At 46.4% G+C, this 260,588-nt stretch overlaps 1 protein-coding gene and 1 pseudogene across 1 annotated transcript; both read right to left on the bottom strand.

Moving 5' to 3' along the window:
• Positions 1-31,448: 31,448 nt before the first annotated feature.
• Positions 31,449-31,548, bottom strand: LOC143670090 (U6 spliceosomal RNA; annotated as a pseudogene).
• Positions 31,549-53,502: 21,954 nt separating this feature from the next.
• SH3RF1 (SH3 domain containing ring finger 1) lies at positions 53,503-258,633 on the bottom strand. Its single transcript, XM_077144597.1, has 12 exons — positions 258,534-258,633; positions 256,542-257,028; positions 140,526-140,801; positions 139,665-139,760; positions 115,966-116,268; positions 110,203-110,313; positions 95,530-95,678; positions 93,686-93,856; positions 89,498-89,757; positions 88,225-88,580; positions 77,488-77,819; positions 53,503-53,736 (listed from the first exon to the last, which is right to left on the bottom strand). The coding sequence occupies exons 2-12, from the start codon at positions 256,932-256,934 to the stop codon at positions 53,568-53,570; spliced, it is 2,616 nt and encodes an 871-aa protein (XP_077000712.1). The 5' UTR covers positions 256,935-257,028; positions 258,534-258,633; the 3' UTR covers positions 53,503-53,567.
• Positions 258,634-260,588: the final 1,955 nt, after the last annotated feature.

Here is a 260,588-nt window from a genome sequence, read left to right as displayed (position 1 = left end):
AATACAAATTAAGTCATGCTGTAAGAGTCAGTTCAGTACCGGAGAAGAGATGCATGCATAAGTGATTCGGTGTTTCCCAGGTGGCCCAAACTACAAAGGAAACATAATTATTTACAAGTAGTCATTTTATATGAAATAAACATACTGCTTGTATAGAAGAGGCATCTGAGAGAAACTTCCTGCACGGATCTCATAAAGGGCAAACTGAGCATTACAGTAGGAAATGCTCTTCGTGGAAAAGTATTGTATGCCTAGTTTTATTGTATCTATTACCGTAAGCAGAGACCGCACCACCTAGCAAACTTTATGGAATGCAAATACCATATGAAGTTAAACACCGTAAGCAAACACTCAGACAAAAGAATGAGTTCTTTAGTATCCCTGAAACAATGAGTAAACAAGCCTGATTACAGCAGTTATAGCAGGCTTTAAAGCCAAATGCAGGAAGACACTGACCCCAGAGCCAAGGTAAGAGCTGCATTTCAGAACAGTCTAACAGTGATAACACAATGGGTTGGAACAGATTTTTCTCGAGCTCTCTTCCCCCGCAAACCCCAGTGAGGTCTTGGAAAGGAGCAGCTGCTTTAGACAAGTCACCAATGCACAGGTCAGTCTAAACGCCAGCTGCAGTCCTGGCAACTAGCACTGCAGGGCAAACTGCAGCGAGTCAATCTTTGTGGACAGTACCATCAATCAGAAAGCGAAGGGGCTACGTATTTTTCCTATGCACTGTTATTTCAAGGAAAGGTACGATTTTTTATATTTATTCCAGCTATCAAAAAGATCATTGGGAATAGGAAGTGACATTAAAAATTCTCAAACCCTTCGCACTTTCCTCATTTTGTATGCGTAGTAAATGCCATGATTATGACTTCATATTTCTTCTGAGTCCTCTTGACACAGTGTACTGCGGCAAGCACTTCCAGCATAGTGGGTCGTTAAGTGAACCCTGATTCTCTAGGGAGATGTGTCACCCACAGGCCCCACGTGGTGTGCAGCCAGGCCGGCCTCTCAGTGCAGCCAGGCCCTAACTTCACGAGGAGAGTAGGGAGCTACCCCATGCTTGCTGCAAGGATACAGCTTTTTTGCGATTAAAAAGAAATGGTGTTCTGGGATCAAAATGCCATCCTGACCAAAAGGGTGAAAAGAAGTGTAATTAATGACGTATCAGTGGCAGAGAGAGTTCAAATAGAGTCGAGAGGCTACTCTGGAGGTTGCTGTAATGCAAGCTGCAGGCAGACCTTGCTACCCATCACCGTGTTTTTCGCTCGTGCCTACGTCAAAGACACCTATGTCTCATCTTGGATTTCAATTCCACAGTTATGTAGAGTGGAAAATTTGGGCCTATCAGACCTCAAAAATACTTCAATTAAAATAGTCCCCCAGTTAGGATTAATGGGACTCTTCCCTACTACAACCAAGTTTCTCTACTACCATACCATCACTGCTACGATGTAGGCCAAACTGGGAAGAGAAATGTTACCATGAAAACCATTCCAGAGCCAAAGCATGAAGACTGTGGCTTTGTCTCCCTTTTGCATCCCTGCAGACGTCCTGACTCCTCTAACTCTGTCTACTGTCTTCTTGCCAAAGCTTACCATCAGAGGGGACTTTGAAATTCAATCCCTCTGGTTGTAAAAAATATATATAACAGCATGAAATGTGCATTCACCTGGTGACGCATGAACTTAACAGGAAACCAAGTGGCAAGCTAAAGGAATGGCAATCTAACAGTGAAGTATCATCTAACATCTACATATCCACCCACAGAAATCAATTATGAGCTCAGGAATATCCCTACTACCAGACATAAAGCTCTGGGGATAAAAGAGCAAAGAAGACAAGGACCTCAATTATGGAACTCACATTAATTGAGAGAAAAAGACACATACATAGATTACAGTGTGATGAAGGTAATAACAGAAGTGTGAACAGAGTGCTAGAGGAACACACAGCTTTTTACTCAGGCCACATGCACACACACCTAATATTCTATTTGAGAGGGGTTGTATAAACCTACGTGTGCCACTGACTCACACTAGAAATATGAATGAGTTTTCATAAGAATTACTTCAAAGATTTGATTCTTGTATAAAGAGCATTTAAGTCCAGATACACGGGGAAAACTGCTATTGCGTGCTATGAGCTATGTTCAAAAGGAAACCATCAGCACTACCACAGCAACAGCAGAGGTAAATAATGGGGGGAGGGACAAGAGTTAAGAGGAGGTTTAGATTTCCTATTTGGCGAGGGTGTGTTTATTGATTTTCTGTCTCTTGGGAACAATGAAATTATCTAAAATTGAGAATGTTGATGGACTATGGACTTGAGACCTTCTACATGATGCCCAATGAATGCAGGTGGCTGAAAGATGCACTGACGGAGAAGTAGATTGGTGAACGATGGTATACCCTTATGAATGAAGGCGGTGCAGCTACAAAAGGAACACTGTCATGAGGCATGCAATGATGCGAATGAACATGTGGGACATTTGGTGAGACAAATAAGCCAGAAACTAAAGAAGCACAACGGTATGGTCACCTTTAGAAAATACTTATAAGAAAAACAGGGGCCTAGATTGTAAGCTTTCAGAGCAGACACATTAACTCCGAAGTGGTGATTAATATTTCTGGATTCTGAGAGGCTGTTTTATGTATATAACCTGAGATTTAGAGATAAGAATGAAGCCGAACAGGTTGGGGTTAAAGTAATTCAGAACATAGGGGTAAGGAAGACAGGGTCTATATTTTAGAACCACACATATTCTTTGAGACCAATGGAAGAAAGGTTCATTTGATCTGAAACTGAAATTTTCTGTAATGCATAACCTAATTCAGCCTTTCTGTATAGCTTATTTGAACAACTGAAACACAGGAAGCACAGCATAAGAAAGAGATCCTTTAATTCTGTGTAGATTATTGTAATGCCTGGATACATCCTGGAGTATATTAAGCAGATAATAAAAAAGTACTGGCAAAGTCCCCTGAGGGAAGGGAGAAGGATTATGGAACTATTAAACCTTACCATCAGGGAATTCCCTGACACTGTGTCAAACTTTAGGGAACACCGAAATCAATAGATCATGCCCTTGACTATGAGGCTTACTCTTGTGAAGCTTATGTAAGCAGCAGAGAAGCTTAGCCTACCTATAGACATGCCTAAGTGTTACTCTGGAGGACCTCTGTTGTTGCTCAGATGTGGCCTCGCCTCTCTAAGCCCAACTCTGCAAGTGAAACCGTTGCCCTCTTCCCTATGCGGGACATGACATCCTGGGTGAAAGTCTCCCTGGTGAGATGGGAGATGACTCCCAGGGATGAATCCAGATCTGGCACCATGGGATCAACAATTCCATCCTGGCCAAAAAGGGGAAAAGAAGTGTAATTAATAAAGTATCAGTGGCAGAGAGAGTTCAAATAGAGTCAAGAGGCTACTTTGGAGGTTGCTCTTACACAAGCTTCAGTTAGTCCTTGCTACCAATCATAGCCTGCCAACCCCCAACCAGGACCATTCCAGCCAATCCTAAAGAACACCTAGGGCAACAGATAAGATTCCACAAGGGTTCCAGCCACTAGAGTAACTTTCCAGAAACCTACAACCTCCAGATGGGTCCCTGGTCCAGATAAGTCATGAAACCTAGCCCAGACTCTCCAGAACATCAGATGGTTCCATCTCCCTACCCCATATTAGTGACAGACCCTGCCAATATGAAAAATTTAGACCTGCCATAGCCCAAACAACCCCAAAGAGAGGGATGGAAAGAACAAAGATGATGGTGGAGTTATACATAGAAGATAGGACTTAAAAATGAATATGAATGCTGAATCATTAAATTGATATCTCTTTTAGTCTCCAGTATTTTAGAGCAGCTAGAAGTAAAAACCTAAAAGTGTGAAATTGTAACCCATGTTAAAGTCTGAAATACGTTCTACAACTAATTGTGGTGCTGTGCTTTGAAATTTATAGCTTTATTGTATATATGTTATTGTTCACAATTTAAAAAGAAAAAAAGTCTAACATGATGATAAAAATATATGTATTCCTCTAGCCTTCTATATTCTGGATCAGCTAGAATGAAAAAAATTGGAGAGGATCGTATGGTAGCCCATGGAAAACCCTGGATCTGTCATGTAACCACCTGTTGAAGAGTGCTTTGAAAACTATTGCTTTTTTATTTCTTTGCTTTGTATGTATGTTATACTATACAATAAAAAAAGTTAAAAAAAAAAAAAGCTTGGTTTAATAAACATTTACCCCACCCCTTCAAATATAAAATCAGCCACAATTAAGAAAAGAGGAGCAGAAAGCTCTGTTCCTCTGGATTGATGGCTGGCTCCACCTGATTGGAGAATCATCCTCTTCTCCCAACTGCTGCTCCTTGAGAAGGCCCTGCCCAGGGCTGAAACCCGCGGGCGCCTCCGGCCCGCAGCCACTGCTGACCCGTCCAGGTGCCAGGCAGGGAGACCTGAGCAGAGGGACAGTCCACGCGTCGCTGTGGGCCTCCTGGCACGGGCTGAGGTCCCCACGCGAGCCCAGCACCTCCTTCCACACACTTAGCTCACCATCTGTTCTAGTCTGCTAGCTGCTAGAATGCACTATACTAGAAACAGAGTGGCTTTTAAAAGGGGGAATTTATTAAGTTGCAGGTTTTCATGTTCTTAAGCTATAGAAATGTCCAATCTAAGGCATCCAGGGAAAGACACTTTGGTTCCAGAAGGCCGATGAAGCTCAGGGTTTCACTCTCAACTGGAGAGGTGCGTGGCGAACGTGGCTGCATCTGCTAGTTTTCTCTCCAGGCTTCTTGTTTCATGATGCTCTCCTGGGGGCATTTTCTTTCTTCCACTCCAAAGGTCTCTGGTGGGGTGGGCTCTGGCTCTTTTCGTTTTCGTGGCTCTATAAAGGGACTCTCCAAAATGCTTCCTCTTTTAAAGGATTCCAGTCGAGGCCCACCTGGAATGGGGGAGTCACATCTACCTCTAATCAAAAGTTAATACCCACAATCGGGTGGGTCACATCTCCATGGGAACAATTAAAAAGCTCCCACACAGCAATACTGAATGAGGATTAAAGGACATGGCTTTTCTTGGGTCCACCACAGATTCAAACGGGCTCACCATCCATTGCCAAAACTGTTCCATCACCCAAATAGGGACTCTGTGCCGACTGAGTACTAACGTCCATCCCCTACTCCACCCTTCCCTCGAAACATGGATTCTTGTTTCTCATTCTTTGGCTCTCCTTATTCTAATTATTTCATATCAGTAAGATCATACAATACTTATTCTTTTGTGTCTGACTTATTCCACGCAACATTATGCTTGTTTATATTTTTTCACTGAGAACTCTTCACCCACATACAGTTCATACATGGTATACACTCAGTGGCTCACAATATCATCACATAGTTGGGTATTCATCACCATGATCATTTGCATCACTCCATAAAAAGAAATAAAAAGAAAAAAACTCATTATCCCTTATCCCTCCTTTGCATCGTCCACCAGTATTTCAATCTATCCAATTTTTTACCCTTTATCCCCCCATTATTTATTTTCATCCTTATTTTTTTACTCAGACATGATGTTTTGATATTCATTTATCTCTATTAAAAAGTTCATGTTGGCAAGGATGCAGATGAGCGGGGCCCACCCACGCTGCTTGTAAGAAGGTGAAATGGCACCGTCGCTCTGGTACATCATTTGGCAGTTTCTTCTAAAAGTAACCAGGCACTTCCCATTGAATCTAGCAGTCATACTCCCAGACATGTATACAGAAAAATGAAAACTTATGTTCACCAAAAAAAACCTGGACTGTTTATTTGTAATGACAAAACCTAGAAATAAGCCAGGTTTCTTGAACAGGTGAATGGTAAGACAAACTCTGGTATGTCCATGTGCCAGTTTGAAGCTGTTGTGGACCCCAGGAAAGCCAAGTTCTTTAATCCTCATTTAATATTGCTGGTGGGAGCTTTTGGATCATTTCCATGGAGATGCGAGCCACCCAATTGTGGATGGTAACTTTTGGTTAGGTGGTTTCCATGGAGATGTGTCTCCACCCATTCAAGGTGGGGCTGTTTACTGGAGCCCTATTAAGGGTTTTCCAAAACCTTCAGAGCCACAAGAGCCCACACAGCCAGAGACCTCTGGAGAGGCAGAAGGAAAATGCCCCTGGGGAAGCCATTGAAGAAACCTGGAAAGAAAGCTAGTAGATGTCACCATATTTGTGTGCCTGCCCAGCTGAGAGAGAAACCCCAAATGTCATCAGTTTTCTTGAACCAAGGTATCTTTTCCTAGATGCCTTAATTTGAATATTTACAGCCTTAGAACTGTAAACGTGCAACTTAATAAATTCACCTTTTTAAAAGCTATTCCTTTTCTGGTATATTGCCTTCCAGAAGCTAAACAAACTAAAACAGTCTGTATAGTGGAATATGACTCGGCAATGAAAAAAAAACAAGGAACGCTGTTGGTACATGAAATCACTTGATGGATCTCGAGGGCATTACTGTGTCTACTGAGAAAAAGCCAATCTAAGAAGGTTCCATTTGTACAGCATTCTCTAACGAGAAGCTTACAGGATCACAGACTGGTGGCTGCCAGCAGAGACAGGAAGAGGGCAGAGTGTACGGATAGATGATAGAACACCTGTGCGATGATGAACAGTTCTGTATTTTGACTGTGGTATTTACATGAACCTGTTTACAGAATCCATTTGCATAGAATTACACATACACACACACGTGTAAGGAGAAATTGGATGAACTTGTTCAGAGAAGCCAGTTGCACAGAATTACACACACATGCACACACGTGCATGAAGAAATCGGATGAATCTGTTCAGAGAAGCCCAGCACACAGAATTACACACGTGCTGTAGAGCGTGGTGGAAGCTGACAAGGTCTGTAGACAGTGCACACCCCAGGGCCAGCCCCTCCTAAAGGGCCTAACAAACCCGCAGAGCCAAGGACAGGGGTCAGGGTGCACAATGCCCAGAGGGAAGGTGGCCATTGCGGTGCCAGCACCCTGGTGTCTGAGCTTAAATGCCAACCTTCGCAGCACAGCAGGGCTCAGGGCCCTTTGGGGACTGCCCCAGAGGCCCGGGGGCCTCCTGCTCTGCAAAGTGTTTTGTCACCCTCCCTTCACCACACCTTGTGGGTTCCGGGAACCTCTCCTGTCCCCCACCCCCACCCCTGTGGTTCCATCCTGCAACCCCATCCCCAACCCCCTGCACTCTGCACGAGCTCAGGGAGCCCCCACAAGTAGTTAGCAGTGCTGTACCCATGCCACCTCCCCAGCTGGACGTTGTACTGTGATCAGGAGAGCTGCCACCACTGGGGGAAGGGGGTGGGGATGGGATGGGGGGCCAGAGGAGGGCACGTGAGCTCTGGGTGCTGTGTTTGCAATGTCCTGCATCCAAATCATTTTGAAAGAAAATATTGTGTATATATATTTTTAAGTCGCCCCTAATAATGAGAAAGAAGAGATCGCTGACTCTCCAGAAGATGTTATCTGAATGGAATTTGTGATCATTTTCCTTAAAATTTTTCATACACTTTTTAAAGTTTGATAGATGTTTTGCTTCATTAAAGTTAATGTGACATAACTATAGAAAGAGAAGAAGGTAGGGGGAGAAAGGCAGTACAACGCTTATCCTTTGGACTTGGAGATGAATGGTAAGGAAACAAAAAAATATTTTCACTAATGTTATTTAATTTCAAGAGTTGTTCAGCCTCATAAGCAATGGGTCAAAAAGTAAGGTAAATAGAAACACAACACTGATGTGGGTGTTTGTCAGTGCCCTTGTTTGGGGAGACTTAAGGTGCAATTACCCATATCGGGTCAAAGAAAGACTCCCCGTAACCCACTGCTTGTGATTTTTTTCACCTCTCTTGGGAAAAAAAAAAGATGCAATTAACAAATTGCGACTATCACGTGAGTTCTGCAAAGCTGTCCGCACCGTTCCCAGAAAGCTGAGTTACACATATTCACGCATGGGACCCAAATGCCCACAGGCTTCTCACTCAAACCCCCTGGGGGTAAGGAGAGGCCGTGCCCAGCGCCCGGCGCCCGGGGAGGCATGGGTCACGCCTGAAGGCTGCTGGGCCGCTCTCATTCCTGTCCACACGAAAAATGGTCATAAAAGGGGTCAGAAAGAGTTTCCCTCTCGGAGCAGTCCCTGGTTCCCGTGAAAAGCTGCACATTGGAGGCAGAACATCAAGAGCAAGAAAAATCAGGGGGTCCCACTTGCTGGTGCACCTGTAAAATGACTCGCAAATTGCCAAGCAGCGGTGGGGGGCGGGGGGAGTCTCGCATAGGGGACAGAGGACACGGCAGGACGCTCAGCCAGCCCCCTGCTGTCCGGAAACCTCAGCCTCACTGCTTACCAGAAAGAACTCAAGTCACCGGCAGAGAAGGGATGGGCCCTGATCCGGACAAAACTCCAGCCTGTCTGTGAACCGTCCCATTTTTAGTGGCTTCTAATAGTCTGCAAGCATGTGGGGCCATGGAAAATATTCCAGAAGCACTTACTGGAGTACAGAAGTTGAAAAATCACAGCTTTCCCCTCGCGAAGCATGGTTCAAGCAGTGGCATGCTCGCATTAAATCATGCCAAATATCTGCTGTTGAGTGAACGAGCGAGTAAAAGAAATCTGACATCAACTTCTAATGTCCACTTTCATATAAAAATATGATTTGGGGATTACAATATCATCAAATTCAAATTTCAAGGCGAATTGTCAGAGAATTTAGGAAACAAAATGTGAAATGTTAGACGTACCATTGCAATTACTTGAAATTAATTGTTAGGATTAAACTTTTTCAAAGAAAGAGAGCCATTTTTTCGGGGGGGGGGGCATTGTTTGTTTGGGGTCACATCTGCAGAAGAACTGCATTTTTAAAAAAAGCCAAATTACTAACAATTTAAAGCCCTAGCTATCTAACTATTAGGAGGGAGAGGATGGGGTGGGGGTGGGGGTGGTGACCATCACTCCCGTGGTGCATGCTGGCCAACTCCTCTAACAGTGGCCACAGAAAATGTCAAAGCTCACTGTTCCCCTCTTCTGACACGTTCCTATATTGCCGTGTCTGGCTGACCTGGAAGGCTTTCTAGGATATCAATTCCCAGGACTCAATTTTCTCTATCAGATTGTTGCATATAAATCTCGTTTTACATCTCAGCTTATAACCACAGTGAAAAGGCTTCGCTGTGTCTCTGCCTCCTACTGCATGTGTAATGCTCCAGCTGAGGACTTGACTGTCCCTCCCAGAAACACAGGAAATTGTCCACCCCAAACATCCAGCGGCCACTCACTGTGGCGCAAAAGTCGTAAATCACCAGCATGACTGTCCAGATACAGCCGGTTGACTGGCTTCATGGGGCAGGCAGTGGGTGCTGGAGGAGACGGAAGACATTTCAACAAGACAACTCGCATGAAAGTCTAATTTAACCTTCACAACATATTTAATTTTTCTGGGAAGTTATTAGAAGCAAAAATGTCCTTCTGAAGATGCCACACCGCTTAACTCTTTGGAGTCACCTCCTTAATAGTCAGCAGACACAAACAAAATCCATCAAATATCTGGAAATACAAGCTAGTAAACCCATCCACATACCTTATTTCTGGTAGTTCTGTGGCATTTGAGGTTGAAAATGCTCCCCCTGAAAGGACAGAAGTTCCAAGTTCTCAGCAGACTCAGCACCTGCCCTTCTCTCTTCTCCTGACAAGGAAATGGCCTGCACCTGCCCTTTCTGATCCCCAGCTCCTATCCCCATTAAATATCCCCAGCCCCCTGAGTGCCGCATCTCTGGGGGCTGTGTTCAGGCTCGGGACAAAGCGAAGGCCTTCCCAGAGGATTTTGGGGTGCAGTGGTTTCCGCAGCCCCCCCCCCCCCCCGAGGGCATGTGGAAAGCAAGCCCTGTGAAGGTGTGCAGCCCTTATGCCTGATTCTCAAGGCACAGCAGCTCCGTATTGCCCTATTTCCGAGCTCAGTTTCCATTAGGGCTAAATGGGAACAAGCTGAAATCACAAATACTTCTTAGTTCTTTCTTGACATTTGGTAGAGATGTTTCCACCTGCTGCGTTTTCATCAGCCAGGTCAGAGCTGAGGCCTGCTGTGGGGCTCCCTCAGGCTTCCTCTCCCGTACAGTCCCTCACCCTCTCCTCCTCCTCCGTCCTACCTCTCACCCTTTCTTCTTTTCCTCTTCCTTCCTTTTTCCTCCCTTTCTCCGTCTCACCGAGACCAGGCCTGCTCTCTGACTGCGGGCGGCTGCGCGCCCGAAGCAGGTGTTTCACCCGAATCGTCTTAGCAGCGCGCTGACACTTAGGCGCGGGGGTCTGCCGTGCGCTGGGGCGAGGAGGGGTCCTGCCCCTGCAGGCTGCCTCGGGGGAGCCCAGGCCGGCGGCTCCTGGACGCGGGCCTGGGGGCTGGAGGGGAGCCCCTGCGCCTGGGCGGGGCCGGGGGGCTCGCGGCTCCGGCTGAGAAGCGCCAGGCAGCCCAGCCCCGGGAGTCAGGCCTCCGAGCCCCTGATTTACCCGTCACTGCTGCCTTCGGGCGCCGCTCTCCACCCAGGTGGCCTGTGGCGGCGGGGGTCCCGGGGCTCAGCCGCCCGCCGCGGGCCCCCGCCCTCCCCCCGGGACGCCTGGCCTAGGCCCCCGGGCTGCCGCCCACAGGGGCTCCAACCGCGCGCGCTCACGGCCTCGGAGCCCCGGAGCCGGGGCCTGCCGTCAGGGCTGCAGGGCCATGTCCCCCGCACGGCAGGGCCCCCGCCCACAGCGGCTGTCTTCTCTCCCTGTCGCGGTGGCCACCTCTCCCCCTCTCATAGGGCGTCACCCCACGGGGCCCAGGGCCCGGCTCCCCTGTAAGGGCGCACCCGGAGGTGCTGGGACCGCGCCGCCGCCGCGCACACGCCCGGAGCGCAAGCGTGCCGGTCCCCCTCGGCCACGCGGACGCTGGAGGATGAGCGCGCCTGTGCCCAGGAGGCCTCTCCCTGCAGTCGTGTGAGGGCCCGTTTGAGCACTCGTCTACTTCCAGGCAGTCGGGCTGCTCCCAAGTCCCTGCGACTACGAGTCTGCTCTACACCAGGCCCCCTGGTGCCCCAGGGCGCAGGCCCGCGCGGGAAGGGGCGCGCGTTTAAAGCGTGCGTCTACCCCGCACAGCGCCCTCCGCAAGGCGGCCCGAGGTGGCCTCAGGCACGGATCCCGCTTGTGGTGGCCGGGCCGGGGTGGGCAGCAGTCATCCTCGACCTCGCCCTACTCTGTGGCCCGGACAGCAGTTGGGCCTGCCCGTGTCACCCCTTGGGCCTCCACACCTGCTGCCCGCGGTCCCCCCCGCGGGCCGTCACTTTCCATCGGAACGACAAAAATGCCCTTCCCGTGTAACGCCCTGTCAGCGCAGCGCCGTGCCCAAGCCGCCTGGGGGGCGACCTTCGCAGCACAGCTCTCAGCCCCGGAGGCCCCTCCTCTCCCACCTGCTGCCTCCCGTCCCCTCAGGTTGCAGGTGCCGCCCCCCCTCCAGGAGACTCCTCTCGGTGGCTAAGGGCGCCCGGCCCCTCCCACGCAGGCCAGCACCTGCAAACGGCCTCCCTGACGCCCCACCCCGCCCTCCTGTCCCACACCTCTGCCCGCGGCCAGGAGGGAGCTGTCCCCCCCACCCGCCCCCTCATCCCAGAGCCAGAATTAACTCCCCATCGGATGGGCAGCCCCCCACCCTGCAGGACCCCTCCAAGCCCTCTGGGCAGGGAAGGGGAGAGAGCTGCCCCCCTGCCCACCCTGCTCTCTGCGAACCCCTGGCCACTGTCCCCCTGCCAAGGCCCCCCACCCCCCACCTGCAGGCTCCGCCCTGGCCTCGGTCCACGGCCACGCTGCCCTCAAAGCGACATTGGTACCGGGCAAGCGCAGGTCCTCCCTCCCGCACCTGCTTCAGGAAGCGCAGCCCTGGGCTTGCCCTCTGCCTGTAGGAGAAGGAACTTTTCTTCTTCAGTGACAGAAACACCCGGGAGGGTTACATCTGTGATAGGATCCTGAAAATGCAATGTCTTCCAAGAATCCAATTACTCAGGCTCTCTATGACTCAAGATGTTTCATCCTCAAGGATTTGGGTTTAGCCCAGTGGGGCAAGCGTCCAAAAAATGAGAGGCTGGAAGGAGTGAAGAGTCCCCTGAGGGACAGCACACCTGTTACATCCGAGTCCCCAGAGCTACAAGGCTGTCCTCTGGCTATCTGCGCACTAATTGTTCCAAGGCCCCTGGGGTTGTCTACATAATCAGTTTCTGCAGAGATCTCATTCCCTTGGTGAGACTAGCCTTTTCCTTTAAATTTTTTTCCTCTGGTGAGCTTAACCCATTTAATTCTGCCCCATTCTTTAAAGAGGCTCTGCTTTCTGTATAGAGCCGCATATTTTTCCAAACTTTCTTTATTGTATGGTATAACATATATACAAAACAAAGAAATAAAAAAACATAGTTTTCAAAGCACTCTTCAACAAGTGGTCACAGGATAGACCCCAGAGTTTGTCATGGGCTACCATACGATCCTCTCCGATTTTTCCTACTAGCTGCTCCAGAATATAGGAGGCTAGAAGGACTGCATATTTTTTATCATCACATTAGACTGTTTTTTCTTTTTTGTAAACAATAACATATGCACAATAAAGCTATAAATTTCAAAGCACCACAATTAGTTGTAGAACATATTTCAGCCTTTGACATGGGTTACAATTTCACACTTTCAGGTTTTTACTGCTACCTGCTCTAAGATACTGGAGACTAAAAGAGATATCAGTTTAATGATTCAGCATTCATATTCATTTGTTAAGTCCTATCTTCTCTGTATAACTCTACCATCATCTTTGATCTTTCCATCTCTCTCTTTAGGGGTGTTTGGGCTGGGCTAGGTGTCAGGACTTAGCGGGACCAGGGATCCATCTGGAGGTTGTAGGTTTCTGGAAAGTTACTCTAGTGGCTGGAACCCTTGTGGAATCTTATATATTGCCCTAGGTGTTCTTTAGGATTGGCTGGAATGGTCCTGGCTTGGGTTGGCAGGTTGTGATAGGTAGCAAGGACTAACTGAAGCTTGCGTTAAGAGCAACCTCCAGAGTAGCCTCTCGACTCTATTTGAACTCTCTCTGCCACTGATATTTTATTAGTTACACTTCTTTTCCCCCTTTTGGTCAGGATGGAATTATTGATCCCATGGTGCCAGGTCTGGATTCATCCCTGGGAGTCATTTCCCATGTCACCAGGGAGACTTTCACCCCTGGATGTCATGTCCCATGCAGGGGGGAGGGCAATGGTTTTACTTGCAGAGTTGGGCTTAGAGAGAGTGATGGAGCCACATATTTTTAAACATATTGTTCCTTCCTTGAGCATTGACAGGATTACCCATTCATTGATTATCTGGTTTGCTTAAGGTGGGCAGTCCCTACACAATGTCAAACAAAAAGAAAGAAGGAAAGAAAGGGGGAAAGAAAGGAAGAAAGAAAGAGGAGGGAAGGAAGGAAGGAAGGAGGAAACCCCAAACAAAATCAGTGAATTGATTTGATCCATCCACTGGACAATTAAACCGATCGCTTTATTGACTTAGCTAACAATTTAGTCACTGTGACTAGTTAATTCCCTTAAAACTGTCAAGCCATAGAGATGACCAAATTCCAGCAACCCTTCCAAATAAACTGTTCTCTCTTTCTTAAGAAGTAAGCAGAAATAAAGCCTGTCCGAATTTAGGGGGTGAGGTGGACTCTGCCCACTCCTGAGGACGCCATCTGGCTGAGAGTCATGCAGTACAGCGGACCCTGCCATCTGGAACCCAGAAGCTCTTCTATAGTAATATTGCACTAAAGAACCTCTGGAAATAAAATAAATATCTGGACTCCTCAGGAATTTTTAGTCTATCTTGTTGGGAATTCTCCAGTTCCAGACTCATATCTATGAATTTCAAATGGATTCAAATTTTTTTTTTAAATGGCAAAGGGTAACGTATTGATTTCTCTGCGTAGCCTTTAGAGGGCCCTCCCAGAGGCCCACAGCGCGACCACTGAATGAAAAGGTAATTACACACTGCCATCCTGGGCAGCAGTTGGACTCAGATGGGGCTCCCATATCAGCTAGTTGCAGGGATTTTTTTTTTTAAATCCTAAAATATTTTAACCCAAAGGTGCGTTGATGTGGCAGAGCTGTGATTTAGGTGGGTTTTCACCAGCCCCCCCACCCCCCAGCTCTGATCTTGGGCTCTCCCAAACCCCTAGTTAACCTGCGGCGACTTCAGAGAGGGGCAGTTATGCCAGCATGTGTTTTGCATTTCTCACCCAATTCTTCAAAACACAACCTAAAATGTCCCACCCTCTTCCCATCTTTCCATTCTTACTATTGCCTGAGCCCTAACCCAAGACATGCTCAGACTTCAGTGTGGGCCCATTCACACACACACAGCACATTATTTTAAGAAGTTGGCAGGTTATGAAAGTAAAAGCTCACCCTTTTCTTCATAGCCGTTTGTTAATTTCTCCCTTTTAATGGCTTTTCAATCACAATTATCAGAACAGCTGAGTAGAAGACAGACTCAAAAACCTGTCGGCTATAATGTAATATCCACCTTTGGAGATCCTGCAAATAATGAAGGCATCCATCTCTCTGTGCCTCAGTTTACCCCACCAAAAAACTGAGGGCGACTGTACAGCCAGTGGTTTGTAAAGGACGAAGAGGATCAGGTTTTCAAAGCCTTTATGAGCTTCTCTGTACAATGGTGCCAGCAAAGAAAAAAGTAATGTTTTCCTTAGGGCAAATTAAAGCAAATTCCCACCAGACCCTTCTCTGTGCTTGGCTCTCAGATTGATTGGGCAGTGATTTTTAAGAACAGAGCAGCTCTGTGTCATTTGTTTATAATTGCTTGTCATTGTTATAGTGGGGCATTTATACACGCTGCCATCGGCTCTGGGGAACTGTTCACATTCATTAAGGAAAGGAAATAAGCCATTTGATTGCTGCAGCAATGGGGCGGTGACGGCTGCAGGGACAGGAGGCTAGCCTTCCTCCATGTCAGACAGGGATGCTGCTTCTGCCAGGGGCTGTGCCTGACAGACAGACATGGACCCCACGTGACAGGGGCACGGGCTGGGGACACAAGGCCGGAGCCCCCTCCAGGCTCACCTTTCTGCAAGTGGGCAGAGCTGAGAACATCAGGTGCAGGCGCAGAGGCGGGGCTACCTGGGGCTACCTGAGGCAGGGGGCACTCACCTGCTCCCACATAGGGTGCAGAGGCCAGGCTCCTTGGGGCGTGGATTATTTCTACATTCAACATGGTATTGGAGGGTGCACAGGGGTTCAGTGCCCACCATGTGGGAGACCCGGGTTTGAGCCCTGGCTCACGTACCCCAGAAAAATAAGAAAAGAAGTGAATGAGAGCATTAACCATGGGAACCTAACAAGCTTTTAGAATTTTAATTTTTATCTTCAGAGGCTACATCGGACGCTAATTGGGGTGGACATAATTCAGGAGGGTTTAGTAGTTTAACTATGACATAACTAATGCGTGCCGTACTGGCAATGGGAGAAGTAGTTTCCGGCTTCGGTTTAATGGACGGCGGGTGCCTCCCGGTTCTGCTCCCGCGCGGAGCTCGGCTCTGCACAGGGCGCTGGGGGGCTCCTGCCCAGTCGGCCCCGCCCGCTGCGCCCCGTTCCCTCCTTCGGCCGCAGCCTCGCCCTTTGCGCTGCTCCTGTGAGCGCAGAGGCTGGTGTTTTCCTAGCCCCCTGTGCGATGCGTGTCCCAGGCAGACCTTTTCTCCACTCTTGCCTTTCACGGAATATTCACCGTCTTTTCCCGCTTATCCGTCCTTCTTGCCAAGCCTTATAAAGTTAACAGCTGCAGGCGAGGCGGGACCCTGCGGCAGGAGGCGCCCCGTGCAGGAGCACCAGCTAAGAGCAGCGCGGCCGTGCAGAGGCCACGGCCAGGACGGCGGGCCAGCTCCTGGGGACGCTTCGGCGCGGGCGTCAGAAGTCGGCTCTTCATTCTAGGGAAGTTCTGCTGGAGGGTAAGGACTTGAACTTGCTCCTCTCCGACAATCCGCAGGGAACTCTTCTATTAGAAAAGAGCCAGCCGGGGCCGGCGTGGTTTTGAGCGCGTCTTCTGTCGTGCAGGACGCGCGCGGCCGCCCCTCCCGTTCCCAGTCCGTGCGGGGCCTTTCTGGGGCGGCTGCGCTGGGGTCTCCGTGACCGGTCCCCGCGGGGAGGTGGCCCCACACCCGCCCACGCCTTCCCTCCGGTCCCGTGGACAGCGGCCTGCCTGGGGGGCTGCAGACAGGTGTTAGGTTATGTTGGCTGAGACTCATTGGTGGCAAGTTACAGAGCAGCCAGACTTCCTTAAGCACAAAGGGGGATCTGGCTTAGGATACATGGTGCACCGATGGCCCAAGGGCAGGAGAGCAGCAGACCATGGAAAGGGCTGGAATCACGAGCCCAAAGGCCTCGTGGTGGTGAGGTGCCTGTGCTCTCCGTCCAACTCCCGTCCGCTGTTCTCGAGCCCCTGCCTTCATCTCTGGTCCTGGAGTCCAGCTCCCTCCGCTTCCCCTCGACAAGGCTGACGGGCTGACCTGCGGCCACGGAGCTCACCAGTGACTCTTCCAGCATGGCCCAGCCTGGCCCACTGGCCTCTCTCCTCCCCTCCTCCTGGGAGATGGCATCTATTGACCCCTGGGTTAGACGGGCTTCTCGAGAGAAACAGGCCCACAGGAGAGAGCTGTAAACGTGAGATGTGAAGGGTGTCGTACACAACCGTGGGAATGGAAGAGTCCAGAACCCGCAGGGCACGCTGTGAAGCTGGCAGCTCTGGTGAAGGGTCTGGACCAGTTCCCCAGGAGAGGCTCGCCGGCAGGAGAAGCAGTGGGAGCGTCTCTTCTCTTTTACAAACTTCAGCCAGTGGATCAGCCCTCTGTGGGAGATGTGCCTTCGCCTTCGTTGCTGCAGATGTGATCAGCCACAGAGCAGTCGGTGTATTGATGATTTAACCCACCAGCCTTCCCGTTGATCAACCAGCTACAAAGTATCCTTCCAGTAAGGTCAGGCCAGTGCTGGCCTGAGCGGACAGCTGGGCACACCTCCGGGCCAGGCTGACCCCAGCCCCTCCCCAGCACAGCCCCCTTGGGCCACCTTTTCCTCTTATGCTATCATCTGAGGCTGGAGACATGAGTCACAAGCAGGGCAGGGTCTCCACTGGCCCAGCAATGCTGACCAGGGCCCTTCCAGAGAAGGTGGACTGGTTTGAAAGCTGGAATGTTGGGTTTTGGTAAAGGTATCCCCCAAAGTTTCTCCAGGGAGCCCACCGAGTTCCAGAAAGATGTAAATGCCTAGTAAATGGTTTACCTAATCGATAAATGGTATTAGACGTTGAAAAGACTATTATCTCTGTTTCCAGATTTGGTGGTGTGGTGTCCCACAAGGGACGGACCTGCGGCCTTGGGAGGGAAGGAGGGACGGGCACATGTCCAGGCTGCCGCCACTAGCCCAGCCTCCATCTCTCTGAGCTAATCATTCATCAATGCCCTGTGGATCATATAAATCAGAGGCATGCATAATGAAGAGATAATTACCTCAGCTCTCTAATTGCAACCACATATCCTCTAGTTACAGAGACTATTTTGCAGGCCAATTAGCAGCATTCATTACCACCCCCTCAAATGCCACAAGAATGATGTGCTAAACCCTAAAGAATCCAAATCCTGGCGTTCTGGTTTGGAAGAAAAGGAGCCCAAGGCCAGGGGATGACAGGGGGCCTGTAGGGTTGTTGCAGTGCAGCCGGAGGGGCATTAATTAAGGATTCCGGTTTGGGGTAACTATAGGCCACGACAGGCTGCACATTTACACTATCGGGGCGACACCACCAGGCATCTTTGGCTTCTCCTCCAAACATCATAAATCTAGACCCAGGCGACTCTTCCTCGGTGGCCTGGAAGGTCTCAGCGGCAGCCCTGAGGTCCACACAGCCAAGTGGAGACCCACCAGCTCTGGGCCAAAGCACGTCCCAGCGTGCTCAGCCTGCAGCCCCTTGCTCCCAGCCGCTCCCTGCAGAGGCCACAGCTGCCGGCGTCCTCTCCCCTCTGCGGTCCGTCCTCCTGCATGTGGTCCTCTAGAAAATGTACATCGTGTCCCGCCACGGCCCTGGGTGTGACCGTCTCGCGGCTGACTCTGCACTTGGGCTGCCCCCCATGGCCCAGAGAGCCCCGTGGCCTGCCAGGGCGCTGTGTCCCCCTGTCCCTGCTCCTCTGATTCCCACCTGCAAAGCCTGCTGTGGACTCAGGGCCCTCGCACGGGCCGCCCGGCTTGAACCATGGCGCCCCAGAGCCGGATGCGGCTGCAGCACCTCAGACTAGCCCTCCCGGGAGACCCCAGAGGACTGCCCCACTCCCCCTCCCACCACCACCCCCAGCTATCCCCCACTCCCCACCCCCTGCCCCAACACTCTTTTGCTCCCAGACCTGAAGCTTGAGCAGGCTGGGCAGGGGCAGCCCCCTGGGCCCCGGTGTGCCCAGCTGGGTGGGTGCTGCGACCAAGGTTTGCCCACCCACTCGGCTGCAGCCGCGCCAGACCAACCTGAGGTCCTGGGCATGTCTCTCTTTGCAGTCCGCCATGAGGCCCCAACTTCAAGAGATCGGATCTTCCATGTCTGCTAAGGGCTCCCAAGGTGTGGAGAGAGACACAGAGGGGGAGAGAAGCTGACATCTTCTCTGAGCTACCCGCACATCAGCTTTGCTGTGTCCCATTTGTCAGAGGGAACTTCCTAAAGCTGTCTTATCATCAACGGGAGAGGGTTTAGCAATTGTGGGTATGTTTTGTTTTGTTTCTTTTTAATTGATAAACCTTCACACACATACAGTCTACACGTGGCGTACAAGCAATGGCTCACAATATCATCACATAGTTGTGTATTCATCACCATGATCATTTTCAGAGCATTTGCATCACTCCAGAAAAAGAAATTAAAAAACAAAACAAAACTCATACACCCATACCCCTTACCCCTCCCTCTCATTGACCACTAGTGTTTCCATCAACCCAATATATTTTATCCTTATACCCCTATTATTTATTTATTTTTCCTTATTTTTGTACTCATGTATCCACACCCTGGATAAAAGAGGCATCAGACAGAAGGTTTTCACAGCACACAGTCATACTGTAAAAGCTGTATCATTATACAATCATCAAGAATCAAGGCTACTGGAACACAGCTCAACAGTTGCAGGTACTTCCCTCTAGCCACTCTAATACACCATAAACTAAAAGGGATATCTATATGATGCATAAGAATAACCTCCAGGATAACCTCTTAACTCTGTTTGAGATCTCTCAGCCACTGAAACTTTATTTTTATCTAATTTCTCTCTTTCTCCTTTTGGTCAAGAATGCTTTCTCGATAGTAGATATGTTTTAAAACCACCAGAAGAAATTTGCTTTTCTTGTATAAAAAGAAATACACAGATTAATACCCCAAGGCTCGACAGTGCCACCAAGAATGCAGGCTTGTTCTACATCTCTCCTCAGCAGCCCCGGAGTCTCAACTCAGCAGTTTATGGTCATATAATAACTGCTGTAGCTCCAGGCATCACATCTGTATTCTTAGCAGAGCACAGGCACGATGCCATGCGTCCCTCTGGGCAAGAAAGTAGAAACTTTCTTCTAAACTAAGCAACCGACTTTCTCTTAGATCTAATTACCAAAATCATGCTCCATAGCTCCCAGGATTTGTAAGGGAGGCTGAGAAATTGAGAATTTTCTTTCCCAACTCTGTAATAAAGGAGACAGGTCAGAGGTGGTTGAGAATGCCTGTGGAGCGAGCAGATCAAGCCACAAAATTCCCAGGAAGGACACTTAGTTTTGTTACAGATGTTGGATGTTTGATTATTTAGCTATGAATTTTGGAAATTTTATGTAACATATGTAATAGCAATCAAGTAGGGGAGAGAGAGAAAAAGGTGAGTTTGGAGAAAGGAAACTCAGGAACCACATGGGAAGGAGGAGATGAGCACAAGAGGACTTGCCCAGGACCAGGGTGGGGAGGCCTGGGCTGGAGTCTCTCGGTGCCGAGACCCTCTGGCCTTGGCCTCCGGGCCCCCTGGGGCGCCAGGCACCCTGAGCCCCAGCCTTTCTCCCACACACCCTGCCTTGCCCACTGGTTTGGTGTGTTTTTGGGGGCAGTGGCAGAATAATGCCCTTGTCAGACTCAAAGATCTACAACCCCAAACGATTCTTGTAGTTTCCAGACTCCTCCTAGAGCAGAAGCTTGGAAAACAGCACCGCTTGGCGCCGCATATTTACTTACCCCCCCACCCCCGTTAGGCTTTCAGCAGCTGTAGGATCATGCTCATGTCAAAAAATTTTTTTCCTCCTGCTCCATTCACTTCTTTAACATTTAATTTTTATTGCCAAAGTCAGAGATGAATTAGCAATTGCCTGGCGGCCAATTAAAATTCACAGCGAGCTGTTCTCTGACCCATGGGTCAGAAACAAATTTCCTCCGAACCTTAGGAGAGGATCCCCCCTGGGTTTCTCGGGGTGAGAAGAATTCACATCCTGCTCAGCCCTCGGCACCGGGATGGTGACCCGCCTGCTCCCGGATGCTGTCTGTGAAACCTGGAGTCAGCTCTGAGCTCCCTACGGGGCGATGTCTCTGCGCTGCGGACAGAAAGGCTGCTGGGCAGCTGCCGGCCAGTGGCCTCAGCTCAGGTGCTGCGTGGGCTGGGGGTGAAGGCGAAGTAGGGAGAAGGCGCCCAGGCCACCCGTCCCCCGCCACATGGGCTGTGGCCGCCGCACAGGCCGGGGCAGACAGAGGGCGGGAGCGGCTTGGAGCCAGGTGGTCGTCGGGGGCGTGACGCAGGCGTCCTTCCCGGGCGCAGGGACACGCTGCTGCGGATCTGTGCATGACCCGCTGTGGGCGGAAAAGTCTATTTTCACAGCGTTTACAACCTCCCATTCCAGCAGAGTTGGAAAACTCTCCGATTCCTAGTGGTTGACAAAGCTGTTTGCTGATGGTCATTTCACTGAGAAAGAAAAGATCTTTGACCGTAAGTCATTACAGGGATTGGACACATGCAAGTATCTGTCTCTATATTTAAATAAAAAGAAACTATGTCCAGCAGAGAGCATCTGTGAAGATGATATGCCGTGCCTGATGCCGGGCTTTCAAAGGGACTGGAAAGGAAGATTTGCATCAAAAGAAAGGCAAACAGAGCTAACTAAGCTAACTAAGAGGGGAGACACATGTTTTCCTGATCTTCAGCTGCTAAAAAACTAACAGAGGAAATATGAATTTAACTGGCTGCCAAGCAACTATTTATTCCCGTGTGACACAAGAAGAAAGGACAAGGTTGACTGCCAGCTTTAAGCAGAGAGGCTGTGCGCTCGGGGACAGAGGCTCCTCTGGCCCGCCCCACCTCCACCGTCGCATCTTTTCTTTTTTCATGGCACCATTCTCCCTGGGTGACACTGGTCCTTTTTACAAGCAGCTATTCAGGACTCTTTTTCTCCTCTCTTTTTTTAAATGCAATTTTATTGAGCTATTTTCATATATCATGTAACCATCCAGAGTATAAACCATCCATGGTTCACAGTATCATCATACCAATTGTGCATTCACCACCACAATCAATTTAATATTCTTATTACTCAAAAAGACACACTTAAGAATAAAAATAGAAATGAAAAAGAACACTCAAAGCATCCAATGCCCCTCTCTCCCTGTTCTAGTTTGCTAGCTGGTGGACTGTGATATACCAGGAGTGGAACAATTTTTAAAAAGGGGAATTTAATAAGTTGGAAGTTTATAGTTCTAAAGCTGTGAAATTGTCCAAATTAAAGCAAGGCTATGAAAGTTCCAATCTAAGGCATCCAGGGAAAGATGCCTTGGTTCAAGGAGGCCAATGAGGTTCAGGGTTTCTCTCTCAACTGGAAAGGCGCATGGCAAACATGGTGATGTCTGCTAGCTTTCTGTCCAGGCTTCTTGTTTCATGAAGCTCCCTGGGGGTGTTTTCCCTCCTCATCTCCAAACGTCTCTGGCTGCGTGGGCTCTTGTTGCTTTCTTGTGGCTCTGCTGCTCTCTCCAAAATGCTTCCTCTTTTAAAGGATTCCAGTAAACTAATCAAGACCCATCTTGAATAGGTGGAGACACATCTCCATGGAAACCATCTAATCAAAAGTTACCACTCACAATTGGGTGGGTTACATCTCCACGGAAACAATCAAAAAGCTCCCATCCAGCAATACTAAATGAGAATTAAATAACTTGGCTTTTCTGGGGTTCTCAACAGAGTCAAACCTCCCTATTCAAACATCCCCCTATTATTTATTTACTTATTGTCCTTTTTTTTTTTTACTCATCTGTCCATACACTGGATAAAGTGTTAGCTACAAGGTTTTCATAATCACATGATCACACTGTCAAAGCTATATAGTCACACAATTGTCTGTAAGAATTCAGGCTACTGGAACACACCTCAACAGTTTCAGGCACTTCCCTCCAGCTACTCCAAATACACCATAAACTAAAAAGGGGATATGTATATACTGTATAAGAATAACCTCCAGGATAAACTCTCGGTTCTATTTGAAATCTCTCAGCCACCAAGACTTTATTTTGTCTCATTTCTCTCTTCCCTCTTTTGGACTCTCTGACTCCCATGATATCAGGTCCCATCTCATTCCAGAGTCCTGGCCCACACTGCCAGGCAGATTTACACCCCTAGGAGTCACGTCCCACCTAAGAAGGAGGGCAGTGGGTTCACCTGCAGAGCTGGCTTAGAGAGGCCACATCTGAGCAACAAAAGAGGCTCTCTGGGGGCGACTCTTAGGCACAGTTATAACTAGGCTTAGCCTCTCCTTTGCAGGAATGAGCTTCTTAAGGCAAATCCTGAGATCAAGGGCTTGGCCTATTAAACTGGTATGGACTCTTCTTCTTGAGTCACATAACTGGGATTCTTTGGTGACATGCTTTTTCCACTCGCTGGTCTGGTGTTTATTCAATTCAAGTCGATGTAACCAGAAATACTGGGTACTAGAACCGGTGTCCTGTTTTGGGTTTTCAAATATGATTGGAAAATGCTATCCACTTACCAGCATGCCGACTGCAGTCAGACACGCCCGGAAAGCCCTCGGAAGCCTGGGAAGCGTGACACGTGTTGATTCATTCCAGGGGTATTTACGGAGTGCCCCCCCTGTGCCGGGCACTGGGCCCTCGGTGGACAGGCTGGACAAGGTGCTGCTCCCCCAAGGAGCTCACTCTACTGGGGTAAGGGTAAGAAGGAGCAACCAAACCAAGACGATGCTGAGGATGAAGAGGCTGTGAGCGGGAGCGTGGAGGTGGTCAGAAGGACCTCTCTGAGAAGATACATGGACTGGGCTGTGACAAGGCCGAGCTGAGCAAGCAGAGCTCAGGTGGGAAGGTGGCGGGCTCAGGCGGTGACCAGTGCTTGGGAAACAGGAGGGCGTGGCTGAGGCCGCAGGAGAAGCGGATCCCAGCAGAGGCTAATCACAGGGCCTTGTGGGTGCGCACAAGGAGATGAGCTGTGTTCTCGCTGCGACAGGAGGCCGCTGGGGGTGCAGGAGCAGGAGAAAGCGCCTCGGCAGCCGCATGAGCACGGACTCTGCCGGTCAGGCTGAGGCTGTGGCTGTGGCTGGCCCAGCGCGGACTGGGTGCCCGGAGGCGTGACCGACAGCAGAGAGAGCCCGTGAAGTGGCGCTGACCCGGCCTCAGCGGGCCCCGAGCCGGCAGCCTCCGTGTTGGGGGAGCGGCTGAGGCCAGGGGCCGGGGGCCGCAGAGCTCGCGGCCACAGCGGGCCTCTGCTCCCCGCCTGCCGAGGGGCCTCCAGGGCGCCGGCGCGGAGGCAGCACGTAAGGCAGGTTTGCCGACAGCATCGCGGTGAGGCAGGGGACGCGCCCCCGACTCTGCTCCCCGCAGCTGCCGCCTGCGCGCAGCCCTCCGCCCTCCTCCCGCGTCCAGGGCCTGGGACGGGCCCCACCCTGCGCCCAGCGGCCGCTTCCCCGCCCCCCTACGCCTAGACGGGGGCTTCCTGCGGGAGCAATCAAACCTCAATCACTGTATTTCTCAGAGTAAACTCAGCGCCGAGGAAAGGTTCTGGAACGGCGGCCCGGCCCGAAGCCTATCTGGAAACGTGAATAACGTGAGCTGCGCCCTTCCGTGGGCCGCGCCAGGCCTGTTACGAGATCGCCCTTTCCGAAAACTCGCTGCCAAGTGCCCATGGGGTCACCGGAAAGTTGTACGTTAAGTGAAAACTGCACAGATTTGCATCGCGGCAGCTAGTGGCGCGGTGAGGGAGGTGGAAATGCACCGAGCCGGCTCCTGGCTTCGCGAAGTGGGGTGGGGTATTTGTGGTTCAGCCTATGGAGTCATTGCAGCCTATTGAAACGAGGCAAAGAAGCAATTGGTATTCACACCTGCGGGCATTTATTGAGTGACTGCTGTGTGCCCGCGGCCCCCAGGCGCTGGGCAGAGGTCGTGAGCAGCGCTTACCTCACCAGCACAGGGCAGCGTTTCGGGGCGTGGGAAGAGGGCCCATAAGGGCGAAATAAAAATGGTGTCGAGTCAACGTGTGACTTTAGTTGTGTTCGTGGTACTGACCCACTGAGTCGCGGGAAGAAACCCCCGGAGCATCTTGCATCATTACAGTTTGACCAAACGGATGCACCGCCCTATTATGTGAGGATGTTCTGGAACAGTGCTCACTGTTGGAAAACGGCTGGAACAGTAAGATAAGATGTGGCATGCCTGTGCTTCCTCATCCGTCCCCTCCTCAGCCTGAGGACTTGAGCCAGAGACACCTGGCAGAAGCCCTGGCTCACAAGTGCCCCTGGCGGTGGGGACAGGCTCCGAGGCGGCCAGGTGCGCTGGGCCGAGCAGTGGGATCAGGTGACACGCACACGTGGTCAGGAGATCGCACCTGGGATCAGGGGCTAAAAACGATCTATCGCCAAGGAAAACTGTCAGTGCGGGGTCATCTTCCTAGGGCTGGGGGATCGCCAACATTCCTTCCCAAAGAATCACTGGGAGAGTCTGTGACAGAGCGACTCCAGGCTCCTTCCCAGAACCATGGGCTAGAAGCTGGGAGGGGCCAGGGACCGCCCGTCAGTGGCTGCTCCCCGTTCCAGGAGGCAGGGGACAAAGGCCTCCAGCTCCTCCCCCCACAGGACACCCCGCTAGGAGGTCCTCACAAAGGAGGGACAACGGCTGGAATAGTTTCCAGTCTCCTTCACACACTGGAGTGCGTTCCTTTCCCTCGCACATTTAGCAAATGTTGTTTAGCAACTACAAGGGCCCAGGGTCAGTCCTGTCCATTCGTCCACCGTTGGAGGATGCTAGCGGGGAGCAGGCCCCAGCACCGCCTCCTGCGGCAGTATCTGGACTGGCCTGGGCTGGCCTCACACTCCGCCCCACTAGCTGCTTCTAAAACATGCTCCCATTTCGTCTTCCAGGCTTCACTTACTCCGTTCCCACAAGTCTCTCGTGACTCATCTCCTTGGCAGCAAACTCTTGCCAGACTCCAGACAGGAATTTTCTCAGGGAAGCAGGGGAAAGGAACAACTAATGCCAGGAAAGGAGATTCTAGGCAAAGTGGACAGACATGAGGGGACGCTGGCAAACCGGCCTGCGTCCCCAAACAGGAGGCACCTCAGTTCATGTCAAACCAGGCAGGAGGAGGGTACGATGGTGGTTCAGTGGGAGAATTCTCACCTGTCATGAGGGAGACCTGGGTTCGATTCCCAGTCCATGCTCTTCCCAAAAACAAACAAGCAAAAATTCAACAAATGATACTGCAATAATGGGATACTCACATGGAAAAACAATGAGATGTGATCCCGCCATATAGTATACAAAAAAAAAAACAAAAACAAAAACAAACAGGCAGGAGCAGGAGGTAATGTCACCATGGCAACAGAATACATCCCCTGAAGAAGCTCTCAGAGGCCCCGTCCCCGACTTGTTCTGTGCGCTTGGGAGTCAACAAGGCTGCGTGGCCGTGTCCCTCCCCACATGGACCCAAAGGCCGGCAGGTGCCTCACAGTGGCCAGCTCACACCCCACACACAGCAGGGTGCAGGAACCCATGTCTGCAGGGGCCCTGTGGGGAGCACAAGCCACTGGGGGAGAGGCCACAATAGAGAGGCCAGTAAGAACTGCCATGTCCTCCTTGATCCAGCTTCAGTCGGCTGGAAGGCAATCAAACATTTTTGAAGTAATCCACCATTCTGGGCTGGCCACATTTGGCTTCCCAGAGCAGGATATGCTAAGGAAGAAACCCAAGGCAGAAAACCTCACAGAAAAAAAGGTTGGGAGGGTGGGCCATGGTGGCTTAGCTGGCAGAGTTCTCACCTGCCAAGCCAGAGACCTGGGTTTGCTTCCTGGTGTCTGCCCATGCAAAAAAAAAAAAAAAAAAAAGGGTGTGTGTATGGGGGGAGAGGTTAGACTGAACTGCCGTAAGACAGGATGGGTCCCAGAACTGATAGTGTAAGGAAAATGGGGCACTGAGTGAGGGAGAGAATTTAGACATATCATAGGAGCCGAGCAGAGAAGCTGCCACAAGAGCAGATAGGACAGATCAAGATTCCCAGAGAAGCAACAGCGGAAAAGAAGCTTTCTCCTTGGGGTGAAATAATTGCATAAAAACAAGCTTAAAAACTATACCCTTAAAAACTAAACTTATCCAGGGCAAGAATCAGCCAATTAATAAAACCCTAGACAAGAGGGAGGAATAGATGTTAATGTTAACTCATCAAGGAAATCAGATGCCAAGACATCAGGAAAAAAAAATTACAAGCCATACCAAGATACAGGAAGAGATGGCTTAGCTAAGAGAACAAACTAAAACTTCAGAGGAGATTCAGAAGTTGGAACAACTAATCAAAGCTGTTCAAACAAATCTCCTAAATCAACTGAAGGAGAGGAAGGAAAATATGCCTAAAGAGATAAAGGATATTAAGAAGACAATATGTGGGCATAAAAAAGAATCTGAAAGTATAAAAAGAAACATAATAGAAATTAAGGAGATGAAAGGTACAACAGTAGAGAATAAAAACACACTAGTGGCACACAATAGCAGATGTGAACAGGTAGAAGAAAGAATCAGTGAACTAGAAGACAGAACAACTGAAATCATATAGTCAGAAGAGCAAACTGATTAAAGAATAGAAAAAGCTGAGTGACAGCATGAACCACACAAACATGTGCTGTGGGTATTCCAGAAGAGAAGGAAAAGGGGTCAAGAAGAATATTTGAGGAAATAATGGCTCCAAACTTCCCACCGCTTGTGAAAGACATAAATACACATACCTAAGAAGCTCAGTGCACTCCATACAGAATAGATCTGAAGAGACCTACTCCGAGACACCTACTAATCTGAGTGTCAAATAACAAAGGTAAAGAGAGAATTTTGAAAGTAGCAAGAGAAACAGTGATTTGTCACATACAAGGGATCCTCAATAAGCTAAGTGCCAGTTACGCATCAGAAACCACAGCAGTGAGAAGGCAGTGGTATGCTATATTTAGGGTACTGAAAAAGTGCCAGCCCCAAATTCTCTATCTGGCAAGACTGCCCTTCAAAAATGAGGGGGACTCTCGGCATGGGACATGACTCCCAGGGGTGTGGACCTTCCTGGCAACGTGGGACAGAGATCCTGGAATGAGCTGAGACTCAGCATCAAGGGACTAAGAAAAACACTGGAATGAGCTGAGAATTAACATCAAGGGATTGAGAGAACCTTCTCGACCAAAAGGGGGAAGAGTAAAATGAGACTAAGTGTCAATGGCTGAGAGATTCCAAACAGAGTTGAGAGGTTATCCTGGAGGTTATTCTTATGCATTAAGTAGATATCACCTTGTTGTTTAAGATGTAGCAGAGAGGCTGGAGGGAACTGCCTGAAAATGTAGAGCTGTGTTCCAGTAGCCATGTTTCTTGATGATGACTGAACAATGATAGAGCTTTCACAATGAGACTCTGTGAATGTGAAAACCTTGTGTCTGATGCTCCTTTTAGCTACTATATCAACAGAAGAGTAGAACATATGGAATAAAAATAAATAATAGGGGGAACAAATGTTTAAATAAATTTAGTTTGAAATGCTAGTGGTAAATGAAAGTGAGGGATAAGGGGTATGGTATGTATAATCTTTTTTTTTCTCTGTTATCGTTTTATTTCTCTTGTCTTTTTATTTCTTTTTCTAAATCGATGCAAATGTTCTAAGAAATGATGAATATGCAACTATGTGATGATATTAAGAATTACTGATTGTATATGTAGAATGGAATGATATCTTAATGTTTTGTTAAATTTTTTTTAATTAATAAAAAAAGTTAAAAAAAAATGAGGGGGAGTTTTAAATATTCATAGATAACATGAAACTGAGAAAATGTGTCAAGAAAAGACCTGCCCAACAAAATTAGTAAATGGAGTCCTGCAGGTTGAAAAGAAAAGACAGTAAAGGGGAGCTTGGATAGTATGGAGAAATGAAAATCATCAGTAAGGTTATAACGAAAAGGGTAAATGCAAAACCCAACAGCACTGAATGGTCAATACACACTTTAATTCATGTAAGAATCAGAATACAAATGAACAAGAAAAAGACATTTTTCCTGATAGCAGATGTATAAAATATAAAGTAGTCAAGTGGGACCAAAACAACATAAAGAGTGGAGACAGAGGGATTGGGGAGTAGAGAACATGAGTACTAATGAGGCTGAGCTGGAATCTTTTTAAGTAAGTAGACTGCGATGTAGGCTGTGTGATATAAATGCCAGGTGTCCACAAAGAAAGTATTTAAAATATATACAGAAACAGAAATGAGAAACGGATCAGTCAGATACATCACAGATTATCTACACAAGAAAGGAGGTTGCAATAAAGGAAAAGAGAGGCCAATAAATAAAAAAATAAATAATACAACATATAAAACCAAAGGACAGCCTGGCTGACAAAGTATTGCCTTTATCGTAATAACACTAAATGTCAATGGATTCAACTCCCCAGTCGAAAGACCCAGGTTGGCAGAATGGATAACAAAGCCAAATTACCAACTACAGGTTGTTTATAAGAGACTCACCTTAGAGCCAAAGACAAAGAGGTTGAAAGTGAAAGGATGGAAAAAGATACTCCACGCAAGCAATAACCAAAAAAGAGCTGAGGTAGCTACAGTAATATCACACAAAGTAGACTTTAAATGCAAAACTATGTGAGAGACAAGGAAGGACACTATATATTAATAAAAGAGCAATCCACCGAGAAAAATAACAGCAATCATCAATATTTAGGCACCTAACCCGGGCGCCCCAAGCAGGTGGCAGACGCTGCAGGGAGAAGCCACTTCTCTCTTGGACTGCCTTCCTGTGTCACTGGGGGTCAGAGCAGAGCCATTCAGCACCCCGGGCCTGACCTGCGGCCCATCCTTCCCTCCCTCAGCCCCGTTCTGTCCCGCAGCTCCGGGACTCTCTCCCTCTACGACCCTGCATGTCCTGCCCCCACCCATCCTGAACCAAACACCCCCCCCTCGGGGAGACTCCCTGACACCCCCCCCCCAATCTTCCCACTGCCCTCCCTGCTTCACGCTGACCCCTCCACATCCTCCTGCTTTTGTCTCCTTCTGACCCTTCTCTCCTGCCAGCAGGCAAGTTCAATAAGGCAGGGACTTTCATCCGTTCTCTGCTCGGCCCCAGGGCCTGGCAGGCAGCAGACTTTCAGTGCTAATTATTTGGGTGAGTTAATTAAAGAATAAACCAACGAGTCCATGCAATTTCACCCGACCGTGCACTCGCCATCTCCCTCTCCTGCTTAGTTTTCCCCGTAGAGCTGGCCGTCCTCTAGTATACTCTAGCCTTCACATGTTTGTTTAATTTACTGTCTACTTTTTCCTCGTTAGATTGCGAGTGCCACAAGAGCAGGGATTTCTGTCGGGTGTGTTCACAGCTGTGTCTTTACCACCAAGAAGAGTGCCTGGCTCTTGTGCTTAATAAGTGTTAACTGCACAAGTGATGAACTCTGTACGTGAGAGCACTTTACAGGTGAGGAGAGTGGCTGTTAGAAGACAGGGCGGACGTGCGAGCTGCAGCCACACACCTGCGTAAGGCGGGTCAGAGACCAGGGCTGCGCAACTCAGGGCCCCTGCTCTCAGCACACCACCTGCCTGGGCATGAGGCATTTGAGCTGGGTTTTAAAGGGTGGGCAGCAGTCAAGCTGTTCCCCGCCCCTTCTCCCTGTCCTTCCCCACCGCAGTCACAGAGGAGCCATCGGGATCTGGGTGTCCCCTCCTCCGGGAAGTCTGCCCTGCACCCCCGTGCCTGGGTGCCCTTGTGTTTCCAGGCCAGAGCCCGGCCGGACATCCCAGTTTCCTACTAGTCTTTTGTTGTCTCCACCAGCGACAAGGTCTATTGGCAGGGTCACCGGGCGGCTCCTCTCCTGCCGCCTGGGGTGTCACAGGCTCACTGAGGGGTCATGTTAGGTGCTGGAGGAGGGTGGCTGCTCTGATGGTGGGGGGAGGGCTCGGGCAGAGGAAGTGACCTGGCCTGGGTGCGGACCAGCAGCAGACACTGTGTGGCTGGCAGATACTTGGGTATTTATCACATTATTTTCTGTACTCTTCCATATGTTTGAAATACCTTATTTCATAATTTAACAACTTTCGGAGAAACAAACATGCAGGACTGAGCGAAGATGGAGCTCCATGGCGTGGGCTGCCTAGGGAGCTGGCCTGCAGCGGTGGGGGCCCCGGGGGAGCTGGCCCGCAGCGGTGGGGGCCCCGGGGGAGCTGGCCCGCAGCGGTGGGGGTCCCGGGGGAGCTGGCCTGCAGCGGTGGGGGCCCCGGGGGAGCTGGCCTGCAGTGGTGCGGGCCCCGGGGGAGCTGGCCTGCAGTGGTGGGGGCCCTGTCCAGCACTCCTCCCTCTGTGGAAGCTAAAGGCCTCGGGGGCGGCCAGGGGGCAGCCAGGTCCTCAGCCTGGCTCCTGGGGCCATGGGAGGAGCACCCTGGCTCCTGGGAACTGTGGAAGTTTCCAGCATTCTGCTCTCAGCCTCCTCCTGCAGGCTGATGACTGTCCTCTAAGGCTTGTGCTTTGGAACATTTGGCATTTCACGAAGCTGACACATCTTTCCTAAGTTCCTTCTCGTTCAGGCCCGTGTTGGAAAGCGTCCATATAAACAGCCACCGCGCAGGGGACTCGATGTGGTGACAGCTACTCTGCAGCGCATCGGCTTCTCAGACACAATCCGCCGGTCATCCCAGCTGACGGAAGCGTGTACAGGGGATGACCTGAGAGCCACAGACTTCGGCAAGGAGAAAAAGCTGATGGGGAGAAAGTGGGTGTTTCTGATGCGGAGAAAGTGGGTGTTTCTTCTAAGCCACAACCTAAATGGAAGTCCTCCCAGGTGAAGCATCTTCCAGCGTGTGACACAGGCCTGCCTCTGAATTTTCTTTTTTAAATATGGAACGCTTCATGAATTTGCATGTCATCCTTGCACAGGGGCCATGCTAATCTTCTCCGTATCTTTCGGTACATGTGCTGCCAAAGCGAGCACCTGCCTCTAACTTTTGAGCTTCGCAGCAGCTAGCACCGAGCTCACAGCTCGTCCCTCGGGCACCGAGAAGCCCCCTGCGCTGCCCGCCCCCCTGTGCCCACCCAGTTCCTGGATGGGAGAAACCAAGTCCGCCATCCCGAGCCCTGGCCTCTTCCTCATCTGGGCTCCTGCAGGTTGCTACCATCTCTGCAGAGCGCGCTTAGCCTCTGCTGCCCCTGCTCATCTCCCCATCCTGCGCCAGCGCGCCAAGCTGCGAGAGAGCGCATGTGCACCTCCTGTCCCTCCCCGCAGTTAGTGACAGTTTCCGCATCCTCGGCTTCCCCTCTTGTGCCTGTCACCCTTGCCCGGGCACCCGGGCAGCGCGGGCACCTGGTGCCTGTCCAGCACACTATACCAAGCCACTGGGACTTGCTGGAACAGATGAAGTTCAACACTCAGTCCTCGGAGCAGCCCTGAAAGCAGAACTCCTTAAGCCGGCTTCCTTCTCGTGGAAGCCTGCAGGGCTGCAGTCTCGTCCTGGGGGATGAGTGATAAAGCTCTTCGCTGCACAGCTGGGGTTTCAGGGATGATGATGGTGGCTGAATCGTCAGACGGATACTCCCTCTTACTTGCTGGCGTACTGGAGTAGACAGGGGGAAGTGCCTGACGTCTCTGAATGGTAAGCCAGCTGCCTTGGTCCCTGATAATGGCCGTAAGCCCTTCTCCTCTCCCCGTGATTGTAAAAGCCGTGACGACCTTCATCTGGACCCAGCTATCCAGTTTTGACTTGAGGGTCTTGTACTCACTGAAGGCAGCCCCTGGTGTTTCTAATAAAGGGTCTTGGGTCTGCCTGGAACTAACCCACCCATGTCCAAGGTCATCTTGATGACTGAGACTGGACCCAGCCAGAGCGGGCCCGCCCGGCGCGCAGCAGCGTAGACTCTGACCTGGAAGCCACCCACGCCCCGCGCCACCGTCGCTGACATGTGCTCCGTGGCTGCGCAGGTGTGACAACCACATCGCCGCCGACCGTACGCCGGGCGCGCCGGGCCCACCCCAGACCCTGCTGGCTCCTGATGGGACGAAACTGCAGCCCGGGCAGCGGCGCCAGGCCACCTGCTCCCCGGCTTCGCCCGTGGCAGTGGACGCTTTCCCTCTGTGAAGCCCGGAGTCTCGGGAGCGGGTCGTGTGGGCGTCGGGCAGACTCTGGTGGCAGGAGTCCTCCTGCCTGCGTCCCTCCGGCGTAGCTCTCGGGAGCGGGGCGTCACTGCGGCTCCCCGGAGGCCCCGGAGGCCCCCGGCGCGCCCACCCACCCCCCTTCCTGCACTTCCTCCAGGGTGTCCTGTAGGCGCGCTCTGCTCTCTCCGACCCTGTGGCCAGGCTGCTCCCAGCCCAGCAGGCAGAGTGGGCTGGAACCTCATCCCTGTGGCAAGGACGATGACAATCAAACGGCGCAACGCTGCTGTGGAGAGGACAGAGGCAGCCTTCTCGGGGTGTCGCTGCTCCTCGGGACAGGGGCAGAGCCCAGGGCACGCCCGGCTCAACACTGAGCTGAGAGGAGACACGCTGCCCCCGAGAAGTGCCCAGCAGCCCCCCTGGGTCAGGAGTGTGTGGAACTACCACCCGCAGCTGCCCGCTTGCAGAGAAGAGCACAAAACTCAAAAGACGTGTTTACTGGCCAGACCAAAGCATTGGAACCTTTTGGCTTGCAGGATGAAAAATAGGTCATGTCATCATGTCATTTATTACTTGGTACTGGGTGAGGTTTGCTGGGCCAGGTACACAAACACCAGAGTTAGAGGCCAAAGGGGACGTGTCAGAGAATAACATAATCAGGTCTGACCATTCAGTTCACCTCCTATCCCAATTATATGTGTTTTTGGTAAATGGCATTTGAAGGTCAAAAAGACGATGTTGCATCTAATTAATTTTAGAGCAAATTTATATAAAAAAAAAAAAGCAACCACAGGTGAAATGCCCAAAGGTTATTATTTACAGATGCCTCATATTCTCACCCAGCTCAGCATCTCTTTCAGAGAGCCCGCGCAGCACATTAAAACACGCTGGTTAAATTTCCAAGTGTCACGGGGCTTGTAAACGGCATGATTTGTTTAGTATCAAATAAAAACCGCAGTCTTTCTAAATTAAACTAACCCTCTTTTCCCGAGCTTTATCTGGCTTATATGGGGCACAGAGATCTGTCCTCTTTCAGCAGGACCCCGGCCCAGGCCAGTGGACGTCTCAGTACATAAGACACGTGCAGGAGCTGCAGTGGGGGCTGCCCATGTGCCCCCTGCCTCCCTGCCAGGCTCATGGCCGGAAACCACCCCCGCCCCTCCCCCCCCCAGCTCTGCACGACGCGCATCCACCAGAGCGATTTGGAGCAAAGGGCAAAAAGGGAGGGGGCAGATTATTCCGTTCTCAGCAACTAGCGTTGCTTTTGTAGTAATTCCACTGCTGCTGCAATTCTGACGCGGTGGGGTGGGAAGGGGGTTTGTGGAGCAGGCGGGGCAGGCACGGTGCTCCCCGTGGACACGCTGTCCCGTCTGGCCCCGGTGGGGAGATGGGGACATCTCGCCGAGGACATCCTCCCCTGGGGGACCGGCCCGGTGCTGCTCCCGCCTTGGCCCCGAGCGGTGGCAGAGCAGGTGGCCCTGCAGGACCACCGTCCCCACGGGCCCGCTGCAGGGCTGCCCTCCCTGTGGCCACGGCGGGGCACGGCCACTACCCCAGGCGGACACCAGTTGGAGTGACAGCCGTGACCCTCAGCTCCCGGCGGCCTCCAGAGCCTCAGGCCAGTGCCCCTTCCTGAACTTACAGAGAGGTGCAGGGCTTTTTCTCTGGAGGGTCGCGGGGGCAGCGGAGGACATGACGGGGTGAAGACAACGAGCAGGACGTCACATCCGCTTGATGTCTAAAGACTCCCGTTGGCAGGGGCACCGCTGACACATCCTGAGGTGCGTGGTGGGGGGGCCCACAGGGCAAGGGCTCAGCAGCACAGAGACCCCACCCACCTGTCTGCCCCTCGAGGACCCCTGCAGGAAGGCACCGTCCCAGGTTCCCGCACTCGGGGCTGCTCCTCCCAAGACTCTGCTCCTCTCCCCATGTCTTCGTGGACGGGCCTCCGCGACACCCGCGGCCTAAGCCAGGACCCAGCAGGCCCCAAGTGCGGCCCCGTGAGGCCCAGGTCATCACTGGTCACCCTGACGTGGGGGCGGCTTCAGGAGCTCCCAAGGCCAGTGGGTCCCCTGAGGGTGCACGGATGGCCTTGGCATCCGCAGGTCGCATGGGGACGGGCTGGGGGCAGGCGGGGGTAGGCGGGAGACAGCAGTGGCAGGTGGGGGTAACAGGGGACAGGTAGGGGCAGGCAGGGGGGCAGGTGGGGGGCAGCACAGGCAGTAGGCGGCCCCTGCAGGGACAATGCCACAGCCGCCCGCCCAGTGTCCCCCGCTCCCTTGCCATGTGCAGGGTCTGGAGACCTCCAGGGACCCATCGACAGGGCAGCTGTGATGTGAGCTCTTGACAAGAATCTGCCCACCCGGCTGCTGCATACTCACCCCCATGGGCAGGGTGTGGGCTGGGCCTCGGGTCAGGCCCCGCGGAGGTGGCAGCCCTGGGCCCCCCGGTTGACCCCACCCACCTCCCAGGGCCCTCAGCCACCCGTGACTCACTCCCTGCTGAGGGCACCTCCCAGCAGATCGCAGAGGCCGTCAGCCATGCAGTGTCCGCAGGGGAACACTCAGGCCAGGGCCTGCTTGACCGGACGCATGGACACCCCCTGCCAAGCGTCACAGAGAATGACCTGAGAGGGAGCCCCAAGGCCCTGGGCTGCAGTGGCTACCCCTAAGGGCGGGTGGGGGACAGGAGCAGGGGAGGCTCAGACCCAGTGCCATGCAGGAGGCTGCGCCCAGCCAGGGAGCATGGCCTGACTGGGCACGTCCCCAAGAGGCCAGAAGACCTGCTGGGCCAGGGGGCTGTCACCCTAAAGGGCCAACGCCCGGATTTCCACCCCCGCAATCCGTTTCTGGGCCATTCTCTTTTGCACATCTGAGACCTCACCATGCCCTTGAACCCCACCATGAGCATCCGAAATTCCCTCCCTGATCCCCTAAGCACTGAAATGTTTCCAATCCCGGGCCCCCGGCGCCGGAGGGTCTGCCTGCGTTTACATGTGGTCAGCGGGACTGGGCCGGCAGGAGTGACACTGCACTGAGCCTCCAGGAGCCTGACGTGGGGAAGCCCCCGGCACAGCGCCCCGGCGGCGTGACCCCTGCTGGCCCCACGTCTGCTGAGTAACCCCAGTTAGCAACGCGGTATAACCGAGGTCAGGGTTTAAGGGATGACTTCGGTTACGGAATCGCTGTACAGATACTCCTTTTTGCTTCCTGCCACATTGGAATGGACAGAGGGAAATTCCTGACGCCTCTACTGGTAACCCAGCCGCCCTGAGCGCTGGCGATGACTGCTCCGCTTCTGCCCGTGATGGTAAAACCTCCTCGTGACGGACCTCCACCCGCGCCCACTCCTCCGGTCTTGCGGCTCCGGCGTCTCGTGGGCACAGAAGACAGACCTTCGTGCTTATTAGTGGAGGGTCGTGAGTCAGCCGGGAGTGAACCCACCCCAAGGTCAAAGCCACCTTGATAACCAAAGCCTGACACACGCAGTAGCTTAGACGTGACCCTAGAAGCCCCCGGCCCTCGCAGAGCATTCCCTTACACACCTGTGACTATGCGTGTGACCAACCTGCGCACGCAGCTATCAGCGTGGCTCTACTCACATCGCCTGGGGCCACCACGCTCAGTTTCCCAAGACCCGCCCAGCCCTTTCTCTGATAAAACAGTCTCAAATTACTGCAGTGTGGGGAGACAGATTTTGGGCCATGAGGCCATGTGCTCTCCTACTATGCGCCTAGTAATAAACGCCTCCTCTCTCTGAAAGTGCGGGTGTCAGGAATGGGCCATTTGAGTGCATCGGGCACGGCTCTCCCGCTTCTGTCCGGTCACAATGACATCTAAGCGAGGACAACGTAACAAGTTGTCATAACGTAACCAGTTGGGGCAGCATCATGTTTCCCTCTGTATCTCCCCTTCCAGCTGACCAGTACAGCGCAAGCCGAGCGCTGTGACCTGCAGGGACTGTGGGGTCCCCTAAGTGGCCACGGTGGCTGGGAAACCTGCCGACCCAGCCGGGCCTGGCCCAGCGACCCCGGGACTCCCCCTCCCCTGTCGGGCCTGGGCATCGCCTCCTGCGGCGAGGGGAGGGGCTCAGACCCGGGCACCTGGGCGCCCCGCGGCCAAACGCCCCGGGTTCGCCTTCTCTGGGGTGTCGCGTCCGCGGCCCCCCCCCAGCCCCCCGACTGCCACGACTCACGCACAGCTAACGGAGCAGCGTTTTCGTCCTGCCCAGCGGAGAGCGGACACGGGGTGCCGGCCCGCGGGGGGCAGCCCCACTCAGTCCAGAACCTTCCCCAAGGGGATTCGGGTGGGCGGAGACTTGCGCCGGCCACGGGGCCGCCAGACCCGCCCCGCTGCTGCTCGGGCTTTGGCGCTTCCTGTATACACTTCCAAAACAATCTTTGTCCACCCGAGGTCTTTCAGGAAACATTTTTAAGCACGTCTTATGTTAAAAACATTTTTAAATGTTCACATGCTCACCATGGCAGGTTATCTATTTTCATATCTTTCCAATTTGCGTTGGTAAATCCTACCCCTCCGCGTGCGGCCCGGGTGCGTGGTGCCCGTTGGGTGCCCCCTCCTCAGCCCCCCGCCCCCTCGCCGCTCTGCACCTACCGCCGGCCTCAGCCTGCGGGGCGCCCCGTGAACCGGGCTGTCCCCTAGCTGGCCCGGCGTCTGCAGCGGTCCCTCCGGCGCTGGGCGCGGCACGTGGTGCCTTGAGCCAACTGCAGGTGTCATTAGCGCTAGATGAGTTTCACGTGCTGGTGATTTAACAGCGCTGGGCACCACCACCTGGCCAAGCCAACATCTGAACCCCACCACCCTCCATCGGGGCACCCCACTGAGCCTGACCCCTCCATCGGGGCACACCACCGAGCCTGACCCCTCCATCGGGGCACACCACCGAGCCTGACCCCTCCATCGGGGCACCCCACTGAGCCGACCCCTCCATCGGGGGCACCCCACCGAGCCTGACCCCTCCATCGGGGCACCCCACCAAGCCTGACCCCTCCATTGGGGCACCCCACTGAGCCTGACCCCTCCATCGGGGCGCCCCACTGAGCCGACCTGTCCATGGGGGGCACCCCACTGAGCTGACTCCTCCATCAGGGACACCCACTGAGCTGAGCCCTCCATCAGGGGCACCCCACTGAACCTGACCCCTCCATCGGGGACCCCATTGAGCCTGACCCGGGAGCTAGTGATGCAAAGGAGAGGGACTTCACAGACCCCTCTGGCAGCAAGGGGGTCTTTTATATCCTTTTGGGGGCAGGAGAGTCCACGGCGTCAATGGCGCAAGCGGTGGGGTTTGCGCCCAGAGCTGACAGCTGTCATGTCCTCACAAGACCAGTGCTGTGATTTCTGGGTGTGGTTCTGATTCGTGGCCGCCAAGCCAATTTACCAAGTCCTTCTGGACAGTCTATGATGTGTCCTATATCCTTGAATAAATCCCTTTTCTTCTTTTTAAAAAAAGTAGTTTTATTGACAAATCTTCACAAACACACACAGTCCATCCATGCTGTGCAGTCAGTGGCTCACAACGTCATCACACAGTTGTGTACTCATCACCATGATCACTTCTAGGACATCTGCGTCACTCCAGGAAAAGAGAAAACACCCGTACATCCCATACCCCTCACCCCTCCCTCTCATCGACCCCTAGTGTTTCCATCAGCCCCACCTAGTTTACCCCTTAGCCTCCCTATTATTATTTTGTATCCGTATTTTTTTTACTCATCGGTCCACACCCCGGATGAAAGGAGCATCGAACACAAGGTTTTACAATCACACAGTCACACTGTAAATGTTGTATCTTTACACAATCGCCTTCAAGAATCACCCTTTCCTTCTTAAAGTAAGGGGGGCTGGGTGCCTGTGGCCGAGAACCGTGGCTGACAGCTGCTGCCCCGCCTTGTCCCGCGGCACCCACGCACCATCACATCCCTTCCCGAGGGAACGGCGGCCGTGTTGGCCTCATGTTTACCAGTCACACAATCCTCTCAAAAGAGGAGGTGCAACGCACTGAGTTAGGGTTCAGTGTTTGGGAAACGAGACAGGTCATTAAAAATGGGGCTGGAGGTGACAAGGGGAACATGTCCAAGAAAGAAAGAGAATGAGAAATGTGAGAGACAGAGTAGTGAGGCAGGGCGTGCTTGGGGAACAATTCTATCCAGTGGGCTGCAAACACCTCTAAAACTGTTCGTACCCCCACAATGCCTGCAAAACTATCCATCTGAACTCGAAACTGCACCGAGGGAGTGAGGAACGGAAGCTGAGAGAGAGGAGGGAGACAGGGTTCTCCAGAGAAAAAGAACTGATGGGATATACACATATATCTGTGGAATTGTTACAAGATTTATTATTATGGGAATTGGCTCATAAGACCACAGGGATTGGCAAGTCTATATTCCAAAAGGCAAGCCACACGCTGGGACCTTGATGGTGATGATGAATTCTCCAGAAGAGGCCATGAGTTTGGAACTCTGATTAAGGTGCCCATGAACTTCCGAAGCTGGCTGGCTGAAGGAGAGAGGGAGTAGAGAGAGAAATTCTTCTCTCCGCCTGCTGAAACCCTCAGTTCTCCCTTGAAGGTCTCCAACTAATTGGATGTGAAGTCTCTTCTGTTGATAGTAGATGTAATCAATGGTAGATGCAATCAACTGACTAATAATTAAAATCTACAAAATTTTTTTGTGTGTGTGGATTTTTATTTTTTTATCCATTATAAATCCAATAATAACGGATTATTACCCTCCTGGTAATAATCAGGCCAGTGCTTGCTTGACCAAACAATGAGACAGCATCACCTAGCCAAACTGACACTTCAAATTAAGCATCCCAGAAGGAGAGACAGACAAGAGTGATCTACATGAGCCATCCACTGATGACTCGTAGAATCGTACCAGATGCTGGATCCGTAGTCAGAGAGAACTTGCCCCAGGGCTCAAGGCTTACATTTTGTGCAGATGGGGTGAAGGACAGGTCAGCTCCCTCTCAGCTCTGGCTCCTCTGAGGGCAGCTGCATGGAAAGTAACCATCACCAGGATAACTTCAGGTGGCCGGACACGCCAGTGTGGCAGGTCGCCTTTCTAAAGCAGTGCCCTGCCAGAAATGAACTTCGTATTTTTTCATCTCTTGATGACAGTGAAAGAGGAGAGTTTCCCTTGAGAGGGTAAGAGTGGGTCAAGGACTCCACTGTCCTGAAACTCACAAGGCATTCTGTACTTAAAGGTGTAGAAGGAAACCTGCCCCATCCCCAGGAGAGCAGATCCCAAAGCACAGGGCACGGAGTTGGCCCATGTCGGGAGCTGGAAATAATCCAGCTCAGGACTCCTCAGGAAGCATTATTCACACAGAAGACCAAGGAATGGTGTTTTCAACAGTTGTATAAAGCCGAGTCCCAACCCCTGGAGCTAGTTCATGCCCCTGGGGTGGGTGTGCTTATGAGGACAGAGTTGCTCACTAAAAGCTGTAGCATTCCTGCCTTGGGCTTGTAGGGAGTGAGGTCCCCACAACCAAGCCTGCTTTGGGGGAGTCACTGTTTCCAGAACTCCTACAGAAGGGTTTCGCTCCAGCCTCGATGGTGCCACAGGGACATTCAGGGGCAGATTCAACCTCTACCCCAGGCCCTTGGACTCTGGGGCCCGACCACTCGGAGCTCCTTGCTGCTGGTGCCCACCACTCCTCTGCCACCCTCTACCCGTGAGCTGACAAGGAACCAAAGGGGTTGACTCAAAACCCATACGCCAGTTTGGCTGAGACCCCTGTTCACTGAGATGAAGGTAAGGGGAACGGTCTTTAAGCTGAAGCCCGTGGCCAGTTAGAAATGGTGGTACAAATTCCGAGATCAATTTCTGCAGGGGAACACTGTCTCTCTCCCAAATACCCTTGGCCTCTGCACGAGCTGGGGGCTCTGAACATGACTTGCCACCACCAGGTCCTTTTTGGCCATCAGCACCACTCCACTCTCATCCCATATTGAGGCAGAACCAAGCCCACCCATATCCTCTTTCCTGCTCAAGCCACCAGGGAACTTCCAGACGCAGGGGGGATTACAGCATCTCAGGAAGGCCGACATCCGGACTCCTGCCACTGCCGGAGGAGGGCACTGAACACTTGCTTGCATGCTACCCCTCTAGGAAACCTTTAGGCCAAAGGATAAGGACTTGGGGTGCAAACAAGCACCCCTCATCCTCACCCTTATCAGTAAGATGTCAAAGAAAACGACAATAAATCTGAACACTTTCCCTCTCCCAAAGGTTTGCACACCATTCTAATAGAATACATTTAATTCCCATTGCCAGATGCACATAAACCTCTTTTTAAGAATAAACAAAATCATGGCTGAAAAAAATTACCAGATGAAGAAAAACACTGAGCAGCAGTGCAAGGACGATCCATCTGAGGCCTCACAGCTACTGCCTCCTGTCAAAGAATACTGTAAGCGACAGGAAAATGCTCAAAACATATTTATTTCCCATTCTAACTGGGTAATTATGAAGAGGTTTCCCGGTGGCCTTGCCCGGCAGCTCTGGCCCCACCGGGCTGGACTAGGGAGCGCCTGAGTTTGTGGCAAGGCCCTGTGCTGTGGAGCTGCACCCCGAGCCATCTAACAGGGCACGGGCCGGCGCCCTGCGACCTCCCCGGTGTTCCCTTCTATTCCAGAGCTCGGTGTGACGACCAGCAGTCCCAGGCAGAACTAACAGGGTGGACCGTCCAAGCTCAGGACCTGGGAGGGCCTGGCAGCGTGTTGACGGGAATGTCTCGCGAGGCCTCGGAGCCCAGTGACACCAGACCCGCGAGGGCAGCTGGTCACCCGATGGCCGCAGAGGGCAGCATGCCCTGAGGTCCGAGCCGCCAATCCCACCATTTGGAGGCTCAGCAGACGCAGGGCTCCAGAAAAGAGGTTTCCTTTCACCAAGGCAGAAACACAAGCAGTTCTGGGCACCTCTCTCCATTTTGTCCTGGCAGGAAAGAAACACTTTTGAAAGTCGCCCCGTGTTCTGGATCTTGAGGAATCATGAGCAGAGTTAAAAGACACCCTAAGCAGTGCAGAATCAACAACAATGTGCGTTTCTTTCCTGTCCATGGCCACATGCCCAGAGTGAGAGAAGTAATCTAAGAAGCAAAGAAAATGATTAGAGATGGAAAAAATCACACAAAGGGAACAACCGGCCAAGATGTAAATCCAAACAGCAATGGAGATGCTTGGAAGTGTTTGCCGCCGCAAGCACTCGCCGAAATTGCTGCATGTCCCAGGGACACGCATTCTCCGCACACGATTATGTGAGCGCACAGCCGGCAAGGGCGTGTGTGAATGCTCTTATAAATGATCTGCTCTTATTCTGCACAAGAAAAATCAACGTGAGGAAAACACTGTCACACATACTGCAAATATCATGCTGTGTTCAATGAGCTTCTCAAGACATCCTTTTATACGACCATCTCCATAAGATTTGCACAATTACATTACAGCAAGAACACGGATGTTTTATTTCCACTCTTGCTGGGTCTACAAGATCTTCGCATTCTCAGGCTGAAAAGGAATAGCAATGTGTTTTTTTTTTCTTTTTACAGAGGTGGGAAAGGAGGGCGGCTGACAAGAACTTCGTGGTTTGGTTCCAAATCACTTAAGAGCAGGATCTCAGCGTCTCAAATGTGATGCCCATTCTGGGAGCCGGGTGGCTCGTCCGTGCTGGGAGAGGAGATGGGGACGCGGGTGGCTCCGAGTCAGCTCCTCACGGCGCTGCAGTAGGACATCGTGTACCGCCGACCTGCGCTCCCCTAATCTGCCCTCATCGGGCTTCGGTGCTCCCTGGCGGCCACGACTCTCCTCCTGCCTTCGTAAGCAAAAGCTGTGTTCTCTGATGCTCTCTTCTTCCACTTATCTCCTTCTGCACGTTTCCAAAATGCACCCTTTGGTCCTTGGCTTGTGCCCCTACACATACCCTTTTTCCTTTAAGGAGTTAAATATCCTCCAACTGATCTCTCTCCCACGGTCAGCCCACAGGAAGTTCAATTTCATGTTTTCAAATTCCGACCAGATTGTACAAACTACTGCCGTCATTTCAAACTCAGCGTTTCCAAAATAAAACTTCCTATCTGTACTTGGAAATGAATTTCCCTACATCTGCCCCCGCTTCGAAGGCTCCCCCGGTGTCACAGTCACCTCGACATACATAGGGGTTCTTTTCCCTTTTCTCCTTCATTTCCCATATGCATTCAGCCATCAGTTCCTGTTGGCTGTTTTTCCAGAAGCCTCTCTCGCAGCTTTCCTCTCTCCTTCTGCCCTCTGGCTCCACGTGGGCAGCTCACTTCCGGCCCGGACCCTGCCAGCTCCTCACCGCAGCCCTGACCTTACTGGACCGTGGCTCCGACCTGTCCCCACGTCGCTGCTGTCCTGGGAAATCTTCAGCAGCGTCTGAGACACACTTGTTTGCTCGCATCTGGTCCAGAGCTACCCACAGAACAGTCTCAGAGCAGCCGCGCGAGGTTTCTTTTTTTTCATTTTCAACACCCTGCAATATTGACATTCCTTCATCTTCTTCATGCAGAAACATTTTTTAATTTGCACATTTAGTCCTATCCTTGCATGCTCTAGGCATTCCTAGATCATACCCTCGCCGTCTTCACTGTCTGTCTGTCCTTATGGTTTCATGTGTGCCCCCAGCCCTCATCCAGAAACCCCAGTGCTGGGTCTCTGCCCCCCAGGAACATGCTGGTGGCTGCACCCGGAGACTCGGTGCCCCCCAGCCCTCCCCGGCTTGGTCTCACGTGACCCAGTGTCCCACTGGGCCTGGCCCATCCCCATGGCCGCCAGGACAGCACGGCCAGGCTGTGCCCCTCTGCTCCCAGCACAGGCGGGACCTGTCGTCTCTCCGCGAGTTTTCATCACGACCCACTCTCTTCCAGCGTTTCTTTTCATTTCCAGTGTGCCTTTCCTGCCAGCCAAACCATAATCTCCTTGAGGGGAGTCTTTGACCTCTTCCTAATTTCTTTTCCTCTTGGCACCTGTTCATTTTCCCATGTTACCTAATTTTATTTTTCCCCTTTTTAGTATGCATGGTCTTGTAAGTCATCCGCAATCCTTCTGAGGAATGAAATGGTCTTCCTTCTGTATTTTTCACAGTATCTATCATTGTGTTCGCTACACGCCTATTTCCAAATTCCATTGCCCACCACCTGGGCTGAGGAACACGGATGGGGCAGGGACACAGGAGGGTGGGGCAGAGACGCTGAGACTGGGATAGAAAGAAATGGGGGAAATAATCCCAAACATGGGAGCTTTTTAAGAAAAGAAATAAAAAAAACATTCTCCGGCATAAGGCATGGGTCAGGATGACAGGCTAAGGTTCTCATTTCAAGAGCCTCAACTCCACTTTCCTCATGCCTAAACCACAGGGTGAGTTCAGTGACGGGAGGGATGATTGCAGCTCTGTCCATGAGACATGGCTTTTGCGATGCCCCCTCCTTGAAGACGTCACTGACTTCAGCTTTATTACAGGGGCCGACAGACAAGATGCCAACCCCACACGTCCGTCTCAGCGGGCAAGTAAATCACAGGCAAGAAACAGTTCAGCTTCAAGGGTGGAGATTCAAGCTGGGCTTTGATCCTGCCACCATCGCCACATCACAGGAACCCCGCAATTGCTGCCCCGGAGAACAGGCAGGGCTGGCTGCGGACAGAGGCTGCCCCTCGCGGGGGTGCAGAGAGGGGCCGGGCAGCCTGTCACCCCGCTTGTTCCCGGGAGCCCCTGCTGCCAGGCCGGCGGAGGGAAGCCTTCTCCCTGTTTACCTCGGAGGCGCGCGCCCTGGCACCTTCTCTCATTTTGGGTGGCTGGTGGCCTCGGCCTTCTGAGCACCGCGTCTCACCATCCTCCGGTGTCCCTGTTCGCCCGGTGTGCCCAGGGCCGGCCCCTCGGGCCCCCGCTGAAGCCAGCGGCTGGCTCACATGAAAGACCCCAGGCTCTGGCGGTGCCGTCATCTGGTACCTTCCAAAACACGAAAAAGATCTTAACCACAGAATTCCCCCGGGAACCAGGACTCTCCACCACAATCAGTTCGTAACAGAAGTTCCGCCTCAACCAGGTCAGAAAGGAAATCCGAAGGAGGAGTTAAAATTAGGACGGCAGGGAGGGGCTCAGTTAGCTGGGAGAGTGAGCTGGGGGCAGCGCATCGGTTTTACTTTGGTTTTGCCCTCAGGGAGTTCCCTGAATGTGCTTTTGTGATATAATTGATAAGGAAATGGGTTTTACTGAAAAGGATGCTTCAGTTTGGTCTGAAGCACCCTTGAGTGCTAAAAAAAAAAAAAGGGAGAAGGTAATTCCATGAAGCTTTCAGTGCTCACTGGCAAAAGAAATGAACGACTGGAAAGATACGGCGCTGGGCTCTGCTTGAACTGACCTTGCCAGGGCTGGAGGACAAGAAGGGTGGCTTCAGTTCCACAAGCATCGCTTCATGTTCTAATTAGAGGGCGAGGCTTGTCTTTTTTTCTGTAAATCCCAACCTCAATCTGCTGAGAAAATGTTCATAATTAAGTTCAGGGCGGACGGGTCATTTGCTCACCGTCCTTGGGTCGCGTGCGCCCGGCAGTGGTCCCCGCAGCACTGGACACAAGGGGGTAGGCTCGGGGCGCACGGAGAAGGCAGGTCTGCGCCGGGAGGGATGAGCCCCCTTCGCACAGAAGTCAGCGGCTTCCAGCCCCAGGGCACTTCAGTAGGCTCCCCCAGTTCTCTTCTTGAATCTGATCTCTCAGTCCAGCTATTTTGGGGATGGGGGAGAAAAGACTCAAAATTAAAGAAATCATCTCTATCGTTCAAAGTGAAGATGCTTTTTCCTGTCTGGGAGGGCTTCTAACACAGGGATCCAAGTCTGGCTCTTCACTGAAGCTGGGGCCGCCCCTGAGAAGCTGCACGCAGTTCAGCAACGCGATGGTCTTGGTCTCCTTTCTCCCCTTTTCAGGTGGTCATTTACAGACAGCTCCCTAGGCAGTGGCTCGTACAGGGAAATAAAGGCCTTTTCGGTGGTGTCCATTGTGTCACAGAACAAGTCAGCACGTCTCAATTCTCAGAGTCACGGAGGAGCCGTGGCGTGGGAGAAGGTTCTCCCCGCCCCTCCCCCGAACAATGACTGTTCTGTTGGCTCCGGAAGCCAGCAGTGAAATGATTACATGGGTGGCTCCTGCCTTCTAATTTAATTTCAAAGACCTCATATTTCTAAAAATCATTTTCTAAATGTCTGTCTCCTCCTTTTCTTAGTCCCTCCCTTCCAAACACATGACTTCCAGAGCAGGGCAGGGGGCAGGGCAGGGGGCTTTAATTTACCGCCTCTTCCTGATGAGTGACCCACTTTCGTCAAGGTCAGCATTAGGTCCCACCTTCACCGGGGAAGCAAACACCCCTCCAGGCTCTCTTGTCTCCTGCAGATCCTGTATTCAGATTCAAGTCGGCAAGTGTTATGCATGTTCTCTCCCTTCCCGTTACCAAATGGCAGCATGCCCTGTCTTAACTCTTTTGTTAAACTCTATCTCAGAGACAATTTCATATCTACTTATAAAGCGCTTCTGAAACAGTAATTTAAAAAATATAAAATTAAAACCGTAAGCAAGGTGGAAATTGTAATAGCAGCCTTTAAATGTGACCTTGGGAGCTGGAAGCAGGCTGGGATGAGCTCGTAGTTTCCCAAAGGAGCTGTATGTAAATGTGAGGTCTGCGCCCAGAGCTGAATAAGGCTTTCCTGGCTTCCAGGTGCCACAGAGGGTGTAAATCCTGAAGGAAATGGAGGTAACTGAAATTCTCCAGACCTCTCCTACCTGTTAACTAAGATGGTTATTTCTGTCTCAGATGGGTATAAAAGCCAATTGATAAAATCACTTTCAGGGGACAGATTTGGGGAAAACTTCCCAGTGCTCCCATCGGCATAAGCAAACCCTTTTTCCTCCCCAGCCCCGTTTAGGGTGACTTTTGTTGGCCAGGCCGAGTGGGGAAGCCAGCCTTGGGGGTGCTCCTCCCACAGGCCCCCACTCTTTTCTATGGTGACGTGGTACTCCACTGCGCAGCTCTACAGTGATTTTACCAGTCCTTCGGTGGTGCCTCTAGCTTGTTGCCAAAAGTTTCTATTTCTACAACACCGCACTTAATACGTTAATGTGATTTTACACTTGATAAATAGATGTAGAAGATAAAAAGGAAAATTACGATTCCGGTATTTCTAGATGGCTCTCTCCCTAGAAGTTTTACCAAATTACATTTTCACCAGCAAGATACCGTGACACTCATTTTTCCAATACAGTGATTTCAAACTTTTTGAATTTTTCCAATCTCATAGATAAAAAAAAATAGCATCTCATTACTTTTTAAACTTTTTCAATTGTAAACTATAACATAAATGCAAACAAAGAAAAAAGCAGTACTTTTTTTTTCAAAGCACACTTCAACAAGTACTCACAGAACAGATCCCAGAGTTTGTCATGGGCTACCATTTCACCATCTCAGATTTTCCCTTCTAGCTGCCCCAAAACACTGGAGGCTAGAAGGAACATAAATATGGTGATTCAGAAGCCTTACCTGTTGGTTAAATCCCATTTTGTGGTATACCTCTGCCTTCTCCTTTAATTCTCCTCCCAATCTAAAGGAATCTTTTGGCAATGCTTGTTCTGACTTTTTCATGTTGAGAAGGGGTGTGATTAATTGACAATAGAGGGATGTGACTGACAGTCTTGGAAAGGCCGGTCTCTCTGGATTTATCTGACCTAAGAACCTTCCAGGAAGTATAGGTCCCAGGAAGGGAAACCTAGCGCATGAAACCTTTAGAGTCTCAGCTCAAGCCTAGGGGTTCTTAAGAGTTCAGAGGAGTGAGGCTGTTTGGGGTTTAGCAAACCATGGCAATCAGCACTCTCTAACTGAAGCTTGCTTATGAGCAGCCTCCAGAACCGCCTCTAGACTCCATTTACTCTCTCTTGGCCACTGATGTCTTATTTTATTACATTTCCCCCCTCTGGCCGGGCAGGTGCTGTGTCTATCCCATGGGGCCAGGGCCCCATGGGAATCATCCCCGGGAATCACGTCCAATGTTGTCAGGAGGCCTTCACCCCTGAACATCACGTCCCATGTAGAGGAGAGGGTAATGATTCTCCTTGCAGAGTTGGGCTTAGAGTATCTCACTGTTTTTTTAATGGGTATTTTTCCCATTAGGAATGAGGTGAAACATCTTCTAGTATGCTAATTTTTTTCGATGAACTGCTAGTTTACGTCCAGAACAGGCAGATGGGTTGTGTGGAAGAGATCTGACTACAGTGGCTTCAACTCAAAGAATTTATTCTCACACGTCATTCCTGGAGATGAATGTTTTGGGTTGGCACAAAGCCTTCAAGTTCTTCAGGGTCTCAGGTCCTTCTCTCCCATCACATTACATGACATCCGCCATGCAGGTGGGAATGCTGGAGCACCAGACATCACATCCACGCTGCAGCCTGGAAAGTGGTAAGGCGTGTGCTTCCTTCCTCTCAGGAAGCCCTTCCAGAAGTTCCCTTTGACACTTTCGAGTCTATCTAATCAAGAACTTAGTAGCATGGCTACACCAAACCATGAGGGAGGCTGGAAAATGTTGCTTTTTAATTGAGCACAATGCCCCAAATCAGTTATTAAGGGAGAAGTGGAGGCAGTGAATAAGCAAGGCAATTGGCAGTTTCAGCCACGAAACTTGGCCAAATTTACTTTTGGGTGTTTTTTTTATTCTTACTGATTTGCAGAGGCTCCTTATATAAAGGAAACTATCTTTGCTACAAGAGCTACAAATAATTTTTTATATTGACTGTGATTATGGTGTATGTAGGTATTTTAATTTCTCTGTGGCTGAATTTGTCAATGCTTTCTTTTCCATGGCTTGTGTTCTGCGTCATATTTAGGAATGCCTTCTCATCCTGAAATCTTTTGTGGTTTCCTCTAGTACTCTTAAGAGGACACAGACCTTGAAAGATTCTGCTCCAAGGTGAAAGATCTCTTGGAACCAAATTTCTTATCTAAGTTGAAAGTAATAGCAGTGGCAGCTGGCTGGCTGATTACTAGCTGGCTGATTCTATTATCTTTGGGGACTTAGTACCATTAAAGTGGTTTGATCCATAATAATGGTATTGAATGAAGGCTCAGAGATTGATGCTAATTGCAGGGCCCTTCAATACTTACAGGGAGTCTGGATCATTGCAGAAAAAAGAACTTGCATTAAGACAGATCCAGGGCATGTGTCTGAAGTGGAAATCTAAAGTGCAAAGTCAGAGAGTCATGAATAGGACACACAAAAGAAGTCAAAGAAGTGTTCATTTGTAAACCAGAGAGGGCACTTTGAAAGGAATGTTCACACTGGCTGGTCACACCATGCTAGCTCCTTCCACCTCTGGTGCTAACTGCTCACACCCAACACACTCCATCGGTGCCTGGGGCACACACTGAATAGTGAAGCGAGGTTACTGCCCTTGCTAAACCTGGCTGTTGGCTAATCTCTTTTGCAAATATTTGCTTGTGTAATCTGGTAGGTTGCCACATTTTTTTTTCTTGGAAAGGAATAATTTCTATAGGATATTACCTTGATGAGGACACAGTTTGGATCAAAACACATAAAATGTCATATGTATACACACAATAAGCTGTACAATTTAGTCTGACATCTATTAAAAGCATTTTCCAAATATGAATTCTGATGTCGATTATATTTCTGGATTGAAATGGTCACCTGAATTTCAGGAGGTATGAAAATACTGTTCTAGTATCACAGATAGAAATGTAAGTGCAAAGCAGTTGGATCAATCACCTTCATCCAGTTAGACCCAGAAAAGGGATTCTGCACATATACCCAACTAGGCGAGATGAAGTATTTGCGATTGGAGGTGAAAATAATGCCATACACTAAAACAGCCCTTTCAGGACAGCGGCGCTCCTCCTGTGACCCTCACATTCACCCGGGGAAGACAGGGCAGCAGCGGGAGGACACCAAGTACTGACTGACTGATTTAGGGATGACCAAGGAAGTTTTGGGAAGAACTAAGCCAAAACCTAGAACCCCTGAGTTTTAGTTACAAGTAATTTGATAGTAAGCAAAATTTAAATTGGGAAAAATATTTTTAACATGACATACAAGGTTCTTTTTAGAGCTATAACTTGTTGCCATTTCAAGGAAGTATTAGAAATCATGGTGTATAGGAAATATTTAACTTCCCCGTTTGGAGAATTTCTGATATTCTTGAAGCAGTGGGGATAGCCAAATCAATAGGCTGAGCCCTCAATCTTGGGGTTCACCCCTATTAAATTTATCCCTGCAAAGGAGAAGCTAAGCCTGCTGGTAATCAGGCCGAAGAGTCACCCCCAGAGAACCTCTTATGTTGGTCAGATGTGGTCTCTCTAAGCCAACTTGGCAGGTGAACTCACTGCCCTCCCCCCTACATGGGACAGGACTCCCAGGGATATAAATCACCCTGGCAATGTGGGACAGAAATGCCGGGATGAGCCAGAACCCAGCATCAAAAGATTGAGAAAGCCTTCTTGACAAAAAGGGAGAAGAGAGAAATTAGACAAAATAAAGTTTCAGCGGCTGAAAGATTTCAAATAGAGTTGAGAAGTTATCCTGGAGGTTATTTGTACGTATTACACAGATATCCCTTTTCAGTTTATGGTAGATTGGAGTGGCTGGAGGGAAGGACCTGAAAGTGCTTGGATGTGTTCCAGGAGCCTTGATTCTTGAAGATGATTGTATAACAATATAGCTTTTACAATGGGATTGTGAAAACCTTGTGTCTGATGCTCCTTTTCATCCAGGGTATGGACGGATGGGTAAAAAAGTATGGATACAAAATAAATAATGGGGGGATAAGGGGTAAAATAAATGGTGTAGATCGAAATACCGCTGCTCAATGAAAGGGAGGGGTAAGGGATATGGTATGTATGAGTATTTTCTTTTTATTCCTTTTTCTGGAGTTATGCAAATGTTCTGAAAATGATAATGGTGATGAATACACAACTACATGATGATACTGTGAGCCACTGATCATACACCATGTATGTGCATGTATGAAGATCTGTCAATGAAAGAAGAAGAAATCACGGGCACCCAAAGGTTATGCTGTCCAGGCCAGGCTGAGACCTAAGCTTCACCAATGGTGCCTTCCAGGTCTGACCGTCCCCTGCGGCTGAGCTGCAATGTGCGCGGTCACCAGGCTTTGCGCTAAGCCTGGAGGGGCAGCGGGGAGCACACCTGTTCCACAGGAACTTTCACACTCCACAAACTCTTATAAGAAAACTTAAAAAGCTTCTTGGGAAACTAGGCAAATAAGCATTGTTTGTTAGGGAGGTAAAGCGTATTCTCTCTGCCCAAGAGATTCTGGCGGCTTCCTCTACTTGTGGTACATACAAAGAAATCCTTTTCAGAAACAAATGCTATAACAAAGTAGAATTAAACCAAACGTATCCCAGGTTAAAAAAGAAAAACAAAAACAAAAATCAGAATTTTAAAGATTGACACGAGAGACGCATGAAGGCTGCACATCAAATTTTAATCTCGAATCTTTTATCCAGTCCTCAAATTAACATGAAAAGACAAGATAAACTGCAATTTTACCATTACCGTATCACCATGTAACAAGCCCTTGTTACAAAATCTCCATCTACTATCTCCCCAAACCAACAGAAAACCCAAACATTATATTACCTAATGATCTATAAACAGATGAAATTTAACCTACTTTACACCAGGAAACTAATAACAGAGGTACTTCAATCACATAGCTTAGAATATGGAGAAAAGACAGGTAAAAAAAATTATCTTAACCTGTAGTAGTCTTTTTACTTTTTTTATTTTTATAAAATACACTAATTTCCCAAAATAAAGAATATTATGACACATCAGTGTCAACACAGATGAAAACTGATGCCAGTTTTTATTCTAACTAAAGCTCTTTTCACCAAACTTTATATATTACATGAATATCCAAGTAAAGTATTTTTTAAAAATTCAACACACAGGAACATAATGTACAGTGTTTCATAAAAAAGAGAAGTTAATCTAGGAATGATTCCATTTTCAGCAACATAATCTTTTATATTTCTTGCTGCTGCAAGAAGACTTTTCAGTTTACATTTCTGTTTCCCAGGTGAGTTCTTAAAAGCAAAAGAAGTGAAGGCTGTTGGTTTGTTCTTTCATGAGAAAACCGTGGCGGTGCACCCCTCGCCCAGGCCACCTCCTACCTTCCATGCTCGGGACTGACTGGTCGGCCCAGGCAGCACTGCGGTGCAGGTGCAGAGGGCAGTGCCACAGGAGCAGATGGGGCGGTGCAGAGGGCAATACCACAGGAGCAGATAGGGGCGGTGCAGAGGGCAGTGCCACAAGAGCAGATGGGGTGGTGCAGAGGGCAATGCCACAGGAGCAGATAGGGGCGGTGCAGAGGGCAGTGCCACAGGAGCAGATGGGGCGGTACAGAGGGCAGTGCCACAGGAGCAGATAGGGGCGGTGCAGAGGGCAGTGCCATAGGAGCAGATAGGGGTGGTGCAGAGGGCAGTGCCACAGGAGCAGATGGGGCGGTGCAGAGGGCAGTGCCATAGGAGCAGATGGGGCGGTGCAGAGGGCAGTGCCATAGGAGCAGATAGGGGTGGTGCAGAGGGCAGTGCCACAGGAGCAGATGGGGCGGTGTAGAGGGCAGTGCCACAGGAGTGGGACAGGGGTGGGATGGGGTGGTGCAGAGGGCAGTGCCACAGGAGCGGGGCAGGGGTGATGCAAAGGGCAGTGCCACGGGAGCTGGGCAGAGGCGGGCGTGGGTCTGGCAGCTGGGAGACGTGGTACGCTCATGCACACTCATGAGCATGCACGTGCACCGCTCACGGCTGCAGTGGATAGGCACAGCTCCTGGACAGAGCAGCTGCACCCCTGGGGAGGGCCTGTGAGAGCCTGTCCCTGGACCTCGAGGGTTCCCGAGTGCTGGCTAACGGGGCGGGGTCACGCAGTCGGGCTGCAAGGGCGGGTATACACGAGTGGAGGCTGGGCGCATATGCGCAACACGTGCGGGGGGGTGGCTCTCAGGAGAGAGGAGGGGAGGGAGTCTGCTGCGCCCCCGCGCCTTGCCCCGGAAAGGGCGCCTCGGGCCCTCTCAGACCCGAGCACAGCTGCGTGCTCCCCAAGCGCGCGCCGCGGCCCAGCGGTTTCTGTTACAAAACTAAATACACTCCTAGTGCCTGTATCCAAGGGTTGTGCTTTAGTCTCCATCGCGTTACCGACTCCCCGGGAACATCAGCCACGCACAGCGAGGACGGGGTCGTCCGGACCGGCGACTCTGGACCAAGTCCGAAGCGCAGGCAGCTGCTGCCTTCTCCGGGCGAGGACCCCGTCTCCCCACCCGCGACCCCGATGCCGCTGCAGGCGCCTGTTCTGGGTCCCCAACAACGCTCATCTCCGAGGTTTATGGTTAGAGAGCCGGCATTTCTGTCTCAAGAAGCAAAACGAGAGGCCGGGCAGGGAGGGAGGCGCATTCGCGTCGGAGCCTCTGGCTTTCAACAGGAAAGAATCCAGCTTCTCCTCAGCTATCATTTCATAAATTAATAATTTTTAAAAATCATACTCCAAAGAATTCATTTGTTACAAGCAAAGTTCAAGTTTAAAAAAGAAAATAAATTAGTTAAGCCTTGTAAACAATTGCCCATTCTCGTTATATATCTTTAGAAACAAGGTTGCTCTGTATGGTGATTCCGCCGGGACAAGGCACACCTGACACGCGTGCACGCACAGAGCCACGCGCGCCGCAGCTCACCTGGCCGGCCGAGTGCGCACCGCCTCCGCGCCCGCCGTGGCCGTTTCCGGGGCAGCGGGTTGGGCCGTCCCGGCGCCGCGTCCTCAGATGTTCTCCACGAAGCTGCCGGGGAAGAGGCCGGTCTTCCCGGTGCGCTGCAGCGTGCCCTTGAACCAGCCGTCCTCGCGCTTGCGGTGAACCAGCACGATGTCGCCCTCTCTCAGCTCCAGCTCCGCCTCGCTCTGCGGGGGGTAGGAGACCACCACGCGGTGCCTGCGGGGACACACGGTCACGAGGGCTCGGCAAGGGGTCGCCACGGCCGGGGACACACACGGCCCCGAGGGCTCAGCAAGGCACGGCCACGGCCGGGGACACACACGGCCGCGGGGGCTCAGCAAGGGGTGGCCACGGCTGCACGCTCGTGGGCACCAGCCTTCTCCACCAGGAGAGAAAGCAGGCTGCTCACAAGGTTTGTAATATAGCTCAAAACACAACTACCCCGAGGTGGGTGGACCCTGCATGGGCAAAGGTGGAGTCCAGAAATGCACCATGTCCCCTAGGGAAGACCCAGACTGGCTCACGTGAGTGACCTTCACATGGACAGCCAGTCTCGTACCCTCCCAGTGCCTGCACCTTGGTCAAGAGAAGGAAGTTTCTGCCCCTTTCCCAGGAGGGGCACCGTCTCCATAGCCCCCTCCTCCAGGAAGAAGGGGTGGCTTACTCGGTGGGCGAGGCCTGGAGAAGCAGCCGAGTGGGTGGGTTCAGCTCCCACAGGCTGGGTGGGCTCCGCCACGCTGGGAACCCAGAGCTGGGGGCTGGGGTGTGACTGCCCACTTGGGGGAGGGGATCTGGAAGCCCAGCTCTGTGTCTCTACATCGGGCGCCACACGCGTGAGCTGCCCTTCTGGGGACGAGTTCTCTCCTCCACATGCAGACTCCTTCATGCACGGTGGGGGAGGGCTGGGCCACAAATTCAAGCCACTGCCACAGTGACAAGGCTGACCTGGAACCCTCAGGGTCACAGCCTCACGGCCTCTGCTGCCTCTCAGTTAGGTATCAGTAGAAAAAGAGGTGATTAATTACTGCACTGAAGTCCCAGAAACCATGCTGGCTCTTGCATTATGAGATGTGAGAATGAACATGCAGCTAACTTGTTTTGTGCTCCATATCCTTAGATCCTTTTATCCTTCTCTGTTTTTCCACTGTTACTACCCTCTTTAATCCTCTTTGCTTTTCCAAAAGGTGAGAACAGAGGTGGTGTGGAGCCCAAGCTGGCCCCGATAACCGCTGTCTCCTGGCCTCCACACTCCTCTGCTGTGCACAGGGACGGCCTGTGGAACACACACAATGCTGTAAAAATGACTGTGGGGTTTCTGAGGCCAGGTCATAAGGACTATCCATCGTGGCTTCCACCTGGCTTTTCCGGGGCTCGCCTGCTCTGCGGGAACCAGCCGCCACGCTGTGAAGGCACCGGAGCTTCCCTGCGGAGAGGACCGCTGGCTGAGAAGGCCTCTTTCCAAAAGCAGATGTCTTGTCAACAGTGACCTGAGTGGGCTGCCTTGGTAGGGGACCCTGTAGCTCCAGCAAAGCCGTTCAGGTAACTACACTTAAGCAAATGACTTGACTGCAACCTCAAGAAATAACCTGAGCAGAACCACCCCCATAAGCCACGCCAAACTGCTGACCCACAGAAAGTGTGGGAAAATAACTGCTTATTGTAGCCTTAAGTCACTAAGCTTCAGGGGTATTTGTTCCATGGTAATAAGTAACTAAACAACTAATGAATGCAGATATACATCTTTCATTATTTGATGCTAAGCACTGGGTATTCAGATGTAAAGGTGATTTTGAGTTTCTACGTACATTTGCTTCTTAAAGTCTAAGCATGAGTTTATAGGACCACAGATGACTGAAGGTGAAAAAAGTTTTTAAAGCTTCAAAAAATGATAGCCAGAACAAATTTTATAAATTGCTCCAATACCTCTGAAATGTCAATAACAGTATAGCTAAGATTAGAGCCTAATCTTTTCAGAAGATTGCCATTCTCCATTCCATAATATCCAGAGTCAACTCACTTTAAGAAGGACCACAGCAAGAGTCTGAGACTGCCACACTATGAAAAAAGCATCTCTGTGGAAGGCCAAGAGGCTGGCCAAACAATGCCTGCACTTCTTACGGCAGGGACCAAATCACCATGCAAGATATGCAGCGGAAGCAAGCACAGAGGCTGGTTTATCATTTGCAGGAAAGGTTCAGCCAAGGCAACCATGAGTATTTAGAGGCCTCAGGGCGTGGGGTTCAATCACCCTGGAAGGCGGGAAGAGGCATGGCACTGCATCAGCGTCGGGACTACCGACGGGCACGGCCTCTGCAGTCACTGACAGCGTCAACACTCTGCAATATCGCTGCAACCCAACCCTGCAGCAGAGCACCCAGAAGAGCCAAAGGCCTAGAAATAAATTTCACCAAGGAAGCAAAGAATGTGTCCATGGAAGAATACAAAACAGTGCTCAAAGAAACCAAGAAGACTCAAAGGGGAGGACATTGTGTGTTCATGGACTGGAAGACTACATTTGGTTAAGATGTCAATTCTGCCCAAGGTGACTTACAGACTCAGTGCAATCCCAAACAAAATTCCAGCAGCCTACTTTGCAGAAGACAACTACATAATGGGAGAAAATAATTGGGAACCACATTCCAATAAGGGTTTAACATTCAGAATATATAGAGAAATCCTACAACTCAACAACAAAAGACAAACATCCAATTAAAAAATGGGCTTAAGATTAGAGTAGACATTTCTCCAAACAAGATACACAAAAGGTTAAAAAGCACATGAAAAGCTGCTCAGCAGCATTAGCCAATAGGGAAATGCAAGTAAAAAACCACGAGATATCATTTCACACCTACTAGAATAGCTACTAATAATAATACTTTTAAAAAAGAAAATAACAAGTATTGGCTATCCATTGTTGGTGGGAAAGTAATATGTTGCTGTTGTTGTGGAAAACAGCTTGGCAGTTCCTCAGAAAGTGAACTACAGAATTTTCTTATGCTCTGGCAATCCTGCTTCTGAAACAGGGACTCAAATAGATAACTGGTACACTGATGTTCTCTGCAGTATTATTCACAATTGCCAAGAGACAGAAGCAACCCAAGTGCCCATCAACTGATGAATGGGTAAACAAAATGTGGTGATGCACACAATGAAATATTATTCAGCTGTAAGAAGGAATGAAGTCCTGACACCTGCTACAACATGGATGAAACCTGAAGACATCATGTTGAGCGAAATAAGCCAGACACAGAAGGATAATTATTGTATGGTCTCACATATAGGAAATAAGTAGAGTATGCAAATTAATAGTCAGAAATTAGAATACACATTAGGGAATGGGAAGTTAATGCTTAACTGGTACAGAGTTTCTGTTTGAAGTGATGGAAAAGTTTTGCTATTAGATGGTGGTGAGGGTAGCATATTATTGTAAGTGTTATAAATAGCACTGAATTGCATATTTGAACATGGTTAAAATGAGAAAATTTAGGTTGTATGTAAGATACAGAAATAAAAATAAAAATAAAAAACCATGAAACTATACAGCACAAGCAGGGAGCCCTAATGTAAAGTATGGACTATAGTTAGTAGAATAATTATAATAACATTGTTTCATCAGTTGTCACACAGTTACCCCAATGATGCAGCGCTCATAACAGGGAAAACAGTGCTGTGGGAGGGCACTTAAAGGAAACATGTACTTTCTGCATGATTTTTCCTCCAACTTCCCTAGTAATAATTAAAACAAACAAAAAAACTCACAGCATGGGGTGTGAGGGTAGTTCAGTGGTAGAATTCTCAACTGCCACGTACGTGGGAGACCCGTGTTCAATTCCTGGTCCATGCACTTCCCCAAAAACAAACATACAAGCAAAAAAAAAACAAACATAAAACCAAATAAACAAAATTCAACAAATGGTGCTGCAATAATGGGATACTCACATGGAAAAATAATGAAACGTGACCCTGCCATACAGCGTACAAAAAAACAAAAAACAAAAAGAAACGACTCGCAGCAGCATCATTAGACAAACCCCTGTGGCGCTGTCAAATAAGAGGAAAGAGGACACAGGGCTTTGGCTCTACAAGAAAGATCAGCAGGCAACAGTAAGGAAGAAAGTGAGGGAGGGGCTGACAGCTGCCCTCCCCTCTGCCCTGTCTCCACAGGTGCAGCTCCCACAAGGAGCCTCAGCATTTAGAGATGATTTTCTCCACTTCACTAAAATTAAGTGTCTGTGAAAATTTTGCAGAGGGCCAACATATTCTAGCCACATCCTTATATGTCAGCATAGTGTAACAGCCATTCCTGGTTTCAAAAACACAATAACATCAGAATTAGAGACTAACAGATATTTAACATGTGGAAAGGAAGGCCTAAAGGTCAATTTCTAATAAAATCCAAAATGCTAAAATAAAGGAATAACAAAATAAAACAACAAAAAAATGATTTATATAAAATTAGTGGAAAAAAAATAACAGTGACCTTTTTTTTCTTATAATTTTCTACTCTTTCCAAATCCTTCAGAAAGGACCTGGTCCTTTATAATTGGGAAAAAATGTAAGCTATGTCCAGAAACAAACATTAATTTGACTTACTTAAAATACATAATAAATTGTGTTTTCCAGTTATTTTATTAAAGTTTTCTATATTCAATGCTGAAAACGTGGGAAACAGGAAAAGCACAAAATACAAATTAAAACTTGCCCATAGGGACTTACAGGAATATTGCAGACTAGAGTGGCTTGAGCTTAGCCATGCTCCACGGAAAAGTTAGAGAAGGGACAGGAGGGCGACGGAGGCGGCAACTCGGGAGTGCAGCTGCCCTGGGACAGCTCCTGCCCCACACGTGGCAGCCCTGGTTGCAGAGGCTGAGGAACTGGGGGGCAGAAAGTGGGGGGCCTGGGGAAGGGGCATGGAGCCCATGGGAGTGCACGGACGGGAGCCCGGGACTAGGAAGTGAGCCAGGCCGCGTTCCTGGGGCGCTACCCTCACCAGCGCAGCCCCGTGACCAGGGACTCACCCCACCCCTACACCCCTGAACCCCGTTCACCTGCTCCCATTCCCCACACTCCCGGCGCACGTCCCTGCCCCACCCCCCACCCCAAGTGCAGCCCAGCCCACCTCTCCTGCACCCTCCCGAGCACTGCCTCCCCTCTGTTCCCTGCAGGATGTTGCCAGCACATAAAGGCTGTGGGCTCTGAACTCCATCCCTAGGCTACCCCCGCCCCCGCCACAGTGTCCCACAGCCTCACCCCGCCCTCCCCGAGCTCAGCGCATCCGTTTACCGCACTCCCAGGCCCACGCATGCGCACAGCCCTCAGCCTCACTTCCCAGCTCGGAAAAAGTGCCGACCTGCGCAGCCGGGTCACAACTGCCCCTAGTGCACAAAGATGTAACACTGACCTGCTGCCACAGCTCTGCACATGCGCACAAAGGGCCCCGTGCCCTAGACCAGCACACACCAGGGTTACAGCCCCCCAGACCGGTGTACCTGCCCAGCTATGTCCTCCCTGGACACTGGGCACCCATGTTCACAAGCATCAGTGTAACATCCCGAACCTGCACCCACACCTGCCCTGAGTGCCCCACCCTGTGCCCTGCTCCCTGCTGTACAACCATCCTGCAAACACGGGCCTTAGACTCCTGAAACAAATCAACTCCCGAAACAAATCAACTCCCAAAGTAAATCAATCAAGATATTTACATGCCAGGAAGACAGCAGAAGATCACTAAGCATATCACAATGCAGACAGATATAGCCCTGCCTGATGACCAAATTAAAACACCAGAGGAGACACAGATGTTGGAACAACTAATCAAAGATGTTCGTACAACTCCACTTAATAAAGTGAGTGGGATAGCAATGATATAAAGGAGATCAAGAAGATAGGAGAAGAGCACGAAAAGGAATTTAAAGAGTGAATAGAAAAATAGTTGAAATTACAGAGATTAAAGACTCTGTTGACCAAATAAAAAACATACCAGAAATAGGGGGAACAGATGTTAAAATAAATTTAGTTTGAAATGCCAGTGATCAATGAAAGGGAGGGGTAAGGGGTATGGTTGTGAAAAATTTTTTTCTGTTGTCTTTTTATTTCTTTTACTAAATTGATGCAAATGTTCTAAGAAATGATCATGTGATGAATATACAACTATGTGATGATATTGTGAATTACTGATTATGTATGTGGAATGGAATGAGCATATATTAAGTAAAAAAAAAAAACATACTAGAGGCACACAACACCTTATCTGAAGAGACAGAAGAAAGAATAAGTGATATAGAGGACAGAATAAGTGATATTTGAAGACCCAAAAGGCAAAAAAAGATGGAAAAAATTGAATGAACTCAGGAAAATAATAGGCAAAATAAGCACACAAATGTAAGATAAGCACACAAATGTAAGAATCACTGGTGTCTCAGAAGGAGAAGAGAGGAGTAAAGGGCTAGGAAGATTAGTTGAGGATATAATGGGGGAAAACTTCCCAACCCTCATAAATGATTTAAACATACAAGTCAAAGAAACCCAAAGAACTCCAAACAGAATAAATTCAAATAGAACTTCCCCAAGACACATACTAATCAGTTTGCCAAATGTTGAAGAGAAGCAGAAAATCCTGAAAGGGGCAAGAGAAAAACAATCTACTACATACAAGGGAAATCAAATAAGACTGAGTTCAGATTACTCAACTAGCAACCTGGAGGTGAGAAGGCAGTGGTATGATATATTCAAGATCCTGGAAGAGAAAGACTTCCAGCCAAATATTCTGTACCAACCAAACTGTCCTTCAAAACGAGGGAGATCCCAGGTATGCAAGGATGGTTCAACATAAGAAAATCAATTAATGTAATACACCATATCAACAAATCAAAGCAGAAAAATCACATGATCATCTCAATTGATGCAGAGAAGGCATTCGACAAGATTCAACATCCTTTCCTGTTGAAAACACTTCAAAAGATAGGAATACAAGAGAACTTCCTTAAAATGATAGAGGGAATATATGAAAAACCCACAGCTAATATCATCCTCAATGGGGAAAAATTGAAAACTTTCCCCCTAAGATCAGGAACAAGACAAGGATGTCCACTATCACCACTATTATTCAACATTGTGTTGGAGGTTCTAGCCAGAGCAATTAGACAAGAAAAAGAAATACAAGGCATCAAAATTGGAAAGGAAGAAGTAAAACTATCACTGTTTGCAGACGATATGATACTATACGTCGAAAACCCGGAAAAATCCACAACAAAACTACTAGAGCTAATAAATGAGTACAGCAAAGTAGCAGGTTACAAGATCAACATTCAAAAATCTGTAGCATTTCTATACACTAGTAATGAACAAGTTGAGGGGGAAATCAAGAAACGAATCCCATTTACAATTGCAACTAAAAGAATAAAATACCTAGGAATAAATTTAACTAAAGAGACAAAAAACCTATATAAAGAAAACTACAAAAAACTGCTAAAAGAAATCACAGAAGACCTAAATAGATGGAAGGGCATACCGTGTTCATGGATTGGAAGACTAAATATAGTTAAGATGTCAATCCTACCTAAATTGATTTACAGATTCAATGCAATACCAATCAAAATCCCAACAACTTATTTTTCAGAAATAGAAAAACCAATAAGCAAATTTATCTGGAAGGGCAGGGTGCCCCGAATTGCTAAAAACATCTTGAGGAAAAAAAACGAAGCTGGAGGTCTCGCGCTGCCTGACTTTAAGGCATATTATGAAGCCACAGTGGTCAAAACAGCATGGTATTGGCATAAAGATAGATATATCGACCAATGGAATCGAATAGAGTGCTCAGATATAGACCCTCTCATCTATGGACATTTGATCTTTGATAAGGCAGTCAAGCCAGCTCACCTGGGACAGAGCAGCCTCTTCAATAAATGGTGCCTAAAGAACTGGATATCCATATGCAAAAGAATGAAAGAAGACCCATCTCTCACACCCTATACAAAAGTTAACTCAAAATGGATCAAAGATCTAAACATTAGGTCTAAGACCATAAAACAGTTAGAGGAAAATGTTGGGAGATATCTTATGGATCTTACAACTGGAGGCGGTTTTATGGACCTTAAACCTAAAGCAAGAGCACTGAAGAAGGAAATAAATAAATGGGAACTCCTCAAAATTAAACACTTTTGTGCATCAAAGAACTTCATCAAGAAAGTAGAAAGACAGCCTTCACAATGGGAGACAATATTTGGAAATGATATATCAGATAAAGGTCTAGTATCCAGAATTTATAAAGAGATTGTTCAACTCAACAACAAAAAGACAGCCAACCCAATTACAAAATGGGAAAAAGACTTGAACAGACACCTCTCAGAAGAGGAAATACGGATGGCCAAGAGGCACATGAAGAGATGCTCAATGTCCCTGGCCATTAGAGAAATGCAAATCAAAACCACAATGAGATATCATCTCACACCCACCAGAATGGCCATTATCAACAAAACAGAAAATGACAAGTGCTGGAGAGGATGCGGAGAAAGAGGCACACTTATCCACTGTTGGTGGGAATGTCAAAGGGTGCAACCACTGTGGAAAGCAGTTTGGCGGTTCCTCAAAAAGCTGAATATAGAATTGCCATACGACCCAGCAATACCATTGCTAGGTATCTACTCAAAGGACTTAAGGGCAAAGACACAAACGGACATTTGCACACCAATGTTTATAGCAGCATTATTTACAATTGCAAAGAGATGGAAACAGCCAAAATCTCCATCAACAGAAGAGTGGCTAAACAAACTGTGGTATATACATACAATGGAATATTATGCAGCTTTAAGACAAGATAAACTTATGAACCATGTAATAACATGGATGGACCTAGAGAATATTATGCTGAGTGAATCCAGCCAAAAACTAAAGGACAAATACTGTATGGTCCCACTGATGTGAACGGACATTCGAGAATAAACTTGAAATATGTCATTGGTAACAGAGTTCAGCAGGAGTTAGAAACAGGGTAAGACAATGGGTAATTGAAGCTGAAGGGATACAGACTGTACAACAGGACTAGATACAAAAACTCAAAAATGGACAGCACAATAATACCTAATTGTAAAGTAATCATGTTAAAACACTGAATGAAGCTGCATCTGAGCTATAGGTTTTTGTTTTGTTTTGATTTTACTATTATTACTTTTATTTTTTTCTCTATATTAACATTCTATATCTTTTTCTGTTGTGTTGCTAGTTCTTCTAAACCAATGCAAATGTACTAAGAAATGATGATCATGCATCTATGTGATGATGTTAAGAATTAATGATTGCATATGTAGAATGGTATGATCTCTAAATGTTGGGTTAATTTCTTTTTTTCCGTTAATTAAAAAAAAAAAAAAAGAGAAGGGATAATTGGAGCTGAAGGGATACAGACTGTACAACGGGACTGGATATAAAAACTCCGAAATTGACAGCACAATACTACCCAATTGTAATGCAATTATGTTAAAACACTGAATGAAGCTGCATGTGAGGTATAGGTTTTTTGTTTTTGTTTTTTTTGTTTTTTTTTCTTTCTATTATTGTTTTAATTCTTATTCTGTTGTCTTTTTATTTCTTTTTCTAAATTGATGCAAATGTACTAAGAAATGATGAATATGCAACTATGTGATGTTATTAAGAATTACTGATTGTACATGCAGATTGGAATGATTTCTAATTGTTTTGTTAATTCTTTTTTTAATTAATAAAAAAAAAAAAAAAACGAGGGAGAGATTAAAGTTTTCACAGAGTAGTCTTGAAAGAATTTGTCAACAAGGGACCGACCCTACAAGAAATACTAAAAGGAATTCTGATGGCTGAAAAAAAACAAACAAACAAGAGAGGGAGGTCTGGAGAAGGGCACAGAATTGAAGAGTACCACTAAGGGTAATTTAAAGAATACAAAGAGAAAGAGGGAACAGAATATATAGATCTGACAAATAAAATTAAAAAGGTAAGATGGTGGATTCAAGAAACGCCTTTTCAGTAATAACTTTGAATGTTAATGGACTAAACTCACCAATTAAAAGATACAGATTGGCAGAATGGATTAAGAAATATAATCCAGTTATATGTTGCTTACAAGAGACTCACCTTAGACACAAGGATACAAATAGATTGAAAGTTAAAGGATGGAAAAAGATCTTCCATGCAAGTTGTAACCAAAAGAAAGCAGGAGTAGCTATGCTAATATCAAAGACATCATAAGAGACAAAGAAGGACACTACATACTAATTAAAGGGTCAATTTACCATGAAGTTATAACAATTATAAGCATTTATGCTCCCAATCAAGGGGCTCCAAAGTACCTGAGACGGACATTGGCAAAACTGAAGGGAATGATGGATATTTCAACAATAGTACTGGGAGACTTCAATACACCACTCTCCTCTATAGATAGAACAACCGGACAGAAGATGAACAAGGAAATAGAGAAATTAAATAACTTGATAATTGAGTTAGACCTAACAGACATATATAGGTCATTGCACCCTAAAAGACAAGGTTACACATTCTTCTCTAGTGCTCATGGAACATTCTCCAGGATAGATCACATGCTGGGGCACAAAACAAGTCTTTATCAATTTAAAAACACTGGAATTATTCAAAGCACTTTCTCTGATCACAAGGGGATGAAGCTGGATCTCAATAACCACCAGAGAATGAGAACATTCACAAATACATGGAGATTGAAAAACATACTCTTAAACAAGTAGGTCAAAGAAATTGCTAGAGAAATCAGTAGCTATCTGGAGATGAATGAAAAAGAATACAACCCATCAGAACTTATGGGATGTGACAAAGGCTGTGCTGAGAGGGAAATTTATTGCCCTAAATGCCTACATTAAAAAACAAGAAAAAGCAAAACTCGAGGACTTAGCACACCTGGAGGAACGTGGGAAAGAACAGCAAACTAATCCCAAAGCAAATCGCAGAAGAGAAATAACAAAGATGAAAGCAGAGATAAATGAATGGGAGAACAAAAGAACAATAGAAGGAATCAATGAAACCAAAAGTTGGTTCTTTGAGAATATCAATAAAATTGATGGGCCACTATAAGACTGACAAAGAAAAAAAGAGAGAGAATGCAAATAAACAAAATCAGAAATGAAAAGGGGTACATTATCACAGACCCTAAAGAAATCATAAGAGGATACTATGAACAACTATATGCCAACAAACTAAACAACTTAGATGAAATGGACAAATTCCTGAAAACACACAAAGAAGCTATACTGTTTAGGAAGAAACAAAAGATCTCAATAAACCAATCAAAAGGAAAGAGATTCTATCAATCATTCAAAATCTTCCTACAAAAAAAAAAGTCCAGGGCTAGATGGCTTCACAGGGGAGTTTTATCAAACATTCCAAAAAGAAATAACACCAATCCTGCTCTAACTTTTTTTAAAAATTGAGGAAAAAGGAACTCTACCTAACTCATTTTATGAAGCTTAAATCATTTTTTTGAAGCTAATATAATTTTAATACCAAAATCATGTAAAGATGCTATAACAAAGGAAAACTACAGGTCAGTCTCCCTAATGAACAAAGATGCAGAAATTCTCAATAAAATATTAGCAAATCGAATACAACAGCACATTAAAAGAATTATACACCATGAGCAAGTGGGGTTTATACCAGGAATACAAGGATGGTTCAACACAAGAAAATCAATTAACACAATATAGCACATCAAAATTCAAAAGGGAAAAAAATCACATGATCATCTTGACTGATACTGAAAAAGCATTTGACAAAATTCAGCATCCTTTTCTGATAAAAACACTCCAAAAGATAGGAATCAAAGGTAACTACCTCAATATGATAAAGGGAATAAATGAAAAACTGATAGCCAGCATTGTACTCAATGGAGAGAGACTGAAAGTCTTCCACCTAGATCAAGAACAAGACAAGGATGCCGACTGTCACCACTATTATTCAACATTGTGCTAGATGTTCTAGCTAAAGTAATCAGGCAGGACAAAGAAATAAAAGGCATCAAATTAGAAAGGAAGAAGTAAAACCCTCATTATTTGCAGATGATTTGACACTATACTTGGAAGATCCTGAGAAATCTACACCAAAGTTACCTGAGCTAATAAACAAATTCAGCAAGGTGGCAGGATATAAAATTAATGTGCAAAAACCAGTAACATTTCTACACACAAGCAGTGACATAGCTGAGGAGTCATTTAAGAAAAAAATTCCATTCAAAATAGCAACTAAAGGATCAAGTATTTAGGAATGAACTTAATTAGGGATGTAAAGGACTTCTATACAGAAAACTACATAACTTTGCTAAAAGAAATCAAAGATTTAAATAGGTGGAAAGACATTCCCTGCTCATGGATAGGAAGGCTAAATATAACTAAGATGTCAATTCTCCCAAATTGATCTACAGATTCAACACAGTACCAATCAAAATTCCAACAACCTACTTTGAAAATTTAGAAAAGCTAACTACCAAATTCATCTGGAAGGGAAAGAGACCCTGAATAGCTAAACACATCCTAAAAAAGAAAAAAGTGGGAGGATTAACACTCCCTGACTTTAAAACCTATTATAAAGCCACAGTGGTCAAAACAGCATGGTCCTGGTACAAAGACAGAAGCACTGACCAATGGAATTGAATGAAGAGTGAAGAAACAGACCACCAAATCTATGGTCAAGTGATTTTTGACAAGGTCCCCAAACCCACTGAACTGGGACAAAACAGTCTTTTCAATACGGAAACTCCTCAATTTCAAATGCTTCTGCACTTCAAAAGACTTTCTCAAAAAGGTGAAGAGGCAGCCAACTCAATGGGAGAAAATATTTGGAAATCACATATTGGACAAAGGTTTAATTTCCCATATATACAAAGAAATCATACAACTCAACAACAAAAGAAGAAACAACCCAATTATAAAATGGGCTAAATTTATGAGTAGGCATTTTTCTGAAGAGCAAATACAGATGGCTCAAAAGCACATGAAGAGATGCTCATTTTCACTGGCTATAAATACAAGAGACAATACAAGGGAAATGCAGCTCAAGACTACAATGAGATAACACCTCATACCCATAAGAACAGCTGCTATTAAACAAACAGGAAACTATAAATGTTGGAGGATGTGGAGAAACTGGGACACTTGTGCACTGCTGGTGGGAATGTAGAATGGTGCAGCCCACTATGGAAGACAGTTTGGCAGTTCCTTAGGAAATGAAATATCAAGTTGCTCTATGACCCAGCAATAGCACTACTTGGTGCATACCCAGAAGAGCTGAATGCAACGTCACAAACAGACATTTGCACACCGATGTTCATAGCAGCATTATTCACAATCACCAAAAGATGGAAACAAACCAAATGCCCATCAACAGACGAGCGAATCAACAAAATGTGGTATATACATACAATGGAATATTATGCAGCAGTAAGACAAAATGACATCCTGAAGCACATGACAAGATGGATGAGCCTTGAGGACATAATGCTGAGTGAAGTTAGCCAGACACAAAAGGGTAGATACTATATGACTCCATTTTTATGACAGCATAAAGGTATAATCAGAGGCTTATAATACAGAATATAGGGGACTTAGAGACACACAGAAGCTAGAGATGGGTGAACCGTTAACTAAGGAGGTTGAACTCCAGTGTAAGGGAATAGATAGGAGCGAAGGTGATTCTCTAGTGGGTCTAGAAGCAACATTACCATATTGAAGATGAACAAGATTGAAGGGGTTGCATAGACCTATGTGTCCCACTGATGAACACTAGAAATATGAATACGTTCTCGCAAGAATTACTTCAAAGATATGATTCTTGTACAAAGAATGTTTAAGTCCAGGGTACAAGCGGAAAACTGCTATTGCATGCTATGAGCTATGTTCATAAGGAAACCATCAGCACTACCACAGCAACAGCAGAAGTAAATGATGGCGGGAGGGACAAGAGTTAAGAGGAGGTTTAGATTTCCTATTTGGCGAGGGTGTGTTTATTGGTTTTCTGTCTCTTGGGAAAATGAAATCATCTACAATTGAGAATGCTGATGGACTGTGGACTTTGGGCATTACACATGATGCCTGATGAATGCAGGTGGCTGAAGGATGCACTGACGGAGAGGTAGATTGGTGAACGATGGTGTGTACTCATGAATGAAGGTTGTGCTACTACAAAAGGGAACAAAGTCGTGAGGCATGCAACGATGTGAATGAACATGTGGGAAATTTGGTGAGACAAAATAAGCCAGAAACAAAAGAAGAAAAATGGTATGGTCACCTTTAGAAAATGCTCATACGAAAACAGGGGCCTAGATCGTAACTTTTAGGGCAGACACATTAGGTCTGGAATGGTAACTATTATTTCTGGATTTTAAGAGTCTGTTTTATATAAATAACCTGAGATTTAGAGATAAGAATGAAGCCAAACAGGCTGGGGTTAAAGTAATTCAGAACATAGGAGTAAGGAAGACAGGGTCTATATTTTAGAACCACACATATTCTTTCAGACTAATAGAAGAAAGGTTTATTTGGTCTGGAACTGAAATTTTCTGTAATGCATAACCTAATTCAACCTATCTGTATAGCTCATTTGAACAACTGAAACACAGGAAGCACAGCATAAGAAAGAGATCCTTTAATCCTGTGTAGATTATTGTAATGCCTAGAAACATCCTAAAGTATATTAAGCAGATAATAAAAAAGTACTGGCAAAGTCCCCTGAGGGAAGGGAGAAGGAATATGGAACTACTAAACCTTACCATCAGGGAATCCCCTGACACTGTGCCAAACTTTAGGGACACCCTAATCAATATGCCATGCCCTCGATCAGGAGGCTTACTCTTGTGAAGCTTATGTAGGTAGCGGAGAAGCTTAGACTACCCATAGGCATGCCTAAGTGTTACTTCTGGAGGACCTCTGTTGTTGCTCAGATGTGGCCTCAGTCTCTCTAAGCACAACTCTGCAAGTGAAATCATTGCCCTCCCCCCTACATGGGACATGACATCCAGGGTAAAAGTCTCCCTGGCGACATGGGAGACGACTCCCAGGGATGAATCCAGACCTGGCACCATGGGATCAACAGTTACATCCTGACCAAATGGGGGGAAAGAAGTGTAATTAATAAAGTATCAGTGGCAGAGAGAGTTCAAATAGAGTCGAGAGGCTACTCTGGAGGTTGCTCTTACTCAAGCTTCAGGTAGACCTTGCTACCTATCATACCCTGCCAACCCCCAGCCAACACCATTCCAGTCAATCCTAAAGAACACCTAGGGCAACAGATAAGATTCCACAAGGGTTCCAGCCACTAGAGTAACTTTCCAGAAACCTACAACCTCCAGATGGGTCCCTGGTCCAGGTAAGTCCTGACACCTAGCCCAGCCTCTCCAGAACATCAGATAGATAGTTGCACCTCCATACCCCACATTACGGACAGACCCTTCCAATATGAAAAATTTAGAATTGCCACAGCCCAAATACCCCTAAAGAGAGAGATGGAAAGATCAAAGGGGATGGTGGAGTTATACAGAGAAGATAGGACTTAACAAATAAATATAAATGTTGTATCATTAAACTGATATCTTTTTTAGTCTCCAGTATTTTAGAGCAGCTAGAAGTAAAAATCTAAAATTGTGGAAATGTAACCCATGTCAAACTCTGAAGTAAGTTCTAGAACTAATTGTCATTCTGTGCTTTGAAATTTATAGCTTTTTTGTATATAGGTTATTTTTCACAAAAGAAGAAGGAAAAAAGTTGACTGTGGTGATAAAAAAATATTTACGCCTCTAGTCTCCCATATTCTGGAGTAGCTAGAAGGAAAAATATGAGAGGAGCATATGGGTAGCCCATGCCAACTCTGGGATCTCTCCTGTAACTACCTGTTGAAGAGTGCTCTGAAAACTATTGCTGTTTTATTTCTGTGCTTTGTATATATGTTATTCTATACAATAAAAAAGTTAAAAAAAGATCACCCATAATCTCATTACTATTAATATTTGGTGTGGAACATTTAGTATTTATTTCCTCTGCAGATGCATTCTTGTTGCATAGCATTCTATTGTAAAGATCACTTTTATAATATACTTTCCCAAACAGCAAAACATTGTTACCATTTTCCAAATTCTGACTTATTTTAGACAATATAAAAATAAAATGGTTTACTATAAAGGAAATTCACATCCCTTATGGCAGCTATCTTTTTCTCATAAACGTTCCTTAGTATGCTCTAAAAGGCAAGCATACAAAAAGCTTCTGTTCACTAAAACACAGGATGTCACAGATGAGGAGGAGTGAATCTGAGGCCAGTCAGGGTGGTGAAACCATGCGATTCAGGGACCAGGGCTCATGATGCAGCCTCTGCCTGGGCCACCTCCCCACAGGCCCGCCTTGGGCTCCCTGCCGCAGAGGGCAGGCCGGAGCCGAGCTGAGCGCCCTGCATGCTGCGTGACCCCCACACAGTCCATACCCCATCGGGTCGGATGAAGAGGCAGGAGCAGGGGCTGGGGGTCTGGGGGCTGGGGTCTGGGGTCTGTGGGTCTGTGGGTCTGGGGACTGGCGCTTGCAGTGGCAAGGCTGGGGCTAGGCAGGGGCTGGCCACCTCTGCCCATGACCTGATTCAAGCAGAACTAAAGGATTTCATGCCAATGAGACCTGACAAACCTTCATACGAGACAGCAGGGGCTCTCCGTGGGCACCTTTAAATGCGGAACAAATAATTACATCACGGACTCATCAAAAGGAGATTTTTGAAGTGGTTTCTAGTCTAATGCCAATGTCCTAAAATTCAGGTAAAAAGCAAGGGTTTGGTCACGTTTTGGGGTAGTTAAACATCTGCTCAAAGCTTTGCCTCTCTGGGAAAAAGTGTACAAATGACTCCAACTATATACTCGGAGGAGATCCCTCATGAGATATATTCCCCACAGGTCCCCTGAGGTGCTCTTAAAGTTGAAATGGAACAAAAAGCATTCCTGAAAAATGTGATGTGGATTAGATTCATAACAGCATTTTGTAAAATGTACTAAACCAATTTTGTCAAATCTTCTGAACTAGAACTGCTGCCGGGCTGAGAGCACAGCCTTCCTGCCAGGGCCCCAGCGGGAGCACATCTTCACTGCTGAGTCGGAAGCCCGCGGGGGGTGGAGTCACCGAAACCGTGGCACAGCCTTGCCGGCGTGGACTGCTGGGGGCTGTCACCCCTCAGCCGGCTCGGGGGGCCCCGCCTCCAGCCTCGTGGCTCACCCACGGACTTCTAACCCGGACTCACTCCTAAAACCGCATTCCAGGCATGTGCTCGCCATCAGGCCTGAGAGCCTGGGCCACGCCCAGTGTCTCCAGCAGCTGTGAGGGCAACGCCGGGCCTCCCCGTCAGTGCCACCCCCGCATCCCTCAGCTGTACCAGAACAGAGCTTTCTGGAAGTCCGGAACCACAAAGTGAAAGCTCACTCCTCTGTGCCTTCCAGGGACACGGCCTATCTCCCTTTTCTTCACTGTCATTGCCACGTCCTGGGTGGTCACCTGGTCAGATAAAGTGCCCAGCTTCCGTGCCTCAATCCCTTCCCATCCCTAGTCCACTCGACACAGGGTGACATGCTAGTATTCTTAAGTGACAACTCTATTTCTCTATCTAAAGCTCAAAAGTCATTAATGGCTTCTCAGGTCGTGAGTAAAACGGATCCCTAGCTGGGCACACAAAGCCCTCCCATGGTGAGCTGGACTTAACCTCTCTCTATAGCTGTAAATACTTTATCTCCATGAAATACACCAAAGAGTTCCTAAACCCGAAAATGTCCCTCAAGCATGTCCACTCCACAGCCATGCATAGCACAGCATCTTCCACTGGGGGTCCCTGCACCACGTCTCTGCTCATTCCACTCTACCAACCTCTTAATCCTGTGTCCGGGTGCCCTGCGAAATCTTCCTCTGGGCCCACGGCTGGAAGTAATTTCATGCTGGACTACATCCCAGAGGCGTCCACACAGCTCTCATGTCTACACTGTGTAACACCACCTGTGTCCCCGTCTCATTTACTCTGCCAGACCACAGGCTGCGTGAGGGCTGGGAGGACGTGTTCACTCTATCTGCCCAGCATGCTCAGCATAGTACATGCGATCACGCAGAACAAGTATCTCAGATGGTGAAAAGAAACAGCCTAACACCTCCAGCGCTCACTGCAAACCCGGCTGCTGAACTTCCCTTGGGGGATGTGCTGGTTTGGAAGGATTTATATACCCTAGAAAAGCCATGTTCTAATCCTAATCAGTCTTGTAAGAACAACTGTTTCTTCCAAATCCCTATTTAGTACTATAGTTTGGAAACTTGATTAGGTTATTTACACGGAGATGTGACTCACCCAACTGTAGGTATAGAGGGAGATGCGACTACACTCATCCCAGGTGGGTCCCGATTACTGGACTCCTTTAAAAGAAGCAGCATTCTGGAGAAAACTTGAGAACGAGGAGAGCAGCACAGGCATGAAAACTACAGAGTCCACCAGCTACTGACCTTCTGAGATGAAGGAAAACGCCCCTGGGGAAGCTCCATGAAGCGAGAAGCCTGGAGAGGAAGCTAGCAGATGTCGCCAAGTTCACCATGCGCCTTTCCAGTTGAGAGAGGAACGCTGAACGTCATCGGCCTTTCTTGAATGAAGGTAACCTTTTGTTGGTGACTTAATTTGGACATTTCTATAGATTTGCTTTCATTGGGACACTCTCAGCCTTAGAACTGTAAACTTGCAACTTTAATACATTCCCCTTTTTAAAAGACTTTCCGTTTCTGCTATATCGCATTCCAGCAGCTGGCAAACTAGGACACAAGCATTGTGGCTACTTCTAGACTCAGCCCTGAACTGCGTCCTCACGGTTGAGTGGCCTCAGCTGAGCCCTTGGTTATGGTCACCGGGTGGGATTCCAGGGGCAAAGGGTCTCCCCACCTTCAGACGCTCCGCCACCAGCCACCGCCAACCTTCCTGGGCTGGATTCACATCAAAACAGGCAGCTGAAATCTTTCCTTATTGTAAATTCTCTCTTTCAGGCCTGCTGTTCTCTGTAATTCATACATTTTCAGTTCTAGTCTCCCCAATTACAGCCCCAAATGGACTCCCTGTGGCTCAGAGGGCTGCCCATCACACAGGCTGGTGGGCAACTGCCCCCTGCTTTCTGCCAGCTGCACAGCAATCTAATATCCAATTAAAACTTCACTGGCAAAGCCATACTTGCTTGCTTTGTAGCTTGCTTGAAGTCTGAGTAAATTATGTCCATTGCTTTACCCAGTGGGTTCATTGTCACCGATGCAAAGAAATTAATCCTGCTGGTTAAGCCTGACAGCTTTTCTGTAAATCTATCTCAATCCAATTTGCATGTTTCTAAGTGCTCTAACATAATCCCTGTTCAAATATCAGCTTCCCTTCCAAATAAGTATATGGGCTTAAAGGTATGTGGTTATCAGTTTAATTCCTGAATTTAAAAACACACAGATAGAGATGACTTGCTCCCTCCATAAGCCATTTACCTGTAGGTTTTTTTTTTAAAGAAGAAAATATAAACCTGTCACACGTGATTTGTCACCCCTTCTGAAATATTTTATTTCCCCTTTCTCTTTGCAATTTCCAAATTATATTTTCTTAAGCCCTCTAAAATAGAGCCTAAAATATTTGTCTACTATTTGTGCTGTCATCAATTATGAATTTTCTGCCTCCAAGATATACTGCTGTTTCCTGATTGTTTTCTTTGGTCTTTCACAAAAGAATCCTTTTGTTCCTCAGCGAATTTGCTCAGCTGACACCAAGACCTGTCAACACACTCGGAGGCTCACCCTTCCTCTCTTATAATGAGCCTGCTGACATCTCCACACCCCGTGGACACTCCTCCCACAGCTCGGGGGCTCAGCCACATCCTGTTCTTCAGATTTATGGGACATGGTTATGGTTTGAGAGGAAGTTTTAGGTTTGTTCTCATTATAATCTGTAGTTGAAACCCATCTCGTATCATCCCAATACTAAACACAGGAAATATATTTCTATGGAAAAAAGTTTGACAAAAAGAATTCCAGGCTTCTGTATTTGCCAGTGTAAGAGTTGTCAATGTTTATATTGTAAATCAAGGGATCATAAGATCCTAAAACACTTTCTGAATCATACTGATGTAAAAGTTAATTTTTCTTCTTCAGTATTAAGTACTTTTTCTTGTGTTGCATTTTTGAATTATTGAAACAGCTAATCCCCAAATGATACAGCTGGTAGCTTTCAATTAACTAAAAAATTTCATTTCCTGGTGTATAACCGATTCCCTCTAGTACTTGTTTCTACTCATTTTTTGTTGTTTTTATAGACAGGCGGAACTAAGAATCCAAACAAAATACTATTACCATTACTGCATGAAAACAAGACGGCTTGTGAAAAGGTGGTCAGACTGGGTGTTCTATTTAACATTCCACTGAACACACGGTTTGTAAAAATGCAAAATTGGGCTGAAATTTTCTCCAAAGACCCCTTTCCCTCTTGTAAAAGTTGACCTGATTATATAAAACCCTGCCAGAGAATTCTAGAGGGGCTGTATCCATCCAGAGGGCTTCTGTCCATCCAGAGGGCCTGCACGTCCATCCAGAGGACCTCTGTCCATCCAGAGGGCCTGTGTGTCCATCCAGAGGGCCTCTGCGTCCATCCAGAGGGCCTGCGCGTCCATCCAGAGGGCCTCTGTCCATCCAGAGGGCCTGCGCGTCCATCCAGAGGGCCTCTGCGTCCATCCAGAGGGCCTGCGCGTCCATCCAGAGGGCCTCTGTCCATCCAGAGGGCCTGCGCGTCCATCCAGAGGGCCTCTGCGTCCATCCAGAGGGCCTCTGTCCATCCAGAGGGCCTGTGTGTCCATCCAGAGGGCCTCTGTCCATCCAGAGGGCCTGCGCGTCCATCCAGAGGGCCTGCGTGTCCATCTAGAGGGCCTCTGCGTCCATCCAGAGGGCCTGCGCGTCCATCCAGAGGGCCTCTGTCCATCCAGAGGGCCTGCGCGTCCATCCAGAGGGCCTCTGCGTCCATCCAGAGGGCCTGCGCGTCCATCCAGAGGGCCTCTGCGTCCATCCAGAGGGCCTGCGCGTCCATCCAGAGGGCCTCTGTCCATCCAGAGGGCCTGTGCGTCCATCCAGAGGGCCTGCGTGTCCATCCAGAGGGCCTCTGTCCATCCAGAGGGCCTGCGCGTCCATCCAGAGGGCCTCTGTCCATCCAGAGGGCCTGCGCGTCCATCCAGAGGGCCTCTGTCCATCCAGAGGGCCTGCGCGTCCATCCAGAGGTCCTGCGCGTCCATCCAGAGGGCCTGCGTGTCCATCCAGAGGGCCTCTGTCCATCCAGAGGGCCTGTGCGTCCATCCAGAGGGCCTGCGTGTCCATCCAGAGGGCCTCTGTCCATCCAGAGGGCCTGCGCGTCCATCCAGAGGGCCTCTGTCCATCCAGAGGGCCTGCGCGTCCATCCAGAGGGCCTCTGCGTCCATCCAGAGGGCCTGCGCGTCCATCCAGAGGGCCTGTGCGTCCATCCAGAGGGCCTGCGCGTCCATCCAGAGGGCCTCTGTCCATCCAGAGGGCCTGCGCGTCCATCCAGAGGGCCTGTGCGTCCATCCAGAGGGCCTGCGCGTCCATCCAGAGGGCCTCTGTCCATCCAGAGGGCCTGCGCATCCATCCAGAGGGCCTCTGTCCATCCAGAGGGCCTGCGTGTCCATCCAGAGGGCCTGCGCGTCCATCCAGAGGGCCTGCGCGTCCATCCAGAGGGCCTGCGCGTCCATCCAGAGGGCCTGCGCGTCCATCCAGAGGGCCTGCGCGTCCATCCAGAGGGCCTCTGTCCATCCAGAGGGCCTCTGCGTCCATCCAGAGGGCCTGCGTGTCCATCCAAAGAGGGCCTCTGTCCATCCAGAGGGCCTCTGTCCAACCAGAGGGCCTGCGCGTCCATCCAGAGGGCCTGTGCGTCCATCCAGAGGGCCTCTGTCCATCCAGAGGGCCTCTGTCCATCCAGAGGGCCTGTGCGTCCATCCAGAGGGCCTGCGTGTCCATCCAGAGAGCCTCTGTCCATCCAGAGGGCCTGCGCGTCCATCCAGAGGGCCTGCGTGTCCATCCAGAGAGCCTCTGTCCATCCAGAGGGCCTGCATGTCCATCCAGAGGGCCTGCGCGTCCATCCAGAGGGCCTGCGTGTCCATCCAGAGGGCCTCTGTCCATCCAGAGGGCCTGCGCGTCCATCCAGAGGGCCTGTGCGTCCATCCAGAGGGCCTGCGTGTCCATCCAGAGAGCCTCTGTCCATCCAGAGGGCCTGCGCGTCCATCCAGAGGGCCTGCGTGTCCATCCAGAGGGCCTCTGTCCATCCAGAGGGCCTGCGCGTCCATCCAGAGGGCCTGTGCGTCCATCCAGAGGGCCTCTGTCCATCCAGAGGGCCTCTGTCCATCCAGAGGGCCTGCGCGTCCATCCAGAGGGCCTGCGTGTCCATCCAGAGAGCCTCTGTCCATCCAGAGGGCCTGCGCGTCCATCCAGAGGGCCTGCGTGTCCATCCAGAGGGCCTCTGTCCATCCAGAGGGCCTGCGCCCATCTGCCCCATCACCAAGTCCTCCGAGCTGCCCATCTCATGAGGCCCCTCTCTCCCTGAGAAGCCATCCTGGCCGTGTTAGAGATTTTCCTTCTCACGTGCTTCAGCAGCAGAAATGGGCTCCTCTAAGAGGAAGGGGCTGGAATACAGAAGCCACGGGGAGGGGACCTGTGGCCACTGGAAAGGAATGTGTCATGGGGAGGTGCTGGGTGGAGCCACGGGAGAGTGCAGACAAAGTGAATTCCCTGGAATGTCACACAAACACACGGGCAACAGAGAAAAGGGCGTGAAAGGAAAACTGCAGACCAGCGCCAGAGGGGCTCGGGGGGCAGGGGAGGGAAAGCCTGTGTGATCAAAGAGAGTTAAGATGTAACAGGACCAACGCCCTGGAAGCAGAGTCACGCTGCGGGACAGTGGGGTCTCTCAGACGCAAGGACTAAGTGGATTCAGGACAAAATTTCAAACTGTTACTAAGACCACAACAGAAAAGATTTCAAATCAGCGACAGGAAAAGCCACCAAAAAGGCAACAACCTGCAAGCGAGGACACTGCCCCGTGCATGAGACACAGGTAAGAGATCGGAAGCAGCTCGCAGAGGCCACACAGCAGATGGCACTGCAAACACCTCTGTACTCGCACGCACTGTGCCAGCACAGTCCACTCCTTATCCGCCATGCCTGCAGACAACAGCATCTCATCTTTAGTCCAGGTAGTCCTGGTGGGCGCCCATGTTAGCAGAGGCGTTTTCTCTCGTAACGCTCCCGGGGCCGGGGCCATGGGAAGAGACCTGCCGCTGCGCACGGTCCCTCCCACTCCCGGCCGGGCGCGCGGGCCAGGGCTCGGGGCGCTGCGCGTGGCAGGGCCGACGGGCTGAGCCGCACCCTTCGGGCGCACGGAGAGCGAAAAGGGGCTTCCCGTAGCTGACACAACGCTCGGGCCTCTTCACAGCCAAGGGGCTGCCGTGAGCCGTCCAGCACAAGGCAAAGGGATAAAGCACGGGAGCGACTGCCGGCGACCGGAGGGAGGCGGGAAGAAAAGGTGGCCGACGTGACCACGCTCCCGGCGACGCGCGCTTCCCTGCGGACCACTGCGGGCGCCTCTCCGCAAATGAGGGGCGAGGAACCGAGGCCCGGAGGGCGCGGGGGTGGAGGCGGGCGGGGAGGCGGGGAGGCGGCGGGCGGGGAGGAGGCCCGCGGCAGCCCAGGGTGGAGACGGAGGCACGGGGGCGCGGGGGGATGGAGGCGGGCGGCAGCCCAGGGTGGAGACGGAGGCACGGGGGGCGCGGGCGCAGGCGCGGGGTGCGGGGGGATGGAGGCGGGCGGCAGCGCGGGGTGGAGACGGCCAGCGCGGCCGGGCTGCCGCGAATTCAGCTCCGGCGTGAGCAGCGCGCACTCGCTCCCGCGGCCCGGCGCGCTCGGGACTCACCTCTCGCAGACAGCCGGCCTGGCCTCGTGGCCGCCGGGCCCCAGGGAAGAGCAGGGCTGGCGCGGCGGCGCGGCGGGGGCAGCGGGCTCCAGGGAGCTGGCCTTGCGGTGGAGGGCGTCGGCGGCCTGCGCCCCTGCGACGGCCCCGTCCCCCGGGCAGGGGCCCGCTCGGCCGTGGCTGCCCGCTGGTGGCTCAGCACCCACGGCTCCCTGCAGGGGCGACTCGCCAGCGCCCAGTTCCACGTCCTGGGTGGGGGACGCCGGAGGGGACGCTCGGGGCTTACGCTTGGTGGACGCTCCAGAAAGCAGCTTCAGCAAGCCCTTTTTTTCTTTCTAGAAAAACAAATCAGCAGAGATGGACGTTACTGCCGCGGTTGTGATCTACAAGCTTCTACCATCCCCATTTCCGATTTGATCTTTTAAAATGATTCCTCTGGATACCTGGCCATCCCTTAAACAGCTACCGACATTTTTTTTGCATGCTGTTGGCCAACGTTTCGCTTCTCTCCCTTCTTCCCTTCTGTTGCACGTTTTTGTTTAGCACATTCTGTTCTAACCTCATTGACGAGGTTAACAAAAAAGATGCCCCAAGTTCACGTCTCAGGTTTGGTGAAATCAGGGGGAGACATTTTAGTCAAGTGAAGACTTCAGATGGTGAATTTTATTTCCTAAATTTCTGCCTGCCCCATCTCTAAGGACTGTCTGAGAGCGAACTGCAGGCTGATTGCAACCTGGGCCGACCAGCCCTTCACTCCACACCTACCATCTGCACAGCCAGGGTCAAGGGTCAAGGCTAAACCAGGGTCAAGGCTAAACTATTTCTAACACGTCAACACCCAGAGTGAATTTAACAAGCCAGTAATAACAAAAATCAAATCATTTCCATTGTGCAAGTACCCCTTGATTAGAGAGCCAAAAACAACTCCACAAAGTTTTTAAGGGAAGTTTTGGCCTATCCATTAACATTTTAATGTCTCTTTTTAGCAAGGAAATGTCTCAGGTTGCCCTCCGGCTCTTAACTCGCTTTCTCTCTTTGCTCTGCCAGGAAAGCCAAATGCACAGCCGCCCCCCAAGCCTCAGTGCTCTTTCTGATGACAAAACAGGCAACAGTTATACCTGAACTGGCTTTACTCCGATGTCAACCACACCGTGAAATGCTCCGAGCATCGTTTGAAAATAAAATGTCAAATACAGAAATAGTTCTATGGAAGACTCGACAGGCACACAGACCACAAGGAGACATAATACTGAGGAACTTTCTTGGGAATATGAGTTAAATCAACTTAGTAAAAATCGCTTGATGAACATAATCTGAATCTATAATAATGCAGCTCCACTAGAAACAGAATGGTAAAACAAGGAGGGAAGAAGTCATTTATTAGATAATGAACAAGAACCTAAGCAAAGTTACCCCACAGGCGCTTTTCACCTGGTGCTGCGCTGAGCACCAGTTACCAGGGCCAGACCCTCCTGGGGGTGGGGGCAGGCTTGGGGGCTGGGAAGGAGCACGGGGGCCAGAGGGAGCAAGGGGGCAGCCATGGGGGCTGTGGAGAGCTTGGGGGTTGGGGGGAGCATGGAGGCTGGGGGAGTACAGGGGCTGGAGGGAGCACGGGGGCTGGGGGGAGCACAGGGTCAGGCTCAGGGCTGGAGGGAGCACGAGGGCTGGGGGGAGCACAGGGTCAGGCTCAGGGCTGGAGGGAGCACAAGGGCTGGAGGGAGCGCAGGGGTAGGCTCAGGGGCTGGGGGAACACAGGGGCTAGAGGGAGCACCAGAGCTGGAGGGAGCACAGGGGCTGGGGGAGTACAGGGGCTGGAGGGAGCACGGGGGCTGGAGGGAGCACGGGGTCAGGCTCAGGGCTGGAGGGAGCACGAGGGCTGGAGGGAGCACAGGGGTAGGCACAGGGGCTGGGGGAGCATGGGGGCTGGAGGGAGCACAGGGGTAGGCTCAGGGGCTGGTGGAGCACGGGGGCAGACTCAACCAGGAATGCCGCAAGCAGAGGCAGCACTTCCAGCACTCGCCGGCTGGAAGACCCCCACATGTCTCTGCAGGGCCCCATCTGCTCACCTGATTTCTGTTCCCTCATCACCCTCATGTTCCTGAGGGACTATGGGGCACCCCACGGATGGCCACCCGGCCCTGGACGCTCTGCTGGAGGGTGGTGGCTGCGCCCCCTCACCTCGGCATCGGACCCGGTGTGGCTGGGTGCCAACACAGCACTGGCTGGGAGGGAGAAGTTCAGCTGGCCCAGGACTAAGGAAACAGGATATCTTGGATTCCCCAAGCCCGTGGGAAGGAAGCTCTTCAGTACACAAAGGCCAGCAAAGCAACCTGACTAAATACCTGCCGAAGGGGCTGCCACACTTCTTTTAGGGAGCCTGGGATCTGGGGGGCCAGAACCTGCACCAAGAAAGGATGACACCCCCCAGCTTAGCCCTAGCAGGCAGCGGTCAGACGCAACCCCCAGCAATTTCCGCCACGGCTTAAGTACGCGACTCCGACGCCACGGCCCGCAGACCCCTCAGTGCTGCAAAACTCGCCCCCGTGCACACAGCCACGCGCACAGCCACGCTCACAGTCGTGCGCACAGCCACGCTCACAGTCGTGCGCACAGCCACGAGCACAGTCGTGATCACAGTCGCTGAGCACAGCTGCGCGCACAGCCACGCTCACAGTCGTGAGCACAGTCGCGCGCACAGCCACGAGCACAGTCGCGCGCATAGCCACGCTCACAGTCGCGTGCACAGCCACGCTCAGTCGTGAGCACAGCCATGCGCACAGCCGTGAGCACAGTCACGCGCACAGTCGTGAGCACAGCCACGCGCACAGTCGTGAGCACAGTCGTGCGCACAGCCACACTCAGTCGTGAGCACAGCCACGAGCACAGTCGCGCACACAGCCACGCTCACAGTCGCGTGCACAGCCACGCTCAGTCGTGAGCACAGCCATGCGCACAGCCATGAGCACAGTCACGCGCAGTCGTGAGCACAGCCACGCGCACAGCCACGAGCACAGTCGTGATCACAGTCGCGAGCACAGTCGTGCGCACAGCCATGCTCACAGTCGTGAGCACAGTCGCGTGCACAGCCACGAGCACAGTCGTGAGCACAGCTGTGCGCACACAGCCACGCTAACAGTTGTGAGCACAGCCGCGCGCACAGCCACGCTCACAGTCGAGCGCACAGCCACGCTCACAGTCGTGCGCACAGCCACGAGCACAGTCGCGCGCAGAGCCACGCTCAGTCGTGAGCACAGCCATGCGCACAGCCATGAGTACAGTCACGCGCACAGTCGTGAGCACAGCCACGCGCAGTCGTGAGCACAGCCACGCGCACAGCCACAGTCGTGAGCACAGCCACGCGCACAGTCGTGAGCACAGTCGCGCGCACAGCCACGCTCACAGTCGCGAGCACAGCCACGAGCACAGTTGCACGCACAGCCACGCTCACAGTCACGTGCACAGCCACGCTCAGTCGTGAGCACAGCCATGCGCACAGCCATGAGCAGTCACGTGCAGTCGTGAGCACAGCCACGCGCACAGTCGTGAGCACAGTTGCGCGCACAGCCACACTCACAGTCGCGAGCACAGCCACGAGCACAGTTGCACGCACAGCCACGCTCACAGTCGCGCGCACAGCTACGAGCACAATCGCGCGCACAGCCACGCTCACAGTCGCGTGCACAGCCATGAGCACAGTCGCGCACACAGCCACGCTGTTGTGAGCACAGCCACGCTCACAGTTGTGAGCACAGCCATGCGCACAGCCACGAGAACAGTCGCGCGCACAGCCACGCTCACAGTCGCGCGCACAGCCACAAGCACAGTCGCGCACACAGCCACGCTCAGTCGTGAGCACAGCCACGCTCACAGTTGTGAGCACAGCCATGCGCACAGCCATGAGCACAGTCGCGCGCACAGCCACGCTCACAGTCACGAGCACAGCCACGAGCACAGTCGTGCGCAGAGCCACGCTCACAGTCGCGTGCACAGCCATGCTCAGTCGTGAGCACAGCCATGCGCACAGCCATGAGTACAGTCACGCGCACAGTCGTGAGCACAGCCATGCGCACAGTCGTGAGCACAGCCATGCGCACAACCACAAGCAGTCGTGAGCACAGCCACGCGCACAGTCGTGAGCAGTCGCGCGCACAGCCACACTCACAGTCGCGAGCACAGCCACGAGCACAGTTGCACGCACAGCCACGCTCACAGTCGCGTGCACAGCCACGCTCAGTCGTGAGCACAGCCATGCGCACAGCCATGAGCACAGTCACGCACAGTCGCGCGCACAGCCACGAGCACAGTCGCGCACACAGCCACGCGCGCCTTCGCACTCAGTTCTGGCCTCTCAGAGAAGCGCCACCAGCCAATGGCGCGCAAGCAACAGCCTGCACAGTCATCACGGAGGAGGAACTGGCTCATCCAAGAAGATGGCGCGCAGTAAGTACAGGCTGTTGTAAGGCCTGCTAAGGGGTGAGTGACCACTATTAGCCTAAGGGGACAGTGCGCAGCACGGGGTGCACTGGCTGGGGTGGAGGCGAGGGTGGGATTTTAACACCGATGAGACGCCACTTTGCTGCAAGGGGCTGTGCTGTTATTATCATCTTCTGATGTTTCTGAACAATGTGCCACTTGAGAGAGATAATTTTGCAAACTCAGACACTTGTGATCTAAGGGCACCTTTTTTCTTTTTTGAAATCCAACAGTGGGAAGAAAACTAAAGATGAATTAACAGAGGCTACTTTTCAGAAGAGCAGATTTTAAAATGTAACAGTAACATAAATGAAAAAGGGGCATCTCTTTTAACAGAAACCTTGACTATTCTCCTTTGGGTTTTCCAAGAAATTATTCTTAGATGAAATCATGCTTTTACAGTCATAATTTTCTCTTCCAAAGATTTAATAATTTAAAGCAGCATCTCACATAAGAAAAAGACTATTTGAGTTGGAAATGGTAATGAGAGAGAGTAATTTCTATGTATAAAAATATAACAGAGGACAGGTACAGTGTGGGAACCATCAAATCAGAGCCCTTCCCAAGCAAAAATATATTTTATTTGAGCATCTCACAATTAACAACATACTCCCCATTAAGTCTTACTCTTTTTTCCTCCCTTTGACCTCGGATGTATAGAGAAGGTGGCAAAAGATAATAGTATTCCTGGTTCACAGGTACTCAATAATCTACGAGGGGCCCCTGTACTCAAAGTCCTTGTTGGTAGGTAAGGAATCACAGACACTTAATTCATGTGACTGCCCAATAATAACCACTCACTCTTTCAACTGAGATTTATTAAGTGTCTGATAAGAGCCAGGCAACTTGCTAAGCTCTGAGAACACAGCAGTGAACGTGACAACAAAAGGTCCACATACTGTAGCAGAGACACCGACACGGCCGCACAGCGTGAGCCCTGCAGGGAAGCAGAGAAGGGAAGAGGGGTGAGCAGGGGTGCTGCTGCACAGGGGCTCTGGGCAGGCGGCCTCCAGGAAGTGCAGGGGTGGGAAGGCCACGTGAGGGCCGAGGGAGAGGGTTCGTTCGGTGCACTGACTGCCCACACCACACCGATAAGGTAGGAACTGGTATTCTTCTCGTGGTCAGAACATCCCTCATCTTTTTTTTTTTTTTTCATTTTAATTGAGACGTCTTCACACAAACATTCTATACATGGAGCCACAATCAGTGGCTCACAATATCATCACATAGTTGTGTATTCATCACCATGATCAATTTTAGAACATTTACATCACTCCAGAAAAATAAAAAGAATAAAACTAATATATACCTTATACCTCACCCCTCCCTTTCACTGACCACTAGTGTTTCCATCTACCCAATTTATTTTATCCTTTGGCCCCCTACTTACTTATTATCCATAGTTTTTACTCTTCTGTCCATACCCTGGATAAAAGGAGCATCAGACACAAGGTTTTCACAATCACACAGTCACACTGTGAAAGCTGTATCATTATACAATCGTCCTCAGGAATCAAGGCTACTGGAACACGGCTCTACATCTTCAGGCACTTCCCTCCATCCAGTCCAGCGCACCATTAACTAAAAAAGGGTGTCTATACAATGCGTAAGAACAACCTCCAGGATGACCTCCCGACTCCGCTTGGAATCCCTCAGCCACTGAGACTTTACTTTGTTCATTTCTCTCCAGAGCGTCCCTCGCGCTGACGCACGTCACGAAGCTCCCTAAGGGAGGACGTGGGACGTGAGCCGAGCCCATGCTCTTCTCTCCAGCCTCTGCGCACAGCCCGCTCCGAGGACCGTCCACCCATGGGGAGGTGGGAGCAGGCGCATCTGCCCGGGGCCCGCAGGGGCTCACCCGCTGAGCTCGGTGCCAGGCCCCACTTCACAGCAACGATGGAATTTCCTTAAGATAATCAAAGGGCAAAGCCCACCAACTCTGGAGCAGACAGTAAAGTAAGAGCTGGAAAGTTAGGAAAATCACGTAGGCACAGAAACCGCTCAGCGGGGACTGAAACTGGACAAGAGCTCAGAACGGAAGAAAATGGAAGCGGCTGGGACCTTCTGCTTGCGGAAATCAAGAGTAACAACGAAGGTCCTCAAATATCCGCTTACTGAAGAAAGCCTCTGGGTGGCTCCTCCAGGGACAGTCGTCAGGGTGCTGGGGTCCGAGGCACCGACGCTGAGAAGCAGAGCCCACCCCGGCGGCCGGGAAACCAGAGGCAGGAAAGGGAAGTGCCTGGGGTAGAAAGGGGCACGCGAGGCGGTTTCTTCTCCACTTTGGAAGCGTGTTAGAACTCGGAGAATTTAAGAACTGCCAATTACATAACTGGTGCTGAAGACAAACATTTTGCTTTCTGGATGAAAGTTTAATATCCTAAAATAAATTTTGGTGTATAGAGAAAGAATGATATATGTACCATAATATCAAAAGAAGTTTTCTCTGAAATCTTCTGCCATGTTTATGTTTCCTGTTTGGATGTCTGGATTTTCCATAACTACTAAATAAACAGGGAACCGTTAAACATTTTTGAAATAAAAAAGCACAACGAAAATACAGACACATGTATCTGAATACCACTTAAGGGCCACGTGTTTCCTGGGGACTAGTTGATCCGAAACAACAGGCTTTCAACTGAGTGTGAAGCCAGACAAATGTCAGGCAAAACTGTTCAACGGACGACTGCAGGAGACACAGGAGGGGTGGATTACAGAAAGGCCAGGATCCTAAATGAGAACTAACGGAGATGTACGGACGCACACCACAGTCTCGGCTGTCTGTTTATCAAAGCACGGTGCACATGCCAAGTCATCCAGTGTGGTCAGCCTAGAGGGAACACAGCCTCTGCAGCTCACTGCGGCCGTGTGAGAGGACTTGCCACCAAAGCGCTGAGAGAAGGAAGAGCCCGACGGGAGAAGAGCTCTACCTGTGCCGTGGGTCCTCTGAAAAGTCACCACCTCTGCGGACACGGGGCCAGCTGGAGCGCACCAGCGGGAAAAGGAGAGGGCACTGGACACCCATCATGAGGCTGCACGGGCTGAAGCAAATGGACGATGTCAAGCACACGAGGCAAGCGAGGCAGAAGCAGTCAGGATGCGGCACCCACCTACGTACCTGCAGGAGGTTTCTACTAAAACCAGAACCTGTGCATTACCTTTCCCCCGACTTGCTGACAATGTAATCCACAGCAAGGTAAGCAAAACTACTTCGGAGTTAATTCTCATCAGCCAGGAGGAAGGCAGTGACAGGATAAGGAGTGGTGGACTCGGAAGAACGCACCCGAAGAGAAGCGGGCTGCAGTCAGATTTGATCTCTAGAGTTTAAAAGAACTGATTTTAGAAGTTTGAAGTAAATATGTGCATGGCCTGAAACTCAAAAGGAAAGACTGCTTCAAGAGGAACGGGAGGGACCTAAAAAAGGAAATTCTAACCACACAATTGCATGATCCCGGCAGATGAAAAAGTGGGGCATCTGGAGGCAGTGAAGTGACCAGGGAGCAACCTACCGGGCTCAAGTTCTGAAGCTCGAGAGAAGGGCCCACAACAGGTTGGCATGACCCATAACAATTCAGGACACCTAAAGATCAGAATAAGCTTAAATGTGCAAAAATGCAGACGACCAAAAGGGCCATTCTGAACTATGTTTGAAGCCAGAAGGACAAGAGAGACACAGAGCTGCTGCGCGGTGTAGATGGTGGCTCACAAAGGGCAAGAAGAGAGAGAAGAGTCACTTTTTAGAACTGATCGGTAGAAAAAACTCGGTAAGAGGAAAAGGGGTGAAGAGATGGGATTTGGAGATCAAATGACTGTCCTGACAGGTTGAACGCATCCCAGGTACAAACAGAACAAACAGCCAAAATGCAACAAATGGTCTCTGAGGGATTCCGGTGAATCTGGGGTGAGTGTCAACTCAACAGGCCAAAGAAGGGCACATGCGGTCCCAATTTTAAACAAAGACCACAATCCACTTTGCAGGCAGTGTGGGAAACATAAGCGCACGTTTATAAACACTTAAGAAAGGAAATGAGACTCCAAGGAGGAGCGCCCGCCTGAGATGCTTGCTAAGAATAATAGCCAAAATGCGGAAACGGTTTGGATGGGAGAATGTGGAAGATATTTAGATTTCAACACGGCATTCTTAAGTTCTCCCCCAGTATCTCTGTGGAAATGAGAAATGTGGGGTAAAAGAAACTGCAGTCATGAGGATTCATGATTGTGTAACTGATGATAATGATGGAATTAATGCGCTCACATCAAAGAGGCAGTATCTGTAATGGACTCGGAACATTAAATGAGGAAGTAGATTTAGGAAGGGAAAAATAAAACCTGTGATATGAAGGGGAACAGGTGAAAAAACTTCAAGGGTACAGTCATAAAGACAGTGGGGGACCACTCTGCAAATACTCCAAGAAGTACCACAGAGGATGGACATTTTCTAGGTAGTCCCCCAAATAAGGAAGGGTTGGGAAGTAGAGAGAGACAGATATTGCTCAATGAACTAAGGAGTTGCGAGTTGTCCGAAGACGATATGGGGTCCTCAGAAGGGATGGCACCTGGAGGCCCAAGCAGAGGCCAGTGGCTGGCGAGTGTACGCGGGATGGACCTGAAGTCCTGGGTCCATCTCCTGTTTACAGCCATAACAAATCGCCACAAACAGCAAGCCCTACAATCAAGGAGTCGGCAGGGCTGCAGCCCTTCGCAGGCAGATACCAGAGGCTGCCCACGTTCCCTCCGCCACGGCCCCTTCCTCGCAGCACTCCAACCCCTTCTGCCGACATCGCGTCACCTTCTCTGATGCTTACCCTCCTGCCTTCCTCTATCAGGCCCCTGTGATTAGACTGGGCCCACCTACCTAATCCCCCAAATCTCCACATCTCCAAACCCTTAACATAATCCCTCTGCACAGCTGCTTCTGCCATGGAAGGGAGCGATTCACAGGTCCCGGGACTGGACATGCTGGAGGGAAGGAGGATGGCACGACTTGGTCCAGAACAGAGCGCCAAAGAATCCTGCCCGGGGAGGGCCAGGGTTGAAGAGCTGTGACCCATCAGCAGCAAGGTTCCCGGGATACACTGACCCCAAGCTTAAACTCTAAACTATGAAAATAATTCTTTCAAAAATATTAACAAAGTTGAAAGTGTCAGCTTGGTTACAAGCTTAATATAGTTAATTATAAACACTGAACAGATACCAATCTTTTACAAAAACTCTCATGCAGTCCCAGCAATTAAAGATTAACTTTTTACTAGGCCGTAAAGTTTATTTCCTCATACAACTCCTGTGGAGAAGCTTACCTAACCATTTAAATCGAGCAGGTATATTACCCCTGACCCAGGGGGGCAAGGGTTTCCAGTCCCTGTGGCACGTCCAGAACTGGGCTATAGCTTTCAGGGAAATGCATGAAATACTGAGGAAAAAGTCATGATCGTAACACAGGTATCCACCTCTTGTTATCCTCACTTCCCTTTCTGTTCACGATAAATTACTACCAATTTCCTTTGCTACCTACCTACCCCCCAAAAGTAACCACAGGCTAGTCTTTCCAACCTCACTTTCCAGTTATGTTTTCTTAGAAACTCAACCCCAAATTTTAGAGATTAAAAATATAGATATATCTGGTAATCTCTTGACTTGTAATATAGGAAATCTCTCAAGAATCCATGCTGATTATGGTCAGATATACTGAAGCAAAAAATAAATCCACAAATACATTTTTGTTCAACCTCCTCATATATTAGTTCTTTTCTTTTTCCATGGTTAATTGGCTTATTTATTTTATTATTTTTTTAATTCAGTTTTATTGAGATACACTCACACACCATACCAACCATCTGAAGTACACAATCACTGGCTCAGAGAATCATCATATAGTTGTGCATACAACTTTGGGACAATTTTGGAACATTTTCATTACTCCAGAAAGGAAATAAAAATAAAAAAACTAAAACCCAAATTCTCCCATTATTAATTCTTTTTAATGCAACTGCTAACAAAGGACCCAAACTAACTGAACACAAAGTATTAAAGACAACATAATGTGGAACGAATACGTAACTGAAGGGGAGAGGAAATTCCCCCAGATGTTAAGCTGCACCAGGGCAGGTGACGATTTCCCAAAGGCCCAGCCCCAGGCCAGGTCACACAGTGGCAACCGCTCCCCACCCTGCTGCCACACCTGTGCAGACTCACCCAGGTGCTGGCCGGTGCGTCACTGATTCACTACAACTGCAAAACGTGCACAGGCAGAGAAACAGGAAGTTGTCTTACCTTACCATCCTTATCCGGCTTGGTTGCTGAACTATTCCCACAAGCCAAGGAAGCACTGTCAGGAGAGGTGGCCAGTGCAGGGAGAATGGTCACTGAGCGGCCAGTGGGCTCGGCGTCCAGAGGGGCAGTGGTGGTGCTTGGGGAGGCGAGTGTGGCCACGGGAGCGCAGGCCAGGGGAGCGCTGGCTCGGCTGACCCCGACAGCAGCAGCGTGGACGGCCGAGCCTGGCCCGGGAGGCTGAGTGGGCTGGGAGGTCCCGGAGAGCTGGGCCGGGCCCACGGACACGGGGCCGAGGCAGGGGGCACTCTGCACCTGGATGGGCACCACTGCGGCTGTGGGGCGCTCCTGGCTGTGCACTGCGACCAGCAGAGGCGGGAGGGAGAAAAGCAGACGCTCATTTTCTAATAAGCACCACTCATCCCAACATGAGTCATTTCACTGCACAGGACCGTAAGAAAAGGTTGCTACTGCACTTATTACAATAAAGAACAGATGTAAGGTATTTTAGGACACCTAATCTCAGCTTTCACTTCAGCTGATAGCTGAACTTTCCAGGCACACAACAGACTCAAGTCTGATGTGAAATGGAAGTGAGCTTAAGTAGCAAGCTGAATTCAGTAACTGTGTTCAGTAACCTAAGCCCACTTTCATGTCAGCTCTGCCTCTGGTTGTGCTGAGTGCTGAGTGCCTGAAGAGCTCAGCTATAAGCCAAGCCCTGTCAGAGGCAAGGAGAAAGCCTTCCCGTGGCGTTAGAGACACAGGGCCAGTTTCTGTTGGGGCCCTGCAGCATCTCCAAACCAGATGGACCTCCAGCCCATTTTAAAAATTATACTCCCTTTTCTTATTTACCATTTTCCTTCTTTTTCTTTCCCTGCTAAAACTCCTAAACCTTTACTTTACCTCACCTTGGTAGGTTTTACATGCTGCAGAAACAAGAAAGCTATTTAAGATCCCATTGGGTCTAAAATAGCCTTGTGACTTAAGCACATCAAAAATAATTGGAACAAGGTTATTACAGTGTCACACAGTGGCCGTGCAGCTAGGAGCGGAGAGAGTTGAGAGCATGTGCTCCTGACCCCAGAGGTCCCATCTCCCGGTACTACTGACATTCTCAGGACTGGCCTCGTCTGTCAGGCCTCGATCTGCAGCAGGGCAGGCTCAGCACAGGTGAGTAGGTACAAAGTGCCAACCACCCAGCTGTCTGCTCCACGTCTGTCATGCAGGCTCTGACATCCGGCAGGCGAGACTGTCCAGACACGCCCAGCCTCCTCACCTGTCCTCGCAGCACTGCGGGCCTGGCTGACGGTCATCTGCCCGGTCACGTGCAGGAGGACCTTGGCCTGGGGACTGGTCTGAATGTGAGCTGCTGACACCACGGCTGTGGGGATGAGGCCAGGACTTGTGGCCACGCCATTTCCCTGGGGCTTCTGGGCAGTGCCCGCCGCAGCAGAAGGACTGACCATCGTCACCCCCCGGTTTGCCTGACCAGCTGTAGATGCAGGGACTTTAGCTTGGGAAGGATTCGTCACCGCCCTGCCAAGGCAGAAATACAGAAGAGCCCGTCCATCAGCAAAACGGGAGACACAACGAGATGCAAAAATGACTCAGCGTTCTAAAGAGGGAACATTTAAAAAATGAATGGAATCATTTGTGCTAGCTTTAAGAACAGCTAATACAAGGTAGCGACACCCCTGAGGCACAGAAAGGTCTTGAAATGCATTCTGAGTCACCAAAACGCACGTCATCCTAGAAGCACCTGCGCCCTGCTGCGTCAGCTGCCAGGGCAGCCAGGCCTGCCACCTGACATGCCACACCCCTGCACTTCGTCAAGGATCCTGCCCTCCTCCAAGAGTCCCCAGAGCCCATCACGTGAGCGCCCTGTGCACACATACACGTACTCACACTCACATAACCCATTCTCTCTCTCTCAGAGCCCATCACATGAGCGCCCTGTGCACACATACATGTACTCACACTCACATAACCCATTCTCTCTCTCAGAGCCCATCACGTGGGCGCCCTGTGCACACATACATGTACTCACACTCACATAACCCATTCTCTCTCTCAGAGCCCATCACGTGAGCGCTCTGTGCACACATACATGTACTCACACTCACATAACCCATTCTCTCTCTCTCAGAGCCCATCACGTGGGCGCCCTGTGCACACATACACGTACTCACACTCACATAACCCATTCTCTCTCTCTCAGAGCCCATCACGTGGGCGCCCTGTGCACACATACATGTACTCACACTCACATAACCCATTCTCTCTCAGAGCCCATCACGTGAGCGCCCTGTGCACACATACACGTACTCACACTCACATAACCCATTCTCTCTCTCTCAGAGCCCATCACGTGGGCGCCCTGTGCACACATACACGTACTCACACTCACATAACCCATTCTCTCTCTCTCTCAGAGCCCATCACGTGAGCGCTCTGTGCACACATACATGTACTCACACTCACATAACCCATTCTCTCTCTCTCAGAGCCCATCACATGAGCACCCTGTGCACACATACATGTACTCACACTCACATAACCCATTCTCTCTCAGAGCCCATCACGTGAGCGCCCTGTGCACACATACACGTACTCACACTCACATAACCCATTCTCTCTCTCTCAGAGCCCATCACGTGAGCGTCCTGTGCACACATACATGTACTCACACTCACATAACCCATTCTCTCTCAGAGCCCATCACGTCAGTGCCCTGTGCACACATACACGTACTCACACTCACATAACCCATTCTCTCTCAGAGCCCATCACGTGAGCGCCCTGTGCACACATACATGTACTCACACTCACATAACCCATTCTCTCTCTCTCTCAGAGCCCATCAAGTGAGCGTCCTGTGCACACATACACGTACTCACACTCACATAACCCATTCTCTCTCTCTCAGAGCCCATCACATGAGCACCCTGTGCACACATACATGTACTCACACTCACATAACCCATTCTCTCTCTCAGAGCCCATCACGTGAGCGCTCTGTGCACACATACATGTACTCACACTCACATAACCCATTCTCTCTCTCAGAGCCCATCACGTGAGCGCCCTGTGCACACATACATGTACTCACACTCACATAACCCATTCTCTCTCAGAGCCCATCACGTGAGCGCCCTGTGCACACATACATGTACTCACACTCACATAACCCATTCTCTCTCTCTCAGAGCCCATCACATGAGCGCCCTGTGCACACATACATGTACTCACACTCACATAACCCATTCTCTCTCTCAGAGCCCATCACGTGAGCGCCCTGTGCACACATACATGTACTCACACTCACATAACCCATTCTCTCTCTCAGAGCCCATCACGTGAGCGCCCTGTGCACACATACATGTACTCACACTCACATAACCCATTCTCTCTCTCTCAGAGCCCATCACGTGAGCGCTCTGTGCACACATACATGTACTCACACTCACATAACCCATTCTCTCTCTCTCTCAGAGCCCATCACGTGAGCGCCCTGTGCACACATACATGTACTCACACTCACATAACCCATTCTCTCTCAGAGCCCATCACGTGAGCGCCCTGCGCACACATACACGTACTCACACTCACATAACCCATTCTCTCTCTCAGAGCCCATCACGTGAGCGCCCTGTGCACACATACATGTACTCACACTCACATAACCCATTCTCTCTCTCTCTCTTGGAATGCCCTTTCCAGGTTCTCTTGACCTATCTTAACCTCATTTATGTTTTAAGACTGAGCCCAAAACCCACTATTTCAAGAAGCCTCGTCTCAGGCTCAATCTTTAGACCTTAGGATTCTACTGTTTCATGTTGACGCCTGTCTTCCTTCTATACTCCAAATACTGCTTATGCTTTGGCCCTGAATCACAAAGTGTGATGTATTGTTTTTTTTTGATGTATTATTTTAAAATAAATTCCTACTGAAATACTGCTGACTCCAAAAATGCCTAACTTCCCTGAAGGCCTGGCCAGTGTAAAAATGCTCTTTTCTACTCCTCTACTACTTGTAGTTACAGCGTGTGGGCAGTGCCAAGCAAATATTATGGCTGAATTTAATTAAATCAGGTTTAGTGTATTTCTGGGTAATATATTTGTTACTATAGTTCAAACATCCTTATTCTTTACCATGTAAATGAATAGAGAATTTATGCTAAATAAGCATATCTCCAGAGATAAACAAGCAGCGAGGCTTTTAATCATTTGTTTTTGAATCTCATGAAAATATTTTCCTTCATCATCTTCATTTTTTTGATATTTGGTCTGTTTTATTTCTCCTGATTCCTCATCCCCACCTCTCAGCAAGGACGATCCGTCTGGTTTTGGACAGGCTGGCTCCTCAACACAGATCGCGGTACATACAGAAAAGTGGTTTATACGGAGTAAAAAGCCGCAACTCAAATTACAGCCAACATTTTGTCACCGTCTGCAACAACAGTGATTTTAATTTGATTAGGCCGCTGGCCAGCTATTAAATCAAGGCCAGTGGCTGAAAACATGCCCATTCATTAAGTCATTTCTTTAAAATCAAGGGGTCTGAGGGGTGAGTAAACAAAATTAACCCTGAATCATTTATTGAGAGCCCAGTGGTCAAAAACTGGGGCTTCCTCAAAACTGATGCTGTTATAGTTATTTCATTCTATTTCCTAGGCTACTTCCTTAGCCACCAGAAGACGAGGAGGCTCTGTACTATAGACCACGAACTCCGACCATATTAATCAATTAACTGCCAAAATTCAGAGGTAATCGCCAACTCATATGGAATAAATAAAACAGAGAGCCAGGCCACCTGAGTTTGAACACTTCTGCACTGTGTGATATCAGGCAAGTTATTTAATTTCCCTGCACCTTAATTTCCTCACCTATCAGAGGGATAATCATGGCACCTACATCAGTGAGTTGTCTGAGGACCAGCAGTTAATATGTGCAATTTATTTAGAAACTGGCCCGCCTGACAGATAGTAAGCATTACATAAACAGAATCTTTATGACACAACTTTCATTTATTTTAAAAACTGTGCTCGGGTGCACAGGTGGTCCAGTGGTAGAATGCTCACCTTCCATGCGGGAGACCCGGGTTCGATTCCCGGACCATGCACCCCCCCCCCGCCCCCCCAAAAAAATTAAATTAAAAAAAAAAACCTGCTATTTATTTTCTGTAAAAAATGTTGTAGTTGAGTCTTCTCACATAAACTAAAGCAAGTAGCTTATAACCTGGTACATTTATTGGCAAAACGCAAGAAGGTCACAAATATCTATGTTGAAAAGTAAGCTAAGAACTTTGAGTTCAAAGTTCAGCAGAAAGAGACATGGATTTAAAAACCCAAGACGTGTAACAAAGGCAATCACAGTGTGAGAAGGACTCTGACTAGGCTGAAAACATGGAAAAGAACAAAGCTTCTCTGTTTAGGACTTAGTCAACCGTTTACGGAAAACCGCACCTGGTGACTGGTGCCACGTAATTGCCAGGGAAAACCCCAATCTTGCTGGTGTGCATCGAGGTCCCTTTGAACCAGCCATCCTGGCAACGCTCAAACACCAAAAACATCTCCCCCTTTCTTAGCTCCAGTTCATCCTCTTTCCGGGGGGTATAAGGATATATGGCAACATACCTAGAAGAGAAAAGAATTTTTAATTTTAGGTTGAATAACAGACAAACCCCCAAATGCTCACAATCGTTCCATGGCACAAGGTCTTTAATATTTTACGTACAAAGGTAAACGCCAGTAATTGCACTGACTAGCACCATAATTCTCCCCTGGAAGAGGCTGTCTGCATCTGGGCGGGATGCCTTCCTGCTGAAGGAATGGAGACCTCTCCTCCCAGGGGACAGTGATTGTCCTCCCTCCTGGCATCTGAGCGGGGGCCTTCCTGCTGAAGGAGTGGAGACCTCTCCTCCCAGGGGACAGTGATTGTCCTCCCTCCTGGCATCTGAGCAGGATGCCTTCCTGCTGAAGGAATGGAGACCTCTCCTCCCGGGGGACAGTCACTGTCCCCCCTCCTGGCATCTGGGCGGGGGCCTTCCTGCTGAAGGAGTGGAGACCTCTCCTCCCAGGGGACAGTGATTGTCCTCCCTCCTGGCATCTGAGCAGGATGCCCTCCTGCTGAAGGAATGGAGACCTCTCCTCCCAGGGGACAGTGATTGTCCTCCCTCCTGGCATCTGAGCAGGATGCCTTCCTGCTGAAGGAATGGAGACCTCTCCTCCCGGGGGACAGTCACTGTCCCCCCTCCTGGCATCTGGGCGGGGGCCTTCCTGCTGAAGGAGTGGAGACCTCTCCTCCCAGGGGACAGTGATTGTCCTCCCTCCTGGCATCTGAGCGGGATGCCTTCCTGCTGAAGGAATGGAGACCTCTCCTCCCGGGGGACAGTCACTGTCCCCCCTCCTGGCATCTGGGCGGGGGTCTTCCTGCTGAAGGAGTGGAGACCTCTCCTCCCAGGGGACAGTGATTGTCCTCCCTCCTGGCATCTGTCTGGTGCAGCCCCCCAGGGGGCCTCACTTGCTGCTGGGGATTCGAGCTCTTCCAACAGCCCTTGTGAGGTTGGGCAGTGGCCCCTGAGGATACAGGTATGAGACCCCCTGGGAAGCGCGACATGCTGCGTCCACACACAAGACAAAGTCAGAGGCTGGGACCGCACCTGCTGTGTGTGTGCTCGGCCAGGAAGGACACGGAGCTGGAAAAAGTCAAAGGAAAGGTGGTCCAGATGAAGGAGAGGGAAAAACGACCCCACAGTACACAGCCACATGGGAGCAGGCAGACAACACTAGGCTGCAGCTTTTACCAGGGCTGGACAGTGTTAGGGGCATACATTCCCACAGCACAGAAGCCACAGAAATCGAGCTATATCCTGCCATTTGTGAAGTCTGGGCAAGATAAATGGACTTTTCTGGCTACTTTTTGCTGAGGACTTGACAGCTCGCACATGCATATCGCACCTACAAGTTGATCTGTGCGGGAGACCTTCCTGCTTCTTAGTATCCTAACATAAGGAACGAAAATGAAGACAAAAAGCTCAAACAGGAGTCATACAGAGAGGCAGGCTGCACACCCGTCCCATGAGGAGGACGCGAGCAGCTGCGTTTCCTGCAGCTATGGGGGGGTCCTCTCAGCTCCTGGCCAGCTGTGCAGAGCCCACTGGGTGCTGGCCGTTCCCTAAGCACAGTCTCGGCCAGGTGCAGGTGTACAGAACACAGGCCACTGGAGAGCCAGGGGCCGGCACCAGCCTCAGGCAGAGGCGTGTCCACACCGGGAGAGGGACGCTGGGCAGCGGTGACAGGTCACGTACACTCCGGGGCGCGCCTGAGGCCGGGGATGCGTGGGGTGCTCCGTGGGTCCGGCTGCTGGCCTCGGTCCCGGTCCAGAAGCAGTGGCTCCGGGGGGCGTGCACGCGACAACTGCTAGCAGCGGCGGGGGTGGGACGGGAGGGTGCAGTGCCTGGTGGGGGAGGGGACAGAGGGGAGAAAAGAGAAGAGTCTTTATTTACAACGTCCATGGGAGGTAGGGGGGAAAGGGGCCAGAAATCCACGGAGAAACGCTTAACAGTTCCGCAGAGCTGAACCAGCAGGCTACGTCACATGGAAAAAAGTCTCCTTTTTAAAGTCATCTCTTGTTCTTCTTTTAAGATCTTAAAGTCATAGCCACCTTTTCAGCAGGAGAGGGAAAAAATGAAACGACCGCATGAATTTTAAGATTAATAATACTTTTAAACTATCGACTTGGACGAAAACCCAAACGCCTTTCAAAGGGGTGACAATGCTTGCCAGGCATTCATGAGGGCCTGCTCTGTAACCCCCAAACTCAAACACGACACCCAATAACTGAGCTGCGCCACACTGCAAACCATTCTCCAGAAGGAAATTCCTTTGATGCCGGGTCTCTGAAAAGCCCAGAGGATAGGACGCCACAGTCACAGGGCTATTGTGGCTCCTCCTGGTATTCTCTCCTTACCTCTGCAGCTTCTGAAATTGAGTCTTATCGAGATGGTCATCTCCAGCAGGCACAGCAGTAGAAAGCTGCTGGGCTCTGCCTCCTGCCTACGGAATTCCACGCCTTTTGAAACTCAAGGGAGTAATTGTTACCCTCTCAGTTGTATGCCCCAGATACTTCTTAGGGTCTGTACACTGAAACTCCTGGGAAAACAGGCGCACAACCCCCAAACCCTGGAACCACTGCATGTAAAAACCAAGTCAAAGGAGAAACAAGGAGAATAAAGAATATACCTAGGAAAGTATTAGCGACTTCTATACACTTATCAACATATTGATAAAAATAACTTGATGATTTCTAAACATACTTCCTAACAGTCTTTTATCTCTATTTTTTAGAATAAAAATTTGAGTTTTATCAATATTTACTTCAACTTTCTGTGAACATAGCTCCAAAAACATAATAAATGGAATGGAAAAAAATAAAATCTCTAGACATACACTGCAATCATTTCACACATTATATTTAATTTCTTACTAAAGTGACTTTCAATAAGCACTTTGCCCACACGGCAGCCGCAGCTGTTGTGGAGCATTTAATGCAGAAGTCAGCCAGGCGCTGGGCTCCTCACCAGGTGCTATGTGCAGGGCGGAGGTAGAGCACAGAGCCCGAGCCCGCGGGAAAAGGCGCACACGCTCCACGCACGGGGCGAAGGTCAGAGCACAGAGCCCGAGCCCGCGGGAAAAGGCGCACACGCTCCACGCGCGGGGCGAGGTCAGTGCACAGAACCCGAGCCCGCGGGAAAAGGCGCACACGCTCCACGCGCGGGGCGGAGGTCGTGCACAGAGCCCGAGCCCGCGGGAAAAGGCGCACACGCTCCACGCGCGGGGCGGAGGTCAGAGCACAGAGCCCGAGCCCGCGGGAAAAGGCGCACACGCTCCACGAGCGGGGCGGAGGTCAGAGCACAGAGCCCGAGCCCGCGAGAAAAGGCGCACACGCTCCACGCGCGGGGCGGAGGTCGTGCACAGAGCCCGAGCCCGCGGGAAAAGGCGCACACGCTCCACGCGCGGGCCGGAGGTCAGAGCACAGAGCCCGAGCCCGCGAGAAAAGGCGCACACGCTCCACGCGCGGGGCGGAGGTCGTGCACAGAGCCCGAGCCCGCGGGAAAAGGCGCACACGCTCCACGCGCGGGGCGAGGTCAGTGCACAGAGCCCGAGCCCGCTGGAAAAGGCGCACACGCTCCACGCACGGCCCGGCAGCGTGAAGGTTTGCTACAGCTCTGGACTTTGCATGCAGTGGGGGGCCCAGTCCTTCCAAAACCTTTAACCAGGAGAAGGTCAAGCCTTCGTGGCATTTGTCTCCTCCCAGGGACAAAGCAGAAAGAAATAAAGAAAACCCAGGTAAGGACTCGGCCAGCGGCTGTGCCCGGTGCTGACTCCGCGGCTGGGTGGGTGAGGGACGGGTCTCGAAGGTACAAAGTAACATACGAGAAACAGCAAAACGACCACCTCACGGACCTGCATTTAAATCTCCTGCAAAGCCCAGATCTCTCCACAGCACGACTGGGGGAAGGCAGAGCCAACGGCTCATGCTCAAAAAGGAGCCCATAATCACTCCTAGAAATTATTAAAATAGGATTTAATGCACGGAATCAAAAAGCCCCATTTCACACTCAAAGGAAAACTCTATTTTCAAGAGGAAAGGAAATTAAACTTGTCTGTTATATCTCAACTTTATTAAAACAGAGGCTGTTCTAAATTACCTCTGAGCAGAAAAAGGGAATGTCCTTTCCGCATGTAAAGAAAGGCCACTTCTTCGTTTATGCAGTAAACAATTGCTTTTTGTTCATCACTTCTGCAGACGGTAAATTAGTGGACATTTGAGATGTGGCATAAAGAGGATAATCTCAAAGATCCCAAAGGTTGTGCCTGAGAGAGAACAGTCATAGTTTTCTGTTTTGAGTTGAAACATGGATCAACTTAATAAAACTGGACAGATTGTTTCCAAATGCCGGGTTAAGGATCTTTTGGGACACGTGCCTACACGCATGCGTGTGTGCACAGGAGCTCGAGTATCGATAAGCACACAGATGGAGACCATGAAAGAAAGGCGGATTAAAGTCAGGTTTCTAAATGCTGCTTGGCCTTGTGGGGCTAGTAAAACGACAGGGCTCTGGTGAGTCCAGAGCTGTCACAGACTAGGAAGTACTGTGGGTTGTTTTATAAACAATCTAAGTTTAAATAATCTAGCAATGGGAAAGTTCAAAAGGCAATCCACCGCGTGTTGTGTTCTGGGCAACTTGCATCCTGTATGACCTGAAATGTCTACAGAGCAAACCACAGCCTTTCCTCATTCTCCCCAAGCCAACCTGGAGACCTGCCTGTTATTCCACAGCCTGGGCAAGCTCAGGCACTAGGGACCACGGTGCCCACTCCACCGGCCACAGAGAACATCTACGGATAGGACAGAATCACTCATCACATTCTGTTAATGATATTTCATTAACTTAATATTGTTTAGAACTGCCCCACCTGGGGAATTCCTAATATTCTCACAAGCATTGGAGACTACCAATACAATAGGCTGAGCCCTCAACCTTGGGGTTTGCCCATATAAAAATTATTCCTGCAAAGGAGAGGCTAAGCCTACTCATAATTAGGTCTAAGAGTCACCCCCCAGAGAACCTCTTTTGTGGCTCAGATGTGGCCTCTCTCTCTAAACCAACTCAGCAAGTGAACTCATGCCCTCCCTCGCTACATGGAACATGACTCCCAGGGGGGTAAACCTCCCTGGCAATGTAGGATTGGGAAAGCCTTGACCAAACGGGGAAGAGAGTAATGAGACAAAACAAGGTTCCAGCAGCTGAGAGATTTCAAACAGAGTCGAGAGGTTATCCTGGAGGCTATTCTTATGCATTATATAGATGCCCCTCTTTAGTTTTAGTATATTAGAATAGCTCAAAGCAAGTACCTGAAACTGCAGAACTGTAATCCAACAGCCTTGATTCTTGAAGATGACTGTGTAACTACAGAGCTTTTACAGTGTGACTGTGTGACTGTGAGAACTTTATGGCTGGCACTCCCTTTATCCAGGGTATGGACAGATGAGTGAAAAAATAAGGTCAATGCAAATGTTCTAAAAATGATCATGACGAAGACTACACAAATATGTGATGATATAGTGAGGCACTGATAGTACAACATGTATGGACTGCATGTATGTAAAGATCTGTCAATAAAAATATTAAAAAAAAAAGAGACCCCACACATGAAAAAAGAATAGACATATTTCCCATACCTGGAAGTATTTCAGGATCAGTTCTAGATGGCCTCAATAAAGTGAATATCTCAAAAAGGCATTGAGCCATATCCTTATAGTTTGTGTACTTTTCTGTATGCACACTCTACCAATAAAAATGAAAAAAAAATTAAATTAAATTAAAAAATAATAGCAGGGGATAAGGGGTATGGGATATTTTGGGTGTATGGGTATTTTGGGTGTTCTTAAATTTTTTCTTTTATTTTTGGAGTAATGAAAATATTCAAAAATTGACTGTGGTGATGAATGCACAACTATATGATGACACTGTGAACCACTGACTGCACACTTCAGATGATTATATGGTATGTGAGTAAATCTCAATAAAATTGCATTTAAAAAAATAAAAATATGGCTTAGAGCTAAGCTAAATGCCATTTTCACTAGAAATTGCATGCTAAATTAACAGGGGCCTGAAAAGAATTTATCACTTATAGTTTTAGCTTTTGGGAAATGCAGCAAGACTGCATTATATCCAAGTCTAATGGCTTTGTCTTTAGCTCAGACCAGGACACAGAAATACTGATGTAGCAAAGTGGATGCTATTCTGATATCCATTAAAACTGTTCTTCCTACTTGTGTGTCCCAAGATCCAGACCAGTGTGAGGTAATTGTCTGAGACAGGAATGGCTATGTGTAAATAATACCTGGCTTAAAGACAGGACTTAGGAATGGCCTGCTCAGGGAAATGATGCTATTTTGCCATGTCCAGGTTTTCTTATCTTGAAATAAGAGGCAACTTTGCATTGGAGAAGAAGCACGGACTAGGGTTAGAAAAACATGGATTCCAGTCCTGGCTCAGTCCTCAACTTTGCGTGGACATCTGGTGACCGCCCAAGGAGGAAGTGTCTTCTCAGTGGACTGGACGCAACAATAGCTGGTGGGCGCTGTGAGTGAGAAGGCTGCGTACCTGGGTGTGAAACCTCCTCTCTGCCTTACTGTCTTGGCCTCTTCCCTATCAGGCAAGCTGCCTAGACCGCGGTTACGCCTGGATTTGGCTAAGGATCGGGAAAAAGACCCTCTAGGCCTCAAGTCTGGGATAACGCTGTAGGCTAGATCACCAAAGTGCTTGGCTCTGGAGTTCTGGGCACAAGTCAACTCACAATAAAGGATACCTGTCCTCTCCAACTGTCCCTTGTGTGTGTGTCTCCCTCACAAATCCCATGGGGAAGAAAAGTGACCGGTGGGGTTGGCATTGGGCCTTTCTGGGTTGTTAGGGCAAATATCATTTAATATCCCCCAATCCTATCACTGTTTCTTTGTAAGCATCTAATTTTCATCCCCATCAAACTATTAACACTACACATCAGTATCTCTAAATAGTCCTTTTATTTACAAGCACACCTCACTTTATTGTACTTCAGTTTATTACACCTCATAGACACTGTGTTTTTTTTTTTTTACAGATTGAACATCTGTGACAACCCTGTGTCGACCAAGTCTATGGACACCATTTTTCCAACTGTATGCACTCGCTTTGTGTGTCCGTGTCACATTTTGGTAATTCTCACAATATTTCAAACTTTTTCATTATTGTTATATGGTTATGGTGATCTGTGAGCAGTGATCTCTGATGTTCTATCATAATTGTTTGGGGCACTTCAGGCCACACCCATATGAGACGTGAGCTTAATAAATGTGTGTGCTTCAATGCTCCACCGATCGTCACTCCCATCCCCTCCCTCTCTCCCAGCCTCCCCATTTGCTGAGACACAACAAAACGATCAACCGACCTTACAGTGGTCTCTAGGTGTTTCATATGAAAGGAGAGTCACATGTCTCTCGCTTTACATCATTAAGTGATTAAGCTATTGAAGAAGGCTCATCAAAAGCCAAGATGGGTCGAAATCAAGGCCTCTTGTGCCAAACAGCTAAGCTGTGAATGCAAAGGAAAAACTCTTGAAAGAGGTTCAAAGCGCTGCTCTAGTGAATCCATGCACAACAGGAAAGTAAGACAGCCTTACTGCTGACATGGAGAGTTTCAGTGGTCTGGATAGAAGATCAAACCAGCCACAACACTCTCTTATGTCAAAGCCTAGTCCAGACAAGGCCCTGACTCTCCTCAGCTCTGGGAAGGCTGAGGGAGGTGAGGAAGGTGCAGAAGAAATGCTTGAAGCTAGCAGAGGCTGGTTTGTGGAGTTTAAGGAAAGAAGCTGTCTTCATAACATTAAAGTGCAAGGCGAGCAGCACTTGACCTCGCAGAAGCTGCAGCAAGTTTTCCAGATCTAGCTAACAGAACAATAAAGGTGGCAGCACTAAACAGATTTTCAATGAGACAAAACAGCCCTCTATTGGAAAAAGATGCATCTAGGACTCTCACAGCTAGAGAGAAGTCAATGCCTGGCTTCAAAACTTTAGAGACAGGCTGATGCTCTTTAGCGGCTAATGTAGCTGGCAACTTTAAGTTGAAGCCAGTGCTTACTGACCATCCTGAAAATTCTAGGGTCCTTAAGAATTATGCTAAATCTACTCTTCCTGTACTCTATAATGGAACTACAAAGCCTGGATGGGATGGCAGCACATCAGTTTACAAGATGGTTTACTGAATATTTTAAGTCCACTGTCAAGACTTATTGCTCAGAAAAAGAGATTTCTTTCAAAAGATTACTGCTCACTGACAATGCACCTGGGCACTCCAGCTCAGCTGGAGATAAATTCCACTTTTGAAAGAGATTCTTCTGTGGGTCAAATGCTGTCAAACAGCATCGCACAATACAGAGAACTCTTTTGTGAAAGGAAGAGTCAATCCACGCAGCCCTTTATAGCTGCCTCATTTTAAAAAACGGCCACCCCAGCCTTCAGCACCCACCACCTGGATTAGTCAACAGCCATCAACATTGAGGCAGGATCCTCCACCAGCAAAAAAGACTGCAACTCACTGCAAGTTCAGAAGATGGGGCATTTTTAAGCAATAAAGTACTTTAAATTAAGATACGTACATTTTTTTTTTTAAGACAATGCTACCTGACACTTCACAGACTACAGTGTAGTGTAAACATAACTTTTATACACCCTGGGAAACCAAAACATTTACATGACCTGCTTTATTGTGATATCCGCTATCTGTGGCTGTCTGGAACTAAACCCACACTTTCTGAGGTGTGCTTGTGCTGAACTCAGATACAGGTGCAGTGGTGGGGGAGGGACAGCTCACGCTGCTGCATCGTGACATCCCCTGGAGGCAATGGCATTACCAGTTTCACAGCATTACCATCTGGGTATAGCAGTGTTTATGCATTTATTTGAGTATTTTGCTCTTTTGCCTTATTTTTTATAACAATGAGTGGGAGGTAAAAAATAGAAGTGTTGATACTGGTGCAAAAAAATTATAAAACTTGGGCATCACTACAATAAAATTATGCTTATTGGAATTAAACCAGTCAATTATGGATACAGCTGTGAAGAGAAATTGAAAAAATAATATATATATAAAATGCTAGAAATAGATGTTCAGAAGATTATGTCTAAAGGGTAGATGTAACTAAGGATTTGGTAATTTAAAAAACTTCTCTCGGAATGAATCTTCACTTATAAATGGTAGATTTATTGTTCTATATTTGGTCTGTAAGGGAAGCAGAGAGATACCTATACTACTTAATTAAACCTGTGCAAATTACATAAAATCTTCATGCCTCACTATACAAACCTGTACAATGGGGTTTATATTTAGAAATAATCCATGTAAGCTGCCTTTCCCAGTGTCCCAGAGCCTGGCAGAAGCTCAGCAAGTGGGAGCAACTGTTGTTATTTATGGGTTCGTGAAGTCAGAGACTACCTTCACTCATCTCGGTGCTGCTGGCACCTAGCTTTGCAGCCCAAAGGAAACAGGTCCTCAGTAGATGTTGTTTTAATCAAATGAATAAGCAAACATTCTGTACTTTTCCACCTCCCTCTAAGAACAGGGTATGGGTCCAGAGGTCCCATTCCAGGGATGCTCGAGTCTTTCTCTGTCTCTGCCCTAGTTCAATCCTTACCTCGATTTTCACAATTACAGGGGCTCTATCTCTACTTTTCAGTCTCCAAGGCTGGTGGTTCATCCCCACGTCTCCAGAGCCTACACCCCGCCCCACCCACAGCAGTCAGCTCAGCTTCGCTTCCACCACAGGCTACAAGCGACTAAACCTATTGGCTATTCGGGGGAACTGACATCATTTAACTTTATTTCTTTAAACGCACACAAACTAAATGTGCACCTGTAAGTCAGTTGTCAGTTTTTTTTTCATTATTAAAAGTCCAAACAAACAGAGTTACAAGTTTTTGGAATACAACTGGTTCAAAAGTTGGCTAAGAGCTGTATTTGGCTTTCACTAACTCTGCTACTTATGACACCTTCAGCCAAACACCTCTCAGCTGCTACAGAAGGTGCAGTATTATGAAGTATCCATAAGACCTCCTGCCACCGTGCCAAACACACGCGGCTAAGATCTTCATTCTCCGCCCCATACAAAACTAGTCAAAAGAAAACATGACTATTAATAGTCGATGTTGAATTAGATAGAAATAATATCAGTGTTGTTCATCATGTTTCATATTTTAACTGATAAAACCTCAATCTGCATAAAAGATTTAGAAGTCTCAGTTCATGATAAGCGTATTAGAAATAATTTTCGTTCTCAGGTCTACTGATGGCATTTATTACCTATGAAGCCACAAGACGAAAAGCAAGGTTTCCTCCCTGCAAAGCTGCATTCTGTCGCTGTGACAATGCTCAGAGTCTTGGAAAACATTTGACATTTTAAAAAGAATACTTCCACAATTACTGTGAGATGCAGAGACACATGGCACTGAGATTTTCGCTTCTATGTCTAACATTAAACACAAAACATTCCTGCCAACCGACCACAGGCTCGGAGACAGAGACATCTCATGGGACAGCAGATGGGTCTGTTGATAAGTTTTTCATCAAATGGAACTGGCACGGAGGACGTACTGCTTAATTATAAACCTTTCTCTTGCTAAATATGCAGGCTTTCTCATATAATCCTTGGATAAAGGTTGAATGTAAATTAATTTTTGTACATTCATGCTCTCGAGGCCTGTCCCAACAGTCTGCCCTGGAGGGAGCCCACAGTTAAGTGCAAATGACCATTTACTACATCAAAAATTCTTCAGCCTGCAAGGTCTGAAACTCAGCCAGCCTAATGTCTTTTCCGTTAATTAATCTTTCTAAGATCAGGAAAGTCAGTCTTTTTTTCCCCCTAAGAAATCAAGTTAGAATTTTCTAGGCAAGGTAGTCACCTGGAAATGGGAATGCCAACTGGTGGTGTGTGGGGGGTGGGGTGGGGTGGGGTGGGGTGGGAAGGGAGGAGAGGAGAGGAGACGGCAGGATGGTTATGGAATCTGGCTCTGCTGGAAACACCCGGGGTGACCAGACACTCACAGAAAGCACATTTCAGTAAGACTTTACTGAACAGCATTTCCTCCCCAGAGGAAACAAGGCACAGCTTCTCCTCCTTCACCAAATAGCTGCCCCATGTACATACAAAAAATTTTAACCTCTAACTAGAACATTAACTTCCATTTAATACAAGAGCATATTTAATGCTATAAAAAGTAATCAAAAGTCTCACTAAGTCAAACTAGGTAATAACTGCATTTATTTATGTCCCACCTTATTTCAAACTCAGTTTTCAATTTACGAAATACATCAAGACAAAATAAATATAAAATAAGAAAATTGAAGCAAAAGGAAATAAAGATATTAAAACTAGATGGTGCCAACATTAAGTTGTGAGGTCCTTGCTGGAAGGCGCTAAAAGTTTGGGTTTAACAGTTCCAACAGAAGGAAATATAAATTTTACAACATATATAAAATCCACAACCCAAAATCAGCCCAGCTGCTCAGAAGCCCCACCACTGCTGGGACAGAGTGCCGAGAAAACCACAAGGCATTAGAATGACAGGGGTGGCACAGTCACAGGCCCCCAATGCCATGCTCCCCAGCACCCTCATTTTATGGCGGGGGGGGGGTGGGGGCGGGATCCAAGGCTTCGTGAGGCCGAGTAACTTTTTCATGGTCAGATAACCAGAAAGCGGCTGGGCTGAACTTCAAACCCAGGACGGTGTCCCCATCACTCGGCCACACTGTTTCTCTGAGGGCATCACAACCAGGTAAGACTCTGTAAAGCAGCTTACAGGGCCTGGGTGGGGTGCTGCAGTGGGGTCCAGGTACCAGGGTGTTCTGATTGAATGATCGGTTTTATCCGCATCTGACCAATGCTGGAGGACAGTTTAAGAGAGTCAGCCAAGGCACTGGCCTGGATGAGAGATGCCTCTAGTGCTGACTCCGTGGAATCGTATTGCCTACAATTCCACTGTCGGGCTATCTAAGGATGCATTCACTTATTTCTTCCCCTTTACTTTTCTATCCATAGTGGTTGTGCTGGTTTGAAAGTGTTGTGTACCCTAGAAAAGCCATGTCCTTTATTTCTGGTCAATGCTGAAGGGTGGACGTCTTTGATTAGATTGTTTCCATGGAGACTGATCTGATTAGATTACTCCATGGAGATGTGTCTCCCCCAATTGTGGGTGTGACCTTTTGATTAGATGGAGGCGTGACTCCACCCATTCCAGGTGGGGCTTGATTAGTTTACTGCAGTCCTTTAAAGGGGAGACATTTTGGGGAAAATGCCATTGCTTCAGAGCCACAGAGATGCAGAAAGAAAATTCACCCAGGGAAGCTGTTTGAAACCAGAAGCCAAAGGGCCATCAGATGCCAGCTATGTGCCATCCCACTTCAGTCTTTTTTGAGCAATGTGTTTGTTCTAGTTTGCTAGCTGCCACAATGCAATATACCAGAAATAGAATGGCTTTTTAGAAGGGGAAATTTAATCAGATGCTAGTTTACAGTTCCAAGGCTGAGAAAATCTCCCAGTTAAAACAAGTCTAAAGAAATGTCCAATCTAAGGCATCCAGGGAAAGATACCTTGGTTCAAGAAGGCCAATGAAGTTTAGGGTTTCTCTATCAAGTGAGAAGGCACATGGCGAACACAGTCAGGGTTCCTCTCTCATCTGGAAGGGCACATGGCAAACACGGCGTCATCTGCTAGCTTCTTCTCCTGGCTTCCTGTTTCATGAAGAACCCCAGAAGGCATTTTCCTTCTTCATCTCCAAAGCTTGCTGGCTGGTGGACTCTGCTTCTTGTGGCGATGTCATTCTGCTCTGCTCTCTCTGAATCTCTTTCATTCTCCAAAATCTTTCCTATTCTAAAGGACTCCAGAAACTTATCAAGACCCACCCAAATGCATGGACACATATCATCACCTAATCCAGCTTAACAACCACACTTGACTAAATCACATCTCCGGGGAGATAATCTAATTACAGGTTCAAGCACAGAGTATTGAATAGGGATTATTCTGCCTTTATGAAATGGGATTTAGATTAAAGCATGGCTTTTCTAGGGGACATACATCCTTTCAAACCAGCACATTCCACCCTTGGACCCTAAAAAACACGTTTTCCCTGTATACAAAATACATTCATTCCATAACAATATCAGAGAACTTTAAACCATTCCAGTAACATTTCAAATACAAGATTAATACATGATTAAAATCAGTACAAAGTCTCAAAGTTAGTTACAAGCACGGTCTGTCCTAAGGCAAAATTCTCCTCTGGCTTTGGACCTTTGAAAACTCATAACAAGTTATTTGCTGCCAACATACAAAGGAGGAGCAGTCGCAGGATACAAATACAAGTTTCCATAGGAAGGAAGGGTCACCGGACCCATGCAGTTTCGAAAACCTGCAGGGCAAAGTCTATTAGATTTCAAAGTCACTTATCTTCGGGGCTTTAGAAAGTGGCAGTCCCACCCTTTCCTAGGAGCCTTTAAAGAGGCCTGCCTCTCTCCGAACGCAACCTTAGGGGACATTGGGGAGACCAGTTTTTTCTCAGCTACACCCTCTCCAAGCTTCAGGGCTGCACCCGGGCTCTCTGCCATCTCTGGGGCACACGCTCAACTCCTCCATGTGGTGGCAGCCAGGCTCTCCCCAAACCCCAAGGAATGTGCTTCACTCCAAGGCCTGAGGCAGCATGACTTTTCCACCACAACAAGGTGGAAGGCCCGTCCTCTGCCTTCGGGGCAAACTCACCCTCTCCACGGGCTGCGGTGGGTCCACTCTCCTGACCCAAGGCTTCTTGACTTCAGACCTCAGCCTCCATGGTTTTGCCTCTGAAGTTATTTTTCCTCCAATGTGTCCCTTCTCTGAACCCCTCAGTCCAGCCTGGCAGCAGCTCTGTTTATACAGGTCCCACAGCACTCTCGTCGGCTTTCTATGCAGTAGCTTTGGATCATGCCCATCAGACATAAGGAGCTTCCACAAAATCCTTCCTGGATAACTCCAAGTCCAATCCTGGCTTTCTCTGAAATGGCTGACTGGTTCCACATTTGGCCAAAACCTCATGTGGGGCACTATTCTCTGGGGTCTCCCTTCCTGGAAGCCCAGAATTTTCCAGGACATCAATTTCTGGTTTCTCTGTACCCAAGAATTGGGTTCTCAGCTTCTGTCTCTCCTGTCGCATTTCACTATAAGCTGCGAGGAGAAACCAAGCTGCACTTTTGACATTTAATTTGGAGATCTCCTCTGCTAAATATCCAAGTTCATAGCTTTTACAATCTGCCTTCCAGCCAAAGCCACTAGTCAACTTTGCCAGATTATCTGCGATTTTAAAACAAGGCTCACTTTCCTTCCAGTCTGTAATAACACATGACTCATCTCTGTCTAAAGCCTGGTCAGAGGTATCTTTAGAGTCCACATTTCTACCAACAGTCTCTTCAAAGCATTTTAGGTCTCCATTGTCAAGCTTCTCACAACTCCTACAGAATCTTTCCCTTATCCATTTAAAAAGCCTTTCCAACATGTTTGGTATCTGCAAGCCGCAGCAGCCGCACCCGACTCTCAGGTACCAAAATCTGTTCTAGTTTGCTAGCTGCCAGAATGCAATATACCAGAAATAGAATGGCTTTTTAAAAAGGGGAATTTAATCAGATGCTAGTTTACAGTTCCAAGGCTGAGAAAATCTCCCAATTAAAACAAGTCTATAGAAATGTCCTATCTAAGGCATCCAGGAAAGATACCTTGGTTCACAAAGGCCGATGAAGTTCAGGGTTTCTCTCTCAAGTAAGAAGGCACGTGGCAAACACAGTCAGGGTTCCTCTCTCATCTGGAAGGGTACATGGCAAACACAGTGTCATCCGCCAGCTTCTTCTCCTGGCTTCCTGTTTCATGAAGATCCCCGGGAGGCATTTTCCTTCTTCATCTCCAAAGGTCACTGGCTGTTGGACTCTGCTTCTCATGGCTGTGTCATTCTGCTCTGCTCTCTCTGAATCTCTTTCATACTCCAAAATGTTTCCTCTTTTACAGGACTCCAGAAACTTATCAAGACCCACCCAAATGGGTGGAGACATGTCATCACCTAATCCAGCTTAACAACCACTCTTGATTAAATCACATCACCAGGGAGATGATCTGATTACAGTTTCAAACATGCAGTACTGAATAGGGATTATTCTACCTTTACGAAATGGGATTTTGAGTTAAACATGGCTTTTCTAGGGGGCATATATCCTTTCAAACCAGCACAGTGCCCTTCTCTGGATGACTTAGTTTGGACATTTTTATAGCCTTAGAACGGTAAACTTGCAACATAACGAATCCCCTTTATAAAAGCTGATCCATTTTTTTGTATATGGCATTCCAGCAGCTTTAGGAAACCAAAACAGTGATACGGTATCTATCTATTTTGACTACCCTAATTGTCCCTACTAATTTCACGTTAGGATGTTGTAAATCAATTAGAGGATGCTATGTTTTCAGAAGGACAATTATCACAACAATTTGACAGAGTCTTCCAATGGGGCAGGGATCACTGGGCAGCTGTGGGCACAGCAGTAAAAGACAAGAAAGCAAAAAGTGAATCAGCAGTGTGAAGATCTGGGGTGGTGGGTTCAATGATCTACCCTGGTTTGGGCATGTGCTTGGGTCTTGGTGTTCCCTCTGGTGTGTGTGGAACCACCGTAAATAAGATCTCTCCAAAATGTTACTATGTGGCCCAACTGGACCAAGTGGGGCTTTAATACAGGTTACTGGAGTCCTTTGTAAACAGAGTGAAAAATAAAAAAGAGAGAGGCCACAGGGAGAAGCAAGAACCGGGAAGGACCAGAACCTGGAAGAGAAAAGAGATGCCGCCATGTACACTGCATGTGATGGAAAAATCAAGGAACCCACAGACTGCTGGCCAACCAGAAGCTACTGATGACAGAGGAAGCACGTCTTCTAAACTATGAATCCATGACCAATGCATTTCTGTTGTTAATCCAATCCACTGCATGGTATTTGTTAGGGAACCAAGAAACTAAAACAGGACCCCAATTTCCCCATTATTTCTACAAATGTGTCTCTGTAAGAAATAAGAGCCTAGAAACTGAAAAGAAATAAAGGTTAAGCTTTCAGGAAATCAGGCTGAACTTAACGAAAACCCAGAGTATTTTCAGATCTCTTCTAATAATTTCAGGCCAATGAGCCTCACTATTAAAATTCTGCCTGCAGGCAAGAGGCTTTCTAATTTTTTGCAAGATTAACAGAGATTAATAGATGAAAGAAAGAGTTCCACCCCATGTAGCACGTTTCAACAATAAATACTCGAGGTGGAACAGCCAGATCCGCATGCCTGAAAGCCTAAGAGAAATGCAGACAGAAGAAAGGGTACTCACTCCAAGGGCCGTGTGGTAGGGGGCATCCGACGGGAAAATGAACGAGGGGCCAGTTGTCACCGGGCTGCTTGGGGGTGGGGTCACAATTAACCCGGTGGTACTGATGTGAACCTGCCAAGACAAAAGTTATTAGAAGGACTATAATTAATACAACAGATTATATTGGCTAAGCCTTGGGAAGGCAAGTCACAATTTTAAGTTTTTTAAAATCTGCAGCTTCTATTATGCTCTTCGTTTATTCAACCCAAACTTACTGATTATCTGATAGGTATCAGGCATTTTGCATGAGAAATATTGATAAACAGCGGTCACTACAACATTGTATATTCAGAATTTGACTGCTGTTGGCTTTTGTAATGGAGACATGGTGTCGTTTTGGAGGCTCCCATGAGCCAACGTGACCTCTCAGATGTGAGCGCAGCGTTCCACTAGCCTGCTGTTTCCCTGAAGATCCTATTACAGTGGTTTGTGGCCCAACACTCACCTACTATCAAAATGTAAAGCCTGTGCTAAATTCTTAAGGTATTTTGCTATTTTCAGGATCATTTTTCATGATTTCAGTGGGGACACACAATCAAAATGCAGCTGCCCAGATATACCTAAAACAGACAATTATTTGTGTAGCCTTGAAAGGAACAGTGTCAAGCCAGAGAAGCCATTTACAGAAGCATCTTGTTCGTGATAGGAACCAAGATTAATTCACTAGAAAGAAATCGAGTTGGTCAGTTCATCGCTTATTTTGGTATTTGATCAAGTTCCCGGGCCACATGCTGTGCCCAACTGCAGGACGCAGCTCCACGGGTCCCTGCTAAGTGCAGGATGCAGCACCAATGGGCGCTGCTCAAGATGCCGGGGTCAGTTCCTGCACAAATGCGATGGTTTTTTGCCTCAATTTTTGAAGAAATGTGGTTGGTTGGTACTTCTTCCAAAAGGAAATAATGATAAGCCAAAAATGCTGGCCTTTCTGTAAGAGAATCTTTATCTCAAATATCATTTCCTCAAATCCATAAATTAAGAAAACAAGATTATCAAGACAAAGGAAAGTGCAAAGATTAGTTTCCAGAGGGCGTGGAAGAAGCTTTGCGTTTCCCGCCGGATTAAAGCACAGCCAAGGCTGGGGATAATCAGAAGCACAGCACACAATTTCACAGACGCACCCGGTGTGATAAATGGAACACACATGCTTTCAAAATATGTCTGTCCCCGTTAGTCCATACATTGAGTGAACCTAAGTAAACCCAAAGGATGCCACTAAGAGCTTCTCACTCAACCTTCATTTTCTGTTTCTCCTGTGAACTGGGCTATTTCCGATGACAAGCACACTGGTTTCTATTCTAGGGTATAGAACAAAAGCCCTTAGCTACTGTACCCAATCGATTTATTTATGTACACAAACCCAAAGTCATCTGCAAGTTGGCACCACACAAAACACTCAGCCTTTCTCAGAAGATGTAGTAATAAGCTCACCTCAAAGGGGTTACAATTTTGAAGGAAGCTTTGAGACAGAAAAACAAACAAACAAAAAAAGCAAACAAAAAACATAGCTGTGGAGACCTAACCCCACAAATAACTGAGAAAGATCTCCTTACTAACTGATTTATCTCTGAGAAGGACACCTGGGGCACTGGAAAGGGCCCCACTGAGGACCGAGTCAGGGTAACTGACTGCCAGTGGCCCGGGGTCTTGGATAAGTCACTCCATGTCTCTGGACCCAGTGCGGAGAGGGCCCAGTGGCTCTCGAAGGGCTCTGCTGTCAGAAGCAGGCGTGAAGCACCAAGCACAGAGAATTCTACCAGACCCCAGTTCCACTGGGGCCGGCCCTGGTACTGGAGCAAAGGGGACAGAAGTCACCAAAGCAAGAGACACAGAACCAGAAGCCAACCGGCCGAGGGAAGTGATGTCCAGAGTAAATGACCTTCAAAAGGGACAATCTGAGTTCCTCCTGCGCTCACTCCTTTTCTCATGGAACTGCAAATTAGTTAGGTCTTCTCTATATGAACAGGCTTCATGGCGAGGAAGGAGCTGGGGAATGCAAACCAGAGTGGGCGAGTGGGCTGTCTCACTTCCTGAGGCCAATGGCAATACTAAAATTCCACAGAAACACTTAACATTCTTAATCATCCCTTCAACAGACAAACCCTTGGTTACCTGAACCACCGTGTGCTTTCCCAGACAACAATCATGGACATCTGCACATCTGCTCTGGTGACCCAACTAGCCAACACAGCCTATAGATAACCATCCAATGCATGCATCTGAAAGTTCCGCCATCCTCAGTAGTCACCGAATACCCTAGCAGGCAAGCCCAGAAAAATGTGCCCCTTTCTGAAATATTTAAAGTAAGTGCCAATGGGAAGTAAGAGGCACCAAAATAAAGTGGAGACTCCTCATCTGTGGGGAGTCAAGTAACAAGCATCCCATGAATTCTAGTTGAGGGCACTAACCTGGAAGGTGAATCTAAATGACAGCTTTGCTGCTCTAAGTGGGGATGTTTCAGATGCTTCCTGACCTCACTGAACACATTTACTACTTGCACCCATCTAGTATCATTATCGTGATTGCTGATATGGCAGACTTATTCCTATCACCCACTTAACCTCAGGATAGCCCGCAACTCCCCTAGGAGTGAGGTTACAGATGTAACAGCACTGCTTCTTGATAATATCTGTATATATATATTGATGCTCCATTTTGGAACAGAAAAGATCATTACTGATCAGTATCTAGTCAGGACGGCAGCCTTTGAAATCACACGAGCCCAAGGTTTGAATCACATCTTGGGTAAGTGATTCATTCTCTGAATTTCAGATGTCATTGCCTTTAAGACACGTTTAAAACTCTAACCTGGGGATAGAATTCTGACAAAGAGGAAATGAAGACTTAAGGAAAGCCTGACGTTGCCACAAACTAGGTCAACGTTGCATAGAACATGGGACGTGGGGCATTTTCAGAGGGACTTGGAGAGACCTTCTGATAACTGGTTCCAGATGGGGCTGGGGGGGCTGGGGTAAAAAACCCTCCAGAAAAGAACAGAAGAGACTGTGTCAAAGGTGCTACTCTGCCCCAATATCTACTCTCCCCTTGTTCCTTAAAGTGGAACCGCTGGCTCTGGCTTATCCCATGGCCAGCTAGAGGAAGACTGCGCATTTGCCAACCTCCTCTGCAGCCAGGGCTGGCAGGGGGTAAAACTGTAGGCAATGACGTGTTACAGAAGGATGGCGGCAGGCTGCTGCCTGGAATCTGGATGTGATGGTGGCATCTCTAATTCCCATACACAAACATGAGGACCACAACCTGCCCAAAAGGCGTGGCGTGCCAGAGTCGTGAGCTGGAAGGGCTGGCCGAGAATAATGCTGTGAGGCAATCACACCAGGTCTGGAACACTTACATCTAGATTTCATTTCGTTGAGGGGGAGAAAAGAACACGATCTTCTAGGCCTCTTACTCTGGATTTTCTAATAAACGCAAACAAACCTAATTCTAAGTAGTGAAAAGGAGGCGGGGGGGAAGGTCAGCAGGAGTGAGGGAAAGGGCTCAGGTGGAGAGCAGGAGACATGGGGCAACGGGCCGCAGTCCAACCCAGGGCTGGTGCTTGGCTGGGTGGGGCAGAGGACAGCCACTGTCCATACAAACTCCCCCGCAGTGGGAGACTGACTGGCCACCACATATGCCACATGTCCTCAAAGCTCTGTTGTGGGCTGCGGGTCCCCCGGGGCACAATGCACGCCAGCCCGGCTGGAGACAGCAGGCAGCACTTCGAACACCTCCCAGCTTTTCCAGAAATAACTTTTCCCTGGGGCAACGCCCCACCCTGAAACCCTACGGGAGGAGGGGTGGAGTGGCTGAAGGGAACACTGCTTAATGGAACACAGAGAGAGCCTTGTTTCGGGTGCTGCTCCCACCTAAAGAAAGCGCAGCACTGTTACAGCCCGCAGAGGCAGCTCGGAACCAGCTCGGACCAGCTGGCACCTGACTGCGGCTGAGCTCTCTACAGGACAGAAAAGCTGGGCGTGTCTCCCTCTCTCTATGAACTTGCGTCTCCTGCCAAAGATGACTGCCCATTCTTAGAAAGCTGTTTCCCTTCTGAGTTGCCACTGTTCCTAGCAGAAATTTATCATTTATTTAAAAAACAAAAAATTATTGTGCAGATGCTGCTGGATCACGAAAGAAGAAATGCAGAGCACAATGCTTTCATTCTCTAACTGGGAACGCTGCCTTTAGCCCTGCCTGCGCCTCCGAACCTCACCCAACTACGTTCAGTTCCGCCTTTTTCCAAACTGCCCTCACTGCGCACTATTACTGTGACCACTGGGCACTATTACTGTGATTGTCACCTGTGCCTGCTTTCCACATGGGTCTAGTTAGTTTCACATAGAGTAACATGGCTCCTCTCCGCCTGCTTGTCAGAGCTCGGTCACTTAATAAATATTGACTGAGCGCTGACCGTGCAGTCGACTCTTGGCATCCATCAGGGAACAGAACTCAGACCCTGCCCGCCTCGCTGGGGCGCCCTGGGGGTGGGGGCAGGGCACCCGGGGTGGGCTGCCTTGGGGGTGGGGTGGGATACCGCAGTGGGGGGTGATGGGGGGATGCCATGGGGTGGGGGTGGGAGTGCCAGGGGCAGGGGTGGGGGTGGCTGCCACGCTGGTGGGGAAGGGCAGGGGGCCTTGTCCCCCTCGAGTCAAAAGCTTCAGGACCCCGGCACCCGCCATGCGGCCCTCCAGTGCAGAAAGGGAGGTCCGAGCTCACCGCGGCCAGCAGGATCTACAGGAGCAGGGCAAACACACTGAGACAGAAAACATAATTCTTAATAAACCGGAAAGGAACACCAACACTTTCCGTATTGTAAATGTTAATTTTGTGCCCTAAAACAGACACTTACACTGCAAATTTCTTGAGGGCCAGGACCATGTTTTCGTTTATGGGAATTTATTTTTATATTAAAAAAAAAAACAGCTAAATTATATGGAGCAGAATGTAAAACCTGCACGAATTTTTAAAATGAAACGGAAGCCTGGAAAGCCGTTTCTCGCTCTCCTGGCGGCCGCGCTGCGGACCCTGGACGGAGGGAAGCGCGGCCTCACGGAATGGACAGTCCGAGCACGCTGGCCCCGGGAGTGAAGGACGTCTGGCCTCGGCAGTCCCTGCGGCCCACGCCTTACTCATCTTGGCGGACGCGCGTGCCTGGGACGGTTTAATGACACGAGGCGGTCAATGCACGTTCGCCAAATGAACGAAGGTTCTAATCCCGCGTGCACTTTTACTGACACAAAGAACAGCTATTTACGAGAGTCCAAGGTCTTGATGAATTAATGAGCTTAAAAAACTATGAGGCCAATTTCTAAAGTAAACCTTTCTTTCTCTGTAGCTGACTGAGAAGCCCAAGTATCAAGGTAAGTTAGGTGCAGGCAGCTGCAAACTTTATGAATTTTGATCCTAGCAACTTAAGTTTGGATGGAGACGGAGCTTTACTTGGCACGCTCCCCAGAGTGGCATGTGAGAAGGCTCCGTAACACTGGGCGGCACATGGCAAAACTGGACAACTTCACTGGACTCGGTTTTTGGTTTTTGACCTTTCCTTTGCAAATGGAAAGCAGCTCTGGCTTAATAAGCCCAGGTCCACCTACAAAGCGAAGAAAGGCTCTGGCCTCCCAGGAGAGCTACTGTCTTCTGAAGGCTGAAATGGACAGTCATGTGGCTAGTGACCAGGACAGGTCTGTGAGTAAGGTGGCCGCCCTCTCTCTGTGCCTTTCCAGGCCTTACCTGAGAAGGGGCACTGCAGGAAAGTCCAGACAGCTCACCGATCCGCGCGGCGGCTGTGGGGTTGCTGGAGCTGATGAGGACAGGGGGGCTGATCTCCACGGAGTGGCGGTTCTGGGGCGTCTGGGCGGACTTGGGGGCCATGGTGAGGGAAGTGAAGGAGTGCCGCTTTCTGGTGTTCTTCTTGGCATCACAGTGCTTCGGAGCAGCGCTGCCCGGGGCCGCTGCTGAGGTGGCCTCTCCTGCGCCAGTTCCCGGGGCGGGAGGCTTATCCCACTCTATCAGCTGCTTAGCCGCCGAGTTAAACTGCAAGGCAAGCAAGAGACGGACACAGGAAGTTCGGACAATGCTCAAGGATTTCCTGGGGTTTACTTTCAACATCTCGTTATATTCTCCTCTATGTAAAATTTAAAGTCATCACTGTAAGGTTCACAGATTGTACTAGTTAGAAACTGTTTTTGTGCCCCCAAAAGTCATGTTCTTTAATCCTGATTCAATAATGCCGGGTGGAATCTTTTTGATTGTTTCCATGGAGATGTGACCCACCCAACTGTGGGTGGGAACATTTGATTAGGTGGTTTCCATGGAGATGTGTCTCTACCCCCTCAAGGTGGGGACCATTTTGGAAAAAGCTTCAGTGCCAACAGAACCCTCCGTGGCCAGAGATCTTTGGGGAGGAAGAAAGAAAACGCCCCCAGGGAAGATGTTTGAAAGGAGAAGCCAGAGACCCCAGCAGACATCAGCCATGCGCCTTCCCAGCGGACAGAGGTGTTCCAGACCATCTACCTCTCTTGAATCAAGGTATCTTTCCCTGGACGCCTTAGTTCGTACATTTTTATAGCCCTAGTACTGTAAACCTGCTATTAATAAATTCCCTTTTTAAAAGCCATTCCATTACCGGTATATTGCATTCCAGCAGCTTTACAAACTAAAACACAGGTGCACCTATACATTTTTTCTATGTGAGATGTCTTTTCTGTCAATTCTGGGATTTCATTCTATGTTACAGAAAGATACAAATTTAAGAACAAACAATTCCAATGCAAGACTAGATTAACAAGGTTAAAAAAAACAATTTTGGGGGGAATTTTCAAGAGGTCTAATTTTATTTATTTATTTATTATTATTATTATTATTTTTTGCATGGGTGGGCACAAGGAAATGAACCCAGGTCTCCGGCACGGCAGGTGGGAACTGTGCCTGCTGAGCCACCGTGGCCTGCCCTCAAGCAGTCTAATTTTAAAAATTGCCATTAACAAATAAGGATTTATTTTAGTCCATTGATGAAATTTAGAGAAGAGCAGAGATTGGGTTATCAAAAGGGTATTATTTGTACTGCCCAGTAATGGCCGAGTATTTGCTTAAAGCATAACTGATCATTGAGGGAGCAACCTTTGTGTTTGGAAAAAGTCATCAAGGAGACAAAGAATTAAACCTTGAAATAACCTCCTACTCCATATATTTTAAAAGACCCTCACAAAAAAGTTGTTATTGATTCTTGGTATGCTTTTGTCATATCACTGTCCCACTTACTTTCATGTATGCTCAAACTTTAAATCATAACAGGATAAGACATGAAATTTAAGTCCTGGTGGTTAAATTCACTTAGTCTTTTGAAAAGTTGTTTTAGTGTAAAGTAAAAGCACAAGTGGTCAAAAGCTATGCACTGGGATGATAACATCAGCAAAGAAAGAAAGAATATAGGGTTTCTGCGTTGCATGAGGTAAAATAAAGCATTTCCAGAAAGCTGCAATGATAACAAGCTGCATACAACTTAACTACATATTACAATAACGGAAAAGCATTGAACACATATTTTAAACTCTCATAAGAACAAAATTAAGATGCAAATGATAAACATTTCAAGTAATATCAGGAATCTGTCTTTCATAATAAAATAAGATTTTTCCATTTCAGCATTCTAGTTTAACACTTCATAAATGCCTTTTTGTAAAATACCATCATCAAATGTGATTTTTTGCTCACCTAAGTGGTGAGGACTACCTCTTCCTGCCTTGCTGATGAGAATGCTCTCCAGAAGAACGAAAACCCTGACAGGCACACTGAATGGAATGAGCTTGCTCTGGCACAGCTGGCTTCTCACAAAGCTGTGTTAGCTGCGCTCAGTGGCCAGTACCTCCCCAGGTGATCGCACACTGGATAGTAACTAGTTCATGAGGCTTCCCAGGAGCTGGAATTCATCTGACCTAGCTGATCTGTAAGTAGGAGGGAACATCTTTTTCCAAAATGAACATGCCTCTTCTTTAGACGTCAAGGATTTAACCAGGTGATAAACTTTCAAGAGAAATAGGCAGAAATGCCACAGTAACACCTTTCAATGCCTGGCAGGGACAAGAAGCACACGTACTTCTTGTGGTATGTACTTAGGGGCGATGGACTGAGGAACTATTAAAGGGCAACCTTATTACAGTATAATAATATTTAGCCAGGAGATCCTGAATTTATAAATCTAGCCATCTCACCTCCTGGGAGGTCCTCATCAGAATTAAATGGCCAAAGGAAGCAAAATAATATTTTATTATTATGGTGAGGGTAGAAACTTCAGCATAGAGTTCAAATAAATGGGCATGAACCATGTAGGAACCTCTTTCCCACAAAGGTTGGACCTGAGTAGCCTGGAATCAAAGCAGACAGAAGAGCTAGTTCATTGCCTCCATCCCAAACTTAAAATGCCAATGACCAGAGGGCTGCATGCCCAGCAATGCCACCGTTGCCTTCTTCTACCACAGTAAGTTCACTTCGATCTCAAGGCTCCCATCCTCAGAAGCAGGGCCAGTAACCTGGTCCATCGACTCAGACTCCTGTTTCACTGAGTAAGAAGGAGGGGAAGGAGGTAAGAGGACGACTTCCTCCCCAAGGAGGCCAAAAAGATGAACAGAGGGAGTTATCACACCTACGGGAGATCATGGCTGGATTCATTTCGGAGTCAAGCCACAGGCTCCATCACCTGTGTCTCTTTTCACATATTTTACAGCCTGGTCATGCTGATACCAAACCAAGTGTCAACTATAGGTTTTATTACGTTACTATCTCAGATTTGTATATTCTGTGTTCAGGGATAAAAGCATGTAAGAATTAAAGTATGGATCCCTACATTTTCTGTTTTTATAATTAGAAATTACTGGCTGCTTCCTCATCTTTCATCATGCCATGTATCTCCATTTCAGTAACTATATATTGAGCACCTACTATGTCCTGTATGATGTACTAGAGATCTACAGATGCAAAGAAATGGCCCCTGTCCTTTAAGAACTTGAAAAGAGATGTAGGGATTTGAATTTTATGGAATCATGAATAGGGTGTGAGATCCTGTTGGCTTGTACAGATTAGTGTGATGCCCCAATACTCCCAGAGTTATCTGAGCAGGGAATAAAAAAGTATTTACAAATTCCCCTTAGGGGACGGGGGAGAGAGGAGGAAATATTCAACCTCCCCATCTGGGGAATTTCTGATATTCTCACAAGCAGTGGAGACAATCAAATCAATGGGTTAGCCCTGAATCTTGAGGCTCAGCCCTGTGAAGCTTATTTCTGCAAACGAGAAGCTAAGGCTTCTGATAATTATGTTTAAGTGTCACCCCCTGGAGAACCTCTTGTGTTGCTCAGACATGGCCTCTTGAAACCAAATCAGCCAGTGAACTCACTGCCCTTCCCTCTATGTGGGACATGACTCCCAGGGGTGTAAATCTCCCTGGCAATTGGGGCAGAAATCCTGGGATGAGCTGGGACCTGGCCATCAAGGGACTGAGAAAGCCTTCTTGATCCGAAGGGGAATAAGAGAAATGAGACAAAATAAAGTTTCAGGAGCCGAGAGATTTCAAACAGACCTGAGAGGTTGTTCTGGAGGTTATTCTTACTCATGATACAGATATCCCCTTTTTAGTTCATGGTGTATTGGAGTAACTGGAGGGAAGTCCCTGAAAATGTTGAGCTGTGTTCCAGTAGCCTTGAGTCTTGAAGACTACTGTAATAACTACACAGCTTTTACAAGTGACCATGTGACTCTGAAAACCTTGTGTCTGATGATCCTTTTATCTAGGTTATGGACAGATGAGTGAAAAAATAAAGATAAAATTTAAATAAGTAATGGGGGGGGATAAGGGTAAAAAATTGTGTAGATTGAAATACTGTGAGTCAGTGAGAGTGAGAGGTAAGGGGTAGGGGATGTAAGGGTTTTTTCTCTTTATTTCTTTTTCTGGAGTGATGCAAATGTTCTAAAAATGATCGTGGTGATGAACACACAACTATGAGCCACTGATTGTATAATATGGTTGGACTGCATGTGTGTGAAGATTTCTCAATAAAAGTATTAAAAAAAATTTTTTTTTAAACCAGACATGCAAATACACAAACGTTTCCCATAATGTCTTGTGTCTGGCTTCTTTCACTCAACAATGTTTTTTTTGAGATTTATTTATATTACTCCAAGAATTGGTAGCTCCTTCCTCCTAATCTGCTGTGTAACATTCCATTGTGTAAATATGCCAAAACATATTTGTCCAGTATTGTTGGCTGACGTTTGGGGTCTCCTCCCTCCCTTCAACTGTGGCTATTAAGAATAACAGTGCTATGAATTATCCAGGTCGTGTCTATTTATCGACACTGGCATGTATCTGAGTATTTGGTACACGTGCAGGAGTGGAACTGCTGGCTAAAGGATAGGCGTTTGTTTAGAAAAATGGAACCTATGCAGAAGCATACACAGGCAAGGAGACACACACGGCGCTGTGGAATCCGGTGACTCGGCAGGCAACAGACCCAGCTCTAATCCTAGCACAACCATCAACTAACTATGTGACCCTGAAGGAACCATTTTACTGCTTGGGATGGTGGCTTTCTCAGCTACAAAATGAGGAAACTGAAGCCAAAGATCTTTATGTCCTTTTCTGCCCTCAAAATGAATAATGTGTAATATTACTTTAAAAGGACATGGCTCATTTTTCTATTGCATTTCTTTCATTTCTATTCCTCTAAATAGCTTCATATATTTTTTTCTGCCTTTCATTTTTGCAAATGGACAGCACGACTTGTTAGCAACATGTTGTCTTTCTTTAAAATTGTTATAGACTTTTTTTGATATAGCAGAGGTCAGCATTAAAAAAAAAACACTATATGCTTCCTTTGAAGGTATCACAGAAAATCATAAAGTTAGGACTATTTGGTAGAGGCCTTAAGTAAATAAGGTGACACCTAAAGAGGCTTTTTGGGTGGGTGTGACAACCTTCAGTTACAACAGGAAAGCAAGGATGAGACTGGGTTTTCTGTGTGCATGGTCCGAGAGTCGGACATGTCCGAGAGTCGGACATGCAAGGCGCGTGTTCTACCGCTGAGTCACCCGTGCACCCAGGGTGCGAGTGCTCCTAATGGCTCTTGGATAAAACTCTTACCTGAGTGTCTGTTTGAGCTCAGAAGTGTGGGGCTCTCACGACATTTATCCACCAGGACCACTATGTTGGTAAGAGACACGTGCTATGACTCGGGTAAAATAAAAGACAAAATTTAGCAGACTGGATCAAAAAGCAGGGGCTAAAGGGACTCATCGATTTTTAAAATTCTTACGTTGCTTTTTGGGAAAAGACTACAATACTGACAAAATAACAACAGCAGCAACAGGGTACTTCAGAAGCACCAAAATGAAAAACAATTTTAAAAAATTTAACAAAAAAAAAGAAATACCAAAATAACTTCTTGTCATGTCTGCCCTCAATGCTAAAGTCAACATGGCTTTTTCGAAAAAGATGGAACTTAACATTATTTAAAGGAGAAGATTTTTCTTAATGAGGAGTAACTTAAATATTTTATATAATGATTTATATAAAGTTCATAGAGGAAAGTTTACAGAGGAGTAAGACTCTGTCTTTGAGCCCCAGAAAATACAAATACGAGGCCTCAGGAGAGACAGCCCTAATTCACAAGCCATGAGGGCGCCTAAATACAGTAGTTTTTTGATAAAAGGCAAAGACTTTTAAAATTTATTATAAATGTAACATTCATTATTTTCAAAAAGGAATAAATAGAATAGAATATTATGAAGTAAAAAATGCAAAGCCTCAATCAGTTCCCCATACGCACTCTCCACCCCAGTTGCTAGCTGCATCTACCCTGAACAGTTTTGAACATCTTCTGCCATGCATTTTCTATATTGCTGTTGTTAAATATGCATCTACTTTTTACAATTTTAACTCGGAATCAAGTAATGCATGCTGGGCCCTCCCTTGATATCTCACGGACATTTTTTCTGTGTCAACAGAGACAGTTGATCACATGGTATTTCATTGTCTAGAGATGTCATAATTTAATATATCTTGGCATGACAGTGCAAGCATATTTGTAAACTACTAAAAGCAAAATTGATAGATCAAATAGTAAGCTGAAACATTTTTTTCTGTTGGATATTACCAAAAGGTACTCGGAAAAGGTGACAATTTTCATCACCTCCGGTAGTATACAAAAGTCTCTCTTTCCCCACATCTTTAACAATATTCCATGTTATTGATCTATTTTGTAAAAGAGCTATCAGATGGAGACATATGCTATTTAAATTTGTATTTCTCTATTTATGAGAGTACCTATTTTCTTTTCTGGGGATTTCATTATTTCCACACTTAATCCATTTTTCTCTTGGGTTTTCAGTCTTTTTCTCATAAATTTCTAAGTGCTTTACAGATTATATAAAGTACTCTATATAATATATACATTTATACCTACATTAGCCCATCAAATTAGAAATAGTGTTCTAATTTATTTTTTAGCTTGATATGTTTGTTGTATATAAATTTTATTTTATGCACCCCAACTTATCAATATTTTTCTTTTATGGTGTATCAATTCACATCATGCTTTTAAAATCTTCTCATTGCATAACTATTTTTAAAAAGACATCTACTTTTTCCCTAGTATTTTTGTGGTTTGCTTCCCCCACTTCCTTCTATATCTCAATCTCTGAGCCAAGTGAAGATCTGGTTTTGCGTAAAGAATGAGGCAGAGAGGTAGAAGCCTCTAGGTTGCACCTGGCTCAGCAGTTGTCCTTTCACCACGCATCACACAGCCCATCTTTTCCCCACCGGAGGCACCTCCCCTTTATAAACGCGTGTTTTAAATGCAGCACTTCAACACTAAGCTGCTCAGCTAAATCTAATGTTTCTTCCCCACACTGACATCTGGGAGAAAACCAGCGAATGCTATGGGTAGAAATCCTTAGCCACTTTACACCCTCCTGGCTGAAATGAAAAATTCTGGTCACATGACAGTCCAGTGCAAAGTGTTTTTGACATCATGGCAACGAGGACTCTGCAATCCCATTAGTCTTTCATTCTGCCCTGCAATTTAGGTAACAAGGTTTTTGTTTTTTGGACAACCCAAATTCAAAAGCAAGTTCCATCTTCATTTATAATACAAGACGGGCGCACAGAAGAGGAACGATTAGCGAGCCCGGAGGGCTTTCTCAGGAGCCTTTTTAAATTTTGACACAAAAGCTTCCCTCAGGTAGCAGCTTCATTTAAGCCTCTATAAATATGTGCTGAATGAATAAAAATGTTTGTCTCTTAGAACTATCACGGGAACCATCAAGGACTGCCTCTAAACCAGCACTGTCCAACTGAAGTATAATGTCAATCACATCTGCAATTTAAACCTTTCTGGTAGCCACGTTAAGATAAGGCGAAACAGGTCAAATTAATTTTAATAATGTGCTTTATTTAACCCACTATGTCCCAATTATTATCAGTCAGACATATAGTCACTGGAGACACAAGCTGAGGCATTTCACACTCTGTTCCCCACGCTGCACAGCAGTGTGGGTTTCCCTGTTCCCCTGTGAGCCCGCCACACGCGGGGGCGCGGGAGCTGTGGCCTGGGTCCCGAGTGGGGCAGCGCTCGGCCCCCAGTTGCCACGCGGCAAAGCCAAGGCTCTGGGTGGGCGGCCTCCTGCGGCTCATCGGGCACGCGGAACCTCTACTACAGGCAGACGTCCTCAGCCACTCACATCCTCCTGCCCACCCGGCTGGGCCACCAGGCTGCGGGGACTCAGGGGCAGCGGGCACGAGGGCTGCCCACCGAGGTAGTGGGCATGAGGACTGCCCACCGAGGCAGCGGGCACGAGGACTGCCCACCAAGGCAGCGGGCATGAGGGCTGCCCACCGAGGCAGCGGGCACGAGGGCTGCCCACCGAGGCAGCAGGCAGTGGAGACCAGCCTCCCAGGCGACAAGCCTCGCGGCATCCTGCCGAGGGGAGGGACGTTCAGCCACTGCTCCACTGAACTAAATGATGCCACCAAAGTTCCTGGAGAAGGGAAGGCCTGGGTCAAGGAAGCACTGGAAAGCAGAAGAAATGCTCAGCCCAGGGATGAGACAGGAGGACGCACAGAACGGGCAAGGTGTAGAAAGGTTTAAAGACAAAGACAAAAGCTCTATCCTGAAAGTGAAGGCTGAACACGCACCTATGACCCCAAAGCTCTGGGGCAAGAGATCTACAGTCTAACCACAGTACTGGGGAGACAGGCTAACGGGTAATTCAAAAACTGACTTCCGTTCTGCTCACTGGGTTTACTGAATTTGACAATACCTAGATTTTGCGTGTTTCTTTTATTTCATGCTCACTAACCAAATACACACCACAAATTAAAAATGCGTATTCACCAAAAGGATACATTCTAATGACACATTTCACCCAAGAAGAACCTTATCATCACATGCAGGGATATTATAGAGGAAATATACATATCTCAGGAGGTCACGAATATGGAATTGTTAAATTCTAATGAAAAAATCGCTGCTGTATAATAATGCATTGACCAAAATTCCACAGTGATGTGTACACACTTAATAAATCCGTGAACAGAATATTTCCCTTGCACTGGGTACCAGAGTGTGTGCGAGGATGAGTGTGTGGACATGCGTGGGCCTGCACGGTGGAAGGAGGGTAATGACACGAAGGAAACGGGCACGGAAAGAGAATCCAGAGGAGAATTCTCTTTGGCATTATGACTTTGTCTAAGATCTCCCTTCTCAGCACACAATTCTCTCCCCTGCACAAATGTAAAACTTCATTAATAGGTACGTTGCCACGAACCTCTATTATAAATGCCACATTTCACAAGATTTAGAAAAATTTTTCTTGAAACACATTCTATTTCATGATAGAAAAGCTTGGTTCCCCATTGATTTAACAACTGGGATCCTTGCACTCCTGCCACTTGCATACCACATATGCACACAAATACCCAGACCAGTATGCAACATTTATTCTGTCTTCTTTGTACAATACTAGGCATGACTTGACACTAGATTATTTAAAATGAACTTACTTGGCTTCTTAAAACATTAGATACTGCAAAATTTAGAAAGTATACAGCAACATAATAATTTCTAAAAAAAAATAATAAAATTGAAACTAACAAGTTAATTTAAAAACATCATCTTTTAAAGTTGTTTCAATTTTATTATATTTAAAAGATGATGTTTTTTAATTAACTTGTTATTTTCCTTTCTAAAAAGCAAATTTAGATATTTGAAATTATTGAGCAATGGCTCATTCCTGAAAATTAGCTGTTGGGGTGCTAGAATTTGAGAAGTCTTAATTTTTAAATTACGTTTCTTTTATTTTTGCATGGGCAGAAACTGAGACTCAAACCCGGTTCTCTGCCTGCTGAGCCACTGTCTCACTACCCTTAATTTTTAAAAAATATTTTACTGAGAAATCTTCACACACACAGTGCACCCAGAGTATACAATCAACGGCTCACATCATCACATAGTTGTGTGGAAAGTCTTAAATACTTCTGATGAAAAGTGAAAATTCCTCTACATATCCAGACAAAGCTGGAAGACAGAAAGGATTCTGCATCCACATTCAGCCCGAGGCTGGCGCACGGGGAGCCGAAGAGGCAGTGAAACTGCAGAATGGAAACCACGACTTGCCCCTCAGTTACTGGTTGAGTGTCCCTAAACAAGACACTCAGCTTGTCTAAAAAACAGGGAAAATAATTAAATTATGGTTGAGCTGCCAGAGTGTTTATTACGTAGTCACAAAAAAGTGGTGCTTAGTAAGTACCACAACAGCAGGCAAAGTCATGCGCGCCGTATCACTACGGCATAAGGAAAAAGAACGGAAGGATTTTCACCCACACTATATGTGATAGGACTGATTACTATTTCCTCCTAAATGTTCTGGAATGTGATCCTATTATAGAAGGAGACCGACTGAGCATATTCTTTATGCAGGACGGGGCCCTGAACATGAAATCATGCACACATGCAACCCACTCTTGGCATGTACCTGGCCTGTAAGAATGGCATGAACTGCGGAGTTTCGAAGGGAGGAGAGGGTTGTGTTTCGTTTCTGCACAGGAGCATCAGGAAACACGGGCTTATGGAAACGATAGTACGCATTTGGGTCCTCAAGCAGCGATGAGCCTTCTGCAGAGACAAGGGCACAGAGAGACCCCTGGTGAAGGAAACGGCACGAGCAACACTGTAGGGTCTGCTCTCCAGGGAGATGAGCAGGGCAGGTCAGCTAGGACCCCGGGCAGGCACAGGGGAAGGTGGTCGGGCTAAAGACCCCGGAGCTTCTCTGGGGAGTCACTGCGGATGTTAAACCCCATTTGGTCATTATCCTCAGGCGCTGCAGAGATCTGTACTTTCATGTTCTATAAAACTACTCAAACTACCTGAAATGGTCTATTCATGCAGTGAAAACTCGAGAAACATGAACTGATCTGTAGAATCTCAGCTCCCTGAATGTTTTCCTCATGGAAGACTAAAGAAACTCTTAAATTAGAAAGAGGGTGCTTAAAACAGATGGAGCATAAACTGAGCTAAATAAAGGTCCTTACCTCATCTAAACCACACCTTCACGCTGAATCTAGCGAACATGCCTCTGGCCGTACGTACTGACAGTTGACCCTGGAGCTCAAGGGGACACCTGCCCCTGCCCTTAGAACCCCAGAAGCCAGTGCTCGTTTTTCCCTCCGTCACTGCCACAGAACAGAAGGCAACGATTACTTGTATTAAACTGATAACATTGAGAAGATAATGAAAACCTGTACCATGGAACAGAGCCTACAATGCTGGGGGAAAAATGTTATTCTAAAGCACATATGATGTGTCCATTCAATAGGAGCTAAAGTGAAAGGATGCTGCAAGGAAGTAATTCTCTCTTACAGAATTCTCAACAATATCTCTCTAAATTTCCAGTATAAATTATTAATTCAGAGATCAGTCCAAGATAGCAGCTTAGCGAGGGATGGGATTTAGTTTGTCCTGCAGAGCAGCTAGTAAATAGCCAGGAACAGGACAGAACAGCTCCTGGGGCCATGTCAATGACCCGACACACAGTGTACCCCAGTCTGGACCAGCTGGACCGGCTGTGAGCTCCACCCCGAACTGTGAGTCCCCCAAGCCCGGAGGTCAGTGCCCCTCCCCTAAAGGCTGCTTCCCAGAGGGGAAGGAAAGGGACTTTAGCAGCAGCAGGGGCTGAGCACAACCAAGCTCCAGTTGTGGAATTCATTAACAAATTCTGACTACTAAAAATAGGCCCCCAGCTCAGCTGAACCCCAGGTAAAAGCTGAGGTTGCTGGTTTTTGCCCTGGCACAGAGGGGGCAGGGTTGATGGAAAAAGAAAAAAAAAACAGAGGTATTTTGCATCAGGCAGCACATAATACCTGAAAGGGTCTGGGCCCTGAAGGAAAGCAGGGGGCACATACGACCTGGAGACACCCAGAGCAATGTACCAACTTAGGCACTTGACTGGCAAACCCAAAGAACGGGGGTCCTGCTCTGAAAAGGATTTTTCTTTTTCTTTTTTGTGGTTGTGTTTCTACGGCTTGACTGTTCTTTGGATGGAGCAGCACGAGTTCTCAGGCTCCAACTGCCCCAGGCAAGGGCAGAATTAAGTTTGTCTGAGAGCTTGTCTGGAGCCCGTGCCTTCTGCAGGAGAGGGGTGGAGCCCAGACAGGCGGATTCCCTCCCTCAAGGAGTTCAGACCCCAGGGTCTGGAAAACTGCAGCAATTGAAGTCAGCCTACAAGCTCTCCTCTGTCTCCACCACACCCCAGCCAGGAGAGTCTGCTGAAGTTAAAGGTGCCTCCTCACCTTATGCTGGGGGGACCTGCAGGCAGACAAGCACCACGCACTGGGCAGGACAGGAAAATCACAGAGTCCGGAGACTTCACAGGAAAGTCTTTCAACCTGCTGGGTCTCAACCTCAGCAAAACTGATGCAGGAGACTCTTTCCTTCTGAGAGGAGGCCAGTCTGGTCTGGGAAAATCTGACTGAGGTCTATATTACCTAAGTAGACCCTCCTGGGGTAGGGATGTTGGGAGAGAAGGCACCATACAGGCAGGGCAAGAAACAAGAAACCATGAACAGAAAATTCTGATCTGTTAAACAGAATCTAAGCTAGCAGTCTAGAATAAACTGAACTGAATGTCAAAGAACAGATAGACAACAAGTTTTCCAGCAAGAAAATCCTAGGTAGAAGTGAAAACAATCTCCAGAATAAAATAATAAAGGAAATTAAATATCTAGACACCAGCAAAAAACAACAAACCATACTAGGAAAACTGAAGATATGGCCAAGTCAAAGGAACAAACCAACAATTCAAATGCAATACAGGGGTTGAAACAATTAATTTAGGATGCTCGAACAGACATGGAAAACCTCATCAAAAATCAAATCAATGATATATATATCGACCAATGGAATCGAATAGAGTGCTCAGATATAGACCCTCTCATCTATGGACATTTGATCTTTGATAAGGCAGTCAAGCCAACTCACCGGGGACAGAACAGTCTCTTCAATAAATGGTGCCTAGAGAACTGGATATCCATATGCAAAAGAATGAAAGAGGACCCGTATCTCACACCCTATACAAAAGTTAACTCAAAATGGATCAAAGATCTAAACATTAGGTCTAAGACCATAAAACAGTTAGAGGAAAATGTAGGGAGATATCTTATGAATCTTACAATTGGAGGTGGTTTTATGGACCTTAAACCTAAAGCAAGAGCACTGAAGAAAGAAAGAAATAAATGGGAGCTCCTCAAAATTAAACACTTTTGTGCATCAAAGAGCTTCATCAAGAAAGTAGAAAGACAGCCTACACAATGGGAGACAATATTTGGAAATGACATATCAGATAAAGGTCTAGTATCCAGAATTTATAAAGAGATTGTTCAACTCAACAACAAAAAGACAGCCAACCCAATTACAAAATGGGAAAAAGACTTGAACAGACACCTCTCAGAAGAGGAAATACAAATGGCCAAAAGGCACATGAAGAGATGCTCAATGTCCCTGGCCATTAGAGAAATGCAAATCAAAACCACAATGAGATATCATCTCACACACACCAGAATGGCCATTATCAACAAAACAGAAAATGACAAGTGCTGGAGAGGATGTGGAGAAAGAGGCACATTTATCCACTGTTGGTGGGAATGTCAAATGGTGCAACCACTGTGGAAGGCAGTTTGGCGGTTTCTCAAAAAGCTGAATATAGAATTGCCATATGACCCAGCAATACCATCGCTAGGTATCTACTCAGAGGACTTAAGGGCAAAGACATAAACGGACATTTGCACACCAATGTTTATAGCAGCATTATTTACAATTGCAAGGAGATGGAAACAGCCAAAATGTCCATCAACAGACGAGTGGCTAAACAAACTGTGGTATATACATACGATGGAATATTATGCAGCTTTAAGACAGGATAAACTTATGAACCATGTAATAACATGGATGGACCTAGAGAACATCATGCTGAGTGAGACTAGCCAAAAACTAAAGGACAAACACTGTATGGTCCCACTGATGTGAACCGACATTAGAGAATAAACTTGGAATATGTCATTGGTAACAGAGACCATCAGGAGTTAGAAACAGGGTAAGATAATGGGTAATTGGAGCTGAAGGGATACAGACTGTGCAACAGGACTAGATACAAAAACTCAAAAATGGACAACACAATAATACCTAATTGTAATGTAATTACGTTAAAACACTGAATGAAGCTGCATCTGAGGTATAGTTTTTTTTTAATTATTATTTTTTATGTTTTATTTAATTTTTTTCTATTATCATTTTATTTCTTTTTCTGTTGTCTTTGTATTTCTTTTTCTAAATTGATGCAAATGTACTAAGAAATGATGAATATGCATCTATGTGATGATATTAAGAATTACTGATTGTATATGCAGAATGGAATGATTTCTAAATGTTGTGTTAATTAATTTTTTTTTAATTAATAATAAAAAAAAAATTTAGAATTGTCATAGCCCAAACATCCCTAAAGAGAAGAATGGAAAGATCAAAAAACAACAACAACAACAACAACAAAAAAAAATCAAATCAATGAATTGAGGGATGATATAAAGAAGGCAAGGGATGAACAAAAAGAAGAAATCAAAAGTCTGAAAAAAGAAATCATAGAACTTACAGGAATGAAAGGCACAGTAGAAGAGATGACAAAAACAAGGGAAACCTACAATGCTAAATTTCAAGAGGCAGAAGATAGGATTAGTGAACTGGAAAACGGAACATCTGAAATCCAACGAGCAAAAGAACAGGGAAAAAAGAATGAAAAAATATAAACAGGGACTTAGGGAACTGAATGACAACATGAAGTGCACGAATATACGTGTTGTGGGTGTCCCAGAAGGAGAAGAGAAGGGAAAAGGAAGAGAAAAGCTAATGCAGGAAATTATCTGAAAATTTCCCAACTCTTACGAAAGACTTAAAATTACAGATCCAAGAAGTGCAGCGTACCCCAAACAGAATAGATCCAAATAGACATACTCCAAGACACTTAATAATCAGAATGTCAGATGTCAAAGAGAAAGAGAGAACTTTGGAAGCAGCAAGAGAAAAGCAACCCATCGCATACAAGAGAAGCCCAATAAGACTACGCATAGATTTCTCAGCTGAAAACATGGAGGTAAGAAGACAGTGGTATGATATATTTAAAATACTAAAAGAGAAAATATGCCAACCAAGAATTCTATATCCAGCAAAACTGTGCTTCAAAAATGAGGGGGAAATTAAAACATTTTCAGATAAAAAATCACTGAGAAAATTTGTGTCCAAGAGACTGGCTCTGCAAGAAATACTAAATGGAGCACTAGAGACAGATAGGAAAAGACAGCAGAGAGAGGTGTGGAGAAGAGTGTAGAAATGAAGACTATCAGTAAAGGTAATAAGATTAAAAGTTAGATATTACATATAGACTCCAAAAGGCAAAATGGTAGAAGAAAGTACCGCCCTTACAGTAATAACACTAAATGTTAATGGATTAAACTGTCCAATCAAAAGACATACACCAGCAGAATGGATTTAAAAACAGGACCCATCTATACGCTGTCTACAGGAGACACATTTTAGACCTAAGCATAAACACAGGCTGAAAGTGAAAGGTTGGAAAAAGATATTTCATGCAAACAAAAATCAGAAAAGAGCAGGAGTAGCTATACTAATATCCAACAAATTAGATGTCAAATGTGAAACAATTAAAAGAGGCAAAGTAGGACACTGTGTATTAATAAAAGGAACAATTCAACAAGAAAACATTACAATCATAAATATTTATGGATTGAGCCAGAGTACTCCAAAATACATGAATTGAACACTGAAAGCATTGAAAGAAGAAATAGACACATCTACCATAATAGTTGGAGACTCCCATTCCCTGCTCTCATCAATGGATAGAACATCTAGACAGAGGATCAATAAAGAAACAGAGAAGATGAATAATACAATAAATGAACTAGACTACACAGACATTCATAGAACATTACGCCTCACAACAGGAGGATACACCTTTTTCTCAAGTGCTCATGGATCATTCTCAAAGATAGTCCATATGCTGGGTCACAAAGCAAGTCTCAAGAAATTTTAAAAGATTGAAATCATACAGAACATTTTCTCAGATCATAAAGGAATGAAGTTGGAAATCAATAATAGGCAGAGTGCCAGAAAATTCACAAATATGTGGAGGCTCAACAACACACTCTTAAGCAACCAATGGGTCAAGGAAGAGATTTCAACAGAAATCAGTAAGGCAAATGAAAATGAAAACACAACATATCAAAATGTATGGGATGCAGCAAAGGCAGTGCTAAGAGGGAAATTTATTCCCCTAAAATGCCTGTATCAAAAAAAAAAAAAGAAACAGCAAAAATTGAGGAACTAACTGGTCACTTGGAAAAACTAGAGAAAGAACAGCAAAGTAATCCCAAAGCAAACAAAAGGAAAAAAATAATAAAGATTAGAGCAGAAATAAATGAAATTGAGAACATGAAAAGAATTGAGAAAATCAACAAAACCAGAAGTTGGCTCTATGAGAAAATCAGTAAGATTGAAAGACCCTTAGTGAGGCTGACAAAAAGAAGAGAGAGGATGCAAATAAGTAAAATCAGAAATGGAGGAGGAGACATAACCACTGGCCAAGCAGAAATAAAGGAGGTAATGAGATGGTACTATAAACAACTTTATGCTAATAAACTATGTTCTAGTTTGCCAGCTGCCAGAATGCAATATACCAGAAACAGAATGGCTTTTAACAAGGGGAATTTTGTAAGTTGCTAGTTTACAGTTCTAAGGCTGAGAAAACGTCCCAATTACAACAAGTCTATAGAAATGTCCAATTTAAGGCATCCAGGGAAAGATACAACAAGTGCTGGAGAGGATGTGGAGAAAGAGGCACACTTATCCACCGCTGGTGGGAATGTCAAATGGTGCAACCGCTGTGGAGGGCAGTTTGGCAGTTCCTCAGGAAGCTAAGTATAGAATTACCATATGACCCGGCAATACCACTGCGAGGTATCTACTCAGAGGACGTGTGGGCAAGGACACAAACAGACATTTGAACACCAATGTTTATAGCAGCATTATTTACAATTGCCAAGAAACAGAAACAGCCCAAATGTCCATCAGCAGACAAGTGGCTAAACAAGCTGTGGTATACATATACAATGCAATATTATGCAGCTGTAAGACAGAATAAAGTTATGAAGTATTAACAACATGGATGTACCCTGAGGACATTATGCTGAGTGAGATTAGCCAGAAACAAAAGGACAAATACTGTATGGTTTCACTGATATGAACTAACATTAATAATTGAACTTGGAGAATTTCATTTAACAATAGAGGCCATCGGGAGATTGAAATAGAGTAGACTTTGGGTAACTGGAGCTGAAGGGGTACAGGTTGTACAACAGGACTAAATGTAAAAATTCAGAAATGGACAGCACAGTAAGGTTAGTACACTCAATGAAGTGACTGTAGCATAATAATGTAAGTACATTCAATGAAGCTGCATCTGAGAATGATAGAGGGAGGAGGGCTGGGGGCACAAATGAAACCAGAAGGAAAGACAGATGATTGATTTGAACACTGAATAAAAATGTATTTGCAAAGTCCTTTCAGGGGAATGGCAAGAAAGAGGGAAAATTCAACTTCCCTATTTGGAGAATTCCTGATATTCTCACAAGCAGTGGGGACAACCAAATCAATAGGTTGAGCCCTCAGTCTTGGGGTTTGTTCATATGAAACTTATCTCTGCAAAGGACAGACTAAGCCTACTTAAAATGAGGCCTAAAAGTAACCCCCAGAGAACCTCTTTTGTTGCTTAGATGTAGCGTATCTCTCTCTCAGCCAACATGGCAAGCAAACTCATTGCCCTCCTCCTCTCTACGTAGGACATGACTCCCAGGGGTGTGGACCTCCCTAGAAATGTGGGACAGAAATCCTAGAATGAGCTGGGATTCAGCATTAAGGGATTGAGAAAATCTTCATGACCAAAAGGGGGAAGAGAGTAATGAGACAAAATAAAGTGTCAATGGCTGAGAGATTTCAGAGTCGAGAAGTTATTCTGGAGGCTTTTCTTACGCATTTTATAGATACCTTCTTTTTAGTTTAAGGAGTATTAGAGAGGCTAGAGGGAAGTGCCTGAAACTGTAGAGCTGTGTTCCAATATCCATGTTTCTTGAAGATGACTGTATACTGATAGAGCTTTCTCAATGTGACCACGTGAGTGTGAAAACCTTGTGTCTGATACTCCTTTTATCTACAATACTGACAGATGAGTAAGAAAAATATGGATTAAAAATAAATAATAGGAGGAACAAAGGTTAAAATAAATTGAGTAGATTGAAATACTAGCAAACAATGAAAGGGAGTGGTAAAAGGCATAGGAAAAAAACGGGGAACAAAGGTTAAAATGTATTGAGTAGGTGGAAATACTAGTGGTCAATGAGAGGGTGGGGTAAGGGGTATGGTATGTATGAGTGTTTTCTTTTAATCTCTTTTTCTGGAGTGATGCAAACATTCTAAAAAATGCAAATATTCATAGTAGATGAATATACTACTATGTGATGATATTGTGAGCCACTGATTGTACACCATACACGGAATGTTTGTATGTTAAGAATGTTCATGTTTGTACGTTGATTTGGTTTGATAATAAAAAATAGATTAAAAAAATTAATTCATTTCAGAGTTGAAGGAGAAAGTTAGTGGGCTAGGCAACACAGTTATTTTGTGGTTCTGAATGCCCAACAATTTCTTTTATAAGTTTACTTCAGAATTGAAGGGAAAAGTTACTATGTTGAACAATATAGTAATTCTCTTTTTCCAACTTCTTAAAAACTTCTCCAAATTTCTTTTATAAAAGTTAAGTGACTTCAATCAGTTGAGCACTCCACTTTCTAATTCTGAAGGAAAAGACGGCATGTAAAAAATAAAAGATAGAATATCTTTTTACATAGTTCAATCAACTCTTTGATTGCCTGTGACTTTGGCCTTCTACTCACATTATTATTCTCTTTTCAAGGTAAGAAAAAAAGTTGGCACAGCTCTTCTTAGTCCTGCCACAGGTCACCTTGACAACTTCCAACCAAGAACCTAAACCTCCACTTTTCATTTCTTAGAGCACAGATGATAACCCCAGCTCCCCACCCTGATGAAGAGGGGGCGCTACCACTCGTAGGCAACCTGTGCCCTGAGACCTGCACACCTGACTTCTCAGTGTTCCCCAACTACAGGAACGCCTCCCCCAGTCTGCATATAGATTGATTCTACAAGTTGAAAACAAACAAGGAGCATCTCATCAAACTGTATACTCTAACCACGTGAAGTTGATTGCAGGTCATTTATAACAACAATTATTTAAAAACTGAAGATCCCTGAAAATAAAGTCAACTTATCTCTGCTCAAAGTGATTCAAAGGAAAAATCTCAGGCAGGTTAAAATTAATCTCAGAAAGTACTGGGGAGAGTGTCTTCTCTATTTTAACCAAATAGTCAATCCAGGCGCCAAGATCTAAAGAGTTTCGCCACCATCATTGTAGCGTGGAAAAATTCTCAAGTAGAAATAACCAAATACTCACCCAGCCTGGTTTAAAATAACAGTAATTCTCATTAAAGTTATCTAGACCCTCCAGCTTTAAGGGATGTAATTCTGATATATCCACCAAGATAAACCGACGATAAAATGTACACCTGGAGAGTGAATGATAGGTGCATAGCTGAAAAAATGCAAAAGTTGGACCACATGTAAAAAAATAGCTATTTGGGGGTTCAGAGTTTATGGTTTTCAAGGTTCATTCATTTATTCAACCAACATTTACTGGCAGCCTACTAGAGCAGCGGCCTGTGAGAGCCTAAGGGTGCCGAGGCAAATCAGAAAGACAGGGTGTTGGTCCACACGAGCTCACACCCTAACAGGGGTGGTGAGAGCTTAACAACCACTCGATACACATAAAGTAACTCAAAATAACCACAGAGAGCAAAAGTTCTATGAGGGGCTAATGATAAAGACGGCGATGCACTCACAGCTGTCTGCAGAGCGCTCAGTACATGCCAGGCACTGCTGTCAAGGATCCCCGGCATTGTCCCTCCCTCTGCTATGTTCACAGGAGGGACAGAGTCCGAGCCATTCAGGAAAGCAGTGTCAGAGGCAGGGCTTGACCATCTGCCTCACGGCCCCAGAGTGCAAACTTCTCATTGCACCATCACGTGCGTGAGGTGAAGCAACCGAAGAGGAATTACGTGAGGTGAGGTGGTGAGAGAAAGTCTCCCAGGAGTGACGTGGGAGCCAAGATCTGTGGGACCGATCCTGCCACCTGCTTTAGGGCTGCAAACAGAGTGAGAGTGCTGGTCCGCTACCTGACCTCATCCAGGGCACGCACACAGTAAGGAACGCTCACTGCTATACATACATACAGCAGAAGAGCAAACTGCAAAACTACTTATTTTGTTGAGAAAAATGGGTACGTAGAATTATAAATTAATAAATACCAAAATAAAATGAGAAACAATAAAAATGTATAGTTTGTTATAAGCCTACCATACATAATAATGTTTAGAAAACTTCCAAAATCCTACATTTAGCACTTCATTCCAATTTTTTTTTTTTCACATGGGCAGGTACCAGGAACCGAACCCAGGTCCTCGGGCATGGCAGGCAAGCACTCTTACCTGCTAAGCCACCGTAGCCTGCCCACTTCATTCAAATTTTTTTGCTTGTTCAGAGAAGCAAATTCTTATCCAAATGACTGCTAAACCTGATGATTCAGCTCTGAATTAATGAGACTGTTAAAATGTTCCACTCAATTCTACAGAAAACTGGTATTTTTTCACAAAGAAAGAAAATGGCTACTAATTTCTTTTCTTAACCGCATTCAGTCCTTAACATCTAAGCTGTCTGTATAACAGGTCATCGGGCCATGGTGTCTGCAGGAATTCCCGAGTTCCCCACGACGCTCTGATGCGTCACTGCGTTCCAGCAGTGGAGGTGGTGCGGGTGAGGGACGGCCAGTGTGGACAGAACAGAGCCCACACTTCCTAAGACTTGACCAGAAAGGAGTCTGATAGGAGACCCTCCTAAGGAGAAGCACAAATGGGATGAAAGAAGGAAAACCCTAATCTGAAAGGCTAGACAGAACGCGAAGGCACAGAACTGAGGGCCATTCCTTCCCCTGTACACCCCCCTGACCAGTGACTCACCTTCTCTATTCAAATCTTGAAGAATTTGCTTTACTTCAACTACAGGGCTCTTTTTTTTTTTTTTGCAAGCCTCCATCCATACCCCATTTTATCACCTTACTCTATACATGGGGGGGCCACAAGACAAAGGAAGAGAGGACAAACTATCCCAGCAGGACTTTTCTTCACTCTTCCCACCCAGTCCACTCTTGGCCCACTTCCAGACTTCAGCTCCTTTCGGCCGCTCCTACCCTCATGGGGGGCAGCTCCAGCTCCAACAGGCAGGCTGGTGGCAAAAAAATGCGGCTGTGGAGACTCAGAAACCAATTCTGAACTCATTTCCCCTCATTACACATGGATGGAAGGGCCATTTCTTTCATCATGACTTTACACTGGCATATTACGCGTTACGGTTTAATCGGAGCTACAAACCACTGTGGATAAGACCCTTTGAGATTATTATTTCATTCCATGTTCCCCAAACCTTTGGGGGATAACAGTTTTTGGCAGCACTGTGAAAAGTAAAGCTCTTAACACTGGTGGAGACATAGATGTCTGCTTATAAGAACTAAGAAAATTAATTACAAATGAGTTTTTGTAGCACAGACTGCTTTTATATTGCAGACTGTCTGGGTCCTGAATTAGGTCAAATACGAATAGATTTATAGAGCAATAAAAAGACCTTTTTTTTCCCAAAAGAAAGCCTGTTTTTGACTCCTGTAGTCAGCTCTACCACACTCTCTGAAACACCAGTCTGAGACTACCCTATACGAAGTCTACACGTTATGTAAACAGTTGAATTTGGGAGGGTTGCTACTGGATTTGCCTCCACTTTATTTCCTGGGGCTAAGTCAGGTGTCGGGACTCTCCAGGTGCTCTGCTCCCCACCAGCTTCCTGGGAATGCTCACAGGCTCCAAGAGATGGATGATTTGTTTACCATGTTCTGACTGGCAAAATTCTGGTTCAAATGAGGAAAGTGCCAATTTGAAAGAAAAGAGAATGAAAATACTTTCTACCTGGGCAGAGTTTTACCTTTTCAACTTAGAGCAGATAATCCTAAAGCCCTGAGTGACTCTAAATGCCTGTGAATCTGCCATGGGTGGGTCTTTATGCCCGCGTGTGCAATTCTACACCTGCCCAATAACAAATGTCTGACAATCCTTTTTCACGCATCACAATCCAAGCAGGGCATGTAATACTGATAATACCTAACAAGTAAAGACAGGCATTCATTGCTAAACCTCTGCTTGGAAATGCATGTAATTTTCCATGACCCAGAGTTAGAATATATGAATAAGGCACAGACAGCACTGCCTGGGAGCTGATTCTTTCGAAAGTTTACTTTCAAAGTAGAAAAAATATTTCAATAAACAGGAACGTTTGAAGAATGTGGATAAAATTCAAGACTCATACATGGTTTCAATTACTTCTCCTTCGATATACAGTAGTCAAACTGATTTTTTATGAAAACTTTGGCAGTCTCACTGTCTGTGGGGGAAATTGAGTGCTGGCAACAATGACACAATTTGTCATTTTAGTTTTCAGAATCATGCCAAACCAAATGCCTCAGATAAAAAGAAGAGAAAACAAGTGGTGGTGGTTTTTCATTTTTACATGCTTAAGAATACGCTTTGATATTTTAGACAAGAGAATTACTTTCAGTTCCCCAAATAAACTGTGCTCTCTCTTACTTTTTGGTTTTTTTTTCCTGCTTGGGCAGGCACCGGGAATCGAACCTGGGTCTTCGTACTTTTTTGCCTTTTGCACATGCTGGTTCCCCTGCCCGTAGGTTTTTCCTGCTGTAGTTATACCTCCTTCCATTTCTCTTGGTTAGCCCCTACTTATCAATCCACTGATACCTGCCAAGACCTCACTTCTTGGAAGCCTTCCATGACCCCAGTAACCCTTGCACAGGTGTTTGAAGTGTGTTTCATTCTTTGAAAATGCCTTTATTTTTGTGTTGAGCAAGAAATTCTCATTACTAAAGGACATGAGAGCCTATGAGATAGGATATAATGCAGGACTATTGCATTATATCTAACAAGTTAATGATAACTTGTTAGTTCACTTAAAGTATGTGTTATTTCTTAAAATAATACAACTGTGTTACTTTAGAAATACTTTCTAAAAAATATTTCACTGCGCCAGGCTTGGCCCCTACCTTTCTGGGTAAAGCCGATTAAAAGAAGTGGGGCGGGGCGAAGGGGGTGGGGGACCAAGCAGTCGCTGGAATGGCACGGACGGAGAGCCCTGCCCTTACTGAATCCATTTTATTGAAGGCCTACTTCAACAATCACCATTCTAGTTCTGACGACACGGCAGAAAATGAAGAAATAAGTAAACAAATAAGTCAATCTCTCACCTCACTCAGGCACTTTGCCAGCCTTCTATTCCCAAAGCTGGCAAACAGCACAGAAAACCCAGAGACAGCGCAGGTGGCTGGCAGAACGCACGCAGTGGCATTTGACAGGCTCAGGAATGCTTTTAGCTTAGAGACGACGTGAAGCGTCTCAGACATCTATCAGTCCTCCGTCAGCGCAGGGCAGGACGCCGGGCTCCCCGTAACCCGTCCAGGGTCGGCGCAGGACGTGCCCGGCGCTGTGCCCTGAGGACGTCTCTGTGGCTCCAACTGCACAATCAACACTTACGCACCCAGCTGGGAACCAACGCGATTCGAGTCTCCTCAGATGAACTCACCTCGACGTACGAGATCGGGAATATGCCTATCCTGTCCGCCAGCATGCCCTCGGCCCAGTTTTCGTCCACTCTGCGGATCACCGTGACCACGTCGTCCTGAAGGAAGAGCAAGGAGTCAGCCGCCCCGTCCGCCACCCTGACCCTCGAAGCTCCCTAAAAGACGGTGACATTTCCTTAGTACATAAAGCTGGTGTTTTCATGAAATGACTTGTAACTGTCAGCCAACCTGGCATCCCTTCCAACAGCTGGAAACCATGGAGTGCCTCTAGCACAGGGCTGGCTGGCGATTCTGTCAAGACTCACTACCTGCAGCCCTGAGCGCTACCTGCCCAGCCTCCGAGACCTCTGATTTAGAATCTCAGGTTCTCTCTGGTAATGTGCACATGTCCATTCACAGACACTACTGCTTTTTCATTACATAAAACACAATATCCCGCTTAAAATTTCCAACCGTTATCTATCCATCCATCTATCTACTTCCCTCCCTCCCTATTTTTCTATCTCTCTCCCTTCAAAGTATATGCTTTGAAATGAAGCAGCATATATAAAATAAGGAAGTAATGATGTTTCATTCTGTTATTCACAATTCAGTACTTTAAAATTCCTGCACGCACGAGCACCCTCTACACTGTTTAGAATTCTATTTAGGCTGTAAACAGGAAAATGATACCAGGCAGAGGCATCCACCAAAACGCTCCTGCACAGAACAGGCTCTGAACAAAATTACCTTCCCTGGCACTTAAAGAAGCTGCTTCCAGGTATTTTACATAAAACTGCTGTATCTTTTACAAAAACAAAACCCAAGTCACGTGCCCCTGATGGCACACTGGAGGGCAGGGACCGGGCTGGCCCTGGCCTTACCTTTGCGAAGGGGAGACAGTCTTTGTCCGCCTCCTTGTCCTTCACCTCAAAGTCGTAGAGGGCTTTGCACTGCGGCGGGGGCTGAGGCAGCGGCTTCAGGATCTGCACGAAGCTGGTGGGGAAAAAGCCGTGCGCCCCGCTGATCTCCCCGTGGTACCAGTTCTCGTCCACCTGCCGCCGCAAAATGATGATGTCCCCTTTGCTGAACTTCAGGTCCCCAGGCTCCTTTCCTTCGTAGGTGTGTAAAGCTTTGGCACATGGTAACTGAGGTATGCCCTTCAAGAGATGACATTGAACAAAAGATCAGTCTAAAAATCCCCCAAACTAAAACTCTAGTATCACAATTTAAGGTCAAATCAACACACTGCACTTTGAAGAAAAGCTCATCTATATAAAAACTACACATGTATGACACCGAGTGGCCAATACCAACGCGTGCACAGTACGAGACAGCCAGGGCTCCGCGCAGCAGCTGCCCCTTAGGCCCGAGGCCCAAACGTCAGGCCGTGGAGCCTTCTCACTGCTGAGTCCGACTCTCTGGTATGGAATTTAAAAGCTCATAAAAGCAAACCTAACTTCCTGTACTAACTACTTTAATCAGCAGGATAAATGTAAGTCCTGAGAAGAAAAATTTAAACAGGAGCACAATTCATTAATTTTCTAACAGTTCTTAAGCTTGACTGAAAAAAATCTGGGTTTAGCTTTTGGGCAGAATGCTTCCCGATCCTGCTTCTAATCCGGGGAGCAGATCTCATTCTTTCATTAACTCAACTGACATGTACTGAAGGTCTCCTAGCTGTTCAGGTCTGGAATACAAGAGAGTAAGGCAGTTCCAATTCCTGCCCTCCCTGAGTTTACAATCTGTGAGCAAACAGACACAGGATTTTTACAGTCTAAGATGACAAAGCATTACTCTCTCCAGATTACAGAACACTGCTGGGCTAATATGCCAGCAGATGAGCTCTTAAATGTTACTGCATTCATTGTATGATGGTTTTAAATGACAATTTTTAATATTGTGTGTGCATGCCCAAGGCAATTTAATAATCAAATACAATAAATATGCCCCTGCCTACTGGTATTGGGGCTGCCTGTTCTCCAGGGTCAGCTGTCACTTTAGGAAGACATCTGGCCTCTCTGGGGCACTCTGCCTATAATTGGGTAAATGGCAGACCAAAGACATCCATAGTCATTCAGGGAACAAGATTACAGGGCTCCTCCTGCATGCACTCATTTCACCCAGAGAACAGTTACCGAGCTCCTACTTTCGTAGTTGCTAATGCTGAGGATTTAAAGAGGAACAGGGCACAGTTCTTGACCTAAAGGGTAAGAAGTAGCGATAACTAACTATATCATAGGACTGAAATTCTAGAAATAGGTACACGGCTGATGGGAGCAGGCAGCCTGGGTCTCAAGGGTGGGAGAAACGAAACCTCTCCTGGAAGCAGCACATGAAGCGAGCACTGAAGGGCACACAGGAGTGAGGAGGCAGAGGGGAGCAGAGGAATGAGAGAGAAGCACTAGGGAACTCCAGGCAAGGCGGGCAGGCAGCACGAGCGAAGACACCGAGGTGGGAAGCAGCTTGCTGCCCTGGGCTCCACGGTAAGGGGGCGAGAGAGGTGGTGGACATGGCGGGAAGCAGTGACAAGCAGATCGCCTGGCGCAGGTGGCACATGGGCACAGGGGCGGGCGGCAGAGGGCCAGGGGAGCCGGAACCAGCTGAGTTGTTTTCAAGTTTGCTCTTTCAGACAAAGTAAAGCGAGGCTCGTTCCTCACATTACTCTCCCTTCTCCCCAAAAACAGATTGGATTTTTATACCCTGATAGCGGTGACGGTTCACAACACAGCGTTTACACCTCGCTTTAGTTTCTAGTCAGAGCCGTAGACTCTGGTGCACCATAAGCCAAACCTCTCCTTCCTAAACGTTTTGGTTTGGCTGAAGAGAACTTCCTGCCCTCACCATGCAACCGGCAGCGGTGAGGCCTGGGCGTGCTGCATGCCATGGCGACTGGCCATCAACCCACGTGGCTCTGCCACACCCTGTGCCCACCTGGACTGCCCCGAGGGCCCCTGGAGGCCGGATGCCAGCTCCGCGGCCCTGACCCGCGCCCAAGGCAAGGCCGCTGGGACCTCTGACCCGCACCCAAGGCAAGGCCGCTGGGACCTCTGACCTGCACCCAAGGCAAGGCCGCTGGGACCTCTGCTTACACAGGGGGGAATGCCCATCAAGACGTCCGGTAGTCCTGTGAACTGTGGTCACACTCCACCGGCTCCAGCTCTGCGGAAGGGACAGCCCTGGTGTGCGTCCCGGGGCGCCCCCGCCTTCCCTCCTACTTACACATTTCCTGGGGTCTGGCTGGCACAGAGGTCACATGAGAGGGCCGAGCAGGTGACAGTAAATGAGCACAGCAATAACCGTGGCTGTGAGGGGGACGAGGGGGCGGGGTGAGGGGGCAGGGCAGAAGCAGAGGAGGGGGGTGAGCGGAGGGCAACTCAAGTGAACCCGCGCAGGGCTCACCGAGGTCGGGGTGCACCAAGGTCACAGCGCAGCCAGGGTTGGCCTGGGCAGGCAAGGCGGGGGAGAGCCAGGGCCGGGCTCCAGAGCCACGGCTCCCCCAACTAGTGTCCACAGCTCCCCACTGCGTAGTACCCGCGGCTCCCCTGAGTAGTGTCCATGGCTCCCCACTGGGTAGTGCCTGCGGCTCCCCACTGGGTAGTGCCCACAGCTCCCCTGAGTAGTGTCCACGGCTCCCCACTGGGTAGTGCCCGCGGCTCCCCCTGAGTAATGTCCACGGCTCCCCCAAGTAGTGCCCACAGCTCCCCCGAGTAGTGTCCACGGCTCCCCACTGGGTAGTGCCCACGGCTCCCCCTGAATAGTGCCCATGGCTCCCCCAAGTAGTGCCCACGGCTCCCCACTGGGTAGTGCCCACAGCTCCCCCTGAGTAGTGCCCACGGCTCCCCCGAGTAGTGCCCACGGCTCCCCCTGAGTAGTGCCCACGGCTCCCCCAAGTAGTGCCCACGGCTCCCCCCGACCACTGTATGAGCTCTGTGCCTCAGTTTCTCCATCTGGGCGTGTGAGGGCTTCGTAGATTCGTGTGCTAAGTCACACAAATGGCCCGGCAGACAGGAAGTGCTGGGGCGGGGACTGTCCCCACGGCCGGTGGAAAGCCTGCTCACCCCCGAAACTGCCCCGACCCTACGTTCGCCTCCACACGGCTGGACGCCTTTCCTTCTGGATGGACTCACAGCACGACATCTTCAGTACGCATTCACGGTAAGGTAATGCAGTGACCGCTCCTCCCAGGCCATGTGCAGGGTTTTGAAGCGTGCACTGCTGCAGCACAGGTTTGCTTTCTGGTTGCAAACTCACTGACAGGTACCGTGCAACAGGAGATGGCATTTCAGTGGAGCCCACAGTCACCTTGCGGGGCTGGGGTGAGGCCTGGAAGCCGGCGTGAATGAACTGAAAATCCCATTGCAAACTCAGCGACAAATGACTCTATCCACCACTGCAGCCTGTCCACTCGGTTTTTCCCACCTCAACTAGCCCTGTCCAAATCCACACACCAAGATGCTTTAGAATTCAGCCTGAATTGCTCTGTGAAGAGTTCGGTAAAATTCCAAGTGACCACAGTATGGTCTTCCGTGATGCACTGAAGTAGGAACAGAAGAAATCACTTCCTTCCCAGGTCACTTCCACACACCAGTGGGGCAACACACTTATTAACTTTTCCACCAAAGCAAATCTATTATGTGCTCCTAAAAATCAGCGAACACTCTCACTGCAAGTGGCGAGGATGCGGCATGTGGCGACAGTGACATGCTCAGCCCAGGTTACGTCCCTGTGATGGCAAACAGAACTTCCTGAACCCACCCTGACTTGCTCACTCTCCTCTGCCTCGGTCGTTTCGACGATCCAGAGCCACAGAGAAGAACCACAGAGCTGGCGGCATCCAACCTAGGAACACATACACGCGTTCGGACGTGCGCCTCCACGGTGCCGCTCTTCCATTAAATTCCAGGATCTAAAATGCCACTTGCTGGCAAGTTCCTCAAAAGAGGATTTCTCACAGTAAGTTAAATGAATTCTTCTCTGATTCAAATTGAGCAAAGTTCAGTGATCTTTAAAAGACTATTTCCACTGAGAATGCAGAGGATGAAGGATAAATGGTTCAGCGACTTGGGTGAGCAATAAAAGCGAGTGTTTTCCTTTTGCAGCCTCTGAAGGACAGAGCCAAACGACTGGCCAGGTGGCCAGGGCCCGTGGAGGCTCTGCTTGTCACCAGCTCCTCACCAAGGCCCGGGGGCTGCGCCACAGCCGGGCCCAGAGCCCCGACACCTTGGGCAGGCCTCCCAAGCCGCTGCCCTCCGGCTGCACGCTCTCATCCGCTGGGGCCCGCACAGTCACTATCTCACACGAGGCGCAGGCAGAAACCAACTGCGCAGTCTAGCCGCGCTCTGCTGCTGTCCTCACGCTGCAGCTTGACCAGAGAGCTGGCCACGTAGACAGCGTGCCACTGTAAGGGGTCTCAGCAAACCACACTGCAATAAGCAGGGACGACTCTCCTCGTTTACAAAAGAACAAACACAGCGGTGGTCTAGTTTCACCTTCCAAATAACGTGTGCTTCTAAATTATACATACAGCTACTCTGTAGGACATTAAAATCCTCAGGAGACAGCACACAAATATTTCTGAATAAAAGTTTTACACTTCCACACCTGTACCCTCAAATGACCAATCTAGCTGGCAAAGGGCTCCTGGAAGATCCAGCTGAGATTGTGGCAGGTAAATAAAACACTCACTGCCAATTTATTTCACAGTCTCTAAATGCCAATGGCCAGACATACACGCAAGACAGCGCCTGAAATTCAAGTTCCTTCATGCATTTCTTATTTTTATTTTCATTTCTTTTGTGTTTTTTCTTCTTCATGTATTTCTTAGAGCCCCAATAAAGTAAAAAGAGTCAATGATCTACTAAAAAGAAACTCAAGAAGATGCTCTTGTAGTGGAAACAGCCAAATGGGGGTAATTCAATAATTTAGCTACATCGAAATAGGCACAAACTCTGGCTGACTCCAACCTGACTTCAAAAACTGCCCAGAAAGAACTGAGACACACAGAGGTTTTAGTAACAGGCAGTACTGCACATAAAGAAATAAGCAGGAAAACTGTTTGGGGAAAGGATTTCTCTAAAATGTCTCTGGTACAACAAAATATATGTTGACCTTTCTCTACAAAGCGAAATATCTATCAAGATAAGTGACAGTATTTCATGAAAGTACTGATTCTTTAACAATTAATAAGTCTCAAGTTTTGCTCTCAAGAAGTTTCAGTTGGATTATCACTCAAATATGATTTGATCAACACTTGAAATGTTTCAGCTTTAATATAACAAACTTCAAAGATGAGTATGATAAATTATTTTTCCAAAGCATTATCAACAGGGCTGGGAATACCATCATCCAACAAAGTCCATCTTTTATTTGTCTCCTGTAACATTTATGGAGGGCAGTGGGCTAGATATTGATCTTTTTTTTTTCTTCACAATCATGCATGTAGTGACATTGTGAAAGCTGTATCATTATACAATCATCGCGAAGAAGCATGGCTACGGGAACACAGCTCTACATTTTCAGGCAGTTCCTTCCAGCCTCTCCATTACATCTTGGATAACAAGGTGATATCTACTTAATGCGTAGGAATAACCTCCAGGATAACCTCTCTACTCTGTTTAGAATCTCTCAGTCATTGACACTTTGTCTCATTTCACTCTTTCCCTTTTTGGTCGATAAGGTTTTCCCAATCCCTTATTGCTGGGTCTCAGCTCATTCTAAGGTTTTTCTCAATTCCTTGATGCTGAGTCTCAGCTCATTCTAGGATTTCTGTCCCACATTGCCAGGAAGGTCCACACCCCTGGGAGTCATGTCCCACGTAGACAGGGGGAGGGTGGTGAGTTTGCTTGTTGTGTTGGCTGGAGAGAGAGGCCACATCTGAGCAACAAAAGAGGCTCTCTTGGGGGTGACTCTTAGGCCTAATTTTAAGTAGACGTGACCCATCCTTTGTGGGGTTAAGTTTCATAGGAACAAACCCCAAGACTGGGGGCTCAGCCTGTAGCTTTGGCTGTCCACACTGCTTGTGAGAATAGGTATTGATCATTTTCTTAAGCTTCCAACACCACCCAACCCAAACTTACCAGGTAGAATTTTCTGGACAGACTAACTTTATTTGAATCCTACCACCACTTTGAGGATGGCAATTGTAAATAAACAGGAATTAAGAAAAAACCCTTCTCCCCTGACAGTTATTCTCCTGTGTCCTTACTCTAATATCCCAGAATAAATGCATACTCATTTTCTTCAGCGTTCTCTTTACAGTAGACTCTTTCCAGCCAGACCACCGTCCTCCTCTCCTCCAGATCAGCCGTATTTCCACTCTGCCTTGAGAAAGTGGGCTCACCAAGGAGTGCAGTCACGCTTCCTTAGTGCCCAGGCAAACTTTTATGCACTCAGATTCTGCTCACGCTTACTATGCTCTCTCCATACCCCACTGCACACTCAGCTCCTGTGCACACACACTCACTATGCTCTCTCTCCACACCCCCTGCACACTCAGCTCCTGTGCATACTCACTCTGCTCTCTCCACACCCCACTGCACACTCAGCTCCTGTGCACACACACTCACTATGCTCTCTCTCCACACCCCCTACACACTCAGCTCCTGTGCATACTCACTGCTCTCTCCACACCCCACTGCACGCGCAGCTCCTGTGCATACTCACTCTGCTCTCTCCACACCCCACTGCACGCGCGGCTCCTGTGCATACTCACTCTGCTCTCTCCACACCCCACTGCACGTGCAGCTCCTGTGCATACTCACTCTGCTCTCTCCACACCCCACTGCGTGCGCAGCTCCTGTGCACACTATGCTCTCTCCACACCCCAATGCACACTCAGCTCATGTGCACACTCACTATGCTCTCTCCACACCCCCTGTACACTCAGCTCCTGTGCACACTTGCTATGCTCTCTATCCACACCCCACTGCACACTCAGCTCCTGCTCACACTATGCTCTCTCCATGCACCACTGCACACTCAACTCCTGCTCACACTCACTACACTCTCACCTCCCTCCACCTCCTACTTCTAAAAAGCTCCAACACCTGTATACGGATCACCACAACTGCAGGTGATTGTTATGCTGCATTTCTCTCACTGGCATTTCTGTCTGTCTAGATGTACGCTGCTGTTATTCAAAATCAGGTATAAATAAGGTCAAAGTGAGGTATGCAATTCTTGTGTAGGTCAACAGGCTGGATGGACTCTCTCTTGCACGTAACTGCCACTGTCCTTCAGGACCAGCTCAGGCGTAGCCTCCTTGGGGAAGGGTCTCCCACCCAATTCTGGAGAAGGAGTTGCACACCCAGACCGCCTTAGGCATACCGGTATCATGGCATGTATCTCAGTCTTCCGTTTACAAATCTGCCCCATAGGACTAGACTGTAAAAGCTACTAGCGGTATTGAACCATGTACTATTTATCCTTCCATCATGACACCTCCCTCCACGTCTGTGGATACATCCTCATGGGAAGGATAAATGAAAACTGAATGCTATCTCCAGTGGGCATGCTGACATGGTGTGGATGGCTGAGGGGTAAAATATTATATAAGAAAAAGCAACTAAAAAGACAATTCTATCATTAGCTGAACTCATCAGCTCTGGGCATATTACATGGTATGTGCCATTCCATATCTGTGCATCCTCAGAACTCACCACCTCTGAGCACACTACACGGTACGCGCCATTCCATATCTGTGCACCCCCAGAACTCACCACCTCTGAGCATACTACACAGTACATGCCATTCCATATCTGTGCATCCTCAGAACTCACCACCTCTGAGCATACTACACAGTACGTGCCATTCCATATCTGTGCACCCCCAGAACTCACCACCTCTGAGTATACTACACGGTACGTGCCATTCCATATTTGTGCATCCCCAGGACTCACCACCTCTGAGTATACTACACAGTATGTGCCATTCCATGTCTGTGCACCCCCAGAACTCACCACCTCTGAGCATACTACACAGTACGTGCCATTCCATATCTGTGCATCCTCAGAACTCACCACCTCTGAGTATACTACACGGTACGTGCCATTCCATATTTGCGCACCCCCAGAACTCACCACCTCTGGGCATACTACACGGTACGTGCCATTCCATATCTGTGCACCCCCAGGACTCACCACCTCTGAGTATACTACACAGTATGTGCCATTCCATGTCTGTGCACCCCCAGAACTCACCACCTCTGAGCATACTACACAGTACGTGCCATTCCATATCTGTGCACCCCCAGAACTCACCACCTCTGAGTATACTACACGGTACGTGCCATTCCATATTTGCGCACCCCCAGAACTCACCACCTCTGAGTATACTACACGGTACGTGCCATTCCATATCTGTGCACCCCCAGAACTCACCACCTCTGAGCATACTACACGGTACATGCCATTCCGTATCTGTGCACCCCCAGAACTCACCACCTCTGAGTATACTACACGGTACGTGCCATTCCATATTTGCGCACCCCCAGAACTCACCACCTCTGGGCATACTACACGGTACGTGCCATTCCATATCTGTGCACCCCCAGAACTCACCACCTCTGAGCATACTACACAGTACGTGCCATTCCATATCTGTGCACCCCCAGAACTCACCACCTCTGAGTATACTACACGGTACGTGCCATTCCATATTTGCGCACCCCCAGAACTCACCACCTCTGAGTATACTACACGGTACATGCCATTCCATATCTGTGCACCCCCAGAACTCACCACCTCTGAGTATACTACACAGTACATGCCATTCCATATCTGTGCATCCTCAGAACTCACCACCTCTGAGCACACTACACGGTACATGCCATTCCATATCTGTGCATCCTCAGAACTCACCACCTCTGGGCATACTACACGGTACATGCCATTCCATATCTGTGCACCCCCAGAACTCACCACCTCTGAGCACACTACACGGTACGTGCCATTCCATATCTGTGCACCCCCAGAACTCACCACCTCTGAGTATACTACACAGTACATGCCATTCCATATCTGTGCATCCTCAGAACTCACCACCTCTGAGCACACTACACGGTACATGCCATTCCATATCTGTGCATCCTCAGAACTCACCACCTCTGGGCATACTACACGGTACATGCCATTCCATATCTGTGCACCCCCAGAACTCACCACCTCTGAGCATACTACACAGTACGTGCCATTCCATATCTGTGCACCCCCAGAACTCACCACCTCTGAGCACACTACACGGTACGTGCCATTCCATATCTGTGCACCCCCAGAACTCACCACCTCTGAGCACACTACACGGTACGTGCCATTCCATGTCTGTGCATCCCCAGGACTCACCACCTCTGAGCATACTACACGGTACATGCCATTCCATATCTGTGCATCCTCAGAACTCACCACCTCTGAGCACACTACACGGTACATGCCATTCCATATCTGTGCATCCTCAGAACTCACCACCTCTGGGCATACTACACGGTACATGCCATTCCATATCTGTGCACCCCCAGAACTCACCACCTCTGAGCATACTACACGGTATGTGCCACTCCATATCTGTGCATCCCCAGGACTCACCACCTCTGAGCATACTACACGGTACATGCCATTCCATATCTGTGCATCCCCAGAACTCACCACCTCTGAGCATACTACACGGTACGTGCCATTCCATATCTGTGCACCCCCAGGACTCACCACCTCTGAGCATACTACACAGTACACGCCATTCCATATCTGTGCATCCTCAGAACTCACCACCTCTGAGTATACTACACGGTACATGCCATTCCATATTTGTGCATCCCCAGGAACCTACTCATGGTCCGCAGAGTCCTCCAAACATGCTACTCTCTCCTTAAAATCGTCCTTAGTGCCTGCTTGGCTATGGGCACCATGACCCGCAGGAGGAGTGGGAGCCCCCAAGGGGGCATCTCATTCCCAGCTCCCTGAGGCTGCTGGAGGCGCTGTTGAAAGCCAGGGCAACCCGAGATCCTGGAGCCACAGCGCTCTATCAAGGTGCTCCAGAGACAACTAAAAACACAATACATTCTACAGACAGGCAGCTGAAGGTTTTGCATTTAGCACAATGTTGGCATCTGAAAAATGTGAAAAATGTAAAACAAATTATGTAGCAAACTACAGCAAATATTTTCCCTGCAAACTCATTAAGCAGTTATGAGAAAACAGACACTGCAGCTGATATACAGTTTTTTTTCTTGGATGGTTGTACAAAAGGAGTACCCAATTGACAGACAAATGTTAAGGAAAGCAAACCTTATTAACTTCTAGAACAGAAGATGGCTACTGGGAATGCAGCTGCGAAATAAGATTCAGGAAATTCACATCAGTCATTGCCCTGAATACTAGTTTTCTGTTTCATTACTTGTTTAACAGTTATAATAGCATTTTGAAAAAAAGGCAGGAACATTCCGTACAATAATTTAAGTTAGCATTTTGGGGACTCAGGGCAGGATGGGGACTCAAAAAGTCAAGTTTGCACCTACGTCTGGAAAACAGTTTGAGACCTGACGAGGAATCTGCCCCGCCTCCACTCCATCCTGAACTTCCCACAGGATCTGGCTCTTTCCTAAACTGACGCCCGGAGCCCCTCAGAGTCATCCACGAGGGTTGGAATCGACTTCTTCCCAACTCCTGTTAGAGCTGCCTATTGAGGCCTCCTCCCACGAACCACGGATATTCTTAAAGGCATCTAGAATGGTGAATCCTTTCCAGGAGGTTTTCAGCTGACTTTGCCCAGATCCATCAGAGGAATCACTATCCGTGGCAGCTATAGCCTTAAAAATGTCTTTCTTCAACAGTAAGACCTGAAAGTTGAAACGACTCCTCATTCCAGGGGCTGCAGAATGGATGCTGGGTTAGCAGGCCTGAAAACTCATCTCGTTGTACATCTCCATCAGAGATCTTGGGTAACCAGGTTCACTGTCAAAACTATTTTGAGAAGTGCAGCCCCTTGGCGGGCAGTGTGGTGGTTCCATAGGAGGCTGGGGCAGGGCTGCCATAGGGTCCTGAAACCCCGTTGCTCAGTGTTGTACCTGGAGGAACAGAGTGCGGGGAGAATGGACATCTGCACACTGGTGTTCCAGAGTCACGATGGATGGAGCTGGCCTAAGGGTACGACGACCGAGGAATGGAAGGTGGAACTGTGGTGTATACATACAGTGCACACCTGAGCTGCACAAGAAGGAATGAACTTGTGAGGTAGGCAACTAGGTGAATGAATCTTGAGGACTGTATGTTGAATGAAATGTCAGGAACAAAAAGACAAATATTATCATGCTTCAATATATAGACTAACTATAATATAAAAAATCAGTGAACTGAAGTCAAGAGCATGGGTTATCAGGTTGGGGCCTATTGTAAAGGCTCCTAGATTGTAAGGTCTTAAAGCAGTCACATATATTCAGCAGTTGTAACTGCTATTTCTAAATCCTGAGATACTGAGCTGTTTGTATATAACATGGTCCTTCCCTGAAACTTATGTGACACCTGAGATTCAGAGTTAGCGCTCTGAAGCTATGAAAGCCAGCGCTACCCCTTACAACAAAACTTCTTAAAAAGTTGAAAAGGGGATCCGACTTCGATTAGAGATATGAATGAATCTGGACAGGACTAAGGTACATCAGAATACAAGGTAAAGGATGATATTGTCCATATTTTAAAACTTCAACTTCTTCATGAGACCAAAGGAAAAGAGGTTTATTTGGTGCAAAATTTATAATTTGGGTAGCACATTACCTAATTTTTAACTCTTGAGGTCAGTTTAGTTGAACAGCACAAGCACATGGAATCTGGAATAGGAAGTGAGATTTTGTTGGTTTGTCCAGGTCAGTGTGATGACCTGAAATATTTCAAAGTAATTTGGGCAGTGAAAAAAGGAGTATTTGCAAAGTTCCCTTGGGGGAGTGGGGGAGAAAGGAATGATTTTCAACTTCCCCATGTGGAGAATTTCTAATATTCTTGCAAGCAATGGGGACAATCAATTCGATAGGCTGAGCCCTAGATCTTGGGTTTTGTCCCAATGAAACTTATTCCTGCAGATGACAGACTAAGAGCTGCCCCAGAGAACCTCTTTTGTTGCTCAAATGTGGCCTCTCTCTTTAAGCCAACTCAGCAGGTGAACTCACTGCCCTCCCCCCTACATGGGACATGACTCTTGGGGTCTCCCTGGCAACGTGGGACAGAAATCCCAGGATTAGCTTGGACATGGCATCAGGGGATTGAGAACGCCTTCTTCACCAAAGAGAGAAGAAAGAAATGAGATGAAAAAAAGTTTCAATGGCTGAGAGATTTCAGAGTCAGGAGGTTATCCTGGAGGTTATTCCTATGCATTATACAGACATTCCTGTTTAGTTTATGGTGTATTGGAGTGGATGGAGGGAAGTACCTGAAACTGTAGAGCCGTGTTCCAGTAGCCTTGATTCTTGAAGATGACTGTGTAACTACATAGCTTTTACAATGTGACTGTGTGATTGTGAAAACCTGTGTCTGATGCTCCTTTCATCCAGGGTATGGACAGATGAGTGAAAAAATAAGGCTAAAAAAAAATGAGGTAGATGGAATTACTAGTGGTCAGTGAGAGGGAGGGGTAAGAGGTATGGGACGCATGAGTTTTTTCTTTTTATTTCTTTTTCTGGAGCGATGCAAACGTTCTAAAAATGACCATGGTGATGAATACACAACTATGCGATGATAGTGTAAGCCACTGATTGTATACCGTGTATGGACTGTATGAGTGTGAAGATTTGTCAGTAAGAATATTTAAAAGAAAGAAAGCAAGAGGTAGTGCACTAAACTGAAGAGATTTTTTTTTTTGAAAAGAATCTTTTTTTCTGAGTGGTAGGTCTCAATAGCGGGTGTGAAATACTCAGTAGGCCCTTTTGGGAACAGATGGGCTGCCACCCAGGCTGTGCAGTTCCTTTCACAGAGTGCAGGAAGAGTATTCAGCGTAATTCCCAAGGACCCTACGATTTTCAGAATGGCCAGAAGTCTTGTCTTCAGTTTCAAGTCAGCAGATGCACTGGTCCCTAACAAGAGAGGCAGCCTGTCCTTTGAAGCTTTGAAGCCAGGCTTTGCTGTCTTTCTAGCTAGAGTCCTAGATGGCGTTTTCTTCCAATAGAAGGCTGTTTCCATTGAAAATCTGTTGTTAGTATAGCCACTTCCACCGATTATCTCAGCTAGATCTTAGGCATAACTTGCTGCAGCTTCTGTATAGCGCTTGCTGCTTCATCCTGCACCCTGAGCCTGTAAAGATAACTTCATTCCTTAACCTTCAAAAACCAGTCTCTACTAGCTTCAGACTCGTCCTGTGCTCTTCACTTCTCTTAGCCTTCGCAGAATTTTAGAGAGCTAGCCCCTTGTCCTGGATTAGGCCTTGACTTAAGGGAATATTGTGGCTGGTTTGATCTTCTATCCAGAACACTCAAATTTTCTCCCCATCAGTAATAAGGCTGTTTTGCTTTCTTATCATTCAGGTGTCCACTGGAGTAGCAATTTAACCTTTCTCAAGAATTCTTCCTTTGCACTTACTTGCACTATTAGCTGCAAGAGGCCTAGCTTTCCATCTGTCTGTTTGTTTGCTTAAATATTTTAATTGACAAATATTCACACACATACAGCCCGCACATGGCGTACAACCAATAGCTCACAATATCATTGCATAGTTGTGTATTCATCACCATGATCATTTTTTAGAACTTTTGCATCACTCCAGAAAAAGAAATAAAAAGAAAACACTCGTACATCCCATACCCCTTACCCCTCCCTCTCACTGACCTCTACTGTTTCCATCTACCCAATTTATTTGTCTTGGTTTTTGACATGACTTCCTCAATAAGTGTAACCATTTCTACCTTTTGATTTAAAGTGAGAGATGTGCGACCCTTACTTTCATGTGAAAACCTGGAGACCATTGCAGGGTCATGAAGTGGCCAAATAGTAATACTGCTGTGTCTCAGGAAGCAGGGAGGCTGGAGGAGAGGAAGAGGATGGGGAAATGCTGGTGGGTGGGGCACACACACTGATGCATACGCTCTCCTCCTCATGGGGTGCAGTTCTCACACGGGCACGGCTCTGAAACAACCACAACCGTGACACCAAGGAGCACGGATCACTACAACAGATACAATAATAACAAAAAAGTCTGAAGTATTTTGAGAATTACCAAAATGTAACACAGTGACATGAAGTAAGCACATGCTGCTATAAAACTAGCACCAACAGACTTTCTGGACATGGGGTTGCCACAAACCTTCAAACTGTAAGAAACTTCTGTGAAGTGCAGTAAAGTGAATCACAATCAAACAAGGTAAGCCTCAGCCTGTACGTCCACCCACCCTATGACCCAATAATTCCATTCCTAGGCATTTCCTCTGGAGAAATACAAGCCCACGTTCATACAAAGGGCGGCATGAAAACGCTCATCACAGCACTGTTCACTCATGTCAGACAGTGAAAACCACCCAAATATTTATCAGCGTGAGAAGAAATACACGATGGAATCTGCTTAGCTAGAGTAAAGGTGAATGAGTGGGGAAAAAATCCAAATAAATAGTATATGATTCCATTTATGTAACGTTCAAGAATAGATAAAACAAATAAACTGTAATAAAGTCAGAACAACGGTTGCATGTGGCAAATGACAGGAAGGGGGCACGAGGCAACATTCTGACACGACGGACACGCTTTATACCTTGACTGGGACACTGGCTATACAGGGGCACGCATTTGTTAAAACTCATCAGAATGCATGTTGAGATATGTGCAATTCACATTTGTAAATGTTCCCTCAATATAAAAACTGTTTGAAAAAGTAAACCATGGTGTCATTTAGACAATAAAATTAGAAATGTCTACATAAACCAGATACACAACTATGAGTACATCTGGAGGAAAAGAAACCAAACTGTCACAGCGAATGACAAGCTATACTGTCAGTCATAAAGAGAATGTGAGAATGGCGAACAAAATAAAAATAAAAAATAAGGACTCTAAAGTCCAAGGTATGGCTACTGATGCCTAGCGAGACAGCTCCTGTTCGAAGGAAACCCATCACTGCTGCACAGAAACGGGGCAGACACAGAAAGATCAGGGCCCTTTGCTCTGATCTGACCAGCTGCCTCTCATGAGATCCCCAGAATACCTTCTGAACCCCATAGACAAAAGGAACAAAGAACTGCGGCACATTCAGTGGGGAGATACAAAGAAGGTCAAAGTGTTAGGAAATATTATGACAGACAAGCTGTAAAAACAGAGACACTAACGGCAGTTTTCAAGTAAGTCTTCAAATACAATGAAAAGGTCTTAAACAAGGGAGAGTAAATCTACATCATATTCACCGAAGAAAAAAATACAGCATTAACTGATGCATGCATTATTTAAGTTGGATGAAAGAATTTCCTGAGAGAGAGGACTGTTAAATACTGCAATGGATTATAACTCATTCACGGGAGAATTTTAAAAATAGGGCAGTCTTACAAGTTTGGTTCTGCACAAAGGCAAAGGAAAAAATCACAACTTATGATCTTCAGTAACAAGTGATTTTCTCTGGCAATCAGACCACTTGAAAGATTAATTTTATCCTTGATGATTTTATCCTTTGTTTTTCCTTTACTAGGAGAGAATCTCAAGGATAAGGTAGTGACGAGGTATGGGAGAGCTAGCAGGGAGGAGGCATGTGGAAAGAAAACAGTATGAGAATGAGAATCAGCCAACAGAAAAGAAAAAAATATATGAGCCAACAGAAATCGTATCAGGTCAGTCTCAATACTCAAAAGTCTTATCAAGCAGAGGAGATGGCAGCAGGTTATAGCGAGTGCAATCAACGACGATTACGTGTGGGGTGCAGCTGTGGTTGAAAGGGGAAGTTCCAGGTCGCGTGTGTCACTGGAAGGAAAGCCCGAGGGTGACATGTGGGTTGTGTAACAATTCTATCTAGAATTGACCCTGCTGAGCGCACAACTTTGTGAATTTACAAGAAGACATTGATGGATTATATTGAGATAAATATTCTAAAAAAAAACTGCTTTAAAAAAAAAATCCTACCAGGCCTAGACTGTACGCTCTTACAGCAGACACGTTTTGTCAGGAGTGGTGATTGCTGTTTCTGAATTCTGAGAGGTTGTTTTATATATACAGATAACCTGGTATTTACAGAAAAGAACGAGGCTGATCGGCTCAGGATTAAGTTAATTCAGAATACAGGGGAAAAAAAGACATTGTCTATATTTTAGAATCACATCTACACTTTGAGACCAAAGGAAGAAGGGTTTATTTTGTCTGGAACCTAAATTTTCTGTAGCACATAATCTAACACAACCTGTCTGCAGAGTTCATTTAAACAATCGAAACCATAGGAGCCCAGAATAAGAATGAGGGCCTTTAATCCTGTATAGCTCAACGTAATAAATGCCTGGATATATCCCAGAATAAATTAAGCAGATAATCAAAAAGCACTGGCAAAGCCCCTTAAGGGATGGGAGAAAAAATAGGGAACTATTAAAATTTACATTCAGGGAATCCTGATACTGTGTTAAACATTAGGGACACCCAAATCAACAGGACAAGCCCTTAATCTTGAGGTTTACCTTGAAGTTTAAGTAGGAAGCAGAGAAGCTTAGCCTACCGACAGGCACGCCTAAGAGTCACTTCTGGAGGACCTCTTTAGCTGCTCAGACATGGCCTCAGTCTCTCTAAGCCCAACTCTGCGAGTGAAATCATTGCCCTCCCACTACATGGGACATGACGTCCAGGGGTGAAAGTCTCCCTGGCAGCTTGGGAGACGACTCCCAGGGATGGGTCTCACCCTGGCACTGTGGGATCAACAATGCCATCCTGACCAAAAGGGAGAAAAGAAGTGTAACTAATAAAGTATTAGTGGCACAGAGAATTCAAACAGTGTCAAGAAGTTACTCTGGAGGTTGCTCTTACACAAGCTTCAGCTAGACCTTGCTACCCATCATAGCCTGCCAACCCCCAAAAGCATTCCAGCCACCCCTAAGGAACACCTAGGACAACACGAAAAAGTTAGAATGGGCCTAGCCCAACTTCCCCTAAGAGAGGGACAGAAAGGTCAAGCAGAGTTACACAGAGAAGGCCGGTTTAACAATCGAGTATGACTGCTGCATCACTACACTGATATCTTAGTCTCCAGTATCTTAGAGCAGCTAGAAGTAAAAACCTAAAATCGTGGAATTGTAACCCATGTCAAACTCTGAAATCTGTTCTACAACTAATTGTGGTGTTGTGCTTTGAAACTTATTGCTTTTTTGTATATATGTTATTTTTCACAAAAAAATAAAAAACGTCGATTGTGATGATAAAAAAATATATTTATTCCTGCTAGCTTCCTATGTATTGGAGCAGGATGATATGAGAGGATGGTATGGTAGCCCATGACATACTCTGGAATCTGTCCTGTAACTACTTGCTAAAGAGTGCTGTGAAAACTATTGCTTTTTTCTTTCTTTGATTTGTATATATGTTATGTTGGACAATAAAAAAAGTTTTAAAAAAAGCCTATCACAACCTATTACAGAATCATTAGAGAAAGTGGAGGCAATCTCACTGTGGTCAGGCGTACAAATTTGCTTTTTCCTCATTATTTCTGCTTATGTTCAAAAATTAATACATGTGTTTATTATCATTACTACTGTTCAAAGAAGTATTTTGTCAGTTGATTAAATGTGACTAGCATTACTTTAAAGTAAAATGTATTACAAGGGTATAAAAGCAACCCTGTCAAACATATAGGGTAGAAAAAGATCTTTAAAACCTAATTATAACTCTTTTCACAAAAGAACAATATGTATATGCATATGACTTGGGATTTTATCAAAAAAATATTTACAGAAAACTGAATGCAGGAACAATCTTAAAGTTTTCCTAAAGAAATTCTTTCTCCTCTGATTAAATCAATTAGACAAAGATGTTCAAAACATATTTTGTAAGTATTCTGTACTAAAATTAGTGTTACTAAAAGATATTGCTTTTACCTTCCAATTTTTCCATTATATGACTGCATAAGAAATGCTACTGGAGAGAAAAAGAAATGTCCATTTCTAATACATAGTTTAAGCAATGAATAGTTCATTCTTAAAACAAGCAGATTTATTGAATTCCCTGTCAAGTATTCCAATTTGAATACACTAATCTTCAAAAATAACAACTTAAGGCAAAAATATTTACTAATTCTCACAAGCCCAAATACAACTATTATCTTTTCCCTCAACAATTAAACAAAAGTAAAGGCGTGTTCAATCAAAATGAATCTTTTATATTAGGATGATACATCATTTTCCACATTGTTAGATGAGTAAATACACAGCAAAGACTGTATCATCGAGCAAGAGTGCCTGCGTGCCTCCGAGACCGCTCTTAGTAAGGACTCAACACGCTGTGGGGGGACAGAGCCCGCACAGACGCCAGCAGGCAGAGGGCTGACGCGGCGTCTGCTTGTCGTCGCTGCTGTCACACCTGACCCAGGTAAGGAGATGAAAGGAGGAAACTTAAGTCAAGGCAGCAGTCTCAAGTGGGAGCCGAACAGATGCACCGCCTGCCTCACCTCCCTCCCAAGGCCCTATTAAAATAACAAAGGAAATGTTTTTCAAGATTAAGATCACAGCAAATCTAGAAAGTAGGAGAAAGACACACCAGAAGGGTTTGGAACTTCTAGAAGAATGAAGGCAGATGGAATCAGAAAAATTCACTGATGCCCGACCTCACCCAGACAGCGACACATCCCAAAACAGAGACAAAAAGAGAAAAAGACACAAAAAAAAATGACCCAAAAAGTTGAAACATGAAAGACAGATCTAAAAAGCCAGTATTAATCTGAAGGGAATTTATATTTTATAAAGGTAATTTAATTTTATAAAGGGAACAGAGACAATAAGGAGGAGGAGAATCATGAAAGAAATACAATAGTGGAAGAAACTTTTCCTGCGCTAAAGCCAGCCAAGATCTGAGCGGAACAGTTTCACACAATGTCCAGCAGGGCCAGTGAGGGGAAGGGAAGGCCGTGTCCACACGCATGTCGTCACATTTCAAAACTCCAAGATAACCAGAAATGAGTTAAGGAATCAAGCAGAGGACCTTCCCTTAGGCAATTAGAATCTGACTTCTTGGGGGCAACAGCAACGCCTTTAAATTTCCGAGGGAGCATGATTCAGAAGAACAAACTCAAGACGGCAAAACTATTAACATGCATGAGGGCAAAATAAAGACACCCTTGAACATACACAATCTCAGGATACTTCCTGTCTGTGCATTCAACACGAAAAAAAAACTACTCAAGGAAGTACCCTACTAACCCCTTCCAAACACCACAGAAGATTCCTAGAGATGGATGTGTTAAAAGAAACATGAACGGCTCATTTTGAAGAAAATGAACCGAAATTTGAAGAGGATCCCCTGGCCCTAAAAGTGGGGTTCATCCCTCTTGGGGGGGGAGGGGGCAGGACCAGGCTACATCTCATGGTACTACACATGCTGTTTCTACTGAGTTTAAAATTTTATAATCAATCTCTACACCCAGCAAAGAAGAATTAATTATAGCTTCAGAATAGAATGTTATAAACTAGGACCAAAAAAAAAGAGAAAAAAAACCTGCATTGAACAAAAATCGCGAGTTAGGGAAAGTGGGCGGGAAGCAGAAGTGACCTCAGTTTCAAATCCTGCACCTGAATTTAACACTAAGGCTACGAGATCAAGAAATAAAAACATACTATTTGCGACTGTAACGGAAACCAGTAGAACTTAAAGGACAGAAACAGCACCAGCACTTACTTGTGGAAAGTAAGACAAGGGCTGAAGGAGACGGGGCACCTTCACTTTCCATTCCGGAATATTCTCTGTGGGTAGATACTTTCTACCGCGAATAGGTGTGCCAGGTCGAATCTAATGGACCCCAGAAAAGCCACGCCCTTTACTCCTCATCCAATATTGCTGGGTGGGAGCTTTGTGATTGTGTCCATGGAGATGTGACCCCCTCCAACCGTGGGTGGTAACTTTTGATCAGATGGTTTCCATGGAGATGTGTCTCCATCCATTCAAGGTGGGGTGGCTCACTGGAGCGCTTTAGGACGGAACTATTTTGGAAAAAGCTGGAGAGCCACCAGAACCAATAAAGCCCACACAGCCAGAGACTGTAGGAGACAAAGAAGGAAAACATCCCTGGGGGAGCTTTGTGAAACCAGAAGTCTGCAGAGGAAGCTAGCAGACGTCGCCATGTTCACCATGTGCCTTTCCACTTGAGAGAGAAACCCTGAACCTCATCGGCCTTTCTTGAGTGAAGGTAACCTCTCATTGGTGCCTTAATTTGGACATTTTCACGGCCTTAGACTGTAAACTTGCAACTTCATCAATTCCCCTTTTTAAAAGCCAGTCTATTTCTGGTGAACGCATTCCAGCAGCTAGCAAACTAGAACAGGCAGCACTTTAATAAAAAAGGATATTCCTTAATAATAAAGATATTCCTTTACTATGCACCGTGCAGGAATATACTTCAGAATTTTAATCGTTTTGCTGTAAAAATTAATAGATCACATTCATTAAATAATTCAGAAGATAAACAGATAAAAGCAATAGGAAATTTAATAATTATATAAAAGAGTAATAATAAAATAAAAGATAATCCAGTATCTACAAACTAATGAGAAATAAAGCATTTTAAATACAATGGAAGCCTTGTATATTTTTCTTTATCAACCACATAGATTAGCTTTTTTTTGGCATGCACAGGCTCCAGGAACCAAACCTGGGTCCCTGGCATGGCAGGTGGGAACTCTGCCACCGAGGCACCGGTGCATCACCCCACAGAGATGAGCTTTTAAAAGAAAATGAAAAGGAGAAAGGCTGGGCAGACTCTGACTATTACCCCCCAGTTCTCTCAGCCCTACTTCCAGTTACCCCCAACTACTCCTGGTGAGGATATTCGGTTAGATTCAACAACCAACTTCTACACTTAATGCAATATCGGCGGAACACCAGTAAAATTCCCACTGAACTCCTTGGCGTTCAGACTCCATCTGCTCTAATAAATGCAGATTTCTTAGTTTACTGTACTGAGCTCCTTCATGAATACAAAAAAAAAATTGGCAAGTGTACACAATAACCACACTGGTTTAAAAAGGAAAAAAAGAGACGTGAAAATTGTCGTCGCAGTCACATCCCGGCCTCCGCGAGGCCTCGTGATCCCAGCCATAGTGTGTTTACGCCCAGGAGCCGGGGGTCAGAGGCAGCTCACGGGGCCGGGAAGGTGGCCATGGCAGCTTTAGTGAACACAGCGTGTGAGCATCCCCCTTCGCTCTCAAGGACCAGCCCACCAAACGCACGGAACACAGGGAAGCCACTCGACACGTCACCTTCCAGAGCAACTCCTCGGGAAAACTTAGGAAATCCACGTGGGACCCTAACTACCAGCTATCTAATTAATCACTTACAAGCTATTTAAAAATCCTTCTTACTGGGAAATAGCCACACCTGTCCAGTCCAACCACGTTATAAAACCAGTGACCCAATATCATCACATAGTTGCGTGTTCTTCACACAGTTGCGTGTTCTTCACCACAATCGTTTTAAGAATATTTGCGTCACTCTAGAAAAATAAAAGCAAAAAAAAAGAACTCATACATCCAACACCGCTTGCCCCCCCAATGACTCACAGTATTTCAATCTAACCGATTTTTACCCTTTATCTCCCATTATTTGTTTTTTATCCTTGTATATTTTTTACTCATTTGTCCATACCCTGGATAAAAGGAGCATCAGACACAAGGTTTTCACAATCACACAGTCACATTGTGAAAGCTCTACAGTTATACAGTCTTCTTTAAGAATCAGGGTTACTGGAACACAACCCAACAGTTTCAGTACTTCCCTCCAGCCACTCCAATACACTATAATCTAAACAGATATATCTATATAATGCATAAGAATAACCGCCAGGATAACCTCCCGACTCTGTTTGAAATCTCTCAGCCACTGACACTTTATTTTGTCTCATTTCTCATTTCTCCCCTTTGGTCTAGGTTTTCTCAATCCTATAATGTCACACCTGGCTCATCCCAGGAGTCAGGTCTCACATTTGCTAGGGAGATTTGCACCCCTGGGAGTCATGTTCCCCGTAGTGTGAGGGCAGTGATCTCACCTCCTGAGCTGGCTAAGAGAGAGAGGTCACATCTGAGCAACAAAAGAGACTCTCTGGGGTTGACTCTTCAGCATAATTACCAGAAGGCTTAGCTTCTTCTTTGCAGGACTAAGCTTAATAGGGGAGAATCCCAAGATTGAGGGCTAAGCCTATTGATTTTTTTTTTTTTTGGTTGTCCCCACTGCTTGTGAGAATATCAGGAATTCAAGCTGAATATTTCCTCCTTTCTCCCCAGTTCCCCAAGGGGAACTGCAATACTTTTTTATTCTCTGCCCAAATTTCTCTGGGATATAGTGAGGCATCACACTAACCAAACAAGATCTCATGCCCTATTCAAGATCCCATGTACTTATGGTGCTCAACTGAGCATACAACTTAAATTACATAATGCATTACCCAAAATATAAACTTTGCAGCAAATAAACGTCTCTCCCTTTGATCTCACACAGAGGTTGAAGTTTTGGGCTATATCATCCTTTACCTTGTATTCTGATTTATGTTAGTCCTATCCAGATAGCTTCATTTCTATGTCTAGTCAAAGTCTGATCACTTTTTCAACTTTTAAACAGTTGCTCTATGGGGTAGTGCTGACTTTCATAGCTTCAGTGCTCTAACTGCATCTCAGGTGTCTCTTAAATACCCAAAGTTTTAGGGAACCGACAGGTTATATATAAATAGCTCAGTTTCTCTGAATTTAGAAAGATCAGCTACAACTCTAACTCCTAAATATATGTGAGTGCTGTGAGAGCTTACAATCCAGGAACCTGATAACCCATGCTCTCGACTTCAGTTCTCTGAGTTCGTAAACTATAGTGGATCCATGAGTGAGGCATGACGACGTGTCTTTTTGTTTCTGACATTTGACAACATCCCGTCTTCAAAGTCCATTCACCTAGTTGCATGCATCACAACTTCATTCCTTCTTACAGCCCCTCACTAGTCCATTTACAAGTTAATTTTACAAAGGGGGTAGAGTGATATGAATTCTTAGAACCTAAGTCACAAAAACTCAGAGGCAAGATTTTCAAATGTTTAAAAGAAAAGCCATTTCACTCTTTCTTACAAAGCCTTTTAGAAATGTTAAGGGCACCCACAAGCCCCCACCAAAAATTTGACCCCAAGGAGATAGCATTGTATTTCAATTTTTATTTTCCCTGAGTCATTACAGACAGAGGAGGAAATGGTGACTGGATTCACACCTGGAGCAGGCCTATCCTGATAATGTAAAGACAGTGCTTTTCAGGGAGCGTGGAATCCCCTGGGGCTCTCTAAATGCACACTCACTCCGGTTCTGCAGCCTGAAGTCTCCAAGGGCTCCCAGCGGACAGAGGCAGCGGGTCCACGGACACAGCTGGAGGCCTCGTTTCCACTCCCCTCTGCCGGCTCTCCTCCCTCACCTGCCCCAGGACTAAATTTTCTATGTTCACTCCCAAGGTGACCTCACCTACTCCAACCACTTATACCAGGAGGCTATCCATCCCTGGCTGCACATTAGGATCAACTGCGGAGTTTCATTTTTTTCCTTTTTAAATGCATGGAGGCCCCACCCCAGACCAATTAAACAAAACTCTCTGGCGCTGACTCAGGAATATAAGGATGTTTCAGAGCGCCTCACGGATTCTCATGTGAAGGCTAAGAGCTGCTGACCCATACTCGGACGCTTCCCGGATCTGACCTCAGCTATGCTCCCGCGCTCCCAGAACCTACCCCATTTTCTTCTGGACTGTCAGCAGGAAGTCCACATCCACCTCGACCTTCACCTGCCTCCGTCAAAACCTGATCCTCCCCAGTTCTCCCATCTTACCAAGAGCCCCGCCATCTATCTGCCTCGCTGCTTGGGCCAACAGACAGATGCCTCTTTTCCCACTCCACCAGCACGTCAGCACACCTGACGGCACTAGCTGCAAAATACATGCCTGATCAGCCCACGTCTCACAACTGCATGGCGGCCGGACTCGACCAAGTCCACGCTGGCTCCACGTTCCCACCCGACTCCTGCAGTCCGCTCCGTACACTCTCAGCCACGCTGCCCTCCCAACAGTAACCGCGCCGGCCCATGGCCTCTGAACCTGCTCTTTCCACCCTGCTCATCTTGTTTGCAAGGCATTCATCACTCCCTGGAGTGGCACGACTTATTCCTTTAGTGGCTTATTCACGTTCTCCACCCAAACACACTAAACCGCAAGGTCCAAAGAGCCACGCGTGTGTCTCCGTCAAGGCAGGACCACAAGCCCAGCAAGCTGCAGGTGCTCAAGGAACATCTGCAAAATGAAAAAATGAATTTTACAAAGAAAACCCTGGATGGAGGGCTCTATTCATGTGCCCCAAAGCTCTGTAACTGTCCATCTGCTCCGTAACTTGATCAAAACTTTGAATGAAATCATCTAGGGCATTTTTAATTAGCTAGTGACACACGCCTGGAAGAGAAAGCTAGCTAGTTAATACATTGACTGAAAGAAATTTGAGTTTTAAAATTACAATTATCATAAATCAAAGTTAAAATTTAATAGGACAAATAATAAATTCTTGCATTTTGTTGTTTAAACCCATTCTTAACTCTCACAGATACTGGAAACCAGACAAGGCCTGCCTTAACAGCAGTGTATGAAAAAGACTCTAGAACCTTTCAGTATGAGCCACGGACAGCACAGCTGCTGCTGGAATTGAAGGGGCAATGAACGAACTGCTGGGGGGCAGGGGAAGGGACAGTCCTTCCATGATGACATCTGGAGTCATCCTGATCTGTCCTGTCTATCCTGATTTAAGATGAATATTGGTAAAATGATCTCTAAGTATGGAAGGGTGACAGACGTGAGTGAGAAGACGTCGGAAGGACTTAGGTGATGATATAATAGCTGAGTCGGCGCTTGCTGGCCATTTCCACGTGTCCCCACGGCACATCTGCAGGGAGGATCCACGTGTCCCCACAGCACATCTGCAGGGAGGTTCCACGTGCCCCCACAGCACATCTGCAGGGAGGTTCCACGTGTCCCCCCCTACAGCACATCTGCAGGGAGGTTCCACGTGCCCCCACACAGCACATCTGCAGGGAGGATCCACGTGTCCCCACAGCACATCTGCAGGGAGGTTCCACGTGCCCCCACAGCACATCTGCAGGGAGGTTCCACGTGCCCCCACACAGCACATCTGCAGGGAGGATCCACGTGTCCCCACGGCACATCTGTACGGAGGTTCCACGTGTCCCCACGGCACATCTGTACAGAGGTTCCACGTGTCCCCACGGCACATCTGTACAGAGGTTCCACGTGCCCCCATGGCACATCTGTAGGAAGGTTCCACGTGTCCCCACGGCACATCTGTACAGAGGTTCCACGTGCCCCCATGGCACATCTGTAGGAAGGTTCCACGTGCCCCCACAGCACATCTGTACAGAGGTTCCACGTGTCCCCCACACGGCACATCTGTAGGGAGGTTCCACGTGTCCCCACAGCACATCTGCAGGGAGGATCCACGTGTCCCCACGGCACATCTGCAGGGAGGTTCCACGTGTCCCCACGGCACACCTGCAGGGAGGGTCCACGTGTCCCCCACGGCACATCTGCAGGGAGGGTCCACGTGTCCCCCACGGCACATCTGCAGGGAGGTTCCACGTGCCCCCACACGGCACATCTGCAGGGAGGGTCCACGTGTCCCACACGGCACATCTGCAGGGAGGTTCCACGTGCCCCCACACGGCACATCTGCAGGGGAGGTATTATTATTTCCATTTAATAGTTACAGAAACCCAGGCCCAAGGAGGCCGTTGCCTCCTGAGGTCACACAGCCGTTGGACACGTGACTCCGGAGCTCACACTCCCAAGCAGGAGGTCGTGTGAAAACCTGAAGGACACGACGGAAACATACCACGCTCTTCTTCCCAGCCACGGGGGTTTCATGTACAACAGCAGAGGGGTCTCAAGGCACGCGCCCCTGCTGAAGGCGGAGGAGAGTTTATCTCACACGCGCTTCCTTGTGGCCGCGCGAGGTCGGCCATCATGTGTGCTGCCCACATAGGCGGCCTGGTGGGGGCTCGGGCCGCCCCCCTGGACTCGCCACGGTGCCCCTGCCCCGCCCCACCCACTGCAAACCCACGGCAAGGGGCCAGGGACAGCAACCCCCGCAGCTCGTGAGACCAGCGTCGGGAGGTTAGACTGGAAAGGAGAATAAACCTTCTTATGTCCAGCACCTGCAGGTAATCCAGGTGCGAGGCAACGTAAACTAAGGGACGCCACTCCACCCTCCGCCAGCCCTGCACGCGGCTCCCGGGCACACAGGCACGTCTGCAATTAGGCTGGCTTATTCTCTTTGTTCTCCAACTTTAAATTCTTTCAGCAAACACAGATCTTTTCCTAAAAATTTCCTCGGGTGGCGCCCTACAGGATCTTTACCCTACAAACATCCACTTGTATCAAAGACAGAAACTAAGCAAAGAACCAAATTTGTAAGGAAAAAAAAAAACACAAAGAGAAGTTACACAATGAATCACTGAAAGACCTTCCTACTGACTTTAATAAACAAATCTGTAAATGCAGTGGGAAAATTTATTAAATATACACAAACGAACATTCATAATCCATGCTACATGCACACAGCACAAAAGAATTAGTCAAATGAAACCATACTTTATATGTTCCAATTTTACTATGTGTTAACTGTGATTTTTTTTAATGAATATCTATTCAATTGCTTTTTATCTCTATATTTCCAAATCGCTTACACATATGTAAACAGGTCTGCCATGGAGTGAAGGAGTTAACAGAGAGAAGAAAGAGTCTATATGTGGTTAAACAGACACCGATTTGTATGAAAAACATTACACGTGTGTGTGTAAAATGAACATATATGTAGAGATGATAGTAAAGGTGCAAAAAGCCCTGATCTTAAAAGGAGATCCTCGACAATCAAAACAAACGAGACTGTGGACCTGAGCCTCGTCTTGAGGCTCAGACCTGCAGGATGCTGGAACCTACGCAGACAGGCACGGGCGGTGAAATGCACACCCAGGTCACAGGGCTGGCCGCAGGAGGGCCAACGGGACAAACCTTGCGATGGGGGCTCCAGAACACAGGTGTTTGGGTGGGACTGTGAGAACGCAGACGCACCGCCCCAAAGCAGGTGAGACGGGGTACAGACTGGGGCTTGTGACACCAGACTTCATAAGGCTTAAGGTACTGCCTTTCTCCAGTACTTCTTGGGCAATGAATCCAGTCCCACCCAGATCGTAAACGCGTGTTTCCTGGCTATTTCCTAGTGTCTCAGACTTCGCTGTATTTCCCTTTCTATCACATACACAAACCATACAAAATCTAACAACTCCGGGTTCTGCCTTGAAAATTATTCTGAACTACAAAGTGTTCTAGGCAACATCGACTTAATTACTACTTCGTTAGTAGCTTAATGCAAGTGTAAACCTACGCGGACAACAGCGGAAGCCAAGAAAAGGACTTCCATGTGTGTGAGGGAGAGGGACAGCCCCCAAGGCAGCCAGGCCCTAGCCCTGACCCACCGGCACCTTACCTCGCGGGGCAAAGGGCTCTGCAGCTGGCACTGCACCGAGGACCCCGACATGGCATGGGGGCCTGGCCTGGCTCCCCCAGGGGCCCATCACCCAGGGTTCTTCAAGCCAGGGGGCCTTTCCCAACCGAGTTCATCAGGGGATGTGACCATGGAGAGTGGCTGAGGGTGCAAAGCTGCTGGCTCTGCAGATGGGAGAAAGGGCCACGAGCTGAGGAATGCAGGCGGCCTCTGAAGACTGGAAAGCAGCAAGGAAACGGATCCTCCCCCGAGCTTCCAGCAGGGAACGCAGCCCCAGCTATCCTCTGATTTCGGCGCAGTGCAGCCCATGTTGGACTTGCGACCTACACACTTGTAAGGTGAAGGATGTGTGCGCACTAAGCCATGAGCGTTGTGCTACAAGAGAAAACCAACATGCGGTGTGAAGCAGGACCCGGCGCCCTGGGGGCCTCGGGTCACTCTCCTCGCAGGTCCCTGGTTATGGAAGGGGACTTGCAGTCCCACCGCGCACAGCCTGACAACGGACAGGAAGCTGCCGAAAGCCTTACCCAAAAACAGCGCTGCAGGCGCTCAAGTTAAACCTCACTGTTTACTTTAGCTCATTCTCTGGACTACTTTGCTTCCAAGTGAAACAAAATTTACTTTGAATAAATTTTACAGTGTTCTACTTAAAACAGCTGGTTGGAAATTCAAAAAAGCATCTTGTCAGAATTACGTATGTTTCCTAAGACACATTCCACCCACTAAGTGATACCAGAAGCCCTGGTAATCAGGGTAGGTTACAGCACGAAGGCAAATCCCTCAGACCTCCCCTCCGCAACAAGCTTCTCAGGGGAAGGTGTGAACACATCCAATACCTTATACTAACCCAATACCTTTGCTTTGCAAAAGCAGCAAAATGCACCCAAACTGTAACCGATTCTTCCCTTTGCAATTTCCACCTTAACGTGTCTCTATTTGAAAGAAAATTATCCACGAAGAGTAAAGTAGTGTGGGCAAGGAAAAAAAAAAAATTAAACTGAAAACCTGTAAATGAGAAAAATGTGCCCAAACTGGAGAGCCCAAGGGCTCATGTTCCAAGTTTCCACTGTACAGATACTGAGCCTCCACCTCGGTGAGTTGTTGACATTACACAATTAGCCAGTTGCAATCACAACGCTGCAGCTTACACACTGCCCCAACGGAGGAATCCCAACCACCGGGCTGAACTGCTGCTACTAAACACATTTGTGCTGGTCTTTAAAGCAAAAGTGGGGAAAGAAAAGAGATGAGTTTAGTGTGCAGACTAACACAGAATAAACAAGAGGCTGGCCATCTAGAATTTAGATTTTGGGGTTTGTTTTCATTTTTATTTGGTTAGTTCACCCTTTGATTGTTGGAGTAAAACCAAATTCAGTAAGAGCACCTCAAATATGCTGTGATACTGTAGGAAAAAAAAGCTGTGTGTACATGAAATATTTTCAAACATTTTCATGCTTCAAACATAAACCAAAAATTTAAAAAAACCTCAGAGCAAACACTTGCAGACATTTTTATTCTTTAACTTCTTAAACCCTAACGTAAACAAACAACTTAAAAAGAATTCTCAGACTTCCCAGGCACCTATTAGCATTCTCAGCACTTGGCAGAAGAAGCATTTCACGGGCCAGGGGCCCTTTCTTTTCTCCTTTTTTCACACACTCACTCTGGGAAAAGGAAAGAGTACTCTTTTCTTAGTAAAATAAACAAAATCTAAAATGCAGCCAACCCAGGTGCTCAGGAAATCAGTGCAGGGACCTGAGCGTGTCAGAGACAAGGCAAGGGAAGGCGGCGCTCCCACAGCGATGCCCAAGCCATGCTTTCTGGTTGTTGAGGCCACAGTCCTAGGAGCGATTCACGCTGGAAGGAAGCCTGGAGATCTCCTATTCCACTCCTCTCCTTTCACAGAAGAAACAGAACTGCCGTGTCTTCTCTCCCCAACTGCAAGTAAACCATGAGAGCCAGCCCCAAGCCTCTGGTGGGCGGAACCCACAGCCCCCCAGGTAAGGTGGGGGCAGGGGCAGGGATGGGGCAGGGATGGGGCAGGGATGGGGCAGGGGAGGGGCGGGGCAGGGGAAGGGCAGGGATGGGGCAGGGCAGGGGCGGGGCAGGGGCAGGGGAAGGGCAGGGATGGGGCAGGGCAGGGGCGGGGCAGGGGAAGGGCAGGGATGGGGCAGGGCAGGGGCGGGGCAGGGGCGGGGCAGGGATGGGGATGGGGCAGGGCAGGGACAGGGACAAGAGTAGGGAGGGGCTCTGCTCCTGCAGATGCTGGTGAAAGCCACAGCCTTCCTGCAGAAAGTACCCCAGTTCTACCCTCCCTTTCATAGCACCTCCTCATCCCTCCTTTTCTGTCTTATATCTATAAGTCATTTAACAAACACTCACTCTGGGAAAAAAACTTCTCATCAGAGGACTCTTGAAGATTAATAATCTTCCAGGTTTCAAAGAAACTACGACAATGGTGCGACTGAGGAACCCTGATGCAATGTGGGTGTGTAAAAGGCCCACAGCACTCCTGTGTTCATATCAGGTGGGTGACCACCACGACATGGGTTAGGCCGAGTCAGTCCACTCGCCCGATCTTTAAAGTGCGCTCCTACCCACCCGGCCCTTTGGGAACTTGGCAGCTGTTGCCCTGACACCTGCATCCCTCTAGGGTGACGGTGCCAAGGAGAAGGGAGGCAGCCCAGCCCGGCCCTGCCCCCTACCCTCGCCCCCGTCCCCCATCTTCCCTGCCCCATCCACCCCCGGCCCCGCCCACCATCGTCCCTGCCCTGCCCATCACCCTGCGGCCCCTCCCTGGGAGCTGGGAACAAGGCCGGCATTCAGCTGGTCACTCCTGCACGCAGGCCGGCTCCAGGCCACCTCCTCAGCCATCTTCCCAACTCCATTTAAAAACCAAAACAAGAACGCATGAATGATAAAACAGTCCCATGTGTGCGTGTCCCTGCTATTCTCTGAACCCCCAGCCCCTTCTTTCTCTTCTTCATGGCACTGAGACCCACTGCAGCTGGACACAGCTTCACACCTGCGTTTGCAAATGTAGAATGTCACACTGGAGTGGACGGCTCATTTAGATAGTCAGAGACTAGATTTGTTTAATGGTCAGTGTCTCCCATTAAAATGCGGAGACCGCACTGTTCTACTGCTGCTGTCTCCTCAGTGCCCAGAGCTGGGCCCTACACGCAGCGGGCACCCCACTGCTGTTGAACGGATAAATGGAGTTTTTAACGAACAGCATATCTGAAACGGAGACTATTCCAGAAATCCAAACATGTTTATACTATATATCCTTGATTTAATGCAATCACCTTAATAATTTTATAGTATTAAATGTCTTACTCTAAAAATGAAATGAAATTGTACTGCATTATCACAATTGGTTTACTAGAAATAGCTTCTTTTTATATTCAAAATACATTTATTCTGAACTAAGCAATCACTTACAAAAGAAGGTGACAAAAAAATTTACTGAGCAACCGCTTGTACAAGAGACACGGTACAGCATGACGCATGCGTTTCAGCACACGCATAGTTACTGAGAATGCCAAAATATTCCTCCTTTTAAAATATTCTTAATTTCTTAACGCCACTTGGAAACTCCTCCCAAAATGTAATAATGGAGACTGAGAACATGAAAAACTGAGGTCACAGGAAAATGCATCTTTGTAGTTTAAAAAAGGTGCTTTACTAGTTTCTATTATAGACTAATTTGGGGGTTAGATCCAACCTGGCTCTCGTGGGACTTGCAAAGGCTGCATGGGAAACGTCTTTACTGAACGCTGAGGGTTTTAGCTCACTGTTAATGATTCACTTCTTTCTTGCCCCTTCACAGCTGGCTTGACTGCAAAATAGACCTACAGGAAGCAAACTGTTTTAGTACCAGGAATAACAATATACTGACTGTCCAGATATTAGTAAAATTTACTTTGCCTTAAAGAGATGATACTACGAAGCAGTCATGTCAGTAAGTACAGAATTGCTGTTTTCTATCTCAAAAGGAAAGGCAAGTGCTTTTAAATAGCTTTTTAGGACTTGGAAAAAAAATATCCTGAAATAAAAAATGTCAACAAGAAACAAATGAGTTAGGACATGACTGCTGGTTGGAAGCCTCTGCTAAAATAATAGAGCTTGGAGGAAAAGAACCTTTTATTTCAATAAAACCATGATGTTTATCGGACTGCAAAGATACGGTCTAATGACAAAGTGCCTCCATTAGCAGGGCCAACATGAAGACCTGTTTATTTTTAAAACACTAATGGCTGATGTCATTCTCTCTGCCTAAATCTGTCATGGGGAGGCATTGCAAGAAGGCTGAGAGCTCAGCAAACCACCCTTGACTGATGGAACTCACGCACTGGGATACAGGGACCACACAAGAGCTAAGGGCTAAGAGGACACCCCATCAGCACGCTTACGTGTGACTGCTCCCCACCTCCCACACCCGGTGTGTTCCACGTGGATCGCTGCAAAGGCGTGTCTGGATTTGCTGGGCAAACAATCCACCGATTGCTTTACAGACTCATTCTTCAGCTCCCAGTGCTAAGGTGTTTCTGTACAGTAACACAGAACATCACACATGTATACATCGAACCAGATCTGACTGCAATTTGAACAGTGAATAAAGAAGTATTTGCAAAGTCCCCTTGGGGTCTGGGGAGAAAGGAGGAAATATTCAACTTCCCCATTTGGTGAATTCCTGATATCCTCACAAGCAGTGGGGACAACCAAATCAATAGGCCAAGCCCTCGATCTTGGGGTTTGCTCCTATGAAGCTTATCCCTGCAAAGAATAGGCTGAGCCTATTTATAATGACGCCTCAGTGTCACCCCCAGAGAACCTCTTTTGTTGCTCAGATGTGGCCTCTCTAAGCCAACTCTGCAGGTGAACCCACTGCCCTCCCCCCGATGTGGGAAATGACTCCCAGGAGTATAAATCTCCCTGGCAACATGGGACAGAACTTCCAAGATGAACAGGACCTGGCATCAAGAGATAGAGAACGCCTTCTCGACCAAAAGGGGGAAGAGAGAAATGAGACAAAATAAAGTTTCAGTGGCTGAGAGATTTCAAACACAGTCGGAAGGTTATCCTGGAGGTTATTCTCATGCATTAAAGAAATATATCCCTTTTTAGCTTATGGTGTACTGGAGAGGGTGGAGGAAGGACCTGAAACTGTTGAGCTGTGTTCCAGTAGCCTTGATTCTTGAAGATGACCATATAAAGATATAACATTCACAATATGATTGTGTGATTGTGAAAAGTGTGTCTGATGCTCCTTTTATCCAGAGTATGGACACATGAGGAAAAAATATGGATAAAAAATAAATAAATAATGGGGGGGTAAGGGATAAATAAATTGGGTAGATTGCAATACTGGCGGAGAATGGTGGGGGTAAGGGGTAAGGGATGTAGGAGTTTTTTCTTTTTATTTCTTTCTGGAGTGAGGCAAATGCTATAAAAAATGATCGTGGTGATGAATACACAACTATGTGATGATACTGTGAGCCAGTGATTGTGCACCATGTATGAATTGTATGTGTGTGAAGGTTTCTCAACAAAAATAATGTTTTAAAAACCCACACATCTGACCTTTCATGCAGGAAGATTCTAGAGAAACAGGTGACGAGGCCATGCAGCCATGCAGCAAACACGCTGGGAAGTCCACACCTGGGCTTGGCTCCAGCTGCTTCACTTTCTCACAAGTTATTCAGTTCTCGGAGCCACACACAGTCCCTACACAGTGCACAACCAGTGGCTCACAGTGTCTTCACATAGATGTGCATTCATCACCGTGATCATTTTTTAGAACATTTGCCTCACTCCAAAAAAGAAATAAAAAGAAAAGTCTCATAGCCCCCCACCCCTTGCCCTTCCCTTGCACTGACCACTAGTATTCAATCTACCCAATTTACTTACCCCTTATCCGGCTCTTATCGTTTATTTATTTTTATCCTTATTTTCACTCATCTGTCCACACCCTGGATAAAAGGAACATCAGACACAAAGTTTGCACAACCACACAGTCACACGGTAAAAGCTGAATCATTACACAATTATCTCAAGAATCAAGACTACTGAAACACAGCTCGACAGTTTCAGGTAGTTCCCTCCAGCTACTCCAGTAGGCCATAAACTAAAACAGGATATCTATATAATGTGTAAGAATAACCTCTTCACTCTGTTTGAAATCTTTCAGCTTCTGAAACTATTTTGGCTCATTTCTCTCTTCCTCCATTTGGTCAAGAAGTGAACCATTCAAATTCAATAATGCATTAACATACCCAAGAAAGCTCAGCCTCACGACCTTTAGTTCAATTCAGCCACAAACACGAGTTAACTAGAGGCCACTGGAAAGACGAGGCCATCACCAGACGATGGAGGCTGGCGAAGAGACCGCGAACTTCCCAATTACCTGAGGTCAGAGAGTTTGGTTATTTTTTGCACACAAGCTAAGTGTGAGACACGCCCACTCGAAGTCTGCTCCCTAACGGTGCACAATTAAATTATATCTTGAACAGCATCCCCTGCAGAGAAACTGGATTATGATTACTGAATCAGTATGCCGACAGTCCTCTTTACTTTCTGGTACATTAAACAGAGGGAAATACCTGGAACCCCTAAACTGTAATCCAGCTGCCTCGGCCTCCGAATGATCGATCATATAACTACACGGCCTTTACCTGGTGGCCTTGTCGTTGCAAAAACCTTGTGACCGACCCTCGCTTGTACCCCCTTCACCTTTTTTCAACTTCAGAGTCTTATGATCAGTAAAGACAGCCCCTGATGTTTATAAAGAGTTTTCTTTCATTTTTCTAAAGGGGCTGAATTAAAATTTATGCAGACACTGAGGATAAAGGAATAGGTGGACACAGGCTGCGCAGTCCAAGCCTACATGGGGACCCAGAGACGAGGGCCGAGAGAGAAACAGCGTCAGGAGGCAAAATTCAGAGTTCAATTCCAAAACTCCTCCAATAGCTGAAATATTCTAGAGGTGCTGGGGAGAAAGGGAAGAGTTACGAATTTTCAAAGTGAGCTGCTGTTTCAGCTGATCTCCTTTAGCTCCCCGATAAAAAATACAGCCTGAGGGAGAACTGCCCTTTTCCTTAGGAAAATATCTTAGTTGTGGAAAGGTGAATACCAAATGCTAATGCCCACCCTCAAACCCGTGTAGACAGGAAGAAAGAAGAGACAAAGGAGGATGAACGCATCCTGCACAATAGGGTAAGAGTAAAACCACCAAGCTCACCCAGGAGGGGACAGGAAGGGGAGGCAAAGGTGGGAGCAGCAGACAGCTGGGTCCAGCGGAGGGGCGAGGGGCAGGGGTCACAGCCAGGCCTGACCGCAGCGTCAGGACTGACAGGTACTGGACAGCAGGTGTAACTACGCGCTCATCCGCCTCCTTTTTACTCCCCGAGCTGCCAGTCAAGTCAATTATACACAATGGCCTGGGGCACAGGTGCTCTGAGGAATAAAGGAAAAGACTTTTCCCTGCTGGAGGCAGTGAGGTGGGAGAGAGGTCAGCGGTCATAGTCTACAGAAGCAGCCAGGAGGCCCCACCTCTGGCTCCCCCCAGGCCCACCTCCTCCCCGTAATCCGAGGAACCTGGAGGAACCTGGAAGGAGGCTGGCCATGCAATGCGGATGTGCGTCATTTCATTACACAACTGGGAAGGCAGTAATGTCGGGAACTCCAGGTCCGCAGAAAAGTCCGTGCAAGTAAAGAAATGATTACTCCTCCGACACAAGTAACAACGGCCCTATTTCTGCACAGAAAATACCGTAACTTTAATTAGAGTGGTGGCGAGTAAGGACCTAAACTTATTTTAGGAATATATTTAGGCAGCACAGGTTTCTCACTTTATAGAACTAAGGTTATTTCTCAGAGATCGACTATAAAATGATTGTTTATATCAAAGGCCATTTCTCCCTGAGTCCATCACAAAATATGCTGTCCACTTAGGTGCAAGAAATATTGAAAATTATATTTACTTAATAATATATTTTCCAAATATGTTTTGGAAATATATATATTTGGAACCTCTTAATTTCATCAACCCAATGTGGATAATATCCAATGTTAATAGTAAATTAATATTTCCACAGATACAAGTGTTTTCTTGACTTTCAAAATATCTTTTCCTATCAGTAACAAATCTGTCCTTTAAATTCAATGTATAGCACCCTCTCCACTCCAGGATAAATTACGATGGTCTTTAAAACCTCAAGCTCTCTATTTCACTTAAAAGGATTCTCCTTAAACACTCCTGAAATCATTACAGCTACCAGCAACTATTTTTTTAGGTGTACTTAACATTTTTTAATTAGATTTTTTATACAGTTATACTTTCTTTATGACAAATCTTTCTTTTTCTGGTCAACAAGCAGACTTTTTAAGTATTACAGGACAAAGACGGAGGTTCTCTGCCATACACACTCGATGACCAATTCCTGAGACACAGGGTTTCAAAGAGTTTATTGCTAGGTGCAAACCCAGAGTTTAGATGGCCAATTAGCTAAAAAATCTGTCTCCCCAAACTCAGTAACTCTCGGGTTTTATGATATCAGAAGTTGGATAGGGCTTCGGGAATGAGCCCAGCGGCGGCTGACGGCAGCAGAGGTGCTGCGGTCACAGCGTGTGCACAGACAGCACAGGCCTCGTCACAGCATGTGTGTAAGAACACGGCCTTCATGTGACCGTGGGTGTGACTTCTGGTGTTATAATGAGGGCCGGGGGGCTTGAGGGTCACGTCTAAGCTACTGTGCGTGTCAGGCAGGCCCGTTTCGGTTCGACCCGGCTTTGGTTATCAAGATGGCTTTGGCCTTGGGGTGGGTTCGCTCTGGGTCGACCCATGACCCTCCACTAATAAGCACGAGGGTCTGTCTTCCGTGCCCACGAGACCAGAGGAGTGGGCACGGGTGGGGTCAGTCACAAGCATCTTACCATCGCAAGGACACAGGATAAAGGCTGTACAGTCATCACAGAGACCAGGACAGCCGGATTACAGCTCAGAGGTTTCAGGGATACTTCCCTCCAACACACCAGAAAGCAGAAAAGAAGATTCATATCCTGATTCAGCAACCATAATCATCCTTTAAATCACAACTTCTCAGCTACCTAAGTTTACTCCCTTTCTCACAAAAGCAGTCTCCAGCAACAGCAAAGCAGGCAAGGTCTACTTACAAATTAAGTATCAGGGAATCCCCCAATACTGTGTCAAACTTTAGGGACACCCAAATCAATAGGCCATGCCTTCGATCAGGAGGCTTACTCTGGTGAAGCTTATGGAGGTAGCAGAGAAGCTTAGACTACCTACAGGCATGCCTAAGAGTTACTTCTGGAGGACCTCTGTTGTTGCTCAGATGTGGCCTCGCCTCTCTAAGCCCAACTCTGCAGGTGAACTCATTGCCCTCTCCCTACGTGGGACACGACATCAGGGGTGCAAGTCTCCCTGATGACATGGGAGATGACTCCCAGGGATGAGCCTGGCCCTGGCACCATGGGATTGACAATTCCATCCTGACCAACAGGGGAAAAGAAGTGTAACTAATAAAGTATCAGTGGCTGAGAGTTCAAATAGAGTCGAGAGGCTACTCTGGAGGTTGCTCGTATGTAAGCTTCAGTTAGTCCTTTGCTACCTATCATAACTTGGCAAACCCCAACCAAAACGATTCCAGCCAATCCTAAAGAACACCTAGGGCAATACATAAGATTCCACAAGGGTTCCAGGTACTAAGGTAACTTTCAAGAAACCTACAACCTCCAGATGGGTCCCTGGACCATGTAAGTCCTGAAACCTGGAGGGCCCAGCCTCTCCAGAACAACAGATAGTTCCAGCTCCCCACCCTGTATTACTGACAGCCCCTTCCAACATGAAAAAGTTAGAATGGCCAACTACCCCCTGAAGAGTGGGATAGAAAGATCAAAGGTGATGGTGGAGTTATACAGAGAAGGTAGGGTTTAACAAATGAATATGATTGCTGAATCATTAAACAGATATTTCTCTTAGTCTCCAGCATCTTAGAACAGCTAGAAATAAAAACCTAAAATTGTGGAACTGTAACCCATACTATTCTACAACGAATTGTAGTTCTGTGCTTTGAAATTTATTGCTTTTTTGTATATATGTTGTTTTTCATGAAAAAGAAAAAAATTAATTACCTAATCATCTGCAGTCCATAAACTGAAAATTTTAAGCAGATTAATACCAATGTAAATAAGGAATAAGTAAATGTGCATTGGAACAAAGAGGGAAGGGTACCTTTGATTGAAAGGTATACTTGGAGAAAAAATAATTTTCCCACGGCCCATTCTCAAAGTAAAATACTAACACAGCAAAGATACACAGTACACAAGGGCAAATTTCTACTTAATACTGACAACACCACCACCATTTTACATTTCCTTCATCACTTTTCGTAAACCACAGTGTTCCTAAATTCAGGTAGATCTCTGTACCCTCAGACTGCTCCAAAGTAAAAGCAAAATCCAATTACAAAAATGCAGGCCCTGTCCAAAATTTATTTGTATGACCATCTACACTGTTTTTTTGGCTAATCATTTCTGAAAATCCTTCCCATACTTAGAGTACAAAAAGTAATGAAAATCTAGTTGTAATCATTATAACTCACTGAGACTCTGACAGGAACAAAGCTACATCTAAAAATACCGACACACTCAAAATCTTTAAAGCTCTTCCGGCTTACTTGACAACTCACCCGCCTGCCACAGTTCAATAAATTCTAAATGAAAAGCTTTGTGTAGATGTGGCCACAATTGGCAAAATAATTTTTTCCATACTCCTGAGATCTATTTTTGAGTTTTTGTTTCAAGCTTTCAGCAAAGAGTGTTAAAAAACATTCTCTTTTCTTCTCCAATAGTTTGGGGGCTGCATCGCCGCTATTTATCAGTGCATCACTTGTAATTGACTTATCAATGGAATTACGTAGCCACCTTGACATTTTCAATAGGTCATCATATAATGGAGAAAAAATTGAAAATGAACATCTCTAGGGATATAATTAAACAGTCTCATTCTAGTAAAAACAGCTTTGGCTTAAATAGACCAACTGAAGAGACTCTTACCAGTTCAAGTAAAAACATTTGCAAATGTCTGAAATGAAGCACATCGTGGTTTTCACAATTCCATTTCCATTCACACAACATTCCAGTGCCCCAGAACACATTTATCACAGGAAGTGGACACAAAACCTCCCAAACTATTTAAATCAATTCGGAAAGGGCTGCCTACCATTAGTCAAACACGTCACCGGGCAGTAAAGCCGTCAGCGCCTGCTGCTGATGGTCTGCTGTCATTTAAGTCCCATTAAAACGCTTTCTTTTAAAGATCTGCTCTTCTTTCCCAACCATGTGGGAAAGGGGGGACAAATGAGGAGCAGAAGTCAAAGGGGGATGTTTTTTCTCTCCGCATCAGAGCTCTGAACGTGCAGAGTCAAAACGAAGTCTATGCTGGAGCAGGAAAAGAACTGGGCGCAGAGAAAAGGACACTACTGCTCTCCCCTTGTCACTGCCTCCTCTACACATATTCAAACTCTCACAAATCTTGTTTCCAGAGCCACCACAGGCTTTAAAAATAATACCAGAGGTTAAAGAAAGAATCAGTGTCTTCCTATGCGGTAAGAGGCAGGAGAGCACAGAGGAAAAGCAGCAGCTCTGGGCCAAGCTCCTCTCCCCTCTGAGCACTCTGAAGCTGTGCGCTCCTAGGGAAAATGCTCAACGTCTCTGAAGTTCAGCTTCTTCATTCTGAGATTACTGCTGGGAGGCAGAAGGGAGGTCAAGTATGAAAGGCACCTAGGGCTACAGATGTCTGCACTACTCAAAGTCAGTCCCTCTTCCTCCTCTCCCCTCTTCCCAGCTAAGCAAAGTTTCAGCAGAAATACAGCAGATGTGTCAGCCCCAACAGTCCAAGCAAGGACTCAACCCCACAGAGTTATTAGGGGGCTCTTTTCTCTTTTAAACCTAAACAAGAGCTTGCAGCACTTCCAGGACTGTTCTGTTCTACTTGAGCATGCACAGACGGAAAGTCTGCAAGCTAAACCTGTTATCCCAAAATCGCTCCATCTGGGACAAAGGAAGAGACTCTAGGCTGCTGCCAAGGGGGTGTGGCGGCTCTGCCCGCTGTGTGGTGGGGAGTTATCACATGGAGGGCATCACTCCCTCCACATAAAAGGAGGCCAAGTCTCAGCCCACAGCCCGGCTGTCACCTGAGGAAAGGGTTCCTCTGAGGCCGGGACCTGAGTGCGAGTCTCTATGTGGAAGTCAACAGGCTGTCTCCTGACGATGCAAAAGGCCAGAGTCTGAACCCTGGGAATAAATCAGCTGTGGCTGAACCCAAAATCTGCACAAGACGGTCTGTTTTCACGTCGACGTTTGTCATTGCTGCTGGTTTTCTCCTGCCCTCCTGCCCCCCGGACATTTGGTGAAATCTTTGTTCAGCTTTGCTAAGGTAGCCTACAGGACAGAAACTCTGCCCGTGTTTGGGTGAGAACTGTAAAAGGAACCCACTCTCAGGACCAGCATGAGAACTGCCGGAAAACTGTTCCAAGAGAATCTCCAAAATACTTTTTAGGAGACAGGAAAACACTCAGGAAGTATCCGGTTCAGCCAGTTCGCCTAGAAATGTTCTCTCTCATACAGAAATTGTGGGGTGTGTATTTAACCTTTCATTATGGGGAAACAAAGCACACAGAGAAACATGCCCGAAACAGGTGTGCAATTCAAAGGCGTATCACAAAGGAGCGCTCATGTAAGCACCACCGGGACAAGGAGAGAACCTGCCTAACCTAAAGGTCTCTTCCACAGTCTTACTAATAACCACCTCCCCCCTTCCCAAAAGGCAGCCACCATCCCAGCCTTTACCAGGTTCGCGTGCCCATGCGCCACAGTTTAAGCGCGCCTTGTTAAAATGTCACTTAACGAATCACGCACTCTGTCACGCTTCTCTCGCGTCATATTTGTAAAGCCATGCGACTGCACGTAGCCATAAATTCATTCTAGTTCACTGACAATTTCACTCTAAAATTATACCACAATTTATCCATTTAATCTTGCAGAACATGTGAGCTATCACATGTTACCAGGTTTTAGCTATCACAAATGCTGCTGCTACACATATTTTGGAACATGCCTTCTGTATGCATTGCTTTGCATGCATACCAAGGACTTAAAGAGCTGAATCTCAGAGAGCACACCTATCAGAAACTTCTGTAGATTATATCAGTTTTCCACCAGCAGTCCCTGACAACTGATAATATATCAATTACGTTCCCTAACAGTACGATATGGAAGCTCCAGTTGCTCTACATCGTTGCAATACTTGGCAGACTGCAGCTGTGTCTCACTGTGGTTTATCTCCCACTTACCTATAACAAATGATACTGAGAATCTTTTCAAAGCCTATTGGTCATATAGTTTAATGCCTGTATAATTTAAACCCAATAAGGGACTGCTATTCTAATTTTATACAATTATATAAATAATTATATATTTATATAATATATAATTATATAAATAATTGTATATTTACATAATATACAATTGTTAATCTAAATAATTAACTCTAAATAACCATTATTTAGATTTCCCTACATAGTCAGATTTATAGTTACATTTCTGAGCTTCCATTTGGGATCATTTTTTCTCCTACCTAAATAACACCGTTTAATGTTTCCTTTGGTATCAAAATCTTTCAAGTTTTGTTTGTCTGAAAAACACTTTCCTTTCACCCTCATAAAAGACGAATATTTTTGTTGGGCACAGAACTATAAGTTGGTAGTTATTTTCATTTCACACTTAAAGGATGCCATTCCATTGCCTCTGGTTTCCAGGGTTCCTGTTAAGAAGTCAGCCGTTGGAATAAGGGCAGCTCCTTGGAAAGTAATTTCTCTTTTAACTTTGGGATTCTTTTAAGATCTTTGGTTTTATTCTCATCAGTTTTACTATGAATTTCCTTTTATTTATACTTCTTGGTGTTCAAAGGATTTCTTTTGGTTCTCATCCCTTTCTGAGACTCCAATCACAAATACCATAAAATTCTTATAATATGTCTTATGTCTCTTAACCTTGCAGGTATTTTCCATTCTTTTGCTGTTTTACTTTGCATATTTTCTTTCACCTAATTTCAGTTCACTAATTCTCTCTTCAATTTTAAGAATTTGTTGTTAAACCTATCCACTGAATTTTTAATTTTGATTATTATAATTTGCAGTTCTAGAATTTTCATTAGGTTCTTTTTTATACTTTCCAGTTCTCTTGAGTTCTTATCTTTCCTTGAAAATAATAAACATAATTCTAAAGTCTGTTTCTTATAATGTTAATACATAAAGCTTCCATGCATTTTTTCTATTGTCTTTTTCTGTCTTTTTTTTTTTTAACTAATGTTGTCTTTCTTCCTCAAGTATCTGTTTTAATTGTTTGCCAGTTTATTCGCAATATTGTAAATAGAAACAATTTGAGGACCAGCATGCTGTATTCTTCTAGAGAGGATTTAAGCTCCCTACTGCCGGGTAATTGTAGGATTCACACACTACTGTGATTCAGGGAATGAGATGATTAGAAGCTGAGCTACAGTCCCTTTCAGAAGCCTGTGTACTTCTGATTCACCCTTAATAAAACCGTAAAATCCCAACCTCATGTCAAGAGGGTAGCACCAGCTCATCCCCCTAAGTTGGCCCTGGATTTCGAGCTCTATGCCCCCAGCCCTATGAAGAGATCAAAGCTGCTCAGCCGCTCGGCTTTCCCTTCCAGAACTAACAAACTCCCTTGGTTGAACCAATCCTTGTTTCCCCTCTCTGAGCCTCCGTGCTCCCTGATCCTGACCCCACAATTTGTCTTTACCTTATTTCCTCTCCCGTGCCTTCAAGCAGATGTTCTTATACTTTAACATGCTTTTCTAATCTTCCTCAGCAGCAGGATTAATACCTAGTCCTGTGTTTCATTTGAATGAACTATTCCCTCACTTACTGCCTCAAAATTTCCCATAGATTAATCTGTGACTTGGTCTGCTATTGCTTTAATTTTATCCAATAAGACATGTTTTACTCTACTTTTTAAGTCCTTTAAATAGTTTTGAGTATCTTACTTAAAAATACTGAAAAACGCTAAAATCCATAATTCTATCACTTTTATTTTTAATTAAACATAGGCCCCCCCCCCCACTATTACTATGCTTGTTGCATTATGGTTTTATAAAACAAATTGTAATGGAAAAGTTATAACAATATTTTTTAATTGCTATGGAGCGACAGGTAGTATAATAATCTTTTAAATATAGATTAAATAACTAACATTTTAAAGTAAAATCACAGGCTAACAGAAATCGTACTCCAACAACTAATAAATTAGATTTCTCTAGCACTTTTAGTTAGAATATTATTATATTCCTCTGAAATATGACTGTTTACTCTTGACTACAGGAAACTGATCAAAAGATAGTATAAAAGGTTTTAATTATTTTCCTTGCTGTATAAGAAAACTATAGATTATATATAGCTCTGAATGTTAAATACAGAATGACCCACAATTGAGAATGTTCTCCACTGTAGTGAGAAATGAGATGATTTCATAATAGCGCATTTAAAAATATCAATTGACCCAAATTATTACATCTAATAAGATTTTCTATCCTTTCTGGCAATATTCTGGGACTGGAGAAAAAGATAAATTATTTTAAGGAAAGGTTCACAACAAGGTGCTCTGTTTCTACCTTTTATTTTCTTTCCATCATCAGAAGCTAATTTTCAGGACACCAGAGCTTTCAACACTTTAAACCACAAATTCCCATTCTTAGAATACTGGCAAAATAAGTAACTTTAACAAACCCAGTTATATTAACATTAGTGTTCTCCTCCAGTGTATATAATCTATATAAAGAATGGTAACTCTTTATATGCTGTAATTTTCCATAGTGCTAGTCAATATAAACATGTATTTAAAAAAAAAAAAAATACACCATTGGGGGTGCAAGGGTAGTTCGGTGGTAGAATTCCCGCCTGCCATGCGGGAGACCTGGGTTCGATTCCCAGTCCATGCACTTCTCCCAAAAGAAACAAACAAGCAAAACAAACAAACAAACAAAAAACCCCAAACAAACAAAAACATTAAATGGTGTTGCAATAACAGGATACACACATGGAAAAATAATGAAATGTGATTTTTTTGTATGCCATATAGCAAAAAAAAAAAAAAAAGAAATAGAAAATAAAAATAAAAACATACACACCATTGTAAATGTCAAGAAACACCATTTTTGTCCCCACTTCTTATATAACACATATGCACAAACACAGGCATGCTGACATCCATGCTGTCTGGAAACAAACTTATGTCATTAGAGATGATACATTCTCTATGGAAACAAATCAAATGAGCAATTTTTCTCTATCATTCCAATTTGTATAAATCTACACATATAACAAAAAAAATGAACACCAAAAATGACAAGTGAAAATAAGCCACGCCGACACATATTACAATGAAACTGCAGAATATCAAAGACAAAGAGAAGATCTTTAAAAAAAAAAAAAAGGGCAGATCATTTTACGAAGGAATGACAATTAGTCTGCAAACAGACTTTAAGAGAAACAGAAGAAAATGGAGGTTAAAGATTAGTACAAGAAATGCTGAGTGAGACTAGCCAAAAACTAAAGGACAAATACTGTATGGTTTCACTGATACAAAACCGACATTAGTGAATAAACTTGGAATATGTCGTTGGTAACAGAGACCATCAGGAGATAGAAATAGGGTAAGATATTGGGTAATTGGAGCTGAAGGGATACAGATTGTGCAACAGGACTGAATATAAAAACTCAGAAACGGACAGCACAATACTACCTAACTGTAATGTAATTATGTTAAAACACTGAATGAACCTGCATGTGAGAATGATAGAGGGAGGAGGGCTGGGGACATAAATGAAATCAGAAAGAAATATAGATGTTAAAGATTGAGATGGTATAATCTAGGAATGCCTAGAGTGTATAATAATAGTGAAATGTACAATGTACAAATTTTAAAAATGTTTTTGCATGAGGAAGAACAAAGGAATGTCATTATTGCAGGGTGCTGAAAACAGATAATAATTAATGCTTTAAAATGCCACCTTATGTGTGAGACTAAAGCAAAAAATGTTTGTTACAAAATTTATATTTTGACTAGAGCATTTCCTAATATAACTCATGCAGATAGTTTGATTGAATGTCATAAGTACTTGGAATCTCAGGTAGCACGTGAGATTTTGTTGGTTTGTCCAGAGTGATGCCCCGATGAATCCCAGAGTGATTTGATCAGTGACTGGAAAAGTATTTGCAAGCCCCCTTCAGGGAATGGTGAGAGTGGGGAGAAATTCACCCTCCCCAAGTTGAATTCTTGATAGTCTCACAAGCAGTGTGGACAACCAAAGCTGTAGGCTGAGCCCCCAGGTTTGGGGTTTGTTCACATGAAACTTAAACCCACAAAGGATAGGTCAAGTCTACTTAAAATTTAGGCTTAAAAGTCACCCCCAAGAGAGCCTCTTTAGTTGCTCAGATGTGGTCTCTCTCTCCAGCCAACATGACCAGCAGTCTCACCACTCTCCCCCTCTCTGCGTGGGACATGACTCCCAGGGGTGTGGACCTTCCTGGCAACGTGGGACAGAGATCCTGGAATGAGCTGAGACTCAGCATCAAGGGATTGAGAAAAACCCTAGAATGAGCTGAGAATTAACATCAAGAGACTGAGAGAAACTTCTCAATCAAAAAGGGGAAGAGTGAAATGAGACAAAGAGTCAATGGCTGAGAGATTCCAGAGTCGAGAGGTTATCCTGGAGGTTATTCTTATGCATTAAGTAGATATCACCTTGTTGTTCAAGATGTAGCGGAGAGGCTGGAGGGAATTGCCTGAAAATGTAGTGCTGTGTTCCTGTAGCCATGTTTCTTGATGATGATTGAACAATGACACAGCTTTCACAATGAGACTCTGTGAATGTGAAAACCTCTGTCTGATGCTCCTTTTAGCTACTATATCAACAGAAGAGTAGAACATATGGAATAAAAATAAATAATAGGGGGAACAAATGTTAAAATAAATTCAGTTTGAAATAGTGGTAAATGAAAGCGAGGGGTAAGGGGTATGGTACGTATAGTTTTTTTTTTTTCTATTATCATTTTATTTCTTTTTCCGTTGTCCTTTTATTTCTTTTTCTAAATCGATGTAAATGTTCTAAGAAATGATGAACATGCAACTATGTGATGATATTAAGAATTACTGACTGTATATGTAGAATGGAATGATATCTAAATGTTTTGCTTGTTAATTTTTTTTAATTAATAAAAAAGTTAAAAAAAAAAGATTAGTACAAGAGTATCTTTCAAGTACTGAAAGAAAACAGCTGTCAACCTAGATATATACCAAGAATCAGAGAAAAATAAAGATATTTTCAGATAAATAAAAATAGCCGATTTATTTTCAGTAGATCTTTAGCCAAAGGTCTTTAAAAGGACATACTTCAAAAAGGAAAATGACCCTAAAAGGCATCGCAAGAAAGAAAGGTAAGCAAATAAGTTGGTAAAATGGAAGCAAATCTAAACAACCAATAAAACAGTAACAATGTCAAGGTTTTTTGTAAAGGACAGCAAGTAAGGTACGGGGGAGACAACTGAAGGTGTGCTCTAAGATTCATGCTTACTATTCAGGAGGGAGTTAAATCAGTTTTAACTTTAGATCCTGCTTAGGTTCTTGTGGTGCTTTAGGGCGATGTACCTAGGAAAACATGTGCGTAAACTTAATCTACTCCTGAGAGAGCGCATCTACCCTAAGTGGGACCTCCCGACGAGGCGACTTCTGCTGGGGGCCCCTGAGGAGGCAGAGTGAAATTCAGGCCATCTTCCCTAATCACAATGCAATCACGTTGGAAATAAATACAGAAATAAATTCTGAATCCTCCCATGCTGGAAAATTTAAAAACAATTCTAAATAACACATGAGTCAATGTAACAGTTTGGAAAGGAAAGTTATACATCAGTAAGGATGAGTCACAGCTCACAACCACATAGCTGAATCAAAACACAATGTCAAGTGAATAAAACCAAATTGCCACAGCGAATACGTGACCACTTTTATAAAACTATACATACTATACAATTCTCTTTTCACAAAACAAGTCGATGATACACAAAACTGGTAGCGAAATGAAGCGGTGAAAGTGCATTCAGGTTAACTCCCCGACGCGGGGTATGTTCTGACTCTGAAGTTGGGTGGTCACTGCACGAGCCTAAGTTTCGAGACGCGCCTAGGCCTTCCCCAGCCGCCCACCTGCATCGTATGCCACCATCACCGAAGCACGGGCACCACACCCGTGATCAGCTCCGCTCTGTGCTCCTTTCACACTGTGTAATTCCCGTTTATTACAAGGAAGCTCTCGGCTGCTCAGCATCCTCTCCCTCATCACAGGGAGACACTTCAGATCCCAGACGAACCCGAGCAGAAGGACGCTTCAGGTCCCAAAGCAGCAGGTGATACGGACTGGAACGGGCCAGCTGAGAAGCTTCCGGAGCTTATCGGACAGAGGAAGGATGGATTCCTTTCTGGAACCACTGACCCTTTCAAAGTAAAATGACTTCTTTTTGCAATAAGAAAACAGGAGACTTCAGTGCACTCTGGAGCCAGACACAATGTCAGTCAAACAGACACAAACTCTAGAGGATTCCAAGTGTGAAGAAAGCAGGATGGCCGGCGCAAAGATCGCACAGTGGCTACGTCCAATTGCTAGCAATCCGAAACATCTTTTCGCTCTACAAGATGGTTTTAAGACATACGGTTGGTTTTTTGCTTGGATTGTTTAAAAAGACTTTTTTTTAGAACAGTTTTAGCTCTACAAAAAAATTGGGCAGGAAGTACAGAGCTCCTCTCCCCTACCCCTCCATACGGTTTCCTTTATTTGATCTTTGGTTTTATTTTTTTACATTTTTCTTTCATTTCAAAAGGATCAAATTTACTGAACAGTTAATAGGAACATCTAGAACTTGGAATGAAAGCTTCTATTAGAAAAGTAATGTATTTTGTTTTGTTTTGTTCTTTTTACTACACTCCTCTCCATCCAACTGCAATGCTGGCTAAACAATTAGCAAATACCAGCACTAACTTATTCTACAGGGAATACTGTTGATGCAAACACCAGGAAATGGTTCATCTCCATCGGGAATATCTAGAATCAGGGATTAGAGGGAGCAGGGGCAGGAAGGCTCTGTAAAAAAAACAATATTTGCTAAACTAAAAACACATATGCACACATGGGAATTATTTTACTTTCAACAAGTTCTGAAAGTAATAACAAAACCGGGGGGAGTGAAGAGAGTAATTTAACACTGACGTCTCATGAATGCTGAAAGAGACCAGGCATTCAGACCTCAGGTTGCTAAGCTTGTTCACCTAAAATCTGAGAAGTATATTCATGAAACGACTCTGCTATAGCTCAGTGTTCTGCCTCCTCTGGCAGCTTATTTCCCACTCGAAGTTATAATTCTGTATTCATAATTCCATCATCATTTCCACGGTAACGTCCTGCGGCCTCAAAGAGAAAACACTATAGATTTCTCCTGCAACTCCAATGGCCCAGCAAAATCCTACGCTGACTCTGCTCTTTCTAAAGTAAATAAAAGGTTTACCGTTAGAGCACTGTGGATGAGGTCTTAGAATGGAGACCCCACACATAAGGAGAGCTGGCAGCACAGCGTCCCGGGTCCACCGCAGCCCTGGCCTCCGGGTGCTGGGTTCCTAGTCAGCTCAAACCAGCCACCGTGGCCCTGGGCGCAGCATTTAACGGCCTCAGGCTTCAGCTGACCGGTGTGTTAAATGCGGAAGGTCAGATGGATTTTGTGAATGAATTGTGTATTCATTCATAAGAATGAATACAAAATGCATGCTCCTGACAAACGTCTGCTTACAGAAGAAAGAGCGGCGGTGGCTTCCCTGAGAACTGAGACGGTATCCCTAACCTCGGGATATGGAAGGAAAACGGAGTTATTTTTACTCACTCAGCAAACATCTCCTTGGACGCGGGCCTCGGGCCCCGCGGTGCGCCAGTACTGGCCCGGCCTGGCCTGTCCCCCGTCCCCACTTCCCTCCCGCGCCAGGCCCCGTCCTGCGGGCAGTGAAGCCAGAGTCCCAGCGGCAGGCGGGCGGCCGTATCTAACAGCCCGTGAGAATCATGCCCAGGCTGGGCAGGGCCACCTAGACTTGCCCGACATCAGGAGATCTGGCTCTTTTCAAAGGATGATTTCAAATGAATAAAAGTCCTCGGTTTGCAACCAACTGATAATTATTCGAGTTCACGGAAATACGATGATAGTAAATATCTATCTTCACAAAGTATCATTTACTCCCTCAACGGCTTATGTGCCTGTTTCTTTACCTAAAACGCAGTAATTTCTCGACCAACTTCATGACAAATGGAGAAACAGTTTACACGAAGCCAAAAAACCAACCTCTTAGTTCCTTGGATTCAATATTTTCATCAAATACTTCCATGTTGCACCAGAAGTAAAGCTTAGTAAATTTACCCGCAGAGACACTGAGATAGTAGTCAATACAAAAGGAACCCTGAGAGAGTGAAGGTGTGAGTTTTCTGAGCAGGGCAGACGAACAGCTGTGTCGAGACTGCAGCACACGTCCCCGTGCACACTATCTGGGAACAGGTGGCCTGTGAAAAAAGCCTAAGTCAAATAAGGTTGGAAACACTGCCCAAGACCCACCACGCATGCTGGCACACTAAAGGTACAGATGTCCTGCCGTACAGAAAACTGCTTAACTGTATTAACTACAGTTAACAAATTTCTCCAGATTATTCGACTAAATATCCTACTATTCCACAATACCAAATACCCCAGAGAACACACTTGAAGAAATACTGTCATTTACTATGTTTCAGTTATGCTACATACCAATTAGTTCCTGATTAAGCAGAGTGCATTACAGAGTATTAACCAAATTCAAAACATTTTGCAGTTCATAGTCCTCTCAAAACAAAGATATCCTAGGTTTGTTCTCTAATTGCCCAACAATCTCTACCAGAAATAAGTATTCTATAAATTTAAGGGATCTCTAAACAATGTCAAAGAATGTAAGCTGTTTTGTCTGCTTTGTTGAGGACACACCTACAACAGTATCCATCAGGTTTAATGTTTACTTTATGCTAAAAACAGAGAATGGAGCCAATAATTCAACATAATTAATTTACACAAGTAAGACTGAATCTTGCCTGGTTATTAGTTATCAATCTCCTCCATTTGAAGAGTCTGGGCTCATATGTATATTGTTTCTGGCACATGATGCAATGACTAATATTGAGAAATTAATTTACTTTACAGGGCTTTACAGGAAGATTGAGTTTTCTTTCTCAGCGTCACTCAGGCATGACTGAACTAAGGTAAGGCAGGAAGCAGGCATTCAGGTGAAATGCCCCAGCAGCCAGGATTACCTGATGTGCTGACAGATGAACGAGGGAGTCCAGAAAAACAGCCTCATTAGATGCCAGTATTTTAGAATTTTGACATTTCTTTTGAAACTAGATTCAAACTTAGTACATGGTATTTCTTTATTGGCAAAACTGCAAGAAAGTTAATGCCAGTTAAGTGTAGCTAAGTTACACATGCTTTTGTGTGTCAGGATATCAGTGCACCAGTCAATCGGGACAAAATCACCACGTGTAAAGAAACAAACAAAAAAATGACCATGTGCGCACCTCTGGAGCCCTGCAAATGACTTGCCAGCTTTCTTTCTTTCCAAAAATCTAACTTCTATTTTTGGAATCCCCCTCGTTAGGCCAAAATAAGCAGGACAAACTTTCCCAAGTGCTGTCTCTTTTACACGAATAACTGTGATTTAAGAAAAGAAAAAAAAAAGTAGGCCAATTTCCAACATGACAAGTGACAAATACCCTGCCCCCCAGCCAGGGGCCGAGTGCAGCCCAGCAGCACCTGCCTGGGTGCTGGTGACCCATCTGATACTAGTAAAGTGCTGACTAATACTCACCTGTCAGAAAACTCTCCCTACATATTTCTCCACTTAGTAGCACAGACACTCACTGTGAGAGGAGCCCAGTGACATTCTATCTTTCACCTTTCCTGAAATTCACCCACTTATCATACTGACACTGAGGGAATTTTTCTGACTCAGGGAAAGGAAAGGGGATTTAACATATTTCTTAACCACACACAAACACTCACATAAAACCCATCCACATCCTGACTTGAGAAAACAAGTAGACTTCATTCAAAGATCTCAATCCATGTGGGCTAAACAGCTCTGGAAAAGCAATTAAAGCTCATTGGGGACATTCACATTTTAGGGATGCTCAGAATTTGGGGCCTTCACCTCCAGCATTACAAGAGCAATAATTCATACTTTAATACATCTTTTTAAATGAAATAAACAGTAACAGCAGAAAACAGAAAATGCAGTGACATTACTGACACAGCATCTATTATTATAAAGATCTCCCTCATGAAAATAATTTCAAGGAATTTACAACAGTGGCTCTGAAGACTGACAAGTTAAAAGAATACTGAGACCTACAGGCACGCCTAAGAGTTACTTCTGGAGGACCTCTGCGGTTGCTCAGATGTGACCTCAGTCTCTCTAAGCCCAACTCTGTGAGTGAACTCATTGCCCTTCCTTCTACATGGGACATGACATCCAGGGGAGAAAGTCTCCCTGGCGACATGGCAGATGACTCCCAGGGATGAATCCACACCTGGCACCATGGGATCAACAATTCCACTCTGACCAAAGGGGGGAAAAGAAGTAAAATAAATAAAGTATCAGTGAAAGAAAGCCCCTTAAAGGAAACAATTATCGCTGGGTAGGAGGAAAAAAAGATAAAGATTTAATTTTACTACCAGAAAGTTAGACTTAGTTTCAGGACAGATGTGAAAGTTTCTAAAAATAAAAACATATGTATAGAAAAACCCATTTCATATGTTTGACAAACCTGAAAAGTTGCTACAAGGAAAATACTTCTTTCTTAATGATTCAGAAGATAATTATTTTCGCTCCTAATTATCAAACAAGAGCACATAAACCACAAGTCACTAGGTGACAAGGAGGCATGGCAGCCTGGTAATTTCCAGAGAAGTACGGGTTTCACCCTGTCCCGGCACCCCAAGGACACATGAGACGATGTTGGGTTTTTGAGCCCGCATAAAGTGTCTGCCAGTGCTGGGAGTGGCTGCCCGGCTGCCCCTGCGCCCGTGCCCTGCTCTCAAAGGCCACCTAAGGCTCGCCATGGGCACTGCCAACACACGGGGACAGCCTGGATGTGGGCCTGGGTTCAAGTCACACGGACACCCACAGGCGGGCAGGGACACGGGAGCCTCTCTCCACGCCTGAGTTACCAAGGTGTACAAATAAGCACAGATTGAAAAAAAATTAGAAACGGGAACATGAGGGCAGTTTGGAAACCACCTCGTTTTGCAGGGGCAGGGCGGGAGGGTCGGTTTGTTTTGCGGGAAGAGAGATTTGGTTTTAGGAAGAGAGCTGTCTTCACACAACTTGCTCTTTGCTTTCTGCCCAGAAGTCACGTCAGCAGTCCACGCCCTACGTGGGGGGTCCTGACTCACATCTGCAGCCCTCTGCACAGCCCCTGTCACCCGGCGCTGTAATTATATGGTGGCTCCCCCAGCTTCCTTGCTGGAATACGCACTAAATGAGGACAGGGCCACGTCGAGCTTATCACCATGGGGCTCTCCACGTCAAGCATGAAGAAAGGGTGGTCCACGGCCAGAGGCAGCGAACAGGGGTAGAACAGGGAATACATGGGCTCATACCGTGTCCGCCACCAATTCATACAGTCTCTTAAAGAAACGCAAATTCCCTAACCTGAACGCAAATTCCCTAACCTGAAACGCAAATTCCCTAACCTGAAACGCAAATTCCCTAACCTGAACGCAAATTCCCTAACCTGAACGCAAATTCCCTAACCTGCAGAATGGGCATCATAAGCGAATACTATAGGGTACCAGAAAGAGTTGGCACAATGCATGGCACCCAATAAACGCTAGGTGATTTCTTTGCTTCAGGCCTTTTCATTAGTTTCCTAACCTCTCCGTTCTGAAAAGTCCCTTCTTTCCCTCCTTCTCCATTAATACCTCTCCTTCTCACTTCCATCTTTCATGCATCTTCCTGCCATTTTATCTTCTTTTGCCTTTCTCTTCTCTGTTTTTCCCTTATTTATTTTCATCTTCTTACTATAAAGAATGTTTTGCACTTGAAAACTATTAACTTTACCTCCTAACTCATATTAAGACAAACACTAAATATGACTGCTTGGCTCATACGTTTTAAAACTTACAATCACTTGTAGTGTGATGTAAAAATTGAGGTAAATACTAATTTCATAAATTATAATTAAGTATTATACAGACAGTTCATTATTTCCAAAAGAAGTCTAAGCCTAATGGGGTGTGTAAAATTTAAAAAGAAGAACTAAAATACAACAGTTATCAAAGATGTTTATGCAAAATATTTTATTTTTACTAATAACATGCACATTTCACAAAAATAGTTGCTCTTACTTTGTGATGCCATTTCAGCATTAAGTTCTTAAAACAAAACAATTTCCTCAAAACACAATTATTTTCACAGGACAATGTGAAAAAGGACAAAAGACAAAAACTTACGTCCTTATACCCAACGTTCTATAAAAAGCCTCCATGCTACTACCCACACTGCCCATGTTTGGTATTTCAACCCATGAACTAGTGGGCAGGTTTTGTTATGTCAACCCATTCTTCAAAGAAGGAACGAAATCCAGATCACTGCCATCATTTGTTCACCGGGCAACTCAGAATAAGCAGGTCCTCACATTGGCACCCATCCAACGTGAATGAGGTCCCAGGTCAAACTGCATCTACACAGAAACTGACTTCAAGTCAGATGGAAGCCTGTGTGCGTCCTACAGCATTTTCTAATTATTAAAGGTGTAGGGAGACTCCATGGACAGTCAAAGTCCAGATATGACTGTGTGTGTGTGTGTGTGTGTGCGTGTGTGTGTGTGTGTGTGTGTGTGTGTATGTATGTCTGTCTCTGGTGGATGAAAACACTGTTTTCTTCCAATGTACATCAGGGAATTTGCCAGATACCAATGATATTGGCAAGTCTTGCTAATCCCATCCCTAACGACAGCATCCCTCCTGGAATGCACACCTCAACGTGACAGCAACTTACGATCTGGCTGAAAGCACAACAGCAAAAATAGGAGAAAACTTGCAAAAGCCAGTTTTATTTACTTCTTACCAAATGTAGCTGTTTTGGTTTGTTAAGGCTGCTGGACAACAATATACCAGAAATGGAACAGCTTTTAAAAAGGGTATTTAATTAGTTGCAAGTTTACAGTTTCTAAGGCCAAAGAAACGTCCAAACTAAGGCATCTAGATAAAGATACCTTAACTCCAAAGAAAGGGCAGATGACGTTCAGGACTTCAATCTCAGCTGGGAAGGCACACGGCAAAGTCTGCTAGCTTTCTCTACAGGCGTCCTCAAAGGGCTTCCAGGGTGGGGAAGTGGGGAGGACACTTTCCTTCTGTCTGTGTGGGCTCTAAAGCTTCTTCCAATATGGTTCTCTCTGAAAGGGCTCCAGTAAGCAACCCCACCTTGAATGGGTGGAGACACATCTCCATGGAAACCACCTCATCAGAAGGCCCCACCCACAACTGGATGGGTCACATCTTCATGAAAAGAATTTAACAAAAAAGATCCCACCCAACAATATTGAAAAGAATTGAACAACATGGCTTTCTGGGGTGCATGGCAGTTTCAAGCACAGTAGCAAAGTAAGCTTTTTATCCTTCATTCTATTACTTTGCATTTGCAAATAACACACAAAAAAATTTCTTTGGTTGGAGAGAAATTTTTTTGTGAACTTATTTTACTAGTTTCTAAATATTCCCTGGAACTTTTAGTCATTACCAAAGAAAAAGTTAAAGTTTCTAGTTGGAGGTAAAAGAATTGCACAATAACATCAGGATTCTTTTAACGTTTAAGCAAATATCTACATATTTTCTCTTCATTTTTATTTTTATTTATTTCTCTTCATTTTTATTTATACCAGTATGTCTGATGCAGCCAAAAGATAATTACGGAATTTTAAAAAGTCCATACTCTGAAAAAGCTTTGGGAAGATCTGGATATTATCACTAAGGGTTTAAGTTTTAAAAAATTAGTTCAACATTCACCCTCATGAACCCCAAATTAAAGATGCCCAGCTATTTTCAAGAAATGCTTGAAATTTTCTATTTTTTTAAGCTAAGATTTTCTATAACTGTCACTGATTTATTTTTCCTTTTTAAACTGAGTATAAATCTATGCGATGACTCCTATGGAGCATAACAATATCTGTTCAGAAATAAGAAATGCTTTTTCCTTGTTTTTCATGAAGGATACATGCTATACTCTAATACATACCTCATGCCGAATTCTGCTGAAGATTATATCTACCTGGGCAAAGCAGCAGATAAACAGAGCCACTGCCCAGGTATTCCAAGCAAAAACTCTTTTCGCTTACCTACTAGACTTATGCATATACATAGACATATACAAATATATACACATATATACACTGCACATAATAATTACATGGGTGTGTTTATTTCCTATAAAGAGTGAACTGTAAACTAGCCGAGAGAAAGGCCCAGGCGTCCGAGTGCCAGGGCTGAGGAAGAAGATGTCGCAGAGGTTCCAGCCCCAGCCAAGCTCCCAGCTGCCTCCTACGTGATCCCAGAAGACAGCACACGAGAACAACTGCACAGCTGGGCCCAGCTGTGGTCGTTCGGATCTGCGGTGTCCCCCAGAGAAGGCCACACTCTTTTAGTCCACCCCTGTAGGTGCAGACCCGTCAGAGTAGGTTATCCCCATTGAGATGTGACCCATCCATTCAAGGTGGGTCTTAATCCCTGTCCTAGTTTGCTAGCTGCCAGGATGTAATATACCAGAAACAGAACGGCTTTTAAAGGGAGGATTTATTAAGCTGCAAGTTTACAGTTCTGAGGCTATCAAAATGTCCAATCTGAGGCATCCAGGGAAAGATACCTTGGCTCAAGAAGGCCGATGGCGTTCAGGGTTTCTCTCCTAATGAACACGGTGAAGTCTGCTAGACTCTCCAGGCTTCTTGTTTCATGATGCTCCCCCAGGGAAGTTTCCCTTCTTCACCTCCAAAGGTCTCTGGCTGTGTGGGCTGCCGTGGCTCTAAAGTTTTTTGCAAAATGGTTCCCTCAAGGACTCCAATAAGCAACCCCACCTTGAAAGGGTGGAGACACATCTCCATGGAAACCATCTCATCAAAAGTTACCACCCACAACTGGGTGGAACACATCTCCATGGAAACAATAAAAAAGATTCCACCCAGCAATACTGAATGAGGGTTAAAGGACATGGCTTTTCTGGGGCCCACAAATTCAAACCAGCACAATGTCCTTACTGGAGCCCTTTGTAAAAGGATAAAAACATACAGAAGCAGAGATAAACACCCAGAGAAGTTGAGAGGAAGAGTCACAGATGAAGATGCTAGAAGCCGAAAGCAACACCACCCTGGAGGAAAACATCAGCAGATGCTGGCTATGCACCTTCCCAAGTGACAGAGGTGGCCCGGATCCCAGCAGTCCTTCTTCAGAGAAGGTATCTTAACAGGGACATCTTCAAAGCCTTAGAACCATAAATTTGTAAGCTAATAAATCCACATTGTTGAAAAGCAGTTCACTTCTGGTATATTGCATTTTGTCAGCTTTCCCAAACCAAACCACTACCTAATCATAAGAAATAATAAATTACTGCTTAAAGACAGCAAATGTGTACACATTCTATCACACAAAAATAAAAATAATACAACATGGGGAATATTTCCATAACCTTGATTTAATATAGAGTTCTTAAATACATGTCAAGTTTATCAAAGAAAATTAGTGTTCAATCTCTTTATATCATTTATTTATTGCTATTGCAAAAAAATATTTTCAGAAAGCCAGTCAGCAGTCCTTAGTATTTTTTCTCCTATGTACATTTTTTTGTAATTTGGAATTTTTCAATGCCTCAAGTTATAATACAGCAAAATTCTATTCAGTACGTGTTTGGGATTGAATCACGTCCCCTGCAAGATAAATGTTCTTCTTTTTTGTTTTATTTCTAATTTTCAGAATTAAGTCTTTTCAAAAAGAACTTTTATTGAGATATCTTCACGCACATACAGTTCATACATGGTGTACAATCAACGGCTCCCAACATCATCACGTAGTTGTGTATTCATCCCCATGATCATTTTTAGAACATTTGCATCTCTCCAGAGAAAGAAATAAAAGAGGCATGTTCTCAATCTTAATCCACCTTCCTGTGTGTGTGGACCCGTCTGTAAGGAGGGTCTTGGGGAGATGTTATTACTAGTTAAGCGTGGCCAATTTGAATCACGGTGGCTCTTAATTCACATAACTGACCCTTATAAAGGAAGGAGTTGTGAGGCACGCAACTAGGTGAATGAACCTTAAGGACTGTTTGGTGAATGAAATGTCAGAAACAAAAAGCAAATATTATCATGCCTCAATACATGGACTGTAAGCTCTTACAGCAGTCACATATATTCAGGAGTTGTAACTGATATTTCTAAATTCTGAGATACTGAGCTGTTTGTATATAACCTGGTCCTTCCTTGAAACCTCAGTCTTTGTGTGACACCTGAGACTCAGAGTTAGGGCTCTGAAGCTATGAAAGTCAGCAGTAGCCCTTACAGGAACTGTTTAAAAAGCTGAAGAAAGGGATCCAACTTCAACTAGAGATATGAATGAAGCTGATCTGGACAGGACTAAGGCACATCAGAATTCAGGGTAAAGGATGATATTGTCCATTTTTTAAAACTTCAACATTTGTGTGAGAGACCAAAGGGAGAGATATTCATTTACCTAATTTAACTTGCATGGTCAGTTTAGTTGAACACCATAAGTACATGGAATCTTGAATAGGGTGTGAGATCTTGGTGGTTTGTCCAGGTTAGTGTGATGTCCTGATATATGTCAGAGTAATATGGGCAGCCAATAAAGAAGCACTTGCAAAGTCTCCTTGGGGATCTGGGGACAAAGGAGGAAATATTCAAATTCCCCTATGAGGAATTCCTGATCGTCTCACAAGCAGTGCAGTGGGGACAACCAAATCAACAGGCTGAGCTCTCAATCTTGGGGCTTGCCCTATGAAACTTATTTCTGCAAAGGAGCTGAGTCTACTATAATGATGCCTAAGAGTCACCCCCATGGACCTTCTTTTGTTGCCCAGATGTGGCCTCTTTCTCAGCCAACTTGGCAGGTGAGCTCATCGCCCTCCCCTCTACATGGGACTTGACTCCCGGGGGTGTAATTCTCCCTGGCAATGAGAGACAGAACCCCCGGGATCTGCCGGGAACAGAGTCGAGAGGCTATCCTGGAGGCTGTTCTTACACGTTATACAGATATCCCCTTCTTAGTTTATGGTGCAGCCCGAGCAGAACGCTACAGACTCGACAGAGGCACGACCTTGCTGGTGCCTTCACGGGGACTTCCGGCCTCTCTGTGAGCGGACAGACTCTTGTTGCTCAAGCCAACCCCCTGAGCAGCATCTGTCATAGGAACTCTGGCCAACTAAGACAGTACCTTGTACAGCAGATGTCCCGTGTCTCCAACAAACGAAGCTAGTTCTACATCTAAAATCTGCCTGAACTATTTCTTATATATTCAGGGAAGACTTGGTTATCCGCCCTGCGCTGGGCAGGCTGGGCAGGCCGGATACGGCTGGACCTGACCCGGGAATGTAGGCAGTTGAGAGAAGAACATCCACCTGGGAAGAAACCTGGAAGCCGACAGGCAAGATGCATCAGCTAATGGCAGCCCACAGAGGAAGGGTCCACAGCCCTGCCACCATCAAGGAGGTCTTGTCACCAGGTGAGGAATCAGACAGGAATAAGGGCAGGTGACAGCTCCCCAAATCAGGAAAAATCAACTGACCAGCAAGGCCTGGGGCACCTGTCTGTGTCTGCAAGCAGAAGAAAGCAGAGTCCACACCTGGAGGCCTACAGACAGTCACTAAACCAGAAGCTCAGGGCAAAGGAATAAAGCAAAGGGATACAGGTTCCCGTGTCCCTGAGCACGGGCGGCGACTTGATGGTAAGGAAAGAAGCCTGGGCCTGGTCTACAACTCTCTCAGCACTTTCCCCAGGGCAAGGCTGGTCCACCCTAGGAGAGCAGGGAGGCTGGGGGGAAGGTCCGGCTACCCTTGCCCCCGGGGAAGGACAGACAGCAGAGCAGAGACCCAAAGGGAACAAGAACAGCTAGGAACCAACAGGCAGATAAGGCAGGAGTTGCTTATCCGTAATAAAAGAATTAGAGCAACGTTACCTGCCTACTCATAACTGGCTAAAGCTAATTTGGAAAAGCATGTGTATTCCCTGAGAATGTGATAGGTAGGTAGCACAGACCTCTACACATGCACGAATTAAAGTATTAAATCCATGAATTAGATTAATGGAAAGGAAGCATCTATTAATAAATGAAATAGGAAGTAAAAGTAATCTAGAATTAAAATCTTGCTTCAGGTAATTACGAGATAACTATACCTTCAAGGTATTTTAAAAATACAGTAATTTGCAGTATTTAGAAGTCAGACTTTTGACAGCCCTGAACAAAGAACTGAGTATGATTTCTTCACCCAAATACAACTTTTCACAAAGCTTCCATATTCAAACATACCCTTAATAACCCCTCCTTACATACCAGAGAATTCATAACAAGCTTAGTTATCTGATTTCTCAACTCATAAAAGAACCAGAAGGAAATGCTGTCAGATGTGAGCAAAGTATCAGCGTAAGGATATAATGACCATCCCATTTCTACAAAAGACAGAAAAAAAATGGACTCTGACCTGTATTAAGACATGGAACAATAATGAATGTGTGTAATAAGTAAACCTAAGTCATCAGGAAATGGTGATTTATGCAGTGTAGTCTCTGTTCAATCAAATATATTCAATTAATTTGAATATATTTCAAATTATGGATTTAGGGAAAGATTTAATAAAAACTATAGAAAAGTATTCTAGTATTTGATGTAATAAGCTTGCTATCTAAATACTCATCCAATGGGATACCTTATTCCTTAACGAACGCTAAATAAAGGAGTCACCTTCATTTTCAGGTTTTTCTCCCTAAAAGAAACTCTTTCAATGAGATCGAAGGGTATCTGCTTAAAAACTGGCATACTATCCTTTGAAATCCATCACGAAATATTTGAGGGATGGTATTTAAGGGACAGCCTGTGCCTGTCCTTCCTTATGCTGTTTTCTCTCTCCTTTGGGCCTTTCTGCAGCAAAGGGGCAGTGGACAGACGCTCTTATTACACAAAAAGCTCAAACTCAAGAACCCTGCTCATGCATTCCTGCTGCTAAGAATAACCAGAGGCTTACAAACTTTGAGGCTGTGAACATTTCTTATTATGTGCTCTCTTACTACTTTTCTCTTATCAAGTGATCATAAGACTCATTTATTTACTTGTCACTCTGTGTAAAATCATTGTATTCACTGAAATGTCATGCTTTTTATTTCTAGATTTTAATTTTGTCTAAGATCACTGAAATGCTTCTTGGATAATAGACAAGTATACTTCCACGTGATCACTTCAAATTAGTATGTGGCAATCTAAATTAGAGGAAAAACAGAGGGGAGGAAAAAAAATAAAAGAAAGGAGGAACTTTTGGTTTCTGCCTCAAAGAATTACTGAAATTACTTCAAATGAGTCAAAAGTGAATCATCAGCCTGCCAGCAGGCCACATTCTTTATTGTCTATCTACAACTAAGAGACAAGCAATTAATGCAGACAAATCGTTTTATAAAATTGTGTATAACTTTGCTTCAGCAATGAAATCAAAATTGACATCTCACTTTATTATGAACTTGTTATAAATATAACTGGAAAAAACATCATGCAGTATCCACAGTTAATTACTCTTCACACGAAGACTGAAAAAATCAATTTCATCTTAAATACATATTATTTCACAAGTTCCACGATTAACAATTATACCAGCAATTCTCAGCCAAACACAAACCAAATGAACTTCTATTGGGTCCTCTCCTTCAAAAAAAAATGAGTTCTTTTTTTCTAGCGTTTTTAGAGTATACACTTTGGCAAGGAAGGACTGAGGCATGGAGCTGGGGGCATCTGCCTGGCTGCAAGTGGGTGACCACTGTCTGGCCTTTGGAGATTCTGGCAAATTCACTGTCCTGTCCACCTGTCCCAGCCTGGGCCCCAGCTCCAAGGGGACTGTCCAAGGGGACAGGCCTCCCTGTCCCACAGCTGACCCACAGGGACCCACAGCTCCCCACGTGCAACACAAAACCAGGTGGAACATGCCACGAACCTTTCATCAGTTACTGGTATGGGGGTGCTCAAACACATGGAAACGTGATGGGGGGTAAGAATCTACAAATCCAGACATTTTATGAGGTTAATATTGACCATTTTCAAAGAACAAAGTTATTGAAGAGGTCTTGATTATTGTTAAAATAAATGAGGCTGATGGTTAGGCATAGGTTAAATTTGCCTTAAAGGCTGAAGCGTAGCAGACAAACAGTTCCAGTTTAGTTAAAAGTACATGGTCTTTGTTCCCGGACCCTGCCCACGCCAGAAAAAAAAAGTACATGGTCTTCGAATGTCATGTCACAGTAGGTTAAACACAACTTAACTTTAATAACAGGTCTAAAGCAGTTAAACAGAAATGCGAGGTGTGCGTGGCATTTTATACTGTTTCCCACTTGCTGACACGGCATTCTCTGCTGTCTGCTGAGCAAGGAAAACCCTCACCTGCAGCAAGATGAGAGACCAGAACAGCAGGCAGGTCCACCTTACTCCTTCCGTCATTCTTCTCTCAAGTAGACTTCTAACACTCTGCTTCTAACAAGGTTTATAGACAGAACTCAGAGCAGTACTGGAATCACACACACACACACACACACACACACAAAGTCTTTCCAACAAAACTGACACACAATCAGCCAGCTGAGGCCTCAGAGTGCAGACACTGATTTGGAAGCACTTTTAAGACCGAGTTTCCATGAAAATAGAACTTTAGAACTGTCCAAATTGCTGGTTTCAACGTCCCATCAAAGACAAACAGTGTATAACTTAAGATACATCCTAATTAGTTATAGGGACAATACCATTTTTAGAATATTTAGAAAAATCTAAAATTGGAAAAAGTTCAGTCAAATAAACGCATTAGACAAACTTCTTTAACATGACATTTTAACACATGAATACAGCACTCCCTGCAGACACCTTATAACCTACAGTCTACCTCTTCCGTCATATGATTTTGAAGATGTAGCTGCAAACCCCTAGATGACATAAGACATCTCTCACCCCCTAAAATTTGCCATAAACCCTAAAATTAATCACTCAAATAACACCTGGATGATACAATTTCGACAGCCTCTTGACAGGCGTACCCAGGCCCTCTGTCCGTACACAGCGAGCTCTGAGCGGACACATCAGCTGCGGGGATGACAACGGTGGCCACCGACGCGATGACCCGCCGTCCCAGGAGGACCAGGTCCCCAGGCCTCAGCCTCCCCGACAGGGCGACTTCAGGCCCTCCTGGCAATGCCGGGAACTGTGCCCACAGACCGTGGGGTCACCACGCCTATTCAAGCCACTTGTCTGGACTTGGAAGGTGGATTTGTCTCCCCCACACCCCCGAGGCAATACAGAACCGACGACAACTCCAGGCTCCTACATGATAACACCACTGCTTGCGATTCTGCACACGCGGACACCTCCCTAACAGATACTTAGGCTCATACAGTTTAACTCCAAATTAACAGCATAGTTAGATAAACACCATAACTAAATGATAAAGTCTTCACATAGAGGTGAGACTGTAATCTGAGGACAAATTTCAGTCATTCCACTGCTTCCCTTGTTAATCCTTCACCTTCTGGAACGCCGAGTCCTGACTCACGCTGGGCACAGCCTCCGGGATCAGCCCTGCTCTGTGTGCACGCCTGCAGGAGCCTGCTGAGTCCTCCACGCGCCCGCCCTGTGCACCCACGCACCCGCCCTGCGCCCCCACGGCCTGCCCTGCGCACCCACGGCCCGCCCTGCGCCCCCACGGCCCGCCCTGCGCCCCCACGGCCCGCCCTGCGCCCCCACGGCCCGCCCTGCGCACCCACGGCCCGCCCTGCACCCCCACGGCCCGCCCTGCGCACCCACGGCCCGCCCTGCGCACCCACGCGTCCGCCCTGCGCAGCCATTCACAAGCAAGGCACATAACGTAGGGCCTCCAACTTCCTGGGCCTTCCCCAGGGCTCCTCCAAGGAGCAGAATCTCCTCCGGCCTCCTGACAAGAAGACACGAGAGGCTGCCCGTAAGTGACAGGTTATAGGCGCCCACTGCACGGGCTGCTGCTCCTGGCACACAGGGCACCAGGATGGAAAGGACACAGCTGGACCACAAGGCAGCTAGAATGCTAAGCAAGTAACCACACGTCTGGCAGAACACTATGCTGCAAGCAGAGTAAGCCAGCAGCAGGGTGCAGACTAACTGGGAGAGAAGAAACCCAAGAGGGACACAGGTCCCTGCAGTCCCTGGGGGCAAAGGGGAGCAAGGGCCTGGACTGACGAAGTAAAACCATCACAAGGTTTTGAGGCAAAGGCACACAAGGCCTAGGGCGGTGCTGGGTGGTGACGGGCTGACCCAGAGAGCAGGGCCGAGGGCAAAGGACACCTCCTAGGCGTGGCAAAGAAAGGGCGTGCGGCCAGGGTCAGTTTCAGGCATGTTGGGATTGAGCGCTGACCAAATGTGAGGCCAGAACTCACGCCCAGGTGAGGGCTGCAGACAATTACCTGGGAGTCATGGGGAGGGGAGGACAGCTACAGTCATGACATGAAACAGGATCACTCGCAGAGAGGGTCAGGGAGAAGGAAGAGGCAGTTCCAAGAGTCAAGCTGTGTGCAATGATGTCCAATGCCCAGAATAACGGAGGACAAAGACCGAGAAAAGGCCAGTGGATTTCACGACGAAGAAGAGTCTGGCAACTGCCAGGAGTTCAGTTTGCTCCATGAAAGGCGTCCGCGAAGGACAGACGGCAGGGGTGAGCCTGGGGAACTGAGGAGAAGAGCACACTATCTTTCCAGGCCTGGACGCTAAAAGAGGGGCATCAAAAGGACAGCACCGGGGGGGGGGGGGGTAGGGCTGAAGAAAGACCGTAGAAAGGGGTGCCCATGTGTGTGTGTCTTAAGCTGACAATTAAATTGGGGAGCTTAAAGAGAAGAATCCAGAGTGAGGCTGAAGTCAGAAGATGACACGACCTCCAGGGAGCAAGACCACAGAAGAGAGGGGCAGACACAGGTGACCTGCGAGGGGAGAAGGGACCCCGCTCCTTCCTGGAACGAGGATCAGGCATGGGGCCCACGGGCGCAGGCAGCGCCCTGTGAACAAAACAGACTTGAACCAACAGCACGTGAGCCTCTGGGGCGCCCTGCGAGCCCCGGAATAGTATACACAGCAAGGCATTCAGGGAGTACTTTCGGGAGAAACAACAGTGTAACGAATGCCATTATTCCAGTTAATGTCGTGACATCAGAACCGCAAAATGTTGTGACTCAACAGTCTGCCTCCTTTGTTTAGTGCACTTGAAGGAGGTGGGTGGTTAAGTATCTTCGGTAAATGAATGAAGAACCTTCTAGAATTAACACAAAATGTGCTATATAAAAAACAGTGTACTTTGTCTCTGAAACTGTAAGATAATTTAATCCCCTCTTTGGTTTGTCTTTTGCAATCACCTGACAATCTCAACTGAGTTCCAAATTCACAAAGCAAAAGGACCTGCCTTCCAATGCAGATTTAGTGTTATCAAGTCCTTATTGCAGCACAATGACATCACAATTCCACAGCCGCGAGACGGGAACCAGAGAATGTTCTCATGAGGACAGATGTGATGAAGCCAACATAGAAGGAGTGGGAGAGAAGAGAACACATCAAAGAAATAAGCAATTTAATGAGAGTCAATCACAACCCATTGAGTCCCTTCTCCCTACCACCAAAAAAGGGAGGGAGGCAAGAAAAAGCACAAACTAGCCACAAGATTTAGGTCAAGGGCTTTTAAAATAATTGGCCAAAATTCACCATCAATTTTATAGAAAACGACTATAGATAATGATAACCTGCTGTGCTGCTTTGAAATTGTTGTATACCCCAGAAAAGCCATGTTCTCTCAAAGACTGATCCAGCCTTGTGGGGTCAGCCACGTCCTTTAATCCTCACTCAGTACTGTAGGGCGGGATCTTTTGATTCCGTGGAGATGTGACACACCCAACTGCAGATGTGGCCTTTGGATTGGATGGAGACGTGATCCCACCCATTCAAGGTGGGGCTTGATGAGTTTACTGACTCCTATAAAAGGGGAGAGACACTTTGGAGAGAGTAGGTGCAGACATACGGAGAGCTGACACAGAGATGTCTGGAGATGCAGACAGAAAACGCCTCCAGAGAAGCTGTTTGAAGCCAGAAACCAAAGGTCCAACAGCCACTAGCCACATGCCTTCCCAGACCAGCTTTCCTGAGTCAAGGTATCTTTCTCTGGATGGCTTAGTTGAGATATTTTCATGGCCTAGAACTCTAAACTTGTAACTTAATAAACTCCTTCTATAAAAGCCAAAACATCAGGTGGTGCAGTGTGGCTCCATGGCAGAATTCTCGCCTGCCATGCCAGAGACCCGGGTTCAGTTCCCAAAACCTGCCCGTGCCAAAAATAAACAAATAAATAAAAATAAAAGATGGCCAGTCAATTTTAGGGAAAGAAAAAAGAGCCAACCCATTTCAGGTACATTACATTTCTGGCAGCATTAAGAAATTAAAACACCTGTCTTTGTATATTTTACACCATGTGCCAAAACTGTCAGTGTAGCTAAAGTCTTATAATAGCTGTGAATGGGTGCTCAGTTAAGTGAATCAAACTAGCACTGGTCACCACCTAATTCTAAGTTTTACTACTTCTATTACCTAATTGGTCTTGAAAACACATTTAAAAGAATTGACAGTTCAATTAATTCCAATTAGGAAATGATAAATGTGAAGAACTTTTAAAGTCACCGAACTGTAACACTCACACTTGGATTCAGAATAACTTTGTAACTCCAGGATTTGTGAAGTTCCCTTTATTCACTCTTGTAGCATTACTGTTTAAAAGTTTCCATTATGAGTTTGCTAAATTGTTACATGAAGCAGCATATCTGTGATAATCACTTTTGGGAAAAGCAATATTCAGACTATTGTCGCTTTTCTAGTTAATGGGATGCCATTTGAAAATAACCCATTTCCAAACACTCTAAATTTTTAAACACTGAAAAGATTTGAAATGGCATACGAAAACCAAAAAGTTATTTCTATTTCCTATTTTGAAGAATGCTGCTCCTGACTAAACTATATCTGTCACCAGATATTTTACCTTCGTTGATAGGTACATGGCAAAATGACTCATAAAAACCATCATCATGGCTACAAAAATATGTGGTTTTCGTAACAGGTGTCAGGTGTGGAGTTGAAATTTATGTTTCACAACTTGTAATGGAGCCCACAGTGACATAATGTTTCTTTTAAATTTTGAATTAGCATTTTATATCCTGAAACAACATTTGGTAGGGTAGCTGGGATGCCTCAGTGTTCCATAACATCTATGTATTATTTATCTCACTACACTGCCATGCTGTTGTATAATTACTCCATGTGTTTGCCTGTCTCTATCATGGGACTGCAGACAACCTGAGCAGAGAGGCTGCGCATCCCTCTGGCAGGGTGGTGCCTGTCGCAGCTAACGCAGTCACTTCTAGGAGGTGTCAAAGGGTAACCAAACAGCTACACCGGGATTTCCACAGGGAAACATCCAAGCCCTGGATACTTGCGTAAAACTGACTGGATCCCATAAGCTACACTGCAGGAACTCATAAGGGAAACTTTTTAAAAAACAAGACCAAAAGAGTGAATGAACCTGGTGACATCCCATAGTGACATACGACATCCCCTAGAAAAGCCTCCCCAGAGATTCAGCAAGTAAAAGGACACATCCCACTTGCTTAGAACTCTGGAGGATGGCGGAGGCTGCAGGACTCCACAAATGCTGAACCCAAGAAAGAGAAAACATCAGGCTGGAGACTTCTGTTCTAACGCACCGATCCTCCCCCCTCCCCCCCACTCTTCCCTCCCCCTCGGTCCCATCGGGGGCTGCTGGAGGGAGTAGCCTGGGCCCCTCCTCCCTCCAGGGAAACAGACTGAGACGCCGCTTAGAGCAGAGTTAGGGCCTTAGGCATGTGCAGGCACAGGGGCTCGGTCCACGGAGAGCCCGGGTGGAGTACGAGCCACCGAGGAGTGCCGCCGGCAGGAGGGACCCCAGGAGAACGGGGGACAGAGACTGCAGCAGAGCACCGGCTGCCAAAGGACGCACCCACTCATCTGGTCACTGCCAGCCGGACCATCCAAAGGAAAACGGAGGCTTCCGGTGTGACCCACCTTTCAGGACTGACCCCTCTGCCCCCACCCCCCGGGGTGGGGTACCCTAACAGGGAAGGAACCAGAGGCAGAAAAGCCACACCAAGGATTAAAAAAAAAAAAGGAGGAGGGGTTATAAGCTAAACTACTGTAGGATAGGAGGATACCGGCTGCAAAGTGTAATGAAAATGGGCTGGAGTGAGGGAGAGAATTTAAACATTATCACAGCAGCTAGGGAGAAAATTCTGTCCCAAAACAAACAGAAACAGATAAAGATTCCTGGAGAAGGAACAGAAGAAAGGAAGCTTTCTCCTGGAGGTGAAACAATCATATGAAGAGTGCAATCTTAAAAATTATACCATATATCGAAGGCAAGAATCAGATGAAAAAGAGCTGAGAAAATCTAAACAGTTAACCACGGGCTATTCTAAAGGTCCAGAATAAGGTGGGCCAAGCGTCAAAGGAGAGCCTTAACACAAAGCCAATCAACAAAAACTCTAGAAAACAAGGAGAGACTGACCTCAGAGTTATCTCATCAAGATAATCAGATGCCTAAACATGAGCAAAAAATTACAAGCTACACTACGAAACAGGGAAATACTGCTCAATCAACAGAGCAAGTTAAAACTTCAGGAGACACTAAATTTGGAACTAATCAAAGCTGTTCAAAGAAATCTCCTACATCAATTTAAGGAGAGGAAGGAAATATATATAAAGATATTTAAAATATTAAGAATATGAGCATAGAGAAGAATTTGAAGGTATAAAAAGAAACATCATAGCCCTCTTTGTCCGCCGGACCGGCGCGCGGCGCCCACGCCCCGCAGCAGCCGGCCCGCCCGCCCTCCTCTCCCCTCTTTGTCCGCCGGACCGGCGCGCGGCGCCCACGCCCCACAGCAGCCGGCCCACCCGCCCTCCTCTCCCCTCTTCCCCGTCCTGCTCCGGCGGCTCTCCAACCACCATGGTGCCCTCTTCCGCCTTCACCGGCTCCTCCGCCACCGGCCTCGACAGCCTTGCCACCCTCACCTTTCCTCCTCCAGAACAGCTACTGGGGGAGTGGAGACAATACAGAGCAGCTCCCGGAGCCACAACGGAGATCAAAGGGACAGCGTACCCCATCCTGGAACGGCTGACTGTCTGGGAGAACCAGCTCCGGTGAGATCACCGAGGGGCGTGCGCTTTCCCGGGCGGGACGGCAAGCGGTCGGAGTCCCTCCCTTCCTCCTTCCCAGGCCAGCTGGCAGAATTGGGCAGGCGGTCCGCTTGGGCCGTGGCGGCTGGCACCCCCACCACGCGAGGCCCCCCAGACCAACTGAGAGAGTTGGGTCGGAAATCCCCAGACTGCGGAGAACGGTGACCGGGGGGTCCCTTCCAAACACGTGACTCCCCGGTCCGGCTGGGAACAGTGCACTCTCCCGGGCTGCGACAGCTGGCGCCCTCCCACCACACTTGGCGCCCCAGGCCAACTAGGAAATTCGGTCGGGCGCTCTCCCAGGCTGTGGCGGCCGGCGACCCTCCCCGCGTTCGGACCCCCGGGCCGGCTGGCACTCTTCCAAGCCGCTTCGGCTGCCGAACCTCCCCCATGGCGAGAATTTTCCAGAGTTAAAGGACCCACAGCAACTTTTACTGGTGGATCTCGTAGACAAACGTGTGCCACGAGCGCCACCTACTGGGCAGGATAAGAAAAACAGAACCCAGAGATTTCACAGAAAAATCTTTCAACCTGTGGGGTCCAACACCCAGGGAAATCTGACTAAATGCCCAGACGCCAGCAGAAGATAACGGATCACGCTCAGAAAATTGAAAATATGGCCCAGTCAAAGGAACAAACCAATAGTTCAAATGAGATACAGGAGCTGAAACAACTAATGCTGAATATACGAACAGAAATGGAAAACCTCTTCAAAAAGAAACATCATAAATTATGGGGATGAAAGGCAGAGATTAAAAATACATTAGAGGCATACAACAGCAGATGTGAACTTGCAGAAGAAAGAAACAGTGAACTAGAAGACAGGACAATCAAAACAGTGGTCAGAAGAACAGACAAAGATATGATAAGAAAAAAATCGAGCAGTGTGTCAGAGATTTGAGCAACAGAATGAAGTACACAGACATGCATGTCATGGGTGTCCCAGAAGGAGAAGAGGAGGGATCAGGGGCAGAAAGAATATTTGAGGAAATAACGGCCGAAAAATTCCCAACTGTTAGACCCAAAGATGCAAATAGGTCAAAATGAAAGGTTGGGAAAAGATATTCCATGCAAAGAGCACTGGTGGCTATACTAAAATCTTACAAAATAGACATTAAGTCAAAAGCTGTTTTAAGAGACAAAGGAGGACACTATATATTAGTAAATGGGGTAATCCCCCAGGCAAAATAACAGTCATAAATATTTATGCACCTAACCATGCTGCCCCAAAAAACACGATGGTGAACACTGGCAAAACTGTAGGGAGAAATAAACATCTACGATAATAGCTGAAGAATTCAACACACACTCTCATCAACAGACAGAACATTCCAGAGGAGCAAAAGGAACAGAGAATTTGCATAGTGTGAAAAATGAACTAGACCTAACACACACATACAGAACATTTCACCCCAAAACAGCAGGAAATACATTCTTCGCATGGGCACATGATCAGTCTCGAGGAGAGGCCATATGACGGGCCACAAAACAAGTCTCAATAAGTTTAGAAAACCTGAAATCATACAAAGTACTTTCTCTGACCATAATGGAATGAAGCTGGAAATCAATAACAGGCAGAGAACAGGAACGTCCATAAATACAAGAAGTGAAATAATGTACTCTTAAACAATCGGTGGGTCAAAAAAGATATTGCAAGAGAAGCCAGTAAATATCTAGAGACGAATGAAAATGAAAACACATCAAAACTTATGGGATGCAATAAAGGAGCTGCTGGAAGGGAAATGTATAGCCCTAAATGCTTACATTAATAAAGAAAAATGAACTAAAATTGAAGACCTAAAATTGAACACCTGGAGGAACTAGAAAAAGAACAGCAAACTAATCCCAAAGCAAGCAGAAGGAAAGAAATACCAAAGATTAGAGCAGAAATAAATGAAATTGAGAATTAAAAAACAATTGACGGCAGGCCACAGTGGCTCAGCAGACAGAGTTCTCGTCTTCCATGTGGGAGACCTGAGTTTGATTCCCAGACCATGCACACACACACACACCCCCCAAAAAATAGGATTAGCAAAAATCAAAAGTTGGCTCTTTGAAAAGTTCAATGAAATTGACAAAACCTTAGCTAAACTGACAAAAACAAAAGGAGAAGACACAAGTAAATAAAATGAGAAATGAGAAGGGAGGCACATTGCTACTGACCCCACATAAACAAAAGGATCAGAGAGGATACTACCAACAACTGTATGCCAACAAATTAGACAGCCTAGATGAAATGGACAGAATCCCAGACACACACAAACACCCCACATGGGCTCTAGAAGAAATACTAGGTCTCCACAGAGCGATTACAGGTGAAAAGATTGGCTCAGTCATCAAAAACCTCCCAACAAAGAACAGCCAAGCACTAGATGGCTTCACAGGTGGCTTCAGCCAGCATTCCAAGAAGAATTAATACCAATCCTGTTCAAATCCTTCCATAAAACTGAACAGAAGGGAACACTACCTAACTCATTCTATGAGGCCAACATCACCTTAACTCCACAGTCAGAAAAAGACATTACCAGAAAAGGAAATTACAGAACAATGTCTCTAATGAAAACAGATGCAAAAATCCCCAACATTAATTCAACAAAATACATGCAAATTGAATCCAAGAGGACATTAAAATAATTATATGCCATGATTAAGTTGGTTTTATCCCAGGTATGCAAGGATGGTTCAACAAAAGAAAATCAATTAATGTAATATACCACATTAACAAATTGAAGGGGTAAAACCACAAGATAATCTCCACGTACGCAAAAAAAAAAAAAAGGCACATGACAAAAAACAGCATCCTTTCTTGATAATAAACTTAGAAAAATACAAACAGAAGGAAATTTCCTCAACACTTTAAAAGACATATATGAAAAACCCACAGCTAATATCAAACTCAATGGTGAAAAACTAAACACTTTCCCTCAAAGATGTGGAAAAAGGCAAGGATGCCAGCTGTCCCCAGCTGCTCAACACCACACAGGAAACTCCAGCTGGAGCAGTTAGACAAGTAAAGAAGTACAAGCTCTCTAAGTTGGAAAGGAAGAAGTAAAACTTTCACTATTAGCAGATCTATATCAGATATCATACATGATTATATATGGAGAAAGTTCTGAAAAATCAACAACAAAGATACTAGAACTTACAAATGAATTCAGCAAAGTGGCAGGGAACAAGATCAACATATGAAGTTCAGTAGTTTCTATATACTAGTAAAATGCAATCTGAAGAGGAAATAAAGATAAAAAACCAACTTATATTAGCAACTAAGAGAATCAAATATCTAAGAAAAATTTAACCAAGGATGTAAAGGACTTTTACAAAGCAATAACAAAACATTGCTAAAAGAAGTCAAATAAAGGGAAGGACACTCTGTATTCATGGATTGAAAGACTAAGTACCATTAAGATGTCAGTTTTACCCAAAATGATTTATAGAATCAATGCAATCCCAATAAAAATTCCAATAGCTTACTTTGTCAAAATGGAAAAGCCAATTACCAAGTTTATCTGGAAGGGTAAGAATGCTCAACCAGCCAAATGCATTATGAAAAAGAAGAATGAAGTTGGAGGACTCAACACTTCCTGACTCTAAAACATACTGCAAAGCTACAGTGGCCAAAACAGCATGCTACTAGCACAAGGACAGATACAAAGACCAGTGGAATCAAACTGAGAGTTCAGAAAGAGACCCTCACACCTATGGTCAACTGATTTGTGGCAAGGCTCCCAAGTCCACTCAACTGGAAAAGAACAGTCTCTTCAACAAATAGAGCTGGGAGAAATTAGATATCTATATGCAAAAGATTCTCACACCATATACAACTGTTAACTCATAATGGACCAAAGACCTAAATGTAAGAACCAGGACTATAAAACTTCTAGAAGAAAATGCAGGGAAGCATCTTCAGGATCTTGCATTAGGCAATGGTTTCTTAGACTTTACACCAAGGCACAAGCACTGCAAGAAAAAAACAGTTAAACAGGACCTCCTCAAAACTAAAAATGTCTGTGCAAAGAACTTTGTCACAAAAGTGAAAAGACAACCTACTTGATGGGAGAAAATATTTGGGAACCACATATCCCATAAGGGTTTAATATCCAGAATATATAAAGATATCCTACAATTCAACAATAAAAAGATAAACAACCCAAGTAAAAAATGGGCCAAACACTTGAAAAGTCATTTTTCCAAAGAGGATATACACATGGCTAAAAGGCACATGAAAAGATGCTCAACATGATAGCTGTTAGCCAAACAGCTAAGGCAAAGCAAAACCACAATGAGATATCATTTCACACCACTAGAAAAAGAAAAAACAAACAAAAAAAAAACAGAAAGGACAAGTGCTGGAGAGGATGTGGAGAAATAAGAACACTCATTCATTGCTGACGGGAATGTAAAATGGTTCAACTGCTGTAGAAGACAGTTTGCAAATTCCTCAGGAAGCTAAATACAGAATTACCATATGACCCAGCAATCCCACAACCACGTAAGTGCCCAGAAGAAGCAAAAGCAGGGATCCAAACAGAAATCTGCACACCAGTGCTCACAGTGGTATTATTCACATTTGCCAAGAGATGGAAGCAGCCCAAGCATCCTTCAGCCTGTGAATGATTACACAAAATGAGGTAGATACATACAGTGGAATATTATTCAGCTACAAAAAAGGATGAAGCCCTGATGCATGTGACAATACAGATGATCCCTGAGGAAATTATGTTGAGTGAAGTCAGACACAAGAGGACAAAAACTGTACTGTCTCACTGATATGAACTAATTATAATAAGCATACTTTCAGCAGTAGAATCTAGAACACAGGTTATCATGGGACAGAACGGGGTTAGAGAAAGGGGAGTCAATGTTTAACATGTACAGAATTTCTACTGAGGTTGATTTCAACAGTTTGGAAACAGATGGTGGTGATGACAGCATATTACTTGGAGTGTAATTAACAGTACTGAATTATATAAGTTAAAGTGGTTAAAAAGGGAAACTTCAGGTCATGTATGTTATTCAAATAAAAACTAAAAGATAAAACATAGGATTGTATTACACAGGGAACCCCATCCATGTAAATAATGAACCATAGTTAACACGACAAGTGTGAGAACGCCTTTTCACAAATTATAACAAATGCAGACACAAACACAAGGTATTAATAACAGGGTGGTACATGGAAATAAACACACCTAGAGCAAACTATGAAGGATAGTTAAAAGGACTATTTTAAGACTCTTTCATCAACTGCAACAAGGGTAACTACTGTTTTTTAAAGATGGTAAAACTATAAAAAAGTTCTATCATCAATTGTAACAAATTCCCCACGTCAGCTCCAGGTGTTGGTGGTGAGCTCGCGCATAGCAATCCTGTGTTTTATGCAAGATTGTTCTATAAACTCACAACTTCTCTAATAAAAAAATATATATATACATGTTTTTCAAAAACAGTGAATGATGTGATCTCCACAAATCCTGGCATAGGAAGTGATTCTGCACGCCAAATGACTAACCTGAATTTATTAAGGATATTATTTCCTATAAAAGTAACAGCACGCTTTTACATCTACTATTTTTCAAGGAGTTATTTCACTTTTTAAGCTATTTGCAGCAACAGTAAGCAGACCCTCGCAGAATCCAAACTCAAATGCATACCTTCCACAAGAATTAAAAATCTGTACAAGAACACCCTGGCTACAAAAGCAGGTGGACTTCCCCTACGGACAGTCCCCCTGAGCAGATCTCAGTCCCCTGTGTAGTTCCTACGGCTGCTGTTAGAAACTGCCACAAATTTATCACCCAACATGCTGGAGACCAGAAGCCCACCACGGATCATGATGGGGAGGTCTCACAGGGTGGGGGGCTGTTCTCGGGGGCCCCACGTCACAGCTTTTGCAGCCCCCGGGGCAGCCCTCCCTGGTGCCCAGCTCTTCCGCCTTCCAGCGGGAACGGCCCGTCCCACAGGGCATCATGGACACGGCCCCTTCTAGAGGCCCCCCCACCCTAGGGACACTTGCGGTGACGCTGGGCCCCGTGGCGGTGAGGCCCACCCAGGAATTCAGGGTCCTCTCCCCACCCAAAGCAGCAGGTAAACTGAACTCCACCGTAACCCACACTCTGCTTGGTCAGCAGCCTGACTGCCTCACAGGCCTAAGGGTCAGACGGTGGACTCTCTGGGGGGCCGCTGCTCTGCCTGCACACCAGGCCCCCACCCATTAGGGCACAAGCCCTTTATGTTTCCACACAGACAGACAGACACCAGACGCACACACAGAATCCCCTGCTCTAACTCACAAATTCCAGATCACCTATGTTGAATACTTCCACAAAAGTCGCCTACGACTTCATATGTCACAATTTTATTTTTTAAAATCTCTGTTCTTGGAAGATATTCCAGGTGGTTCCGAGAGTAGAAACCAGAAAACATCTTAATCTGATAATAAAAGAATGAAAGCCACAGAGCTGTCGCAGGTTTACAAATCGTATCATACTGACTAAATCGTATTGCAGGACTCGTTCTCAGAAAGGCCCTCGGCACTGAGCATAATTACATGACCTCTTGTATAACCTGCAATAGGCAGGGTAGCCCTTGGATATGTTTTTGTTCATTGTATTTTATCTCAAAAGAGTGAATTTTCCCAGAAATTTTCAAGGTTAACCAAAGATATCTGAACTCTGCTCAAAAGTCACTGCTTTACAATAAAGACGAATCATGACATTAATTCCAACCTCAGTTGTGGGAAAAAACATTCATCTCCATTTGGTTATATTTTTCAACTTTCCTTCTTTTTTTATTAAGTAAAGAGACTTTCATAGAATGAGGTTTTTTTCCCTTTTTTGTAAAGTAGTTGAATTTAATTAGGAATGGTTCTTTCATGAAATTCAGCCAAACTCTATTATTTCTGTTGTTTACCTTCCTTAATCAGGGCAAACTAATGATCAGAGGAACAATTTAATGAATTCTCACAAAATGGCACTCTAGATAGTAATAATGTTTTCCAAAATACACAACCTTTTCGTTTCTCAAACTGTGTAAGTGCAAATTAGCATACCTTTAAAAAAATGTATTCTGGCAACATACATTAGGAAAGGATGCATAACTAGGCTCCTTTCAGAAGAGAATCATAATACAAATGAACTGAAGGGCTAACAAACCCCAAAGCTCTGTTTTTAACACAACTATTTTCAGAAAGCTTTCCCTGCACCCCTATCGACATCCTGAGACGCGAACACTCACTTACAGGCTCTCTCCACAGACTTGTCAAGTCACAGCAGTCATCACCAGGGGAACTGAGCCGCGCCCAGCTGAGCCTGAGAGTTTATGGGATGGACAGAAAAGCATTTACAAGCATCAAATGTAAACTGAATGCCAAATTACAATTATGATCAGCATCTACTTGAAAAAAGACAAATTTGAAAATGTACTGAGGTCTCCAATTGTGTTTATATGGGCAGACCATTTAAAAGAAAAATGTCTAATTCAGTATGGCTTTAAATGGTGCTCGTCTAAACAAACCATACCATGTTTATAATCAAACGTATCTCATTCAACATACTGGCCCTCAAACAGAGTGGTGGGTATGCCATCCACTGGACAAGCAATAAACAGATACACAGAAGGCATTTCAAAGGCTCTTTTTCTTCATCCACCGAGATCATCAAAAACAACATTCAATTAAAATAAACTGAGAGGCTAATTTTGAAGGGAATGGAAATTTCTTTTAAATGATTTTCACCTATTTTTCAATAAAATTCTAAAAACATTTCAAATCAAATAAAAAAATCTCTAACATAAGATATTCAGTTTCAACGATTTAAATAACACCACCTCACATATTTTAAAATGGCTGTAGGAATGGGGTGCACTTCCACAAGGGTCTGTCTTTACGAACGAGCAGCCCGCAGGCTCCCGAGCTTGGCAGCCAGTCTTCGGGGGCGCAGGCCCCGCTGCAGGGAGGTGGGGGCGCGACGAGACCACAACAAGCTGGGGGACCCCACTGGGGCTCCAGTCGCCGAGGACGGCTGGGGAAAGCTGTCACCTTCTCATGCCTGCGTTTCTTCCTTTGTAAATGGAGCGGGTAACAACACCTCCCTCGTGCGCTTCGTGTGAGAATTAGCCCAGTTAAAATACTCAAAGCACTTAGAATATACTGGCCCATAAGCATTCAACACATGGGACATATTACATTGTCACTGTCATTAAATACTATCTGACCATGTTTGTTGCACCAGATGTGTTATTCATAAGCAAAAAGGAAAATAAACTTCACCTACATTCAATATTCTAAAAAATGAAGATTATTATTATTTTTTTGCCCAGAGTTGCCACAGGATACTTACTCTACCTCCCTACATAAACACCAGCAACCCATTTCTCTTCTTATCCAAGCCACCTGAACAACTGATGCCTTTTTTTTTTTTACTTTTGGTTCTACCATCTCTTTTCAATTATTGATTCATTCAACTAATATTCATCATGTACGTGCTACATGCCAGGCACCATGAACCAGGAGAAATGCAAAGATACATGTGTCAGGTCTGCCCTTAAAAATCTATTAGTCTAGGAAGAGAGAGGTGCAAAAAAAATATCTGAAGAGCTTAAAAATTTCTAGACAGGAGATATATCCAAGATGCAGCTTTGGCGAAAGAAAAGCTTGTTCGCTGCCAAGGGGAGGAAGTGCGAGGCCAGGGACCTGGTCACGCAGACAAGGAAGCACAAGGCACTGCGGGTGGGGGAAAGCCTGTCCAAAGGTGGGTGTGAAGGGAGCAGCTCCGAGCGTCTGAAATGCCAGATGCCCAGTGAGAGCAAAAGCAAGGACCAGCGAGGTGAGAGAGTAAGGAGATGGCAGAGCCAAAAGGCTCCAGCAGACTGTGCTAAAATGTCTGGACTTTATTTTGCAATCCAGAGGACCGTGAAGGGATCTGAATGGGGAGTTAATGATCAGTTCTACATTTATAGAAGATCACTGTAGGAATATGGAGAGTGAAATGGAGTAAAGAGAGACTAGAAACAGGTGGACCAATCAGCAAGTGTGCCAGTCTGAAGCTATAACGCGCCTCAGAGAAGCCACGTCCTTTAAGCCTCGTTCCGTACTGCTCAGTGGTGTGACCCACCCAGCTGTGGGTGGTGGCTCGGGATTAGATGGGTCCCGTGGAGATGTGTCTCAGCCCATTCAAGGTGGGGTTGCTCACTGGAGCCCTTAAGAGGGAACCATTCTGGAAAAAGCTAAGAACCAACAAAGCCCAAGCAGCCAGAAACTTCTGGAGATGGGGAAGGAAAACACCCCCAGGGAAGCCGCTGAAGAAGCTAGCAGACGTCGCCATGTGCCTTTCCAGCTAAAGGAGAAACCCCAGACGGCATCCGCCTTCTTGAGCCAAGGTATCTTTCCCTTGGATGCCTCAGTTTGGACATTTCTATAGTCTTGCCTTAATTTGGACATTTTCACAGCCTTAGAACTGTAAACTTGCAACTTAATAAATTCCCTTTTCAAAAAGCCATTTTGTTTCTGGTATACTGAATTCCAGCAGCTTACAAACTAAAACAGGAAGCTTCACAATCACCAACGTCTTCAAAACCAGTGTGTTCTTACAGTAACTTTCAGTGGTGTGGACCATACTGCCACCCATTTCATGGATTAGGAAACTGATCACAATCACGACCACCAAGGTCACATAATAATAAATGAATGAGTGAAATGGCCTCTCTTTTTTTTTTTTTTTTTTTTTTTTTTTTAAAGAGAGAGGGAGGAAAGGAAGGAAAGACAGAGAAGGAAGGGAAACATTTTTTTAAACATTTTCTTGTTTTATTATATTTTGTTTATTTGTTTGTTTGTTACATGGGCTGGGGCCGGGAATCGAACCGGGGTCCTCCGGCACGGCAGGCAAGCACTCTTGCCCGCTGAGCCACCGCGGCCCGCCCAAGGCCTCTCTTTTTTAACGATCATTCCGTTCTACATACATAACGAATAATTCACAGTATCATCATACCGTTGCATATTCATCATCATGATCATTTCTTAGAACATTTGCATCAATTCAGAAAAAGAAATAAAAAGACAACAGAAAAAAATTCATACATACCATACCCCTTACCCCTCCCTTTCATTGATCACTAGCATTTCAATCTAAATTTATTTTAACAATTGTTCCCCCTATTATTTATTTTTATTCCATATGTTTTACTCGTCTGCTGATAAGGTAGATAAAAGGATGAAATGGCCTCTTGAATCAGGTTTCTCACTCTCCTGGTCCTCTCTCCCCAAAACTCTTTTGAAATTAAAGGACAAATTTTGGTCTCATCACAACTCAGAGCAGTAGGTGCCTTGTGAGAGGGAAAAGGACCTAAAATAGGCTAGGTGGACACTTTCTGACTGTAATGACATATACATACAGCTAAACAAATTGGAGTTGACTCAGTAAATTCTGATAAGCTGTGCTTAAGTCCTGAAGATTGGCTGCTAGTAGAAATCTCTTACTCTTCTTCAGGGATGTGCTCAAACCCCCAAATAAAGCTCATGCCCTTTAGGAATGCCTAGAGTGGACAATGATGGTGATTAAATGTACAAATAAAAAACGTTTTTGCATGAAGGAGAAAAATTGATGTCAACATTGCAAGGTTTTGAAAACAGATGATATGCAGGAAAAAGTACAATCAAGGCAAGCAAGGGTTTGTCAACAACAGTTACATTGTAACATGCTTCCACTGAATGTAACAAAGGTACTAGGCCAAAATGTCAACAGGTGGGGGATGAGAAAGGAGTATGGATTCTTTGTGGCAAATGTCTTCAAATAGAGTATGGGGTGGTGAAGACATGTCTATACACTTAGGTTGGATTGTATGGCCTATGAATAAAACCGTTTAAAAATGAATAGAGAAACAAAGGCTAGAGAAAATGCAGAGAAAGAGATGTGCCTATTCGCTGTTGGTGGGGATGTTGAGAGGTGCAGCCCCTTGTAGGGCAGTGTGATGGTCCCACAGGAGGCTGGGGTGGGGTTGCCATCTGATCCTGCAACCCCTTCGCTCAGTATATGCCTGGAGGAGCTGAGTGTGGGGACACGAATGGACATTTGCACACTGGTGTTTCTGGTGGCTGTGTTCCCAATTTACAATGAACAGAGGTGGCCTAAGGGTGCAATGACTGAGGAATGGAAGGGGGAATTGTGGTGAACACATACAATGAACGACTGAGCGGCACAAGAAGGAATGAAGTGGTGAGGTAGATAAGTAACTAGGTGAATGAACCTTCAGGAGTGTATGTTGAATGAAATGTCAGAAACAAAAAAACAAATATTATCATGCTTATGGACTAACTATAATATAAAAAATCAGTGAACTGAAGTCGAGAGCATGGGTTATCAGCTTGGGGCCTATTGTAAAGGGTCCTAGAGTGTAAGTCACATATTTTCAGGAGTTGTAACTGTCATTTCTAAATTCTGAGATACTGAGCTGTTTGTATATAGCATGGCCATCCCCAGAAGCTGTTGGTATTTACGTGACACCTGACACTCAGAGTTACAGCTCAGAAGGTATGAAAGTCAGGAGTGCCACTTACAGAAACTGTTCAAAAAAGTTGAAAAGGGGATCAGACTTCAACTCGAGATATGAACGAAGCTGATCTGGACAGGACTAAGGTACTTCAGAACACAGGGTCAAGGATGATATCGTCCATATTTTAAAACTTCAACTTCTGGTTGAGACTAAAGGAAGAGATGCTTATTGAGTACAAAATTTATATTTTGGTTAGTACATTTCCTAATTTAAGTTGTCGTGTCAGTTTAGTTGAACACCATAAGTACATGGAATCTTGAATAGGATGTGAGATCTTATTGGTTTGTTTGTCCAGGTCAGCGTGATGCCCCGATATATCCCAGAGTAATTTGGGCAATGAATAAAGAAGTATTTGCAAAGTCCCTGCTCTAGTTTGCCAGCTGCCAGAATGCAATATACCAGAAACAGAATAAATGTTTTTTAAAATGCCTTTTTAAAGGGGGGAATTTAATAAGTTGCAAGTTAACAGTTTTTAGGCTGTGGAAATGTCCCAATTAAAGCAAATCTATAGAAATGCCCAAATCAAGGCATCCAGGGAAAGATACCTTGATTCAAGAAGGCTGATGAAGTTCAGAGTTTCTCTCTCAAGTGGAAAGGCACATGGCGAACACAGTCAGTGTTCCTCTCTCATCTGGAAGGGCACATGGAGAACACAGCATCATCTGCTAGCTTTCTCTCCTGGCTTCCTGTTTCATGACGCTCCCCGGGAGGCATTTTCCTTCTTCATCTCCAAAGGTCGCTGGCTGGTGGACTCTGCTTCTCGTGGCAATGTTGGTCTGCAGCATTCTGTCGTCCTTCTCTGCTCTCTTCAAATCTCTCACTTTCTCCCAAATGTTTCCTCTTGTATAGGATTCCAGTAAAGTAATCAAGACCCACCTGAAATGGATGGAGACACATCTCCACCTAATCAGGTCTAACAGCCACACTGATTGAGTCACATCTCTGTGGAGATAAGCTAATTAAAGTTTCCAACATACCGTACTGAATAGAGAAGAAATGGCTGCCTTTATAAAATGGGATTAGGATTAAAACATGACTTTTCTAGGGTACATAAGTCATTTCAAACCAGTACAGTCCCCTTGGGGTGCTGGGGAGAAAGGAGGAAATATTGAACTTTCCCATTTGAAGTATTTCTGATTTTCTCATAAGCAGCAAGGTCAACCAAATCAATAGGGCAAGCCCTCGATCTTGGAGTTTGTCCTTATGAAGTTTATTCCTGCAAAGGATAGCCTTAACCTACTTAAAATTAGGCTTAAGAGTTTACCCCCCAGGGAACCTCTTTTGTTGCTTAAATGTAGGCTCTCTCTCTAAGCCAGTGCGGCAGGTGAACTCACTGTCCTCCCCCTCTATGTGAGACATGACTCCCAGAGTATAAAAATCACTGGCAACATGGGACAGAAATCTTGGGATGACCTAGGATGCAACATCAATGTTTGAGAAAACCTTCTAGATGAAAAGGGGTAAGAGAGAAATGAGACAAAATAAAGTGTCAGTGGATGAGAGATTTCAGAGTCAAGAGGTTATTCCGGAAGTTATTCTTATGGTTTATATGGATATCCCTTTTTAGCTTATGGTATATTAGAGTTGGTGGAGGGAAGTAGAGCTATGGTCCTAAAACTGTTGAGCTATGGTCCAGTAGCCTTGATTCTTGAAGATGATGGTATAAAGATATAACTTTTACAGTGTGACTATGTGATTGTGAAAACCTTGTGTCTGATGTTCCTTTTATCCAGGGTATGGACAGAGGAGTAAAAAATACGGATAAAAAATAAATAATACGGGGGACGAAGGTTGAAATAAATTGGGTGGATGGAAATACTAGTGGTCAATGAGAGGGAGAGGGAGGCTGTATGGCATGTATGCATTTTTTCTTTTTCTTTTTTTTTCTGGAGTGATGCAAATGTTCTAAAAAAGGATCATGGTGACAAATATACAACTATGTGACGATTCTGTGGGCCACTGACTGTACATCATGTGTGTGGAATGTTTGTATGTGAAAATTTCTCAATAAAAATATATTTTTTAAAGTTCACATCCATCAAACAATTAAGCAAGACTACAGTTCAATCCCTGAACTCTGAACATGATATAACTGACTAACTGGCTAATCAGTGGTGAAAATTCCTGACTGCAAATAGCAAGCCTTAATATGTAGCATATTATCTCTGGTTTACTCAGAGCAGTTGGTAAATGGAACGTTCTAGTTAATTTCATATTCTTGCTACCTGCAATTTAGCATTAGTCTATATATCATAGAAGAATTACCAATTTTCAAAGAATCAGAATATGATTTTTCATGGTCTTCATTTTAACAGCTAATAAAAACTAATATTTATTGAAAACTTACCATAAGACAGACATTCTTCTAAGCATTTTGGATCTATTAAACTGCTGCATTACACTTTAATCATTAACTTACTGATAAAGAAGTATTGTCATTGTAAACCACAAAAAAACAAATCTGGTTATTTCAGCTATTTTGTTGTTGTGCTTGGTTTCTGGAAAAATGGAAGTTGTATTTCTCCACCATAATTCATTGACTGATATTCTTCGTAGCCTCCAGATAATGAGCAACTTAATCAGCTAACCACCTCCCTCTACCCTATTATTTCACAGAACCATTACTCATTTATACTTGTCAGCTCTGCCCTTATGAGCTGGCATCTCATTAAGGGACGTAATTGAAAATCCAGCTGTCAGGTAAGTCTGAGAGTCTTCCTTCCACAATTCCTCGATTTTCAGCCATGCCCCACTGCAGCTATAACAATTTTCTGCCCCTGCTGGCTAACACCTGCTCTTGTCCTGTACTTGAAGACACCCGGCACTGTCGCTCTGATTCTCCATGTATCCCTGCAGCAGAAAAGCACTTGTGGTGCTTTGGTTGCTGCTGACCCCTTCCTACCTCCCTCTGCTAACCCTCACTCTGCACACACAGCCTCCTGAACACCGGGAAAGCAGTGCCTGCATCCAAGTTACTCCACTCTCCCCCGGTCACTGGCGCCCCACAGGGAGCACCTGGCAGTGCCTGGTGACATTTCTGATCGTCCTGACCGCGGTGGGGAGGGATGTACTATGGGCATCCACAGGTACCAGGGACCCAATAATGCACAGGACACACCCCCACCACAAAGAATCGTGCCTAGTGCCAAGGCTGAGAAATCGTGCTCTAGAATATGTACTATGGTCTTCGGTTCTTACAGGAAGCAGGTTAAAAATAAAACTCTGCAACTATACTGCCAGAGCAGCTTAAAAACATCAGCACTGGTGCTTACAATATCATTACATACACTACATTACTGTATCACTATAGCATTTAGTATATGCAAACCAAAATATCACAATAACTGCTGGAGTTACATGAAGTTTCACTGCTATATTTTTAATACTAACTTCTCATCTAAAAAAGATTTTGCTATATGTCAAAGCAAAGCTTTATTAGAATGTTAGAATGGGCTGTCTGGCAGTGCTTTGGGAAAACCTAATACTATTTCAAAGAATAGGTCATTGCGATGGTATTCACTACATATTTTGCACTCTAAGGAATCTTTCCAGATGTGTCTGTCATTTGCAGGAGGAAGCTTTAAAAGCCAGAGCTCAACTTGCCAAGTCCCTTCCTACTGCTCAGAGACCCTGGAAGCGGTGGCTCCGAGGGCGCCTTGGTCTGCCTGGTCTCGGAGTGACCACCCCAAGTCCAGCCTCCTGACAGCCCAGGGTGGCCTTGCGTCATGAGCGAGAAATAAGCTTCACGATGTTAAGCCACTCACGTGTGGGGGGCTGTTTGTCATTATGCCAAAACTTGGCCTATTCTGAGTGACAGTCATTTATTAGCAGTGATTATTTAACCTGTTTCAGTTCCTTCATCTGCAAAATGGAGGTAGCAGCAGCGACGACGACGTCACGGTGTTGCCATGAGGATGAAATAAGGCAAGACATGGGGAGCGCACGGAACGCTGCCCACGCAGCAAGAGCCCCGTTCTAACAGCCTGACTTGTTCTCGCAATTCTCTCTCTAAAGCACATGAACTCACAGATATTATCACTGTGACTGCAGCTCTCCACAAGATGAGAAATGGAACTGTAAACACTTATACTGTTTCTATATTGCTCTTATTATTCCATAATAAAATAGTAAATATGTAACCAAAACTCTAACAAATGACTGACTGGCAGCTATGAAAGACTGAGAAACAAAACCTAGGATTTTCTCCCCTACCAAATCACAAAAGAAAAACAGAAAGGAGAGAGACGATTGGATTTAACTGGCTCATCCGAGATCTGTAATTTTAGCTTTTGCAGGGATATGGAACCTTTAGAGACAGTTCTGCTGTTGCCTCATTCCCCATCAAAAATACACACATACTCTCTTCTCAATGAACAGATTAGATCCGCCAGCCAACTAGAAAGAGACTCACAGAAGGAGCCAAAATGTGGTGCCAACTGGCCGTGTGACAGGCACAGCAGTGATGTCTGCGAAAGGACCAGCGCCTGATGGCCAGGGGCTGGCGATCCAGTGAGCAGACAGAAAAGGACGCCAGGACGTGGGAAAGCAGCGTGGACGGCTCTTAAGACACGCAGTGAAGGGGATCTGATGAGAAACAGGGCTATGCTTAGAACACTTTTTAAGGCATCACTTTCCAAAGGTGACTTTCACTGGGTGCTTTCATTTACTCAGAAAGATGTACCACTGATTTCGAGAGGGCGAGCAGCTGTAGTGCGTATAAGGCTGTAGCCCATATTCAGGACCAGCGGGCCACAAATTCAGTTTTCTAAAACCTTCATTAAACATAATTTTAGTGGCAAAAATACAGAAAGGTTTTCTCTAAGGAAGAAAGAAGGGCTGGACCGACATACTGAAAAAACATCTTACTTTGTTTAAAAGAAAAAACAGCCTGGTCAGGGGGCTGCGGTAGTGAAATGCATGTGAGGGGGGTGTGTCTTTACACGCAGGTGTGAATAATAAGACCCCTACTGAAAAGGAGTGCTGGCCCTCGCTGACTCACGGACAAAGTGACAAATCAGGAAGCATGCCTGTGTAAAACTAGACAGGCTTTTGAAAAATTAAGTCACGAGGATCAGCAAAGGGATACAAGATCGTAAAGATGTTAATGACAAGGAAATAGTAATAAGACTGAAGAGATGGACGCGTCTATACTCTGAAGCCAAAAGCCACTGAAGAGCTCATCCGAGCCTGCAGCTTTAGCCTCCGGAGGACACAGACCCTGCAGGGATGATCTGAAGAAAGCGTGCGGACCCCTCTCGGGAACAGTTACGTGTCCACGTACACACAGAATTATTTAACAAACTCTGAGGAAAGAGAAGAGAAAAAAATTTCAGGGATTCAGAATACACTGAGATTAAGTCAAAAGTCAAGGAGAAAGCTCGAGCTTAGATCTGCTCCACGGAAACGTTGGAAAAGGGACAGGAGGGCCACAGAGGCGGCGACTCGGGAGTGCGGCTGCCCTGGGACAGCTTCTGCTCCACAGGCAGCAGCCCTGGTTGCAGAGGCCGAGGAACTGGGAGGCAGAAAGGCGGGCCTGGGGTGGAGGCATGGAGCCCGCGGGAGGGCACCGACGGGAGCCGGAGACTAGGAAGTGAGCCAGGCCACGTTCCTGGGGCACCACCCTCACCAGTGCAGCCCTGCGACCGGCGACTCACCCCCCACCCTACACCCCTGAACCCCATCACCCACTCCCACTCCCTGTGCCCCCACCCCACCAGCCCCCAGTGCTTGTATCTGCCCCACCCCCCACCCCAAGTGCAGCCCAACCTCCCTGCACCTTCCCAAGCACTGGCTCCCCCTCCCTGATCCCTGCAGGCTGTTACCAGCACATACCAATCAAAATCCAAACAACCTACTTTGAAGACTTGGAAAAGTTAATTACCAAATTCATCTGGAAGGGAAAGAGACCCCAAATAACTAAAAGCATCCTAAAAAGGAAGAACAAGGTGGAAGGATTAAGACTCCCTGCTTTAAACCTACTATAAGCCACAGTGGTCAAAACAGCATGGCACTGGTACAAAGACAGAAGCACTGACCAACGGAATTGAATTGAGAGTGCAGAAATAGACCACCAAATCTATGGTCAACTGATTTTGACAAGGCCCCAATCCTCTGAACTGATACAAAATAGTCTTTTCAACATTGTGCATGGAAGAACTGGATATCAATAGCCAAGAGAATGAAAGAGGACTCCTATCCTACACCCTACACAAAAATTAACTCTACACAAAAATTAACTCAACGTAGATCAAACACCTAAATATAAGAACCCACATCATAAAGCTTCTAGAATAAAATGTACGGAAACATCTTCGAGACCTAGTAATAGAGGTAGCTTCCTAAACTTTACACCCAAAGCACAAGCAACAAAAGAAAAAGTAGATAATGGGAACTTCTCAAAATCAATGCTTCTGCACCTCAAAAGACTGTCAAAATGGTGAAGAGGCAGCCAACTCAATGGGAGAAAATATTTGGAAATCACATATCCAACAAAGGTTTGATTTCCTGTATATACAAAGAAATCATACAATTCAACAAAAGAGCTAACAATCCAATTAGAATATGGGCTAAAGATAGGAATAGGCATTTTTTCTGAAGAGCAAATACAGATGGCTCAAAAGCACATGAAGAGATGCTCATTTTCACTGGCTATAAGGGAAATGCAGATCAAGACTACAATGAGATACCACCTCACCCCTGTAAGAATGGCTGCCATTGAACAAACAGGAAACGATACATGTTGGAGAGGATGTGGAGAAACTGGGACACTTATGCACTGCTCGTGGGAATGTATAATGGTGCAGCCACTAGGGAAGACTGTTTGACAGTTCCTTAGGAAACTGAGTATCGAGTTGCCCTATGACCCAGTAATACCACCACTTGGTATATACCCAGAAAGGCTGAATGCAATGACACAAACAGACATTTGCACATCGATATTCATAGCCACATTATTCACAATCACAAAAAGATGGAAACAAACCAAATGCCCATCAACAGACAAGTGGATCAACAAAATGTGGTATGCACATATGATGGAATAGTATGCAGTAGTAAGAGAAAATGACATCCTGAAGCACATGACAAGATGGATGAGCCTTGAGGACATAATGCTGAGTGAAATTAGCCAGATACAAAAGGATAGATACTGTATGATTCGACTTTTATGACCAGCATAAGGGCATAATCAGAGGTTTATAATACAGAATATAGGGGACTTCATGATACATAGAAGCTACAGATGGGTGAACCATTAGCTGATGAGGTTGAACTCCAATGTAAGGGAATAGACAGGAGTGAAGGTGATTCTCTGGTGGGTCTAGAAGTAATGTTACCATATTGAAGATGCACAAGATTGAAAGGGGTTGTAGAGACCTACGTGTCCCACTGATTCACACTAGAAATATGAATGAGTTCTCACAAGAATTACTTCAATATCTCTATTAGAATATGACGGATATGTTGAGGCCTGGTGCCCAAATGATGTACAGAGAAGTTGATGGTCAGGACAAACACAGAGGGAAATAATGAGAGGTCAATGGTGTGAGTTCTGAATCACAAGTGCTCTTCAGAAAACCAGACAGTAACCTGCAAGGCTCCAGCTTAGAACCAGTCACTGTTATTCAGACAATGCATCAATATGTGTTTTTACTAAAATATTGCTCAAAGCTCACTTTAATCCAGGACTTCCATAAATAAATTAAAAGGCATACTCTAAGGTTTGAAAGGGTTTTTTTTTGGCCATTCCAGCTTTAGCAATGTCTACCTCATTTTCAAACACTTCTAAGTGAGTGAAAATGAGTACACTATTTTAAAGAAATATTCAGAATAATTGTAATTATATACAAATTGTAACACAAAACCTATATATGAAAAACTTTTCATTAAAAGTAATTAAGATCTACAGTGAAAACACAAAGCACAAACACTCAAAGTGGGCATGGAGCACCCAAGAGTAGAGTCACCAGGCAACTTCTTATGATGAACTTTTTGGAAGCCAATCGAAACTTCCTGAGATGGTCTGAGAACTGGTGCTCAGCTGAGGGTAACAACCTGCTTTGTCCACGACCTGATTACACCAACGCCCTGTGAGCTCTGCACTCAGTGCAAGGGCCCACACACTCACCCAGCCCTAGAGGAACATCATTCAACCTTCCCCTCACTGCGGGGAGCCCTTCTTCCAACGAGGAATCCATTCTTTTTTTTCTCTTTGGGTGCACGGTCCGGGAATCAAACCCGGGTCTTCCACATGGCAGGCAAGCATTCTACCACTGAACCACCCGTGCACCCAGACGCATTCTTTTTTAAAACGTTTACTTGAGGCTAAAAAATGTAAACGCTCAAGACTATCTAAAATTGAACCAAGTTTAAAAATTCAAATTAATACAAAAAGTACATGCCAATAGAAGGCTTGTATTTTCTTCAGTAAATTCACCTTTCAGCAGACAGGCAGAATGATCTTCGCCTCCAGTGCTGCATAGGGTTTTTGCTCAGCTGCTGTGAGGGTTCTGTTTGCATTTTAAATTGTTCTCCACTAAGGTAAGGACTTAGGGGTAGAGAAGGGCAGGAAGCATGGAGCAAAAGCAGGGTGTGCCTTGGTCCAGTCCAGTGGCCACCATCAGTGCTCCTGAGCTCCCACGGGGCAGACACTGGGAAAGCTACCATGTCCTGGGTAGGACCCATGTTGAGCTGCCGCAGAAAGGACTCTAAACCAAAAGAGAATGTGGTCATCTTTCTGAACTGAAAAATCAAAAGCACAGGCCGAGACCCTGCGGAGATGTCAGGCGGCAATGTGACCCCACAGTGTGGTTACAAAGTCCCCCGCTGCAGCTGCAGGGAGATGGGGCTTCCCCGGCAGGGGCCTGCTGAGGCTCAACGAGGTCAGCATGGCTTCCCCGCTTCTCCGGCTCTGGTGGCCAGAGCCCTGAAGTCTGCTGACCAACAGAAAGCACAGCATCAAAGTCTATCCATTTGTCTGCTTTTTAAATCCGGCCAAGTATGAAATAAGGAGGCAGGTCATTTGAGAGCTCCATTTACATCCTGAATAAAATCTGATTTTATATACATGAACAACAAAGAAAACATGCCCAAAAAAATTACAAATAGAATTCTTTAATGGGAAAGAAAGGATCTATAAATTCTTCATCAAATATTTTTCTTTCTCAATTTAAAATAATTTTTTTTTCTGAGAAGTCAAAATTATAATGCTCAATGGCTCGGGGCCATTGTTCCCAAAGGGAAATTACTCTGCCCAAATCCATTTCAATCATTCACCTGACACATGATGTGGTCACAATATAAAAGGGCTTTTACATGAAAACTATTTTCTCCCCAGATCTCTCACTTGTGCAGTGGCCCAAGTTCTAGCATTTTTCCCTATCGAGGAACAATTTGAGGGTGAAAATCACTTCCAGAATTATACCCAGAGGAAAAAGAACATTTGAAACATTAAATTTGTATATCTTAAGAGCTAAAAATTTGTAGTTACATTTTGGAAGTGTTTTCCCTTAAACATTAGTGTGCCCAAGAATCTTCTGGGAAAACTTGTTCAAAATGCAGATTCCACCCGAGGAAATCTCTGGAGTGGAGCCACGAATCTGCATTTTTTTTCACACGCAACTAGGTGTTTCTGATGCAGGCAGCCTGCAAAGCACACTGCACAAGGGCACTTCAGGGCAGCCCGCTGGGCCAGCACTCTGAGCTCTCAGCAACATGACCATCTGACACCTTTCAGACAGTCCTCCACTGGACTTTGTCATCCCTTCCACATCGCAACTTTCCCCATCGTTGTTTCTATATGTCACACTCTGGCATAAAAAATTAAAGGGTGGGCAGTGCACCGGTGGCTCAGTGGCCGAGTTCTCGTCTGCCGTGCCAGAGACCCAGGGTCGATTTCCTGAGCCTGCCCATGCAAAAAAAACAATTAAATGGGAATTTGGGGAGGAGTTTTGCAGAAGCCACAAACAACACATGAAGGCCAACAGACAACACGGAAAAAGTTTAGAAACTCAGAATGCACAAAAGATAGGTATATATTGTGTAATATCAACATTTTTTCTTTTAATACCATAGTTATACATACTTCCTTATTTTAATTTTCATATTTTTACGTAATAAATATTGACATACATATAGCCTATGACCAAATCCTTAATCCCAATTTTTCAATAAGGTACTGTAAACACCCTATGAAAGAAAAATTAAAAATTCAGACTTCTTCTCTGGTACGAAGGAAGGGCCAAACAGTTTTAGGTGGATTCTCCAGCTCATGGGGGCACACACCCTGTGATGTGGAAAGGATAACTGCAGCGTTTTTCAAGGAAAACCTTTGAAATGTCAGTCTCACTACAACTCAGAATAACAATAAAACAAAGAGACAAGGCATAGCTGAGTAAGAGAAAGCTGAAAAGTTCACCCGCTCTAACACTCACTTAAAATTAGAACTGCATGGAATCTTGATCATTCTAAGCCGATTCTCTCACTTTCATCTTTAAACAATATTTCAATCACTCCCCTGACTATTAATTTTTTATCTACATGCTTCAGGTACCACATTCATGCTCCAAAACTAGATAATGCCTGAAATTTAAATCAGTCTCTAAAGTCTCTTATACTAGGTTTTCAAGAAATCTTCCTTTCATTTACTGTGTTTTCCTATCAAACATTTTAGATTCAGAATTCTTTATTTTCATATTTATTTTATTATTTCCCAAAAGATGACTTAGAACCTTGTGGAAATTCCTACCCAACAGATGTAATTTGTTACACTATGGTAAACATATTTTTAAGTCACAAATCCAGAATTTCACTTAAAACAACTGCAAACATGGCAGCTACACCAGAGTTGCCAAAGTCAATATATTAAGTCTGTCTCTAGGGCAACAGACTACAGAGTACCCAATGAGGTTTTAAACTGCATTCCTGCTCATTTCTGATTTAGCAACAGGCTCCTGCACGCTCTCGTTCTGCTCTGGCCGTCCCTTTAGCAGATCCTGAAATTACACGGAAGGACTTCTTGATTGTTCTACCTCTTTTTTTTTTAAGAGACTTTATTCCAATTTTTCTTGCTATCCTCACATAATTAGTTCTTTCTAATTTTCACCAAGCCATAATATGCAGCGGCCCCTCCCCCCCACCACAGACAAATGGACACACCCCCACCCCCCACCAGAGACAAATGGACACACACCCACCACCAGATGGTTTTCACCACATTTTCTCCAGGTGAACTGAGAACTGTAAGTGATCAGCAGTTTAATTACAAACTGGCAACCCCTGCACACAATGGGTCAGTGCTGATCCTGTAAGCACATCCGGCTGCCTTTGTAAAAATCTCTTCCCAGTTGTTTTTAAAACAGACGATCTCTTTCTACGCAATTCTAAAGTTTCAAAATACATCTTTTTTGTGAACTCAAGAATACACTATACCATCAATGCTAAAATGTCAAAATCGAAATTCTCCTAGACCACAGGTTAATTAAAAAACTCATCTGAGAGTTTGTTTCCTGGTGCCTGCCCATGCAAAACAACAACAAAAAAACTCATCTGAGTAAAACATAACTCAAACGTGTGTTTCATATTTCCATCTAAGTGTGTGTGTAGTCCATCTACGTCCATTATGTTTCATTGCAGGTAGATGAAGTAAGCTTGTGTGCTCACACCAGGATTAGCACAAACGGGTCCAGAAAATACAAAGCTCTAAGTGGCCTGATGTCACCATCCTGGTGAGCCCACACTCGTTACCTGCAGGGAACCGCGCGATCCAGCGAGCTACAAGAATTGCAGGGACAGTAACCCAGCATTCTTGGTCACATTATCACCAGAAGTACAGCAAATGCAACTGAGAAAAAAAACAAAAATGAAATCACTGCGGTAGGTCGGTAATAAAGACTGTGGTGTTTTACCTGCAGGATACCCTGCAAAGCGAGAATGCAATCTGTAATTCATTTTTAATGCTACCAGAGACCAAAGGAAGGACAACGGGTGAACTGTGCCCTCCCTGGCTAGATTCTTCCAATAAAACCGAATCTACCGAAGAGAAGGAAAAGTGATCGCCTTCATTTCCAATGAATCACCTGTTCCAATACCAATTCCTTAAATCAAAAAGAAAAACACGGTTTTATCAGGGTGTCGCCTCCATGATAAGTTGCAGCAATTTAAGGGCTGACATAAACTAAGCCAGATGACAATTTTCCCTGACCCCACTGACCACCAGCCAGCAAGTGGTGGAGCCTCTCGCCATGATATGCTGATAGGCAAGTCTTACTTACTGGAGTTTTACTTTGAAACTCAAATTCTTTTAATGCTCAGAATAGGACCCAGCTATAGTTTACTCCAAAGTGGACAATGAGGAAAATATTTCATTGAGAGATCAGATTTTCAAAAACTAATATTTAAGGAAAAAGGTTAGCTAGAGAACATCAGTTTTCCCCAGCGGATCTTAATATTCACTTTTACATGTGTTCTGTCGGTGTTACCGGGTAAATACCTAACCAGCAGCCTGTGCTGTCCCCTGCTCATTTACATCGTGCTACTTTATTCTGCTCCAGACACTGATGAGGTTAGGTTTAGCAGCCAAAGTAAATCCTATGTGCCTAAAAGAGAAAGCGGATCAAGACAGGCAAGACTGAGAGCGTTTCTATTTAAGCATGCAACTGTATTTTAAACATAATTACAATAATTGCCTCCCAATCTTAGCTGATGCATCTGCACAGGCAATTAATTAGAACTGATTTTAAAAGCCCTGTTTGGAATCTTTGCTCCCCACTTCCTACTAATCAAATTACCAAGGTACAAATTTAAGTTTTCAACTTTTACTTTGAGAGAGATGCAAACTTACATAAACTAAGTCTGACCCACTAATGTAAGTCATTTAACCAGCAATTATACTAGGGTGAAACTAAAAGCCAATTCCATTTTTTTCACCTATGAAACTCCCTGACATACATATAGCAGTTTTGCAAGACCGTGGTAGAAAAATTTGAATAAGCTCATAGGTCTTCATCTCTAAAAGAATGGGGAAAGAACTTTAGCTCCGTTTTGTAGGAAAATTACAGTATACTATCACAAAGCACCTTACACCCTGTGCTTTTATTCTTCACTGGTTTTCCTATCATTAATTAAAGGTAGTTAGGGAATTTAGAAAGGGGATTAACCTATTTAATCAAATAAGTCATGATGTGCTGATTGGAAAAGGGTGAAAGCTTCAATCACTGAAGACAGAAGCGGCGGGGGGGGGGGGCGGGGGGGGGGGCGGGGGGGGGGGGCGGGGGGGGGGGGGGGGGGGGGGCAGTGGGGAGGGACAAGAAGAGGTAAACCGAGAGGGAGGAGAGAGAAGAGAGCTTGGGTAGGCTCCAGCAGAGGCCGCGGCGGGTGAGCGGGGCAGGCGGGCGCGCGCAGGCGAGTGGGCGGGACAGGCGGGCGGGCGGGCGGGCGCGCGCGGGCGGGTGGGCGGGACAGGCGGACGCGCGCGGGCGGGTGGAGGAGAGGCGGACGCGCGCGGGCGGGCGGGCGGGGCAGGCGGGCGCGCGCGGGCGGGTGGGCGGGGCAGGCGGGCGCGCGCAGGCGGGTGGGCGGGACAGGCGGGCGGGCGCGCGCGGGCGGGTGGGCGGGACAGGCGGACGCGCGCGGGCGGGTGGAGGAGAGGCGGACGCGCGCGGGCGGGTAGGCGGGGCAGGCGGGCGCGCGCAGGCGGGTGGGCGGGACAGGCGGACGCGCGCGGGCGGTGGCACAGGCTGTGCAGGGGCGCGCACAGCCTGGAGGGCGGGGGAAGCGGGTGCAGCCTCGGCAGCCACGCTGACCCCCGGGGGTGCCCGGGGTTCAGGACCAGGGCTGGACTCTAGACAGGTGCAGGCACGTAAGTCCAAGGAGGTACCAGGACTTCGTACAGATAAAGAAACTGAGGTGACCACATGGGCTGGAGCAGGACAGAAGACCCCGCTGGACGTCCTGTCCCCTGCCGCCACTGGTGACCCGGGCAGGCCCTGAGACAAGCTCCTGCTGGACCCCGGCTCCCTAAACTGCTCTCGGGGAGTCCCTATTAGGGATTCCAGGGGCTCCCCTGGTTGTATGTGTAAAGCAGATCAAGTGCCACTATAAGATACAACACACAACTATCCGGTAGTGAAAAGCACAAGCATCCATTCCCCTGCGGGACACACGGGGCCACGACGGGACGGCGCATTTCGAAGGCCGGGGCTCCCCGAGTCACTCAGCTAGAGCAACGTCAGCAGCTGTAAGTAAGGGCGATGTGACAGCAACCAGTGATGACAGTCACGCTGGGACTGCTCTCAGGGGACGGGACCGGCAGGCTCAGGACACACAAAAGAATCAATTCACAATAAGGTTATTTTATTTTGCAAAGGAAAGAAAAGGCTATCTGAAGGCTAATTTGAATCCACACTACAGCATGTAAGGAATGTCCCCAAGTCACGACTGCCGAGACGAATAGGTCTCTACCCACTCCCTGAGCAGTTTTAGGTACAGAAAACAATGTCGCCTCTCTTCCCAAATATGTTCAGCACAGGAGTTTGCAGAAATATATGAAAAAGACAGTGTTCTTTTCCAGGCTCTCATTATCTGATGTCATGTGCAGCTTTAAAAGCACGAGGACTGAAGTACCAATGCTGTCAGTTCTAAAGGGTTTGCATTCACTTCCCAGAGCTAAAAACACAGATTCTGCTATAGTTTGAAATAATGTTGCCTGTCAACTGGATAAATAAAAATCTCAGACAGGATTATTTCTTGAAATTATCCCACATTTTACCTTCATAAAATACAAAATGAATTGCCAAATAAGCAAATATGATGCTTTAATTGAAACATCCATAAAAACTCTCAGTTCCCACGGAAACATGTGAGTGATTAATAATCATCTCCTTGTGTGTCACACTGGTTGCCATGGGATGACAGGGTAATCAGGACCAACATACACCAGGTAAAATTCACTCACTGAGATATCTGTTTAATTTAACGAATTCTCTCTGAGGGCCCACTGTGTGCCAGGCAGTGCTCTAGCCACAAAGGACACAGATAGGGATAAATTTAGTCACTGTCCCCGAATTCAAAGAGCTTTCTGACTATTTTTGGGGGGGAAGAGTAAAAAAATGGATTAATATAACTTTAGATGACTATAAGTGCCACAAAGCAAAATAAAGCAAGGTGTTCTAGCTGCTAGCTGCTGGAATGCAATATACCAGAAATGGAATGGCTTTTAAAAACGGGAATTTAATAAATTGCTAGTTTACAGTTCTAAGGCCAACAAAAATGTCCCAATTAAAACAAGTCTATAGAAATGTCCAATCTAAGGCATCCAGGGAAAGATACCTTGATTCAAGAAGGCTGATGAAGTTCAGGGTTTCCCTCTCAAGTGGAAGGGCACATGGCGAACATAGTCAGAGTTTCTCTCTCATCTGGAAGGGCACATGGAGAACACAGCATCATCTGCTAGCTTCTCCTGGCTTCCTGTTTCATGAAGCTCCCTGGGAGGTGTTTTCCTTCTTCATCTCCAAAGGTCACTGGCTGGTGGACTCTCTGCTTCGTGGTGCTGCAGCATTCTCTGCTCTCTCTGAATCTCTCATTCTCCAAAACATTTCCTCTCTTACAGGACTTCAGAAACTAATCAAGACCCACCCAAATGGGTGGAGACACATCGTCACCTAATCCAGCTTAACAACCATCCTGACTAAATAGCATCTCCAGGGGGATGATCCGATTACAGTTTCAAACACACAGTATTGAAAAGGGGAATATTCTGCCTTTATGAAATGGGAGTTAGATTAAAACATGGCTTTTCTAGGGGACATACATCCTTTCAAACTAGCACACAAGGGAATGCCAGAAGACTAACGGAAGAAGAGTGGGGGACTTTTGGAGATACAGCAGTCAGCCAGGACCCTTCTAAGGAAGTGACATCTGAGAAGAGACCAAAGTCAGGTAAGAGAGCAGCCAGGCGAAGGCCTGGGAGAAGCAGGTCCGAGGCCCTGGTGGCTTCATAAACGGGAAGGTCTGTGTGACCAGAGCAAAGTGTGTAAGCTTCGGAGACGAAGAGAAGGAGGAGGAGCGCGGCTGTGCTGCAAACCTCAGGGCCACTCCACGGCTGTGCAGCAGGGACTGACATGTGGCTCTAACTGAAGGTCAAGGGCGCGGACCCCGGGGAGATCAGTCAGCAGACGCTTTCAACACTTAGAGCTTAAGATGGTGTGGTCTAAATGCTTTCCTCTTCTAAATTTTTACAGGGGAAGAGCTGCTTCTTAAATTTCACTTGATCTAAAGAAATAACATAACGACACTTATAAACTCTACCATACTCATCCATCTCAGTGACTTTATTAGTTGGAATAACTGAAAATTATTGTTTCAAATGATCTCAGTCAAGCAGTCTTAAAATCATGCACAAAACAGGATGACCATCCTCATTTCTTTTATTATAACTACATGAAAGTCATGTCAGAGTGAATAGTTCTTTTGTCCTTAAACAGGCCATTTAAAAAACAGAAGCATCCTGTCAACTCAGGGTTCACAAAGCCTCTGAAGTCGGCTTTCATCCTTGAAAAGCTTTTACTGTGCAGGTACATTTAAGCCTATTTTACGGACTGTGAGAAATGGAATGTGCTGGGAGCAGTCCACATCTCTCTTTTTATGAAAGGAGAGAGATATCAGCAATGCAGAGTGACCTCACCTATAAGGAATGCATCAGCGACACGGAACGATGGCTTCCTCAGCAAGGAAACACAATCTGTTTCAGAAAACTGCTTCATTACCTTTAAATGATTTAGGGCTGCAGAGTCCACTAGAAACAGTTCCAGTCTTTAACCTCTATTTATTTTATTAACAAAACTGATGTGATACCATTCTTTGTTCCAACATTAAAGAAAAGCTGTGCACATTCATTCATCAAAACTATGTTTTATCCAGATCACCTCTGATCACAGGTTTGTGCCAAATAAGGGTACAAGTTGGAAACTACGGCAATAGTTCGGATTTGTACAGCAAGGACTCAGGCATACAGCGTGGACACTGAATAACCAGGTGAGAAGTTGACAGTAAAGAAAAGCCCATGTTTCAGGCTGAACTCAGTATATTAAAAAGCCTGCATTTTCACAAGTTGAGTTTTCCAACTTAGGTAAGTTATCACAGCATCCTTTTTCAAACAGTATTATCAATGCAAAACCAGTTCTTTGAGAACAGAATGAATTCATTCCTGCTAACCCAGAGGCAAGAAACAGAACAGAGCTGCTAAAATATCAGCTTACTCGTTCATGATCATCTTGACACATACGCTTCCCAAGGTATAGTAGTCCAGAATTTACCTTCCTGAGTCAGACACACATTATTCCACAGGACTGACTCAAAATTACTTCATGGTCTTTTAAAAATGACTTTGCCAAAGTCCCCTTGGGGGAATGACGAGAAAGGGGAAAAATTCAACTTTCCCATTTGGAGAACTCCTGATATTCTCATAAGCAGTGGGGACAACCAAATCCACAGGCCCAGCCCTCGATCTCGGAGTTTGTTCTTATGAAACTTATACTCACAGAGGTCAGGCCTACGTGAAATTAGGCCTAAGCCCTCTCTCCAGCCAACACGCCAAGCCAACTCACCGCCCTCCCCCTCTCTGCATGGGACAGGACTCCCAGGGGTGTGGACCTTCCTGGCAACGTGGGACAGAAATCCTAGAATGAGCTGGGACTCAGCATCAAGGGATTGAGAAACCCTTCTCGATTGAAAGGGGAAAGAGGGAAATGAGACAAAATAAAGAGTCAATGGCTGAGAGATTCCAAACAGAGTCGAGAGGTTATCCTGGAGGTTATTCTTATGCATTAAGTAGATGTCACCTTGTTAGTCAAGATGTAATGGAGAGGCCGGAGAGAACTGCCTGAAAATGTAGAGCTGTGTTCCAGTAGCCATGTTTCTTGAAGATAATTGTATAATGATATAGCTTTTGCAATGTGACTGTGTGATCGTGAAAACCTTGTGTCTGATGCTACTTTTATCTACCTTATCGACAGACGAGTAAAACATATGGATTAAAAATAAATAAATCATGGGGGAACAAATGTTAAAATAAATTTAGTAGACTGAAATGCTAGTGATCAATGAAAGGGAGGGGTAAGGGGTATGGTATGTATGAATGTTTTTCTGTTTTCTTTTTATTTCTTTTTCTGAATTGATGCAAGTGTTCTAAGAAATGATAATGATGATGAATATACAACTATGTGATGATAAAAAAACAGATATGCTGATACTGAATTGTACACAGGAAAATGGTTAAAGTGGGGAATTTTGTTGTATTTATGTTATTACAATAAAAATTTAAATAGTTAAAAAAAAATTAAGCCTAAGAGTCACCACCAGAGAACCTCTTTTGTTGTTCAGATGTGACCTATCTCTCTCAGTCAACACGGCAAGCAAACTCACCACCCTCTCCCTCTCTACGTGGGACATGACTCCCAGGGGTGTAAACCTCTCTGGCAAGGTGGGACAGAAATCCTAGAATGAACTGGGACTCAGCATCAAGGGACTGAGAAAAAGTTCTTGACTGAAAGGGGGAAGAGAGAAATGAGACAAAATAAAGTGTCAATGGCAAGAGATTCCAAACAGAGTCTAGAGATTATCCTGGAGGTTACTCTTGCGCATTAAATAGATACCACCTTTTTAGTTAAGGTGTAATGGAGAGGCTGGAGGGAACTGCCTGAAACTGCAGAGCTGTGTTCCAGTAGCCATGTTTCTTGAAGATGACTGTATAATGATATAGCTTTCACAATGTGACTGTGTGACTGTGAAAACCTTGTGTCTGATGCTCCTTTTAGCCAGATGAGTAAAAAATATGGATAAAAATAAACAAATAATAGGAGGAACAAAGGTTTAAATAAATTCAGTACACTGAAATACTAGTGGTCATTGAAAGGGATTGGTAAAGGGTATGGCATGTATGAGTTTTTTCTTTTTTCTTTCTTTTGCTGGAGAGATGCAAATGTTCAAAAGAAATGATCATGTGATGAATACACAACTACGTGATGATACTGTGAGCCACTGATTGCAACCATGTCAAGAATGTTTATGTTCTTTTTTCTTTTTACTTCTTTTTCTGGAGTGATGCAAATGTTCTAAGAAATGATCATGGTGATGACACACAACTATGGGATGACACCGTGAGCCATCGATTATACACCAGGTGGAGCATTCATGTCAAAATGTTCATGTATGTATTGTTGTTTCATTTGGCCAATAAAAAAAAGAATGTATATGTCAAGAATGTTTGTATGTCTGTTCATTGTTTATAATAACAATATATAAAAAAAAATGACTGCCATCAAAACTAAAATTTCTGCTTTCATCCTAAGCTATTGATAAATAGTTGTGATCTAATTACTCCAAACTTTACACATTAATTTTCCAGTACATGTGTGCTGGTTTGAAATGATGTCTGGACCCTAGAAAAGCCATGTTTTAACCCTAATTCCATTTTGTAAAGGCAGCCATTTCTTCTAATCCCTATTCAGCACTGAATGTTTGAAACTGTAATTAGATCATCTTCCTGGAGATGTGATTTAATCAAGAGTGGTTCTTAGGATGGATTAGCTGGAGGCATGTCTCCACCCATTTGGGTGGGTCTTGATTACTTTCTGGAATCCTATAAAAGAGGAAACATTTTGGAGAATAAGCGATTTAGAGAGAGCAGAGCAGAAGGACATAGCCATGAGAAGCAGAGTCCACCAGCCAGTGACCTTTGGAGATGAAGAAGGAAAATGCCTCCCGGGGAGCGTCATGAAACAGGAAGCCAGGAGAGGAAGCTAGGAGATGACGCTGTGCTCACCATGTGCCCTTCCAGATGAGAGAGGAACCCTGACTGTGTTCGCCATGTGCCTTTCCACTTGAGAGAGAAACCCTGAACTTCACTGGCCTTCTTGAACCAAGGTATCTTTTCCTGGATGCCTTAGACTGGACATTTCTGTAGACTTGCTTTAATTGGGATATTTTCTCGGTCTTAGAACTGTAAACTAGGAACTTATTAAATTCCCCTTTTTAAAAGCCATTCCGTTTCTGGTATATTGCATCCCAGCAGCCAGCAAACTAGAACAGCATGGGTGACGATAATTAGGAACTCTGCATACTTGTGAGATAAGTGACCTAAAAATGTATTTATAAAAGCCAATCCATTTCTGGCATACTGTACTATGGCAGCTTTAGCAAACCAAAACATATTTTAGTATCACAGCAGTAGGGTGCTGCAATTGCAAATACCAAAAATGCTGGAATGGCTTTGTAAATGGATAAGGGAACTATGTTAGTTTATGGGCTGCTGGAATGCAATATGCCAGAACTGGAACAACTTTTAAAAAGGAGAATTTAATAAGTTCCAAGTTTATAGTTCTAAGCCTATAAAAATGTCCAAATTAAGGCATCCAGGAAAAGACACCTTGCTTCAAGAAGGCCAATGACATTCAGGGTGTTTTGCTCAGCTGGAAAGGCACATGAGGACGTCTGGCAGCTTTCTCTCCAGGCTTCTTCAAATGCGTCCCCAGGCACATCTTTCTGTATCTCCAACTGTCTCTGGCTGTGTGGGCTCTGTTGGTTCCTTTGGCGCTAAAGCCATTTCCAAAATGTTCCCTCTTAAAGGGCTCCAGCAAGCAACCCCACCTTGAATAGGAAATGCGAACATGTATCTTACGACTGTCCCTCCTTTGTATATTGGCAGCAGATAACTTGTTCTGAGTTTCAACGGTCCACAGCCAGAGAATTTTGGCTTGGACAGACCATGTCTGTGACTGACTTTGAAGAAATTTTGCACTTTTTTTGAGTTGTTATTGTATCTGTATTGTTACAAAATGGTTTAAGGCTTTTGTGATACTGTGATGGAATGAATGCATTTTGTATATGGAAGAACATGGCTTTTAGGGTCCAAAGTGTGGAATGTGCTGGTTTGAAACTAGCTAGGTACCCCAGAAAAGCCATGTTCTTTTAGTCCTAATCCAATCTTGCAAGGGCTGACCTGTTTGGGTGGGATCTTATTTCCAATGGAGATTTGGACCTGACCATTAAAGGTAGGTCTGAATTAGTTTACTGGAGTCCTTAAAAGAGCTCACAGAGAGAGAAAGAGAGAACCAGAGGCAAAAGAGAGGGCAGATGCCTAGATGCTTGGAGATACTAGGAGAGCGTTTGAAACTAACCAGGGAGAGAAGGGCCAGCAGATCTCTGCCATGTGCCTTTCCACGTGACAGAGAAACCCTGAACTTGAACACATCCTCATGGTGGTGCCTTAATTTGGACATTTTCATGGCCTTAGAACTGTAACTTGTAACTTAATAAATCCCCTGTACAAAAGTCAATCCATTTCGGTGTTCTGCATTCCGGTAGCTTTAGCAAACCAAAACAAACTGTAAATCCGTTTTTGCACAATCTAGCTTTCGCCCATTCTATTCTTTGTCCTAATATATCAGTGTGTCTGGTAATAATCCAAAGAAACAGTGACTTTTCAGTCCAGGCAGAGTATAAATATATGCTGATGAACTGACTGATTCATTCAGGAGCAACAGAACAAGCTTTTTTTTCATACACATTTCAACATTTAGAGTACACTCTAAAATTCAACAAGTCATGCTAAATAAATTCGAAACTGTCCAAAAACTCACAGCTTCAGAAGAGAAGGGTAGACTGGTGCATTACCGCATGCACACAGCTAAACAAAGACAAGACCCTAGCTAATGGCTAGTGATGAGTGCCCTCTGCCCAGATATTGACCTGATACTACTAACTTGGAAAAGGAAAAAAAAAAAAAAACTATCAGAGATAGGCTCCGAAATTCACATATCAAGTTAACGTAAAAAAAAATAAACTTGCCTCTCAGTCTAGGGGAAAAAAAAGAAAGCTAGGATCACAAGGGAGAAAATTCAATAACCATAACAACATATGCACATTTTTTACATAAATAGTCACGGAGCAGTCCCACTCGTCCCACACAATGCCCTTTGCTCACAGCATACCTGGAAAGCACAGCATGACACACTGCTAAAGCTACCAAGCCAAGCTAGCATGTCACTCCCTGAGTTCTGCCACTCTCTTTCATGTATAATGAAAAGTCAGGTGGGTCTAATGTCATTTATTTGTAGGTATCGGATAGCTCAGCCTCCTGAGAGCAGTAATAAAACTCGAGGTATCGCCGTGCACACAGGTACGTGTCTGATGCCTCAGCAATCACCAAGCAATCCGAACCGCAGGGACCCAGGCCAGCTGGCTTCTGATCCGAGGACTGGAAGTGCTGGGACTAAGCTATTCTTTTCACTGCCCTTTCCTTCCTCCTTCCCATTTCGATCTCCAGAATTCTCATGTCATCGTGAATGTGCACACTGCCTGTCCTGGGATTCAGACTGTGGGCTGCTCTGCCCACATCGTTACCTGTGCTTCCATGAGGGACAGGTTTCCCAGCAGTCACCCAGCAGATACATGAGCCGCATCAAATGAAAGCCTGCCTTACACACAAAACTTTCCTTCCAAAATTAGATTTGTAAGCAGAGAAACCACAAGGTATTTGGTAAAAAGCAACATGACTGTGACAGGTGATGCCTAGTAGATTTATTTCATTTTCCTCTCTGCCAGCAGGATGTGCCTGGGGACAGGAGATAACGGAACACATATTTTTACTTTATAAGGCTTATGATTCACTTTGACAGACCACTCTTTCTAATAAACCAAGAAAATATGACCTCTGGACCGCCATGGTGGACACAACACAAATGTTTCAAGGGACGCTTCCAGAGCACTGATTCTCGGGGCCAATCACAGTCAAGTGCCCGCCTAGCCTTCAGGTAATACTCTCACTGCTGACTTCAAGGATGGAAGTACGAATGTGATTCAACTCACCAGAACGGACGTGTGGTTACGCGCATCCAGCAGTGAAGACACGAGTGTGTTCAAACTGCGCTTGGGATTCTGAAATGTGAGCAACCACTATATCTATCCCAACAGTATTTACTGAACTGAGAACCTACTACCTTCTCCCACAGGAAAGAAAGAGGTCACGCACAGTGTGTGCACGCATGTAAGCGTGCACACACACACACACACACACACGGTTATAGCACTCAAGTTACTTATAATTTAGTACAGGAGAGACAACTAAAACACCATTAGAGAACAATTAAATACCAAATACCAGGCAGGAGATACTCATAATAAATGTAATGAACAAGTTACATTTGTGTGTCAGATCAAGCATCCATGCAATTACAAATATCTGTTAAACAACATTTGGGATCGGCATCTTTCAATTCCCATTGATAGTCACAAAAGACTGACATACCATAAGCCTCACAGCAACAACAGGAAGCAGTTCAGCTGGGAAGGCAGTAAAACCTACCCAATCAAATGACGGGAGGAGGGTTATCCAGGTAAAAAGAAGTGAGACAGAAAATCGGAGAGCCCCAACAAAGGATGCCTCCGTAATGCGGCCAGCTACTTCTCCAGCAAGGCCAGAATGGGCGAGGGCAGCGAGCTGGGGGCGTGCAGCCCTTCCCGGCCACAGCCCCTGCAGGGTGGCACGCCCACGCAAAGGCCATTCCAGACATGAACCCAAGCAAGGGAGAAGCCTCCAAAGAAGGGCGACTAAAATCCTTAAAACACTAGGAAACAGGTCCTAAGAGGACCTGCAAAGGAAACACGGTTATTCAGCCCAGGTAAGAGACAGCAAGGGAGGAGGCGGGGCTCAGGACAGCCGGCCAGGTATGAGGGGAGGGTACAAAGGACGCTTCTTCTCCAGCACGGACAGGATAAGACGAATGGGATTAAATTCTAAGGGCTGGGGTTTGTATTTAATACAAAAAAGAACTTCCTGACTATGAAGATTAAAGATGCTGGACTAAGTTACCAATAAGCTTTTGAAATGTCTTTTTCAAGATATCCTTTTTAATAGAATAGATGATCATCTTCATAAAATGTTCACTTAGTATCCTTTTTTATCCTACCAAATTAGGAAGTGAACATTTTAACTACAAATAGAAGCTCCACTTAAAAATATATATAAATTTATTAAAAGTTAAAGCAGAGCATGGCTCTTTATTATTGCTGCCGTCATCAAAATGTTCAGTCATATAAATGCATTTATTTAGGCAAATATGGTTCTAGTCATACAAATACTCAGTTGCTCTAGATACAAGATATAAAAATAATCAAATGTGGATAAACTGGCAATATCTGAAGCAGCAGCATCTTTATATGCCTGGAGAGTGAGGGTACAAAGGAATTTTTTTTTAAGTCTGCAAAAGAGTGGCATGAAAACACCTATGCAAGGATACAATAATGTTTCCTGACATTAATTTCAAAAGATGCACAAAGAACAGAAAGGACACCTCGTTTTCCTTATAAAAATCTTAGAGAGGATGTACATTGTTTCAATAGTATGCAAAAGAACTAAGTCAAAAGACAGGCATTTTAAAGAAACTGAACTATTAATTCCCCACTGCCACAGATGCATAACATACAGCGAGTACGACTGAAACAGGTTTACCATCGTAGGGTGCTGTGCCAGTTTGAAATGATGCATGTACCCTAGAAAAACCATGTTTTAATCTTAATCCCATTTTTTGAAGATTGCCGTTTCTTCTCATTCCTATTCAGCACTGTATGTCTGAAACTATAATTAGGTCATCTCCCTGGAGACATAATTCAATGAAGAGTGGTTGTTAAACTGGATTAGACAGAGATGCGTCTCCACCCATTCAGGTGGGTCTTGATTAGTTTATTGGAATCCTATAAAAGAGAACAGAAAGAGAGAAAGCCAGGAGATTTGGAGAGAGCAGAACATAGCCACGAGAAGCAGAGTCCACCAGCCAATGACCTATGGAGATGAAGAAGGAAAACGCCTCCCGGGGAGCTTCATGAAACCAGAAGCCAGGAGAGGAAGTTAGCAGATGACGCCGTATTCGCCATGTGTCCTTCCAGCTGAGAGAGAAGCCCTGACCATGTTCGCCATGTGCCTTCTCACTTGAGAGAGAAACACCGAACATCATCGGCCTTCTTGAACCAAGGTATCTTTCCCTGGATGCCTTAGATTGGACATTTCTATAGACTTGTTTTAACTGGGACATCTTCTTGGCCTTAGAACTATAAACTAGCAATTTATTAAATTTCCCTTTTAAAAGCCATTCCATCTCTGGTATTCTGCATTCCGGCAGCTAGCAAACTAGAACAGATATGAACAGGAAGAAACTAGAGAGCTGTTACCCCTTCACAGACGAGGTCAGAGACGCAGGGTCAACTGGGGTCACACGACTGGTCAGCGGCTGAATGGGACGACAGCACCTGCCTGCAGCTCTCCGCACCGTCACTGGGTTATGAACAGCTGACGTCCCAAAGTCTAAACCCTAACCTGGCTGGACAAGTGAAAGAAACGTCCGCTGGCTTTAGCATCATGAATGCTAACTGACAGGTCTCGACACGCACCCAGGCCGACCTCAGGGTAACGCAGACGTGGCGGCACAGGCTCTAACCCTGGGAAAGAGGAAGCAGAAGCACTAGCATTCATGAGCACTCCCTAGGTCGTGCACACTTGAGATTCCTTATCTCGCAGAACCCTCTCGGCTCCAGGATGCAGACCTTCCCCACCTTACCAGTGAAGACATCTGGCTGAGGCAGGACCTTCGCGAGAACACACCGCGAACAAGTGGGAGAGGCACGTCTGCCTGATGCAAAACCATCAAACTGGCAGGTCCCCACCTCTCACTCGTAAAGCCGTCCGAGAGTAGAGGCTAAACTACATGGTCCCGCATCTATGGTAACAGGAGATAACTTCAGGCAGAAGAGGTTCCTCAAGCAAACCAGTCCCACCAGAGCATGTTCCTAGACCAGGCCCCCGAGCGGTCCTTGCTTCTCTCTCTGTTCAATCTCACCTCTAAGCAGAGATTATCTACCATCCCCAGGGGGTCCGTGGCAGGCCCAGTGTGGGCAGATGAGCGACTGGCGCCCATGGTGATTTGTAAGAGGGAATTCATCACACCAAGATGATATCCAGACACCAGAGAGAAGTTCCAAATGTTCAATATCAAGTTGGCCTTTGAAGAGGAATTATCTCAAAACTATCCAGGCTAGAAAAGAACTTAGATACGAAGAAATCCTTGTTTTAAAAAGAGGCAACCATGATAATCACTTGCCTAAAATAAAAAGACAGGAGTAGTCTCCAGTGTCTTGGAGCAGCCAGAAGGAGAAACCTAAACCTGTGGAATTGTAACCCATGCCAAACTCTGAAATCTGCTCTATAACCAACTGCTGCGGTGTGCTTTGAAATTTATTGCACTTTTGTATATATGTTATACTTCACACACACAACAAACCCAGGAGTAGAAACTACGTCTCCACCATCATTCACCAAAGGCAATCCTCAACTTCACACATCACACGTTTTCACGCCTCATATGCCGAGACCCCACACTTCCGTGGTGCCAGATTTGGACTCTGAACAACTGATATGTAAACACTTCAAGACGCCACATGATGGTGCCTTTTCCAATCAATATTTCAGTGTCCTTAACATCAACATCTTTGTACAGCAGTGTGAGCACTTTTCAGTACCTCCTAATATTTTGGATTTGTTTAATAAAAACGAGTAAAGACAGAAAAACGAAAGCGCTAACACTAATAAGACAGAAAATATACAGGCCCACCAAAGATAGCAAAAACACTTGGCCTTATAGACTTAAGCTCTTCGGTTGTGCTCAACTTTGGGGGAAAAGAGTAGGAGCACGTAAAAGACTGGAAATAATTCATCAAAGACTGTCTAAAAGACAAGCTGAATAACAGAGAAAACAAAGAGATTTGCTAACTAAATGTCATCTTGAGTAAGTTGAGCAAATAAAAATTTAAGGTTTGAAATTTAATTTTATTACATATATTAATGTTTAATCTATGTATTCTAACGTTTTGCAAACTTTTAAGGCTCTTTAAGGAGATGTAAAAACTAAGAAGTTATATAATCAGAAATTTAAGAATGTGTTTAGCTCTATAGGAATTGAATTTCCTTGTCACATGGCTAATATGTTCAAAGTTCAAACACTAGCACTCAAACATACTTCCAGGAACGTAATAAAAATGCCAGGGCTGTTTGATGTCCAACTGACACTCTTATTCTGTTGATATTACATGGGGGAGGTGGGGGTGCCTCAGATATATTAAAATCTGGATATGGAGTATCCTAAAACAAACTTCAAATTTCATTTCTGTGTAATTCTTCACTGTTTAGGACCATTCACTACATTACATTTTAAAGAAATGAAAATTCACTCCTCTTCACTCACTGCTAAAAATAAACAGTAAAAATGCAGCAAAAGGATTTTTTCTTGCGAAAACATATGAAGGAATTTTTAATTTCCTTAGGTTAACGCAAAAACGCTCAACCCTGACAGTCCTTGTCTTCCTGCACTATATTTAATGTCACTTACAAATTAATTTGCACATCGTCCTACCTCTCACTTTTTTCCCCCTTCCCAGCTACCCCCTAGAGCTGCTCACACACCGAGCTGTACAAAGGCTCTGTGTACAGCTGCCCTTCTCTCGGTTAGAAACTGCCAGGACCACAAAAAGGATGGTTAATCTTTTGTTGCTCAGATGTGGTCTATCTCTCTCAGCCAACACGACAAGCAAACTCACCGCCCTTCCCCTGTCTATGTGGGACATGACTCCCAGGGGTGTGGACCTTCCTGGCAACGTGGGACAGAAATCCTAGAATGAGCTGGGACTCCGCATCAAGGAACTGAGAAAACCTTCTTGACCAAAAGGGGGAAGAACGAAATGAGACAAAATAAAGTGTCAATGGCTGAGAGATTCCAGAGTTGAGAGGTTATCCTGGAGGCTGTTCTTAACGCATTAAGTAGACATCACCTTTTTAGTTAAGATGTAACGGAGAGGCTGGAGGGAACTGCCTGAAAATGTAGAGCTGTGTTCCAGTAGCCATGTTTCTTGAAGATGATTTTATAATGATATAGCTTTCACAATGTGACTGTGTGATTGTGAAAACCTTGTGTCTGATGCTCCTTTTAACTACCATATCAACAGACAAGTAAAACATATGGAATAAAAATAAATAACAGGGGGAACAAATGTTAAAATAAATATAGTAGATTGAAATGAAAGAGAAGAGTAAGGGGTATGGTATGTGAATTTTTTTGTTTTCTTTTTCTGAATTGATGCAAATGTTCTAAGAAATTATCATGATGATGAATATGCAACTATGTGATGAAAAAAAGAATGTTCATATTGTATGCTGATTTATTAATAAAAATTTTTTTTAAAAAGGATGGTTAAGGGCCAGATTTTTTCTTTTTAACGTTATCACTTTCAGACATCCCTGAAAACCGAAAAAAAAGGATGTGTAGATATCCATCCTCTTCCTAGTAAAACCTGAGAGAGAGTGAGGGGTCTACGTTGCAGAGCCTTCTTGCAGAAAGGAAGAGGAGAAATATGAACGAGGGCTGAGGGAGGGAGGGGCACAGGGGGGCAGTGATACATGCGGGGGAAATGGGCAAAGAACCCCTCCCCAGGACAGCCCAAGGGAATGGACAATCATCAGGGACCAGAATGACCACTCAGGCCCCATTCTGTGCAGGTCTACATCCAAACACCACATCCATTTTACGGGCTTTGAAATGTATTTTTTTATATATAAAACATTTAATTTATTGGTCTTTTTAGGAATTCGAGGCATCACCCAAATGGAAATGACATTAAATTCCCTATTGAGGAAGACCAATAAGTTATATAACGATCAAATTATAACACATCCATTTTTACAGACTTCATCATTTTCAAAATGTTTATGCATCCATTCTTACATTTATTCACAAGATAACTTATTAAAGGCAAAGCAAGTATTATCCCTATTTTGCAGACTGTGGAGACACAGCCCTAAGAAAGGGGGTAAGCACACAAATACTGCTGAGAGAATACACAGCTAAGGATCCCTACAGCGTGATTAGAATTCACTTCATTCATTCATTCTAGAACCTCATCTGAACACCTACAATTACCAGACCCTAGAAAGGTTCAGAAGCGTCAAAGGAGACGCGAACTGCGCTGCCCCCCTCTCCTCCACCCGGCATGGAACCTGGGGACCCACGGGCTCTGCACTTCTGTGCTGAGGAAATGAAGCCAGGCACGCAGTCAGCTGGGGCCGTGCTGGAACCAGGGGTCAGAAGCAGTCCCCTCACCAAAGCCCTTCCACACACCAAGCTAAAGGTCTGGTTTCCGGGCTCACTCTCAAGGTGCATGAGTTTCATTTCGTCCCCTTTTCATCAGGAAATACCTGTAGCCAGGACAGTGAGACAAGAAGGGCCTCTGCTAGTGACAACGGAGGAAAGCGTCCCCTGCCGCAAGCAGCCAGGCCCAGCAGCGTCTCTGCGCCTAAGTGGGTAGGAGGAGGGAAGGAGGGTCCTGGGAGCAGAGACCCTGGCTGGAGTCCCACCTCTGTCCCCGCCAGCCCCGAGGCCCGGGAGCCGTTTCATCCCTGCCAGCCTCGTTTTCCCACCCACACGACGAGAAGAGGCTAACAATGCCTTCCTGTGGGTCAACGCAGGCAGAAGTGGACAGCTGTCCAAGATGTGCCATTCAACAGAAAAAGTCAAGTTGCAGAATATCATGTATCATGTGACGCGATCTCTTTTCTTTTTTTTATGGAAGAAAACAAAAAATTCCTTCACAGTGACCACTCTGGTGGATTATGGACAGAGAGGGGGACAGATGGGAAAGCCTTGCATTTTGTACTTTACATACTTTCTACCATTAAATTTTACCATGAGCACGTATTACCTTTATGAAAAGAAGAAGAAAAACACTAGGCAGTCATTAAAACATAATGAAGCTTATAATTAAATGAGTTTTACACTTACAACATATGCCCTTTTCTGTGCACACAATACATTTCATTTACATATGTTTCTTTTTTTTTTTTAAATGAGGTAGATCTATATGCTCAGATGTGGAAAGATTTCCCAAGTATATTAAATGAGACAGCAAGTCATAAAAAATGTAGAGTATGAAATCCTATTTATGTAAAAAGACAAAAAAAACCTACATACATACACATATAAAGTATATGAAAAGATCTAGAAGGATATCCAGACATTATACCATATACGTCTATACTGTTGTTTTTTTACAGGAATGTTTTTAGGCTCCAATTTTGAAATTCACAATTGTTTTAATTTTTCAAATAATAATTCTTAATCTCAGTAAGTTGTCATGAAAATTACAAGATGATAATTACACAACACTTGTATGTGATATAAAAACAGATTGATAAGCATTCCCGTTTCATTCACTACCGACAGTCACACCAGCTCCCAACCCTCCCCTCCGCGTGTCCACCCCACGTCTCAGCCCTGGCCCTCCCCGCTGACCCTGGCTCAGGACCTCAGTGAGAGGCAAGGTGGACACGAGGGCGGGGCAGGGACAGGGATGAAATGACAAGCCAAGGAAGAGTATCTGCAATGCACAGTGTTTGGCACTTCCACAGAGACACACGCACGAGGCGAGTCGACGTCTAAGTGACTCAGCCACTCTAAACCTCACCCAAACCATCCTAGTAAATGTCCCCTCAGGCCCTCGCAGCAGCCGCCCAGAGACGTCACCTCCCCTGACAGTGCTGGCACCGACTGTCCACACCTCGGGGGTATCCTGTGAGGCCCCTGGCCACTCCAGGCCACGCTCGATCTCCCCCCTTTGCACAGTCAACAGGAACGCATCACCCTGTCGCACTGTGTCTCAGCCCATGGTCTAATGCTGCTCTAGACGCTGCCTACTGCTGTTTCTGTCTTTAACGCCCCAAGATGGAAGGTGTTTTTTCACAGAAACACGCAGTAATGCCAGTGTTGTCCTGGCACAGACTAAGCGAGCCCGTCAGGCGCCCACGGGTGCTCCGCTCACGGACGGGGGGTCGGAGATGCTGCACGGGGCAGAGCCAGCAGCCGCTTTCCACGCTACCTGGAACAACCTGTCCTTAGCCCCCATCCTCCCTCCACGTCTCTCCCTCCTGCCTTTGCTCTGGGGAATGCCTTCAACCCCGCTGAGTCCAGTCAAGCCCCCTCTCCAGACTGCAGTTCTGGGAGAATCCCACTTGCCAGGGTAAGAAAGGAGTGGTCATAATCCCCCCCTCCCAACATCTCCTCCCCCATCTGCCCAAAGCCTTCCCATCTGGTATACCATCAGATAATCCTCAATTTTCTTGCAACACGCCTGTTCAGCTGATGAAGGCATGGGCGCCAGGCGATCTGAGCAATTGGGCTAAAAGGGATGGCAGGGCTGGACACGCTCACAAAGTTTATTCAACCTCAGAAGGACACAGCAGGGCTGGACACGCTCACAAAGTTTACTCAACCTCAGAAGGACACAGCAGGGCTGGACCGCGGCGGGGCTCCGGGAAAACAGGACTGAAGAGACGGGTCGAGGACCAAGAGGCAGCTGCAGGGATTCACGGTCCAGAGCAGGCCGCGCCCAGCAGTGCTGGAAGGGAAATGAAGGAGGCACGACTGTGGGCCACAGAGAAAGCCGGAGACTCAGCATGTGCGGTGGAAGGGGACACGTGCCCCGGCCCCAGCATGCGCCATCTTCCTCTCCATCCCTCGATCCTCTGACACCAGCTCCAATCCCGCTTCTGTTCCAAACCCTGCTGAGCGTCTCCGTCCCACGTTTCCTTCCACTCCCCAACATAAAACACTTGCCCTCCAGACTCTCGCGCGGCCCTTAACCCCACCTGGTCCTGGGGGCTCTTGGCATGTGCCCCTTACACACTCTCACACTTGGGGGGGTCTCATCTTCTGTCTCTGACCCTTGTCCCTCTCACACTCACCTCTGCCAGCTCCTCCTAGAGCGTCCCCCTCCCACTGCAGTCAGGGTCCTGGGAATGCTCCTCCCCGCTGCCCTCCCCTGCCCGGGCCCCCTCTCCCATCAGTATCTACCCATCTCAAGACCTCAGCCCTACTGCCTCTTCCTCAGGAAGTTCGGGAAGACCACACACACTCACCTCGCACTACACACGGGTCCCTCTCCGACCCCTCTCCCAGCTCTCCCTCGTTTAATTTACACACATGCCCCACTGCCGGGGTGCACCTCGTGCCCGCCTCCCGCGCTGCCCTGGCCGCCATGTGCCCGCCTCGTGCCCGCCTCCCGCGCTGCCCTGGCCGCCATGTGCCCACTTCGTGCCCGCCTTGTGCCCGCCTCCCGCACTGCCCTGGCCGCCTCGTGCCCGCCTCGTGCCCGCCTCCCACGCTGCCCTGGCCGCCTCGTGCCCGCCTCCCACGCGCCCTGGCCGCCTCGTGCCCGCCTCGTACCTGCCTCCCGCACTGCCCTGGCCTCCTCGTGCCCGCCTCCCGCGCTGCCCTGGTCACCTCATGCCCACCTCGTGCCCGCCTCCCACACTGCCCTGGTCGCCTCATGCCCACCTCGTACCTGCCTCCCGCACTGCCCTGGCCTCCTCGTGCCCGCCTCATGCCCGCCTCCCGCGCTGCCCTGGTAGCCTCATGCCCACCTCGTGCCCGCCTCCCGCGCTGCCCTGGCCACCTCGTGCCCGCTTCGTGCCCACCTCCCACGCGCCCTGGCTGCCTCGTGTCCGCTTTGTGCCCGCCTCGTGCCTGCCTCCTGCACTGCCCTGGCCGCCTCATGCCCACCTCATGCCCGCCTCCCGCACTGCCCTGGCCACCTTGTGCCCGCCTCCCGCCCACCTCGTACCTGCCTCCCGCACTGCCCTGGCCGCCTCGTGCCCACCTCCCGTGCTGCCCTGGCCGCCTCGTGCCCACCTCATGCCCGCCTCCCGCACTGCCCTGGCTGCCTCATGCCCACCTCCCGCGCTGCCCTGGCCACCTCGTGCCCACCTCCCGCGCTGGCCTGGCCACCTCGTGCCCGCCTCGTGCCTGCCTCCCGCGCTGCCCTGGCCGCCCGCAGTCTGTTCCAGAAGCAGGACCAGAAGCGTGATCTGCCTCCGGCTTGTCGTTGTTATCACACTGAACAGCCAGCGGCTGCCGGGCACCTGGCCCATACTTAATAACTATTTGTTAAATAAAGAAAAGAATAAAAGAAGTGTAAATCAGTGTAAATCAGTGGTCACGTGATCTATTTTTACTGAATAAATTCACTCTGAGGAAGAAGCCATGTGAAATGCTTCAATGATACTGCCTTGTTACCCTAGACAGACAGCTACACATTCAGACAGTAACAGATCTTAAACCAATGGAACCACACACGGGATATGGAAATGTTGCTATTCTATTTCATGATTCTGTAGGAACCACTTTAAAATGTTTCCCACATCTAATTTTGCACAAAAAACAACCAACTAAACGAACAAGAACAAAAAAAAAAAACCGCTGTCCCTCTTCAGCAGTTACATTTTGCAGCCCATTAAAACAGAATCTGCAGTCACCCCTTCCTGCATCCCACGTCACTGCCTGACTTTGGCCGAAAACCAACAGAAAGTCTGTACTTGAGAAGAACTGACAGTTTGAGGTTTCTCAGTGCTGACTCCAACCCAACACTCTTTCACGTTCTCCTTCATATTGGGCAGGAAACACTAAAATTCTGGAAACAAGAAATGCGTCGCACATTGTAAATGCTCGGGTCTGCTGAGAAGCCTCCGTCTACCTTGGCTAAATGCTCGAGGAACCACATGGTGACACTTCGAAGGGAACACAGAACAAACGAATAACCTGCAGCAGCATCCACCTGTTTTCACTTTCAGCTCGACAACATGCGGGTCTCCCTGGGGCATCTGAGGGAGAGAACACACGTCTAAGACTTATCAGCATTCACTCTCACCCAAGACCGGTCAAACACAGCACATCACAACCTCTGCGGACCTCTATGATAAGGATTTCTTCCTTCTCCGGAAGGAGCATTTTCTAGACATGCCCTCTCATTTTCCAGGCACTCAGACTGACGCCTAGAGCTGTTGTCAATACTTGAAAGCAAAAAGGTGCCCGTAAGTGCCCCTGAGAGGGTGATTTAGATGAGAGAAAGGCTGCGTCCAGTCAGACTACAGAATGGGTTTCTTTGCTTGTTACTGCTGTTTTCAGACTTCTCTCCTGTTTTCTCCACCTCAGTTATTCTTTCCCAGTTACAAGCCTCCAGTCTGTCTTCTAGGCAAGTAATTTTTCCCCTGCTAATGATATATGATGTAAATTAGGAAAATCATATAACTAAAAAATCATACAAAACTTATATCATCAAAATCTAAAAAGAATTTACCTAAGTGCAGTTCAATTTAGGGAGCTTAGCATTCAGATAAATCCGAGTTAATAAGACAGCATTACACAGTCAATTTGTATGCCAGAAAGAAAACTTAAAAGGATGTGAAGCTGAAAGCTTAAGCCCTCTTCTTAAATTCCTTTTTATCAGGGATCAAACATTCATTGCATTCCTCAGCACAGGTAAGGCAGCGTGTCAACAACTAAGACGTTTCCATTCATAGCCAGAAGCTATGCCTGGCGGTCTAGTCAACAGGGAAACAAAAACCCTTCCAGGGAAGCAATCCGCCTCTTCATAAAGCTGAGCACACTAGACTAGGTATCTCAGAAATGATCGACTTGATTACAGCTTCTGAAGTTAAAATACTCATCAGTCCATATACACTAACCAAGGCACCAAATAAACCCCATGAAATAAAGGACATCTAAGAAAAGTGCTATAAGACGATCAAGGTATGTTTTCCCCGCATCTGAGCTTTAAATACAAAAAAAAAAAAAATCTAACCCAAAAGTTGTCATTGTCTTTAAAAAAATATCAAATATGAATCGAAATAAATCTGACAGTCTAGTGATGAACTCTTCTCTTGCTATTGAAAAGCTTTATATACTTTACATCTACTGATCTATGTTCTTGATGTCATTTGGGAAAGACGAACTCTCGAGAAGGGATTGTGTATAAGGAGGCAGCTGTCTGATGTCTACATCTGTGACTTTAGATCTTCTCATGCCATGCCGGTGGGTAGTTCCTGCAGTAAGTCAAAGCAGTCAGTTTTGAGTATTCACTGGGAATATTTGAAAAAATGTTCTCATCCTGATGAACTGTTCTTTAAAAATGGATGTTACCAGTTGGACAAATTATCAAAATTGCTTCTTCCAACAAGAATGGAACTGCTTTAATTATCTGACCCCCATGACCATCTTCAGTTTTACCAAACTCAGAAAAGCCCTCTGTGGAGACATCACACATAGCATAATTTAGATCTATTCAGAAAACCAGTACTCACTTTCTGGATATTTAAGTTGTGGTTACTGTTCAAATATGACCTTCACTTAAAAATTACTTCAGCCCAAGCCCAAAACTCAAGAAAATCATTTTGATAGAAACATTTCATTTCACTCCCTGTAAAAGCCCCTAAGACTAGACTGCCTGCCGCTTTTAAGTATAGTCCTGAATGACAATCGTTGCTACAGCAACGAAACTCTGAAACCTCTGCCCACGATTTGCTAAGAATCCTCCAACCAGTAAACTCTGTACTGTGCATTCATAAAACCAATAAAATGGCTCCAAGCCATTTATAAAAATTAGGGCTCTATTTTCCTACTTATGGTTTAGACACACACATTTCAACACATATAGACATATGTACACAAACACGCAGAACTGTGACGCTCCTAATTCTGCCAAAGGGTGAAATAATACCAAACTTCCATTTTAAAATGACCCAGAAATTCCTGCGCATTACATTTCAGTGAATAATTGCTACCTTTCAGAAAATTTTATCTTAAAAGCTAAGAGATTATCTAGAGAGAACTTTAAAAACAAGAAAACCTTAATAATTTCCATTTACTTATTTTTTTATAGCCCATATCATCATAAAAAAGGAAAGATCCTGAGGCAGTAACGGTGGCCTTTCACCAACAAGCTGAGAATACATCCAACTGAAGAGCAGAGAGAAAACTATGGACCTCCCGGCCTGTGCAGGCTACTCACCCTCGCCGGGGGACTCCAGGCCTGTCCCCGTGGCTGCTGGCCGCCCTGGGAGCTCGGAGGGTCTTTGGAGCCACAGCTGGCCACGGCACTGCCCTGGGCCCGCAGCGCACCCGGGCAGCTGGCCCCACTGCCTCCTCCAGGGCCGGGCTTCCAAGGCCTCTGCTTGATGCCGTCGAGAAGTCTGACCAGCAGGATGTTACTCGGAAGCTCTTCCACCCCCGAGCCCACGAGCGTCCTGCACTCTGGGCACCTGAGCTCATTGCGGGAGCCCACAATCCCCAGCAAACATCGTTTGCAGAACGTGTGCTGGCAGGGCAAGACTTTCGCAGAAGCATCCAGCCGCTCTAGGCACACAGGGCACTCCAGAAGGTCCAGCAAGGACGATTCATCCATCTTTATCTGGTTCACCGGGACAAAGCCGCAGCGATGTTCCTAGCAGTGGGCACCCCTTCGAGTGAGTCATGTAACATCCATTTCAGAACTTGCTCTGGGGAGAGAAAGGAGAAGAGACACAAGTCTGTATTACCATTTGAAGATAAAAGTTCACAGACAAGCCAAGAACCAAAATTGAACAGTGTAGCTCCACTTTGGAATGTGATCCCTAAACCCCCAAGTCAACAATTGAAAAACAAAACAGGCTTTTTAAACAATTCAAAATTAATTCCCAAAGATATTTAGGAGTTCACAGTTCAGAAATGGCTGTCAAGTACTAATCAGGATTCCTCCAACAAATAGGATTATTGAAATGCAATAAAGAACATAATTTCTTCGGCTCTCACAGTGATAATCAGCTGCTTTAATAAAGTCCTCAACTCATGAGAAAGTGACCAGAAGCAAATGAAAGCTTCCTCGAGCTGAAATTACTTTTAAATCTAATGAAGCTCCCAAATTTCAAGCCTCTTTAGTGTTTAAGAAACCCCACCTCACTAGACGGCTAGTAGTAAATGACCCAATATTTACATATGTCTCTCACTGGCCCTAAGGCGAGAACTCGGGTTTAATCGTGCCCAACCAGAAAGGGCTGAAGGCTGATAATCCAAGGACAGGAGCTGCTTGAAGGCGGCTGAAATATAGAAGCAACCTTCCAAGGACTGGCTGGCAAGCCCTGAATCGGATTTCTGAGCTGCCTGTCCTAAACCCATTCACAAAATCTGGCAAAATCACCAGCAAAGGAATTTGACAATGGAATGCCGGAGTGAAAACTGTGAGCATATTATGGAAATGGGTCGCTCAGGAAAAACCATTCCGAGCAGTTCCTGCGCCGCCTTCCCCCACCAAAATCCAGGTAAACGTTAGCACCTGGAAAGGGGTGGCGGGATTTTGGTGGAAACAGGGGCAGCCATTTGTCGGGAAGCAGGGCGAGCTGCGGGGTGCTCGGGTACGGGGCTGCGGGGTGTCGGGTGCGGGGCTGCGGGGTGTCGGGTGCGGGGCTGCGGGGTGTCGGGTGCGGGGTGTCGGGTGCGGGGTGTCGGGTGCGGGCTGCCGGGTGCAGGGCTGCGGGGTGCCGGGCTGCGCGGTGCGGGGTGCAGGGTGCGGGGTGCCGGGTGCGGGCTGCGGGGTGCCGGGCTGCGCGGTGCGGGGTGCCGGGTGCGGGCTGCCGGGTGCCCGGCACCCCTCTCCCGCGCGCCAGGTGGCGACGGCTCAGGCAGGCGGGGTCCGCACGCGGCCGCCGCTCCCTCACCGAGGGGCGCATTCAGAAGCCTCATCTTCGCCTCTCTTCCTCAGGCCCAGCACAAACCCACACCCACCCACACCCACGCCCACCCGCACCTACGACTGCCGAAGTTTTAAGGACTTAGAAATGCGCAGCCTCCAAGTTGCGAAACTCGGCCCCATGAAACGTCCCCGAGGGCCGGAGGGGCAGCGCGGGTATGCGCGCGGCGGCCCCGGGGGCCCGACCCAGCCCGGCGGCGGCCCGGGAGAAGGCGGAGGGCGGCCGAGCGCCGAGCAGCACGGGCAGGAGGCGCAGCCCCGGGCGCCCGCCGCGCCTACCTCGCGCCCCGGCTCCTCCTCTTTGTTCGCGGCTCCGGACCGAGCCCGAGCGCCCGTCGCCTCCCGCTCGCAGGACCCCGCGCCGCGCGCTCCTCCCGGCCGCCCGCCCGGCGCTCGCACGCCGCCGCCGCCGAGGCCCAGAGAGGCAGGGGGAGGAGGAGGAGGAAGGAGGAGGAGGAGCACGAGGGGGAGGGGGAGGGGGAGGAGGGGGGAGGAGGAGGAGCACGAGGGGGGAGAGGAGAGGGGAGGAGGAGCACGAGAGGGGAGAGGGGAGGAGGAGCACAAGGGGGGAGAGGAGGGGGAGGAGGAGCACGAGGGGGGCAGGGAGGAGGGGGAGGAGGAGCACGAGGGGGGCAGGGAGGAGGGGGGAGGAGGAGCACGAGGGGGGAGAGGAGGGGGAGGAGGAGCACGAGGGGGGCAGGGAGGAGGGGGAGGAGGAGCACGAGGGGGGCAGGGAGGAGGGGGGAGGAGGAGCACGAGGGGGGAGGAGGGGGAGGAGGAGCACGAGGGGGAGAGGGAGGAGGGGGAGAGGGAGGAGGGGGAGGAGAAGGCCGGATCGCAGCGGCGCCCGGGGCGCGAGGGGCGGCCCCGCACACGCACACGGCGCCGCACCGGGGCGGGGCGCCCCTCCCCGCGCTCCCCACCCCGCCGAGATACCTGCGCGGGCGTGGCCGGGGTTGGGGCGGCGATGGCAGCGGCGGAGCGGGCCGGAGCCCCGGGAGCGGGCCCGGGCGGGGGGCGGCGGTGAGGCGGGCGCTGGTCCCGCGGGAAATGCCGGGCAAAGGCAAGCGCGCGGGTGGCGGCGGCGGGAGGAGGAGGAGCCGAGCCGGCCGCGCCCCTCTCCCGCCCCGGCCCGCGCGGACTCCTCGGCGGGCCGGGGAGGGGCCGGGGGCGGGCCCGTCCTGCGCGTCCGCTCCGGCCTGGAGGGCGCTCGCCGCCGGCCCGCTGCGTGAGGACCGAGGGTCACCGAGGTCCGGGAGCCCCGCCTGGATCCGCCGCCACCCGTTTCCGGGTTCGCGGCTGCCCGTGGCCCCCTGCCTCCGCCCCCGCTCAGGCCGCCCCCAAATCCGAGCCCGCTTGGGCGGCTGCTCACCGAGAAGCAGAGGGGAGGAGAGAGAGGGGCAGGTGAGTGGTGCCGGCCGGAGGCCGAGACCTGGCGGCCGTGCCAGCCCCGCCCCGGACAGAGGAGTCCGCGTCCGGCCGCAGGTGCGCGGGGAGGCGGCCCTGACCCTGAGCCGGGCTGGCGTCCAGCGTCGCCAGCCCTGGAACCCCGTTTGGTGGCCGCAGGCACACATCTGTCAACTCTGAAATGTAGTTTTGAAAAAGATGATGTCCATAGGGTTTGAGGTTGGCTTTCAGATTCCCTTTAATTATTGTCATTGATCTCAGTTGTCGTTTCTTTATTTACAGCTACCATCCACTTTTTAAAAGTCATCCCAGATGCCCTTTCTCAAAAGTGCAGAAACTAGGAGAAAGTAAGGGCTACGGGGGATGATGCAAGCAGTCCCTGCTGGGCCACCAACCAGGGCCACCGTATGAAGAAGAGTCTTAGAATATCTTCTAATCTTAATCCAGGGCCAAACATTAAACTATCCAGAACAGAGGAGAATCGTTGAAGTAAGAAAAAAATTATAACAACTAACAATGATTGGTCAATCATTTAATGGCAGAAACCCTAATAAACATTTTACATACGCTGATTAAATCTTCACAGCAACCCCGTATGTAAACCTTCCACAACTTTGTTCTGAATAGATTGACAATGCTCTCCTATTGTATGAACACTAAAAATAATAGCTCACTTTCCCCTCTTTTGGAAGCCAGCAAACAAATACACATGCATTTGAGCTGAGGAAGAAGAGGGAAGGAATGAACCGGAGGAAGAATTTTTAATCCAATAAATAACAGGTGTTCTGAAACCGCTCAGCCCAGGTCCATCCCTCAGCATCTGGAACTGTGCAAATGCCTGGAAGATCACAGCCAATAAACAGCTCAAGTATTATTAATGCCAATTTACACCTATTAAAAACTGATGCTCAGAGAGGTTAACTTCCT

Source organism: Tamandua tetradactyla, chromosome 26, assembly GCF_023851605.1.
Source record: "Tamandua tetradactyla isolate mTamTet1 chromosome 26, mTamTet1.pri, whole genome shotgun sequence".
NCBI lineage: Eukaryota > Metazoa > Chordata > Mammalia > Pilosa > Myrmecophagidae > Tamandua > Tamandua tetradactyla.
Note: the sequence above shows the minus strand (reverse complement) of the source record. Positions and strands in the feature narration are given on the sequence as shown.

Bases quoted from the DNA above. Each gene is read 5' to 3' on its own strand.
- SH3RF1 (XM_077144597.1), bottom strand. From the start codon at position 256,934: ATGGATGAATCGTCCTTGCTGGACCTTCTGGAGTGCCCTGTGTGCCTA. The intron at 139,761-140,525 runs GTAAGGCCAGGG...CTCTTCCTTCAG, and splicing joins ACTGTCTCCCCTTCGCAAAG to GACGACGTGGTCACGGTGAT. The intron at 95,679-110,202 runs GTGAGTACCCTT...CTCCCCCACCAG, and splicing joins CCTACCACACGGCCCTTGGA to GCACTGCACCCTCCCGTCCC.